Here is a 283,531-nt window from a genome sequence, read left to right as displayed (position 1 = left end):
TCAAGACCTCTCCTGACATCTAGCTCCTCATATCCAACTACGTGCTGGGCATCTTCCACTTGAATTCATCCATTCATTCCATAAACATAGAGTCCCTACTATGTGCTAGGTCCAATGCTAGTTACTAGAGCTAAAAGAGGTGCGTAAAATAGACATGATATTTGAAATCTTAGAACTTATTATTTTAGTAGGAAAAATAAACATTAAATATATATTCCCACAAATAAATATATTATTACACACTGTGATGAGGGCTATGAAAGAAAAGCATAGAGAGCTTAGGGAGTATCACAGTAGCAACTCAAACTCAACTTTTCAAAACTGAAATAATGATGATTCAGTACAATCTGATCCTCCTCCTTATTTTCACATTATTTCCTATCCCTACATGTATTCAACAAATACTCAACACATTTAATGATTGCCCACTAGGTGCCAAACAACCCCTTCCAACCAGGTGCCCAATTCTGAAACCTGGGAAATCATCCTAGACCACTTCCTCATCCCCCACATCCAATCAATATTAATTCTTAGTAATATCTCTTAAGTCACTTACGTCCACACAATCACAACCATCTCTACTTTACTGCCTTACTTCAGGCCACAAGTACTTGTGCCCTGGATTCCAGCAACAGTTTCTTGGGATTGCTCTGCCTCTGTTTGCTCTTTCCCCTTCTGTTTGCCCTTTACAGGGCTCCAGAGTTTATTTCTAAAACACAATTCTGATTATGTTTCTCCCCTTCTTAAAAGCCTTCCAAGACTCCCCACTGTCTTCAGACAAATCCGAGTTCCTGTGGAGGAACAAGGTTTGACACTGTGTTTGGATCTGAATCTGCCATCCTTTATTTTAAGCAGTCTGCAAGGAGGAAGCTAGATCCCAACAGTATATAGCTTTATGATTAACAAGAAAACCTAATACAATATGTATATTGGCAGGTTATTTACCAAAAATCTGCTAGGTTCATTTATAGCTTAGGTGAGAAATTCAATTTCATATATTATATCCATCATATAGATTAAAAAACAATTGCAATATCCTATAACACATGTTTTATCAGCTTTGAAGTCATCATTTGTTTTGTGGTTAAAAGAATCATTCCTGTGAGATTAAACTAAAACTTTGTCATTTAAAATAAATATGAGGGTACTCTTTATGATCAATATTTTATTATAATTTTAACCAAAACTGAATTAAAATGGAAGACGAATAACTTTTTTTTTTTTTTTTTTTGGCCACACCTCATGGCATGCAGAATTTCTCTGACCGGGGGAAGATGAATAACTTTTATTTCCACACTCTTTAGCTTGGCATGCAATGCTCTGGCCATAGCTTGCCTCTTAGTCCCATTTCTCACTATGCCTTCCCTTGAAGTCTGAGTTCTGACCATATGGAACTATACTGGCAGGTTCCTGAAAGCACCATGCCATTTCCGCTTTTATGCCTTTGCTCCCTGTACCAATACTGTCCAAGTCTTTAAAAAAATGCTGATGCCACATTAAAAGGATCATACACCATTATCAAGTGGGGTTTATCCCAGGAATGCAAGGATTCTTCAATATACGCAAATCAATCAAATCAATGTGATACACCATACTAACAAACTGAAGGATAAAAACCATATGATAATCTCAATAGATGCAGAAAAAGCTTTTGACAAAATTTAACACCATTTATGATAAAAACACTCCAGAAAGGAGGCATAGAGGGAACTTACCTTAAAATAATAAAGGCCATATATGACAAACCCACAGCCAACATCGTTCTCCATGGTGAAAAACTGAAACCATTTCCACTAAGATCAGGAACAAGACAAGGCTGCCCACTCTCATCATTATTATTCAACATAGTTTTGGAAGTTTTAGCCACAGCAATCAGAGAAGAAAAAGAAATAAAAGGAATCCAAATCAGAAAAGAAGAAGTAAAACTGTCACTGCTTGCAGATGACATGATACTATACATAGAGAATCCTAAAGATGCTACCAGAAAACTACTAGAGCTAATCAATGAATTTGGTAAAGTAGCAGGATACAAAATTAATGCATGGAAATCCCTTGCATTCCTATACACTAATGATGAAAAATCTGAAAGAGAAATCAAGGAAACACTCCCATTTACCACTGCAACAAAAAGAATAAAATACCTAGGAATAAACCTACCTAAGGAGACAAAAGACCTGTATGCAGAAAACTATAAGACACTGATGAAAGAAATTAAAGATGATACAAACAGATGGAGAGATATACCATGTTCCTGGATTGGAAGAATCAACATTGTGAAAATGACTATACTACCCAAAGCAATCTACAGATTCAATGCAATCCCTAATCAAACTACCAATGGCACTTTTCACAGAACTAGAACAAAAAAATTTCACAATTTGTATGGAAACACAAAAGACCCTGAATAGCCAAAGCAATCTTGAGAACGAAAAACGGAGCTGGAGGAATCAGGCGCCCTGGCTTCAGACTATACTACAAAGCTACAATAATCAAGGCAGTATGATACTGGTACAAAAACAGAAATATAGATCAATGGAACAGGATAGAAAACCCAGAGATAAACCCATGCACATATGGTCACCTTATCTTTGATAAAGGAGGCAAGAATATACAATGGAGAAAAGACAGCCTCTTCAATAAGTGGTGCTGGGAAAGCTGGACAGCTACATGTAAAAGAATGAAATTAGAACACTCCCTAACACCATACATAAAAATAAACTCCAGATGGATTAAAGACCTAAATGTAAGGCCAGACACTATAAAACTCTTAGTGGAAAACATAGGCAGAACACTCTATGACATAAATCACAGCAAGATCCTTTTCAACCCACCTCCTAGAGAAATGGAAATAAAAACAAAAATAAACAAATGGGACCTAATGAAACTTTAAAGCTTTTTCAAAGCAAAGGAAACCATAAACAAGACCAAAAGACAACCCTCAGAATAGGAGAAAATATTTGCAAATGAAGCAACTGACAAAGGATTAATCTCCAAAATTTACAAGCAGCTCATGCAGCTCAATATCAAAAAAACAAACAACCCAATCCAAAAATGGGCAGTAGACCTAAATAGACATTTCTCCAAAGAAGATATACAGATTGCCAACAAACACATGAAAAGATGCCCAACATCACTAATCATTAGAGAAATGCAAATCAGAACTACAATGAGGTATCAACTCACACAGGTCAGAATGGCATCATCAAAAATCTACAAACAATAAATGGTGGAGAGGGTGTGGAGAAAAGGGAATCCTCTTGCACTGTTGTTGGGAATGTAAATTGATACAGCCACTATGGAGAACAGTATGGAGGTTCCTTAAAAAACTAAAAACTACCATACAACCCAGCAATCCCACTACTGGGCATATACCCTGAGAAAACCATAATTCAAAAAGAGACATACACCACAATGTTCATTGCAGCATTATTTACAATAGCCAGGACATGGAACCAACCTAAATGTCCATCGACAGACAAATGGATAAAGAAGATGTGGTACATATATACAATGGAATATTACTCAGCCATAAAAGGGAACGAAATTGGGTCATTTTTTGAGACGTGGATGGATCTAGAGACTGTCATACAGAGTGAAGTAAGTCAGAAAGAGAAAAACAAATATCGTATATTAATGCATATATGTGGAACCTAGAAAAATGGTACAGATGAACCAGTTTGCAGGGCAGAAATAGAGACACAGATGCAGAGAACAAACATGTGGACACTAAGGGGGAAAGTGGTAAGGGTGGGGGGTGGTGTGATGAATTGGGAGATTGGGATTGACATGTATACACTAATATGTATAAAATGGATAACGAATAAGAGCCTACTGTATAAAAAAATAAATTAAATAAAATTCAACAATTAAAAAAAAAAAGAGAGAGAGATGTACCACAATGTTCATTGCAGCACTGTTTACAAGACCCAGGACATGGAACCAACCTAAACGTCCATCAACAGATGAATGGACAAAGAAGATGTGGCACATGTATACAATGGAATATTACTCAGCCATAAAAAGAAACGAAATTGAGTTATTTGTAGTGAGGTGGATAGATCTAGCGTCTGTCATACAGAGTCAAGGAAGTCAGAAAGAGAAAAACAAATACCATATGCTAACACATATATATGGAATCTAAAATTTAAAAAAAATGGTTCTGAAGAACCTAAGGGCAGGACAGGAATAAAGATGCAGAAGTAGACTTGAGGACACGGGGAGGGGGAAGGGTAAGCTGGGACAAAATGAGAGAGTGGCATTGACATATATACACTACCAAATGTAAAATAGATAGCTAGTGGGAAGCAGCCGCATAGCACAGGGAGATCATCTCCATGCTTTGTGACCACCTAGAGGGGTGGGATAGGGAGGGCGGGAGGGAGGCTCAAGAGGGAGGTGATATGGGGATATATTTATACGTATAGCTGATTCACTTTGTTATATAGCAGAAACTAACACAACATTGTAAAGTAATTATATTCCAATAAAGATGTTGAAAAGAAATGCTGATGCCAATAGACAGCTGGGTTATAAATTCATCTATAACATGTCATTATACTTCTTGATTTGGGTCCATTGCCCCTGCTAGACTATAACTTTCTCGGAAGTAGAACCCATATCACTTTTTCTCCACAGAGCCTAACTAAATGTCCAACACAAATTTTCAATAACTCTTTGTGGAATAAATGAATAAGTTAAAGAATGACTGAATGAACTATATCTTTCCCGAACAGATCATCCTTTTACATGCTAAAAACATCCAGAATAACAACAGGAGCTGGACTGCAAGTCCATGAAGTAGGTTCTACGTCTGCAAAGAACTTGAAGAGAGAGAACTAGGGCTGACAGATTACCCAAAGAGGTTGATAGCAGACATAAATAGTAAATGTAAAGGGGATGGTAGATAGCATAAGGCTTGAAGGACAAAGGGGTTTTGCACCTATGAGGATGAAAGCACAAGGGGAAACCAACTGAATGGCAATACTGCCTCCCAGTGGCCCTTGGGATAAAAGCCTCTATACCAGAGCACTTTCACAAAATAATAGCTTTCTCACTTTGAGTGGTTCTGGGCTATGAGCTGGGCCAGGCACCTCTTACTTTATCTCATTTAACCCTTACAACAATCCCTTGTAGACACATAGCTTGTAGATTAGGAGTGAATCACACAGACTCTGGAGTCAGGATGTCTGGCTCTCCTACTTACTAGATTTGTGACCTGGGGCAAATTAATTCTCAGCATATGTCCCCATCTGTAAAACAGGGATAATATTAGTACCTATCACATACATCCTTGACAGCATAGCAAATGCTATATAAACGTTAGCTATTATTATGCCCTTTTTTCTGGTGAGGAAAACTTATGTTAAATAAATGAAGCATACAATAGGAACTCAATAAATAAACCTCCTTTGCTTTCCCCCCTTATGTCTTAGCTCCTTACAGTGTGCCCTCCTTAATGGTCCTGAAATTTAAATAGGGGACTCCCAAATAGCTCAAAGAAGTCAGTTCCTAAAGGGAGCAATAAGGAATCTCCAATAAAGAAACTGAGAAACCTCCATTAAAAAGCCCAGGGCATGTGGTTCTGGAAAAGAGAACTCTACTGGCACTCTTGTTACTGTTATTAGAGTGAAGACCTTCCCAGCAATGAAATTCACTCTACTGAAAACAGGATGCACGGAGATTGTGAAAATCAACTAAGATTTGTGCAGGATGTCACATTTCTAGAAATATTCAAATAAATATGATCTGTCCAGAGCCTATTTTTCACAACTTTGCCCACAGAAGCTAAGGGACCATGATCACTTTCAAGATTGGGCTAATAATAACCTACTAGAGAGTCTATTCTCTCGTTGCTTTCCTACTATTATTGTAAAAATAAAATTCACGAAAATGATAGTTTTCATGTGACACAACACTGATGTGATTATCAGACTGCCCACCCCAGTCCACCTTTGAGATGAGACGTATCTTTACCTGGTCAGACTTATTGGCAGATCTGCACATCAATAGCAAACAGGCTCCTTTACATGGAGAGTAAAGCTCTCCATGCTTCTGCAAGCTTCCTCTGATTCAGATTTTAGTATTCCTGGGTGTTCTATTTGAGAGACTGAATATACAAACAAACAATGACCAGACCATATTTAAAAACAGAACTCTGACCCACAACCTGCCCGAAGCCTACCCAGGAAACCAGCCCCCTTATCTATAATAAACAGCCCAGGAAGCCAGCCTGCTTAAGTCAGACTTATAGGAAGTCAGACTGCGGTGTCTAGTGATAGTCCAGGAAGCCAAATAACCCATATAACAATCCGCTCAAAATAGCCAGGACTTGATTAACAACTGAGAGCTTCCCTAATTTTTGTCCCCACTTCCAACTTAGGACCAACCAGAGAAAGCCACATGTGCACCCCTAACCAATCACATAGGATGCCCCTCTCTTGAGTTAGCCCACCTACAACTTACCCATGAAAACAGCCTTGAATCAGGACATACCTGAAACCTTCCCTTTTTTCACTATTAATCTTTTCCATTCCTCTGCCTGTCTATGAGTCTCTGCCAAAATACAAGTGATGGTGGCTGACTCCCTTTCTAAACATAGCAAGCTCTTGAATAAATAGCTTTTGCTTTTCTCATTTGGTTGGTCATCATTTATTTCCACATATTGGACCTAGTAATTCTACAAAGAACTAATTTCCAAACCCTCTTTAAAAGATATTGGTTGGGTTTCCGTGGTGGCACAGTGGTTAAGAATACGCCTGCCAACGCAGCGGTCACAGGTTCGAGCCCTGGTCCGGGAAGATCCCACGTGCCGCGGAGCAACTAAGCCCGTGCGCCACAACTACTGAGCCTGTGCTCTACAGGCCGCGAGCCACAACTACTGAGCCCATGTACCATAACTACTGAAGCCTGCACGCCTAGAGCCCATGCTCCACAACAAGAGAAGCCACTGCAATGAGAAGCCCGCGCACCGCAACGAAGAGTAGCTCCCATTCCCGCAACTAGAGAAAGCCCATGCGCAGCAACGAAGACCCAACTCAGCCAAAGATAAATAAAAAATTTTTTAATCTTAAAAAAAAGAGATACTGGTTAACATTGTTTCTAAAACAGTCATAAAGTTAGAGGAGAACATCTCTTTTACTTCATCTTAATAACCTAAATCTATATGCTTCAAGGCTTACCTTTAGGCAGAAGATATCCCTGGAATGGGCGCAGCCTCCTTCTGCCCACCTGAGCAGTGGAGTGTCGAAGCGGGCGGGTGGAGACCGCGGGAGCGCCTCCCTCGCTCAGGCCGACCTCCGAATGGGAACTACAATTCCCAGTGGCCCCTGCAGACCGCCGGCCGCGGCCACGATGCGCCTGCGCAGTGGCGGGGGCTCCGGCTGTGTGGTTCCCGCCATTTCTCGTGGCCGGCCTCCCGGGGTTGAGTTCCGCGCTTCATGGCGGCGTTTGACCCCGCCGAGCTGCCCGAGCTGCTTAAGCTTTATTACCGGAGGCTCTTTCCCTACGCCCAGTACTATCGCTGGCTCAACTATGGCGGAGGTGATGGAGGCGGGGAGCGGGGTGGGAAGTGGGTTGGGAGGGGAACGTGAGGAGGTTTCAGGAGGGTACCTTGGGATGACAATATGAAGCGCCTCCTGTGCGCCAGGCGTTGTGCCGGGCACCGTCTTGCGTTATCTTGAGCCCTCCCCCTCACCTCTGAGGTGTAAATGGGCCGAGAGAGGTTGTAATGACCAGCCTACTGCTACGCATTGTAAGGCAGAACCGCTGCTCCTATCACTCCTTGGTCAGACTCAAGTGGTCGGACTCACTTTCGGTTCGGTGTTTATCTGCAGCCAAGGGGGGGTTACCGGGTCATAGCATGAAGCTGCAGAGGCGTGATCAGCTCAGGGACAGAGGGGCATCTCCTAAAAGAGGAGAGGTACTTAACTCTTCCCAGGAATTTACTAGTGCCCACCGAGGAAAAAGAGGTGGTATTACATATTGAAAATATTTCTGCATCTTTTCCTCATTTTTACTTTTCCCTGTTAGATGCGGGATGGTAAACCCCTTCAAATTAGGAACTACTTCTTGTCTTTTTTTTTTTTTTTAACATGTAGCACAGTGCTGAGCACAGAGGACTCATTAAAAATATCTTCTCTGGGGTGTGCTCAGAGCAGGGGGTCTGAAGAAATGGCTCATGTGTTTACAACACACCCAACAGGAATTAGGGTTCATTGTGACAAGGGGCACAAAACTTGTGGCCTTCCTATGAACAGATACCCAACACGTATGCCCCCTTCACCTGCACGTGGCTGCTGGGCAGGACCAGTGGGACAGGGCTCAGTACTGGGAGGAAAGCTACAGTATTCAGTGGGGGAGTTTGCCACCTGGAGCGTGTCCGGTCCACGTGTGGCTGGGCCATGAGTGGTGTTATAGGCATAAAGGCTTTGAACCCCTCTATTCAAGGAAAAAAGAAAAATAGATTCCGTGTATATGCCATTCTGGAAAAGGCAAAACAATGGAGACAATAAAAAGATCAGTGGTTGCCCGGAGTTTGCGGGGAGGGGAGATGAATACATAGAATACAGAAGTTTTTATGAGCGGTGAAAATACTTTGTATGACATTATAATGATTTTATGTCATCATACTATTGTCCAAACCGTAGAATGTGCAACACTATTCACTTCGTAAAGCGAACCCTAAGATGAACTAGGGACTTTGGTGATTATGATGTGTCAGTGCAGTTCAGCCTTAATTTTTAAAAAAAAGTCTTAAAAAGAATTAACACTCAGGGTAGACGTTTTTGGCAAAACCTTTGTTTCACTTCTATATATGTATACACATTATATATGTGTTTGTTGGACTGTGATGTAAAATGTGCTTTTTAGAATAAAAAAGTTTGCAGGTTACTGTAGTTATACTGGCAAATAAAAGCACAAATTAAAAAGAAAAAAATATATATATTCTCATTGGTTAATGTTTTAATGCTCTGAGCTGGGTAAAGTACCAAATTAATTTTTAAAGTGTACATTTATTTTGCAGTGGTAAAGAATTACTTTCAACACCGTGAATTTTCCTTCACATTGAAAGATGATATTTACATTCGTTACCAATCCTTCAACAACCAGAGTGATCTGGAAAAGGAGCTGCAGAAAATGAATCCGTACAAGATTGATATAGGCGCGGTATATTCCCACAGAGTAAGAAATCCATTTTTTATGTAGTTTGTTGTTTTTTAAACCAAGAATGGATTGGTGCCCCTAGCATTTTGAGATAAATTTTTAGAGTTTATTTTAGTTGAAGAGCCACAAATTGTCCTTTGATGCTTTACATTGCTGACTGGAAATAGTTTGGAAGTGAATTGGTTGTATTCTCACTAGAACAAAAAAAAGAGTATCTGGCTAAAAGACTACGAAGTCAGCGTGGTTGAGCACAGAGGGCATTGGAGAGAATCATTCTTGATTTCTCTATTTCTCTCACACCTGTATCTGTTTCACTAGGAAATCTCTTTAGCTCTACCATAATAATACCTAAAATCCAACCACTGCTACTAGTGCTGCTACCATCATCATCACCATCTCTAATCTAAATTACTGTAAAAACTTTCTAACACTTTGCTCCTGTAGACTCTAGACTCTATTCTCAACACAGCAGCCAGAAGGATCCTTTTAAAACAAGATTGTCATGATTCCTCTGCTCAAAACCATTCTCCAGTGGCTCCCCATTTCACTCCAAGTAAGAGCCCCTCTCTCCTGCTCAGTCACTCCTCACCTGCCACACTGGCCCGTGCTCAAGCAGTTTCCACTGCCTAGAACCCATTTCCCCAAATATCTTATTGGTTCATTCCCTCACCTCCTTTAAGTCCTTACTCAGTGAGGCGTCTGCAGCCTGCCATTCCTCCTACCTGCTCACCTCACTGATACATTCTAAGTGCCTAGAATACTGCTAGGCAGAGAGTACACAGTAATTATCTGCTGAATGAATAAACATACCAAAATTGTCCTTCTTCCTCTCCTTAAAAATACACACATGGTGGGGAAAATATACACATGAAATAATAGCTTTTGTATGGAGCTTTTTCATATGTTGTATAGCTTGTTTTTCATATCAATCCTCATTATTCTTTTTTTAATATAAATTTATTTTGTTTATATTTATTTTTGGCTGCGTTGGGTCTTCGTTGCTGTGTGCGGGCTTTCTCTAGTTGCGGCGAGCGGGGGTTACTCTTCGTTGCAGTGCGTGGGCTTCTCATTGCAGTGTCCTCTCGTTGCGGAGCACGGGCTCTAGGTGCGCAGGCTTCAGTAGTTGTGGCCCTTGGGCTCAGTAGTTGTGGCTCACGGGCTCAGCCACTCCGCAACATGTGGGATCTTCCCGGACCAGGGCTCGAACCCGTGTCCCCTGCATCGGCAGGCAGACTCCCAACCACTGTGCCACCAGGGAAGTGCCCTCATTATTCTTTTCACAAAGGAGAACTTCGATAATTTGCCCTAGGTCACACAATTTCTAAATGAGGGAGATGGGACCTGAATCCAGGTTTTCTGACTAAATCCCAGGGGAAGGGGAGAAGAAGAGGTAAGATAAGGCAGGCAGGGAAAATGCTTTGGAACAGTTTACTCCTCTTCAGAGGTGGAGATTAAAACTGAAGTCTCGTGCTTCCCTGGTGGCGCAGTGGTTGAGAGTCCACCTGCGGATGCAGGGGACACGGGTTCATGCCCCGGTCCAGGAAGATCCCACATACTGCGGAGCGGCTGGGCCCGTGAGCCATGGCCACTGAGCCTGCGCGTCCAGAGCCTATGCTCCACGGTGGGAGAGGCCACAGCAGTGAGAGGCCCGCGTATCGCAAAAAAAAAACAAAAAACAAAAAATTGAAGTCTCTGTAGAAGGGTCAAGTTGTCACTCTACTCCTTCTCCCTGGCACAGAAGCGGGGGGGGGATAGTGTCATTTTTTTTAATTGGACCAAGACAGAGGCATCTGTACACCTTTTTTGTGTGTTTTGTTTGTGATTTTTATCAGTTTTATGCGCATAGTTTACAGAATCAACTACTATTAATTAGGCTTTTTTTTTTTAAGGTCTCCTACTTTTCCCCCTAGTTTTTGCTCCCCAGAGGCAAGCATTTTCTTTTTGCTGATTGTTAAGGTATTTGCCTCCTTGTCTCTAAATAACATGATTATATTTCTTCTGTTTTTCCATTTTAAGCATTATCTACTGACCTTCCATTCTGGCAGATGAGAGTTTAGGGTTTTTTTAGTCTCACCCCCTACCCTCACCACACAGAGAACCTTCCTATTACCACATGCTCTTTGTATGTTTGTTAAAAATTAGGATTAGATCACTAATTCAACCCCAAACTGCTAATTATATAAATCTCCCAATGTATTCAGATCCATCAAGTATTTTGTCAGTTTCATCCTGAAGAAATTTCTCCTGCAGCCTTCTTAACTCCTCCTCTCTAAGCCTGATGGGTAAATATGAACTTGTAATCACCCTGGTTTCCTTTTACCTCTCTCCTGTGATCCTTGTTGCCTAGATCCTATGTTCTCTTTTTGGTTTACTCCCTTGTTTTGGTGGAGCACATCCTCCAGGAGCTTCCTAAGAAAAGGTGCATGGAAGACAAAATATTTCATACCTTCTGTATCTGGAAAATGTCTTCATTCTATCTTTATGCTTAACTAATGATTGAGTTTGTAAATCATTTTCCCTCAGAATTTTGAAGACATTGCTACATTATCTTCGAGTTTCCAATGTTGCTGTTAAGAAGACTAATGCCATTCTGATTCCTGTTCCATTGTGTTGGACCTGGAAACTCTTAGGATTTTCTTTTTTAAAAAAAAATTTATTTCTTTAATGTTGTACCTATTTTATTTATTTTTGGCTGCATTGAGTCTTCGTTGCTGTGTGCGGGCTTTCTCTAGTTGCGGCAAGCGGGGTCTACTCTTCGTTGCGGTGCGCGGGCTTCTCATTGAGGTGGCTTCTCTTGTTGCGGAGCACGGGCTCTAGGCACATGGGCTTCAGTAGTTGTGGCGCACGGGCTTAGTTGCTCCACGGCATGTGGGATCTTCCCTTACTAGGGCTCGAATACGTGTCGCCTGCATTGGCAGGTGGATTCTTAACCACTGCGCCACCAGGGAAGCCCCGCTCTTAGGATTTTCTACCTATCCCCTCTGTCCCTAATGGTGTACATCTTTTTTCATCTATTGTGCTAGATACCTGATGGACACATATGATCATGAGCTCATATCCTTCAATCCTGGGAAATTTTCCTTTTTTTTTTTCTTTAATAGATCTTTATTGGAGTATAATTGCTTCACAATACTGTGTTAGTTTCTGTTGTACAAAAAAGTGAATCAGCCATATGCATACATATGTCCCCATATCCCCTCCCTCTTGAGCCTCCCTCTCCCACCCCTCTAGGTCTTCGCAAAGCACCGAGCTGATCTCTCTGTGCTATGCTGCTGCTTCCCACTAACTAACTATTTTACATTCGGTAGTGTATATATGTCAGTGCTACTCTCACTTTGCCCCAGCTTCCCCCTCCCACCCTGTGTCCTCAAGTCCATTCTCTATGTCTACATCTTTATTCCTGCCCTGGAACTAGGTTCATCAGTACCATTTTTTTTTTTTTAGATTCCATATATGTGTTAGCATATGGTATTTGTTTTTCTCTTTCTGACTTACTTCACTCTGTGTGACAGACTCTAGGCCCATCCACCTGACTACAAATAACTCAGTTTCATTTCTTTTTATGACTGAGTAATATTCCATTTTGTATGTGTGCCACATCTTCTTTACCCATTCATCTGTGGATGGACATTTAGGTTGGTTCCAAGTCCTGGCTATTGTAAATAGTGCTGCAATGAACATTGTGGTACATGTCTCTTTTTGAATTATGGTTTTCTCAGGGTATATGCCCAGTAGTGGGATAGCTGGTTTGTATGGTAGTTCTATTTTTAGTTTTTTAAGAAACCTCCATACTGTTTTCCATTGTGGTTGTATCAATTTACGTTCCCACCAACAGTGCAGGAGGTTTCCCTTTTCACCACATCCTTTCCAGCATCTATTGTTTCTAGATTTTTTGATAATGGCCATTCTGACCCTTTTTATTTTTTTTAATTTATTTTTTACTTTTATTGATCTTTGTTATTGTTTTCTTTGTTTCTATTTCATTTATTTCTGCTCTGATCTTTATGATTTCTTTCCTTCTACTAACTTTGTGTTTTGTTTGTTCTTTCTCTATTTCCTTTAGGTGCAAGGTTAGATTGTGTGTTTGAGATGTTTGTTGTTTCTTGAGGTAGGATTGTATTGCTATAAACTTCCCTCTTAGAAGTGCTTTTGCTGCATCACATAGGTTTTGGATCATCGTGTTTTCATTATCATTTGTCTCTAGGTATTTTTTGATTTCCTCTTTGATTTCTTCAGTGATCTCTTGGTTATTTAGTAACATATTGTTTAGCCTCCATGTGTTTGTGTTTTTTACGTTTTTTTCCCTGTAATTGAGATCTAGTCTCATAGCATTGTGGTCAGAAAAGATGCTTGATGTGATTTCAATTTTCTTAAATTTACTGAGGCTTGATTTGTGACCCAAGATGTGATCTATCCTGGAGAATGTTCTGTGCGCATTTGAGAAGAAAGGTAATCTGCTGTTTGGATGGACTGTCCTATAAATATCAATTAAATCTATCTGGTCTATTGTGTCATTAAAGCTTGTGTTTCCTTATTAATTTTCTGTCGGGATGATCTGTCCATCGGTGTAAGTGAGGTGTTAAAGTCCCCCACTATTATTGTGTTACTGTTGATTTCCTCTTTTATAGCTGTTAGCAGTTGCCTTATGTATTGAGGTACTCCTATGTTGGGTGCATATATATTTATAATTGTTACATCTTCTTCTTGGATTGATCCCTTGATCATTATGTAGTGTCCTTCCTCGTCTCTTGTAACAGTCTTTATTTTAAAGTCTATTTTATCTGATATGAGTATTGCTACTCCAGCTTTCTTTTGATTTCCATTTGCATGGAATATCTTTTTCCATCCCCTCACTTTCAGTCTGTATGTGTCCCTAGATCTGAAGTGGGTCTCTTGTAGACAGCATATATATGGGTCTTGTTTTTGTATCCATTCAGTAAGCCTGTGTCTTTTGGTTGGAGCATTTAATCCATTTACGTTTAAGGTAATTACTGATATGTATGTTCCTATTACCATTTTCTTAATTGCTTTGGGTTTGTTATTATAAGTCCTTTTCTTCTCTTGTGTTTCCCAGTTAGAGAAGTTCCTTTAGCATTTGTTGTAGAGCTGGTTTGGTGGTGCTGAATTCCCTTCGCTTTTGCTTGTCTGTAAAGCTTTTGATTTCTCCATCAAATCTGGATGAGATCCTTGCCGGGTAGAGTAATCTTGGTTGTAGGTTTTTCCCTTTCATTACTTTAAATATGTCATGCCACTCCCTTCTCCCTTCTGGCTGAGAGTTTCTGCTGAGAAATCAGCTGTTAACCTTATGTTCCCTTGTATGTTATTTGTCATTTTTTCCTTGCTGCTTTCAATAATTTTTCTTTGTCTTTAATTTCTGCCAATTTGATTACTATGTGTCTCGGCGTGTTTCTCCTTGGATTTATCTCTGTGCTTCCTGGACTTGGGTGGCTATTTCCTTTCCCATGTTAGGGAAGTTTTCGACTATAATCTCTTCAGGTATTTTCTTGGGTCCTTTCTCTCTCTCCTCTCCTTCTGGGACTCCTATAATGCGAATGTTGTTGCGTTTAATGTCCCAGAGGTCCCTTAGGCTGTCTTCATTTCTTTTCATTCTTTTTTCTTTATTCTGTTCTGCAGCAGTGAATTCCACCATTCTGTCTTCCAGGTCACTTATCTGTTCTTCGGCCTCAGTAATTCTGCTATTGATTCCTTCTAGTGTATTTTTCATTTCAGTTATTGTATTGTTCATCTCTGTTTGTTTGTTCTTTAATTCTTCTAGGGCTTTGTTAAACATTTATTGCATCTTCTCGATCTTTGCCTCCATTCTTTTTCCAATGTCCTGGATCATCTTCACTATCATTATTCTGAATTCTTTTTCTGGAAGGTTGCCTATCTCCACTTCATTTAATTGTTTTTCTGGGGTTTTATCTTGTTCCTTCATCTGATACATAGCCCTCTGCCTTTCATCTTTTCTGTGAATGTGGTTTTTGTTCCTCAGGCTGCAGGATTATAGTTCTTCTTGTTTCTTCGGTCTGCCCTCTTGTCTGACCCTTTTTATTTTTAATATAATTTTTCCTACCTATTTTCTCTGGTCTCTAGAATTCCTAAAGGTGATTTTATGTCTTAGACTGGTCTTCTAATTCTTTTTTTTTCTTCCTTTTTTTTTTTTTCAGTATGCAGGCCTCTCACTGTTGTGGCCTCTCCCATTGTGGAGCACAGGCTCCGGAGACGCAGGCTTAGCGGCCATGGCTCATGGGCCCAGCCGCTCCGTGGCCTGTGGGATCTTCCCGGACCGGGGCACGAACCCGTGTCCCCTGCATCACAGGCGGACTCTCAACCACTGCGCCACCAGGGAAGCCCTTTCTTCCTATTTTTTAGTCTCCTTTTTCTCTACTTTCTGGGCAATTTCCTTAAAAGTTTTTCATTTCTGCTATTATATTTTCATTTCCAAGAACTTTTTTTTAGGACATCCTGTACTTTTTTCATTGATACATCTTCTCTCACTGAGGATATCAATGATAGTTTTTAAAATTTTTTTCTGTTCCACAGGCTCTTTTCTCTAAAGGTGCATTTTTTTTCTGTTTTTTTTCACTCCTTCATATCAGAGGTTTTCCTCATATGTCTGGTAGTTTCTTGCTTGTTGCTTATATTTAAGAATAGAGTACTAAAAAGCTGATTGGAGACTCTGTATACATGGCTGAGATTTCTTTACTACAGAGTGATCTGGCTGGGCTGTTTTATTGGGGCGAATCTCTGATGTCAATTTCTCTAGATCTTTACTAGAATGAAAACTCCAGTTGATGACTGATCTATTCCTAGAGCCTAATAACAGTGCCTGGCACACTTGGACAGAGTCTTCAGAAAGGAATCTTCCCGTCTCCTGCCTGGGGTGTTAGTGGAAGGGTACGGAGGAGAGGGCTGGGTCTCAGCATTCCCCATGTAAAGGTCTAATTAATCCTCTGAATATCTGTACAACACATCCTTCTTCAACTGTAACTGTTGTCCTCTCCCCAGCCCAGAGACCCTCTGTTTTACACTCTGCAGATAATAATTCAGGTATCTTTGCCAGGGAAATGGAAGCACAGTCACCTAGCTCCACAGAGTAAGTTTAGCACTATGGGGAACTAACTGCTTCATAAGTAGATTTTAAATCAATCCTCTTGTTTTTAATCTCACCTCCAGAGATGCCTGTTGTCACCTATTCCTGAGACTTTTGGGGATTCTGAGGTGTAAATTGGGTTCCTTCTTATCCTTTACTGAGAGCTGAAGATTCAGTTTTTTGGTTCTCCTTATAAAAATTGTGGTGGTATTGTCTCCTCTCTGGTTCTTTTTTTTTTTTTTTCCAGGACACCTCTTTATTGTGTTAGAAAAGGTTGGTTACAACAGTTTCTCTAGACATGGAAGGCAACACTGTCCCCAGACCCAGGGGGACCAGAAAATTTATAGCATCAGAGGAAAGCCAGGGCAGGAAGCCAGAGCCTACTGAGGACAGAGCTGGACTTAAGACCAGAATACTTTCTTCCCCCTGCTCCTTACCCAAGCCCAGGGTTCTTGCCCCAGCTTCAGCTGCCAAGACATCATCCTTCACCCCAAGATCCTCCTAGCTACCACAATTCAACAAAGGTGCAGTTGGGGAACTTCAGGGTGGGAGTACAGGCTGTGCCCCTAGCCCCGTGGCCTTTGCTCACCCTGAGGTACCCAGTGCCCGTCCCTCAGCCAGCTGTGCCTCCTGGGGAGGGGCCTAGTCATGCAGGTCAGGCAGGGAAAGGGGCTGCTCAGGTCACCAGGGCTTCCCTGGTGGCGCTGTGGTTGAGAGTCCGCCTGCCGATGCAGGGGACACGGGTTCGTGCCCCGGTTCAGGAAGATCCCATGTGCCGTGGAGCGGCTGGGCCCGTGAGCCATAGCCGCTGAACCTGCGTGTCCAGAGCCTGCGCTCCGCAACAGGAGAGGCCACAACAGTGAGAGGCCCGCATATCGCAAAAAACAAAACAAAACAAAAAAAATTTATTTTTGCACAGGTTTAGAGGAAGCCAAATAAGTATTTGTATTCAGTCCACCTTCTTTACCAGGTAGTCTATCGCCTCAAAGGAGATTACTTACAGCTTGAACCAGACTAATTGAGAGATGTTTTTGAATTATTGAAAATTTTTAAATACATTTCTGTTACTTATATGTTCAGTAACAATTAAGGTCCTTAAAATACCTTGCAGTAGGGCATTAATTATTTGTATGTACTTTTCCTTATCAGAAACCTAAAAACTCATTGTTACGATTTCTATTGATCAACAAATGTTTATTATACAATGTCATATATATCAATTATATCTCAATGGAACTAGAGAAAAAATATGGTAACGTATTTATCACATCTTGTTTTAAGTAGATGAAAGTTACACTGTCATCCATTCTGGATGTATAGGATCGAGTCAGTGAGCTTCAACTGACATAGACTTGGCATTATATGGTTTCTTCACTTCTCTTTGGCCACTTTTTCTGTGTAGGTAGAAAATAAGCATATCTGGCAGCATGGCAGCTGTTATAGAAACTGATTGTTATTTTGTACTTGTAGCCCAATCAACACAATACAGTGAAGCTGGGAGCTTTCCAGGCTCAGGAAAAAGAACTGGTGTTTGACATTGACATGACAGACTACGATGATGTGAGGAGATGTTGTAGGTGAGTTCCACGTGTTTTGATGGTAGGTGGGTGGTATCACTGACAAGGAGTAATGATGATTCTGCTCCAGTTCTGCAGACATATGTTCTAAGTGCTGGACCCTCATGACGATGGCCATACACATCATTGACCGAGCATTGAAGGGCAAGTATTAACAGTATCTGAGTGGGGTCAAATGCGAGAATCTGTTTTCCTCTGAATAGTAACCTGTCTATACCATTTTATAGTCAAATCTCATAAATTACTGACATGTTTCTTTGAAACATATGGTAGGGAAAATAAAAGATTAGAATAAAGTTGTAGTTAAAACTTTGATAAAGCTATTGATCAAATCATTTAATTTTTTCCCAATTCAATCTATTGAGCAACTTTTGCAGGCTAGGTACTGTGCTAGATGAGGGAACTATGAAAGATAACAATTCTTACTTCAGGTAGGTTATGCAGTCTAAGGAGGAAACAAGAAAATTCAGGATTACATATGCATTAATATGCACGGGATGCTATGGGGGTATAGAACAGCAGGAGTGCATACAGGAATGGGAAGAGATTAGATGAGAAAAGGCTTCCTAGAAGAGGTGATGATGAGGATGATAATGATAATAATAATAGCTAACTCTTATATAGGGGGCTTATGATGTACCAGGCACTGTTTCAAACACTTTAAATTTATTAAATCTCTTAATATCCCTAGACTGGGTCTTTAGAGATAAATGGCAGTTGGTCAGGGAGAGAAATGGAAGTACTGGGGCATGAAGACATTCTTAGCAGAGAGACCAGGGTAGGTAAAGAACTGAAGGCAAGAGCATGGGGGCATGGGAAACTATTGGGCTGGCCAAAAAGTTCATTCGCGGTTTTCTGTAAGAGGTTACAAAAGACCTGAACGAACTTTTTGGCCAACCCAATACAAATAATGTACAGTTGACCCTTGAACAACAAGGGTTTGAACAGCACATGTCCACCTATACAGATTTTTTTTCAATAGTAAATTCTACAGTACTCTATGATCTGTAGTTGGTTAAATCTGCAGATGTGGCACCGCAAACACAGAGGAACTGATGCAGAGGAACTGTTTCTACGGAGGGCCCACTATAAGTTGTACATGGATTTTCGACTGGGGAGCGTTGGCACGCCAATCCCCACTTCGTTCAAGGGTCAACTAATATAGTTAAGATGAGTACATGTGGATAAGAGGTTAAAAAAATGAAGCTAAAGAAGTAAGCAAGAACCAGGAATTCATAGATTTGTTTTAAAACCTATTTTTTCTCCCCTTGTCAGAGGACTTTGGATTTAAACATCGTCTCTGGGTATATTCTGGAAGAAGAGGTGTTCATTGCTGGGTCTGTGATGAATCAGTTAGAAAACTGTCCTCTGCAGTACGTTCTGGGATAGTTGAATATTTGAGTGTTGTAAAGGTAAGGTCTTCTTAATGATATTTACATTTCTTTGTTTGCTAGATATGACCAAGCCTGGTATGTTTTGTAACAAAATTAAACTATCTTTTAAGAATTTGTATTTCAGAGTAGATGATTTTACCAGTAGATCAATTAAAATCATAGTAGCTACATTTTTTAAGATGCTTCATATTTTGCTGTTAAGCATCCTCCTTTGTGGCATAAGGAAGATTAGTTTACTTTTCTGGTTCAAGTATGTCAAGTGAAGTTAACCCAGAAAGTTACATGTATTGAGACTATATAAAATGTCATCCAAGGTTCTATACTTTGACAGAATTTAATCAATATCTTTAGAACACGTTAAAGAAAGTTTTAATTATTTCATTTATGTTACATAATATACACGAAGTGTTTTTGTGATGGTTTGTTTTTCAGGGTGGTCAAGATGTTAAAAAGAAAGTTCACTTAAGTGAAAAAATTCATCCTTTTGTCAGGTCTGTTGGAAAAGACTCCATGAAGTTTAAGTTGTGTCTGATTTACCTGCATGTGCTTTTAGAATTACCTGATTAATTTTCTCTGCTGGGGTAGCATTTTACAATAATAATAGCTAGAGTTAATTGAGTGTCTATTTTATACGCTCCAGTATTCATGATAGGTGCTTCACAAATATTCTCATTGGTCTTCACAACAACCTCATTAGATACATGATGGTATCTCCATTTACAGATGAGAGAAGTGAGATTTGGAGAGATTGTATAATTTGCTTGGCTTCACACAAGTAATTATTAAATTCAGGATTCATGTCCTGGTCTGCTTGATTCCACTGAATTCACTACTTCTCCAGGATAATGGAAAGAGGATTTGCATTAGGAGTAAGAATCCCTATTCTGCCAGTTTAATACAACCTTGATAAATTTTAGAGCCTCTGTTTCTTATCAGTATAGGGAGAACAATGTCTGCTCCATCTATCTCACAGAGTTGTGGCAAAGATAAAATGAAACAGTAGAGGGACTTCCCTGGCGGTCCAGTGGTTAAGACTCTGTGCTTCCACTGCAGGGGGTGCGGGTAAATAAATAAACAGTAGATGTGAAGTCTATTTTCAAACTGCTAAGCACTATGTAAGTGTTGAGATGTTAAAGCAAGCAATTCAGAGTAGAAACTATAGACTGTATCCCACATCCTACTACTGATGTATTATTATGCTGTCCTGACTTGGTTGCTTTCCACCCTTGTTACAAACTAATGATGCTATTACCTTCTAAATTGTGGAGTTTAAAAAGTAAACATTTCTTGAATATCTAGTCTAAACCAAGTATTATGCTAGGTTCTTTCCCCTTAGAGTGTCTCATTTAACTCTTACAACCCTGTGAAGAGATGTAATTCCAGTTTTATCTAGTTAAGTTTTAGAAATTCAGTGAAAATAAGTACTAGCCTTCCAAGTGGACAAAAGCCATGTGGCATATGTGTTGCTAATAGTGTTGGGACTTTGTTATTGTTATTCCTACAGAAAATCTATAAACATAATAAAAAAATACTTTGAAGACTATGCCTTGGTTGATCAAGATATTCTTGAGAATAAAGAAAGCTGGGATAAGATTTTAGCCCTTGTTCCTGAAAATATCCTTTCCCAAGACCATTTCTATGTGAGCTACTTGTATTGATCTATGATATTATAAATGTGTTCTGCCTACATATTCTCATATGTTTATAAGTCTAATGTTTTTACACAAAACATCTCCTGTGTTTCTGCGTTTTTTAATCTCTAGTCTGGAATACAATAAGAAGCGAGGCCGTTTTGTAAATAAATTTCCTCATTTTGAAAGTTGATCCTCCTAAAATTAATGACTACTTAAAGGATGTGGGATCATCCTCAAAATATGTACAGACCAGGGACCAGTTTTACCTTAAACTATACAGTTATTTTGGCATTCTTTGTTATATCTAATATAGTTTAACAAGGGAATTTCTCTAAGGATATGTGTTTAATATTTGCATTTTAGAAAACAATAATTACTTTCTATGTGAACTTTAGATATCCTTGTGGTAATACATACTGAAAATAAGTTGTTCGTTGATGTGCCCTAAATGAGTGTGTTCCTTAATGACCCATCACCAATGCATGATGAACTTCAACAAAGCTTCCAAAAGCATCACAGTTCACTTCAGCGCTGGGAGCATTTGAAGAAAGCAGCCAGCAGATGTCAGGTATATTCCATTGAAATCTGTATTACAAATACAATAATGCAATTTTTAATTAAATTCTGATTGTTTTGCTTACTAAGTTAAAGATGATGAAGATCACTTTTTAACCACTTTAAAGAAATCCTCAAAAATTCCTACTGATCCTCATGCTGGATTTGCATCTACTTTTAGAATAACAGCAAAAATGACAAATGTGGACCCTGGCTTGAGTGGGAGATCATGCTCCAGTACTGTTTTCCACGACTGGATATCAATGTTAGCAAAGGAATCAATCATTTACTGAAGAGCCCTTTTAGTGTTCATCCTAAAACAGGTACTATGTAAAGCAAGTAAGGAAAATAAAAGAAAAATCAAAGTTATTTTTTGTTTTAGAAAGCATATCACTGGGTGTGAATGTCTGAAATAGTAAAGGTTGAAGACTTGTTCTGTCAGCTAATGCCCGCGTTCACTGACTTTTCAATTGCTGATTAGTAGCTGCCTGATGAGTTTCCGCTATGTAAATAATTTTTAGTTGGGTTTCTGAGGTTCATTGTTAGAAGTAGAGTTGGAGAGGAACTTAGAAATCACAGAACAATAGCTCTCATTGTACAGATGAGAAAACAGTGGCCCAAGAGGTTTAAGTGACTTGTCCACAGTCTTAAAACAAATTGTGGGGAATACCTTGGTGGTCCAGTGGTGAGGACTTGGCGCTTTCACTCATGGGGCCCATGTTTGATCCCTGGTCAGGGAACTAAGATCCTGCAAGCCTCGCAGTGCAGCCAGCAACTTTGTTCACTTTGTTATAAAGCAGAAACTAACACACCATTGCACAGAAACTAACACACCACTGCGCCACCAGGGAAGTCCCATAAATAATTTTTTTTAAAAATACTCCCAAATTGCCTTGTTTCCTTTAATAATCTACAGTGACTCTGTAGTGTATACATTTATACAGCCCCTTTTCAGAACTGCCAACACATAGGTGTCTTTTCAATTTCAGCAAATAACTCAAGGTAATGAAATGAACTATTTCCATCTATTCTGTTCCATTTTGAGGACTCTAAATTTGAGACTGTTGTACTTAAATATAGGAGGATATAGGGAAGAGGAAGATAGAAATAAAAGTAGAAATAACAGCAACTAGGTAATAGCTCAACAGTCTTTCACATCTATTTTTTGGTGTTTTGTTAAGAGAAATAAAAGACACACCTAGGGCTTTCCTGGTGGCGCAGTGGTTGAGAGTCCGCCTGCCGATGCAGGGAACACGGGTTCGTGCCCCGGTCCGGGAAGATCCCACGTGCCGCAGAGTGGCTGAGCCTGTGAGCCATGGCCGCTGAGCCTGCGCATCCAGAGCCTGTGCTCCGCAACGGGAGAGCCCCGAGTACCGCAAAAAAAAAAAAAGGACACACCTGATGTGCCTAAATACTGTTCTTAACAGATGAGTCTAACCCTCTTTCTAAGCCTTAGATTAAAATTTTAGCCAAAAATAACTCATAGGAGACAGCTTATAATGATCTGTATTCCAGTCTTCAGTTTATAACTTTTGATTCTCACAGGTCGCATTTCTGTGCCTATTGATTTACAGAAAGTGGATCAGTTTGATCCATTTACTGTTCCAACCATCAGGTATGTTCCAGATTACTGATCACTCATTTTTTGTTTGTGATTGTTGTCCTAAATGTGACGTATGTTGGATTAGATCCCTTCAAGAGAGGCAGCTTCTCTGAGGCTGTATGATGATGCCCTAGCAGAGCAACATTTCCTAGTGAGTTCCATAGAACACAAGTTTTTCAGCTGCTGTTATGCAAAAAGAGTTCAAATAAGTTTGGGAAATGCTGACTTAAGCAGATTAAAAGTTATTTACTGCAAAATTTCCTGGTCTTTAATATGCTAATGTGCATGGAAAACTCCAAGAAGAGATTATCATTTTTAGAATATCCCAAATTTAGTTGGCCACACAATTTTTTCACAGAAAATCTTGTGAGATTCATGTGCTTTCATACACTGGGTAATGTTGACCAAGAACCAACTTTAAAATTATCTTATTCTACTATCTGTAGTTCCATTTGCCATGAATTGGATGTTATTTCCACTAAAGAAGAAGAAAAAGAGAACGGAGCTGAATCTGATATCAAACATAGAACCAGAGGTAGGTTAATATATTGAAGTCTCACTTTAACATAATCTTTCTATATAGACATCTTTCTGTGACTCCAGTAATTAACTCGCCTTGGATTCAGACCAGAATAGATCAATGTTTATCCTGAAACCAGCTCAGTAACAAATAATATTATAGCAATGTTTCTGTCCTTCATCAATTGCCTAGATGGTGCTGTTGAATCCGATTTGAGTCAACAAATATTCACAAGTAACATCTGAATGCCAGGATCTATATTGTAAGATTAAATTGTCAGTTGGTTTTGATAGTTGTTTGAATCTCACAGTCTTTTTTTTTTTTATACAGCAGGTTCTTATTAGTTATCCATTTTATACATATTAGTGTATATATGTCAATCCCAATCTCCCAATTCATCCCACGACCACCACCACCGCCCGCCACTTTCCCCCTTGGTGTCCATACGTTTGTTCTCTACATCTGTGTCTCTATTTCTGCCCTGCACACCAGTTCATCTGTACCATTTTTCTAGGTTCCACATATATGCATTAATATACGATATTTGTTTTTCTCTTTCTGACTTACTTCACTCTGTATGACAGTCTCTAGATCCATCCATGTCTCTACAAATGACCCAATTCCATTTCTTTTATGGCTGAGTAATATTCCATTGTATATATGTACCACGTCTTCTTTATCTATTTATCTGTCGATGGGCATTTAGGTTGCTTCCATGACCTGGCTGTTGTAAATAGTGTTGCAATGAACATTGGGGTGCATGTGTCTTTTTGAATTATGGTTTTCTCTGGGTATATGCCCAGTAGTGAATCTCACAGTCTTATATTCAACAACTATTTATTTAACAACTACTATATATGCAATATTTTGTTCTCTACTTTGTCTTTATAGCTAGATGAGTGTTCTGTCTAAACTGTGATTGAATTGTATATTCAAGAATTTGAAGGAGCTGGGAATATAAAACTTCCTGTTAGTGAAAGTCAAATCTTCTTATACCAATACCCAAGAGACACTATAGCAGTAGAGTCCAATAGCACTTTCTGTGATGATGGAAATGTTATGCATGGCCCAAATGGTAATCACTAGCCATATGTGGCTTTTGAGCACTTGAAATGTGAGAAACTGGATTTTTAATTTCATTTAACTTTAAATAGCCTCATGTGGCTAGTGACTACTGTAATGGGCAGTGCAGATTTCTCATCTCTGACCTTTTTAGTCAAATGTTGCTACCCTTTTTTCAGATTCCAAGTTCAAATATCACTTCATATATTCTAGCTCTAACTTAATACGTAAACAAGTACATTCCACCATCATTATTTGTAGAATGATTACAAGCGTTCTGTTTAAAATATCGGAAAAAAGTCTCCAACATAAATAAACTGGAAAAAAGAACTCAGGGAAAACAGACAATGCAAGGAACAAGGGAAACCTTTTTTGTTTGGTTTGGTTTGTTTTGTTTTTTGTGGTACGTGGGCCTCTAACTGTTGTGGCCTCTCCCGTTGTGGAGCACAGGCTCTGGACGCGCAGGCTCAGCGGCCATGGCTCACGGGCCCAGCCGCTCCGCAGCATGTAGGATCTTCCCGGACCGGGGCACGAACCCGTGTCCCCTGCATCGGCAGGCGGACTCTCAACCACTGTGCCACCAGGGAAGCCCAGGAAACCTTTTTTAAAAAAAACGATATCTGGTCTTCCCTGGTGGTGTGGTGGTTAAGAATCCGCCTGCCAGTGCAGGGGACGTGGGTTCGAGCCCTGGTCCGGGAAGATCCCACATGCCACGGAGCAACTAAGCCCATGCATCACAACTACTGAGCCTGTGCTCTAGAGCCTGCGGGCCACAGCTGCTGAGCCTGCGTGCCACATCTATTGAAGCCTGCGCAACTAGGGCCCACGCACAGCAACGAAGACCCAACACAGCCAAAAATAAAAATAAATATAATAAATAAATTTATATTAAAAAGAAAAACGATATCCTCAGAGAATAAGAGAAGATAGTGTAGCCATGAAACAAGACCAAAATGCTATGAAAAAGAAACACTCAGAGAATAAGAAAGAGATCTTAAAAATCAAAAAAATCACCATTTGAATAAAAAATTCAATGGAAGGGCTGGAAGAGAAAAGTTGAGATTTCCCAGAAAGTAATACAAAAAAGACAAGTTAGTTGTTTTTTTAAGGAAAAGAAAGATAAAATTAAAGACTGGTTCAGGAGGTCTAATATCTGACAGAAAAAGAATAAATAAAACAGAGAGGAAAAAATTGTCAAAATTATATAGGACGACATCCCAGAAATGAGCCCTTGTTGAAAGGGCTCAGCATAATAAGAATGATGTGCCTACACCAAGGCACATCATTTTGAAATTTAACACTGAGAATTAAGAGAAGATCTTAAGAGCTTTCAGACCCCTTCCTCCTACTACCCCTCCCCAACAAAAAAGCCATAGAGCTAGGAAGAATGGCCTTAGATTTCTAAGTAACAATGGAAGTATTCATTTTTAGAAGTGAATGCTAGGAAAGAAAAAAGTAGTTGCCATTCAAGAAGATGGAAAGGTCAGAATTAGGGCAGGAGGCTGCTATTTTTTTCCACTATAAACCTGTTAGGACTATTTTACTTTTTTTAACCAAGTGCATATATTACTGTAACACAACTTTTTAAATTTAATATTATCTCTTTGTGGACATCTTTTTCCTTTGTTCAGAGGTTTTGAGCAAGCAAGTTTTGGCTCCCTATAAGGAGAAGCTTTGTAATAAATACAAGTGTTCAAACATAAACTGCACTGCCTATCATTTCAAGTATTCATAAAGGCTAATAGCCATCAGTAAATCAGGGATGCTCTAGAGGTAGTGGGAGGCTGGAATAGGGGATATGTAAGTTCCTTATTATTTCTTTAGTTTCTGTGATTGTAAGCTTTTGTCCACTTTCAGATTAGTACCATTTGCTGCTTCCCTTCTACTTCTCAAATCCTGGAATGTTCTCCACTCTCCTTTCTATCTAATTAAATCTTTTTTTCTAAGACCTAGTTCATAGCCACCTCAGTCAACTTTGATTGGTCAATTCCTTTTTTCTTTTTTTTTTTTAAATTAATTTTATTTATTTATTTTTGGCTGTGTTGGGCCTTCGTTGCTGCATGCAGTGTTTCTCTAGCTGCAGCGAGCAGGGGCTACTCTTCATAGAGGTGCACAGGCTTCTCATTGCAGTGGCTTCTCGTTGCAGTGCACAGGCTCTAGGCGCGTGGGCTTCAGTAGTTGTGGCACACAGGTTCAGTAGTTGTGGCGCACAGGCTTTGTTGCTCCACAACATATGGAATGTTCCTGGACCAGGGCTTGAACCCATGTCCCCTGCATTGGCAGGTGGATTCTCAACCACTGCACCCCCAGGGAAGTTCTGGTCAATTCTTTGGACTCATACTTATCCATATGCCTGTTTGGCCTTTAATTATATATTGTTTTCTATCACTACATATAGGAGTTGTTTTTCCAGCTCATTCCAAAACTTCTTGAGGGAATTCCCTGGCAGTGCGGTGGTTAGGACTCCGAGCTTCCACTGGGCCCCGGGTTCCATCCCTGGTCGAGGAACTAAGATCCTGCAAGCCACACAGCATGGCCCAAATAAATAAATTTTTAAAAATAAAAACTTCTTGGGCTTCCCTGGTGGCGCAGTGGTTGAGAGTCCGCCTGCTGATGCAGGGGATATGGGTTTGTGCCCCGGTCTGGGAAGATCCCACATGCCGCGGAGCAGCTGGGCCCGTGAGCCATGGTTGCTGAGCCTGCACATCCGGAGCCTGTGCTCCGCAATGGGAGAGGCCACAACAGTGAGAGGCCCGCGTACCGCAAAGAAAAAATAATAATAATAAAAAATAAAAACTTCTTGAGACCAAGTAGTATGGCTTATACATTTTTATAATTTAGCATAGTACTCAATATATTGTATAATAGGCAGTTGTAAATATTTGTTTAATTTGTAAGTATTTGTTTAATAATTATATGGAGAGCTTATTATATATTCCACAATGGTGAAACAAATATAGAGGCCTTCATCCAAGGAGCTTACAATTTTGAATTAAAGGTTCAAAGTAAAATGTGGTTGAACCCAAACTAAATTGTTTCTTTGGTATAAGTTTATTTATCTTAAGAAAATTTATATATTAAAAATTTAGAACAAAATTATAATCTACTTTCATAATTGCCACAATTGAGATATTCATCCATAATACTCTCATCAAGATTCCTTTTCCAGTCCCAAGTAAGTCAGATAACATTTACTAAAAAAATTTTTAAGTATAGTTTCTTTTTTATGTTTTGTTTTCTGTTTTAAGATTTTTTGTTTGTTTGTTTAATTTTTTGGCCACGTGGCATGCGGGATCTTAGTTCCCCAACCAGGGATCAAACCTACACCCCCTGCAGTGGAAGCGTGTAGTCTTAACCACTGGACCAAGGGCAAAGTCCCTAGTTTCTTTTTTTACTCTTTCCGGTAAACTATTATGAGGACTCTTAATTCCATGCAGACAAAATCCAAACCTCATTTTGATCTCAATTAGATTTTTGCCTCCTTTGGGTATTAATTATAGATTGTTTAATTAAATGGATGATTAAGATTCTGTATTCAAAATTTTATGTACATTTTTAAGACTGTTTTATAGATCAAAGAATACCTGTACTTAATGCATGTGACTATCAACTTCTGATTGTTGTCAGAAGGCATGGCCCTGACTTCACATTTTTAATGTTTTGCTCTGTTGGTAAAACTATTTATTATTAAAGCCACAATTTCTAAAGGAAGGAATGTTTGATGGGACTTAACACATAGCAGTAGATGATGCTATGACTGACTGCTAGAGTAGATGTGTACACGTGGTTTGGATGTTTTAGAGCAGCACTGTCTGATACATTAGCCACATGTGGCTATTAGCCACAGATTTTTTTAATTTTAATTAATTTAAACTTAAAAACTGATAATCGATTCAATTATTGGAGAACTTTTAAGTATGTTTGGAAAAATTAGTTATATGAGCTTTTTTATCTATATATTTTATAATTTAAATCTAGATCAAGTATTTCCAATGATAATATAGTATCTAAATTGAGATGTACTTTAAGTACAAAATACTAGATTTCAAAGAAGTGTGAAAGAATGTAAAATATTTCAATCTTTATCACATGTTGAAATGATATTTTAGATGAAATGATATTTTAGATATAATGGGTTAAATAAAATACATTATTAAAATTAATTTCACCTTTTTAATATGGCTACTAGAATGTTTTAAATTACACATTTCTTATTATATTTCTATTGGACAGCGCTATTCTAGAGAATTTTTACAAGAAACTTATACTTTCATGTTATTCTTGCTGCCAAAATGCTAATTATAATTCATGGTCTTCATAATTTAGATTACAAGAAGACCAGTCTAGGTCCTTTTGTAAAAGTTTTTGAGCAGTTTCTTGAAAACCTGGATAAATCTCGAAAAGGAGAACTTCTCAAGAAGAGTGGTAAGATTCTATACCTTTCCCTTATAGCTATTTAGGTCTTAGTACAGGTAGTTTAAAACATCCAGCAAGTGAACAATTTTTAGAGCTGTAATCTTTCTCCTCTCAAGAAAAGTTACTAGTTTATCTCACTATCCTTAGTATTTTGAAAAGTGGGGTCCCTTAATTCAATTCAGCACACACTCATTTTAACACCTTCTATGTGTCAGGTACTATGAGGGAAACAAAAATGAATTATACAAAGATGAATTCCACATGATGGCTCCCCTGCCCTTAAGGAGTACTAACTGGTACAAAACAAAGAAGTACAAAATGCTAAGAGATCTCGTCTGATTGAGAGAACCTGAGAAGATTTTATATGAAAAGGGTGGTATTTGAACTCTATTTCAGTGAGCTGCTGTACGAATTCTAATCCCCAATGCTAATATATCATACCTTGAGGTATGAGTAGGATTTCCGCAAGCAGAGATTTGATGAGGTAAAGGTACAGGAGTGGAAAAAGGAGACAGGTTGTTCATTCTTGAAGGAACAGCAGGAACAAAGGCATAGAAGCAGGAAAGCATCAAGTCACTCTAGAGGCCATCAAGTAGTACAGCTTATCTGGTAAAAGATGCGTCAGGAAGTGATGGGAGAGAAATCCGAAGAAGCAGACTGAAGCCAGAGTATAGATGGCCTCGAATTCCAGTCTTGGGAGTTTGAGCTTAATTCAGATGGGACAGGGAAGCTATTAAAGGTTTTTGAGAAAGGGAGTGCCATGATTTGTAGTTTTATCTATAATAGAAAGATAAATCTAGCAACAGTATATCTGGGGAGAAGCAGGGGATAGACTAGAGCCCAAGAGATCAATTGAGCTATTAGTATTAGAACAGTAGAATTGGAGATCTCCAAAAAGTGCAACTACTGGAGCCATCCTTGAAACTTGGTAATGATTTTTTGGAAGTTGAAAGATCTAAGTAAAAGTGTCACAGAAGCCAAGGGAAAGGAAAGTTTCAAGGAGATTATCAAGTGTCAAATGCAGTAGAGAACTGATAAAATCCTGTTGGATATAAGAGCGAGAAGGAGGTGCTAGGAGGATAGCAGTGTCAAAGGAAGAGTTCTTTGAATAGGAGATGCCTGAGCATATGTGTAAGCCAAAAGGAAAAAAATCAACAGTGAATATTATTCAAGAGATTGATGGATACCATAGAAAACTGGCAGTGTTATAAAAATACAAACTCCCTTTCCACTTCATTTTTTAACAAAATGTGTGGTGGTTAAAAAGTAGTGCCTAAGATAATGCTCTAACTCATAGTAGCCACTCAAATATGTGCTTGTTGAATGAACAGTGATGACTCTGAACTTGGAAAGCCTCATTGAAGCTGCCATTCCAACTGGTCATATTAAGTCCTTTGTATTCTTGTTCTGTACTAGCTCAGCCTATAATGTTGGCTTCAGCAAATGTGAAAGCAAATCTTTATGCATGATGTGAATTTAATGGAAGCATTAAGCAAATCAGGATGTGAAATAAATGGGCTTTGTTTTGTTTTCCTTTACTATCCTTGATAAAAATCTGTTCTATTTTAGATTTACAAAAAGACTTCTGAAGATAACAACTCCCTTTTTACCAATGTGGATACCTTCTCCCTTCAACCAAGAATCAAATACTTCAAGAGCCATTTAATAAATATAGCAGAACTGTGTATGTGTCTTAATGCTCAAAGCAAAATTTTCTTTTCTTGAAAAATAATTATGTTGAAAAGATTCCTGAGACCACCAAAGGAGAATATTCAGGCTCCTGGAAGGAGCAATAATAGGAGGATATAAGTGGATTGCAGATTAATTTGTAAAATTTAATATTATAATTCTAAGATTTCTGATATAGGTACTCACTTCTACCAGTTGCCATATATGGAGGTAAGTGAGCAGTAATATGCCCAAGATTTTGATGTCAGTTCACCAGATTCAGCCTCCATATTTCTAGGTGAATGAGCATTTTGTTCTTAAGTCTTAGACACTTAAGTCAATTATACCTGGAGTGTGTATTCAGTCACTCCCTAATTTTGCTTACTGATATTTTTATTGGTCAGGCCACACCCCGCTGCTTGTCTTTTAAAAAATTATTTTAAAATGAGCATCTACACCTACTAAAACTTTAGTTCAAAAGATACGAGTTACTATGTTACAATATTAGGGCCTAGTAGAATATTTTTTACAACTGTTGGCAATTGTAGCTCCTAACTTCTTCCCTCAGAACAATTTTCTAAGCAATTTAGAAAAAATAACCAACTTCACCAGCATAAAACCTTTTGTACTTGTCGAAACAGTTGGACTCTCTATATCTCCAGACACTTAAATTTAATTTTAAAGGTTTCATTTCTTCTGTATTTGATTTCGTGTGATAGATTCTGAAGTGTCAGATTTCTTTTGCCTGGTTTTACAACCAACCTAACAAAACAGTCATTCTGGTTTACATTCTGTCTTTTGAGAAACACTGAGAAGCAAGCTATCAGGCTGGTGCTTTCCGTGAGTTATGAAAATTTTCCTTCCTTTGCACTACCTATAACATTGTATTCTCCATTGCCACAGTCCGTTTTTTGTTTTTGATTTATATAAAACAGATTTATAATACAGTCAACACACTGAAATGCCTTTCATTTCTTTTTTTCTAATTTTTTAAGAAAAAATATTAAAGACTATTGTGTAAAATTCCTCATCTGAGCTTCTGTTTACTATGTATTGTTCAGTGTTTTTGGAAAACAGTGACTGGTCAATTAAAACTCCTGAATACAAAATTCCTAAAGACTTGGGACTCCTCTGGTGGTCCAGTGGCTGACTCTGTGCTCCCAATGTAGGGGACCCCAGTTCCATCCCTGTTCAGAGAACTGGATGCCACATACTGCAGCTACAAGTTCGCAGACCCAGCGCAGCCAAGTAAATAAAAAATTTTTAATTACTAAAGACTCATTAGTCCATCCTAACTCAGAATGAGTAGAAAGACTGGTATTATGCTTTCAGCAAGAGATGTTTTAGGCTTCCAATATGTCTAGCATTAAAACATTTTAATGCTTTAATATTAGAGCCCTTGATAAAAACCGGTATAATTGCCCATAAAATAAATTACAGAATATATTGTGCTTGTGCAAAAGAGTGTTTGGTTCTTGAAGACAACAGAAACATAAAGACTTGACTTCCCTAGCTGATTTGCCTTCTCATCCATATATGAGAATTGTAGAAACAAAGGGCACAGAACTGGTTTCCGTCTGCAAACTTGCCCAGTTTATAAAGAAACCCAAAGAAAGAAAATACGTCCTTCCTTAGCTAATCATTAACAGAGTTAGAAAAGTCAGTGGGCTTGCTGGGAAAGAAAGGGGAATGGTCAAAATGTAGTTTTGTTTGTCTAAGGAGATGGCTATTGCTGGCCCTTCTGAAGGTAAATGGACTGCATTGACAAGTCTCCCAGATCACTATTAGGTAGAAATTCTATTAACAATTTTAACACTTTTTAAGTAATGTACATAATTTAATCTTCCTAACAATCCTATGAAGCAGCTACTGTTATCCCCATTTCATAGATAAGGAAACTGAGGCATATATGTGTTAATTAAATTGCCGAAGGCCGCCATTAGGTAACCTAGCTGAGATTCAAACAAAGGAGTCTGGCTTCAAAATCCATGTTCTTATTCACTCCATAATATTGCCACTCCTATCTAAAGAGAATTTCAGAATTTTTCATTCCTGGTAAACTCCACTCATTTAATCCTAATTCACTAATCCTAATCTTCACTTCACTATGGTAAAATATCAGAAATTTTAAAGTAGCTTTCAAAGCACTGCTTATCTTAAAAGGCAGCCACCATTGTCTTAAAGCCACTGGCTCAAATAGTGTTAGCTGGTTTAGGTAATGTATGTGTTGAGTCCTTTTGGAGAGAGGATATGGGAGTCAGGATCCCTAGCCTTTTCATTAAGAAAACACTGTTACATTCTACTTTTCAAAAATCCTACTGTATAAAGCGTGGGATCCTGGGCCTCTAGAACGGATGAGTTTCAGGATATAATGTCCAAAACAAGCAAAAAGAATTGTATATGCGCCTATGTTCTTTTTTCTGAATAGGGGAATTTACACCTTTATAATAATCTCAGTCTAAATTATGTATTCCAAAAATAAAATTGAGGATTAACCTAGGTCACAGCTATCTTCCAATGGTGTGAATACAATCTCTGTGGCATTCAGCATTACTTAACACCATATTTTCCTGAATTATTTGAGAAAAGGAAGTCAGAAAGTAGCAGTAATACTGCTGTGGCTACTTTACCGACGGGGGAGCAGAGTTTGCTTCTCCTACAATTGCCCTTCGCGTATCAAAAATGCCTCGACTTGGGGGACGGGAAGGGGTCGGCTATCTTAGGACTGCATGGCTCAGACAAGAGAGTTCCTGCCAGGCCAGCGAGTCCTGTTCTAAATTCATACCCTTATTTAGACCTCGTCACCACCCCAGACTGGAAATACCCGAACGGCTCACTGGTTAAAGGAAGTGACTGCCGGCAGCTCCTGACCCGGAATCGGATCCTGGTCCCGCCCCCTCCGCCAGGCTTCGTTCTGCAACAGGCGTGGGTCACGCTCTCGCCAGCTTTCTTTCTGCCGCCATCTTGGTTCCGCGTTCCCCGCACAGTAAGTGCTGTCTTCGTCACGACTTTTTATCCGTAGCCATCCGTCTTTCTTGCGGGCTGAGCCGCCCCGAGGACTGGGAACTAAGGAGAATTGGAGGTTTTATGGGGCCACCGGGTTCCTGCTTAGCCCTGGGCAGTGTGGCCTTGGGGCCTCCGGACAAAATGGGGTCTGCTGTTGGTGTCCTGGCAAAAGCAGGGCAGAAAGGCCGTAGGCCGCGAGTCCAGGGCTGGGGAGATAGGAGCCGTTGCGGCGTCGGGGATGGAAGTGGGTTGCGTCTGGTGTTGGGAACCGCTTCACGAGAACCTAGAGGAGGTTAAGGGGTCACAGCCTTGGAACAGCCCCTCCGCACGCGCGCGCGCGCTCACACACACACTCTTATTGTGACAAGCGAGTGTTGGGACCTAGGACACCCTGTTTCTTCTCCTGGGTCCTGAAAGTCGGAAAACGGCAGTCCTTGAGGTCCTAGCCCAGGAAGCGGGGCGGGGGGGCGGGGCGGCGAGGGGAGACGACTGTTCAAGGTAGCGTCTGAAGTCTCCCATCCCGTGCTCAGGGGCCAGACCGCGAGCCTCTCCCTCGGGTGGAGAACGCAGTGGTAATTGCTTCTGTGTGGGATTTGGAGTGTGGAATAAAACGAATCCCTGGGCACTGGGAAATCCGCTCTCTGCAGAGTGTAGAGGAGCGGTAAAAGGTGGTGGTTCTGCTGATCAAAAATGGGAGGGTTACGTCGTGGTTTTCACCTATTCCAGCTGCTTTGGGGAGGGTTGTCCCACGCTTATGGTTTTCTAACAGCCCTCCGCAGTTTGAAGCTTGACTGTGGGTTGGGCAGCAGAACGGATCCGAGTCATTTCAGGCCTCCTTTTTATTCCCTTCAGAAATGCCCGGTGAAGCCACAGAAACCGTCCCTGCTACAGAGCAGGAGTTGCCACAGCCCCAGGCTGAGACAGGTAGGTTCCCCTAGACCCCTTGCCCTTGATTAAGATAGTAAGATCGACCCTAAAACTATTTGGTGGGTTAAGTGACAAATAGAATATACTTGTGTATTTCAGTGTTGACTCTCATTAAAGAAGATAGGGCTGTAGCTTTACCAGGGAGTAGAGTCCACAGTAGTAGCTTTCCTGAAAGGACTTGCTTAGAGAGTGGAATAAAAACCGTATATTTAAGATTCGGGAACATTAAAAGCTCCATGGCTTGCTTTGTAGGTTATGAGAGCTGCTTCAAAGGTAGCTCTGTTGTGGAAGCCTCCCCTCACATAGGAAAACTGAGCAGGAAAGGGACTCTGATTCTTACCTGTTGGAACTAGGTGACACACTGGCAGGTCCAGGAGACCTGAGCTTTTGTGAAGTTCCAGCCAGCAGGTTGCAAGGTTTTAGATGGCAGTGCTTGGCATTGTGCCATCATCACATGCCTGGATAAGATGTTTGCTGATGGTAAATGTGTCCTACTGGGCCCCAGGCCCTCCTAGATTGGTTAACTTGTTTTATGGATTGGTGCTGAGACGTGTCTAGCGTGCTGGAACAGTGCCTGCATCAACAGCTTATCTGGAACCCAGAATTGAAATAGAGCCTTCCTTTGACTGCTCTTCGGCTTTGGAATTAATGAATGTAGAACATAGTGTAAGGCAAGTTTTGAATTCTGATTAAAGTACATTTCTATAAAACTTGAGAAGGGGTAGGGAAAAAATTTTTTTATGGTAGTTTTCTTGCTGATTAGTTGTGCAGAGCTAAATGAAGGGAATTTTCAGGCTGTGACCTCCATCCTCACCTTTTTTATTCCCCCTTTATGGTAAATGCATTATTTTCTTTTAAACTCCACCTGTGACTTAACGGCAATTTTTGTCTCCTTCTGGAATTAAAATAGAGTTGTTTATAGTTGAAAGCATTAAGGTTCTCCCTCCCCACCTGTCTGATTTTAGCAGCTGAAGGGATTAATACAGCTGCTAGCAAACAAAAAGGAGGGGGCCTCTGAGCTGGGAAGTAAACTATATGAAATCCTTGAACTGCAAGGGACTTAAGGAAGGTAAAAATAAAGGAATGGTCTCTAAAAGATTCTGTAGTTTCAGTGCTAACAAAACTTTAGAGAATCTCAACTTGATTTTACAAATGTGGAGACTGAAATTCAGATGAATTTAGAATAATCTGGATCAAGCTTCAAAATTAATGCTATTTGCTTCTGAAGCAATCCTTAGTGCTGTTAAACTTATTCCGGAATATTTTGAGATTGCACAGTAGGTTAGATGATAATATTAAGTAAGCACCCGTGATGAACACTTGGAGTATTTTTAATACATAACTATAATTAAATAATTATTAGAATGAATGAGGAAACTGACTCGGGATTCGTTATGGTGTCTAAAGCAAGTAATTTGGGCCTTAATCCCATCTTGAGGTCCAGTGAGATTAAAACATTCTAAGTTTCAAATTCTGATTAATATGTTTGAGAACATTTGCACTGTAATCATAAGATTTTCACCTACCAGCTCTTGAGGAAAAACTGCTTGAGCCACCTGTCTTTTCTGTAGTTGGGGTACTTTTGGTTGAGTGAATTTGGATGCTATAAGCTTTTTTTTTTTTTTTTTTTTTAAATAATACTCCCTTCTAGGTGTTGAGCATTTGTTGGTCTAATCCTGTGTTACCTCCTGATTAGTAAGCATGGTATTTTTTCATCATTTCGAAAACCTTTTGCTTAGGTTTACTCTAGTGCAGATAGTGCCTATTTTGGCAGAATGGCATACTCATCCGGATTAAGGGGTGGGGATCCAATGTATTTTCTCCACTCCAGTTCCCTACTTTCAAAATAGAACCACAGTCTGGTTTATTAAGTTGAGTTACAGTTTCATAATACAGTTCCTACCCTTGTGACTAAGCTGTCTCTCGTGGTCTAATTCATCTTAGATTGATGTTTGGAGACTTAACATTACTTAGAGACTGTAGAGTCCACCCATTTGTGGTTGGTTTTTTGTTTGACTTGGGTAAGGAAAATGAAGTGTAGGGAGGCTAAGTGAAGTAGTATTTAATACACAGTATTAAGGGTCAGATTTTTCCTGACTTAGTGGAAGCCTGAGCATTAAAAGGCCTGTTTTTTATCATTCAGCTCTGATTCCCCATCATTATTGCCACTGACTGTCTTCCTTGTTCCAGTTTTCAGTATTTGTTTCAGTTAGTTCATGCTCCTTGGGTAGACAGGGTAGAACTGTTCTAGTGGTGATTCTATGGCCTGTGAGAAAGACTTAGGGTTTGTTTGAGGGGGGAAGGGAAGAGCACAACTGGGAAAGGGTAGAAAGCATGCTGTTCCCAACTTACTCCTGGGCCTGTGCTCCCCATTTAGAGAGTAATAGGCTGCTCTTAGACTGTTTTTCACCCAAAAATATTTCACTTACTTTAGTAGAACTTGGGAAATGTGGGAGATGAGGAGAGGGATGTATTCTTACTTGACCACTGAAGTATGTTTGGGGAAGATTGCTGTTGCTTGTCACCTTTGTCTAATCCTGTGTGGTGACTTTCATTCTCAGATTTAAAATTCCAATGTTTTCTGTGAGGCATGTTGTACCAAGTTGGGCTGTATAACTCACCTTTGTTTTTTTCCTTCCCTTTCCTCCTTTATCCTCTTTTTGTTTTTTGTTTTTTGTTTTTTTGTTTTTTTTTTTTTGCTTTTCTCCTCCAGCTTTGCTTCCTGTGTCTTCAGCCTTGAGTGTCACTGCTGCTTTAGGGCAGCCTAAACCTACCTCTACCCCTACCCCTCCTTGTTCCCTGGCCTCCCAGCAATGCCCTCTGGCAACCCCTAACCAGCCTTCCTCATTCCTTTCTCCCTCTACTATTGCCTCAACCCCTTTTGAAGCTCCTTTTCCTGAGTCATCCACTGGGACAGCCCTGCCTTTGGGAGCTGCCCCTCCCCCCACTGGCACCCCAGCTTTCCTACCAAACCTAATAGGGCCTCCCATCTCCCCAGCTGCCTTAGCTCTGGCCTCTCCCATAATAACTCCAACTCTGAAAGGTGTTCATTCCTCTTCAGCTCCCTTGGCTCTGGTGGCCTTGGCTCCCCACTCAGTTCAGAAGAGCTCTGGCTATCCACCTAACCCTCCTAGTTCACCTCCTTCGGTTGCTGTGATTGAGTCAGGGTCAGTGACGTCTCTATCAGCTCCAGTTGCTTCCTCAGAACCAAAGCCCTCTCCTCTTCAAGCTCCCTCTCAAGTAGTCCCTAATCCAAAAGGTACCCCCAGCCCTCCAGGTATAGTCAGTGCTGTTTCTTCCCATCTTGTAACTCCTTTGGTTTCTCTTCAGTCTGGACTAGCCTCATGTCCTCAGACGCCACCTGCCACTCCCTTAGCCATTCCTTCCCCTCAGGTCAAAGGCATCCCTATTTCCTCAGCTCTGACTTCTCCACAAAACCCTGCAAGCCTCAGCCTAAAGGGACCCCTTAGTCCACCTGCTGCTTTATCTCTTTCAACTCAGTCTATTCCTGTGGCTCCTCATGCCCCCCCAGTTTTCCTCACTTCTCTTGGTTCTCCTGTTCAACCTTCAGGTTCTAATATTCTGTCAGATCCCATAGAGGATACTGTTTCTGTAGATCATTCTTCCACGGGTACCTCTTACCCTTCTCAGAGATCTCTAATTTCTCCCCTTCTTTCCAAAAATGAGGTGGTTCCTACTGCTGAGGCTGCTTTTCCAGGGGGAGCTCCAACTTCCCCTCTGGCTCTGTCTGCTGACAAAGGCCTCTCTACTATCACTGACATAGCCTCTTCCAATGTAGCTACCTCTTCTCTGATATCTCCTACAGCCTCTCTGATTCTCAAAGACTCTCCTAGTGCTGCTCATCAACCTTTGGTGGCCCAGATTCTTGGTTCTTCTCCAGGGAGGCCAGGCTTGAAAGAAGCTCCTGTTTCTTCTGTTGGAACCACCCCACTTGGGATGGCTAACTCCTCTACAGTTTCTGCAGCATCTATTACCTTTGAGGTAGCTACTTGTGTCTCTCTTCCAGTTTCATCAGGTCCCATGAGCAGTAAGGACTCAGTTTCCCAAACTGCCTTGGTTATGGCGCCTGTGGCTCCCAAAGAGCTTCCTACTCCTCAAGTAACCACCACTCTGGGGATACCTGTCTCTCAACCTCTGCCAGCCCCCGAGAACCCCAAAAGTCTCCCTGTTTCACCAGCCCTGGCAGCCCCTAAAAATCTCCCTTCTCTCCAAAGTACATCATCTTCTCTGGAGATAGCTCTTTCTCCTGAAGCCACCTTAGCAAAGAAAAGCTTCCTAGAGCCTCTCCCTCTAGTTAAGCCAGCCAGTACTACTACCTCTTCTCTGGGGGTCAACTCCCCAACCTCTATAATCAAGACAGATTCTTATGCAAGCCCAGATCCAACTAGTCTGCTTCTCAAAAGTTCTCTCACTACCCCAATCGTAAGTACATTTCCTTTGGAAAGCACTGCCATTGATGGGATGGCTCCTACAACTGCCAAAGGTACCTCCACTCCTATACCTGTAGCCAGTCCTTTTCTAGAAGGAGCTGTCTCTTTAGATTCTAAAAGCCACCCTGCCAAGAAGAGTACTTCCACTCTTACTACTTTACCTTTGGTCCCTCCAACCTCTGAAAGTTGCCCTCTGGCTCCAGCTGTGACTTTATCTCCCCAGAATGTTTCTGCTTCTCCAGCTGCTGTGGCACAGGTCCCTGAAATTCCCAAGTCTGAGTCTTTTCCCCCTCTTCCTCCAGCTGGTACTCCTCAAGGTGCAAAGAAAGTTCATGGTATTTCTCAAACTTCAGCATTGGCACCTGTGGCTTCCTCTCCTGAAGGGTACCCAACTGAGGATTCTGGTGCTTCTGTTACTGCATCTTCCAAAGGAACTTACCTAACTGACTCCCCATCTCCTTTAGGGACTAGTGTGTCTCCTCAAACCAAAAGAACTCCAACCAAGAAGGGTTCAGCTACTACTACCTTAAGTCTTGCTCCTTCTGTTTCTAAAAGTGTACCTGCTATCCCTGATACTCCTGCTGGAAATCTGTCATTCACTGTTTCTCCAGTTGAACCTTCCTCTCTTCCAGAGGCCAATCTTTCTTTTCATGTCCGTAAAGGATCACTAGCCAAGAAGCATTCCCCTACTCCCCCATCCCCCAAAGAGGCTCCCATTCCCCTACCTATGTCTTCTCCTTCCCCCAAAGCAGGGCCAGCAACCCCATCCCCTAAAGAAACCCTAACTCCTCCAGCTGTGACTCCTTCCTCCCCCAAAGGAGCCCCAGCAACTCTGTCTCCCAGAGAGTCCCCAGCTACCCCATCTCCCAAAGAGGCCCCCAGTCCCTCAGTTGTGGCTCCTCCTTCCCCCAAAGGGGGACCAGCAACCTCATTACCTAAAGAGACCCCCACTCCTCCAGCTGTGACTCCTTCCTCCCCCAAAGGAGCCCCAACTACCCCACCTCCCAAAGGAGCCCTTACTTCCCCCAAAGGGGGCCCAGCAACCCCATCTCCCAGAGAGCCCCTCACTCCATCAGCTGCAGCTCCTCCCTCTCCCAAAGGGGGCCCAGCAACCACATCTCCCAAAAGAGCCCCAGCTACCCCACCTCCAAAGGGGGGCTCCACTCCCCCAGCTGTGGCTCCTCCCTCCCCCAAAGGAGGCCCAGCAACTCCATCTCCCAAAGAGGCTCCTGTTCCCTCAGCTCTGACTCCTTCCTCCCTCAAAGGGACTCCAGCCCCCATAAGAGCTCCAGCTATCCCACCTCCCATAGAGGATTCCACTCCCCCAGCTGTGGTTCCTCCCTCCCCCAAAGGAGGCCCAGCAACTCCGTCTCCCAAAAGAGCCTCAGCTGCCCCACCTCCCAAAAGAGATTCCACTCCCCCAGTTACGGTTCCTCACACCCCCAAAGAGGCCCCAGCAACTCCACTCAAAGGAGCCTCCACTCCCTCAGCTGTGGCTCCTCCCTCTCCAAAAAAGGCCCCAGCAACTCCATCACTCAAAGGAATCCCCACTCCCTCAGCTGTGGCTCCTCCCTCCCCCAAAGGGGGCCCAGCAACTCCATCTCCCAAAAGAGCCCCAGCTACTTCACCTCTCAAAGGAGACCCTACTCCCCCATCTGTGGCTCCTCCCTCCCCCAAAAAAGCCTCAGCAACTCTGGTCCCCAAAGAGTCTCCAGCAACCCCAGACCCCAAAGAAGTCCCCACTTCCCCAGCCATGGCTCCTTCCTCCCCCAAAGGGGGCCCAGCAACTCCATCTCCCAGAAGAGCCCCAGCTGCCCCACCTCTCAGAGGAGACCCTACTCCGCCATCTGTGACTCCTCCCTCCCCAAAAAGAGCCTCAGCAACTCCAGCTCTCAAAGAGGTCCCTACTCCCTCAGCTGTAACTCCTTCCTCCCCCCAAAAGTCTCTAGCCCCGAAAGGGGGGCCAGCAACCTCATCCTCCAAAGGGGCTCCCACTCCCCCAGCTGTGATTCCTCCCTCCCCCAAAGAGCCCTGTACTTCCCCAGTTTCAGTCACATGTCCCTTGGGGTCCACTGCACCTCAGGCATCTAAAGGGCCCCCAATAAAGAAAGGCCCCACAGCTCTCAAAGCAGTGCTTGATGCTCCAGCTCTAGAAAGTGCACCAGTCGTCACAGCTCCCACTCAGAAGAAGAGTTCTGTTTCACCTCCTGTGTGCCCAGATCCCTCAGCTCAGAATGGTACTAAAGGATCCCTTCCTGCAGTGGCTCCAGCTCCTCTACTGACAGTCTGCACTCAGAAAGGTTCTTCTCCAAAGGCTCCAAAAGCCCTCCCTACTTCTCTCTTAAAGGGCAAAGACTCTTTCCATTCCCCAAAGGGCCCCTTGGCTCCTCCTGAGTCTGAGACGTCTACCCCTTCAGCAGCAGCTGCCCCAGAGAAGGTCCTTCCTAAAGCTGGATCTGCATCTGTCTCTCCAGCACCTACCCCATCAGTCTCTCTGCCTCTTGCTCCCTCCCCAGTTCCCCCTCTGCTCCCTAAACAGCAATCTCTGCCGTCCTCACCTGGGCTGGTGCTGGAATCACCCCGTAAGCCCTCAGCCCCTGCTGATGAGGATGAGCTGCCGCCTCTGATTCCCCCGGAGCCAATCTCGGGGGGAGTGCCTTTCCAGCCGGTCCTCGTCAACATGCCCACCCCCAAACCTGCTGGGATCCCTGCCCCAACCCCCTCTGCCAAGCAGCCTGTTCTGAAGAATAATAAGGGTATTTGCCTTGGTTTGCCGTGTGCATGGTGTGTTGCCCACAACCCTCTGGGGGCTACCCACCGATACTAACCGTAGGATGCGCCGCTTTCTCCAGTATATCTGCTTGTGTTTGGACGTAGAACGATAAGTTTAAATGCCAAAGCTCTAGGAATATGAAACAATCTTGGTTTTCACCTCAGATGGTCTGTTGTGTACCATCCTGTGTAATGTGGTTCAGACTAACTCTGGATCTGTCATCTTTTTTACCTAACTGATCTGACATTGAAAACCAAGACCTTCTAGACCTTTAATTTGCTCTAAACTCTACTATATCACTAACTTTGTCCCTGGGCCTGGGATTTGCTAAAATATTGGGAAATCTAGAACTACTTGAATTTCTTTTCACATCTTAGACTTAGTAATAACCAGTGCCCAGGGACTCCCTTTTCTTAAAAGACCTATTTTTCCTAGCCTGGGAATGGTGCAGGTGTATGCTTTTTCCCTTAGTAGTCTATTGATGCTTGGCCTTTGAATTGAGGGAAACTTAAATATGTGAATTATTTTTGGAAGAAATGGAAGAGGTCACAAGAGAGTATCTAGTAGAGGTGGCTACAGAACTGTAGATCAGCATTTTTGAGAATCTTCAAGCTGTGTTGATTAGATCAAACTGCTAGGGTGAGTGGTTTGAAAATAAGGCTAAATGTGTGTACACAACTGCTTTTGGCCTCCCCCAACCCAGTTTAAAGGATGAGGGGAAATCGTCCCCCACCCCACCCCCAGTCTGCCTCCGCAATGTGATCTTACTTTTTTTTCACTTAAGTATATCTGGAGGCACCTTGTTTACCAGAACCTTTCTAAGACGGTTGGGCTCTTGGGTAGAATTTGGCGTTACATAAGTCATTGGTGTTTACCTGTGCCATAAGTGAAGACCTTGAGGGAAAGGAAGCAGTTACATAAACTGCTCGGCTGTATCTAGTAATTATCTCTCGTTTCTGGGGCTGGGTCTTTAATAGATGTGTACACACTAGTTTGTGACTGAGTTGGGGGCTATCGTATCAGTACGAGCTGGCTTCATACAAGTCAGTTGGTTTACACTTAATTTTGCGAGGTCTAGCATAAGCCAGTGACCTCTAGTCTGGGGAGGCCATGGTGAGGTGCCTCTTCCTTGTAATCTTTACTATAAAATAGTAAAAGTTACTTGTCTTCTTAGGGTCTGGAACAGAATCTGATAGTGATGAATCAGTACCAGAGCTTGAGGAACAGGATTCTACACAGGCAACCACACAACAAGCCCAGGTAGGTATTCTCTTTTTTTTTTTTTTTTTTTTTAATAAATTTACTTATTTATTTTTGGCTGAATTGGGTCTTCATTGTTGCGTGTGGGCTTTCTCTAGTTGCGGCGGGCGAGGTTTACTCTTTGTTGAGGTGCGTGGGCTCCTCATTGCGGTGGCTTCTGTTGTGGAGCGTGGGCTCTAGGCACATGGGCTTCAGTAGTTGTGGCACATGGGCTCAGTAGTTGTGGCTCACAGGCTCTAGAGCACAGGCTCAGTAGTTGTGGCGCACGGGCTTAGTTGCTCCGCGGCATGTGGGATTTTGCCGGACCAGGGCTCAAACCTGTGTCCCCTGCATTGGCAGGCGGATTCTTAACCACTGCACCAGGTGGGTATTCTCTTAACTTACTAGTGTAAGTACTAGTAAGTTAAGGAGGTCAAGGAAGCATTGGAGGACCAGTGTTGATCAGAGAAGCTGACTTACGTATTTGGAGCTGTGAATCTTCATAAAGGGAAAACCACATAGGGATTGTGGTATCCAGGTCTTACATTCCAGTTTACTCATAGCTGTTTGATCTTCTTAGCTGGCAGCGGCAGCTGAAATCGATGAAGAACCAGTCAGTAAAGCAAAACAGAGCCGGAGTGAAAAGAAGGCACGGAAGGTAAGAGTTTAAGTTATAAAGAAGGATTAAAGGTGCTGATGAAGCACCTTTCGAGAGGGGAAACTGTGGTGGAACTCTTGGTAGTGGTATAAACACGTTTAGTTAAACTAACAGAAGTTAACTATGGCAGAAAGCCCAGGAGGCCTGGAAATCAATTCTGTATTTTTCCTTTTCTTAGCCCACAGAAAGTCTTTGCTTAGAATGTAGTTTTATTATGTTCCTTACTTCCTGAAGCTGCTTCTAAAGAGGTTGAAAACCTGATGTTCTTTTTTATTCTTTAGGCTATGTCCAAACTGGGTCTTCGACAGGTTACAGGGGTTACTAGAGTCACTATCCGGAAATCTAAGAATATCCTTTTTGTCATCACAAAACCAGATGTATACAAGAGCCCAGCTTCAGATACCTACATAGTTTTTGGGGAAGCCAAGGTAAGGAAAGTTCTTGGGAGTTGCTCTAGACCGGGGTTTCTCAACCTCAGCGCTATTGACATTTTGGGTCAAATAATTCTTTGTTGTGGAAGGGCTGTCTGTTTAGCAACATCACTTGCAGTGTGATGGGGAACAAAATCACCACCACTCCCAGTGGAGAACCACTGCTTTAGACCTAAGTTATTTCTTTGCAGTAATATATAATCCAAGTGAGGCCACGTGATTTAAAGATACGTAGTAAGTTAATGTGAAGTGGGTTTAAGAGTGGGAGTTTGGAAAAGATATAAATGATTTCTTTGGTTTGCTGCTGATCAATCTACTCACATGAATCTCTCTATTTTCTGCCTTATAGATCGAGGATTTATCTCAGCAAGCACAGTTAGCAGCTGCTGAGAAATTCAAAGTTCAGGGTGAAGCTGTCTCAAACATTCAAGAAAACACACAGACTCCAACTGTACAAGAGGAGAGTGAAGAAGAAGAGGTATATAAGGAAATCTTTTGTGCTTTTAATCCTCACAAGATAATATTATGTTTGTATTGATGGGTGGATTCTATATTATTTTAGGCTCTTGAACTCCATTGAGTTAAGTAGCTTTTGAGTTATATTAAGAGCTAGATTCAGGAGATGCCTGACAGAACTACTGAAGTTGTTCTTGCCTTTAGTTTATTAAGTGTTTTTTCTCTCTCTTTTAGGTTGATGAAACAGGTGTGGAAGTTAAGGACATAGAATTGGTCATGTCACAAGCAAATGTGTCGAGAGCAAAGGCAGTCCGAGCCCTGAAGAACAACAGTAATGATATTGTAAATGCTATTATGGTAAGTGTCCAAGCCTTTATTCCTTGACTCCCTCTGCCCTAACCAGTCGTGGGTGACTTTATTTTCTGTGCTTAATATCAGCCAATTAGGAAGCCTCTTTCCAAAGCCTTTTCTGAGTTGCCTCAGGTTTTAGTGACCTGAATTCTCTCAATTTGCCTGTAACCACCTCTGATGATCTCTTTTCTCTTACAGGAATTAACAATGTAACCATCTTGAAAAGAGGACCTTTTTTTGGTGTTTCAAAAGAGTAACTGCAGCTGGGTTTGAAATTTGTACTGTTTCTATCATTAATAAAGTTATGGCTTCTTGTTGGATGAACTCAGTTGGTGCTTGATCTCTTCCCCCCAAAAAACATGAAAGCCCTAGAAATGAAAAGGTTTAGTACTTCAGGTTCCCCTCTTAAAACCTAGCCTTTTCACCTCTTGTGAGATGATAACTGTTCAGGCTATCTATTAGGAACTTCTTGTTCTCAGAGACAACTGAAAGTTTCTCATTTCTTTCCCAGATGTTAACTAGTAGCAAATCCTGATTATTCTTATTCATTTTTTTAAATAAATTTATTTACTTTTTATTATTTATTTTTGGCTGCGTTGGGTCTTCGTTGCGGTGCGCAGGCTTCTCATTGCAGTGGCTTCTCGTTGCAGAGCATGGAGGCACGCGGGCTTAGTTGCTCCGCGGCATGTGGGATCTTCCCAGACCAGGGCTCAAACCTGTGTCCCCTGCGTTGGCAGGCGGATTCTTAACCACTGCGCCACCAGGGAAGTCCCTGATTCTTCTTTATTTAATAATTATCCCCTTCTCTGACCTGCGATCTTTCTGAATACATATTGGGCCCCGTCTGGCTTCTGTGGCAAGCATTTCATGTTGGTTACATCTTGTCATGTAAGAGCTTGGGACAAAGTTGGAGAGAATGCATAGTGGGTGGGGGTGAAATGACAGTACTTTGTAGCAAATGAAAAGGTACCTCACGAAGGAGAGATTTTGACTATTGATACACAGTACAAGCACTCTGCTCTTAGACATGCACTGTACAGGTATATATTAATCTACAAAGTAAATTATGATTAGGGTAGCCATAGTTATGCTAGGATAATAAATGAAAACCAGAACTGTACCAGGCAAACTGGTACATACAATTAGCCAGTTTGTGATAAATATAGATAGCTCTATAGAAGTCCTAAGAAGAATGAAAGTTCTGCGTTTAGGTTGTTAGGAAATGGTTTGGGGAAAAGTGGAGGGCTTAAAATTTGGAAATAGGAAGCCTACAAGTAAATGTAGAGTCAAGAATCCTAAAATGAATAAGTGGTAAGACACTTAGAATGAATATTAGGATAAGAATAAATTAGACTAACATTGCTGAAGGCTTTTGGAACTAAAGTTTAGATCTTTTTTTATTATTTTCTCAACCTCTGAGAAAGTAGGCATTATTTTAGCAGTTGTGATTAAAAGCTGAGGACCAAAGAGGTTAAATGACTTCCACAAAGACCAGAGCCCTTTCGCTGTGGTAGGCTACTCTGGAGAAGCACAGATGGGTGTCTGGGGGAGGATGATGATCTGCTTCCATTTCACTGGAGTAGAACAAATTAGATCATTAAATGAGCAAAGTCTCATGAGGCTAAAGTCTGCCAAGTCTGAGTCAGCCTAGTAATTCTCATTTCAGGAAGAAATTAGGGATATTAACTCATTTCCTCACCCTTCCCTCTACAGAGTTCATAAACTGCCAATTCTTGGTTACATTTTTAGAGAAGTATCTTGTTGAAGGCTACTACTGCCACTGGTAACTGTAATGCTCTTTATTTCCACCTCAAAGACCTTGCTGTTGCTACCCCTTCTACCATGTATTACTCGCAAACCTCAGAGATGTGGCTTCGGTTGCAGACCACCACAATAAACAAATATCACAGTACAGTGAGTCATGAATTTTTTTTGGTTTTCCAGTGCATATAGAAGTTATGTATACACTACATTGTAGTCTATTAGTGTGTGATACCATTATGTCTAAAAAACAGTGTACAGCAAGTCCCCTACATATGAATGAGTTCTGAGAGCACATTCGTAAGTCCAGTTTGTTCGTAAGTCCAATAATTAGCCTAGGTACCCAACTAACAATCGGCTATGTAGTATAGTACTGTACTGTAACAGGTTTATAATATTTTTCACACAATACATAAAAAGCAAACATTTTTAATCTTACAGTACATTACCTTGGACAACAGCTGGCATACAGGGGCTGGCATCGAGTGATCGGGTAAGAAGAGTTACTGGAGGACGGAGAGGAGGTGGGAGATGGTAGAGCTGAAGGACCGTCAGCAGTAGGAGACAGAGGGCAAGCTGCAATTTCACTCGCCTGACATTGATGGCACAGGTTCTGGTTCCTTGCTGGTTTCAATTCCATCTATCCCCTTGAGAAAACAATCCAGTGATGTCTGGGTAATAGCTCTTTTTTTCTAGTCATAGATGACACGGTAGCACTGGATTGCTTTCTGAACGGCTGCTGCAGCCTTCATGTACCGTTCTATGTTCAGGTCCTGTGCCTCAAAAACTAACAGTGCTGCCTCAAGTAAAGAAAATCCCCTTACCATTTGCTGTGTTGTGAATCTCTTCGGTTCTTCAGTTACTTCTTCCTCTTGTCTCTTCGTCCTTTCTCTGGGCCTCCAATTCCATTGTTACCACTTGGTGCTTGTTAGCAGTACCAGCTACATCACCACTGCTTTAACCTTGCTTCTGGACATCCTGGGCTTGGTAAAGATACTGTACTACTGTACTGTATATAGTACTGTACAGTAAAGTACACAGAAGCACAACCACTTTTGGATGAACGCACGTGACAACGTACACCAGACACAGGAACTAACTTACGTGACTGGACAAACGAACGCGTGTTTGCATCTTTGAAAGTTCTCAACTTGAAGGTTCGTATGTAGGGGACTTACTGTACAGGCAAGTGGTTAAGACTCCACGCTTCCACTGCAGGGGGCGCATGTTCGATCCCTGGTCAGGGAACTAAGATCCCACATGCCGTGCAGCATGGACAAAAAAATAATTAAAATAGTGTACATACCTTACTTAAAGAATATTGCTAAAAAATTCTATCATCTGAGCCTTCGAGTCATAATTCTTCATTTTACTGGTGGAGGGTCTTGTTGAAGGCTACTGACTGATCAGGTGGGGATTTCTGAAGGTTGGGGTAACTATTTTTTTGGCCACACCACATGACTTGCAGGATCTTAGTTCCCTGACCAGGGATAGAACCCTGGTCCTCAGCAGTGAGAGTGTGGAGTCCTAACCACTGGACCACCAGGGAACTCCCTGGGGTAACTTTCTTAAATAAGACAACAATGAAGTTTGCCACATCGATTGACTTTTCCCTTTACGAACGATTTCTCTGCAATGCTGTTTTGATAGCATTTTCACCCACAGCACTTACGTCAAAATTGGAGTCAATCTTCTCAAACCCTGCCGCTGCTATATCAACTAAGTTTATGTAGTATTCTAAATTCTTTGTTGTCATTTCAAAATCTTCACGGTGTCTTCAGCAAGAGTAGATTCCATCTCAAGAAACTACTTTGCTCATCCATAAGACGCAACTCATCCATTCACGTTCTATCATGAGATTGTAGCAATTCAGGTACATCTTCAGGCTCCACTTCTTATTCTAGTTCTCTTGCTGTTTCCACATCGGCAGTTACTTCCTCCACTGAAATCTTGAACCCCTTAAAGTCATTCATGAGTGTTGGAATGAACTTCCAAACTCTTGTTTAATATTGATGTTTTGACCTCTTCTCATGAGTCACTAATGCTCTTCATGGCATCTGGAATGGTGAATCTTTTCCAGAAGGTTTTCAATTTACTTTGCCCAGATTCCCAGAGGAATCACTATGGCAGCTATAAGCCTTACAAAATGTATTTCTTAAGTCATAAGAGTTGAAATTACCCCTTGATTCCTGGACTGCAGAATGGATGTGTTAGGTGTGAAAACAACATTAACTTCACTACATCTGTCAGAGCTCTTGGGTGACCAGGTGCATTGTCAATGAGCACAATGAGTATTTTGAAAGGAATCTTTTTTCTGGCAGTAAGTCAACAGTGGGTTTAAAATATTCAGTAAACCATGTTGTAAACAGATGTGCTGTCATCCAGGCTCTGTTGTCCCAGTTACAGAGCACAGGCAGAGTAGACTTAGCATAATTTTTAAGAGCCCTAGGATTTCTGGAATGGATGATAAATGAGCATTGGCTTCAACTTAAAAGTCACCAGCTGCATTATCCCCTAACGAGAGTCAGCCTGTCCTTTGAAACTTTGAAGCCGGGCATTGATTTCTCTCTACCTGTGAAAGTCCTGCATGGTATCTTCTTCCAATATAAAGCTGTTTTGTCTACACTGAAAATCTGTTTAGTATAGCCACCTTCATTAATTACCCGAGCTAGATCTTCTGGATAACTTTCTGCAGCTTCTACATCAGCACATGCTTCTTCACCTTGCCCTTCTGTGTCATGGAGATGGCTTACTTCCTTAAACCTCATGAACCAACCTCCACCAACATCACATTTTTCTTCTGCAGCTTCCTCACCTCTGCACCTTCATCAAATCTAAGAGAGTTGGGGCCTTGCTCTGGATTAGGCTTTGGTTTAAGGGAATGTTGTGGCTGGTTTGATCTTCTGTCCAAACCACTAAAAATTCTCCATATCAGCAATAAGACAGTTTTGCTTTCTTTTGTGTGTTACTGGAGCAGCACTAATTTACTTTAAGAACTTTTTCATTGCATTCACAACTTGGCCAACTGTTTGGTGTAATTTAGGCCTAGCTTTCAACCTATCTCTGCTTTTGACATGGCTTCCTCACTAAGTTTAATCATTTCTAGCTCTTGATTTAAAAAGAGAGATGTGGGCTTCCCTGGTGGTGCAGTGGTTAAGATATCCGCCTGCCAGTGCAGGGGACACGGGTTCGAGCCCTGGTCCGGGAAGATCCCACATGCCGCGGAGCAACTAAGCCCGTGCGCCACAACTACTGAGCCTGCGCTCTAGAGTCCATGAGCCACAACTACTGAAGCCCACGCGCCTGGAGCCCGTTCTCCACAACAAGAGAAGCCACCGCAATGAGAAGCCCACGCACCGCAACGAAGAGAAGCCCCTGCTTACTGCAACTAGAGAAAAGCCCGCGCGCAGCAACGATGACCCAACACAGCCAATAAATAAATTAATTTTTTAAAAACTGATGTTTTATAATTCCTGTACATGAGTTCCTACTCTTAATACATAGTTATAATATACCCAAAAAAGTTCGTGTTCTGCAAGTTTTAAAACTTTAAATAAAATTATATTGTGCATTACATATCTTCATGCAAATTGCCTTTCATTTCAACTTACTTTCCAAGATTTATCTATGATGATAGATGTAGTTCTATTCATTCTCTTCCTGGTCCATTGTAGTCTGCCTTTTTTTTTTAATATTCCCTATTTTTCTTTTTTTTTAAAAAGGGTTTTATTTATTTATTTATTTGGCTGCGTTGGGTCTTCGTTGCTGCACATGGGCTTTTTCTAGTTGCAGTGAGCAGGGGCTACTCTTCGTTGCGGTGTGCAGGCTTCTCATTGCAGTGGCTTCTGTTGCTGTGGAGCACAGGCTCTAGGCACACGGGCTTCAGTAGTTGTGGCATATGGTCTCAGTTGTGGCTCGCAGGCTCTAGATCACAGGCTCAGTAGTTGTGGTGCATGGGCTTAGTTGCTCCACAGCATGTGGGATCTTCCCCAACCAGGGCTCGAACCCATTTCCCCTGCATTGGCAGGTGGATTTTTAACCACTGTGCCACCCGAGAAGTCCCTGTAGTCTGCTGTTTAACTCTACCTCTCCAGCAAATGTTTCTTGTCCAGTTCACCTAGTTGCTAATACCCGTGGATACTCTTCATGCATGGCCGCATTTGTCTTTCTTCAAATTAGTTTTCTGACTTAGCAAGTTCATCTTCAGTTTCAAGATACCCAAAATTAGTTCTGTTATCTATCCTGTCAAAAATTTCCCATATGTATTTCCTGCTAACACAGCTAATGAACGACACAGCTATCCATTCATTCACATTAAAAAAAAAAAAAAATGGAATTCCCTGGGTCCAGTGCTTAGGACTCTGCACCCTCACTGCCGAGAGCCCGGGTTCAATCCCTGGCTGGGGAACTAACATCCTGCAAGCTACGTGGTACAGCCAAAAATAAATAAATAGGGATTTCCCTGGTGGTCCAGTGGTTAAGAGTCCACACTCCCAATGCTGGGGGCCCGGGTTCGATCCCTGGTCAGGATCGAACTAAGGCCGCAACTAAGACCCAGCACAGCCAAATAAATAAATATTTTTAAAAATTATAAATAAATATAAATAATTTTTTTTTACTTTTTCTTTAAAAAAAGGAACTTGGTCTTTGCAACAAATTGTGTTGGGAAAACTAAATATCCACATGCAAAAGAATGAAGTTAGACCCTTATCTTACACCATATACAGTAAGTCCCCTACGTACAAACTTTCAAAGAGGCAAATGTGCGTTCCATCAGCATCAGGTGTGAGTGAAATTGTAGCTTGCCCTCCGTCTCCTATTGCTGACAATCCTTCAGCTCTACCATTTCCCACCTCCTCTCCCTCCTCCAGTCAGTAACCCTTCTTTCCTGTTCACTTGATGCCAGCCCCTGTATGCCAGCTGTTGTCCAAGGTAATGTACTGTAAGATTAAAAATGTTTTCTTTAGTTTTTGTGTTTGTTTTTTATGTATTATGTGTGTGAAAAGTATTATAAAGCTATTACAGTACAGTACTATATAGCAGATTGTGTTAGTTGGGTACCTAGACTAACTTTGTTGGACTTATGAACGCACTTTCAGAACAGAACTAATTCATATGTAGGGGACTTACTGTACAAAAATTAACTACAGGGAATTCCCTGGCAGTCCAGTGGTTAAGACTCAGTGCTTTCACTGCTGTGGGCCTAGGTTCGATCCCTGGTCGGGGAATTAAGTTCCCACAAGCCTCGCAGTGTAGCCAAAAAATAAATAAATAAAAAATAAAAAACTACAAATGGATCAAAGACCTAAATGTAAGACCTAAAATCATAAAACTCTCATAAGAAAACATAGGGGTGGGCTTCCCTGGTGGCGCAGTGGTTGAGAGTCCGCCTGCCGATGTAGAGGACACGGGTTCGTGCCCCGGTCTGGGAAGATCCCACATGCCACGGAGCGGCTGGGCCCGTGAGCCATGGCCGCTGAGCCTGCGCGTCCAGAGCCTGTGCTCCACAACGGGAGAGGCCACAACAGTGAGAGGCCTGCATACCGCAAAAAATAATAATAATAATAAGAGGGCAGACGAAATGAATGACGTTGCCTTCCCTTATTAAAACAAACATACATAAACCTTCAGCTAGTTTTCCTGGGGGAGTTCTAGAATAGTAACTCACAAAAGCATTGTAGAAGTGTACCTCTATTGTTTTACTCCCTGTCTCGTCTCATGTTTCTCCTCTTTTCTGAACTAAAATCTTTTTCCCTCTTTTTAGTTTTCTCCTTCCCCATGTGTGGTAGACTGTCTGCAAGGATGGCTACCAATAGTTCCTCTCATTTCTATATATACATGCTGCTCTTCTCTTCAAGAGGTGTCATCTATTTCCCCACACCTTGAATCTGGACTGGCCTTGCTACTTGCTTTACCATAAGAATGTGTTGGAAATAAAGCTGTGACAATTTGAGGCTTAGGACGCAAGAGACTTGGCAACTTCCACTTTTCACTCTTGGAGCCTTGGAGTCCAGCTATCCTGCTTGAGAGTTTATGTGAAGAGAAAAGCTCTGGCCAACAGCAGGCACCAACTAACCGATGTATTAGGCCATCTTGGATCACCCAGACTCAGCCAAGCCTCCAGAAGACTGTCACATGACTGACCCCAGCTGATATGACATGGAGCAGAAAAACCAGCTGTGCCCATCCAACCCACAAAATAGTAAGAAATAAGTTTTTGCTTTAAGCTACTTGATTTTGTGGTGGTTGTTATGCAGAAATGGCTGACTGAATTGTGATGGGCCAGATACATTTAGATAGAATGGGCACATCCTTGGGAGTTGTCCTCAGATAAAGAGATGACTATTCTTGAGATGTCTACAAAAGACCTTGAGGGAATTCCCTGGCGGTCCATTGGTTAGGACTCTGTGCTTTCACTGCCCAGGTTCAATCCCTGGTTGGGGAACTAAGATCCCACAAGTTGCGCAGCACGGAAAAAAAAAAAAAAAAAAGCTTGAGGCAATAAAGTAAAATATGTGGCTGATTTGAGTTTGTCTTATCCAATTATAGATTTTCCACCAAAAACTAGCATAAAGAAAACCAGATACAAAGATCTTTTTTTCTGACCACATATAAGAAAACATGAATGTATCTCATTTTGTCCAATACTCCATCTGTTGGACCTGAGCCAAACAAAAGAACAGGTTCTCAGACTTAAACATCTTACTCCTTGAATTTGGCTTTAAGGTGCAAGGAGGGGGCTTCCCTCTCCTAGAGTAAGAAACCTACACTTACTGGATGGAGAATATATCAAAATATCAAGCTTCTTAGGAGTTGCACTTGAAATTGAAGTCAATTTCCAATTGTCCATGTAATGGAAGTTAAAGCCAGTAAAATATAATTTAAAATTTACCTGAGGAAAAATATTTTTATTTTTGTTTTGTTTTTCTTTTTTGGAATATACTGAGTTTCACTTTTCTCATTATATTTTACCCATGACATGTTATTAAAATGACATCTCAGGAATTTCCTGGCAGTCCGGTGGTTAAGACCCTGCACTCCCACTGCCGAGGGCCCAGGTTCAATCCTTGGTGAGGGAACTAAAATCCCACAATCTGCGAGAAGCAGCCAAAAAATATATGACATCTCATTCCACCCCCAAGCCCAACAGGGAAAGGAAGCCCTAAAGTATTAGAAGAAAGCATTTTATTTTATTTTATTTTATTTATTTTTGGCCGCACTGCATAGTGAAAGCACTGAGTCCTAACCACAGGACCACCAGGGAGTTCCCTAGAAGAAACCATTTTAAAGTTAAACTTTGTTTCAACAATAAATTTTAAGCATTTAGTAGACAGCTCCAACATTACCAGTTATCTCATAATTTGGAATGTGGCAAAATCAAGGCACAAAATATCTCTCTTCCTCTTCCCTGCCCCCAGTTATGCAGAGAGAAGGGATGTAAGGAATTGAAAGTTGTTTCTCATGAAGTAGAGGACAGGAGGCTGAAGGAAAAACCTAAAGGTGATCTTCAAATACAAAGGAGAGTCATCAGTTTTGCTTCCAAATACAGAATGTGAAGGGGAGCAATGGCAATTGAAGTAGGTAGGGTTCTTTTTGAGGAATGGATTATCAATTCTCTGAGGGAGTTAAAGTAAGCATAGGAAAATAGATGAGATTACTTTCTTGATTTCTTTATGTATAAGCATTTTTCCATATATATATATTTTTGGTGGGGGTTCTTTTTATTTTTCAGTGCTTTTTTTTAAAAAAAATTTTTATGTTGTGTATATTATTTATTTATTTGGCTGCGTTGGGTCTTCATTGCTGTGTGTGGGCTTTCTCTAGTTGTGGTGAGCTGGGGCTACTCTTTGTTGTGGTGTGCCAGCTTCTCATTGTGGTGGCTTCTCTTGCTGCAGAGCACAGGTTCTAGGCACATGGGCTTCAGTAGTTGTGGCGCACAGGCTCAGTAGTTGTGGCTCACGGGCTCTAGAGCGCAGGCTCAGTAGTTGTGGCACACAGGCTTAGTTGCTCCGCAGCATGTGGGATCTTCCCAGACCAGGGATCGAACACATGTCCCCTGCGTTGGCAGGCGGATTCTTAACCACTGTGCCACCAGGGAAGTCCAAGGTGGGGGTTCTTAATATGAAAACTTTCACACATAGAGAAAAGTAGAAAGATTAGTATAGTGAATAGCTATATTCCCTTCCAAATTCAACAATTAATATTTGTTTTGTTTTTTAACAATTAATATTTTGCCATATTTATTTATTTGCTGAACAATTTTAAAGAAAATTATGAAACAGGAGGGAAGAGAGCAGGGCACAACCTTTAAAAGAATGACATAGCCAGAGGACATGACAAAAACTGGTTAGAACCTATCAGGCCCAAGATGGCGGAAGATTCAACTTGCAGTGGACCTTGAGCCTCATTATATGCTCATTGTAATACTTGAGCATATGCTACATGACACACCCACCAGGTGCCATGACAGTTCTGAGGATGACCAAAAAAGCCCAAAAAGTGGGTGGTGACCCAATTCCTGGAAATCCCTGCAAAAAAATATAATCAAGGACTTCCTTGGTGGCACAGTGGTTAAGAATCTGCCTACCAATGTAGAGGACATGGGTTCAAGCCCTAGTCCGGGAAGATCTCACATGCCGCGGAGCAACTAAGCCTGTGAGCTAACACTACTGAAGCCTGCGCGCCTAGAGCCTGTGCTCCGCAACAAGAGAAGCCACCGCAATGAGAAGCCCGTGCACCACAGTGTCGAGTAGCCCCCGCTAGCCGCAACTAGGGAAAGCCCGCGCACAGCCACGAAAACCCAACGCAGCCAAAAATTAATTAATTAATTTAAGAAAAAATATATATATATAATCAAATGTTGAAGTTGTAAAGTAGTTCTCTCAGCCTCCACCTTAGGGAAGGGCCATGGGAACCACCCAGGAATTACAGTATAGTCTGTATTAAAGCTACCACAGAAATGCAGGAAATTAGTTAGGAGGTAACTTACAATGGAAAGTCAAACAATACTGCCCATCCTCCTGTGCCCTGCCCCTCCAATATTCTCTTGCTTAGGCAAGCAGGGGAGAATAATTTCACCTTTAAGAAATTCAGAAGGGAAAAGGCTGCTAAAATAGGAGGGAACATTGAAGCTTTGGATCTCCAAGTTTCTTGGAAGCTTCTGTGCTCAATGGAGAACTCTGGGTGGGGCCCAGAGAAGAGCAATAGGGACCTGACTACTTAGGACTATGTCTAGGATTTAAGAAGCTGAGGTAAGGGTAGATGAAGTTTTCTATATAGTCAACCCAGATCATTAGGGTAAGAAAGGAAATCAAGATTCATTCTTTCAAGAATATTGTGCATTTAGGGACTTCCCTGGCGGTCCAGTGGTTAGGACTCTGAGATTCCACTGCAGGGGCCACAGGTGATCCTTGGTCAGCGAACTAAGATCCCATATGCAGCGCAGCACAGCCAAAAAAAAGAATATTGTGCATTTAACTGGTAGGTCCCTGCTGTTGCATCTTTTCAGGAATCTTTGGATACAAGGGGCATAGGTGAAAGAACCCCCAAAATGTCAATAGTGTGCTGCTGGGATGGAGATATAAAGATCAGTTTGTAGCCTTGCCTCAAGGAATTTGTGTGTTTTTTGGAGGGAGGTAGGTGCCAAAGACAAGTACCTGAATAACTGGCAGCACAAGTTTTTAATTTATAAATATACATATATATGTGCATATAAAGTCAATCCTTATTATTCACAATTACATGTTTGTGAATTCATGGTCATCTACAGACATGTACAGATCAATATATATATTGTTTTGAGAGATATATATATAATATATATATCTCAATAAGGTACTGTGATCGAGAAAGTTTGGCAACCACTAGTGATGGAGAGGAGAGCTCCAGAGTAAAATTTGGGAGATCACCTACGCTTAGAGGACAGCAGAGAGTCAGTGAAGGATGGAGAAAGGCCAGTCAGTCATCAGTCACAGAGACTGATAAGAACTAGAAGAGAGCCATTTCAAGAAAAAGGAATGATTGATCAGTTATGTCAAATGCTTCAAAGAGGTCAAGAACGGGGACTTAAAAAGGTCTTTGAACGTGGCAGCTGAGTGACCTTCAACGTATCCATTTTTGTGAAAATGATTGCATATTATCCTCAGAAATCTGGAAAAAGTCTAGTAGACCACAGCATGAAAGGGAGGCCTGAGGAAAGATTTATGTTTTTGTCTTGCTTTTTAAGATGGAGGACCTAAGCATATTTGTAGGCAGAATGGAAAGATTAAAGGAACAAGCTGAAAATGCATAGTCTTGGAAAAAGGCAAAAGACACTGAGATTAAGAGCAAAGGGAGAGGGAAAAAAAAAGAAGAAAGGGAGAAGGGTCATCCTGGGCTTGAAGGAAGACACTTCTTTAGCTATGGAAGCAAAAGTAGATGTCACAATTTTTGTTTATTTATTTTATTTTAAATTTTATTTATTTATTTTGGGCTGCATTGGGTCTTCGTTGCTGCGTGCAGGCTTTCTCTAGTTGCGGCGAGCGGGGGCTACTCTTCCCTGCGGTGCGCGGGCTTCTCATTGCGTTGGCGTCTCTTGTTGCAGAGCAGGGGCTCTAAGCGTCCAGGCTTCAGTCTTTGTTGGCTCAGTAGTTGTGGCTCGTGGGCTCTAGAGCACAGGCTCAGTAGTTGTGGCACACGGGCTTAGTTGCTCCGCGGCATGTGGGATCTTCCCGGACCAGGGCTTGAACCCTTGTCCCCGGCATTGGCGGGCGGATTCTAAACCACTGCACCACCAGGGAAGCCCACAATTTTTGTTTATTTTTTAATAGTGTTTTTACTTAATTATTCAGCTCTAGCATGCCCATAAAGTAGTGTCAGAACTGCTAGCCCGTCTTCCTAATTCTATTACATAATTTATGTATAGTTATTTTTGTCTTTAACCTCGCAGTATCTAGACAAGATACTGTTTCCCAAAGTTACTTCAGGGTAGTTCTTTTCTTCATCACTCTTTCAGTGTGACTGTGTTTTTTTATGTAAAATACAGTTAGACCCATATGTTACTGTTTGTATACCATTTTGGGTTCCTTCCACATTCTCTCTCTTTTTTTTAAAAAAAATATATTTATTTATTTATTTTTGGCTGCGTTCGGTCTTCGTTGCTGCATGCGGCTTTCTGTAGTTGTGGAGAGCGGGGGCTACTCTTTGTCGCAGTGCGCGGGCTTCTCATTGCAGTGGCTTCCCTTGTTGCAGAGGACAGGCTCTAGGCGTGCGGGCTTCAGTAGTTGTGGCACGCGGGCTCAGTAGTTGTGGCTCGCGGGCTCTAGAGCGCAGGCTCAGTAGTTGTGGCGCACTGGCTTAGTTGCTCCGCGGCATGTGGGATCGTCCCGGACCAGGGCTCGAACCCATGTCGTCCCCTGCATTGGCAGGCGGATTCTTAACCACTGCACCACCAGGGAAGCCCTCATTTGTTTGCTTTATTTATTTTGGGGGAATATGAAGGGCATGTAAAGAATTACCATGGTGCTATACAAAAAGGTTTTCTCAAAGAAGTGTTAACCCCATCCTCATCTGTACTACCCCTTCCCATTCTCCTCTTTTTACCCCTTTTCCAACCACCCCTGTTAACCAATTTCTTAAGTTTCTGAGAACTGCACTTTTCCTCCACCTTTTAAAAAACAGTATAGGGAATTCCCTGGCGGTCCAGTGGTTAGGACTCTGTGCTCTCACTGCTGAGGGCCCGGGTTCAATCCCTGGCCGGGGAACTAAGAAACCACCAGCTGAGCGGCGTGGCCAAAAAAAAATTTTTTTTAAATAATAAAAATAAATAAATAAGAATATAATATGTGAAATATCTGAAACAGAAACTGTTAAACACCTATTCCAACATCTCTTTATCTTCCTAAATCATACAATCTCTGATATTAGCTTGGCACATAATCACCTGGGTAAACAATCCCATTCTCCCTTGCAACTAGATGTAGCCACGTAAGTTCTTGCCAGTGAGTTGCAAATAGAAAGGTTCTGTGCCAGCTTTTGGCAGATTGATTTAAAAGATTGCTGGGCAATGAGAAGCCCAGACACCGCAACGAAGAGTAGCCCCCGCTCGCCGCAACTAGAGAAAGCCTGCACACAGCAACGAAGACCCAACACAGCCACAAAAAAAAAAAAAAAAAAAAAAAATGTAAAAAATAAATTTAAAAAATAATAAAAGATTGCTGGGGAACTTCCCTGGTGGCACAGTGGTTAAGAATCCACCTGCCGGGCTTCCCTGGTGGCGCAGTGGTTGAGAGTCCGCCTGCCGATGCAGGGGACACGGGTTCGTGCCCCGGTCCGGGAAGATCCCACGTGCCGCGGAGTGGCTGGGCTCGTGAGCCATGGCCGCTGAGCCTGCGCTCCGCAGCGGGAGAGGCCACAACAGTGAGACGCCCAAGTACCGCAAAAAAAAAAAAAAAAAAAAGAATCCACCTGCCAATGCAGGGGACACGGGCTCGATCCCTGGTCAGAGAAGATCCTACACGCCACGGAGCAACTAAGCCCCTGTGCCACAACTACTGAGCCCATGTGCTGCAACTACTGAAGCCCGCGTGCCTAGAAGCCGTGCTTCGCAACAAAAGAAGCCACCGCGATAAGACGCCCGAGCACTTCAACAAAGAGCAGCCCCAGCTCGCCGCAACTACGCAGCAATGAAGACCCAACGCAGCCAATAAATAAATAAATAAAAATAAAAGAATGCTGGGATGTCTTCTTTCTCTCTCTTTTTCTCCAATCCTCCATCCTACTGCCTGGAACATGAATGTGATGGCTGGAAATCCAACAGATATCTTAGACCATAAGGACAAGGGCCCTAGGGATCAAGGAGTGGAAAACTTAAAGAATCTGGATCTCTGATGATATCTCAAACTCTCCATACCATTTCCAGAATCCTGTGTGTGTGTACTTCACAATTTTTAAATGGCACTTAGGGTTGTCCTCAGTTTCAGTGAAGATGAAGATAGCCCTGCACTATTCTCGCATTCAAATATTTCTTTCTTCACCCTCACATTTCATAAACCTCGGGTTGCCCTAGAAAAATAAAGATTGGCGCAATATTAGTATGCTCTTCTTAAGATGTGGTGTTTAAAAACTGAAATAGTTGAAATTTAATATCACTTCAGGATCATTTCTCTAATGTGGGGAATTAAACATATGAAGCTTGGATGGGAATATAGCTGATAAGAAGTTATGATAGAAAATCAATCTAGATATAGAAATAATTTAGCAATTATCATATCTATCCCTTTACTCTTTCCTCATATTGATGAATGCTATAAATATCTGTTAGTACTTAATCAGTGTTCTATTCATGAGCATCAGGCAATAAGCCATACATGCTGAACAGAGGATCAAAAAACATAAGGGCTTCTTTGGCATTTTCCTGAGGATTTCGAAGCCCTTAAAGTTACCCATATAGAAATATATCTTAGATATTGTGTGGGAGTTAGATATTAGTTTTATTTCCATGTTGCAAATCTGGAAACACAGAACTCAAGTGATCTGAGGTCCTCTGAGGTAAAAAGTGATTTCTATCACAGATCTGGCACCTGATGCACTCCTTCAACAAATTATTTATTGAGCAGGAATCAAGAGAAAGCTGCTAGAAATAGAGACTTCCCTGGTGGTCCAGTGGTTAGGACTCCGCGCTTCCACTGCAGGCAGCATGGATTCAATCCCTGATTGGGGAACTAAGATCCCGCTTGCTGCTCGATGTGGCAAAAAAAAAGAAGAAAAAAAAAAGCTACTAGAAATGAAACCAGTCCTGTAAAGACTGCTGCTGGCATCTGCAGGGGTCAAGAGAGTAACCCATGGGGACTTCCCTGGCGGTGCAGTGGTTAAGACTCCCTGCTTCCATGCAGGGGGCACGGGTTCGATCCCTCGTCAGGGATCTAAGATCCCTCATGCCAGGATCTTAAAATTTTAAATAAATTTTTAAAAATTAAAAATAAAATAAAAGAGAGTGACCCATGGGCTAGGAATTAAGAATGTCCCTCTATAAGCCTGGAGTGGAGGTTCCTGAGAAGTCAAGAGGGACTCAGATTTGTACACTTTAATACAATTTTTTTTTTTTTTTTTTTTTTGCCGTGCGGTGTGGCTTGCAGGATGTCAGTTCCCCGACCACGGACTGAACCAGGGCCACAGCAGTGAAAGCCCGGAAGCCTAACCACTAGGTCACCAGGGAATTCCCAAATTCTTATTTTTAAAAAAGTGAGGGAGTCAGTATCCTCAGGGTGAGAACAGCCCTTCTGCATGTCTCCCTACTGACCTCTATCAGCAGAGGTCAAGTGGGAACCCCAGAACTCTTCATGTCCTGGCAAGATTCCCCACTGTGGGACTTCCCTGGTGGTCCAGTGGGTAAGACTCCATGCTCTCAATGGAGGGGGCCTGGGTTCTATCCCTGGTCGAGGAAATAGATCCTGCATTCATGCCACAACTATGAGCCCAAATGCCACAACTAAAAGACCCTGCATGCCACAAATAAAAATCCTGCATGCTGCAACTAAAAGATCCTGCATCCTGCAACTAAGACCCGGCACAGCCTTAATTAATTAATTTTTTAAAAAAGATTCCCCACTGTACTCAATATTCACAGCCTCTCTACCACCATCTCCCTTGAGATCATTATGCCCTTTATCCCTGTGCAGTCAGTTATCATTAGAATCCAGGAGTCCCCAGCCATGCCTTATGCCCTGGACTCTAAAATTCCTACAGTCTGTATATCATTGCTTCTAACTCCATTTTACATGCCTTCCCACATTTTGAAATCCTTTCACAACTGAACTCAAGATCAAATATCTGCAAAATCCCTTATATCCTCAATCTCTTCTCTGAACATTTCCTTCACCTTCTTGCTCTAAGTGTAACCTGGCTCTCCTTTGATGGCAATGTTTCCCCTGCAGCCCTCTTGAATGTAGCTATTCTCCTACACTCTGTTACTATTGGGCCTAGAGGTGGGGTAAGTGTCCTCTTTAAATCATAAGTTATCAGACTACAGACAGCCTCCAACTTAGAATTGTTTGACATGGTGATTTTTCAGCTTTACAATGGTGCAAAAGTATATGCATATAGAAGAAACCATACTTTCAAATTTTGAATTTTGATCTTTTCCTGGGCTAGCAATATGTGGTACAATACTCTCTTGTGTTGCGGGGCAGTGCAGTGACCCACAGCTCCCAGTCAGCCACTCGATCACAAGGGTAAACAAGCCATACACTGACAACAATTCTGTACCCATACAACTATTCTGTTTTTCGCTTTTAGTACAGTACAGGCATACCTTGTTTTATTGTGCTTCACTTTACATTTTTTACAAATTAAAGGTTTGTAGCAACCCTGCATCTAGCGTGTCTATTGGTGCTATTATTTCCAACAGCACTTTGTTTCCATGTCACATATTGGTAATTCTTGCAATATTTCAAACTTTTGCATTATTATCATATTTGTTATAGTGATCTGTGATCACTGATTTTTAATGCTACTACTGCAAAAAGATTATGATTCACTGAAAGCTCAGATAATGGTTAGCATTTTTTAGCAATAAAGTTTTGTTGTTGTTTTGGTTTGGTTTGGGGTTTTTTGGCCATGCCACGCAGCATGCAGGATCTTAGATCCCCAACCAGGGATCGAACCTGTACCCCCTGCAGTGGAAACACAGTCCTAACCACTGGACCGCCAGGGAATTACCAATAAAGTATTTTTTAATTAAGGTATGTACATTGTTTTTTTAGACATAATGCTGTTGCACACTTAGGCTATAGTATAGTGTAACCATAACTTTTATATGCACTGGGAAACCAAAAGATTTGTGTGACTCACTTTATTTATTTATTTATTTTTGCGGTACGTGGGCCTCACCGCTGTGGCCTCTCCCGCTGCGGAGCACAGGCTCCGGACGCGCAGGCTCAGTGGCCATGGCTCACGGGCCCAGCCGCTCCGCGGCACGTGGGATCCTCCCGGACCGGGGCACGAACCCGTGTTCCCTGCATCGGCAGGCAGACTCTCAACCACTGCGCCACCAGGGAAGCCTGACTCATTTTGACATTTGCTTTATTGTGGTTGTCTGGAACCAAACCTGTAATATCTCCAAGGCATGCCTGTATTCAGTAAGTTACATGAGATGTTCAAGACTTTACTATATTTATTTATTCAAAGTTTTGCTTTGTTTGTTTTTTGGCCATGCCATGTGGCTTCTGGGATCTTAATTCCCCGACCAGAGATCCAGAGATTGAACCCGGGGCTATGGCAGTGAAAGCACTGAGTCCTAATCACTGGACTGCCAGGGAACTCCCTTATTTATTCGTTTATTTTTACATTCTTTTAAAAATATTTTTTCCATTACGGTTTATCCCAGGAGATTGGATATAGTTCCCTGTGCTATACAGTAAGACCTTGTTATTTATCCATTCTAAATGTAATAGTTTACATCTACTAATCCTAAACTCACAGTCCATCCCTCTCCCTCCTCCCTCCCCCTTGGCAACCACAAGTCTGTTCTCTACATCTGTGAGTCTGTTTCTGTTTTGTGGATAGGTTCATTTGTGCCATATTTTAGATTCCACATATAAATGATATCATATGGTATTTTGCCTTTTTTTCTGATTTCACTTAGTATGATAATCTCTAGTTACATCCATGTTGCTGCAAATGGCATTATTTTGTTCTTTTTTATGGCTGAGTAGTATTCCATTGTATATTATGTCCCACATCTTCTTTATCCATTCATCTGTCGATGGACATTTAGGTTGTTTCCATGACTTGGCTATTGTGAATAGTACTGCTATGAATATAGTACTGCTATGAACATAGGGGTGCATGTAACTTTTTGAATTATAGTTTTGTCTGGGTATATGCCCAGGAGTGGGATTGCTAGATCATATGGTAGTTCTATTTTTAGTTTTCTGAGGAACCTCCATACTGGTTTTGTTTGTTTGTTTGTTTTGTATTTTTGGCTGCATTGGGTCTTTGTTGCTGCATGCAGGTTTCCTCTAGTTGTGGCAAGTGGTGGCTACTCTTCTTTGCGGTGTGCTGGCCTTTCATTGCGGCGGCTTCTCTTGTTGCGGAGCACAGGCTCTAGGCCTGCGGGCTGCAGTAGTTGTGGCTTGCGGGCTCCAGAGCGCAGGCTCAGCAGTTGTGGTGCACGGGCTTAGTTGCTCCGCGGCATATGGGATCTTCCCAGACCAGGGCTCAAAACCATGTGTCCCCTGCATTGGCAGGTGGATTCTCAACCACTGTGCCACCAGGGAAGTCCTGACTTACAGTATTTTCAACTTACCATGGGTTTGACATAACCCCATCGTAAATTGAGGAAGATCTGTATACTACACACTAGCTCTTCTTGTAATTTATTGCCTCTTTCCCTAGGTTACTTCTACTCATTCCTTTAAGGCTTTAGATCCTGGCTCTCTATCACCCTCTCCAGGGACAGCCATCAGAATTCTTGGTGATATCAATAACCCTTCAATACTTTGGTGTTTCAAGTTCCTTGACCTCTTCTCCTCCAATGATATTCTCCTTCACCATACCTGAGCCACCATTTCAATGATTATATGACCTTGTCATCACCAAATAACTGCATCACCAATAACTGCAACCTTGTCATCACCAATTCATTTCCTTGCAACCTTCTTTGGCCACATACTTGAGAATGTGTAATTTTAATATATATTAGATAATTTGGAGGTGATTGTAATTTCTTAAATCTTTTTGTAAAGACATTGAATAATGCATCTCAGCATATTTCTTGCTTCTTTATTGTCTCCCTCATTAAAATGTAAGATGTATGACGGTAAGGACTTTTGTTTTGTTCATTGTTATATCTTCAGCATCTACAACAACACCTGGGCCATAGTAGGTGCTCAATAAATATGTGTTGAATAAATGGAGGAAATGCCTATTACATATCAGGCCCTAGGAGTACAACAAACAAAACAAAATCTCTGACTTTATGGAAACTACAATTTTTAAAAATATTTATTTGGTTGCGCTGGGTCTTAGTTGCGGCTCACAAGCTCCTTAGTTGTGGCATGTGAACTCTTAGTTGCGGCATGCATGTGGGATCTAGCTCCCTGACCAGCGATCAAACCCGGGCCCCCTCCATTGGGAGTATGGAGTCTTATCCACTGCACCACCAGGGAAGTCCCAAGAAAACTACAATTTTATAGTGAAAATAAAAATATTAAAGTGGTAAAAAAAAAAAAGTGGTAAAACTTCACTATTTAGATAACAAAGTACCTTTTAAAATTATTTTTTATTGAGATATAATTGACACATAACATTATATTAGTTTCAGTACAAAATCTTTTTTTAAAATTATTCGGCCATTATGCAAAGGTTTGTTTCTGGTCTCTCTGTTTTGTTCCATTGGTCTACATGTCTGCCTTTAAGCCAGTACCACACTATTTTTTTTTAAAATATTTATTCGGCTGTGTCGGGTCTTAGTTGTGGCAAGTGGGCTCTCTAGTTGTGGCGTGTGGGCTCCAGAGCGTGTGTGCTCAGTAGTTGCAGCATGTAGCCTTAGTTGCCCGGTGGCATGTGGGATCTTAGTTCCCCGACCAGGAATCAAACCCACGTCCCCTGCATTGGAAGGCAGATTCTCAACCACTGGACCACCAGGGAAGTCCAGTACAAAATATTCTTGTATCTGTGTCTGGACTCTATCAATAATACCCCATTCCTGTTATTGGTTATCATTAATGTTTATACAGAGGTGATCAGATCTGTATGAAATCATCACTTTGATATATGCTTGATCGTCTTTGGCAAATTGTCTTAGGTTAAGCTGCTCTAACAAAGTACCATATACTAGGTAGCTTATAAACAATTGAACTTTATTTCTCACAGTTTTGGAGGCTAGAAGTTTGAGATCAGGGTACTAGCACGGTTGGGTTCTGCTGAAAGCTCTCTTCCCAGTTGCAGACTGTGACTTTTCATTGTATCCTCACATGGTGGAATGACGGGAAGAGAGAGGTCTCTGGGGTCCCTTCTAAATGGGCACTAATCCCATTTATGATGGTTCACCCTCATGACCTAATTACCTCTCAAAGTCCCCACCTCCTAATACCATCACACTGGAGGTTAGGATTTCAACCAATGAATTTTGCGGGGGACACAAGCATACAGTCTATCACACAAAGCCAAAACTTTAACATTCCAGGATTAGAGTACCAAAATAGTTCTATCTATATACACTACATAAGAGATCCTCCTTACAAGCCAAGCCTTGAGTTTTTGTATGTGAAGGAGTTTAGAACCTGTTTACATACTAGTTTAAAAGCCCTTAGGCTTTCATCTCCTTCCCTCTTTCCTCTGTGTTTTATCCTCTCCTGCTTCATACCAGACCTTGTTCTCTGTTATCCTGTCTTCAACCCCTCCCTTTCTACTAGCTGCTTCTCTTACTCTTCAAACATGATAAAAACAAACAAAAACCACTCCTCATTCCTAAACAAGCTACAAAAATAAAAATCCTTCCCTCAAGTACTAAATATATACAATATTAAACTATCTCTTTTTACTCCTCCATCTGTCCCTTTCAGTCTCAGCTAATGGTGTCACATTTCACCCCCTCTCCCAAACTAGAAGCCTCTTTATCTCTTCCCCACTTCTCTAACTGGTCTTCAAGGGCAGAAATGTATCAAAATTCTGGGTGAGCATTTCTCTTCAGCCCTTCAGCAACTGCTTTAGTTCTGGCTCTACTCTCTTGCCTAAACTACCATAGCTGGCCTGTCTGCAGTCTTTTTACAGCAAATTATATTCCACAAACTTTTGAGCATCTATTATGTGTCTGGCACTGGAAACAAACAAATATGACACCAGTACCTATACGCAAGAAGCTTGTCCACTCACGCTATAGCATCATTCCTATTAAAAACTTGTTGCCAATAGAATTAAGTACAAACTTTTAAGCAGACATATAGGGCCCTTTACCATCTGGCCTGAACCCACTGAACTTCCTGCCTTATCTCTCATCACTCTCCTTTACCTATAGTCTCTCTTAGGCTCTGGCCACACTGAACCTTGCACAGATCCCTGATAATTCCATTGCCTCTGCTTTACATATGCTATATTCTCCATATTCTTCTCCCGGAATACCCTCTTCTACCTCTCACCATTGGCCTGGGAGAAATTCATTCAGCCTTTGAAACTCAGCTTTGATCATTACCCCTCTTTGATGCTTTCCCAGATGCCCCTACTTAGTTCTTTGGGTTGCTGTTCCCACAGTACTCTGTTTACAGCTCTAATATAGTACTTGTCACATGCATTATAATTTATCTATTTACTTATTTACCTTTTCTAGAATTCCTGGAGGTCAGGAACAATATTGCTTTGCTGTATCAGACATATGGTAGGCTCTAAATTCCAATTTTTTTTTTTTTTTTTTGCAGTACGCGGGCCTCTCACTGTTGTGGCCTTTCCCACTGCGGAGCGCAGGCTCAGCAGCCATGGCTCACGGGCCCAGCCGCTCCACAGCATGTGGGATCTTCCCGGACCGGGGCACGAACCCGCATCCCCTGCATCGGCAGGCGGACTCTCAACCACTGCGCCACCAGGGAAGCCCTAAATTCCAAATTTTTAAAAAATTAAAAAAATTTTTTTTTGCCACATTGGATGGCTTGTGGGATCTTAGTTCCCCAACCAGGGATTGAAACCTGGCCCACAGCAGTGAAAGCATGGAGTCCTAACCACTGGACTCCCAGGGAATTCCCTCCAAATATTTTTTAAATGAAATCTCTTAGCACTTGGTCTTCTCTTATTTTCCTCCAAATGGAATTACCTAGCCCTTATTTCCTAGAAAAGGGAGCATTAAAAAAATTTCAGGTGAACAACTAAAATATCAGAAAAAAAGAAGCCTCCCTTAACTTTGAAAGTAATCCTATTTCTCCATCATCCCATTATATACTCAGTTATCCTGCAAGGTGCTGAACAAAATGATGTTAATATTCCCCCAAAATCTAATGTCTGAATGTATATGTAACCTTTTTCTGGTCACTTCCTACCTTACACAATGGAAAGAGCACAATGAAGTATTTGCTTATGGCAAACAGAGTTACCCGAGAACTGTAATACATTCTCTCTCATGAAAACCATGAAATTAAAATTATCTGATTTTTTCTGATCCCAGAGAGTACTGCTAATTTACATAGAAACAAGCATATATCACTCTATTTATTGTCTTATTTTCTACAACATGAACAGCTGTAAGGTGATGTTTGGGGTAGAAGACCATTTTTAGAACATTCCAATGTATTTTATTTAAAAATAAATTAGCTTTTTAAAGCTGCTTCCTACACTGAGAGCTGTTCATGCTTTTGTCATCCTACAGTGAGAGACTAGCAGCAAAACTCAAAATATGAAAAAGCTCAACACAAGACACAGTCATTTCTTAACCCTTTCTATTACTGCTAAACCAGACTGGTAAGGTATGCTTCTAAATTGTAGGAAGATAATGATATCAGAGAACATAAAGTAAATTAAGTTGGTATATGTGATGTTTACATTTAGCTAGGTCATGATGTCTCCTTTAAACTTTATGACCAATTTCTTATTTCCTATACCTAGAACAGGTTACTACTTTGCCCCCTTTCCTTTTATTTACCTTACAAATACAAAAGTAACAACCTCTAAGTTCTTATCGTTTTAGAAAACCCCCTCATAAAACTGGACTTTTCTCACCTGTTATAATTTTTTTTTAATTTTTAAAATTTCTCATATCAGCCTATAAAGTTCTCTTTTGCTATTAGTGACTGTGGACACATTGAAATTCAGTCCTCAGTAAAATATCAGGGAGAAGGTGGATGCTACAATTAAAACTGACAAATTCTGTGTTCCTTTTTACTAGTGTTTTAAATTGGCCTGGGTACTTCTTTTCTCTTAGGAGACTGTTAGGATCAAACGTGTGAAATGGCATCTAATACCAAGTATTTTCTAGTTTTTGCCAATTCGGGTTGCATATTTCTCTCCCCAAAGCCCTGACACTACTAACTATACATCTTTGAATCTAGATTTTGCCCCCTACTAGATACAGAACTTTTCAGTGAATTTGAAAAAGAGATCTGGTACAACTTGGGTCCCCATCAGCTAATGGATGAGATAAAACGTAAAGACATGGATAAACCTGATTATAAGCTATCTGTGAAACTTCTGGGTGAGACGCCATTTCCAGAGCTACACTAACATGAAATCCCTTGAAATATGTCCAATGGGGGTAGTAAATAAACTATAAATTACAATGCAATGGATTTGAATTTTCAAAAATTTCTTGTGTGATGGTTTTTCCCATAGCACTTCTTTTGATAAGGGAAAATGCCAGTTATTTCGGGTTGCAGACTTCTAAATGCTATCTTCAATTCAGTTCCTCCATTTTCAGTTCATCTTATATGTTGTTGCCAAATTAATCTTTCTAGAACATAAGAGTGTTACTCTCCTTCAAAAAAACTTCAATAGCTTCCCACTGTCAGAGAAATAAGTTGAAAACAATTATCCTGATACTCAGTGTGACCTACCCTCTCCCTACACTCTGGACTTCCTAGGCCAGGGATTGGCAAACTACAGCCTGCAGGCTGCTAATTTTTTGTATGGCCTTCAAGGTAAGAATGATTTTTACATTTTTAAAGGTTGGAAAAGAAAATCATATGACATGCGGACATAAAAAAATTCCAATTTCAGCATTCTTAGTTTTTTTTCCCAACACACTCTCATTTGCTTACACATTATCTATGGTTGATTTCATGCTACAATAGCAGAGTTCAAAAGCTGCAGTAGAGACCTTGTGGCCTTATCTGACCCTTTACAGAAAGTTTGCCAACTCCACCTAGATATACTTATTCCTGTCTCTTCACCTATCAAGATCCTTGCCTGGAATGTACTGTTCCCACTCATTCCTGTTGTCACCTCTGAGGCTATCAAAGTAAAATTTTCAAAAAATTTCAAAACATGATTCTCCCGCCAATATAAAATTAACGTGAGCCAAGCATTCATTTATTTAACTCACCGAGGGAACCAGTAAGACGGTAAAGCTGGTTCCAGGAGCATTTAAGGAACTAGATATTTACAGGCATAAAAATAAGAATTAGAATAAGGTTGCAGGTTAAACAAAACTGGTTAGCTCCTACAGAGCAATAAAACCATAAACTTTCGAGTTAGCTTTTCTATCAGACAGCAATCTGCAACTCAAGTAACTTCACAATGTCTGAGCTCTTATCATATAACAAATAGCAAGTCAAACACAGGTACCTTCTCCTAGAGAATCATCCTTGGGCAGACAAGTTAAACCATGTCCCAGCGTGAACTGAAGGTCATCCCTCCACTCCTTGCCTTATTTCCATGTTTTGGGTAGTTTTTCTTAACAAGGCCTCTCTTAATCCTTCCAGTCAATATCGACCTCTCCTTTTATGCTCCCGTTATTTTTTGTACTTCCATTATAGGACTCAAATATCTGGATTTGTGTGCTTTATTTTGTTTTCCCCAACAAGCACTAAGCTCCTTAGAATCACGGTATTGAGAGCTGGGGTTTAATCTCCCCTTTCAAAGGGATTTGAGCATTGGGTCCAATGTCCGTAGTTCCCAACATCTGCCTTGCACAGTATAGATACCAAGTCCTCAATGCTTAATATGAAGCCCCCAAACACTTCCCAAAATGTCTTACCGCACTTCCTTAAACCTTCTGTCTTCTAACGAGCGGCGCATTGTATTTCTCCCTTACTGCACCGTTAAGTGACCTTCTACAGTAGACAGGTACTGTTTTGATTCTCTTGGTTACCATCCCCCAAGAGCCTAACCCAGTGCCTTGCACAAAGCGGCAGTTCGACCGCAGAAAAAAGATGGGGTACCTCCACCAATTGATGTGCCTGGAGACATGAAAGTCCTAGTCTCTCCATTCCCACAAACTTAGACCCTAACAGCATTCCTGTTTCACCTACAGCATTAATATCTCAAAGCAGGTGCAAACGCCGGCCCCCAAGGGTAAACGTTCCTCCTCAGCCAAAGACCTCAAATTTCCGCTGACCCTGTACAGGGTCTCCAATTCTCATAAAAAATGGCGAGGTGGACCAAGGCCCTGCATTCGGAAGTCAGCCCTTCTCCGCAAATATTATATCACCAGCAGAGGCTTTTCCCCTCCTTCTGCGGTGGAATGTTTCCTCAGTGGGCCGCTTTACGCTCTTAAAAGTAACTGAACCCTCATTTCACTTTTCAAGCCTCAGGACTCTGCGTCCCTCCGCCTCGGCCTTCCTCCCGGGATCAACGCGGCCGTTTCTCGGGGAGATCGCCCGAGTCGGGTGGCCGGGAGGTTAGGCGGCCAACGGTTTTCCACCACAAGAGGAGAGCGCGGGAGGAGCGGCGGGAACCAGACGGGCCAGAGGAAACGGACGTAGGGCGGGGCCAGCGCTAGGAAGGATCGCGAAGGAGCTGGGAGGCCCCGCCCTTTCCGTAGATATCTCTAGAAAGCCGCGCAGGAGCCCGAAAACAAAGAGTGCGCACGCGCGGCGGCTAGGCCCGGGCATTTTGCTGCGTCACCAGCCGCCGCCCGGCCTCACCACCCCTCGCTCGCACGCACGCACGTTCGTTCTCCGTCCTCGCGCCCCTTTTCCTACACTTTCCTCTTCTCTCCGACCGGAGGAGTCGCTCACTCCGCGCGGTGCATTCTGGGGACCCAGGTCGAGCCCGCCGCCGCCGCCGCCGTCGCTTGAGGGAAACGAAAAGAGGCCGCTACCGGGCAGAAGACGCCGGAGTCGCCACCGGAGAGGAGTCGCCTGCCCAGGAGCTGCCGCCGGAGACACCCGCCACCCGTTCGCCCGTCCCCCTGCCCCGTTCACGATGTGAGTGCGACACCCCGCCGAGGGAAGGTCGCCCGTGAGGGAGGCCGAGGCCGCGCGGGGGGCTGCCGGGAAGCCGTCCCTTCCCCTCCCCCGCTTTAGGTCCCCTCGGCTTTTCCCCCTCGGTGGAAATCGTTCTTGCTTGGGAGTGGGAGGTTCAGTATCCTTGTTATGATTACCATTGGCGGGTGGAGGACATATTTCCTCCGATGTCCGCTTCCCCCACCTCTAAACCGAACCTCGGCTTCCCCGTGCCGGAAATCCCACCTTCCCCCTTAGGCAGTGCCGGCTGCTCCTAACTCTCCGTAACTTAGCCGTAGGCCTTAGTCTCCCGTGAGCTTTTCGCCGTCCGGGCGCCCTGGAGGCGTGGACCCTCGTGGGCTACCGCTCCGCTCCTGGGGTGGTCTGCTCCTGTCGCTCTGTGATGCTGTGACCAGGCCCGGGGCCAAGTGCACCTGCGGTGGGTGCTACCACAAGGCTGCTGGTGCTCGTAGAGCACCACGCGGCCGTGCGCCGCGAGCGACAGGTACTGCTAGGCGACTGGAGGGAGGCCATACCGTCGCCGCAACTTAACTTCGCTCTCGGGTGTCGTGATTGCTTGAGTATGGTCTTTCCAGGCTTCCTCCTAACTCCAGTCTCGCTGACGGAGTGAAAGTTGCCAAAACTCAGCTGTGTCCCTGGCAGCGAGGAATTACCATTGAGCAGGGCGTTCTGCACGTGTTGGAGTCGAAAGATATTTGTGGACGTTTTCAGTGTTCATATTAAACTTTAGGCGAGGTTTCATCATCCTATCTTAGTTTAAGGATGAAACAGGTATGTCGTCACCTTTTTGTTGCCTTAGTTTAATTTTCTTTACTGAAGTGACTACAGATTGTTTAGAAGCTTTATAATACAGGAAAACCTTGGTGATTTTAACCGAATGAGAATTCTTGGCATCGCCACTTTCAGCCTTTAGATTTTTCTCAGGGAAAGCTTTACCTTTTCAGATACAAGAACTGCCGATTTAGTAGTTTTTTGGTTCTAATCGCTCCCTAAAAGTTATGTATGGAGAGCAATTGAGGGGAACAAGTTTTATTCCTGTAAAAAGTAATGCACTTGCAAGGGTTTACTTAATAAAACGTCTAGACGTTTTATTTAGATAAGTAAAGAAAACACTATAGTCACTTGATGGAAAAGAAGCCTTGAGAAGAATGCATGTATTATTGTAAAGTGACATATTAGAATTTTGGAAGGATTCTCCCACTCCCAAAAGTGGTATGTAATAGAAGATTTTAATCTGTGAAAAATAGCTTGTGCTTTTTCTCTTTGACATTTATTCCAAATAATGTAGCAGGATTGTCAGTCTTAAAACATCTGTGAGGAGAAAATTAATCCTCAGATAAGGCATTACCAACTTTTAATAGATTAATGTAGCCAAGCAAATTTTTTCGTGAAGAAATAGTATGAGATAGAAACACTTTCACAGGTCACATGAAATAGTTAAATAGGTAAGAAATATTAAGTTATGTAAATAGGTTAAAAACTCGGATGAAAAGTGTAGCGTTATTCCAAAAAGCAGTCTGTCAGAAGAATGCTATTTTCAAAATGAGTGTTTTGAAGGGACCAGGTAAATTTCATTGTGTTTAAGGTATTCAGTATATGCCATCTTGCAAATTCTTTAGGGGATCTTATTAATGACTGAATTTGTAAGATGAATATTATGAGTCAGTTATTTGAGTTGGAAAAGACTTTTAATGAGTCCTAGGAAGAATCTGGCTGATGAGCATTCGTTTTGTTGATGTGTGCTGTAGACTTTTTTTAGCTGTAGAGAGAGACATTTACGCTGGACATCTCAAGGGTTTTAAGGTCTGTTTTTTTATCATTTGATTGCTCTTCAGTCCTCATTTCCTAGATAAATTTTTTCTAATCAAGTTTTGTCTAGTAGTTTGCATAAAAGCTCTCAATTTCTCACCTACCTTGGAGGAGGCTGGGAGTTTAGGACCTCTCTCCTCCATTTAAGACCTGCACAAATCCCCTGTAGGGGGTGCTACTTTACTTTTTTTTTTTTTTTTTTTTAAGCTGTTGTAATTGGTTCTAGGTTTTAAGTTGGACGTATTAACAATAGGTATGAAGTAAAACATTCAGTTTTGAGCAGTTTGAAATCATTCTTTCCAGTGTCTTGTAGTCAAATTAATAAATTGTCCAGAAACACTGCGACCATTGCTAGCGTTGGTTAAAATCTTAACTTTGCCATCGTTCAACTTTGTACGATTGAGTCCCCAAAATAAAATCATCAGTCTTTAACCTCCAAAACAAATGGTAATAGTGACCATAGAGCATATGGTTAATTTCTATAAGTTGAGGAAGAGTAACTGATGAAGGCTTTTGTTCAGTGTTGATTTCCTAGCCACTGTAACCTAGCAACTGGATTTTCTTTTTTTCTGTGCTTAGTTAGACTTTAACCGGAAGGCAGTAGAAACGAAGTGACAAATCACTTGAGGCAGACCAGTATGTATTGTTAAGATTCTCCTGTTTAATTGTTTTCTCTCAGTTTTAAGATCTTCTAGAAGCTTTATCATTTTAGAGTCATAGGTGGTTAGTGATGATTGCTTTTCAGGAAAAAACACCTTCGTAATAAACTGTTTAGAATCAATCTAGCTCTGAAACATTAATAATCATATTTTATTTGAGTTATTAAGAATTGCTGCATCTAGTGTATTTTACTACAGAAATACAAAGTGTGTTTTAGTAAACTTTATTATTTACTGTGTAGGTTAGGGATAGATTTTAAATTGAGGCTGATGACTTCCACAGAACACCTTAGAACTTTTGGTTTTCCAGGAAGATGCCAATTACTTTAAATCTTACCTTGAGTAATATGCCCTCACCCGTGTTGTACTCCAAAACCAAATAAAATGTGCTGTTGTGGATTTTCTGTGCCGTAGTTGATCTTCTCATGTAGTCGTACTTTATTGCTGAAGAGTGTTTGTATCAGGGCTCTTTCCAACTCAGCATGCTTAATTATCTTTGTGTACTGAAAGGATCTAAGCCACAGAGGTGTTTTTTTTAACTTTTAATTTTATTACATTACAGGATTTAGTTCTTCAAATATCAATTCACAGCACTGCTGATCAGTATAAACAACTGTCCCAAATAGGATTGGAACCCAGAATTTCTCACAAAGACATTTTTTTCACTTTAAAAAAAGGGAGAATAATTTTCCAGGTTGTCCTTTTATTTCCAATACATAACCATGCCTGGGGCTTCCCTGGTGGCACAGTGGTTGAGAGTCCGCCTGCCGATGCAGGGGACACGGGTTCGTGCCCGGGTCCGGGAAGATCATGGCCGCTGAGCCTGCGCGTCCGGAGCCTGTGCTCCGCAACAGGAGAGGCCACAACAGTGAGAGGCCCGCGTACCACACACACAAAAAAAAATTGCCTGTAGTTCAGTTTTTCTTTTCTCCCCTGAAATATTTATTTATTTAATTGGTTGTGTTTGGTCTTAGTTGTGGCAGGCGGGCTCCTTAGTTGTGGCTCGAGGACTCCTTAGTTGTGGCATGCAAACTTAGTTGTGGCATCCATGTGGGATCTAGTTCTTGGACCAGGAATGGAACCCGGGCCCTGTGCATTGGGAGTGTGGAGTCTTTACTGGACCACCAGGGAAGTCCCACACCTTTATATTTTAGAGTGGGAATTATCAAAGAAAGGAAGTAGCACAGAGGTTCACAAACTTTCTTGGTTCACCCCTTGGTGTCTTAGTAGTATTTTTTGTTACTATTTTGTATTTTTTTTATTTGTTGGTTGGTTTTTTAATGGTGCTGCTAGGCCATAAGGAGTAACCTAGACGTTCTGTTTATTAGATAGTTGGGTCCAAACAACTTAAGTACTTCGTCCTTATAGCCTGTTAGCTTTTCAGAAAGCTAACACACATAAATTGAAAGAAAAACGTAGTTTCTTGTATAAGCACAGTTACTGATGAAAGGTGTATGCCTTTTGGGAACTGTATAACTTGTTATACCTTGAAATCAGATTGGATACTTCCATCTCAATTCCTGTTCCCTGTTGAGTTTTTTGTAGGTCTTTTTTTTTTTTTAAATCGTAACCACCAAAAATCCAGCTTTGCAAAGATGAAACTTAGTGGAGAGGGTTACAGTGCAGTCTGCTGTTGAAACTGAACCACTTAGTGTCTTGACTGAAGTTGAGTATCACTGAATTTCTCTTAAATTTGAAATATCCTGTGGCAGCCCTGTAAATTCTTCCCTAGTGCCTTGATGCACCTTGGCATGTAATTTGGGGATCACTGGACTTGCATGTATATTCAGATTAACTTTCCAGGAAGTTTTACATAGTAGTACAACTGGCATACAGAAGATCTGAAAATATGAGAAGTGTATCAGGGTTTCTCTGAGCAAAGAATATGTGTGAGAGAGTTTGGTTTTAGATGTTTACAGGCAGGGCTTTTTTTTTTTTTTTAGGCAGGGCTTTTGATAATACTTAACAAGGAAAAACTGCTCAGTCTGAAACTGGAACTTTTTTTTTTTAGCAGAATTTTCATGTTTCCATATCATTCCTCACTTAGTACAAACTGAAATAGATTTACCACTTTCTCGATTCTCTTTTGTAAATAATAGACCAGTTGATAGACTTGGTTTTAAAATATCAATTATTCTGAACTTTGTAACATCTTTTAAACTTTTTTTTTTCTCCCTTGGTTATAATGAGTTTGTTTTCTTCCATAACCCCCTTTTTTTTCCCTTGGCTGCGTTGGGTCTTCATCGCTGTGCGCAGGCTTTCTCTAGTTGCAGTGAGCAGGGGCTACTCTTCGTTGTGGTGTGTGGGCTTCTCGTGGAGCACGGGCTCTAGGCACGCGGGCTTCAGTAGTTGCAGCACGTGGGCTCACTAGTTGTGGCAGGCGGGCCCTGGAATGCTCGGGCTTCAGTAGTTGCAGTGCACAGGCTCAGTAGTTGTGCCTGGGCCCAGCTGCTCCGCGGCATGTGGGATCCTCCTGGACTGGGGATCGAACCCCTGTCCCCTGCACTGGCAGGTGGACTCCCAACCACTGTGACACCAGGGAAGTCCCTGTAACCCTTCTTGATGTTTAAAAATACTCTGGGATACATAGAAGGCGAGTGAATCTGGTTTTTAAGAAGCTTTTCATTTACTGGAAATGTTTAGTTCATAGAGGATAAACATAGAGGATACTTTCTCCATTATCAAGTTCTAGTAAAAAGCTAGTCTTCTGATTATTATTGTTTTATCTTAGAATTCAAAGTGATGTTTTAATTCAGACAAACATCATGTTCCATTAAAAATAAATTTGTAGGGCTTCCCTGGTGGCGCAGTGGTTGGGGGTCCGCCTGCCGATGCAGGGGACGTGGGTTCGTGCCCCGGTCCGGGAGGATCCCACATGCCGCGGAGCGGCTGGGCCCGTGAGCCATGGCTGCTGGGCCTGCGCGTCCGGAGCCTGTGCTCCGCAACGGGAGAGGCCACAACAGTGAGAGGCCCACGTAATGCGGGAAAAATAAATAAATAAATAAATAAATAAATAAATTTGTATGGGGATTATCATTACTTCTGAATAAAGTATGTGAGGTTATAGATTGTGATGTAATGTATCTTACAAATATAATTAAATATATAGATGAGTTACTTTTAAGAGTACAAACAAAAAACATTGTCTTATAGTGTATCACTTACTTATACTTTAACAAAGGTAAACCATAGCTAGTAATGGATCCCTCTACCCCCATGTTTCTTAGAAGAATAATTTTGGGCTAAATTTCATCCAACTTGAATGTGAGCTTCTTAAGGGCAGAGATTTTTATCTGCTTTGCTGACAGCTGTATCTCCGGAACAATTCCCGGTATCATGTTTAATAAATAATTTGTTTATTGAATAATATTTAGACTGAATCTCTTTCAGCTATAAGACTTGGCTATATGAGGTGCTTGAGAGTGATGTTTGGAACTAACTGGGATCTTTTACAGTTGGTCCTTTATTTTGCTGTATCGCATCTTCAGTCAAATTCAGCTATATCTCAATATAGATTGGCTTCTTTTTTTTTGGCCGCACTCCACACCATGTGGGATCTTAGTTCCCCAACCACCAATCGAACCCATGTCCCCTGCATTGGAAGCGCGGAGTCTTAACCACTGGGCCACAAGGGAAGTCCCTATCTAATGCAAATTGGGCGAGTAGGGGCTTCCCTGGTGGCACAGTGGTTGAGAGTCCGCCTGCCAATGCAGGGGACATGGGTTCGTGCCCCAGTCTGGGAAGATCCCACATGCCGCGCGGAGCGGCTGGGCCCGTGAGCCATGGCCGCTGAGCCTGCGCGTCCGGAGCCTGTCCGCAACGGGAGAGGCCACAACAGTGAGAGGCCCACGTACCGCAAAAAAACAAACAAAAAAAACCCAAATTGGGCGAGTAGTTTGGTGGTCAGTAGGTGAAAGATAAAGTTGGTGAGAGTCATTTATAACTTTAGATTCTATTAATTGAGGCTTTGCTATATTTTGGGAAATCTGGAAAAGAAGGACCACCAAATCAGTATATACCCTCAAAATACATTTGACTTGTTTGTGAGCCCTTTATTTTGAGAATGTTTATTTTGGGAATATTTAGCTTATTAGTTACAATTTGGTCAGACTGATTTTTTCTCTTAATTAACTGATGATTACCATAAATTCTCCTTTAAGAGATTCTACCCTTCTTTCTCTTTCCCCTCCATTTTTTTTAAATCTAAAGAAATTGGCCTTCCAATCAAAAATTAATACTTACACTTTTTCTGCTTGATTAATTTCTGTATGAGGCCATTAGTTGAAGATAAAACCTAATAGATTTAAGAATGTTTGCTTTATCATAAAGATTGTCATTTAGTGCATCCTTGTATCACATTTTGCAGTCTTAAATATTTTTACAAAAGTACAGCATTTTTTGTGTTTAGTTTTTGGCTGCGCTGTGCGGCATGCAGGACCTTAGTTCCCCGACCAGGGATCGAACCCGTGTCCCCTGCATTGGGAGTGTGGAGTCTTAACCACTGGACCACCAGGGAAGTCCCAAAAGTAGAGCATTTTTATTAAAAGGTTGTTATTGCTATTTTCCCCAGTATATTTGTCTGTTTTTTGGGGTTTTTAAAAAAATATTTATTTTTGGCTGCGTTGGGTCTTCGGTGCTGTGCGCGGGCTTTCTCTAATTGCGGCAAATGGGGGTTACTCTTCGTTGCAGTGCGCGGGCTTCTCATTGCAGTGGCTTCTCTTGTTGCAGAACACGGGCTCTAGGCATGCGGGCTTCAGTAGTTGTGGCTCGCAGGCTCAGTAGTTGCGGCACATGGGCTTAGTTTCTCCATGGTATGTGGGATCTTCCAGGACCAGGGATCGAACCCGTCCGCTACATTGGCAGGCAGATTATTAACCACTGAGCCACCAGGGAATTCCCTGTCTGTATATGTTGAAGAGCCTAATGTTTAGTGACCAAATAATAGTATTCTAATTTTTTCTCAATGATTCAGAGTAAGAATTGAGATATTGATCATATGTCTCATTTGTGTATGTTAAAACTTTTTTATAAAAAAATTAATTTGATCGAACAGTCCCATGACAGTTCTTAATGATTTCTGGGGGGAAAACACCAAAATGATGTGGAATCCTGTGTGATTCTATGGGACGAGCATGTAATATATACGTATCCCATGAGGTTGAGCTAAACTGTGCATTTCAGGAAGCCAAATTTGAATTATTATGGTACTAACTAAGATTTGTAGGCCTCTCACTTGAATAGTAAAAATGTTTTCTTTCACTAAATTCTCACAGAGCTCACAAAATTTTTTTAACTTTTAATACAAATTAATTCATTTTTGGCTGCATTGGGTCTTTGTTGCTGCCCATGGGCTTTCTCTAGTTGCTGCGAGCAGGGGCTACTCTTCACTGCAGTGTGGGGGCTTCTCATTGCGGTGGCTTCTCTTGTTGCAGAGCACGGGCTCTAGGCGCGCGGCCTTCAGTAGTTGTGGCATGCAGGCTTCAGTAGTTGTGGCACGCAGACCTCATAATTTTCCATGTTTGCTGTATAATGGTCCAGAGTACCTGCTTACAAAAACTTCTATTGATTGATTGATTGGCTGCGCTCTGCAGCATGTGGGGATCTTAGTTTCCTGACCAGGGATCCAAGTCTCGCCCCCTTGCAGTGGAAGCTCAGAGTCTTAACCACTGGACCACCAGGGGAATTCCCCTTACAAAAACTTCTGAACATTGGACATTCTGAGAGACAAAGAAAATAAAGATGTTGGAGCTTTGACAGTAGTATTGGTTATAGAGACAAGACATATGCTGTAGAATTCTATTAGATACAGAATTTTTCTCTCTCAAGATATTCAAACTTCTAAAGCGATGATAGCTATAATTAATTTTTTTTTAAACTACCCAGATACAGAATAAACTCTTTTCCATGGTCTCCAGGGACGTCTGTGACCTTGGTTTTTAACCTTAAGCTTTATGAACTTACCTGGAATTATGTATGATATGTTTGTCCTACCAGTTCATAAAAGGCTTGATGTGTCCTAATTGTCTTTTAATAATTTAATCTGTCCTGCACATAGTAAACTATCAAAAGAACTGCAATAACCTGGAAATGTTCTTTAGCAAATTTTTTCCATGTAGCTTTGCTGGTTGGTTTAGTCTGGGCTGCTGTAACAGAATACCACAGACTGGGTAGTTCATCAACAGTAGAAACTTATTGTCTACTATTCTGCAGTCTGGAAGTTCAAGATTTAGGCACCAATATGGTCACCTTCTGGTGAAGGGGCCCACTTTCTGGTTCATAGCTTCTTGCTGTGTCCTCATAGTAGTGGAAGGGGCGAGGGGCCCCTCTGGAGCAGTGAAAGGGCTAGGGGCCTCTCTGGAGCCTCTTTATATATAAGGCATGACTTTATTTATTTTTTAAATAAATTTATTTTATTTATTTATTTTGGCTGCATTGGGTCTTCGTTGTTGTGCACGGGCTTTTTCTAGTTGCAGCGAGCAGGGGCTACTCTTTGGTGCGGTGCGGTGGCTTCTCTTGTTGCAGAGCACGGGCTCTAGGCACGCGGGCTTTAGTAGTTGTGGCACGTGGGCTCAGTAGTTGTGGCACACGGGCTTAGTTGTTCCACGGCATATGGGATCTTTCTGGACCAGGGCTCGAGCCCATGTCTCCTGCATTGGCAGGTGGATTCTTAACCATTGCACCACCACGGAAGCCCCTAAGGCATGACTTTAATTTATGAGGGTTCTACCCTCATGATCTAGTAGTAAACACCTCTCAGGTCCCACCTTCAATATCATCCCGTAGAGCATTAGGATTTCAATATATGAATTTGGAGGGCATGCATTAAGGTCATTGCACTGGTGCATCCTTTCTGGGGGGCGGTGCACACCTCACAGCATGTGGAACTTCCCTTGACCAGGGATCAAACCTGTGCCACCTGCAGTGGAAGTACGGAGTCTTAACTGCTGGACCAACAGGGAAGTCCATGGTGCATTCATTTTTTTTAAGGGAGAGGTGCTTGTAATTTTCTACAAATGAGAATTAAAATGCACGAGATTCTAGTATATTAAAAATGGTATTTGGGAACAAATGTGGTTTCCACTCTGTCATTTTAAGACAAACTAAGAAATTTTAGTCAAAACTACAGAGGAGAATTTTAGGTTATGCAAAGTTTAGTTGCTCGAATTGACATAGCCCTAACATTGAGCTTGGAAGAACTTGTCAGAAGAACTTGGAATGTCCCACTTCAGAGATTTTGGGTATTATTTTGTTATAAGTAGTGGCTTATTCACATAATGTATGCAGAGGTGAAAAAGTTTTTGCGTTTATAGGTATGTTACTATTAAAATGAATTAACAGACTTGAACAGTAGTTTGGGATTTTGCCAGTGTTTGTATAAGACTATAGACACGAATCCAACATAGTTTAGGAGCTAGAGTTTAAAATCACCCTTTCTCTGAGTTAATAGGAGAAAAGATTTCATAAACACTTGGTTTTCCTTTCAAATGAGTGAATATATGTGTTTATTACCGTTCAGGTTAAGTGTAGGATTTCCCCCCCTTGTATTTTTAGACAGTTTAGATCAGGGGCACTTGGTAAATATTAGGCTTTACAGGCCACAAATATCTGTCTCACATTTTTGTTTTCACAACTTTAAAAATATAAAAACCATTTTTGGCTCCAGGTTAGGATCATTTAATTTTGTTTTTATTGTCTGGTAAATGATTTTATTAGTTGGCTAGGGCTGCCATAGCAAAGTACCAGAGACTGGGTGATTTAAACAGTAGAAATTTATTTCCTCACAATTCTGGAGGGTGTTAGTCCAAGATCGAGGTGTCAGAAGGGTTGGTTTCTTCTGAGGCCTCTGCTTGGCTTGCAGATGGCCGGCTTCTGTCTTCTTCACAGGGTCTTTCCTCTGTAACTGTACTAATCTCTCTCTCTCTTTTTTTTTTTTTTTTTTTGCGGTATGCGGGCCTCGCTGCTGCGGCCCCTCCTGCTGCGGAGCGCTCCGGACGCGCAGGCTCAGCGGCCACAGCTCACGTGCCCAGCCGCTCTGCGGCGCTAACCCACACCCCCTGCATCGGCAGGCGGACTCCCAACCACTGCGCCACCAGGGAAGCCCTCTCTCTCTTTTTAATTAATTTATTTTTCAATTAATTTTTATTGGATTATAGTTGCTGTACAACGCGTTAGTTTCTGCTCTACAGCAGATTGAATCAGTTATACGTATACGGTATATCCACTCTTTTAGATTTCTTATTTAGGTCACCACAGAACATTGAGTAGAGTTCTATGTGCTATACAGTAGGTTCTCATTTGTTATCTATTTTATACATAGTAGTGTATATATGTCAATCCTAGTTTCCCAATTCGTCCCATCTCCTCCTCTTGGTAACCATAAGTTTGTTCACTGCATCTGTGAGTCTGTTTCTGCTTTGCAGGTAAGTTCATCTGTACCGTTTTTCGAGATTCCACATATAAGCGATATTGTATGATATTATTCTCTTTGATTTCACTTTGTATGACAGTCTGTAGGTCCATCCACATCTCTGCAAATAGCATTTCGTTCCTTTTTATGGCTGAGTAATATTTCATTGTATATATGTACCATATCTTTATCCATTCCTGTCGATGGACCTTTTTTTTCCCCCAAGAGGGTATTAAATCATTTATTGAATACACATGATAATGGATGATACACAAGCTTCATTCCCATCTATAACTTTATCTGGTACTGTAATTCAATTTAGATATATTGCATAGGATGTGCCAACAATCATATTAGTAACCAAAAAACTCCATGACTTTGCTTGGGTGACCCTTTTCACGGTGAACTCCAGGTCACAACGCAGTAACTGTCAGTTCAACTACACCAAGGTTTCTGAAGGCAATAGCTTTTCCACCAAAGCAGGTTGTAAATAAATTTTGAATGGAACCTGGCATCACCCTGAAGGAGCTCTAACTTCACACTGTTGAGGTAGTTTACCAAAATGGTTTCAGAGTAGACTAACTTTACACAGCTCATTTTTTAAAAAGACACATTTATTCAGCATCGTGATCAGATTATTAAATTTAGCAATCAACAGCATGGGTGCAAAAAAAAAAGAAATCTACATTAAAACCCTTTGTTGGAATGCTTTACACTTTCCACAGAACAGAAACTGCAATAACTTGTTATACAGGTAGACACAAATACAGTCCTCGAGTTTTTTTGCCCATACACATGAGTATTGTCTAAAACATGTCTTCTTTGTAGCAGCTAGGCCCTGCCACCACTGTGCTTGGCTGAGTTCACAAATCTGTTGTAACCTGTAGCTTCCCTGTCACTTCTCTGGCTCTCCTCTCCTCCTAAGCTTTGTTTCCTGGCAGTAATTAAAACCTTCTGCCACTGCCATAGTTACTGCTGCTGCTGGAACCACCATAGCCACCTTGCTTTCGTGGTTTGGCAAAGTTTTAGCCTCCACCACCATAGGGGCCAGAACTTCTGCCTCCAAAGTTTCCTCCTTTCATGGGCCCAAAATCTGAAGATTGATTGTTGTAATTTCCAAAATCATTGTAGCTTCCACCACCTCCAAAATTGCTTCCACCAATTTGGATTCCACCAAATCCATTGCAGCCATCCCCACTGCCACCATATCCACTACTACCATGGCTGCCACCAAAGCCACCTCGACCACTGAAGTTTCCTCCATGACCAAAGTTGTCATTCCCACCAAAACCACCTCCACGACCACCACCAAAGTTTCTAGAACCACTTCAACCTCTTTGGCTGGATGAAGCACCAGCCATCTCTTGCTTAGATGGAGCTTTTCTTACTTCACGGTTGTGGCCATTCACAGTATGGTATTTCTGAATGACAGTCTTGTCTACGGAGTCATGGTCATCAAAGGTTACAAAAGCAAAGCCTCTCGTTTTGCCACTGCCTCGGTCAGTCATGATTTCAGTCACTTCAATTTTCCCATACTGTTCAAAATAATCTCTTAGGTGATGTTCTTCAGTGTCTTCTTTAATGCCAGCAACAAAAATCTTTTTCACAGTTAAGTGGGCACCAGGTCTTTGAGAATCTTCTCTTGAGACGGCCCTCTTTGGTTCCCCAACTCTTCCATCCACCTTGTGTGGCCTTGCATTCATGGCTGCATCCACCTCCTCCACAGTGGCATATGTGACAAACCTGAAGCCTCTGGAGCGCTTGGTGTTTGGATCCCTCATTACCACACAATCTCTGAGCGTTCCCCACTGCTCAAAATGGCTCCTCAGACTCTCATTGGTTGCTTCAAAGCTCAAACCTCCAGTGAAGAGCTTCCGCAGATGTTGGGGCTCTTTGGGTAACTGACTTAGACTTGACTGCAGTGGAGGGAGGAGATGTCAATGGTGCTTACTTGGCGGCGTCCACGTGCAGAAAGTCAGTGGACATTTAGGTTGCTTCTGGGTCCGTGTAACTGTCCTAATCTCTTATGAGGACACCAGTCATACTGGATTATAGCCCACCCTAAGATCTAAGTTTACCTTACTTTTTTATTTTTATTTTTTTTTTGCTGTACGCGGGCCTCTGACTGTTGTGGCCTCTCCCGTTGTGGAGCACAGGCTCCGGACGCACAGGCTCAGCGGCCGTGGCTCACGGGCGCAGCCGCTCTGCGGCATGTGGGATCTTCCCGGACCGGGGCACGAACCCGTGTCCCCTGCATCGGCAGGCGGACTCTCAACCACTGCGCCACCAGGGAAGCCCTACCTTACTTTTTTTAAAGATCCTCTCTACAAATACAGTCACATCCTAAGGTACTGGCGGTTTAGGAATTCAACATATGAATTTAGGATGTGATTTCAGGCCATGACAGTGATATAAATCTAGATTACTTAATGTGAATTCAAGGAAAGGAAAGATTCTTCCCTGGTTCCAGTGTCCTTGATACGAACAGAAACTAAAGAGCTTATATACCAGATCGCCATTAATGTGCTCCTTCTCCATTACTGTAGGTTCTTTTTTTTTTTAATTTATTTAATTTATTTTACTTTTGGCTGCATTGGGTCTTCGTTGCTGCGCGCAAGCTTTTCTCTGGTTGCGGTGAGCAGAGGCTACTCTTTGTTGTGGTGCGTGGGCTTCTCATTGCGGTGGCTTCTCTGGTTGCGAAGTGTGGGCTCTAGGCTCGTGGGCTTCAGTAGTTGTGGCATGTGGGCTCAGTAGTTGTGGCTCGCGGGCTCTAGAGCACAGGCTCAGTAGTTGTGGTGCACGGGTTTAGTTGCTCCGCAGCGTGTGGGATCCTCCTGGACCAGGGCTCGAACCTTGTCCGCTGCATTGGCAGGTGGATTCCTAACCACTGCACCACCAGGGAAGCCCTACTATAGGTTCTTAATGTGTAACTTGATTTTAACAAGGTAAACGGTACTATCAAGTATTCAGATTATGTTGTTAAATTCGGCTAGAAAAGCATTTTTACCAGAGTTTATTGAAATAGCCATTTGTAAACATATTGAGAGAAGAATCTGCTCACTATAATCAGGTTAACTCAACATTGTAAGTCAACTGTACTCCAATAAAAATTAATTTGAAAAAAATCAGGGTAATTGTTCTCAGCTTTATTACCTTTTTTGTTCAAACAGGAAAGGTAGAATACTACAATGAATTCCTCATGTACCCATTATTCAGTCACAACCATTATCAGTACAGGGTCATTCTTATTTTATCTACTCCCCTCCTCTTCTGCCCAATGGATTTAAAATATATATATTTATTTATTTGGCTGCACCAGATCTTTAGTTGCGGCATGTGGGATCTAGTTCCCTGACCAGGGATTGAACCCGGGCTCCCTGCATTGGGAGCACGGAGTCTTAACCCCTGGACCACCAGGCGAAGTCCCTCTTTTTAAATTTTTAAATAACACAATTTCACAGTTAGACTGGGTTGCTCTAAAGGAAGAAAGCATTCCATGCCGAAACCATTTAATATCATTTTTTGAAAAGTATTATGAATGTAATAAATCCCCATCTACCCATCTACCAGATTCAACAGGCCTTTGCCACACTGCTTTATCTCGCCCTTTTTCCTTAGTTATTTTAAAGCAGACTCCATGTACTTCCCTTTTAATCTTGAATGGACATTTGTTTTCCATAAAACAGTGCCTTTCACACCTAACAAAACTAACGGTTTTCACATTATCTAATACTCTGTCCATATCTAGGTCTCCACCGTTTCAGTAATCTTTTTTATGTTTAGTTTGTTTGAATCAAGATGCATACCAGATTTACAAATTGCACTTCTTTGATAACTCTTAGGTTTCTTTTAATCTAGAGCAGTACCCCCCTTTTCTGCCATTGGTTTAAGAAACAGTATTCTGAATTTTTCACTTCTTGTGATATGATTTAACTTGTTTCTTTTCCTCATATTTCCTATAGACTGGAATTACGTTTACTATGGAATATATCATGTTGATCAAATCAGGAAGTGAATATCTCGTCCCACTTTTAGTGATGTTAAGATCATAAGTTCTTTATCTGCTGTTCATCTAATCATTGTTAATGGTCCCATTCATTGATGAACACTGCCAAATCAGCTTAAAGTTTGCAAAATGGTGATTTTTTTTTTTTTTCCTCCTCACGTTTTATTCCACACAAAGCTGATCTTCATGAACTGGCCCTATTCAGGTATCATGAATAAAGATTCATAAAGGGAAAGAAGGATAAATGCCTATTCTTTCTCTTTAATTGCCTTTTTGTAAAGAATTGGAGTTGTAGCATCTTCTGGTGATCTAGAATTGTGGGTAGTTTGTTTTACATTTCTTTAATAAATATAAACTGGAATATTTATATTTTGTGTATTTGGATCAGTTTGCAGTCATCCTTTCAAATTGTCATTGGCCAAGGAGAGAGAGACTCTAATTGTTTCCTCCTGGTTTTTTGTTTTTTTTTTGCGGTACGCGGGCCTCTCACTGTTGTGGCCTCTCCCGTTGCAGAGTACAGGCTCCGGACGCGCAGGCTCAGGGGCCATGGCTCACGGGCCCAGCCGCTCCGCAGCATGTGGGATCTTCCCGGACCGGGGCACGAAGCCGTGTCCCCTGCATCGGCAGGCGGGCTCTCAACCACTGCCCCACCAGGGAAGCCCCATCTGTAATTTTTAATTTCACATCTGATATCAGTGTTTTGGAGTAGAGTATGACTAGTCAGGTTTAACAGTTGTGTGAAAATGTTGATGAGCAGTTGGCTGTAACTTTAGAACTTTAAACTGCTACTCCTCAGGGTTGGGAAGTTCAGAGGTTGGAAGGAAAACAGTTCCTTTAAGTTGATTTATGAGTAGTGTTTGAACATATAATAACCAATTGGTTTTAAATTTTATTTTGAAGTTTTAGGTTTACAGAAAAGTTTCAAAAATACAAAGAATTCCTGTAACTTTGATTTTTAGATTATCAAAGCAGCACATGCTTTTTTTTTTTTTTTTTTTTTTGCTGTAGGCGGGCCTCTCACTGTTGTGGCCTCTCCCACTGTGGAGCACAGGCTCCGGGTGCGCAGGCCCAGCAGCCATGACTCACGGGCCCAGCCGCTCCGCAGCATGTGTGATCCTCCCGGACTGGGGCACAAACCCGTGTCCCCTGCATCGGCAGGCGGACTCTCAACCACTGCGCCACCACGGAAGCCCCTCACGTGCTTATTTTTTTTTTTTTTTTTTTTTGCGGTATGCGGGCCTCTCACTGTTGTGGCCTCTCCCGTTGTGGAGCACAGGCTCCGGACGCGCAGGCTCAGCGGCCATGGCTCACGGGCCCAGCCGCTCCGCGGCATGTGGGATCTTCCCGAACTGGGGCACGAACCCGTGTCCCCTGCATCGGCAGGTGGACTCTCAACCACTGCGCCACCAGGGAAGCCCTACATGCTTATTTTTTTTTTAATAATTGAAATAGTTGAGAATGAGGTGGCTCTACTTTGTCTCATCTTTCTGGTTCATTCTTTAGAGGCAGATGCTGTTCATTTGTGTGCGTGTGAATTCTTCTTGGAATTTTTATGCATATGTAAATATTTATCTAAGTACCTTGTTTTAAAGATGACAAAGGAAATTTTTCAAAGTATTTACCATGTATAATCTTTATTGCCTGTTAATTAACCACATTTGACTGTATTTGCTTCTATTAGATTTTTAGCTATATTCTAAAACATAATTTTAATGGATGAATAGAGCTTTAGGCAGCTAACATTGAAGAAGACAGGAGTCTATTGCAAGGGATAGGAGCTGGTGAATAATAAGGAAAAAGCAAATATTCCAAGTTGTTTCTAGTATAAGTATATATTGGATACAGATACAGATTAACAGTTGGGACTATAAAGTTTAATTTTTTATCTAGTGTCATTATTTAGAATCATAAGGAAGATATTTTTGCCCAGGAAAAAAAAAAATGGTTGCTTTGCTTTATATAGTCAGCTGCAAATGAGAACTTTTTTTTTTTTTGGCTGTGCTGCACAGCATGCGGGATCTTAGTTCCCCAGTTAGGGATTGAACCCCTGCCCCTTGCAGTGGAAGCTTGGAGTCTTAACCACTGGACTGCCAGAACAGTCCAAATGAGAACTCTTTTGAGGACAAATACTGTCATTTCTCATACTTAAAAAAAATTCCCCCCACAGTTCCTAACATGGTAAGTAGAAATGTTGAATACTGTATTTGAGTTGACAATGGATTAGTTCAGATTTTTATTTTTATTTTTTAAAAATATATATGTGTTTGTTTATTTTAGTTGCACTGGGTCTTAGTTGCGGCAGGCGGGCTCCTTGGTTGTGGCATGCATGTGGGATCTAGTTTCCTGACCAGGGATGGAACCCGGGGCCCCTGCACTGGGAGCACAGAGTCTTAACCACTGCGCCACCAGGGAAGTCCCCTAGTTCTGGTTTTTAAAATTCTGTGGAGTTGAATTCTTAAGAGCAGGGCTATAAAGGAGTAGCACAAATTTTGACAGGGCTACGTAAATGCTTAACTCCAGTGAGCATTTTGTTTCATTTTTTAAATCTTTTCTATGATGAAATTTGTACCATTGCATTTTGTTTGTTTGTTTAGTTTATTTTTGGCTGTGCTGTGTCTTCGTCGGTGCGCAGGCTCCTCATTGCAGTACCTTCTCTTGTTGCAGAGCATGAGGTCTAGGTGCGCGGGCTTCAGTAGCTGTGGCTCACGGGATCTAGAGCGCAGGCTCAGTAGTTGTGGAGCACGGGCTTAGTTGCTCCACGGCATGTGGGATCTTCCCGGACCAGGGATCGAACTGGTGTCCCCTGCATTGGCAGGAGGATTCTTAACCACTGTACCACCAGGGGAGTCCGTATCATTGCGTTTTAACTTGTACTGCAGCTGTTAGGGAAAAAGATGTAGTTTATGTTTGAAATTGCAGTAAACTGCCTCAAAATAATTAATGCTCTGAGGGAGAACAGAAGTATGTTACTTACATGCTAAGCTTTGGAGGTTTGTAAATAGTTAGTGAATTTCAGCTTAACTTTGTCTAATTTTATCTTTTTGTAGGCAGCCTGCTTCTGCAAAGTGGTACGATCGAAGGGACTATGTCTTCATTGAATTTTGTGTTGAAGACAGTAAAGATGTTAATGTAAATTTTGAAAAATCCAAACTTACATTCAGGTAAATTACCATTTTACATCATTGGGTAAAAGACTTGTTTCAGGCAGCTTGAATAACTTTTGCTTGATTGTTTTGTGTTTTCATTGAAGATACTACTAATCTTTACCTCTTTGAAGAGACTCATTTTTTTCCCTTTTTCTTTTTTGGTACAGTTGTCTTGGAGGAAGTGATAATTTTAAACATTTAAATGAAATTGATCTTTTTCACTGTATTGATCCAAATGTAAGTAGTCTTGATGCTTTAATCCCAATTTAAATTGTAAGGAAATGGACATACTTTAAGTACTCATTTTAGAGATAAGCACTAATTCTTAACAGTTCAGAGGCTAATAAGTATATATTTTGCATTATTTTCCCTCTTGTAACTACTTTTCTGGATACTCTTTTTGTTCTTGTTATTGTTTGGACTCAGGGCAATACTTTTTTAATTTTTATTTTTTATCTTTTTAAAATTAAATTGTGTAGTTGATGTAAGGGCTGTACTCTTAAGGCTTGTCTTATTTAAGCATAGATACATCTAAGTATGTTCTATGATTGTACCATATTTAGTTAATTTTTTTAACGTTTTATTTTATTCACCTTGTGCAGGGGAGGAAAAATGTTTTTTGCAATTGGATAGCTTATGAAATCTTCAGTAGTCTAGGGATTGTTTCAGGGTTTAGAGAAAGTGTAGGGAAAGAAATTAGGAGAAATGACAAATAACCAGCTACTTTGTGTCCTGTAGTAACACCAGAGATATAAACGGTGTGATAGCGCTTATTTTTGTTTTTAGGATTCGAAGCATAAAAGAACGGACAGATCAATTTTATGTTGTTTACGAAAAGGAGAATCTGGCCAGTCATGGCCAAGGTTAACGAAAGAAAGGGCAAAGGTAGGTTCCTTTTTCTTTTTTTGAAAGTTTGGTATTTTTAAGTAATTAAAGATACATTGACATCAGACTGAAAAGTATCTGTCCAGCAAAGGAAACCATCAACAAAATGAAAAGACAGCCTACTTAATGGGAAAGTATATTTGTAAGTCACGTATCTGATAAGAGGTTAATATGCAAAATATATGAAGAACTCACACAACTCAACAACAAAAACCTGATTTAAAAATGGGCAGAGCAGTTGCCTGGTGGCCTACTGGTTAGGATTTTAAGCTTTCACTGCCATGGCCCAAGTTCATCACTGATTATCAGAGAAATGCCAATCAAAGCCACAGTGAGAGACTTCCCTAGTGGCACAGTGGTTAAGAATCTGCCTGCCAATTCAGGAGACATGGGTTCGAGCCCTGGTCCAGGAAGATCCCACATGCCTCGGAGCAACTAAGCCCATGCACCACAACTACTGAGCCTGTGCTCTAGAGCCCATGAGCCACAACTACTGAGCCCACGTGCCACAGCTACTGAAGCCCACACGCCTAGAGCCTGTACTCCGCAACAAGAGAAGCCACTGCAATGAGAAGCCTGTGCACCACAACAAAGAATAGCGCCCGCTCGCCACAACTAGAGAAAGCCCGCACGCAGCAACGAAGACCCCACGCAGCCAAAAATAAATAAATTTATTTAAAAAAAAAACAACACAGTGAGATAATCATGTCCTAACTGTTAGAATGGCTAATATGAAAAATAGAAATAACAAATGCTGAAGAAGATACAGAGAAAAGGGAGCTCTTGTACACTGTTGTTGGGATTACAAATTGGTGTAGCCACTATGGACTCAGTATGGAGATTTCTCAAAAAATTAAGGGTATAACTACCATATGATCCAGCTATTTCACTTCTGGGTATTTATTTGAAGAATATGAAAACACTAATTGGAAAGGATGTATGCCACCCCTGTGTTCATTGCAGCATTATTTACAGTAACCAAAACATGGAAGCAACCAAAGTATCCACTGATGGATGATTGGATAAACTGTGGTGTGTGTGTATTCAGTGGATTACTACTCAGCCATTAAAAAAGAATGAAATCTTGCCATTTGCAGCAACATGGTTGGACCTTGAGGGTAATAAGTTAAGTGAAATGAGTCAGAAGGAAAAAGACAAACCTAATTTTAAAAAGCATAAGGAAATGAAAACTCACAGATACAGAGAACAGATTGATGGTTACCAGTAGGGAAAGGGTTGGAGGGGTGGGTGAAAGGGGTACAAGGAGTCAATTGTATAGTGATAGACGATAGGTGGACTTGGAGGGTGATCACTCTGTAGTTGTATACAGGTGTTGAGTTACAGTGTTATACACCTGAAACTTACATTTTTTAAAAAAATTGGTACAAGGAATATAGTGTTTTTGTTTCATAGCTAGGTACTATTAATATTAAGGCCTTGTGTTCTATATATTTTCCTCTACTTTGAGGTTTATTAGCTTTAACTTAATACCAAGTGTGGTCAGAATAAGATAGTCACTAATAGATGCAGACTCTTCTGCATTCAAGAGGCAGACTTTGCTTAGAAGTATAAATTACTCAGATGCTGCTTTGGAGCATATCATGGTGACATTTAAAAAATAATAAATTAATCAAGTATCTGAATTTGAATAGTTCCTACCAGTGAATTTTTGTTTTAAAATGTAGCTTCTTTTGTTCTTTTTGTTTTTTTGGCTGCGTTGGGTCTTCATTGCAGTGCGCGGGCATCTTGTTCCGGTGGCTTCTCTTGTTGGGGAGCATGGGCTCTAGGCCCGCCAGCTTCAATAGTTGTGGCACGTGGGCTCAGTAGTTGTGGCTTACGGGCCCTGGAGCTTGCGGGCTTCAGTAGTTGTGGCGCATGGGGTTAGTTGCTCTGAGGCATGTGGGATCTTCCCGGGCCAGGGCTCGAACCTGTGTCCCCTGCAGTGGCAGGCGGATTCTTAATCTTAACCACTGCACCACCAGGGAAGTGCCAAAAGTAGGTTTGTTTCTGACAACTGTGAAAGCAGCTTCATGAAACTATACTTACCATTATTACGTTTTTCTAGTTTTTTTTGTGTGTGTGTGTGTGTGTGTGCTGATGCCATGCCTCACTAGTATGAACCCACAGCTCAAAAAATACAGTCTTTAGGTACACACTAAAAGAGTACAAGGTAACCTAATCATAGGGTGATATTTGTATTGATCTATAGCTTAATTGGCTTAGTGTGGACTTCAATAATTGGAAAGACTGGGAAGATGATTCAGATGAAGACATGTCTAATTTTGATCGTTTCTCTGAGGTAAGTTCTTTTAAATGCATTCTTCCACCTCCCTCCCAGTGTATTTCTGTGTAATCAATTTAATTTGGTTTTAAAGACAGTGATATTTAGGACATGCATTATTTTACTTTCAAGACTGTTCTGCAGAAAACCAAATAAGATTTTAACAATGGTCATTTAACCTTCCTTGATGAATTTTTAAAAATTAGTGTTCTAAAGTTGATGTATAATGACAAAAAAATAAACCATACAATCAGTGCAGCACAGTTAGTTTTTATTCCAGCATTGGAACAGATTTTTTTTTTTTAAGGAGCATGAATGTAGTAATTGGCTTGCATTTTGGAGCCATGTAATATGAATATAAACCTTTAAACACAAGAATCACGATGAGATATGTACAATGAGTGGTGTGTAGGGATATTTTAGTTGCAAAATCAGGGAAAGGATTTTAAGTAAGCCTATTTTTCCAGGACGTCACTGAAATACATATTGCTGTGGCCAAAGGGAAAAAAATCATTGAGATTCTCTTAGGTAGACTAGACCTTATTAAATGTGTTGCAGTAAAGCTGATCAGAAAAGAAAATGGTAGATTGTAAGTTGAAGATACTCTCATTGTGATTTGAAATCTTGACTATACTTTTATGTTTCTTCTTTGACAACAAAGAATTAAAAGGAGTAAGTGCCCAGCTTCATGTATGCAACTGCTTATTTAACATCTCTCCTCATATGGCTCTGGCACCTTGATTTCAAAACAGAGAAGGGAGATAATGGTATTCATGTGATTCTCCTAAACCATGCTACTCCTTACTGTAGTAATTGATGCCACCATTTACCCAGCTGTGCAAGTCATAACTTCTTAACAATGTTCTCTTTCACTGATTCTCTCTATCCAGTATAACATTAACTGCTGTCTTTGCTGTCTGTATTTTGTTTATATTTCCTAAGTAGCTCTCAAATGTATTCAGTTCTGTGTCTATTGCCATTGCATCTCGGTACCTAGCATTGAGCTTGGCACCTTTTGAGCATTTTTCCTGCTCAAAGAAACTTAACCAGTATTTAGTGCTTTCAGATGTAGGAAAACTCTTTACTACTTGCTCATATTATTCGAGAGTTGATGCCCAGAATTTTTATACTGAGAGATTTGAGTAGGTATCATTTTAAGGCCCCTTCTAACTCTGAAGTCCAGGTAAGCATGTATTTTTGAAGTCCCCATCTCATATTATTTAGTCTGCTTATTTGTTCCTCTTTAAATAATATACTGCTTGCTTTATGATCAGAAAGAACTAAATTTGGGAAATTAGTACTTTATGTATAAGTATGCTCTTTTGGTCCCAGTTTATTGTAAGTATACAACGGTGTTTTCCACAGTGTGTATCTTTTCTTTCAAGGTTTATGTTTATTTTCTGTTTGTAACTTAGTTACTGGTGTTTAGCCTTTGATTCAGTATTCAGGCCTTTTATGCCAGCTAATCAGCCGAGAGGACTTTATTTTAAATTATTTATTGGTTCTTCACAATATTTTAAAACTACAATGAAAATACCATAATACACATGCCACTTAGTTGAAGATACAAAACTTTACAACTATTCAGTACAAATAATCTCATTCTTAGCCACCAGAGGTGACTGCTACTCAGGATTGTGGTGTTTAATTTCTACATTATACATATATATCTTGTTGGATGAATTTTAATAATTTTTCTTCAATGAGAACTTACTCTTAACTTCCTACAAGGTTTCAGGATTTTATGTAATTACCTATAATCTACCTTTTCCAGAAAGGAAGGTACCTAATATATAGTTTGATTTATTTTTTCTTTTTCTTTTTTTAAATTGGTGGAAACCTATGACAGACTTAAGGTTTATTCTGGAGCGTGCAACCTAATACTTAGGGCTTAATTTAACATCATTTTAAAAACTAATTTTTACACTTCAAATAGATGATGAACAACATGGGTGGTGATGAGGATGTAGATTTACCAGAAGTAGATGGAGCAGATGATGTAAGTCTATAAGTTCTTTTCTATGTTTACTTAAATACTAAGAAACAATGTATTTTCAGGTTGTTTTATGTAGATTCAAAATTGCTCCCTTTTTTTTTTTGCCACTTAATGGTCTAAAAAATATTACAAGGAAAACCAGTTTTTTAAATGTGCCCATTTTTGAGGGATGGATGCCTACTAGGAAACAGGTGTCCCCTGAATCATTCTTCAAGGCACCAGATTTATAATTCAAAATTACTATTTTATAGAGACATATGCCTTACTCAGTTAACAGTTTAGGGATTATTTTGACAAAGAAAGTTGAACAGGTTTTAACATCAGGATTGGTCAGAGAGACGTATAGTAAACAGATGGATGTTGTGAATCTATAAGGATATACTAGACCACTCTTCTCAACATTTCCCCACCTGGCATCCTGTTAACATCTTTAAGAAAGTTGTTCAGTGTAGTTTGAAAGATACTTAGACAATTCACCAGCTAGGATTAGAGTTCATTGTCTTCTGTCATTCCAGGGGTCTTCATATTGAGCCATTTTCCTCTTCCATTGAATGCCAAGAGAGAAGAGAAACTATTTTATACCAGGATTCAGTCTGGTTGATAGGAAGGGATTTAAAGGGTGGGCTCAATTCCCACGAAAAGGCATATATCTTATAGGAAGATAGATCCTCAGCTGTATGTCTGTTTGTCTTAAGTAAACCTGTTCTTAAGTCCATTGCTAAGTTCAAAGATGGATATAACCACCAAACCAAAGATTATATCTAACCAAAGATTGATATATCTGCTACCTTAGTCAAAAGTGCAGTGCTTCAGCTTTTTACGGTGCAAACTGTTCAGTTAGCAGAGGAATGTTTGATCAACTTGGTAACTTTTTAAATTTTCCTTTCTGCAGGATTCACAAGACAGTGATGATGAAAGTAAGTATCTTTGTAAAAAGTATGTTTACGCAGTGATATTTCACATCAGAGACCAAACTCTCAAAATAGAGAAGTAAAGTTAATTAACCTGTTTAAAATTCTTGGAAGATACATGATTGTTTCTTTATGGCCTCTAAAAAATAGCTAAAGCAGAAATTTGAATGATTTGAGATTCAAATTTTTTAAAAAAGACAATTCTCTAGGAAACAACTCTTGGTGGCTGCTTTTTCCTATTGTAAAACTTTGAAATTGTTAGGTTATTCCCTTGTAATTTATACTAATCTTTTAAAAATCCTTTCAGAAATGCCAGATCTGGAGTAAGGAATGTTGTCATCGCTGGATTTTGAGAAAGAAAAATAACTTCTGCAAGATTTCATAATTGAGAGAATTCCTAAGTTGATAGCTCTAAAGGCAGATTCTGTATTTGCCTCCTTTAACCCATTTTTCAACCTGTTTGTTTTTTTAAAGGCTTCACTAAGGGTTGATATGTACCATTGTATGGGGCAATTTTAAGTCAGCTAAGGCAATAACCTTATGCATGAACATTTCCCAGATTCCCATGATGCTGTTGAGGTCCTAGGCAATTGATAAAGCAGTTGTGATAAATAAAAAACATTTCACCTAAGTCTCCTTTACTTCATAACATAGATACTGACATGATCGGAAGCTTTCAGCTTAGGGAAAGTAAATTTTAGATTTTAGAACATGGACTCAAAAGTGGCTGAAACAAATTGGTTGATACTTTAAACTGGTAACATGTTGTTCCTCTGGTATATCCTTCAGGATTGTTCCACTAAAGTTTTATTTTTCAAAAAATTTACTTCACATTATTGTTCGTAAGTGATCACTTGTCAGTGTTCCAGATGTATCTTAGCTAAAACTAGTGAATGCCCTAACTTAGATGGTTTTGAAGCCTGTACATTTGGTATTGTTTGACCCTTAAACTTTTACATCTCTTAGCATGGAGGACGAAGAAAGGCTGTACATTGTTGCTTGAGTCTGTACATTTAGACCAAATTTGTATTTGCACTGTCAGTATGGCAAATGAGTGAAAAAAATGTTAATACACTATTGGATTTTTTATTTTATTATTTTTTTTTTGATTCAGCTTGTACCTGGGCTGAAAACCTCAATTTATGTTCATGACAGTGGGGAGTTTTTTTAATGTCTACATTCTTTCTAATAAACTGTTGGAAGACTTCTTGGCTATCCTTTCAAGTGTCTGGTTTACTGTAATTTCATGTATTGCCATTTACTGGAATGGAGTTTTTATTTTTGCTTGAGGAAGAATTTGGGAATATTCCTCTGGGAAAAAAAAATGAGGCTTGCTGTAATGTCACAGAAAACCTTTTAAAAGTGGATCTGTAACAGGAAATTGTAGCTGCACTTTGCAACAGTTGGAAAAGAAAGTGTTGTGATTTGATTGAAATAAAACTAACTGTGTTGTCCTCCTCTAAATCTTTGAGCTTCCGCATTTTGGCACTTTTTATTCCTTCCAGCTACTGCGTATTTGTCATAGCATAGAACTGCTTCATATTTCAGTACTTCCTTATGTCAGTCATTCTGGACCTGTGTTACAGGCAGTGTTAAAGTGCTGGGGGGGATACAAAGATTAACCCTTCAGGTAATTGTGAACTCAGGGAGCTCACATCATAGGCTGGCCTCAGGACAAATAGTGAACAAAAACTTGGGAGGTGGGAAGTGTAGTAATAGATATGGATAGAGTATTTAGATTGAAGGGAAAACACAACCTTTTTTCTTCCCTTGTTAAGTATATGAGTGTTCCAAATAATATTCAAGACCATTTTCTTGAAATGCCACAACTAGAAAATCTTAACTTTTTGGGGACTGTGGGCATAACAACACTTGGCAGTCAACTCTGTTTTGTTATGTTACAGAAGTATAACTTGGGTTCTGGTCCTGTTAAGGAAATGCAGTTTCCTCAGAGCCTTAGGTTTTTCCACATTCGGAGGTATGTTTGGACTTACATACTTCTCAAAAATTACTTTAAGCTTGGTCTCCTTTCTCTGGAGCATACCAAAGGTATCAGTATGCCTGATAGTGTACTGCTTAGCTTCAGGGAAAAACTTTAAAATTTAAAAAACCCTTCTATTTTTAGTTTTATTTTCTCGAACTATTTTTGTATGTCAGTTCTGGAAGTTAAAAGATTCATTAAGGATTTTCTTAATGCCAGCCATTAGGCTATAGCATTAAGAAAGTATAGCATGATGGGTTTCTGATTTCATCCTATATCTTAAGATTCTTACAATTTTTAAAACCTATTTTGTGCTCAGACACTTGAATGGGATTTCACTAACCCTTATTGCTGTCAGGTACAAAGTCTTGTGAATGGTGTCTGATCCCTCTAAGTTAAAGTACTTCATGCCAAAAGGTGAATTGACAGGCCAAAACTGAAGGAGAACTATTTATTTGGCCTTGTATCGAAAATCTAAACTGTAATTACTTTTGCTTTAAAGAGAGTCACTGGGGAGAGGATCATTTGGTGAGTTTTTAAGTTTGAGTGAGAGACAGCATCTATTCTTACAGTTTGTCTATTTTGACATGTGGTGATAAAGATGCTATATTCAACTTCCTGAACTGTTAAATTACCTCCAAGGAAGAGGGCAAGGTGATTAGTTGTTACAAGTAGCATGAAGGTTTTATTTACCCATTCAGTTTTGTGCAAGTTTTTGTTTTTTCTATTTAGCAAGAATTCTTTTGACAAGAAATGAGTGATAATGAACTTCACTCGTATTCTAACATCAAATGCTGTTCTGCGTGGCTCACCCAGCATTATACCAACCTTGAGAACATAAAGGCTTGGAAGAGGGGAGGTAGGTACCTTGTCTAAGGCCTACTCTTAGCTCCTAAATTATTTATTCTATCCTGGTAGGCTTGTAAGGCCTGTGGACTTAACTGAAACGTTAACCACACTTGATTATTAGTTGGTAGTTTCCTCTACTAGGAGAGTGAAAGATGTATAACTAAATCTCCAGCCTGATGACAGCACCTGGTATGTTGAACACTCAGTACATACTTACTACTACATTTTGCATGGGTAATGTATTGCAGGTGGGCCTGGACGTAAGGAAACAAGTTAGTGCAGGAATTGAAACGGTGAAATGTAAAAGGGTAAATTTAGGCTCTGGCATTGAGAACTGGAGAGAGATTCCAGAGATATGTCAAATAGGATTTGATGATAACTTGTATATATACTGCCTGTCATGCTTTGCTCTGAACACTTAAATGTTTTCTAAACTGGAAACCAAATATTTGCTTACAAGTTATAGTGTCAGCCTGGATAACTTCATTGTTTACGTGAAGAACTTATCCAGAACTCTAGCTTAAATTTCTTAGCCTCAAATCCAGTGACCCTGACTTCCATACTCTCCTTAGCACCACATTCCTGTGGCTGTATCTCATCACAAGTTTAGGGGTGATAGCTGTAAAGCTGCTTCCAATACAGTTAACACCCTCCATGAGGAGTATACCTCCCTCCCTCAACCATTGGTTTTTTTTTTTTGTTCTCACAACTAATTAGCCTCATAGCTCTAGTTTTTTCCGTAGAACTAGACCTTGGTGGTTCTCGGACAATCAAAATCATGGGACTATGTGGATTCATCAGTCCCAGCCCTCAGATGGGCTTTCGTATAGTAGGTGATGTGGGGCCCAGGAATTTGCAATTTAACTGATACTTGACAACGATTGAAGTATGATCCCGGCTACCAGCATGAGTCTCCCCTAGGAACTTGTTAGATACATAAATTTCGGGCACGCGCACAGACCTACTAAATGAGAAATGAGACAGTAGAGTCCAGTGATCTGCCTTAAGCCCTCTAGGTGATTCTGATGTGTGCTGAAGTTTGACATCTTCTCTTTTAGATCTAAAAGGCAGATTCTGAATTAGTCCTGCTGAGGTATCAGCTCCATCCAATGTGACTTTTTGTGATGCAATGTTCTGTACCTCTCCATTGTCTGATAAAGTAGCTGCCAGCTGCATAGAGCTGGTAGGGATCTGGAATGTGGCTAGTGTGACTGAAAACTGAATATTTAATTTTATACTAAATTTAATCCCGTATAGCTAATGATTACCATAGATAAAGCAGAGCTAGGTGATTCTGATGCTGGTGGTTCCTGGCCCACTCACTGAAAAAAAAATTCAAATTCTTATTAATGATAGGAGGAAATCCTCCAAGAATGATACAGAATGTAAAAGCTACAAAGGAAAGTTTAAAAAGAAAATCTAATATTAAAAGTAACATGGGTCAGGAGTTCCCTGGCTGGCCAAGTGGCTAGGACTCCGCATGCTCACTGCTTAGGGCCCAGGTTCATTACCTGGTCGGGGAACTAAGATCCCACAAGCCGCGTGGTGTGGCCAAAAAAAAAAAAAAAGACATCAAAAGGTAACTGAGGTTAAAAAGTAAGTGATATACTTGAATAAAATATTTACAACATTGAACAAAGCATTTGAAGAGCACTAATCATGACAAGTCAATAGAAAAGAATGGGCAAAAGGTAGAGATAGGTAATTCACTGAAGAAATAAAAATGACAAAGTATTGTCTTAGAAATTAGGGAAATGCAACTTGCGTCAATAAAGTAATTTCATACATTTAGTATTAGGCCCTTTTTTTAAAATTTTTAGGCACATTTTTAAAAAAAAGTTTCGGCAAGGATTCTGGGAACCTGGGAAATTAGCAAAATGTTTTAGAAGGCATTTGGCAGAATCTCATTTAAATGAATATAATTTTAGGAAATTCCCTGGCGGTCCTGTGGTTATGATTCTGAACTTTAACTGCATAGGGCCCGGGTTAGATCCCTGGTTGGGGAACTAAACCCCACATCCCACAAGACTTGTGGCATGGCCCAAAAATAAATTAAACGAACATAATTTTATGCCAGCATTTTATTTCTAGGAATCTAAAGGTAGTAGTAGATGGTGTACTCAGATGTTTACAAGATATCCTTTTTTTCATTCAGTACTGCATGTAATAGCCATTTGAAACAATCCAAATAACCATTAATGGAGTAAAATAAGTTATTACACATTTTTATGGCATGAGGTGTAGCTGCAGTCAATAAAGTTAAATGTACTGACACAGAAAGTTCTCCAAAACATAAAGATTAGAAAACTTAAGCTTTCTGTAGTGTGCTTCCACTGAAGTTTCTAAAAATTGGAAGTGCACATGTTTTATGTACATGGATGGATAGAAAGTAATGGATGTGTGCAAAACGTTTTTAGTGGTTATTTCTGGGAATGAGATTTGGGTTGTGAAAGGATTTATTCTAATCCTGTATACTTAGAATTTGTTCATGTTTTACTTGTGTTAAAAAAAAAGTGGTTTGACAAGAGAATATTGAAATTTTGAGGTAGAACTTGAGTAGGATACTTACATGAAATGTCAGTGCTAAGCTAGTTGGAATTGAAGAGATTAAAGAACTCTGAAGCTAGGGTATTGATTGGATTATTTTCCTGGAATTTGAAATCACTCAAGATGATTGTCAAGAAATACGGTAGAGACAAAGACATTTTACTATTTCGCAGAGTAGTGAAAGAATGTGGAACATGACCATTATGGATGGCAGTAAAATTGGTAGGGAATTCCCTGGCGGTGCAGTGGTTAGGACTCTGTGCTTTCACTGCCGAGGGTTCAATCCCTGGTCGGGGAACTACGATCCCGCAAGCCATGTGGCGCAGCCAAAAGAAAGTTGGAAAATGCCATCTTCACCTTAAGATAGAATTCATAAGGTTTTCAGCCATGAATTGTGGGGTCAGTCATTTGGAATTAACTTCAGGTAAGAAACCAGTAGGACCAAAACATGTCAGAACTCTAAAATAGATGACATTATTCAGAAGTACTGTTGTTAAGGCCTATCTCAAACCAAGCTAATCAAGTTTATTTACTTTTATTTTAGACAGTATTACTTATAAATTTAGCAGGTTATCTGATTTCAGAAGAGGACTTGAGGTTGCTGGGGCCAAACTGACAGCAAAGAAGTTAGAAAAATCAATTTACAAAGTTGAGCATAGTGGAGAAATATGCCTCGGTAACATTGAAAGCATTTAGCGTTGCATTTTGGTACAAAGATTTAATTATAACCCAGCTGCCCAAAGAACAGTTAAATTTCCTGATAATCTGCTAAAAAGACAAATGTGTAAATACATTTCAAAAAGTGATGAGCCTCAGTTAACCTGGAAATTTAGGTCGAAATCTTCACTTTGAAACTTCGATTGTCAGTTTAAATGTTTAACGGTTAATAAAATTTTGGCCACGACCAAAATTGGTGATACAAAACCAAAGGATCTTAACACTATGTCAATAGTAAGTAAAAATACTAGCCAACACAAAGACAGTGCTAACTATGTGCCAGACGCCAGACATTGTTCTAAATGCTTCTTTTCACATTGTAATGTACTTAATTTTTGAGACGCCCTTATGAGATTATCTCATAATGAGGAAAGTGATATACAGAGATTTTAAACTTAGTGAGTTTAGTAAGTGGCAAAAACAAGATTTTAAACCCAGTCTGGGACTTCCCTGGTGGTCCAGTGGCTAAGATTCTGTGATACCAATGCAGGGCGCCTGGGTTTGATCCCTGGTCAGGGAAATAGATCCCACGTGCCACAAGTAAGAGTTCACATGCTGTAAATCCCTCATTCTGTAACCAAAAAACTCCCGTGTGCTGCAACTAAGGCCCAGCACAGCGAAATAAATATTTTTTAAAATTAAAAAAAAACACAATATGGCTCCAGTAGCAATACTCTTTTAAGTATCTTATCCTATCTATAGAAACTTCAACTCTAATAGTCGAGGGAGGCAAGTGAAAAATATATAGGTCCCTATTAACTGGGATGCTGCCCAGCATAATGGGAAGAGCACAAATTGCAAAACAAAAATGTATATCCTGCATCCATTGAAAGTACCTTTGACCCCACATTACCGTGGAATGAATTCCTAGTTGCCAAACCCAGTTCTTTACAGCCCTTATTTTATAGAATGGTTATGTGATTTATACTATTGACCACTTTCTCTTTAACATTCTCTATTTTTGATTCTTATACTATGTTCTTTGGTCTTTTCCTTATTCCTCTGCTGCTTCCTTACATAGTTTATTTTTTTCTACCTGCCCCATACATGTTGCTGTTTTCTTGGGTTCTTTCCCTCTTACTAGGCAAGATTACCAAAGACACTTGAAATTTAACATTCTCTTCTATTCCTGCTTTCTCCTTTACATTCTCTGATAGTTCTTGCTGTCAAATAGGAAACTTTCACTATCACGCATAAAAATGAGAACTAATGTGTGCTGGCCAGAGAAAGTCTGGGGAACTAGCTTCATGCTGAACTACTCCATTTAGCCATGTTTGTTCTAATAGATTAAGGGTCTCCCCCACCCTGCCCCCAAATACCTTGAATAAAGTCAATACTATAGAAAAGGATGTCCTGTTTATTTTACCATTTTTCATGCTCAAGGACCACACACCTACCACTGCCCAGCCTCCGCTCCCATCTGAGACCCTGAGAACTGGTTCTGGCTTCTCTCTATACTCATCTCTTTACTATCTTTTTTCCCTTTCTCACCTCTGACCTTCCTCACCTACAGTTCCACAAAAGGAACATGCTGTTTAATGCAAATGTGTGCTTGGAATATTCTTCCTTCCTACTTTACCCTAGGAATTCTACTGATGTTTTGCGACCAATCTATCAGCCTCCTCCACCTAGAGACAATTCCTCCTACATTTCTAGATGACCCAAATTTATCCCCTCCTTCTTCCTCCATACATTTTACCCTATACTAACCAGGACCCATCACACTTGATTGCATTTTTTACTCATCTGTCTTTCATTAAAAGAGGTCCTAAGTCTTACTTATCTTTGCCTCCTCAATGCCTAGCACACATTTGTTAAACGACTGGTTACATGAGTTTCTTTGTAGCTTTAATTCTGTCTGGATTCCTGACCTATCTGAAAGCTTCCAATCTCGCTAATTAGAAAAACCGTTTGCCCCTAGAGAAGGATCCTAACAGACAAGGTCAGTCAGTGGTGCTTCACGACACCACCACTTCCCTAACCCCGCCCTTGAGACTGTCACCTAGCTCAAGGTCCTATCTAAGGAGAGAGCTCAAGGACAGCCAGTTACAGCCAAAGGGCTTCCCCACAGGAACTCGGTCCCTTTCCTAAACGCAGTTCCGCCAAGTACTCTCTCCAATTGACATCCCTGTTGTCCAATTATGTTTCGAGGCTCTGAGGGTTGCACCTAACCAGACACTGTCCAATAAAAAAAAAGCAATTCAGATTAGCACCAATTTTGGCCAATGGTTGAGAAGATGAGAGGTTATTAGCCTATAGGAGCAGCGCTGAGAGTGATGAGCAGCAAGATCATCCAGTGGCCATGCCTACTGCAGGGTGGGCCTCGCCCCCCAACTGTGGGGAGTTGGAGGCTAGACTGCTGCAGGGATCAGTCGCCACCCGGGCTCCGCCATGTTGGGACTCGTGGGTCGTGTGGCCGCTTCCACGGCCTCTGGGGCCTTTCGGGGACTCAGCCCTTCAGCGCCGCTACCTCAAGTCCAGCTCTTACTGCGGGCCGCTCCGGCAGCGCTGCATCCTGGTAAGTGCCGTGCTTTAGGGGCTGGGTTCGTTTCTGCCGTCCCATGACCTTGAGCCTGGGGCCGGTAGTCGCTTGGGCCTAAGGGATCTGTGGTGCTAGAAGGACGCCAGGGCCAGCGCCCTGCCCTCTAACGGCGGGAAAACAAGAACAGGACCGATCTAATTCCGTCTCATTTTGGAAGGGGGCGTTGTGTGACGGAAAAGTGTGGGCAGGTGCATTGACCTTCCCGTGGAATGGGGGCACCGAGCCCTCGAATAATGGGGTTTTGTGCAGGAGGATGGGAAGATGGTGCAGGCTCTTTCTCCGCTTCCAGTGCGGCCCTCCCTCTGGACCCGCCTTCCGTGCAAGCGGAAGGAGGTCGGGCCTGGGCTGTATTAACCAGTACTTGCAAGTTATGTCGGGGTTTCCGATGACCTTTAACTGTCCTAACCCCAGCTGCTTCCATATCTTTTTTGTCTGTTAGCCAGAGACTATGCCGCTCAAACATCTCCGTCGCCAAAGGCAGGCACCGCCACTGGGCGCATCGTGGCGGTCATTGGTGCAGTGGTGGACGTCCAATTTGATGAGGGACTGCCACCCATCCTAAATGCCCTGGAAGTGCAAGGCAGGGAGACCAGGCTGGTTTTGGAGGTGGCCCAGCATTTGGGTAAGTAGAATGTGTTAGGAATAGTAAAGATCTTGTTTGACCGAAATATCCCCCAAAACTAAGCTGTTTTCCTTCTATGATGATTTTATCAAAATGACTTTCGTTCTTCTGAGTTTGCTGAAGCCACATTTACGTACTGAGAAGGAGTCTTGGTTGACTTAGGTGTTCAATGCCAGTTACACTTCATTAAATATCATGAAGCCAGTATGTCCTGTATAACCCTGCAATGCTTTATCTGACAGGTGAGAGCACAGTAAGAACCATTGCCATGGATGGTACAGAAGGCTTGGTTAGAGGCCAGAAAGTCCTGGATTCTGGTGCACCAATCAAAATTCCTGTTGGCCCTGAGACCTTGGGTAGAATCATGAACGTCATTGGAGAACCTATTGATGAGAGAGGTCCCATAAAAACCAAACAGTGAGTATCCCCCTCTTGTTGCATCTACACAGAAAGGAACTGTTTTTCCTAGCAGTTTTATACATTAAGGTGACAGCCTCTACTATAGCAGAATTTTCTTGCAGAGAATACTTAAAGTACCAATATATTCATTTATTAAAACCACACAATGCAGCTTCTTCTGAAGAAAATTAATGATGCAGAAGTTCTGATGGTAAAAAAAAGAGAGAAAAAATCAAATTGCTACTTAGGGCCCAAGTTGATTATTTCAGTTCATTTTAATACCAGTGGCCTTTGTATTTCTTGTTGGTATGTGAAGAAGTGCTGTTAAGTTAGGGCTCTGTAAAAGGAAAACCTTATGGCAGTTAAGGTTGTCAGGGAATGGGATTGTTGCTTCCTGAGGTGATGAAATCCCCTTTATTGCAGAATATTTGGGCTTGATGGTGGGTGACAGTTTTGTCTAGAATGTTACTTAAGAGATGAGATTATGAGTACAGAGTTAGGCTTGAGAATTGAGAGGAACTGTTTAATAAGAAGAATAGACACTGATCTTCTGCCTTTACAGATTTGCTGCTATTCATGCTGAGGCTCCTGAATTCATGGAGATGAGTGTTGAGCAGGAAATTCTGGTTACTGGTATCAAGGTTGTGGATCTGCTGGCTCCCTATGCCAAGGGTGGCAAAATTGGTATGTTAGTGGTGGGTAGATATTTTACAAACCTAATGTGTGGGAAAAAATCCTACCGTGTTAAAAGTGGGTACTGAGATCTATCCCTCACTGATGAGTAGCTTCTGACTTTCGTTCTTCTGAGTTTGCTGATGCCAGATGCCATTTCTGAGAAGGGAAAAGATGGAAAGAAACAAACAAAATTTTTTTTTGAAGTTTGCTTATTTGGAAACAAAACTCTTATTCTTTTTTTCTCAACCTCTCCTAGGGCTCTTTGGTGGTGCTGGAGTTGGCAAGACAGTACTGATCATGGAGTTAATCAACAACGTTGCCAAAGCCCATGGTGGTTACTCTGTGTTTGCTGGTGTTGGTGAGAGGACTCGTGAGGGCAATGACTTATACCATGAAATGATTGAGTCTGGTGTTATCAACTTAAAAGATGCCACCTCCAAGGTGAGCACTGAGCTGATTGATGTCCACAAAGTAGTGCCAGGAAACTGCTGCAGTTGACTGCATTGCTAGGTGAAGCCATGTTCCATATTTTCATTTTATTGTCCCAGGACCTACAAATGAAATTTGTCAGTGTTTTTCCCCCAGCTTCTAATACACTAATGTACATTTTGTTTTCTTCTTTGATATTTCTAGTCTTTGTTTTTGGTACATAGACCCATCATTTGAAAGCTAACTTTGGGGGGAGTTGAAGGTGGTTCTTATATCTCAGATTACCCTATTTTGTGCCTTTCACTTACTTACAATTTATTTCCTTTCTACTGTAAGAATATTGCCTCCGTAATTATAAGAAATTACCTTTCATGTTGTTTTGAACTACATCTCTAAAAGGGAAAATTGTGAACAAAAACATAGACATCTAAGGAGGGTTTTTTGGTAGTTTCTCTGATTTGGGGACCTTGGGTATATGGCTTTCCCACTCCTCTGCCACAATTTCTGAATTTGTATGATTACTGCAGGTAGCGCTGGTGTACGGTCAAATGAATGAACCGCCTGGTGCTCGGGCCCGGGTAGCTCTGACTGGACTGACTGTAGCTGAATACTTCAGAGACCAAGAAGGTCAAGATGTATTACTGTTTATTGATAACATCTTTCGCTTCACCCAGGCTGGCTCAGAGGTAAGAGAGAAGGCTTGAGAGAACCTGGTTCATTTGACCTTTCTATGGAATGATGCAGATAAGGCTAAAGATTTTTTTTTTTTTTAAGGTGTCTGCTTTATTGGGCAGAATCCCTTCTGCTGTGGGTTATCAGCCTACCCTGGCCACTGACATGGGTACCATGCAGGAAAGAATCACTACCACCAAAAAAGGATCTATCACCTCTGTACAGGTGAGAACAGTTAAATGGATGAAAGTCTAATTTGTTTAAAGGCATGTACAGAAAGGTACAAAATCTAGTTACTTATATCTCAAAAGGCTTTTAAGTAGGTACCTGAGCTCCCTGAAATAATGTGTAAAATTCTGCGTGTGCATGTTAAAGACCCTAAAAGATTAAGAAACCACTCATCTAAACTAATTGAAGGTGTACATGTAAATGTAGATCACAAAGTAGTGGTTTCCATCCTGAAGGGGAGTTTGAAGCTACATGGAAACTGAGCGTTGAATATGGACTACACTAACTACTACAAATTTTCAAATGTATGTAGATGGTATATAGTAAAAATTATCTAGAAGTTTGTCTAAATTTTATTAACTTTCATGGTTCATTTTCCTGATGAATTAGTATAATAGTGCAAGGGTTTTTGTTTTTTACTATTAAAGTGGGTATCACTACAATAGAGTTAAAAAGTAGGATGAAGAACAAAAGGAATAACAATGAAAATTCTTTCATCACGTCTTGGAGGGACTAGATAATTTATAAGCTTACTCAGCCACTATTAGGGGTGATAAGAGTCCACATTTTTTGAGGTGGACTCTTGAATGCTGAGAAGATAAGAGTGACATAATGAGGAGAGGTCAGAAAAGGGGATGGCTTAAGTAGAATTACTTGGCTTCCTGCTGCTCTTCATGGGTTCTTGACTTTAGGCTATCTACGTGCCTGCTGATGACTTGACTGACCCTGCCCCTGCCACTACCTTTGCCCATTTGGATGCTACCACTGTGCTGTCCCGTGCTATTGCTGAGCTGGGCATCTATCCAGCTGTGGATCCTCTGGACTCCACCTCTCGCATCATGGATCCCAACATTGTTGGCAATGAGCATTATGATGTTGCCCGTGGGGTACAAAAGATCCTACAGGTGAGTACTGCAGGTGAGATCAGTGGCCATAAAGGGAATTTGGGGACTGTATTAGGACCGTATCTCTCCTGGTGATTTGTGATTTGCTTTAGAGCAAGAAAAGATGAGACCAGCAGTTCCTAGTGAGTGTTAATGAGGTCTCTTGAGTTTCCAGGTACTCCACGTTTGGAATCCAATATTTTCTAACACCACCTAATAGACTCGGAGTAAGGGAAAGAAGACACTGATCTTAGCTGAGGGCTCTCATGACCCCCAAGTAACTAATTTGTTTCAGTTAAGAAGTGCAGTAAAGTGCTAAAATGCTGTATAGAGAGCTCAGTGTGAATATAAAGTTGTGTTAATCCTTAGGTTTTTGTCCAAATTAGAGGAATGTAAATGTTTACTAGGCCTCTCTTAATCTTGTTTTCTCATAGGACTACAAATCCCTCCAGGACATCATTGCCATCCTGGGTATGGATGAACTTTCTGAGGAAGACAAATTAACTGTGTCCCGTGCACGGAAAATACAGCGTTTCTTGTCTCAGCCATTCCAGGTGGCTGAGGTCTTTACCGGTCATATGGGGAAACTGGTACCCCTGAAGGAGACCATCAAAGGATTCCAGCAGATTTTGGCAGGTGAGATTTCAAGTATAAGGCTGAACGTAAAATGGCAAAGAAACTGCAATCCCTTGAATGCTTGCTGTGCTGTGTTCCCATTCCAGGAACCATCAAGCAATATATAAATATATTGTGCCTAATTACATAATTTTTATATAAAAGTAAGTTATTTCCCATCAGTTTTCTTTGGAAATACTCAATGTCTGAGAGTAAGACTTAGACTTACTGAGTGCTTTCATGCTAGCTACTCTTCTAAGTGAATTACAGCATCCTTATAAGGAAGGCATTATTATCCTGTTTTACAAATTAGGAAACTTGAAGCATGGAAAGTTTAAAATAACCAGTCCCAATATCATACAGCCAAAGTAGCAAGAATTTGAACCCAGGTTATATGACTATGGACCATTTGTTCTTAAGCTGTACTGTAGCGTCATGTCTTGTAAATTGGATTTGTGAGGGAAATTTAAGAAAAGATACCTAAGATGACACGATTTCACCACATTCTGACTGGTGGCCTCAAGTGGTGAGGTATGTACCCACTGCAGAAAGTTGATAATATCCTTCACTTCTCACCAGTTGGATTTTTTTCCATGTAGGTGAATATGACCATCTCCCAGAACAGGCCTTCTATATGGTGGGACCCATTGAAGAAGCTGTGGCAAAAGCTGATAAGCTGGCTGAAGAGCACTCCTGAGAGGGTCTTTTTGGCAAACTAAGCACTCATCCTCCGTGCTGTCCGTCTCCTTGCTCCTAATCCAGAAATTGCAGTTTTCTCTGTAGGCCACATTCCTGAGAGCCTTGATTGAAGACATAGTGTTCTGTCTGAAGAGTATTTAAGGTTTCCAATAAAAAGTACATCTCTCAGCATCTGTCTGTTTTTCTTGGTCTTGACAACACAGCCAACACTGACGTTTTTAATAGTAATTTTAGAATAACCACACACAAGAAACAGCACAAAGTAGGCCATATATATTTGAAATGGGGTCATCAAAAAAGAAAAGCCATTGTCTTGGATTGATGAACAGCTGTGAGTCTTGTGAATGGGTTTCCTGGGGATGATGTGATCTTAATAGTAGGGCCTCATCTTTTGCCCTTTTATGTCATTGTTCAAAGGAAGTTGATTTTTTGCCTCTTGTATATAGTGCATTTCTGCTTTTTAAAAAGCCAAAGGACTTTTTAGAAGAGCATTTTGGGAAAAATGGGTTGGGTTTAGAAATAACTGCTATTCTAAGAGAAGGCAGGGGTTAATCAGTGAATGAAATTTTTTGGAAATGATAACATGTTCTGAAGGATTAAAATTGAGTCAAAACAGCCCTCTTTTCTATCTTCTACCTTCCTTTTTTTCAGAAGGTGTTCCTAACTACTGCCTCCTAACTTATATTTTGGGCAAGACTAGTATGTTTGTGATTCCTTGAGGCAATGCAGAATATAAAGTACCATGGGGCCTATTCTGAGGTCTGCTAAAATCCCTTAAGAAAATTGGGGAAAGAATCTTACAGGAGAATAGTAATTTTCAGTGGTGTTGGGCTTGGGTTTCTGAACTAAATAATGGAATTAGACAATTTTCCCTTCATCTTAGCCCACCAAAACATGCAGGATTGCAAGGATTACTCAAAAGTACACCCACCTTTTCAAACAAGTGCAGGGTTGGATTTGATGCCCCTTAAAACATTCTTTTCTGGGCCCAGACCCATCTCCTACTGCCCTCTGGTGGTGGTAGGACTGGAGGCTCTGCAAGAACTCTGATCTCACCATTTTGAAATCCATGAAGGCCATTTGCTGGGATGTGGTTCTTTGCTAATGACTGTTTACAAACCAGCTGGGGCTTTTGTCCTAAGGAGGAGCCTGAATCTATAAGCTCCACCCCGAGGCATTCAAGTCGGGTAGAAGCAGGGCAGGACAAACAGATCCCAATTCAGAGGCCCTTGGGGGCTGAAGGCTGGGGAGGAGCCTTGGGAGAGGTGCCAGGGGTGGAGTAGGGGCCTCTGAGTTTCCCCCCATCTGCCTCTGACGTCCTTGGCACGTCTCTCCTGTGTCATGATTTGGACGTTAGGTGGAGCCCCTGAGCTGCCTGTGTCCAGTAGTTTGCTCCTAGAAAAGCCTGGATTTGGGGAAATGCTGAGTTATGGGGGTTGGGGGCACATCCTCTAGGTCCTTACTCTGGAGTGGGTAAGAAGCTGGTGCAGAAGCCCCCAGGGTATGGGTCCGCCCTTTCTGCTGTGTTTTCCCATGTTATCCAGATGCAGACCTAGGAACTGTGAACCTAAAGGTTGTTTCTATCATACCTCCACCCTTCCCCCCATACATTTATGTCTCTTAGCATTCATCGAGAACCTTCTCCCTCTCACTAGCTGCAACTATTTATTTCCTTCCCCCTTCACCGCTCTCTTCTTGTACCACGCCACTGGGGTGTCAACACAGATCTAACCTTCCTCCATATTTCTCCTGGTTCTGCCCTGTCCTCACCGCCTCCTCCCTCTCCACCCAGAGAAAGCCACGCCCTTCCCTCCTCCCTCCCCACCCTAGTCTGTCACACAGGGACATCACCCTACAGCAGTTCAGGCTGTGGTTCGCAGGAAGCATACATTGGCTTTTTGATTCGTGCTAGTTCCCACCTCACAGTTTGGGAGGATCTAACACCAGCCTGCACGTGAAGGGGGAACCAAGGACAGTGAGGAGCTGGGTGGTCCCAGCCCTGGAGCCCTGCCAGCCCGACATGGGTAAGTATGAGGACCAGCCCCCCGGGAAGGCCTGAGGGATGCCTACCTCCCTCCCTGGCTGACTCAGCAGGGGTGGGGCCTAACCTTTGCTCTTTTGGGGGGTGGAGGGGAAACCAGACTATAGGGGCACAGGGGCTCAGCTGTTGAGGCTGCCGACCAAGGGGTCATGAGCACTGGCCAGCTCCAGCTCTGGGGAAGAGCTTAAGAGTGTACCTTAGGTTGGGGCTTTCCCCACCTCACCACCCTCGCCTCAGCCCCTTGCGCCTCCCACTTAAGCTGCTGAGATTCAAGAAATATTTCACAGCACTCACTGCTGGCTTTACCCCCACAAAAGTAAAGCCCACTTTTGGTCGCACTGGATGATTTTTAAGGTGCTTCTCCCCCTGTTTTCTCCCCAGCCTTTCAAGTCCCTGCCCTCTTCCCTCCCTGACCCTGACCCACCACCAGGTGGGGGGCTGCACTGAGCAGCTGCTTCCTGTTGCCCCAGAGGTTGCCGCAAGGGTGGTGGCGGCTGGGGGAGAACTGAACTAGAAGAAAGCCGATTCTCACGGCCCCACACCAGCCTCACTAGGGCTGCTACTGGCGATCCCCATGCTTCAGTCACTGAGAAGACAGAGAGAGGCAGGACTGAGGTTGAAAGGCCTAGGAGGTCTTTGCCCTCCTGGCTTCCTGATTGCAGAAGTTTTTAAACTTGGGTCGTGCTGGGGGAAGGAGGCTGCGTCTCTCCACGGCTGTAGGGCTTGAGCCCCTGAGGAGCTGAAACACAGGGAACCTGTTCATTTAGTAGGGCCGCTGTGTGTTACCCCCAGCACGCTCGGCCTTGAGTTCCCTCTCCGACACCTCCATTCCTCCGGAGTCCTTGCGACTCTCACTGCCTTCCTGGCCCTCCTTTGTGAAGAGATCTTTGCCGGTGCCTCCGGAGAGCGGGTGGAGCTCTCCCAGGTCCTCCAGTTCGGACCCATCACCATCCCCCACTTGACCGCAGAAGTTTCTGTCTCTTTTTCCTGGGATCTGTTCTCTTCCTCCATCTGGGATCCTTCCTGGTTCGGGCCCCTAGGAGACGCCACCCGTTTCCCCCTCCCTCAGCGGATTCTTCGCGACAGCCCTACCCGAGCGCTCGTCCCTACCCCAGTAGCTCCTGTCCCTTTAAGTGCTACCTCCCCACCCCAGCCACCCCCCCGCCACCGCCGCCGCCGGCCAGGGCTGGGGGAGGAGGCGCCGCCGCCGCCCGGCTCGGCCACCTGCGCCGCCGCCGCCGCCGCCCGGCCCTGCTCCAGGTGAGGCCCGGAACCCACGTCTGGTCCCAGAGCCCCCGGGCGGACCGCCCCTGCGATCCCCTGCCCCGGGATCCCCGCTGCCCTGGACTCGGGATCTGACCCTCCCCCTGCGGGAGCTGCCCTTCCTCTCTCCCCCGCACTATCTACTCGTCCATTTCTCCCCTGTCCTCTGCGACCGGAATCCGGAGGCTTCTCACGCCTCTCGGCCAACCTCTCCCGGGTACCCCTCCTATTCCGGACCCAGGATCTCCCCCTCCCCCGCTCCTTCCTCGCCAGAAAAATCTCCCGCGGTCCGGGTTTCTCCTCCTCCCCTCTGGAACCATCGCTTTCCCACGCCATCCTAACCTCCAGTGGGAGGGGGAACAACCGCCACCCCAACTACTCTCCTTACCCGTAGTAAGGGGGGTTGGGGGCTATCATAGACTAGAGTCACTTTCAGGCCCTGCTCCGTTTAGCCCTTCAAGTTCAACTAACTCCCATCTAAAGCTTTTCTGTAGCCTTCACCCCACTCCATCTCTCCCGGACTTTCGGGGTGCGACCTCAGCACCAGCCCAGGTGGGAACGACCCTCTTGGACTTGGGGTGGGCCGGTCCAGCCTAAGAACGCTCCTGCCCCAGAGTCAGGGAATGGGGGAGGGCGCATCCAGAATCTTGTGATTCTGGGCTTAAGGGGCTGTTGGGGGACGGTGGATGAGGTTCTTGGACTAAGTCTCTAAGGGCAGTGGGGTGGTGGGGAAAGCCTGGGAAGCCCAGCCTTCTCTATTCAGATGCAAAGGGAGTCCTAAGGAAATTAGGTCTTTCTCCATCCTCTTCTGAGACCAGCATGGAGAAGCTCGTTGGGGAGTTTAAAAAAAGACTGTGCTGAATCTGAGGGGACACATACCAATTTGGAGAGAAGAGGGATGAGTTGTGGTCCTTTTGATGTGTTATAGAAGAATCTGGCCTCCCCAAAATACAGAGGGGGAGGAGACTGTTTTCCATTAACCTGGACAGGGAAGGGGGACAAGTTGGAATGGTTACAAGGTTGAGGGCCATCTCCCTACTAGACCCTATTAACACTGTGAACGCTTCAGCCAGTGAGCACAAGGGAGGTCTTTAATAATTACCCCACCTCCACTGGGGAATTCCCCCTCCCTGCAAATCCAGCTGCGACCCTAGCCCTGCCCCTTCCCTTCTTGCGCTCTCATTCCCTGCTAACCCCAACACAACACACTCCAGAACGAGGGGACAGGGTGTCTGGATTTGCTTCAGACTCTTCTGAGTCATGTTTCACAGGCTGGGAGGGAGCTGGCGGGAGGAGAGGGTGGTCAGCAGTGGTGTTTGGGGTTGAATTCCAGTAGTACCTGGACAGGGAGAGGGAGAGGTAGAGGGATGCAGACGAATCCCCTCTCTCTCCCTTTCTGTCTCTTCCCCCTCCCAGCCCCAGCCATCTGGCTTCTGCGTGGAGCCACGCACTGTGGCAGCTGACCCCAGTCAGGGTGGTGCAGCAGGAACACAGGGAGGGTGAGAAAGGGGGAGCAGGTGCTAATTTCTCCCTCCCCATTCTCTTTATTACCCGCCCACTGGCCTGGCTTGTGAAAGGTTCAGAGTATTCCCTAGGTACCCTTCTCACAAGTTGCTGAAAAAAAGACCATTTGCCCCTTCCTCTTTCTAGTAGCTTCCTAAAGGGAGGTGGGGTGGGTGGGTGATTGGCCACATCTGATGGGGTTGAGGAATGTTTGGGGACAGAAAGGGTCAGTCTGCCCTCTGTCATCTGGATGGGGGGGAGAAGCACAGCTGCTGCTTGGGGTGGCTTCTGGCAAGAAGTAAACACCCAGCTGTTGGCATATTGACACCCCACCCTCATCCTTCCTCAAAGAGCAAGGAAGACCTCTGATTAGATGGGATGAGGAGGGATCTCATTCAAGGAGGAAGGTGATTGTAGTCTTTCCGCACCAGATGGGAAAGAATGGATCCTGCCCCACTTTCTTTTCTAATCCCAGGTGGCCGTCTCCTATCCAACACCCCTCTTCCCAATCGCTCCTGGCCGGGATAGTCCTAGGGGTTGCCCTGGAGACTAGGCCTGGGGCTCGGAAGGGGTGGGAGCAGTCAGTGGGGCACAGGAGTAACCGGCTCTTCCGGAGCCGAGTGGAGCCAGCGGGTGGGTGTGTGTGGGTGTGTGGTGGTGGGGGAAGGGGCGTGGCTACACCCGTCTGACTGGCCCAGGCTCCTCCCCTGCCGCCCGCCTCCGACTGGCCAGCCCTATGATTGGGGGCGGGAGGTAGGAAGATTCTCCCTCATCTGCCCTGGAAAAGGAAAGAGGAAAAGGAAAATAAAAAAGAGATACCTAGCTCTCTTCCTCGGCCCTTTAGGAAGCCAGTTCCATACCCTGAGCTCTCTTCTTCACCTGTCTTTATTTTGGGAATGGGGGAAGCATTCCTTAGCAGAAATTTGCTGGATCCCTGCTTTCTCCAGAAAGAAGGACCCCCCTCTACCCTGAGTGTGGCCTCTATTTACCCAGGGGCTTGAGGTCACTAGGCTGTTGGGGGTCCTTATTTTTTATACTAGGTGACCCTATAAATCTGTTACTGAGTCATGGTGGAGAAAAGGATTTTGATTTCTGTCTACTCCTTCCCACTGACAATCTACTTTTTTCAGGAAAGGGACAGAAACCCTCCCAACCCTCTTAGCCCCTCTCTCTCTGGCCCACACACTTTGAGGCTTTGCTGAAGCTCACTTCCTTCTAAGCTTCTCTGAGCCATTTGCAGTGGGGAGTGAAGTCTGTCCCCAAATTTAGGAAGAACTCACTCCCCTGTGGAGTAAGGAAATCCAATCTACACTAATGTATTTGATCCTGCCTTACTCTGGCCCCACCCAGTTTTCAGGTCTCCTTCCTCCCCAGACTCCCAAAGGAAAAAGTATTTGTTGACCCCCCAACCTGCCAGAGTTTCATCATCCCCACTCTGTCTGTTCCTCTTCCAGAATATTCAGCTTGAGTTTTGCACAGTTAGGCAACTGTTTGTACAACTGCATTGCAATGAATTGAATGGGAATTATCTTGAAGCCTGCAAAGTCTGTTGAGTTGCAAGGAAAAGAAACCTGGTTTCTAGTCACATTTTATCCACAGTTTGACCTTGAACAAGTCGGTTAACCTCTTCAGGCCATAATTGCTTCATCTACCAAACAAGAGAATGTTGAACTAGAAATTCTCTAAATTCTAACATCATGTATGACACTGTTCTTCATTCTGGGTCCCTGCAATAGACGTTTTAGGTGATAGCTAAACTCTAGTCCTCTGCTAGATTTTTCTTTCCTCTTCTCAGAAGGTTTCACTTAGTTATATAGCCCTATCAGAAAAAGTATACTGGAACTATAGAATAGGTGGACATTTGGGGCACCTCATTTGCTGGTCAGTTTTCCTGCTTCTCCCCTGTCCCTCTGACCAGGTTTAGGCTAGACTCAGGCCTTCCCTGTCTGGTCTCTGAGCCAAGCTTCCTTTTCCTACCCACAGGAATCTTCCCGACCCCCAGAGCCCTGTGGATGTCGCCGGGAAAGTGGTGATCCAGGCAGGACCAGGCTGCCACCCACGGGACAGAGGTGAGTGGGCAGCAGAAGCAGCAGGAGCTTGCCTTTTTCCACCCCTTTACCAGGACTGAATTTTCCTGACTTACCTTTCTGCTTCAACACTTCCACTTTTCCACTACCCAGCCTGGGAAATAACTGCCCCCGAAATGATCTTAGGGGAGTGGCACATGCCTCGGTCCTAGAAATTTGGTTTAGTCTTTTAGGTTAACCTTGGGATCAGGACACGCCTTTCAGTTTGCTCAGTGTGATGCAGGACTACCGCCCACAATGAGACACAGTGCAGAGGGAGCTTCCCGGTAGGCTAGGGAGACACTGCGGCGCTAGGACCCAGATCCGGGTCGGGGAGCCGGGATGGCGGGCGCTAGGACCCGGCGGCGGAGGCCGCGGAGGGCGGCTCTCTCTCGGCCGCAGCTTCCCCGCCCCCTCCGGCTCCGGCTCACTCCTCCCCGCCGGCCATGTTGGCTCCGCTCGGGCCCCGCGGTTGAGCCGCGTCCCCCTCCCCCCTCCCGGACCCCAGACCCCCTCCCCCGCGTTCCCCTCCCCTCCTGGCGCCCGGAGCGAGGCCATGTGAACCGCCCGTCTCCCGGGGAGAGACAAGCCCCGAGCCTGGCTGGACGCCGCCGCCTCAGGTCTGTTGGGTCTGTGGCTGGGGGCCTGACGGGAGGGAGCCCCGCTTTCATCCGAGGCTTCCCTCAGGGAACCGAAGCTCTGGAGCCGCCTAGAGCCTTGCCGGGGGGTGGGGGGAGGAGACGCCAACTCGAGTTTATTTCCAGTTAGAACCCAGCCCCGGGCGGGGGTCTTCCTGCACTGGGGGGTGGGAGGAGAAGGGGGCTGGTCGGTCTGCAGAAGATCGGGATGGGGCGGCGGGGGCGGCAGCGGGAGGAGCTGTGGAGGTTCCCGGCGACGGCGGCGGCTGCGAGGAGGAGGCGGAGAAGCCGCCTGGCTGGTGGAGATGACTCCTGTGGGGGACTCGGGGTGGAATCCCCGGGAGGGGCTCCACCTCTTCAGATGGGGTGGGGATTGCCCGAGTGCGAAGGGTAGGTGAGGGGGTTCCCTGGACGGGTTGAACACTCCGTTTGTGGGGATTGGGGCGTTTTGGCAACGGTGAGTGGAGGTCAGAGGGGTTTCCAGGGGTCTCGGGGTGTCCGCTCGGCGGGGTGGGGGTGTGGGGTGCACGTTCTCTTGAGCTTGGCGAACAGGAGAGGGCCTTGCTGGAGTGGAGCTGTGCTTGGCCTGGGGCCCCCGAGTCCCGGGAGAATCCGCCACTCCAGGGATGGGGGTTGATAGGGCCGGTGCTGAGGCGTACGGATTTGAGCCGGCCTTAGGGGCCGGAGGGAAGAATGAAGAGGGAGCCCTTTCCAAGGGGGATCCCTCACTAAGGGGATCCCCATTTCCGTGGCAGAAAAGATGATCCCGCATCATCCCTTTCTTTCCTGGTGTTCCCAATTTTCAGGGGAATGCAATGCCAACAGCAGTCATCCTTTGTAGGATTTATTGGAGTGGGAGATTTGCATCCTTCGGGGGGCGATGCGGGGGGGATAGCTTCCACCTCCATCTGTACACAAACAGCCCCTCCCCCAAACCTCCCGCAGGAAGTGGCCGGGAAATGGCAGCTGTGCGTTTGCTGCTGCGTCTCTCGTTGTTTTGAAATGTCCATTTTAATCAGATTTGGTTTCATTTTCTGAGGCCTTCGGGCAAGCTTGGATCCTGCCAACCATGTGGTCTGAGAGTCCTTCGTTCGACTTTTTTTTTTTTTTTGTAAACTTAATTTGTCAACTGGAAGTAGTCACTGCAGTTGACTCCCTGATCCCAATCCCCCCTCCAAAGCATCTCTGTCTCCCTGTCTGGATTTTTTTCCCCTGAGCTAGAGGTCATAGAAAAATCAAACTCACTCATCCACCAGCAGGGCTACACAAGTGATGCAAATTCCCTCGGTGTAGAGAGCTGTCAGGAAGACTTGGGATCTTTTGTGTCAAGAGAGTGGCTTTTTGGGATCCTGCTTAATATATATTCTTATATACATACGAATATTAAATATATTCTTAAGTATGACAGTTTCTGTATTGCAGAGCACTTGAGTAAGTGAGCTTGTGACGTGATGAAGTTGATTCCGAGAGGTGGAAGAAGAGGGGAGAATGGGGAAGATTAAACTGAGTGGGGTTTGTGGGGGGGCGGGTAGGGACTGATTTGCAGAGTGAGTGTGGTGGGCTTGTTCCTCACTGGTGATTCTAGCCTAAAGATAAGTCCCTGTGGGAAGCCTGTTAGTTGACATGGGGGGGGTTTACCTTCTGCAGTACCAAGTAATTAGGAGAATTAGTTATCATATGACTTATGCTTCAGTCCATAAAGGACATCTCTCTTATTACCATTCGTGGAGAGGGCTAAGCTTTTCCCTTGTTCTGTGCAAAGTCATGTGTCCAGATTTTCTCTTTTTCCCACCTGATAACTCCAGGAGATTTCTACTATAGCATATAGTGATGGACTGTGTGTACTGTGCCCCCAGGCACTTGGTTAGACCCTGGGTTTGGTTTGAGGTGAGCTGGCCACAGGATTTTCTGTTTTGAGAGGTGAGATCATTTGGACTATCCTGAAAACTGCTTAAGTCTAACATTTAAATAATCTTTTCTATTTTCCACCTGAATTGTAGATTCTTAGATTAAAGGTCCAGGATAGGACCAGATAGACATATATGATTATGTGGCACTGGTAAGATAGCATCATTTCTCCTTTTACTGGGGCTGTTGGGGTTGATAGTCTGGAAACAGTAAAAACGAGTTCAGTGTCACTGTCCTTTTTCTTGCCCTTCTGCTTGACTGATTGGTTCCTTTGAGTTGCTTTCTTGACAGTGATTTTAAGTTCCCCATTCTTCAACCTTTGTTTACCTAGATTGGGGCCTGACAGAATAGTAAATTGATTTTCCCTGGTGGAAGTTAAAAGAATGAAGGAAGGAGAAAGACTACTCTTATTTCTTTGGACTCTTTAAGAGAAATAAAAGTTGATTTTGAGAAAGTAGATAGCTATGGCTTCATTTGATACACGACTGATCAGAAAGCTGAATGCAGTAAACCTTTCATGGCCTTTTTGTAAAGTGGATGCATTTTTCTCTCAGAGAAGTGGATTTCTTAATATTGACTTCTTTTTTTTTTTTTTTTTTTAAGCCTCTCCGTAAAGGAAAAAATTTGAGGTGTAGGGAGAACTATGTGGGCCGACCTCAGAGCCAGTCAGAAATCTAGAATGCCCTGAGAGGCTCATCTTGCAGTCTTGTGGTTCTGGAATCAGGTGTTGCCAAGAGAGAAGCAAAGCTTGTTAGGGTTACTGTGTCTTGCTGATGTTGACCTTTCTTATCACCTCTGAAGAGGTCTGCTATATTCTTTTACTAAAAGAATAAAATACAGTTAAAATAGTGTGGAAGTTAGTCCAATAACCGGTATGATGTTTGACCTTGTGTGAGATGTGTACAGTGAGGCAGTAATGCCAAAGTTTTTATTTCCTAGGACATAGAGTGAAGTATAAAACTCTTGAGGATTTCCTGGGGCAGATAATCTTCCTGATTTATTTCTTAGGATATGGATGTCCTCATATACCTCATAGCCTAAGATTAATACTTTCTCAGCATTGCTGCACATGGGTCAGAGGGACCATTTTTCACCAACTTTTTGGTCTTCATAATTTTGAGATTTATAAAATTGTGCAAAACAAAAAACCTGTCTTCTTTGAAGAGTTCTGGAGATTGTTCTCGGATTGGGTCACTGGCAGTAGAAGTAGCATTGTGTTATTGTTACGTGGTGTTCTGTCCTTCTCCTAGTTAAAGAGAATAATTAAAGGGGCATTTTACATAATGAAAATATTACCAGACAGTTTAGCAAATATTCATCAAAAACTAAAGCATGAGGGTTCTTGGGAGTTCCCAGGTGGTCCTGTGGTTAGGACTCCACGTTCTCAATGCCAAGGGCCTGGGTTCGATCCCTGATCGGGGAACTAAAATCCCACAAGCTGCGAGGTGCGGTCAGAAAAAAACAAAAACCGTGAGGATTCTTAAGAGACAAGTGGTACTGCTACTTTTGGTCTCTTGGGCTTGGGCACTGTATAACCTGCCTTCTCAGCTCAGTTTTTTTTTTAGGGGGAAGGGGGATAGATTTTTGAAGGAAGGGGTGAAGTCATTAACTGTTAGAGCTGAAATTCTGAGAAACAGTCAGAGCTTGAAAGGGAAATAACCTTGTTTCCACCTCTGGAGTGTGGTTTTTAGTGTCCTGCAATTTAAAGGCATTTCCAGTCCTCTGACAGTGAAGTGACCAGAGCTGTGGCAGAAAACCTAGCCTAGATTGTTAGTATATGACTCCTTTATTCAGTCGCCAAATACTTTAAAACCTGCTATATACCTTCAGTGTTCAGTTAAATCACGCTTCCCTGTTTCCAGGCCTTATTTTCTGCATGAGACATATGTCTAAAATATGTCAAGATTTGGGGCCTTTCTTCCCTCTAGAAATTATCTCTGTGAAGAATGAAGCTGAATTTTTTGGTTCTCTTGAGAATGGTGGGAGCAAAAATCACAAACTTTATTGGATGAGTAAGTTGGTAGTGACAGAAAAGACAGATTTACTCATTCATTTGCTCAATCTATGAGTTCAACAAGTATTTCCTTTCATTTTTTTTAATGTACTTAGCACTAAGTTAAGTGCTGGAGATACAATGGTAGAACTTAATTTCTGGTTGATGCTGTAGAACCTACACAGTATAGAAGAAATAAGAACAGAGAACAATCATCTTTGTGCTTTTCTGTGCAGCCTGGACGTGGCAGTTGTCTTTGAGTAGCCTCCCTTAGGATAATAATCTTCCTTCTTTCCTCATCTTCCTTCTGCCTACTGTCCTGACTAGGAAAAGGGGGTTAGGAAAGGACATTTTGAGAGAATGAGCCTCAAGTCAGTATGGCTGTAGTCTGAGTCTGGGTTCCAAGGGAAGATTGTTACGAGAGCTGTCTGAATGGGCTACCCTCCTGGGGAAGAAGGCATGTTGATTTTGTGGCTTGGCACTTGGAACTCTTTTGGTGGAGGAAGACAGCTTAGCCAGGAAGGAGTTTTTAGATTTGAAAGTGAAGGCATGCTTGTTTGCAGCATCAGGAATTGGGAGTAGTGAAAACTTTGGGATCTTCCCCAGGGTATAGGGTAGAAATGGGAAATGAGGCAGCTTTTGTGGTAGAGCAGGGTTTTTCAACCTTGCTCTTGATTGAGCAAGAACCAAATAATCCTTTGTTGTAGTGGGCTGTCTTGTGTATTACAAGATCATTAGGAGCATCCCCAGCTTTGATTTCCTAAATGCCAGTAGCGTATACCTTTCTAAATGACTAAATGTCCCCTGGGGGCAAAATCACCCTGGTTGGAAACCACTGTATTAGAGTATGGTGGATGATTCCAGAGATGTGTAGAGTTCAGAAGTATCCTTCATAACATTCACAATTACAAATCTAAAATGTAGTATGATTTACTTACTATACTGCAAGATTTAAATTCACTGTTTAGTAAAGATAGACATTTGAAATCTCTGCCCACCCCACAAAATTAGAAACCTCTCTATTTGTGGAATTTTAGTATTCTATATGGGAAGAATGAACCAAGGAGCTGCAGGGACTCAAGTGTCCAGCTAGATGGTGTTAATGTGTCTTGTCTTTCTGGGGGTAGCCTCAGAGGTCTGAGTGTTAGGGTTGGTCAGGGCACCTGCAACAGTGTTGAAATTTGTAACATTTATTTCAACACTGCATTGTCAGCCCTTTTCTGTCAAAACCATGTCACAGGTCCACAGAGTAGTAACTCTTCAGTAGCAACTGAGAGAAAGAGCAGCCTATTTGGCCTTGTGGCAAGAGCTTTACTACCTCAAGCTTAAGGGGCAATGTCCCTTAACTCTTATAAAGGAAGCTTAGAGGTCCTTAAGAGATCCATTTACATACTACTGGGACTGGGCTGCGTGCTGGCCTGATTGTACTTCCTGGTCAGGAGAGCTGTCTACTATTCTGGGGGTTGGGCACTGACTGATTTCTCTTTTCATTTGGCCAAAATCCCATTAGTTCAAAGGGAGACACTCTCCTTTGCTTTACTCTTCTTCTTATTAGCTCTAGATGGGAGGACATAATTTACCTTCAGGCTTTATTGTGAAAAGCATCTTGGGTAGGAAGGTTAAAATAAAATAACCCTGGTTTTATTGCTGAGAGGAGCTGCCCACATTTTCTTTGCGTTCCTATAATGCGATCCCATATTTAAGTGACATCTGAAATCAAGAGTGTAGGGACTTCCCTAGCCATCCAATGGTTAAGACTCCTCGCTGCTAATGCAAGGGGCTTGGGTTCGATCCCTGATTGGGGAACTAAGATCCCACATGCAAAACTTCTCTTGAAATCAAGAGTCTAGTTGCATACAAGGAAGTCTGGCTGGGAGGATCATCCCTGGTTTGGTAATATCTCCCATACTAGTAAAAATCGTAATGGTTTTAAATTATATTTTGACCCTTTGGATATGATTATCTTTTTAAAAACTAAAAACAAAAAATAGTTTTTACTCTTTTTTGTCTAATAATAATAGCTAAAATTTATTGAGTGCTTACTGGGTGACAGATGCTGTGCCAGGTCCTTTATATAGATTTTCTCATTTAATCCTCACAAGCCCTGGAGGTGAGTACTAAAATTTTTACTAATGATGAAGCAGAGGCTCAGCAACATTAAGTAACTTGTTCAGGGTCACACAGCTAGTGGCAATAGAGCTGGGATTTGCACCTAGAGCTCACTGTTGTTGCGCTGATCTCACTGCACAGCACAGAGTATTTTATGTTTCTAGGAAGCTTCTTATAAATGAAGTGATTGTGGTCCTGATGACCCCTCAGTAGAGGCTCCTGGGGAAACAGACCTCAGATACTAGATAACTTCCCATTCCTTTTACTTATCTGATTTCTGTAAGCCATCCATTTATGCTTATTAGTATGTAATTTATGAGACAGGAAATGCTATGCTGTCCCAGAGTAGCAGAGATGAGAAGGTCACTAGTTTCCTCATGGATTCAAACAGAAAAAGGAAAAACGAACTGTGGCCTATCATTGAGTGGGAGAATATAGTCCAGCGCACAGCAGAGGTGTGGCTGTGCATAAAACTGGGGGAGAGGAGATGTGGGGATCAGATGAGATTGGCTCTCCAGGCATAGCATTTCTAGACTTGCGAAATGAATCCCTGAATGTCCTCTTTTTTTTTTTTTTTTTTTTGGCGGCATGTAGTTTCCCCACCAGGGATCGAACCTGGGCCCTGGCAGTGAAAGCACCAAGTCCTAACCACTGGCCTGCCAGGGAATTCCCTGTGATGTAAGCTTTGTTTTGTTTTGTTTTTTAAAGATTTTTTTTTTTGATGTGGACCATTTTTAAAGTCTTTATTGAGTTTGTTGCTATACTGCTCCTGTTTTATGTTTTGGTTTTTTGGCTGAGAGGCAAGTGGGATCTTAGCTCCCACAACAGGGATTGAACCCGCACCTCATGCATTGGAAGGCGAAATCTTAACCACTGGACCTCCAGGGAAGTCCTCCCTGTGATGTAAGCTTTGGAAGGAACCTAACCTAGAGTATAGGGAATGAACTTTCCTCCTTGGTGTCTTTCATTTCGGAAGGGTCACTAATCTCATGATGCTTATTTTTCAGATCCCTTAGTGCTGAGGATGGTCTTTAACTATAAGGAAATCCTGGGGGCCCCTGAGGTCTTCTGTAGAGACCAAGTTTCTTCACTGATGCATAGCAAGTCTGGGTCTGCTGCTTATTTTAGAGTGAAGATGGGAAATCCTTTATGGGAAATGAGTTTATCCTAAAAACTTTTCCCCTCTTAAATTGACAAAATGCAAATTGCTTTTATTATTTATTTATTTATTTTAATTTATTTACTTTATTTATTTTTGGCTGCGTTGGGTCTTCTTTGCTGAGCTCGGGCTTTCTCTGGTTGCGGCGAGCAGGAGCTACTGTTCCTTGCAGCACACGTCCTTCTCATTGCAATGGCTTCTCTTGTTGTGGAGCACGGGCTGTAGCTGCGCGGGCTTCAGTAGCTGTGGCACACAGACTCAGTAGTTGTGGTGCACTACCGCAGCATGTGGGACCTTCCTGGACCAGGGCTCGAACCTGTGTTCCCTGCACTGGCAGACAGATTCTTAACCACTGGGCCACCTGGGAAGCCCCTGCTTTTATTTTTTAAATTCCAGTTAAAATTGATAAAGGTAGAGACAATTATGGTATTAGGCATGGAAAATCTTTTTTTTTATTTTTTAAATTTATTTATTTTTGACTACGTTGGGTCTTTGTTGCTGCACATGGGCTTTCTGTAGTCGTGAGCGGGGCAGGGAGGGGTGTACTCTTCGTTGCCAGTGCGCGGACTTCTCATTGCGGTGGCTTCTCTTGTTGTGGAGCACGGGCTCTAGAGCGCATGGGCTTAGTTGCTCCACGGCATGGTGGGATCTTCCCGGACCAGGTATCAAACCTGTGTCCCTTGCACTGGCAGGTGGATTCTTAACCACTGCCACCAAGGAAGTCCCAAGCATGGAAAATCTTACAGCTGTCATGCTATATACTGTACAGGGTTTATATTTCATGCTCAGAATTATGTTAGATTCACCTAATGGTGGCTAATTTGCATTATCTAGCATGTTCAAGAATATGATTCTTGCAAACCTTGGGCAGTGGCCTTATGTGTCCTTAACTGATTTATTCATTCTTTTAAAAGCTTTACTTATAGTTTTTTTTTTTTAAGAGGTTATTTAAAACACCACCTAGGTCTGCTTATTATCTCATCTTGGGAGCTTGATAAAAAAATCTTTATACCTGAACTCTTCTGTCCTTTACTCTTCTGTGGTAACCAAAGGAGTTGCTTTTTCTATATCAAGACAGATCATGTCTCTCATATAACAAATTAGTATGCGCTAGTACATCATAAGTATCTGATTGATGTGTCAGGCTTTGCCAGTAATTCTAGCTTCTGCTTTCTGTCTTCTTCCTTCTTCCCTTTGCTCTATCGAAGGTAAATTTATTCTCATCATCATTCCTAGTAGTATATCACCTCATCATATTCAGGAGAGGGTAAAGAGCTTTTTAACCATACTACTCCCCAATGAGCCACTGTACTTTACAACTTTAAGTACCTAGCTATCCTCTCAGTGACCATTTACATTTAAGCCACAAAACCAAAACATGGGGAAGTAATCACAGTAGACATAACAGAATACTGTTCCTTGGGACACTCTCTTATTTAATCAGTTTTCCAGCTCTGACACTTTTGTGAGCTATGTTCTTAGAGAGCATGGTATTTCCCATGAAAAAGGAGTAGATGTGTTACTGGATGATTTGACTTTTGCTATTATGGTCACCTTTCCTGAAGTGTATTCTTTTCAAATTCCTTTACCTCAGTTAACTATACTATCTTCTTCAGATGTCTAGGGCTATGGATAGGATAACGTGGTAATTGCTTAACTCAACTATAATAATAAAACAGTATATGTATTAAACATGCTTTTTCTGCCAACACGTCCATGCTTTTCTGTCAGAAAGATGGCTTTGAGAACCTTCTGTATACAGAAGTCCCAGAGTGGGACTCTGGCCTTACCTTGGCGGTGGGGGCGGGGGGCCGGGGGGCGGGAAGGATGGAGAATGTTAAATGTTGCAGCTGAGGGCTAATATCTAACATAGAGGGGTAACCTGGGCTGGGAGTTAAGAGGGTGGGGCTTATACAGGGGGAAGACTCCTCTAGGTGTGTATCTTGGTTTTCTCCCTAACTCTTCTTATCTCTACAATTCTGACTTTTTAAAACACTGTTTCTATAAGGTCATTGCCCAGGTTAGGAGTATATTTCCACTTCCTCTTCTCTTCTCTCCTTCCCCACTCCCCCCGCAACTCCCCTCCCTCCCAATCCAGTACCTGGGTAGGAGAAGGGTAAGTAAAGTAGATGGAGGGGAGGGGGCATTCCCTCTAGAAGATTCCAGGTGACATAACCTTGTTTAACCGCCAGTATTTTTTTTCCCCTCTCTCTCCCCTCCTACAGAAATGGAGGCAAACGACCATTTTAACTTTACTGGCCTTCCCCCTGCACCTGCTGCCTCAGGACTGAAACCCTCTCCCTCCTCAGGGGAGGGGCTCTACACTAACGGGTCTCCCATGAACTTCCCCCAGCAAGGGAAAAGTGAGTGTGAGGGCCACATGGCCTGGGAGGGAGTGGGCATCGCTCCTTGAGAGCAGGTTGATGGGATAAGGTTTGGCTCTGGACTAGCTACTTCACAACAACTCTCTTTTATGCCAGGTGGGAAGGGAGGAAGTGAATCCTCAGAACTCCAGCTGCTGGAGAGAAGTCAAACTTCTAAGAACAAGTTCTAGGGATTTATGGAAACAACACTTTTCATTTTAAGGCTGGAAGGGATTAGAAAAACATACTGGCCTTTTCATCTTAGCTTGCTCTTCTGTCAGCCCTGTTCCCTGGCTGCTGCTTCTGATAACCAGGTTGGACCCGTGAGAAAGAGATAAAGGGCCAGCCCTCTGAGAAGCTGTTTTTAGAGGCTGGAGTAGCCCTCCCTTAGGACTGGGGGTGGAGGGGTTGGGTGAAGGTTGGGATGTGTTTGCCTTTTAGTTTGTGCAGCAGAGAAGAGAGCAGATGCTTGAAGTGCTTGTGCCACCTCCTGTCCTTGTGGATAGAAGATAGGGACAGGGAGCGTTATAATTCTTACCTAGTTCCCCAGAGAGAAACATCTATAATTCCAGACAGAAGTGTTGCTGCCAGGATCAGGTCTTTTCCTGGATTTGGCTTATCAGTTGCTCTGTACCATGGCCCTGCCAAGTACCTCTCTAATCTTGCCTTGGTTTCAGGTACTTTATGCTTGGAAGCAGAGTGAGGCACAAATGTTTGCCTCCTTCCTTGCAGCAGAAAAATACTGCCACAGGCTTATACTTAACCACCACTCCCTCCTGTCTTTCACAAGGGGGTTGCAGATAGATAGAAACTCCCTTATTTCGCTGGAGGACTGCTCCCATGTCCCCTGAAGCTTCCTTAGTATCTTGGTTCCTTTTATTTGACTGCCCTCCAATCCAGAGGCCGCCATTGGTGTTGAGAACTGAAGTCTGCATACTGCTCATGCAGAGTTTTCCCCCCCGTGTATTACCCTCCAGTGCCTATGGGGAGGGGCCAAGGCCAGCCTTCCGAGCTGGGATCTTTCTGCTGTGGTGACTGCAAATTCTATTCTTAGCCCAGCACAAAGTGCTGGATCTGCATGTGCCAGTGAGGTGGAGGCTGTCTCTTCTGGTGCCACTGTGGGGCAAACAGGCACTGGGGAAGGCGGCGGGGGCTGGGGGGGGCAGAGAGTTCAGTCATGCCACTCCAAGGGAAGAATTCCTCCAGGGAATGAGGGTGGGGAAGAATGCAAGTCACTGTAGGGCGTCTGCGAACAGTTTCATTAAAAAAAAAAATTTGAAAAGCCCTGAGCATCCAGAGCAGCCGGCTCTCTGCTGGTCGCTCTTGTGGTAGGCTGGGAGAGCTCCCCAGCCCCCTACTCAGCAGCCTCAGCAGCGATTGCTAAGCTTCCACCCAGGAGCATCTGGGTTTGGTGTTCCCTGGAGACCAAAAAGCTATAAATACAGTAGAGGGGGAATCCCCCACCCCTTCACCTTCCCTTTTTCTAGTCAGTGCTGTTGCTTTAGTAGAATTTATAGTGTTACTTGCATACATAGCTGTAACTGACCCTTTTCCCTCCTTCTCTGCCAGGTTTGAATGGGGATGTGAATGTTAATGGCTTATCTACTGTATCTCACACTACTACTTCAGGGATTTTGAACTCTGCTCCCCACTCCTCCAGCACCTCACACCTCCATCACCCCAACGTGGCCTATGACTGTCTCTGGAACTACTCACAGTACCCACCTGCCAATCCTGGCAGCAACCTCAAGGACCCACCCCTTCTCTCCCAGTTCTCGGGGGGACAATACCCACTCAACGGCATCCTTGGGGGCAGCCGGCAACCTTCATCCCCAAGTCACAACACTAACCTTCGGGCTGGGAGCCAAGAGTTCTGGGCCAACGGTACCCAGAGTCCCATGGGGCTTAACTTCGATTCACAGGAACTATATGATTCCTTTCCTGACCAGAATTTTGAGGTGATGCCCAATGGACCCCCTAGTTTTTTCACCTCCCCACAGACTTCTCCTATGTTGGGATCCAGCATCCAGACCTTTGCACCCTCGCAGGAGGTGGGCAGTGGTATCCATCCTGATGAGGCAGCAGAAAAGGAGCTGACTTCAGTTGTGGCGGAGAATGGCACTGGCTTGGTAGGCAGCCTGGAGCTGGAAGAGGAGCAGCCAGGTATAACTGTGGGTCTGTGAGCTGGGTTGGGAGAGGGAAAATGGGGCTCTGGGGGGCGCAGTGGCTTTTTGAGGTGAGGAAAACTTGTCTTTCCAGCTCTCTGCAGTGGAGGCTGATTTGCATGTTGGTGATTAGCAGAGCCAAGTGGCTGGTGTTTTTGTGGCAGCAGCACCAGCTCGAGAGTGGGAGTGCAAATTATTTCAAGCTCATGCAGAGCTGCTGGCCTGGAGAGGGCAGGTGGGCGAGCCCGAAACAGCCCCAACAGACACCCTGCATCAAGAAAGCCTTCTTCTAAGTTATAGGAAGGGGTTGGGGCATCAGCAGGAGGCAAAGAGGCCAATTTGACTTGACTGTGGCAGGGCCAGACTGGCTGCTAAAGTGGGCTGAGCCCTAAGTAGTGATTGGCACGTGCAGGAGGGAAGGAACAGGCAGAGCACACCATTGCTTGTCTACTCACAGTTTCCTTTCTTTTTTGTTGTTGTTAGCATAGGTACATGTGCAGTCCCTCTCACCTTCCCCCTCAGAATAGATAAATGCTTAGTTTGCTATTGATTCCAAGTATAAAGGTGACCACCCTGTGAAATCACAGGATGTTTTCTCTGTTTAACTGGATGGGGGAAACAGTTGAGAACATGATGGGGTTCTTGTCTCAGACCCCACTCTTCTTTCCCCTCTTTACCTGCTGCAGGATCTTCCTCGCACATCTTTGCATACTCAAAAGTTCTCGGTATGATCGGTACCCAACATAGAACTGGGACCCATAAATGTTGAAAGAATGAACATCCATCCCTCTAGCAAAGATTGCCTACTAATAGCTAACTGAACCCGTTGACGGCACTGATTTTGACTTTTGCCCTCTCCTGGGATTTCCTAGAACTAAAGATGTGTGGTTACAACGGCTCTGTCCCTTCTGTGGAATCATTACACCAAGAGGTCTCAGTCTTGGTCCCTGATCCCACAGTGAGCTGCTTAGATGATCCTTCACATCTTCCTGATCAACTGGAAGACACTCCAATCCTCAGTGAAGTCTCTCTGGAGCCCTTCAACACTTTGGCACCGGGTAGGCTTGGAGATTAGCTCCCTTCAACGTATCCATGCAGAGGGTAGCCACTTTATACCACCTGGAAGAGATAGTAAGCCAGGGAAAGTATTTGGGAATCTGGGACACTGGGGTCTCTAGATGATCCTGTGGCAGACCACAGTTTCATGCCACAGGCCTGACTGGGCCAACTGCACTCTGAGCTGAATTGGTTCATTTCCCAGGTTCTCTCCCAGTGTTCCTTTTGGCCAAGAGCCCTGGATAGGGACTTATTACCACACAGATGGGCTATTTGGGTTCTCACTAACTTGCCATTGAACGATTACCTTTTACCCCACTGAAATATAAGAAAGGCCTATTTTATGATAGATGCTAGAATTTTGTGTTGGTCTGTGGGTAGAAACCATTGCCTTGCCTTTCCCTAATATTAGAAGGAAGCTTCACACTATAGGAACTAAAACTGGATATGTTCAGACTAGTATTTCTTAACTCTTGCTTTCTGATTTTTCCACCCCTGAAGAGCCAGTGACTGGAGGACTCTATGGTATAGATGACACGGAGCTGATGGGTGCAGAGGACAAGCTGCCTCTTGAGGACAGCCCTGTGATCTCTGCCCTCGATTGTCCTTCCCTCAATAATGCCACTGCCTTCAGTCTCCTGGCAGATGACAGTCAAACTTCAGCCTCTATATTTGCCAGCCCCACCTCTCCCCCTGTCCTTGGGGAGTCTGTTCTGCAAGGTAAGTGAGGAGAGCTAGGACAGAGAAAGTCCTTGACCTGGGCAAAGGTGAGAGAACAGGCCTTAGGGGTGGGAAATCTGTGAGAACACCTTCCTGGGAGCTGAGGAGGCCATGGAACAGTGTATGGTGGGACTAAAAAAGGCACTCTGACTTCTGCCCTGTGCCCAAAAGAACTTGTGGGGTGAGACTTGGAGTTTGTGGGGAACAGGAGGCCAGAGGCCTTTACTGGCTCCAGGTGAAAGGTATTTCTTCACACAGTGACAGCAGCAGCAGTTTTGCCCTTTAACCTTCATGAATGGTAGGGGAAGAGAGCCAGAGGCCATTTCTCTTTTTCCAACCCTAGGGGAAAGCCCTTGAAGTAACCTTGTTTAGCTTCGTCCAGGTTTGTCTGAGTAGATTCTCTTGTTTTATATGATCGTTCTTCCTTTAGCCGTCCTGTCCCTTTGGATTCTAGATACTAGCTTTGACCTGAATAATGGCAGTGATGCAGAACAGGAAGAGATGGAGACTCAGGCTTCAGACTTCCCACCATCTCTGACCCAGCCAGCCCCTGACCAGTCATCCACTCTTCAGCTCCGTACAGCAGCCTCGCCAGCGGTCTCACCAACAGCCTCGCCAGAGGTCTCCCTGGCGGTTTCTCCAGCAGCCTCCCCGGAAATCTCTCCAGAAGTCTCTCCAGCAGCCTCCCCAGAAATTTCCCCAGCCATCTCCCCGGCAGCCTTCCCAACAGTCTCTCCAACTTCCTCAGCAGCCCTCCCACCCGTCTCCTCAGAAGTCTCCTTGACGGCCTCCCCAGTGACCTCCCCAAAAGCCTCCCCCGCACCTTCCCCAGCAGCTGTCTTCCCAGCAGCCTCCCCAGCAGATAAGAATGTCAGCAGCTTCCTTGAGACAACTGCTGACCTGGAAGAGATCACTGGAGAAGGAGTCACTCCCTCTGGTAGTGGTGAGTGTCTAGATTCTGTTCCACCCCTAGCTGGTTCCAGGAAAAGTTTCTGTCTCATGTGGCATTTAGCCCTTCCTCACTGGCCTGTCGTCTCAGTATTTTGCTTGAACTCTTAACTTGGGTATCCCCCGTTTTCTTCCCCAAGGTGATGTCCTGAGGAGACGTATTGCTACCCCAGAAGAAGTCCGTCTTCCCCTCCAACATGGGTAAATGCTCTAGTTTGCTACATGCATCGACCTTTGACACATTTAATGAATGACTCTAGGAAAAAGGGAAGGGAGCTCCTCTCATCTGAGATGGGGAGAAATGGGCTAGACAAGAATGGGTTAAAGGATAGTTACCTGCAGTGATAATGTTTCTGGGCATGAGATTCTTAGGCTACCTTTCTTCCTCTCTCACGGTCTTCCTCCCCTCACCCATTCTTTCCTCATTTTGTGACCACTCAGTTTTTTCCTCAAGGGGCTACTGCTGTTATCTTTTCCAAATTCAGCTGGTGGGTCTAGGGTTCAGATGTCCAAATGAGTTACCTTGTCCTGTATGCTTAGAGAAGGAATAGCAGTGAATGGGGAGTGTCTTAGTCCCCATGAATTGGGATTTTTTTTTTTTTTTTAATGCACTTTAAGGGCAGGAACAGTATGAGACCAGAATGAACAAGCCAGCACACCAAGGGCTTTATAGGAATAACTGCCTTCCTGACCTTCCCCACCTCCGCCCCTGTAGGCTACTTGTGATCACCAAGTCTGAGTTCTGCTTTAAGTTTTGAGAGAAAGATAAGGCTTAGTCTTAGAATAATCTGTTGCTCAGAACACAGAGTTCCTCACTAAACCCTGGCCTCTCCAGAGTCATTTCATGGAGTCAGCAGTGAGTTTACTCTTCTGCTTGCCTCCCCACCCTCTGTCTCTTCTGCCTTTATTCTCTTAGGTCTTTTATCCTCTTTAGTGGAAACCCAGTAATTTGCCCTGAATGGCATTAGGGAGGGGGTTTCTGGCTGCTCATCTCACTGACTTTGTGAAGGGAGGGGTGGAGGTCTTTCTGGGCTTGTGCAGTTTGGTGTGTTGCTTTCCCCTGTGGTGCTGAAGGGCTTGTGGCCCAGGCCTGCCTTCTGGCCAAGCTTGTATCTCAGGAACCTCTGCATCTACATGCAGTTCTAGTGAGACAGGTGCGGGGCGGGCCATCTGCTCACTGGGCTTGGCTTCTGGGTGGCTTGAGAGTGGGTAGGGGTGTGACCTGGCGGCAGGGCCCGTGTGCTTCTCTGGCAGGTGGCGGAGAGAGGTGCGCATCAAGAAGGGCAGCCACCGATGGCAGGGGGAGACCTGGTATTATGGCCCCTGTGGGAAGAGGATGAAACAGTTCCCGGAAGTGATCAAGGTAATGTAGCTTTCGTGGACTTTTTTAGGAAAGCACAGACTCCGTTTTTGGGGCCCAGTGGCAACAAGCTGGCATTGTCTGCTCTGGGGCTTGTTCTGCTTGTGCTATTGCTGGCCAAAGGTGTGGTAGGGCTGTAACTTCACTGATGCCACTCTACCTCCTCCTCATAGTACCTGAGCCGCAATGTGGTACACAACGTCCGCCGTGAGCACTTCAGCTTCAGTCCCCGTATGCCTGTTGGTGATTTCTTTGAAGAGAGAGACACACCAGAGGTGCACACCCAAGGGTTAAATATGCTTTTGTGTCTGAGAAAGGGTTGATGGACAAGCTGCAGCTTCCTCTCATGGGGTTTGGAGATTCTTGGGCATTGAATGGTTCAGAGGGCCTGGTGGCTTGCACAGACTCCCTCCCATTGTAACAGAGTCTTCCTTATTACCTCAGGGCTTGCAGTGGGTACAGCTCTCAGCAGAGGAGATCCCATCCAGGATTCAGGCAATTACTGGGAAACGGGGCCGACCTCGAAACACTGAGAAGGCCAAGACCAAGGATGTCCCCAAGGTGAAACGGGGCCGAGGTCGGCCACCCAAGGTCAAAATCACTGAGCTGTTGAATAAGACAGATAACCGCCTCCTAAAGAAACTGGAGGCCCAAGGTACGATTGGGGATTCTGCTCACTCTCTGAGGTATCTGAAATGTTGATGAATTGCTAATGCCTGGGTTTCCCAGGAGTGTGACTGACATCTGGAAGAAATGAATCTGAATCACCTTCCCCTCTCTGGAAAGCAGCATCAGGGTCCCAGCACTTTTGTGGTACTTCTTTTACAATAAGTTTCTTTCCTGAGTTACTCTCTTACTAGTGGAGCCTGGGTGGTTCCCAAAAATAGTTATGAGAGGAGAGGGCTTTCATGTCCTTTCTTTCCATCTTTCAGCTTCTTACTTATCTTACTGGTTTTGGCTGTCTCGTACATATACTCTTACCTTACTCATTGCCACCATCATGGAGGTTCAGAATTCACATCTGAATCCAAAAGATAATTGGCACTGTTTTAGTGGGATGGACAGATTGGAAATGTCTAATTTTTCAGTAAATATTGCACTTGCCCTGATATAGTATAAATTTGAAATAATTTGGAGTCATCGGTCTCCTATTCAGAGTTCCAGCTCTGGCAGATTCTGACTATATGACCTGGAGCAAGTCACTTATATTTTAATAAAAGCCTATAGTGGTTCATCTGCAGGTAATACCTGTCTAACTTAGAGGGTTGCTGTACAGATGTGGTGGTGGTAGTGTTTATATGCCAGAATAGGATAGGTACTGTCATATCAAAAACACCAATTCTGAAACACTATTGTTTGCAGAATCACACTTCAATATTGTCTTCCAAAAGGGAAGAAATTCAGACCTTTTAGTAGAGCAAGACATAAGGGCTGAGCGTAAGCAATAGCTATGTCAGTTTGATATGATTCTGCTAAAGTGTCCATTATCTGGGCCCTTTCTTTCTGGCACATTCTTGCTTAATTGGTGCTTCCCACTCAAGACCACCTGCTTTCCCTGGCAGTTTTTCTGTTTCCTTTCTTTGTTCTAAAATCAATCTGTCAGATAGCCTGGAGGAGAGACAGGCTATAAGGCTACTTTGCTGTTTTGGCCTCTAGGACCCCTTCTAAAGCAGTCTAGTGTTCCAGGGGCTGGTGCTTCTGGGCAGGAGATACCATTGGAGTTCTTTGTGCCGCCTCTGTAGCAGGTGCCTCTCCTACATTTTTCCTCCAGCAACATCTTATGTATACTTAAAAACAACCCCACAAACTTCTGGATTCTTCAGGGAGCTGCTTCGGAGGCCAGCTTTGTGACAGGCGTGTGCTGCTCTGGGTGCTGGAGATTGGCCTGCCTGCCTCTTCATTTTCCTTTCTGCCCTCACAGAAACACTGAATGAGGAAGATAAAGCAAAGATGAGTAAAATCAAGAAGAAGATGAAGCAGAAGGTACAACGGGGAGAGTGTCAGACTACTAACCAAGGGCAGGTGAGGGACATCAGAGAGATCACACAGTAGGTTAACTTTTCCTACAGCTGCTCTGTTTTCTCTTCCTTCTCCCACGTCTGCCACTCGCCATTTAGAGAATTGGGCTTATTCAGGAATAATGTGAGCATCTCCAGGGTGAGAGAATTGATCCATTGCCAACCTTTCATCCCATGTCTCACCTCTCTTCCCCAGTACCCTGGTCTGTTTTTGAGTGCTAGTCAAAGCAGTGATGCTTTCAGAGTTTGAGGAGAAATGACTTCCCTTATGGTTTACAGGCCAAGAGCAAGAGGAAACAAGAGACCAAGAGCTTAAAGCAGAAGGAAGCCAAGAAGAAATCGAAGGTAGGTGCATGTACCACAAGCATAACTTTGAAGTCACCAAACTGATTTTGCAAGACGTGTGAGTTGGTGTCGTTTTATAGTCATGTTTTTGGGTGTAAGGTGGAGAGGACGGGGACCTGGAAAGGGTGGTGACTTGAATCTTTATGGCACTCTTGATTCCTCTCTCCCTTGGGTGGCTAGGCTGAGAAGGAGAAAGTAAAAACAAAGCAGGAAAAACTGAAGGAAAAAGTCAAGAGGGAGAAGAAGGAGAAGGTAAAAATGAAGGAAAAGGAGGAGGTGGCCAAAGCCAAGCCAGCCTGTAAAGCAGATAAAGCGCTGGCCACACAGAGGCGCTTTGAGGAGCGACAGAGGCAGCAGATGATCTTGGAGGAGATGAAGAAGCCCACAGAGGACATGTGTCTGACTGACCACCAGGTAGTGAGGGGAGAGTAACAGGTCCTGGAGGGGCCATCCATGAAGACACTTCTGTGAAAGGAAGAGCCTCCTAGATATCCAGACTGTTGCCTTCCCATATGTTTGACAGAACACCCTACCTCTTTTTCTCTCTACAGCCCCTGCCTGACTTCTCACGCATCCCTGGTCTGATCCTGCCTAGTGGGGCCTTCTCAGACTGCTTGACCATTGTGGAGTTCCTGCACAGCTTCGGCAAGGTGCTGGGCTTTGACCCTGCCAAAGATGTACCTAGCCTGGGGGTCCTGCAGGAGGGACTCCTGTGTCAAGGCGACAGCTTGGGCGAGGTGCAAGATCTGCTGGTGCGGCTCCTGAAAGCTGCGCTCTATGATCCTGGCTTGCCTTCCTACTGTCAGGTGAGGTCCTTTCCTGGGCAGGTTCAGAGGGCCTGGAATCCGTGCTTTTCTCAGTTTTGCTTTCTGTTTAAGTTAAACACATGAAAGCCCCTTCCCAAAGTGATCAGGACAAGTGAAGGGAGATATGCAAATGGTCCCCAATTTACAGTGGTTTGACTTACGATTTTTCGACTTTACAGTGGTTCAGAAGTGTTACGCATTCAGTGGAAACTGTACTTCACATTTTGATTTTGATCTTTTCCTGGGCTAGAGAAACACAGTACGATACTCTCTCATGATGCTGGGCAGCGGCAGCAAGGCACACCTCCCAGTCAGCCATGTGTTCACTGATACACTTACAACCATTTTATACCCATGCAGCCATTCTATTTCTCACTTTCAGTACAGTATTCATTAGATTACACGAGATAGTCAACATTTTATTATAAAATGGCTTTGCGTTAGATGATTTTGCCCAACTCTAGGCTAATTTAAATGTTCTGCGCATGTTTAAGGTAGGGTTGGCTAAGCTATCATGTTCTGTAGATTAGGTGTATTAAATGCATTTTTTTTTTTTTTTTTTTTTTTTGGTACGTGGGCCTCTCACTGTTGTGTCCTCTCCCGTTGTGGAGCACAGGCTCCGGACGCGCAGGCTCAGCGGCCATGGCTCACGGGCCCAGCCGCTCCGCGGCATGTGGGATCTTCCCGGACCAGGGCACGAACCCGTGTCCCCTGCATCGGCAGGCAGACTCTCAACCACTGCGCCACCAGGGAAACCCTAAATGCATTTTCAACTTACAATATTTTCAATTTACGATAGGTTTATTGGGACATTACCTCATCATAAGTTGAGGAAGATCTATATACTACATGCTAGCCCTTCTGGTAATTTATTGCATCTTCTCCTAGGTTACTTCTACGCACTGCTTTAAGGTTTTAGGTCCTGACTCTTGTCATTCTCTCCAGGGACAAGTGGAGGAAGATCTGTAGTTTCTTCCTGTTTCTGTTTTCCATATATTTTTTTCTCTTCTATTTCTTTTTCTTTCTGACCTCCCTCTGCTTACTTTGTTCATTTTCCTTTAATTTGCTCCTTTTCTTTTGCACCTGTCCTTTTCCTTCTCTCATCTGTCCTATCAACTTTCATTCTTTTCTTCTTTTCCTATCTTAACCCTGTAGTTCTATTGTATTTTCCTGCTCCAGATTCACCCAACTTGAGTTGTTCCTCTATCTCTCTTAACTCCTATCATGCTCTCCTCCAAACAGTCCTTAAAGATCTTGGGGGAGAAGGTGTCCGAGATCCCACTAACAAGAGACAATGTGTCTGAGATCCTGCGCTGCTTCCTCATGGCGTATGGAGTGGAGCCAGCCCTCTGCGACAGCCTGCGCACCCAGCCTTTTCAAGCCCAGCCGCCCCAGCAGAAGGCTGCTGTCCTGGCCTTCCTTGTGCATGAGCTCAATGGCTCCACCCTCATCATCAAGTGAGGGGCAGGGGTGGGGATGGTTATTGTGTGCCTTGGTCAGAATGGGATGGGGGAGGGGGTTAGCCATTTAGAAATCCTCGGCGATGTGTGTCCACTGCCATGCTCTGGACATGCTGGTGTGACTTAGGACTGAATCTAATTTTCTTCCCTGGGAGAATCCAAGCCTTCCTCTGCCGTTCATCCAATCTAGGCTCTAGGATGAAACTCCCTTTACCCTTGAGCCTCCCTTCTTTTGTGTATGTGCTGCCACTTCTCCCTCAAAATCCCATTCCCTGTTCCCCTGCAGTGAGATTGACAAGACTCTGGAGAGTATGTCCAGCTACAGGAAAAACAAGTGGATTGTTGAAGGCCGGCTCCGGAGGTATGGACAGGACAGAGGAGAGAAGGGGGAAAGAGTGAAGCGTAGCCAGGACTTTTGCTTGGAACTCAGTGTCCTCAGCCCCTCCTCTGGGGTTGGGACCTTACCCCAGGGCCTGGGATTGCTTAGATTCACGGTGTTTTTGTGGTGGTATCATGTTCCTCACCACGGTTTCCCTTAATCTGTCTACGTCAAGATTGAAAACTGCTTTGGCCAAGCGAACTGGGCGACCTGAGGTAGAGCTGCAGGGGCCGGAGGAAGGCCTGGGGCGGAGGCGCAGTTCTCGGATCATGGAGGAGACCAGTGGCATGGAAGAGGAAGAAGAGGAGGAGACTACAGCTGCTGTCCATGGCCGTAGGGGTCGAAGAGATGGAGAGGTACTAGCCCAGACCAGGGAAAGTGGGAGTTGGAAAACAGATTATTTCTTTTGCTTGAATCTGATGATTCCCTTTCTCTTGGTGTCTACTTGTTTCTTCTCCAGGTTGATGTCATAGCATCTAGCATCCCAGAGCTAGAGCGCCAGATAGAAAAACTCAGCAAGGTATTGTGCTTCTAACCTCCCAGGAGCTGGAGATAGGGGCTGGGTGAGAATTGATTCCTTATGAGTAGGGCCCAGATGGTATCAATTTTATAGGGAAGCTGAGAGCCATTGCCCTTCTCCCATATACTGGATGAAGTCACCACTGGGACTGAAGCTGGACTTCCAGTCCCTGGAAGTGTGTTTTTCATTCATCTTCCTTTTCCACTGCCTACCCAGCGTCAGCTCTTCTTTCGCAAAAAGCTGCTTCACTCATCCCAGATGCTTCGGGCAGTCTCCTTGGGTCAGGACCGCTACAGACGCAACTACTGGGTGTTGCCCTATTTGACTGGTATCTTTGTGGAAGGAACAGAGGGGAGCTTAGGTAGGTGTGTTGTAGGACCCTGAATTGAGTCCTGTCTAACAAAAGTTAAACGATTCCTTTTCCTCTACCTAGTTGTCTTGGGCTTCTTTCATTGTATGAGAATCAGTATAGCACAGTGTGGTTAAGAGCACAGGCTCTGGAGTAGGACTGCCTACCTACTGCTCTGCCACTTACCAGCTGTATGCTTTAGTTTTTTCATTTGTAAAATGGAGTTAATAATAGAATGTATACGTCATAGGGCTATTGAGAGGATTAAAATGAGTTAATGCTCTTAGAATAATGCTTAACTTATAGCTGGTTCTCAATAAATGTTAGCTTATGATTATGCTGATGATGATTACTTGGGAGCATAGTGTTTCTTTTCCAGATACTGTGCTCATTGGCATATAAGCTTTTCCCAGTGCAGTCTCCAAAAGGGGGGTATGAAGTCCAAGAGAAAAAGAAAGTATATGTCCTGTGTTTGTACACCCTCTTTCTTTCCCCTTATATCTGTGTATGTGTTATGCTCTTCATTTTTCTTTACAGTTCCTGAGGATGTGATAAAGCAGGAAACTGACTCCTTAAAAGTGGCAACCCATTCAACACCCAGCCCAGCCTCCTTCTCTCTGAAGAGGGAGTTAGCTGGCTCCAGCACCTCTGCCAGTTCTCCTGCCCGGGCCCGAGGCCGACCTCGGAAAACTAAGCCTGGGTCTGTGCAACCTAGGCACTTGAAATCTCCTGTCAAGAGTCAAGGTTCAGAACAGCTGCAGGTCCAGCTTCAGCCCGAGACTCAGCCCCATCCTCAGCTTCAGGCTCATGCCCAGCCCCAGCCCCAGCTTCAGTCCCATCCTCACTCCCATAATGGGTTCCTAGAGCCAGAGGGCTCCCCTTTGTCTCTGGGTCAGAGCCAGCACGACCTCAGCCAGTCAGCCTTCCTGTCTTGGCTGAGCCAGACTCAGAGCCATGGCTCCCTGCTCAGTAGCTCAGTCCTCACACCTGATAGCAGCCCCGGAAAACTGGACCCAATGCCATCACGGCCCCCGGAGGAACCAGAACCTGACGAGAGGGAAGCCAGCCCCGATTCTCAAGCTCCCTGGTTTAACTTCTCAGCCCAGATGCCCTGCAGTGCTGCCCCTACACCACCCCCTGCAGTTTCTGAGGACCAGCCCACTCCTTCCCCTCAGCTACCTGCCTCCTCCAAGCCAGTAAGTAGCCAGAATTAGTGGTATACACTTATCTTCATCTTGCCACAGGCCCTGTTGCCTGGCTGTGGGCTGTTGCTTAAGTTGGGGGGAAGGGATGGGGCCACTGGGGTCCTGTCAACATGAAAACACCCTCATCACCTTATGTTTCGTCATTCACAGGTGAGTAGACCCAGTGCTGCCAACCCCTATTCTCCAGTGCAGCTCTCTTCCACCCCCTTGCTGGGCGTGGCTCCTAAAAGGCGAGGAGGAGACCCTAGAGAAACACCACAGAGCCCCACAGGGATGGGACAGCCAAAACGGAGAGGGAGACCTCCCAGTAAGTTCTTCAAACAGATGGAGCAGCGTTACCTAACCCAGCTGACAGCCCAGCCCGTCCCCCCTGGTGAGTGACTTTGGGGTGGAATGGGGTGAGATATAGGTAGGAGGGGCATCAGATGTGGACCATGTGATTCACAGCTGGTTCCCACTCCCCACCCCACACACATAAACTGTCTTCACAGAGATGCGCTCGGGCTGGTGGTGGATCCGAGATCCTGAGACATTGGATGCCATGCTCAAGGCCCTGCACCCCCGAGGCATCCGAGAGAAGGCACTTCACAAACACCTAAACAAGCACAGGGACTTCTTACAGGAAGTCTGCTTACGGCCCTCAACTGGTAAGGTAGATGCGTAACCAGCCTGAGCTGCAGAGCCCAGGTAAACGTTGAGCTGCTGCTGTGGACAACGAAATAGCCTGATGGGCTTTTCCCTCTGCCTTCTGTCTTCTCAGACCCTATCTTTGAGCCTAGTCAGCTACTTGCCTTTCAAGAAGGGATCATGAGCTGGTCCCCCAAAGAGAAGACATATGAGACAGACTTGGCCGTGCTTCAGTGGGTAGAGGAGCTGGAACAGCGGGTTATCCTGTCTGATCTGCAGATTCGGGTACACTTGGGCTGGCACTGGGTAGGGGGTTGTTGACGAGAGGGTGTTAATCTCCTGTACCCTGTTAGGGAAAACTTGGGGTTCCCACTTCACAAGTGACCTCCCGTGACCCTAAATGGTTCACATCATTTTCTATGCTTAATGTTCTTTCTTTATAATGAGTTTTATTCCTCTCTCCCACCTGCAGGGCTGGACACGTCCCAGCCCAGACTCTACTCGTGAAGACTTGGCCTACTGTGAGCATCTACCTGACTCCCAGGAGGATATCACCTGGCGGGGTCGAGGCAAGGAAGGACTGGCACCCCAGCGTAAAACTACCAACCCCCTGGACCTGGCAGTGATGCGACTTGCTGCCCTGGAGCAGAATGTGGAGCGGCGGTACCTGCGGGAGCCCCTATGGCCAGCTCATGAGGTTGTGCTGGAGAAGGCCCTGATCGGCACGCCCAGCAGTGCCCCACAGTGTGCCACTACAGAGATGTGAGTGGCTCCCCCCTTCTTGGTCTTGCGGAGAAGGGATAAATTTAATGGACCCTGCTCCTCATCCCCAGATCACCACTTTCTCCCTCCAGATCATATGAGATCACCCCTCGCATTAGAGCCTGGCGCCAAACGCTAGAGCGGTGCTGGAGCGCGGCCCAGGTCTGCTTGTGCCTGGGCCAGCTGGAGAGGTCCATTGCCTGGGAGAAGTCTGTCAACAAAGTGGTAAGAGGCCTGGAGAGCCTGGGGGAGCTGACAAGATGGCCAGCTGGCGTGGGTGGGGTAAGGGGCAGGCAGAGGCTTGAGGGCTCACTCTGCCTCCTCACAACCTTGGTCCAGACCTGTCTAGTCTGCCGGAAGGGTGACAACGATGAGTTTCTTCTACTTTGTGATGGGTGTGACCGTGGCTGCCATATTTACTGCCTTCGGCCCAAGATGGAGGCTGTCCCAGAAGGAGACTGGTTCTGTGCTGTCTGTTTGGCCCAGGTAAGGCTTCTGCTCCCCCTCATTCCACTCCCAAGCAAAAGTCAGAGATTTTCTTTCTCATCCCATTTACCACCAGTCCTACAGATATCATTCTTACCATGCCTCAGTCTCTCCTGGGAAAGGGCTCCAGACTAAGTGCTAGGAGACCTGAGTTCTGATCCTTCTTTGGACAAGTCACTTAAATTCTATAACCTTACTTGTTTTTACTTTCCTTATAAAATGGGAATGATTATACTTTCCCTTTCACCTGCCGTATTGGGTTATGTGAATAAATTCACATGCTGGCTCATGCATGAAAGTATTGTGAAGCCTCAGTCACACTTAGACAAGTTGGGATTGTAATAAAGTGAAGGGCAAGCAGAGTACATCTCCAGCTGTTGCTGATCTTACCTTTTTCTTATCTTCAGCAGGTAGAGGGAGAATTGACTCAGAGGCCAGGTTTCCCAAAACGAGGCCAGAAGCGGAAAAGTAGTTATGTGCTGAACTTCCCAGAGGGTGATAGCTGCCGGCGCCGGCTGCTGTCGAGGGGCCGAGAAAGCCCGGCAGTGCCTCGGTGCTCAGAAGGAGGACAGTCCCCCTCAAAGCGGCGGCGGCTCTCCATGCGGAACCACCACAGTGATCTCACGTTTTGCGAGTGAGTTGAGTGAATTCTGGGGACAACTGGCTCTATCTTTGCCACGGTAAAGGGCTGGGAGGGGTCAGTGTGTTTGCTTCCTGAGAGTGCAGTCATCACTGTCTTTCTTAATAGGATTATCTTGATGGAGATGGAGTCCCATGATGCAGCCTGGCCTTTCCTGGAGCCTGTGAACCCACGATTGGTGAGTGGGTACCGGCGCATCATCAAAAACCCTATGGATTTTTCCACCATGCGGGAGCGGCTGCTCCGGGGAGGGTAAGTAGACTTCAGTAACTGTCCCGGCTCTTCTGTTACGGCCGTAACTTGTACCCAGCTCACAGGTCTGTCTCCACCCCTGCCCAGGTACACCAGCTCAGAGGAGTTTGCGGCTGATGCACTTCTGGTCTTTGACAACTGCCAGACATTCAATGAGGATGACTCTGAAGTGGGCAAGGCTGGGCACATCATGCGTCGCTTCTTCGAGAGCCGCTGGGAGGAGTTTTATCAGGGAAAACAGGCCAATCTGTGAGGCAAGGGAGGTGGGGAGTCACCTTGTGGCATTGCTCTCTGCCCTCCAAACAGACAGACCCTGCCATTCTCACCTGCTGATGCTGCCCTGGGTCCAGACTTGAGTCAGAGGTAGAACCCTGATTTTTGACCCTACCTTTGGCAGCGCCCTACATCTTCTTATCCCTACACCCCTTTCTTCCTTTCCTCCTCTTGTTCCTCACATAAGAGGGGCAGAGATGAGGTCCTTCTGGACTGAAAGCCAAAAAAAAAAAAAAGAAAAAATAATTTTTCCTTTCTGTTTTATTTCCTAATTAAAAAAGAGGAGGAGGATGAAAGAAGCCCCTACTTCCTCCTCCCAGCTTTCTCACCTTCCCTGTTCGTGCCCCAGCATTCTGGGGCTATTTAACAATAGCAATAGTTCTAGTGAATGTGTGAAACCAAGAAACACTCTGTACTGTGTGTGGACCCGCAGTGACGGCCAGTAAAGTGGACTTAACTCCCAAGTGTGTCGAGCCGGACACCGGGCCCTGAACATGCTGCTTCCATGTTCAGTCCCTCCCCTGCTTTTCACTTTCTCTCTCTCAATCCCTCCCCCCCGCCCCCTTTTCAGATTTTCTCTCATCCAATAATGTAAAACTGTTGTGTACGGGTTCCTCCATCCTTTTCCCCCAAATCTTTTTTCCCTTCAAAGGAAAAAGAAGTTCAGAGGTCCCTGTCTTTCTCTCTGTCCTCATCTTCCTGCCAATAGCTAGTCCCTCTATAATGTTGGATACTCCTCAAATGCTGAGTTTCTAGCCTTTTCTGAAACTTAGCAAACTGGGGAGACGGCAGGGAGGCACCCTGAACCCTGGGCCTTCCAGCCTCCTTCCCCACCTCTTACCCAAACCTCCTTCTTGGGAACTCCTCAGGGACAACTACTGCTGAGTTTGGGCACACCCCCAAGATGGAGGCCAGGTAGCAATCGACTGGCCTGAGAGAGAGAGAGGTGTGTGTGTGTGTGAGAGAGTGAGTGAGTGAGAGGATGCTGTGATTGTGCCCCTGTTTTGTTTGGTGGCATCCATTCAGTTTTTCCCCCAAGTATCTGTTTCCCATTGTTTCCAACCATTGAAACACCTTTCCCATTGTTTCACACCATCACTTTGTCTTTGGGAAACCACAGGAACAGTTTTTCTGGGTACAAGGCTGTGTCTCTCCCCTCTCTCCCAGTCATTTCTGTTCCAGCCTCTTCAAACTGTGCAATCTTTCAGCAGGAACTCCCTCTCCTTTCAGTAGCTCTGAGTCTTAAGCTTTTGCAGGGAGAGGAGTAGAACTGGATCTCTTCCTAATCCCATGAGCTTCTGTGGGTTTAGTAGTGCTTTCCTTCCCTTATCTACTTCATATCCTGGGACCCCTTCCCCAGTAGCAGAGACCCCAGAACACAGGAGAGTAGGGAGGAGAGGTTCTGGGTCCACCACTGCCCTACATGTGACTGTGCCCAAGTTAAGCCCCAACCTGTGAGAGGAAAGCTGCTAACTCCCAGCTATAGCCATGGGCCCCTGGCCCCTGCTTTCCTGCTCAGCAGAGCCCCTCCCATCAGAGATTACGGGTACTTGCACTGGGGAGGTGGCTGCTGGCTGGCCCAAGCAGAGCGCTGAGGCATCCAAGAAGTGTTCCATTGGTGGGAGAGGGGTGCCAGGTGAGGGGAGCATTCCTTGTGCTTCTGGCAGCACTGAATAGCCACTGAAGGGGGTGAGGGGGCAGTACAGGTCCCGGGGCAGCCCCTTTCTTATTCCTTTATGCCCCTTCTCCCCCATAGCCTATTTCTAAAGTCGCCTTTTCTGTCAGATAAACCTCAGAACTTTTAATTTTATTTGAGATTTTTTTTTTTTTTGCTTTTAAATAAGAGGTGGATTGAAGAATATTTGAATTGACTTTATATTATGCATAAATATTTATATTTTATCTAAATAACTGCGCTGTAACAAACTTTGTGTTAGTCAGACATTTGGAACTGTTGTAGTTGGGGGCTCTTCTTTTCCCCACGGCAGTCTTACCCTGCTATAAAATGTTCCAGATTAATTCTACTGTTGGAGGTTAGGTGGACGGGGGAGTGAAATCTTGATTGTTCCTGTTCTGTGTTCCTCTCCCAGCTCCATCTCTTTCCCTAGGGACCAGGCACTCTTAAGGTGGGGTGGGTGGAGTCCTAGCCTCAATTTGAAGTGAGGGTTGATGGGGGGCGGGGGGAGGGCATGACCAAAGGGGCCGTTTCTCACTTTTCTTTCCTCATCTTCACTGCCCCTTGAGCTAGGTGGATTTTCTCTTTTTGACAAATAAGAGTACTTGGTAGGGAAGGCAAGTTAAAAAAGTAAATAAAACCCACCCCTACCCCTTTGTTTCCCCTCCCCTATCAGTCTGGTAACAGGAAGAAACCACACCATCAACACCAACAAATTTCCACGTTCCTTTTACAACAAAAGGGACTTGACTTTTTATATAACCAAATGTGGTGTTTTAGTGACTTTTTGATAATGTACAGTTTTTTGTGAATTTAAATTTATTTCTTTCTATATTTTTAGGACCAATCTCATTTTTAATAAGGTAAAAAAAGGAAAAAAAAGTCTAGAGAAAAAAACTCCTGTTTTTGCCATGTGATGTTCCACAAGTGCAGCTGTAGAAAAGTGCTTGTCAGTTGAATAAAAACCACATTTGATAGAGATTCAAAAGAGTCTGTATTTATCTTCCTTCAACATAGGTTTTCATACTTGCCTAAAGGTGAAGGCTGGGTGTTAGGGTGAGTACGACTGGTTTGATGTAGGAGACCACAGGCCGGGGAGAAATATGCCTCTAAACTTCAAAGTTTATCTCTGAACCTCCAAGCGTGGCCCTTCCTGTGCAAGAGGCATCCAAGGCAGAATTTGTGCTTATGTGGGTGGAACAGGTGCTCCTGGCTGAGGTGCTACAACAAAGGATTCAAGTGTCCCTAGTTCCTGCCTTGTGAGACATGGCCTTGGCTTCCTAAGCTGCCACCTATGTTCCCATTATAGCAAATATATGTGCTCATCACCACCTTCCCAGCTTCCAATCATGGATAAGACACCACGAAGTAGACTTCTGTGTTTTATTTCAAAAGTTGAAATAAGACAAAGTTCTACCCAATTGTAGGGAAGGACCAAGTGAATACCAAGAGTCAGAAGAATGGGTAGCATTGGCACAGACGTGGCAAGAGTATAAAACTGGAAACTTCTGGATAAAGAAAAAATGTGTTTTGAGTATAAATTAAACTTATTTCCTGTCCAAGGTGATAAGTGCATGCTAGAGAGCACTTGCTACCCGAAAAAAAATGTGTGTGTTGGGGGATGTGGACACCAGTAATGGGGCAAGAACTCTTCTTTACTCAGGCTAGGAAAGCTTATCACACCCCAGGCTGGAAGTTTTGTTTTGGTGACCCTCTAAACTAACTGGAATAGGTGGAGAAGGAGCATCTCTGCTTTCAGCCCTATAAAAATCCCAGATGCCCTCTCTGGTGCATGTTTACTTCTCAGCTCATGGCAGCCACTGGCAAACTCTTATCCTCTCAAGTTCTGAGCTCTGCTCCCATGTTGGTGTTCCTGGCGGTGGCTCCCAAGCATTAATTAATATTCTAAGCACTCATTACTCAGCCTATCCTCCTGGCATACCACAGCAAGACCTAACTGAAGAGTTCACACTATTCTAGGGTGATAAAGGAGGTCAAAATCTCAAAGAAGACATTCCAGAAACAAATAACCAAGAGATTTTGCAATTGATCACGAGACCTTTGTAGCCCCCATCTTCCTAACCCTCAGGAAGGCAAGGACAGAGTAAAGGAAGGAAAGAAGTGAACCAGGTGCCCCTGTTGAATTGTGAAACTGTGAGGTAGGTCTTTAACAAAGACAAGAAAGTTCTGGGACACACCTGGAGAATGAAGATTCATTCAAAACAGACGTGGACATGCCAGGGAGAAGGAGCAGTGGTAACTGGGGTGAGAGGGCACCTAGCTTTCTCATTACTACAGTCATGTGGGGACCACCCCTAGGGAGATGCAGCAGAATTCAGCAAAGACGAGCAGGGTGATAGAGCTCTCAGGCCCATCTCAGCTGTTGGAGGAAGACCCTCCTACGAAAGGAAGGAGTCAAAGCTGAGTAAATGAGGGATCTGCTAACGCTGGGAAAGACCTAAAATGCAGGTAGCATAGAAATGTAGTAGTTGGTTTAAGAGGGACTCAGGAAGGACCAGTGTGACAAGGCCCAAGGTTTAAGACCTAGCCCTTACAGACTAGCTTTCATAATACCCACCCTCTTCTCTGAATGAAGCTGGTCTAGCAGAGCCTGAGGACAAGTTTAGATCTGATCACTGACCCAAGTTTATTGCCCTAAGAGAACGTGCATAAGAGAACAGCAACGATTTTTTTTTTTTTTCCCTAGAAGATGATTCTGTGGGGATCCCTGCAACATTCCATTCCAGCAAGGCCTCTCACCTCACCTTTGTGGAGCAAAGTAACAACCCACATGTAGGTCCCCAAACGGTAGACACTGAAGCATCAGGGAATAAGCAATGCAGGCAGGCACGACGGGGCTGAATGAGCTCACTGATCAGTAAGTTAGGAAAGAAGACGAACTGGGCTGAGGTGGCCCAATCCAGGGATGGTCAGTAGAGCAGCACAGTCCTCACACCGAGTGCTAGTCATGTCCCCCTACTACCCCCATCTATTACTGACAAGGGCTATTTATTACCTCTTCAGAGTCACCAGGCTTCCTAGTCTAGACAACTCTTCAAATCCTTTGGTTAAAAACACACTTTAAAAATAACATCTCTCCCCATCATCATTCCCACATCTTCCCTAACCTCGACCCACACCCTCCTCCAAAAACTCTAATCAGCCTCGGGGCTGAGTATCATCTCAGAGTGAGAGAGGAGCAGTAATAACACCGCATGAGATGGGATGGGCAGGCTCTGAGGCTAGTAAAGGATTGTATCATCTGAGAAAGGGATCTAGTATGTTCTATTTGACTGAAAAGAGAAAAATACAAAGTACTAAAATATTTTAAGAATGTTATGAGCATCTGTAATGAGTGGGGGTGAGATATGAAGTACAGAGAGAGTTATGACCTGGCTCCATGAATACAGGATTCAGAAAACACTAGCATAGTGTTTAAAGAGCCCAGCCCTAGGCTGTGAGCTTGAAGGCTCCCCCTACAATTCCTCTGCCACCACTGCCACCAATGGGGCTATTTCATGGGAGAAAAAGTATCCCTCATTCCTTGTCTCCTTTTTCCAATCACTCACCCATGTTATGAACTGTTAGAAATGAACTAACAATTAGGCAAAAAGTATCATGAGTGTAACCCAAAAAGGCCCAAACAAAATTCCAAGATGCCATTAACCATTACAAAAATAACTTCAGGCTCTCCGTCACTTCCCATGCCCAAACCTTCCCAAACCAGAAACACCCATTAATAAAATCCATTAAGCAGATTCACATGAGAACACACAAAAGGTAACTTCAGAATTTTAAAACAAAACAAAGCAAAATTACAGCCATTTAAACATTTAAATACAGAGAAAGTAGACAGAACCAGGAATTCTGGGAGGCAGAGGAGGGCAGCAGTGACATCAACAGTTTGTACACATGAAAGGCCCTCATTTCACTAAGCCTCCTAGCAAAGCAAGGCTCCCCTAAACTACTATTAATTAAATGAACAGGATTCCAGATTTTTCTCCTTTTCTTCAAGGCCACTGACAAGAAACATATGGTGTATTTTCCTTGACTAAGGAGTAGAGACTCAGAAACAAGAGATACCTGCCCAGGCAAAACCTTCTACAAAGTTACTCGGTTTGGGGCTGTTTTACATCAGATAAACCCTTCCTGAGGTTGGAGAAGTACCCGTGAGAAAATGAATAGTGGCAATTTTATCCTTTATACTTCACATCCTACCTATTGTCCCCTACCCCTACTCCCTTAACCCCAGGATGTACAAAAGGACACTCTGTGGGGAGGGAGCATTAGGACTCTCAACTCTGGGATGGGTGGAGGGGAGGGAAAGCTAGGCCCAAGCTCTAGGTACAACAACTGATAATACAGCTTCTTCCTGCCCAGCAGCATCTCCTTCCTCTCCCTACAGCCAGCCTACTGAACACCTGTTTCTCCATTCTCCATCATTTGGCTTTCTGTCTGATTGGTGGAAAGGCACCTGACCTTGAAGTGAAGGGGAGCAGAACTCTCCTTTCAGTGCAGAAGGGAGTGACTGGGAAGAGACAGGTGCAGGATCTTATTTCCTAGAAGATGGACAAAGGCTTCCTCCTATCTGTCTCCGTGTGCACAGTCAGGTCTTGCAGAAGATGATGGAGTTGAAGAGCAAATTATAGCCTTTTTTTGAAGGACTCCTGACCTTGTAAATAGTGAGATGGGGTTTATGGCCCTTTTCTATCCCAGCTCCCTGCTGTCCTTCCACAAGCAGGAAGATTATTTCTGATGTCCTGATTGCCTGGAAAAGGGGCCCAAACACACTAGGGCAGGTTGCTCTGGACAGTTACAAGAGCTTTGTCCTTTCTCGCCCCTTCACGGCACACACACGCGGAACAGTCCCCACCTCTATCCCTCTGGATGTGTGTGTGCACATGGCACAAGCCTTTCAAGGACAGCTCAAAGCCTGGGGAAAATTCAAGAACCTCAGTTCCGTCCCTCTCGACTAGCTGCCTGAGTGTCAAAAGGCACCGTGCGTCCAGGGTGGGGATGGGAATTTACCAAGTCCTCTGGTACAGGAGGCAGGGATGACACTGTCTACATCAAGGTTTCCTAACCTTGGTACTACTGACATTTTGAGCCAGACAATTCTCTGCTGGGGGAGTTGGGGCTCTGCTGTGCCCTGCAGGGTGTTTAGCAGAATCCCTGGTCTGCAGCCACTAGCTGCCAGTAGCACACAGCCCCACCCCCAGGAGCGACAACCAAAAATGTCTCCAGAGATTGCCAAACGGCCTCTAGGCGACAAAACCACCTCTTTGAGAATCGCTGGTCTAGAGGTAAAGCAGCTGATTGTCCGTGGTGGGGAAGGAACCTAAATGGATTCAGCAAGGTCACAAACGCAAAGGCCCTGAGCACAGCAACGATGTGAGATAGGGAAGAGAGGGGACCTGAGCCCCAGGGCAGAAAAGATCCTCTAGGAAGCAGAAAAGCAGGTATTCCTGAAAAGCTGTAACAGGGGAAGACATTTTCTCAGAGGGTGTGGTGTTGGCCTCGGCAGTGAGAAGAGTTAGTCAGAAGTCAGTAGGTCCACTCCTCTGGAACTCGCCAGGGAAAACCTAGTCTTCATCCGAATTTGGATCAAGGATGGCTTCCTAAGGCTGTGGGATTGTCTCCTTAGTGAGCCTAGGTCACATCTCTGCTTCCGGAGGGCAAAGTCTAGTCTTTCCTCCTAGGATGTGGCAGGTCAGAGGGAGGAAAAGCCACTGCCACTGCCTGCTTAGTGTTCTACCTTGTTCCTTGCCCAGCCCCCCAAAATTCCATATGAAATTTCATTCAAAAAAGAAATTCACAAAACTAAAAACTTAAAGAGGCAAAGTAGGCAGGTTCTGCTGTATGGAAAAGAGAAAAAGAACACTCTGGATGAGAGAAAGAAGGCATAAAATGTATGTGAAGAAGAGATGGGATGTGTGATCTAAGAGCTTTATAAAACAAAACTTTAAAAGTCTGCATGTTTTCTTACACCCCCACCAAAAGGTCCATAACTAAACTCAGTAAGTAGGGCCCGCAGTAGGACTCCATCCATGTTCTAGCACCACACCTTTTTCTTTTCTTTTAAGAAAATAATTTGTTTAAAAAGCCTTCCCAAATAAGTCCAACACATCAAAAACTGTTTTTCATAAACATGAGAACAAGCTCCAGGCACCGTGTCTCTTTGGGGTAGGGAAAGAGTATATTGCAGTTTAAAACAAAACATAAAACTTTCTTCACAAAATAAAAGAAGTCTTTTTGGTCTCCTCGACTGTAGCACACACAAAAAGTGACAGTTCCTCCAGGCTCCACCAGGAGTGGAGGAAGAGCAGAGGGCAGGAGTGCAGAGACTTCTTTTTCCAGGCCCAGGCCTGTGAAAACCGATGACCAAGTGTTAGTCCTCAGCTGGGCCCACAGAGGGGCTGTATTCCTGGTCAGCCCTCTGGAGTCTGGAGCATCAGCATCTCCAAGAATTCATTTATATACTCAACAAAGATGGGGAGGGAAATCCTAAAGGAGGCATAAGCCAGAGAGGGTAGGGAGGGGGAATGACAAACATGAGAGTCTGATTTCAGGCTGCTCAGCCCACCCCGCCCCTCAGTATGTGATTCTTACCACTGTTACTTGTTGAACTGGAAAGAATAGACCCCATGGTCTGAGGGAGCATCCACCGTCACTTGATTTTGCTGGCTGCCGCTCTCCTGTACCACAGCCAAGGCAGGAGAGTCACCTTGTGCATCCTTTCCTCACCTCCCACTGAAGCAGCCTAGCTAAGTTGCATGTCCTCCCCAACCAACCCGTTCCCACACACCTGTGTGAGTGCACATACACACACACACACACACACACACAAACACACACACACACACAAACGCACACTCAGAGCATCACTTCCCCAACGTTTAGAGCAGCCCATCCTCTTCCCAGGACCCACTAGTCGATACAAGCCAGCATCCTGGGATTAACTACCGTCTGCCAAATGAGAGGAAGGGCCTCATTCAAAGATACAAACTAAGTCTTTCCTTCCTACATTCTTCACATCCCTACCAGCTATTTGTGAATACAGAATCAGCATCACTGTGAGAGGAAGATTTTGATCAGGGGAAAATCTGCCTCTGTTCATTTTCCAATCTTCAATCCAAAGAGATTATAAAGCTCTTACCTCAACTGAAACACTGGAAGAAGGCACAGGGGTGTACTGGGAGATGTACGCTCCTTGCATAGCTGCAGCTGTTGGCATATACTGGAATGAGATACATCAATAGGCTTAGAGCAGTGATTCTTGGCTACATTTAAAGCACCTGGGGAGCTGTAAAAACTACCAGTGCCTATTGTTCTGTCCCCAGAGATTCTAATTTAATTGTCCTAATTGTGCTTTTTAAAAGCACTTCAGGTGACTCTAAAGTACACTGGCTTAGAGAGGCTTCTACGTACATGACTACCTTTTCCTCCTCTTTCCTGTCTTCTGCTTTTTCTCAACGCCTTCTCTGCTTTAAGCCCTCCTGAACAAATCAGAATGCATCCGACCTACAAGAAAACTAATGAGCTTCACCCGTTCTTCCTGTTACTACTTTGATAAAGACTTCTAGGAAAGTGTATGAACTAGATAAACTAATATGTAGGTAGGAACACCATTTATTTAGTTGCATGAGTAGGAATCAGTTAAAATGAATGAGCTAAACCGCAGAATGGCTGTATTCCTAGCTCACGGATTATTATCTTTTTAGTTTATCGCCTTTTCTGAGTGTGCCCTCGATGACACTGAAGTGATTCCCATCCTTATTCAAGAGTATTTAAACCTATGAGTACTACACAGGTATTCTTTATAATAAAAAAATATCCTGCTTTACTGTGCCCATGCTGCTGAGCGAGAGGTGGCCCAGTTGCTGGGTAAGAGGTCCCATCATGGAGGCAGGCTGGAGAGAAATAGGATGATCCATTCCTGGTGTCAGAACTGAACCCTAGAAGCAGCAACAAAGGACAGGGTTAGTTGGCAGCATCCTATGAGGCTGCCTGAAGTGGTGATTCATGGCTACCAGAACCACTGAAGACAGACATTTAAAAATCCTGGGAAATGATAGGTGAGCAACGACCCAGCTATGTAGCAGGAACAGGCACTGCCCATCAATCTGGAGGGATCCTTGTCTAAGAATAGCAAACTCACAGAATTTAAGGTCAAACACCTGGGTTACACAAGCGACTGAGCCAGAACTCACACCCGTATCTCATTTCATCAAATCCCACTGTTTTTCTTTACATCAAATTGCCTCTTTGGCTTTTGCCCACTTCTGAACACTCACTGAAGGCTGCATGAGGTATGACTGGTGGTGCATCCAAGACAGGTTAGGTACTTGTAGAGGAGATGTCTGAGTTACTCTCTAATGCAAGCGAAAATAAACAAACAACAATGTTAATTGCCTAGAGACTATTATTTCGCCCAATGATCTGATAATGTTCAGCAAAACCCACATAAGGTTGGAGTGTGCCCCCCCAGAAACTGTAAATATTAAGAATAAACTGTTTAAAAAATATTAACAACTCTTACACTTCAAGTAATCCAATTTTAAACTGGGCTACAAATTTGAGTAGATATTTCTCTAAGATACACAAATGGCCAACATGCACACGAAACAGGTTCAACATTAGTCACTAGGGAAATGCAAATCAAAGCCACAATGAGACACCACTTCATACCCACCAGGATGGCTATAATTTAAAAAGGACACAATAACAAATGTTATACACTGCAGGTGGGGATGTAAAATGGTACAGGGGCTTTGGAAAACAGTTTAGCAGTTCCTCAAAAAGTTAAACATAGAGTTACTATGTAACCCAGCAATTTCACTCCTAGGTATATACCCTGGAGAAATGAAAACATATGTCCACACAAAACTGTGCACAATAGTTCAGAGCAGCATTATTCATAATAGCCAAAAGGTGGAAACAACTCAAATGGCCATCAACTGATAACTGGATAACAAAATGTGGCATATCCGTAAAATGGAATGTGATTCAGTCATAAAAAAGAATGAAGTACTGATACATGCTACACATGAATAAACTTTGAAAACATGCTAAGTGAAAGAAGCCAGACACAAAAGACATAGACTGTATGCTTCCATTTATATGCAATGTTCAGAACAGGCACATCTATAGACGTAGAAAGTATATTGGTCATTGCCACGGGCTAGGGGTAAGGGCAAATGGGGAATAAATACTAATGGGTACACAGTTTCTTTCTGAGGTGATGAAAGTGTTCTGGAATTAGATAATGGGGACAGTTGCATAATTCTATAAATATACTAAAAAACACTGACTTGTACACTTTAAGAGGATGAATTTTATCGTCTGTAAGTTATATCTGAATTTTAAAATTAAAAAAAGCAACGAGAAGCTAGAAATGCATCTTGATAGACAAGTAGGTTTATTCCACAAATATAAGGATTGTTCAAGATCAGAAGCTCTACAAACATAAGTCAAAATTGAAGAAAAAAAGCCATAGTGTAATATTAGATGCTGAAAAGACATTTTAGAAAATTCAGCAGCCATTTACTTTTTAAAAAAATCACAAAGTAGGGAATTCCCTGGCGGTCCAGTGGTTATGACTCAGCGCTTTCACTGCCGCGGCCCGGGTTCAATCCCTGATCGGGGAGCTAAGATCACACAAGCCCCGAGGTGCGACCAGAAAATAAATTTTAAAAAATACCACAGGGCTTCCCTGGTGGTGCAGTGGTTGAGAGTCCGCCTGCCGATGCAGGGGACACGGGTTCGTGCCCCGGTCTGGGAATATCCCACATGCTGCGGAGCGGCTGGGCCCGTGAGCCATGGCCACTGAACCTGTGTGTCCAGAGCCTGTGCTCCGCAATGGGAGAAGCCACAACAGTGAGAGGCCCGTGTACCGTAAAAAAAAAACAAACAAAAAAAAACCCCACAAAGTAAAATAGAGACTAGAAAGAAACTACTTACATATATTAAAGGCTATTACCAAAAACTATCTGCAAACCTTAACCCAAACAGAGAAATATTAAAACCATTGCAATTATAGTAACCTATTAGGTAGTGGGGTCAAATAAATACAATTGGATAAGAACACAGTTGGCATAAAATTGAAAAGGAGGAGAGAACTATTATTTTGCATCAATGATATAACTGTATACCCAGAAAACCTAAGAGATTTAAGTAAAAAAAAAAAACTAGTAGTAATAAGAGGATTTGGTAAGTGAGCAGTATACAAGATAGATGAACATAAATTAGTAACTTCTCAGTGTATCAATAAGCATCTAGAAATGCTTATAAAAATTACAGAACACTTAGAAGTATATTTAACAAGAAAAACATAAGACCTACATAAATAAAACTAAGATCTTATTGAAGGACATAAAACTTTGAGAACATAAAAAGAAATACCATATTTTAGGTGAAAAGACTTAGTGCTTTTTAAGAAGTCAATCCTCTTTAATATATAGATCTAATGTAATTCCAATTAAAATTCTCCCTCACAGATTTTTAAAAATTAGATAAAATGATCATAAACTTATACAGAAGAATAAATGCCAAAACATAGCAAAGAAAAGTATGAAAGAGTGGAGAAGGTTTTGTCTTATCAAATATTAGAACATACTATGAAAGCCACTGTAATCAAATCAATACATTATTGAAATAGGAAGAGACACAATGATCACTGGAAGAGAATAAAGGATACAGAAAAAGATTCCAGTGTTTACTATATGACAAAGGTGGCATTTCAATTCAGTGGGAAAAGGATGGATTATTTAATAATTTGGTGCTAGGATAACTGGTGAACATTTTGAAGGAAATACAATAGAACCCCTATCTTATGTCATATACAAAAATAAATTCCTGGTTATTATACATTTAAATGTAAAACAATGAAATACATCTTGGGGACCATATGTACAATATAGGGACTGGAAAGACCTTTTAAATTAAGACAAGAAATGCAAAAGCTGTAAGTAAAAAAGCAGACATATTTAACTATACACAAATTTTAAAACTTTTGTATGGCAAAAACTAGTGATTCCCAAAGTATGGTCCCCAGATCAGCAGCAGAAGCAGGAGCAGCATCTGGGAACTTGTTAGAAATACAAATTCTTGCCTCTCACCCTAGACTTGCTGAATCAGAAATTCTTGCTGTGGTGCCCAGTAACCTAGGTTTAATAAGTGATTCTGATGCACAGCTGAAGTTTGAGGACCATAAAGTTAACAGAAAACAATTAAATTTGGAAAAAAAAACTTGTAACAAAGATAACATTCAGAAGATCAGTACTTATAATATTGACAGTTTTTTTTTTTTTTTTTGGCTGCCCCGCGTGGCTTGTGGGATCTTAGTTCCCCGACCAGGGATCAAACCCATGCCCCCTGCTTTGGGAGCACAGAATCTTAACCACTGGACCACCAGGGAAGTCCCAATAATACTGATAGTTTTTATAAGTTGATGGGAAAAGAACAAATAGTCAAACAGGAAAAAGGACCAAGTATATGAAGAGCAAATAAAAATATGACCAAAAAAATGCTTAAACTCAGCTGCAGTCAGGGAAGTGCAAATTAAAGTAACAATGTACTTTAAATCTATCAGGATAGAAAAAAATTTTAAAAGGGCAATGTCACCTCTGGCTGGAGGGAAATGGGTACTCTCATATGTTGCCAGTGGAATGTGAATTGGCACAGTCTCTGTGGAAAGCAATCTGGTAACATCTATAAAACTGAAAGTCCGTGTATTATTCAACCTAACAACCTCACCCCTCAGACTCTAGCCCCCAGAAACAAAAGCACTCATATGTGAGGATATAGGCAAAAGGATGTTTACTAGAGCATTATTTGCACCAGATAAAAACTGAAATCCAAAGAATGCCTTTCACTGGGGTATAGTGGAAGAATTCTGGTATATGTGCAGCATAAAATATGTTACTATTAAAAAGGAAATAATTAGAACAGAGCTGCATAAGAACTACCTGGAGGGCTTGTTAAAACTCAGATTGGTAGGACCCGTCCCCAGAGTTCCTGTGAATCTGGGGTGGAGTCCAAGAATTTGTGTTTCTAAAAATCCCCAGGTAGTGCTGATATTGCTGGTCCAGGGACCACACTTTGAGAATCACTGGTTTAAATGAGAAGAGTAAAGTGTAAAAATATGTATTTAATATGGAAAATTTTTGTAACATAAACAATGACTTCCAAAACCCTATACTTATGTGTATATGCAGATAACAAAAAATATGGAAACTAGTAGGAAATTAACATGGGTTTGCTTGTGGAGTGGTGGAGAGTAAAAGGATGCTTCTACAACAGTCTATATACATGTAGTGTGATCACATGTTATGCTTTTATGTAAAACTATTTGTGTATAGTATGTATAAAGGAAAAAACAAAAGAACAACAAGTAGTTCCCAGCCTAAAACACAATGGTAGGGAAAACCACCACACCCTTTTCTGGGCATGAACGTACCTGATATGAAGACAACATACCTGATATGAAGACACAGGAGATGGAAGATACGGGGACAGTGCAGACTGAGCAAGCATCCTGTTGGGGGTGATGTTATAAGGAGCTGGGTAAAACCTGTAGGAAGGGACCTCATCAGTAAGGAGTCACAGGAAACTACAAGGCAAGGGCCCCCACTGATAGACACAGCCATTTCCCACTAACTACTCTTTTTTTTTTTAAATAAGTTTATTTAATTTTTGGCTGCGTTGGGTCTTTGTTGCTGTGTGCGGGCTCTAGTTGCTGTGAGCAGGGGCTACTCTTCGTTGCGGTGTGTGGGCTTCTCATTGTGGTGGCTTCTCTTTGTTGTGGAGCATGGGTCTGGTCGTGTGGGCTTCAGTAGTTGTGGCACGCAGACTCAGCAGTTGTGGCTCGTGGGTGGTAGAGGGCAGGCTCAGTAGTTGTGGCACATGGGCTTAGTTGCTCCGCAGCATATGGGATCTTCCCGGACCAGGGATCGAACCTGTGTCCCCTGCATTGGCAGGCGGATTCTTAACCACTGTGCCACCAGGGAAGTCCCACCACTGACTACTCTTTAAATATCAAGATGAAACATCCGAGTGCCTGGACACAGGCCTCTGTCATTTTCAGGTGGCCTGTTTACAGAAAACACCCTTACCCATTCTGAAGAGCTGTGGTGGGGTCATAGGTCAAGGCCATACCACCCTATAAAGAAAGAACACAGCATGCACATTGTGAGCCCTTAGTGAGAACAGGAACAAGCCCAGAATTTCAAGGCTGAGGACGTATTTGGTTCAACTGATTAAAAATGAAGTCTGAACTAATCCCACTACAACTGTTCCAGGGTTTTTCTGGTTGTGCAGGATGCAAAATTCCATTCAAGATCCACACTGAAGAGCATGTTAAGCAGCCAGCATCTCTGTTACATACTGTAGCTCTCAAGTTTACCACAGAAATCAGGCCATGGAAATTTCCATTCCACTTTTCTCTTTTTTTTTTTTTTTTTGGCCGCTTTGCTTGGCATGCAGGATCTTAGTTCCCCAACCAGGGATAGAACCTGTGCCCCCTGCAGTGGAAGCACGGAGTCCCAACCGCCGGACCGCCAGGGAAGCCCCATCCATTACATTTTAATGTCCTTAGTATTCCTGTCTCCTAGAGGGCCTCTTACCATGTCTCCATTCCTTGGCCAGGCCCGTCCATTTTGCATAAATTTTCCTTGGTTCTGTCGTTTCTTTGGACCCCCATCAGCAAATTTGCAAAGCAAGGGATCAGATGGGGCTGCCAAGAGAGAAAGCAGACAGGCAGCTGAGTCCCACCTCACTTAGTCCACTCACTCATGCAAAAATCCTCCAGAATCTTCACAGGAAGTCATAACCTGTGGCCCTCTCAGCCTGATTCCCAGATGCCTCACCTGGTACTCCAGGGGGTGTCTTAATATATTTTCCATTAAAGTGGGTGATGATGGCTTCACACTTCTCTGTGGACTCCATCCTAAGGAGCACAAGAGGAGTTAGGGTCTACCTTCTCCAGGATCTGTACTCTCCTTATACTCGAAGAGAAAACTCTAAGTTCCCAGCCCCACAAATGCTCCAAAAGTTGTCGCTACAGAAATACAGAGTTTCCTCCACACAAAGTCAAGGTATCTTAAAGAGGCAACCCCAGCTTCTAATGAAGGTTTTCTCAACTGGCTCCTATAGGGGTCCTGAAAGGAATAATGGAGGTCTTCAAACCATGAATATTCCAAAGAAGACACTGATAGATGGACCTAGTGTTGTGTCTGGGTCCCTAAATAAGAATACAATGCTGTTACCATTATTTTTTATTACAAAATTCCTAATGGAAATTGTTCCCTCACTTTTTTTTTTTTTTTGCCACGCTGTGCAGCTTGTGGAATATTACTTCCCCAACCAGGGACTGAACCCAGACCACAGAAGTGAAAGTGCCGAGTCCTAACCACTGGACCACCAGGGGTTCCCCTCTTCCCTCACTTTGATAAAACTGTACAAGCTAAGAATTTGCCAATATTTATTTTTTGCTTCTGGTTATAATTATCAAGGTCTAAATAGCTACTGATAACATCATTAAGATTTCATGAGTCGGGGCAGGGAGGGATAAATTAGGAGTTTGGGGTAAGCAGATACAAACTAATATATATAATACAGATAAACAACAATGTCCTACTGTATAGCACAGGGAACTATATTAAATATCCTGTGACAAATCATAATGGAAAAGAACGTGAAAAAGAATATATATGTATATGTATACATATATTATCTATATATACATATAAACACATATGTATACATATATATGAAAAAGGATACATATATAAATCACTTTGCTGTATACCAGAAACTAACACAATATTGTAATTCAACTATACTTCAACTTTTTTTTGAAAAATGGGAGAAAAAAAAGATTTCATGAGTCTGTGGGAGGAAAGAGTATTAAGACAGGGTTTATGGTCCAGAGTGATAGAAAAAACAATGTTAGGAACTACTGAGTTAAAGTGTCTTGTTGGGGAAAGAGGACTGAGTAAAAATCAGAAAATCTAGATTCCAGCACCCGTTCACCGCTCAAAGTCTCTGTGAGTTAGAAAATGCACAAAAACCCTTCTGACTCATTCCTCATTTCTGCTTCAAATCTCCATCTACCTTATTACACAGGGCTGTATAGATCAAATGAGATAATGCATATAAATGTGTTTTAAAATGATAAAGATCTATATAATACAGGGTACAGTATCTTCCCCTCTTTCCATATTTAAAGTAAGTCTCAGTATATTTTCTATGCCAATAACCACTAAAGATATGAACCATTCCTATGAAGGCAGTTACTAAAAAAGGCCTCAAATGGAAACTTTTAGAGAAAATAACCTTAGGTGTCCTAGAGCAAAAAGTGTTGAGTTGGGTTACTCCTACTCCTTAGTCTTTCAAAAGGGTGAGCAGGCATGGAGGGTTTTAAGAGAATCACTTTCAGGACCTCAGCTTCCTCATAAACTCTTTCCTAAAACTGATGTGCCTGAGGGAGAGCCTGTGATCACTAATGATCAAGGCTGAAGTCCCCTCTTACAACCACTCTTCTCAATATACTTCGAACTCATCCCAAAGCTCAACACAAGGCATGGAGGACTAAGTTACAAATCTTTTTGTTAAGTCAGATGTTTCCAATTCTTCCTTCCCACAAGCTAGAGGACTCAACAAGTTGTCAACTGACACATAAAAAAGTCATTTTGGATGATAGATCACCCTGGTCTTGGCATATAATTCAGAAGGAATTCAAAGAATTCCTATTTTAGCAAAACTCTTTCCATTCCCATTTACTTATTTATGTGAACAAGGTTCCTCACCATGAAAACAAAACACAGGAACAGAGCTGGTACTAAACTCTGTCTTGTTACAGCAATAAACAATATTCACTGATGGCTACATGATCTAATTATATAAATCTAAAAGGAGCATTTCCAATAAAATTTACTTTATATGAAACAATTTTGTATCAACATTTTAATATATTTATGTTGTTTGGGGCAACTGTGAACTAATTATAAAGATAATTTTCTTATGGATTAATGCATATAGACTCAGGGCCACAGGAAAAAAATTTATATACATATTTTCATTGCAGAGAAGTATAACAATGATTCATACAAAGACTTTCAACTATAAAAAAGTATTTTACACTAGAATACAATTCTGTAGGGAAATACAATGGAAATACAAGATCAAGAAGAAAAACAGAACACTATAAGAATGGTGTAAGAGTTATGACTTTAAAAAAAATGCCCTAGGAATTTTTAAAATGATTTTGTGTATTAAATTGCTATGACATTTAGATCTCATTTAGATACATTTTTAAATGATATGACAGTTTTATTTAAAATGTCAATATTTATAAATTGCTGGAAATTATACTTTGCAAGAATCTAAATGTATGAAGAAAATCTGTAGGTATTAATGTAGAAACATGCAAGAGATTTCATAGTTTTTTAAGTTTTCAAAGCCATATTTCCCACACTGGGCTTTGAGGCACCCTGGGCCATTGTGATGAGCTCACAGAGGCACAACAAGGGATATTTTAACTTTCTGAAGAAAATACAGCAATACCTATTGGATATCTACTGTAAAGAAGACTAACTCTAAACAGTTCATCATTTCAACATTAGATCACCCTACAATCCTTTAGATAACATATTTTTGCAAAGCTGGTTTTTCAGTGGTTGCTATGACAAAAGCAAGTACCATAAGAAAACTAATGTGTAACAGGAAATGAGGGTGTAAGTGTCCAATCTGATTCCAAGGTTTGAGAAGTTGTGTAGTGTCCAACAGGCACACATTCACTAGAAAGTATAGTTATTTAAGAATGAAATAAAAATATTTTCTCTTTCAATGTATTTTTCAAATAACTACAAAGTTGTTAAGATATTTATTAAACACTTTTTGAATTGTCTAGACCATTTAATTACTTAATAAAGCGAATTGTTAAGTATTTCTTTTGTCTAGGGCTAAAAAATTATCGAGACAACTAAGGTGCCATGAACTGGAGCTTTTGCTTTAAGAGTATGGAGCAAAAAAGTTTGATGATCACAAACTTTAGAAACTCCCCTTTAGTTATACTTGGGATTGCCAGCAGGTGGTGCCACCAAGATTGAGTTGGCTATAGGGAAAAGGTCCTATTCCTTGTTCTCAAGGTGTAAAACACTCTAGAGTGAAGGAATGTTCTTGGACCAGAGAAGATATTATAAAAGAAAAAGGGACTTTTAGATCACTTACTCCAATACTTTTCAAACTTTTTAGAAAGGCAACAGAATCTCCTTTCAAGCAAAATCTTAAATAAAAGCAGAACCATTTCCTAAGTCGGCGAGAAGAGGCTGAAGCCCTACAATAGTGACCCTAAGCTCAGAAGAAGGTGCCCTGAAAAACTCTGCCGCTCTAGGGAACACCTGAAGAAAATCACTCATCTAAATCTCTACTTCACAGAGTAAACCAAGGCTCATAAAGATCTGATATCGCATGGGCAGTTAGTCGCAGAGCTGGTTCTAGAATCTACGACTCTCAACAGATCTGAAAAGGTACCAAATCTTCCATTTCATCCTGCTGATCCTGAAGCCAGAAGGATAAGGGCTCTGCTCCTGTGAGACCTTTGGGCAAATCACTTCATATTGGGAATTTTGGTTTCCTTTTCTATAAAATGGAGAATTAATATTTATTTCGCAGATTAAATAATAGGATGAGAAATACTCAGTAAACTATAAGAAGGTATGGAATTATTTTATTCTGGTTAGGTCTGAATCAAAGAAACAAAGGCTAGAATAGCAGAAAGTAAGGGAAAGGATAAAGATTTGGGAGAAAATAGGTTTGTGAGTATTGTGACCTAAAATTAAATGAACTTTTGATTTACTGTCAAGTACTTTCGACTAATCGTTTGGTCCTGGGGGGAGCAGGGCACAGACTTTCTGGTGACCTTCTAAGTGACATTCCTTATTAACCTCATCATTTCCCATTCTTGGCATCCCTCACCTTGCAAAGCCAACCCCTCTGCTGGTCCCACTGGTGTCTCGAAGGATTCTAGTGGAAATAACCTGGCCAAAGGGCTTCAGCATTCCCTCCAGTTCTTGCTCATCCATTGACAGCGGGAGGTTTGAGATGTATAAATTTGTGGGGTCCTGCTCCTGTTGCTATGGAAATAGAAGTGAAAAAATGAACTTCATATCTCTTAACCCTCTCCCACCCTCAGTGGGCAGCCACAAAATGACATCTCAGAAAAGAGAGAGCAGGGAGGCATGCACATAAACAAAGAGGATCTTAATGATTTGTAACACCTGGTCCCACTATCATGGGTCATGGGTTATAAACTGAGTCCGGGCCAAAAAAACCCACAGATTTAATATTTCTAGTACTGTACAAGCCCACAATACAAGCCATCAATGAAGTTTTTGGCTGTCTCTTTAAGAACTAGGCAGAGCAGCGCTCTTCTCTCCTATCCAACAGCCCAACAGCCTGTCCCAGAGGCTGGATTCTCTTGGACTGCCTTTGCTTCCCGGGCTGCATTGTTCTGGGTAATCCCCCCACTCCGCTCTTCCAGCCACAGCAGACTCCTCTTAGTAGGAATGCCTGTACACTCCCTGATGGAGGGAAAGCAGGAGGAGAAGAGAAGGGAAAAGGGAAGCCAATGTGCTGAGGGTTGCACTAAGAGCCAGATGTATAGCTCACTGGGTCACCACGGAGCCCTGAAAGTTCTAGTCTCACAGGAAGTCTAAAGTCACTCTAATGTCAGAGGACTTTTCTCAAGAAGAGGTGGGAGAGGGTCTCCCTGGTGGCGCAGTGGTTAAGAATCCGCCTGCCAATGCAGGGGACATGGGTTCGAGCCTTGGTCGGGGAAGATCCCACATGCCGCAGAGCAATGAAGCCCGTGCGCCACAACTACTGAACCTGTGCTCTAGGGCCCGGAAGCCACAACTACTGAAGCCCGCGCGCCTAGAGCCCATGCTCCTCAACAAGAGAAGCCACTGAAATGAGTAGCTCATGCACCGCAACAAACAGTAGCCCCCGCTCAACACAACTAGAGAAAGCCCGCGCAGCAACGAAGAGCCAATGCAGCCGTAACTAAATAACTAAATAACTAACTAAATAAATTAAAAAGCACTGCAGATAGCCCTTGCCCATCAACTGCATGGCTCTTAAACCTCTGGAAGCCTTTGGTGCTAACTACAACCCCTCAGAGGAACAGACACGGGGTAGTACCCTTACCTTTGCCATCTGTGCTTGCACACCACTGGCTTTCAGTGCTGTTACAGCTTTCTGTGCTGCTGAAGGACTGTCAAAGTCCACAAAGCCATAGCCTGGAACAGGGAAACAGCATCACTGGGAGGTGGGGGGTGTGAGGGAGGTAGGAGGCCCAGGCTTTTCAGGAAACAGAGGAGGAGTTACGATCCACGCAATAGAAGTGGTAGGGAGGAAGAGAAATGAAGAGGTTTCAGGTGGTTATCCACGTGCTCCTCAAACCCTGTGAGATTTGGGCTACTTTATAGCTAAGAATGCCAAGGGCAATGAGGTCTTTATGGTATCCTTGCCTTCCTCCCTCTCCCCTAAGAAATCCTAGGTTTCAAGAATTAGGCTCCTCTAATAATTCACAGCCCCCTCTATTTCCAAAAGAACCCCCTTCTCTTTTCTAGGCACACCCGCAGAAATGCTAGGCATGTAGGAAATACAGCCTCTCCACAGCAGATCATCAGCCACCTGCTGGAAGAAGCCCCTCCTCACCCCAATGTACAGCCCTTTCCCCTCCTTCCACTCTTCCATCCCCACCTAGAATTGCTCAAAACCCCAACAAACCCAACCCACCTCCACAAACAAAAAGCATTTACAGTGCTTTGCTAAGTAGAAATAAACTCACCTATGAATGAATATCTACCATCCAATCCAGGGAAACATGACAGCCAAAGTAGGCCCAGGGGACTCAAAGGCACTCTGTGCAGGTTTCTAGCCTTGAGTCCCCAAAACAGCATTTTCAGCTCTAGCTATCTGGTCACAAATAATCTAAATACCTACTAGTCTTTTAAGCCTGAAAACCCTGAAGACTCCTCCCTGGCACTGGAAACCAGGGACTTGCAGCAATAAAGGGCAAAGGCAAGGGATGGCCTCACTTACAGCTGTTCTCCACCACCAAGAGCAGCTGTTCTCCACCACCAAGAACAGCTGTTCTCTTACCTTTGCATTTGTTTGTGGTCTTGTCCAGTATGGCCTTAGTGGAGACAATCTTGCCATATCTAAGGGAGAAGAAAATGCAAAGTGATAATCTGGGGACAGGGATTTAGACTAGGACAGAGATTGAAACATCTAGATGAATCCATGCCCTGTCTTCACTCCCACTAGGAAAACTGTCCCTACTCAAACCTTAGAACAAAGAAGAAATGAATTTAAAACGTCACACTTATCATATAAACCTATTCCCCAAAGGTACCTACAAGAAATAAGGTAACTGCAGTCCCTACACTATCAACACATTTCTCTCTTCTTCCCCAAATAAGACTCAGATACTAGTTAGAAAAAGACTACTGTCTTTTTTTGGGAAAGAAGCTTGGTGGTGTCCACATAGCAGTGTGTAAGGCCAGAGCTCTGGCTAGAATTCCTTGAGGACTAAAAATAATCCTTGATGTTATTTATTTTCCTTTGAAGAAACACCATTCCTCCCATGAAAAACTGTTTCTCTTCTCTGACACCCCACTCTTCACCCTTCTACTGGCCCCCTGAGTGAAGGTCAACTTGAGCCAAACTGCTTTTGTTCAAATCCTGGTTCTGCCACTTTTTAGCTATGTGTGATCTTGGACAAGTCATTTAACCTTTCTGTGCCTCAGTCTCACCATCTGTAAAATGGAGATAGGATTGTTGGAAATATGAAATGAGTGCATGAATATAAAGTATTAATGTCTACCAAATGGTAAACACCTGAACACTCTTAACTGCTATTATTATTATTATATGTTATATTATATTATTATTATATTCATGGGACCTCAACATTTAACCAAATGGCTCTTTCCTGCTTTAATCTCTAAGACTTCTATTTCTTTTCTTTTTTTTTTGGCTGCACCTCACAGCTTATGAGATTTTAGTTCCCCAAACAGGGATCAAACCCAGGGCCCCAGCAGTGAAAGCACCGAGTCCTGACCACTGGACTGCCAAGGAATTCCCTGATTTCTATTTCTTATTGTCAAGATTTCAGTGTATTAGGGAGGAGAGTGGGCATAAAAGCAAATGCAACAGCTGTGTTAAGAAAATTATCCAAAACTTGACGATAAGGCAAAATGAGGATTGCACATTCTTTCAATGTCATTCTGGAACACTGTCTACAAGGCCCATTCAAAGTATATTCTGTTATCTAGGGGGATGTTTCTTTGTTTCAGTTACTATTTATTACTGATGAGGGCCCAGATTTTGTGACGATACATATTAATTTGTAGATTTTTATCTAGTAGAAATACAAATAATTTCTGTCCATTAGAAAAGATGATCCCAAAGGTTACTGTTTTATAGTCCTATAGGGTATGAACCAGTTTTCTCTGTAACCTAGTAATCTTATTCCAACATTCTTTCTTCAGTCCCTCAAATACTCTTTGAACCCATTTTACCATCCTGCTAGTTCGCTCACTAATGAGTAAAATAAATATCTGGCATGCGTTCATCTGTATCTGCAGCAGACTTATGTTTCTCAACCTTCTGAAAATTATACTTTGGCAGCAGATTCATGTGGAGTTCCCCAAACTTGAGCAGTGGAGTATCTATCACAGGTCAGGGATTATATTAGAAGTGTTCTACTATAAAGAAGTCTCTACATTCCACCCAGGAGGGTGAAAATATTAGAGAGACAGAACAGAAATCACTAACAAAGTCAGAAGTATAAAATTTAACTGAAAACAGTTGGCAGGGACTGAATTTGAGACGAATACCTGAAACAAGCACTTTTTTCTACTTTTCCTCTCACCCCATCCCTAAAGAACAGATGATGATTGATGTATTTGTTTCGCTCCTTGGCAGCCTCTCACTGACTGTTGTAGAGGAGCTCTGTGACCCACTGGATTAGACAGAATAAGCCAGGCGATGCCCTGGAGGCCAGAATGGATGTGGCGAACCTAACCCTTCAGGGCTACATACTTGGATTCTTTCCCAAATTTAGGAAAGGAAGGGATGCAAGAGACTGTAAGCCAGAGGACACACACGCTGCTATCCCTATCGAGGCCCCAGGGTGGAGCTTGCTGTGGTCTGAGCAGCCTGAGACTTTGAGTCAGAATTTCCACTTCAGCTGGCAACAGCTGGATCATGCAGCTTCCTCCTCCGAAGGAGCCCCTCCAAGAGAACCAGGAGTTCCAGTTCCAGACTCCACGCCTCTCCTTCCTGCCCACCAGGGCTTAGGATCCAGCAACATTTACTTCCCGTACAACCTAGAGAGATAACTGGGACAAAGGCAGGAAGTCCTATGCATGGGAAACACCCTTCACAGAAAGGTGTCCCTCCCAGCTCACACACCCATGAGGATTCCACCCACCAGTTCTTCACAGCTTCCCTTTCATCATAACTCATCTAGCACCTATTCTTTCCCTTCCTCATTCCTACTTCTCTATGGTCCCCTACTGGGCTCCTTACTTCCATCTTATTGTATATGCTGACCCTGACTATTCTCATCCCTTCAGACATAGCAGAAGGTAAGGCAACTATTGGGAAGGGCAAAATGAAAGTCTAAAAGTATAGTGAAGTAGAATTGAGTTTTTTCTCTGTCTTGTGGAGTGAGAGGATTGATTTTTGCAGCACATTATATTTAGTACAAGAAATACACGGTGGGGCTTCCCTGGTGGCGCAGTGGTTGAGAGTCCGCCTGCCGATGCAGGGCATGCGGGTTCGTGCCCCAGTCCGGGAAGATCCCACATGCCGCGGAGCGGCTGGGCCCGTGAGCCATGGCCGCTGAGCCTGCGCGTCTGGAGCCTGTGCTCCGCAACGGGAGAGGCCACAACAGTGAGAGGCCCGCGTACCGCAAAAAAAATAAAAAAAGAAATACAGGGTGCAGAAATCAAGGAACTAGACTGATATGATACTCTTTTCCCTCATAAACCAACATTTTTGCCAATTCCCATTCCCTCAAAAAAATTACTAGTCCTAGACTAAGTTCCCTGAGTTCCATTTAAATAGCCTTCTAAAGCAAGGTAAGCCGAGGTAACAGATTCAGATTTTATACACACATCTAGCCTTTAGAGACTGATTTTGTGCAGCCTGGTGCTAGCAAACTTCCAAAAGCCACTACCTCAGTAGAGTAAGGGATTTATAGAGTACCTCTGATGCCGCATACAACTACATTTTGAGGGGAGAATGTTCTCCCTCTTCAGGATTTGGAACAGCTGCCACATACTCATACTGTTATGGGAGTTTGAGTTACTTTGACCACTTTAGAAAATTGTTTACTAGTATCTACAAAAGCTGAACAAATGTATATCCTATGATTTAGTAATTTTACTCCTAGGTATATACCCAACATAAATGTATATACTTATACACATGCACCAAAAGACATGTACAAGTTCATAGCAGCACTATCTGTATCCATAATAGTCACATACTGGGAACAACTCAAATGTCCAGCAACAGCAGAACAAGTAAATAAGTTGTGGTATATTCCTATGATGGAATTCTATAAAGCAATAAGAATGAACAAATTTTTGCTATATGCAACAATGTGGATGAATCTCACAAACAACATCGAACAAAAGAAACCAGACATAAAACGGTACGTGCTATATCATTATATTTATATGAGGTTCAAACAAGCCACATCAATCGTTTAGAAGCCAAACAGTAGATACCTTTGGGGGTGGGGGAGAGACTGTCACTGGGAGGTGGGCTTCTGAAGAGCTGGTAGTGTTCTATTTCTTGATCTGGTTACCAGGGACTGTTACAAGGATGTGTTCACCTTGTGAAAATTCACTGTTCTATAAACACTTCTGATTTGTGCACTTCAATAGAGTTTTAAAAGATGGTAAATTTACACAGACTAAGGTTCCTATTTTTATTTCTTTCTAAACTCGATTTCCCCTTCCCCATTAATATTACCATCCCACCAGACTTCTGCCTCTAATCAGTCCCCCATATAAATGATTTGAAACACATATTTCTGCCAAATGGAATTGAGCTGGCCTCTCTGCATTCTTGCAATTTTTCCAGCTTTCCTAATTGGGCTAATTCCATGGTAGTTGTCTCCACCTCATGACTCAAATCTATGCTGAAGAAACCCCAAAGATCTTTAGGGGGTAGATGCCAAGTGACAACTCTTTCTCCATTTTCTTCTTTATCCACTAATTTGAGGGCTCCTCTGGGTCACTGAGAATAACTCTAGCAGCAGAAACTCTCCTAAGTGTATAATTCGATTGGCTAGTCCCACTTTCTTCTATCCCTACTGCTGGTTTTCACTATCTACTAATCAATATCTTCAGAGATACTGAGCATTTCTATTCAAGGTGTAAGGAAAGGAATATTTCCACTAAGACCATCAGTTCTGGGTACATGCTGGAAACAAAGTCATATACTAACTAGGCTTCAAAGGTCAGCCCTATCCAGCTTTCCTCAGAGAAACACATAAAAGTTTTATATATTGGTAGTAGGTAGAATTTCTCTAAGAGGGGCTGCTGAGAAACCTTGCAACTATAGGGGTAGAAGCAAAATATTGATAATATTGCATTTCAGGATAAGAGTATCTGGTAAGAAGCCAGTATCACCAAATCTGTACTGTCCCTGGAGACCTACCCCTATGTACCCCAACTTACGACTGACACAACTTGACTAGGTCCTGGTCGGTAGTGCTTGGCTGCAATCCCCGGATGTAGAGGTTGGTTTTACTCAGCTGGTCATTTACAGTGCTCCCGCTGCTGCTGTTAGGGGTGCTGTTGCTTGGACTAGGTGGTGCCATTGGCTGAGACAACGACACATATGGCTGCAGGGAGACATGAAGAACAGAAGGTCAGAAGAATTATACATTTAGATGCTGAAGAGTGAGGAAGATCTTGGCCCCTTGGAAAGAATGATTCCAAACTTTAACAGCAATGAAGTCATCACAAGAGTTAAAAGGGCTTCCCTGGTGGCACAGTGGTTAAGAATCTGCCTGCCAATGCAGGAGACACAGGTTCGAGCCCTGGTCTGGGAAGATCCCACATGCTGCGGAGCAACTAAGCCTGTGCGCCACAACTACTGAGCCTGAGCTGTAGAGCCCGTGAGCCACAACTACTGAGCCTGCATGCCACAACTAATGAAGCCCATGTGCCTAGAGCCCGTGCTCTGCAACAAGCGAAGCCACCGCAATGAGAAGCCTGTGCACTGCAACAAAGAGTAGCCCCCGCTCGCCGCAACTAGAGAAAAGCCCTCAGGCAGCAACAAAGACCCAATGCAGCCCTTAATTAATTTTTTAAAAAGAGAGTTAAAAAAGAAACCTAAAGGAATTCCTCTCTGCCATAAAATAAGAAAATATTTAACTGTCCTACCTAACTTTCAGGGGAAATGAGAGGCCAAAATAAGCTTGATAAAGGTTTTGAAAAAAGGTACTTAGTTATAGAGGAACGTTTTTATCATACAGATGCTGGAGACACAATTAATGTATGCCTCTTAAGTAAACTGTGTAATGAGACAAGACTAATAAAATCTAGGTTCCATTCAAAAATCACAGAGGAACTAATAAAAATTTATTAAATGATGAAGGTATAGAAAAGTTGAACATAGATTATTTATAAAACTGTAGAATATGAGACTGCAAAATACCTGCAGGAACTTGAAAATTATTATAAGATTAGACAAACAAAATGAAATACTAATTACCACGCCAGGTAGTAAAAAATGAAATTTGTTACTATGCTGATAGGGGTTTAGTCATAAGTTATTTACAAGTTTTTAAAAGTTTAAATATGAATGAATAATAGATAAAGTATGGTTAAGGAAATCCAGCATTTGGGGTGAAACATCTGTAATTTTTCACTACTGATACCAGGACAGGCAACCAGACTCTGCTACATTTTGGGGCCCCTTCTGTAGGGGGGTACTTCTGTTAAGAGAAAAATTACCAGGTTGACTGGAACATGGATCCATTTCTTTCATGGCATATTTTATACCCTTATGCTCTAATCAGGCTTCTAGTGTATATACATATATGTGGTTCATAATCCTCTAAATTTGCATAATTACCTATAACATAGTGCATTTTACTATATCATACTCATATTCCAGTTCTCCCTTGGCTTAAAGCACTGTGTAGTGTAAATCTGTTTGGAATTACTTCCCTATAAAATACTAGATGCATCTCCAGGTCTTCCCCCTCTCTCTCTTCTTTGGTAGTAGTAGTAAGGGATTAGAGTGGTAACAGAAGAAAAAGGGAAACATGAATATCAAAGAGGGGAAATCTTCCCCCCAAAGAATCTTAATGTGAAATGTGCCTCTTACATTTCATGCCTCTGATCTTTAGCAAACTTTAAAATAAAAATCTTTGCTCAAGATAAATATGTTGAAGCAAGTATCTACCTATTTCTGTCACTATACATAATCACAAATGTGTACCCATTTGCAAATACACAGTTCATTCCTCAGCTCTATACTGCAGCAAAGAAGAAACCCAATACCACATTCTGGAATGGCCCAAAGCCTCATGACCTATTGTAGCTCTTGATACACCCTTTATATTTCCTATCCTTGTCCCCCTCTCTTTGCCAGCACTTACACTAGGATTTTCCATATAGAACAATCCATGTGCCAGAAGAATATGAATTATTCCTCTGTGGTGGTAGTGATAGTCGACAAGTGCAGGGTAGGGCACATGCATGTTTTTCAGCAACTTTCAGAAAACAAGACAAAAACAGGGCAAATAAACCTAAAAGTCATACATTCAGTGCTAGAAATGGCAGTACATACTTTAAGAATGATGTTGAAATCTCCACTGAATTAGTAGACATGTAATAATAATCAAATACTAGTGGTCTAGGCCCCCTCCATTATCACTACTGTTGTAAGTGCACCATCTGATTTAAAGTAGAGGCAAGAAGGGACTTCCCTTGTGGTCCAGTGGGTAAGACTCTATGCTCCCAATGCAGGGGGCCCGGGTTCAATCCCCAGTCAGGGAACTAGATCCCACATCCCGAAACTAAGAGTTCACACGTCACAACTAAAGATCCCGCATGCAGCAACAAAGATCCCACATGCCACAACTAAGACTGGGCGCAGCCAAATAAATAAATAAATATTAAAAAAATAAATAAATAAAGTAGAGGCCAAGAAGATTATCAACTATATTCTAATCATGGCTGTTCCTGAGTTCAGAATAAGATCACTGCTGGAGATCATTCACTAAGATATGCCTTTCCTCATCTCTAAGGAATTGCCATTATTGATCCTTAGCTGAGAAAGCCAAGCTGCTTCTAATATGAGAGTCTAGGGAATTCCCTGGTGGTCCAGTGGTTAGGACTCGGCGTTTCCACTGCTGGGGCCTGGGTTCAGTCCCTGGTTTTGGGAACTAAGATACTGTGAGCCGCACAGTGTGCCACACCCCCACCCCGCCCCTAAATAAATAAATAAATAAATAAATAAGAGATTCTAGGCCTGTGGGTGATGATGATGCCAACAGTAACAATGATAGCAGAAGCAACTCTAGCAGCATCATATCATGTGCCAAGCACTGGCAGATGAGATCACCTGCCTCAGCTAGAGTTCATCTATCCCCTTTCCTAATGTGAGAGAATATTCCTAAGAGGAAGTTATCAATGATGCTACGACTGTCCAAATAAGAACACAAGGGTAACTGAGGAAAGAAATAAATTGAAAAGAAGCTTTTGGTTTACTACCATGGTTATAACCTTGGTTTTAACACTAATGTCTTAGTTATAATCTAAAAATATGTCTTAGTCAATGATAAACTTGCTGCAAGGCCAGAAAAATTCCTAGAAAAAAAGATGTAGTTCAGAAAATAAAAACCCAAAACTTTTCTCTTTTGCTATTCCCAAACAGCTTCTGAAACTACTATATAGTCTCCAAAGAGAAAAAATAGAAAAATATTCTCTTTTCAAGAGAATTCAGTAAAAAAGGTCAAGAAAGCCTCTAAGTAAAGCTTATCTGGCTTCCCGAAAGAAACTATTTGGAGAGACAATAATAACTAATGTAAACTAATGATCCTTGTTTACCTATGTACATAAAAGAGAACAGGGCAGTATATATGAGAGTCCAGAGGACTGAGATATTCTTACTGGGCGAGAGAAGGGTGGGGCAGTATTGTCTCTCTTGACTCCTGTTGGTCTGTAATGGTTCTCTGAGGCCACTGGTTCTCTGTCCGAGTCTAAGCTAAAAAATGAAGAGCAAGATTTGAACTGTTTAAAACAAGGCCCTCATATTTGTCCTAGAATCTTAGACACCTGGGATGGTATTAGATTTGCCTTTAGAAATAAAGGATGGTAGCATATTATCACGTAGCAAAGAAATATGTAAAGTTATCGAGTAGAAAAGGTAGGTATGAGTCTTCTTTTTTTACAAAATATTTATTCATTTATTTGGCTGCGTCGGGTCTTAGCTGCAGCACGTGGGCTCTTCCTTGCGGCGCTCGGACTTCTCTAATAGTGGCGCGTGGGCTTCTCTCTAGTTCTGGTGGGCGGGTTCCAGAGCTCGAGGGCTCTGTAGTTGCAGCATGGGGGCTTAGCTGCCCTGCGGCATGTGTGATCTTAGCTCCCTGACTGGGATCAAACCCCGTCCCCTACATTGCAAGGTGGATTCTTAACCACTGGACCACTAGGGAAGTCCCTAGGTATGAGTCTTCTCATGAAGGAGATTTAATTCTGACTGGGAAACATGAACAGGTTTATAAGCTGAGAAATGACATGATAACATATATCTGAGAAAGCTAACACTAGGTGCATTATCCCAGCTGGTTCGGAGGGGTAGAAGACCAGAGGTGGTAAGACTAGTTAGGAGATATTAGACATGAAGGGAGGTCAGGAAAAAGTATAGAAGTTAAATTCAGACTGGCAGAATTTGAAGTTATCTGCTTGATGGATATATGCTGAATACTTTTAGAATAAATACTGGTTAATTTATTCAGTTAGTAAACATTTAAATACCTTTAAAATACTATGCAGGGAAGGCGTGAAAAGCCTGGTAGTTAGCATGGAAGAGCCTGGAAGTTTGATTTCTTAGCTAAAAGTTAACGCACCACCTTAGAAATATAGGCTTATAAAGGCGGTATTAATGCTTTTAGAAAGTTCTAGTATTGCACTACTTCTCTGGGAAGTGGAGTAAACTCAGTTATGATAGCTAAAGGTGGGAAGCAATCTCAGGGCAAGGACTTTTTGGCTTTGGATCTTCCAGTGAAACCCAGATGCCTATGGGCAATGCGTTACCAAGGCAGAACAGGGAACACTGGATTGCAAAGACGAATTGATTGAATGCAAACGCTAGGGAACACCAAATTTGAGGTTGGTTGGAGACTAGAATCTATCAATAAAAGGTGTGTGAGAACACTAGCAGGGAGAGGACTTGGCTGTTTCCTAGAAGGGCCACTCCCCTTGCATAGTAAACAGCCATACATAAAAGCTGAAAGAAGGCAAAGAAAGGTAGGACAAATGAGTTAATGGATATAAAGTACTTAACATGGTGTTTGGCATACAGCAAGTATAAACTGTCAGTAACCGTTATTATTTTAAAATTTGGAGTCTTTTAAAAAATGGAGTTCTTCTATAATTAAAGGACAAAATTCTCCTTCCTTTGCAGAATATGGATAACTCACCCAAGTTGAGCTGTTATTTGTCTGCAGAGACTTGATGCTTCCCCAGCAGTTCTTTTTTTTTTTTTAATTTTTATTTATTTATTTATTGGCTGCATTGGGTCTTCGTTGCTGCACGTGGGCTTTCTCTAGTTGCAGCGAGCGGGGGCTACTCTTCATTGCGGTGTGGGCTTCTCATTGCAGTGGCTTCTCTTGTTGCAGAGCATGGGCTCTAGGTGTGTAGGCTTCAGTAGCTGTGGCACATGGACTCAGTAGTTGTGGCTCGCGGGCTCTAGAGCGCAGGCTCAGTAGTTGCGGCACACAGGCTTAGCTGCTCCACAGCATGTGGGATCTTCCTGGACCAGGGCTCAAACCCGTGTTCCCTACACTGGCAGGCGGATTCTTAACCACTGCGCTGCCAGGGAAGTCCCCCCACCCCCCAGAAGTTCTTAAGGATCCAGGAAAACTCTGGAGAGATGTTTTTATGTAAAGCACATGAAGAGATTTGAGCCTATGAGGCAGGCAGCGAGATAACTACTTAGTAAGCAGGCCCTGACCATCTTCAGAACTACCTCTCTCTGACCTCCTCAGAAAGTTACTTATGTCTAGATTATAAAACGATTCCTTATGTTTTGTTCTTCTTTTACTTTCTAGGGCTGAGGCCTTTTAGATAAAATACTGAAGAGACTTTAATTTCCTAAAGATTGGTGGGTTGGTATTTGAAGGATGGTTAGAGAACTGTCCTATAAAATATCCCATAAGAATCTCTGGGATAATAATCCGGGGAAGGGCTTACAGTATGGGGATAGAGAAATATATAACTCCTTCATCTTCATCCAGAAAAAGAAAAATCAAACTCCCGTCTTCCTGTAGCAAGGAACTTTATGTTTCCTGTCTTGCTGAGTTACAGGAAACTAGGAGACAAGAGGGCATTCTTCCTTTTGCTCTCTTGCAAGAGATCATAATGGTAGAAGTGATACAAGGCCTACTTCCCAATCACTAAGTTTTCATCAGATCTTTAAAAGAATGATCTAGTCAGATGAGCTACTTAAAAACTAATGTAACTGAAACACTGTCTTTATTCTGAAAATACGGTTCTCTGATCAAGTGTTCATTTTGCCTGGTTTAATAAAATTCACAAACCCTGTATCCATTCATTTGCTATCAAAGTTATCCCCATCCTAAGCCCTTAACTCTTACTGTCACCAGAGCAGGAGAAAACTCCATCCCATGTCTAGTGCCCAGTGAAGTTCCTGGCATAGAGTATAAGCATGGATATTTGCTAAAAGGAGTAAAATAAACTTAGGGGATTTGCTAATTGTGTATCATCTTAATAAACGCCTAAGAAAGTCTCACAGATACACAATCCAGTGGTCTGACATCAAAATTCCTATTACAACCTGGATATTGATGATCCACAAGACAAGTTCCTAAAGCCAGTGGTCTCTGGGACATATAACACATCTGAACATTTTTGTCTAAAAATACATTATTTTCTGAGTTCTGTCATAATGTCTCCTAATAAGAGAAAGTCCACTTTCCCTGCAAAGTAACAGACCTCCTAATATTCACTCATGAGACCCTTTGCATTATTTGAATCATTCAATAAATATCTGAATGCAAATATGTCCAAGCCCTGCTTGATGCAGTGGGGACTCACAGATGAGTAAGAGTGTAAGTGAAATATTTCATAATAAATTTAAACACACACTCACAAGAAGCCATTAAGTACTTCACAAACCAGAGCGTACAATCTAGATAACTAGCAGAAAAAAATATGTGTGCTAATAGGGATCCAAGCAAAATGGTATAAGAACATGAAAGAAGAAACAATTCCTGAGGGAAAAGTTTCTCAAGTAAGATGTTTGGGTTGTACCTTGAAGGATGAGTAGGATATTAAACCTTTAATAGGGAGCCATAGGGAAATGCAAATCAAAATCATAAGGAGAGGGACTTCCCTGGTGGCTCAGTGGTTAAGAATCCGTCTGCCAATGCAGGGGACATGGATTCGATCCCTGGTCCCGGAAGATCCCACATGCTGCGGAGCAACTAAGCCCATGCACCATAACTACTGAGCCTGAGCTCTAGAGCCGGCGAGCCACAACTACTGAGTCCGCGTGCTACAACTACTGAAGCCCACACGACCAGAGCCCATGCTCCTCAACAAAGAGAAGCCACCGCAATGAGAAGCATACACACCTCAAGGAAGAGTAGCCCCCGCTCACTGCAACTAGAGAAAGCCCATGCACAGCAAGGAAGACCCAATGTAGCCAAAAATAAATAAATAAAATAAATAAATTTATTTAAAAAAATCATAATGAGATACCACTTCATATCCACTAGGATGGCTGTAATAAAAAGACTATGACTTTACTCAAAAGTAACTTTGACGGCTAAAAGAACAAGTGTTGGTGAGGCTGTGAAGAAACTGGAACCCTTGTACACTACTGGTGGGAATGTAAAATGATGCAGCTGCTTTGGAAGACAGTTTGGCAGCTCCTAAAATGGTTCAACACAGAGTTATCACATGACTCAGCAATTCCACTCCTAGGTATGTACCCAAGAGAACTGAAAACATATGTCTGCACAAAACCTGTACACGAATTTCGCAGCAGCATTATAATAGCCCAAAGTGGAAACAACACAAATGTCTACCAACTGATAAATGGATACATAAAATGTGGTATATCTATACATGAGCTTATTATTCAGTCATAAGAAGGAAAGAAGTACAGATACATGCTATAATATGAACCTTGAAAATATGCTAAGTGAAAGAAGGCAGTCACAAAGGACCACTGATTACATAATTCCATTTATATGAAATGTGTATAATAGGCAAGTCTTTAGAAACAGGAAGTAGATTAGTGATTACCTATGGCTGGGAGAGGGGGATAATGAAAGAACTGGGAAGTGATAGCTAAGTGGGCAGAGTTTCTTTGCGGGGTGGGTAATGAAAATGTCCTAAAAGTATGGTAATGGTTGCAGGACTCTGTGAATATACAAACGCCACTGAACTGTACTCTTTAAATGGGTGAATTGTATAGTATGTGAATTATATCTCAATAAAGCTGTTATAAAAATTTGATAGAGATGGGTAGCGAGAAGAGGACATTCCAACCATTGAAAACTTCTTGATATGTTAGGCTATCACAGGCTAGTATGACCTAGCACAGGATTCAGCCTAGGTTGGCATCACCCTACTTCATTTCCAGACAGAAAATTCATAAGATTAATAAATTTTATTGAAATTCAAGTGGAAATATGAATTAGACATTAAATCATATCAGAGCAAGAAAGGAATATTTTCTGTAATCCTCCTCCCTGAAAAAAAATATAACATTAAAAACAAAACAAAAACAGAAAGTTATCTCTGGAACACGCAGCACCTGAGCCAGAGAACCCATACCACGGATCTGCCCACCATACCTGGTTTTATTTTATTTATTTATTTATTTAGGCCACGCGGTATGGCATGCGAGATCTTAGTTCCCTGACCAGGATTGAACCGGGGCCCCCTGCAGTGGGAGCTCAGGGTCTTAACCCCTGGACCACCAGGCAAGCCCCCATACCTGGTTTTCAAAGCTGACTCTCAGCACTTCTACTACTTCCTCTTAGCTCAAGTAAACCTGACACCATCTCCAGCTCCTCATCTCCTCCCCCCTACTCTTTCATGGCTCTTACCACTACAGTAGCAATCTGTTGTCTACATCCCTTTAATACCAGAGGGAGTTTTTACATTCATACCAGGTGATACTCAAACTAGTTCTCAAGTATAAAATTGATGTTTTTAAACCCTAAGTCAAAATAACTAAAGAATCCTCAGTTAAGCATACAGCCAAACACATTGCTCAAGAATCCATTCACCCTTCCAGATGCACTAGCCACTCTCGTCCACCTTGCTTTATGCCTTGGAAGCTGACCATATAGAGTGTATGAACAGGCTCCCTTGCCCTCTGGCTTCCAGTTGGGTTTGGCTAACCAGATATATACCAGTAGGATATCAAAGGGCAGGAGGAGAATGAGACCAGAGTATTTCTTTTCCTAGCTCCTTTCCCTGCCAGAATACCGTGATTTGGCTGCATACCTCTACTGAAGCCCATAGTTCTCTCCATACACTCTTAGATTCCGGTAATCTCTCTCAGTTCTTTGACCTTTTAGATATAAAGTACGTAGGCTCTGTAATTGCTGGCCATAGGGTACTCTACTCCCTCTCACTGGTTTCCCTAAGTCCCTTTGTAAATAGTCCCTTTATTAAATCTTTCTCAAATTACTCCGTTTGGGTATGCATCTGTTTCCTTTTAGGACCCTAAACAATGAACAAACCATTCTACCTTAAAGATTCAGGTGCAAGAGGATATGTACCAGGGCTTCCCTGGTGGCGCAGTGGTTGAACTTCTGCCTGCTGATGCAGGGGACACAGGTTCGTGCCCTGGTCCAGGAAGATTCCACATGCTGCGGAGTGGCTGGGCCCGTGAGCCATGGCCGCTGAGCCTGCGCGTCCGGAGCCTGTGCTCCGCAACGGGAGAGGCCACAACAGTGAGAGGCCCGCGTACCGCAAAAAAAAACCCAAAAAAAACAAAAGAGGATATGTACCAGAAACTCTTGAGAAACTCTGCTTTCTTTAAGATTGGATAAAGAACCTCCTCACTGGGCAAAAATCCTCAAGGCACAGTTTGATGCAGAATTCTTTTCGTCCAACAATTTAACAGTATCTTAAGTTAAACTGTTGATTTAACTTTATGATTTCATATCATCTTCCAGACAACTTTGTGAAGTAGAGCAGGTGATGTGTTATTTCCCTTCTAAAACTCAGAAACTGAGGTTCAGTTTTATTTCAACATTCCCTCTGTTATGTTGCTTCACTTTTTGTTAAGCAGAACCAAGTAATGGAAACCTTAATACTGACAGTATCCAAACCAAGTCAACCAGCTGAGTAAACATGTAAAGCAGTCCTTTCCATGACCCTACATCCTTTCTCTCCCTTCTGGAAAGAAAACAGTTCTAAGTTCCCTGGCCATAGGTAATGTCTAGTCAAAGTAGAACATTTAAGGAACAAAGGCATTTGAATTGTGAACCAAATAAATTAGAGGAAAACCTACATAAGACTGGTGCTTACATAGACTTACTAGAGCAAGAGCCCTCAATTGAAATATATGGGCAATTCTATTGGGGGGCAGAGCCCTTTTAGGCACAGTGTTTTTAGGCAGCACAATCCCATGCCTCTATCCCAAGGAATAACCAACTATGCCACCAGTTTGTGGGTACATGTCAGCAATATCTCATATGTACCAGGAACCATAAAGCAAAAAGTTTAATTAATTCTCAGGACAGAAAAAGGATCTTTGAAGGTTAAGTAGCTTAAGTCTGAACATGACCACCAACTGCTTGTGGAGAACACGGGTAGGATACAACTGAGCCCCCATGGAGTGCTACTCTGAATTACACAACCCCTCCACTATTCAGCCTAGCTGGTGGATCATCGTATGGCCTGAGAAGGAGTTGCAAAGTGAAAAAGAATAACGGCATCATTGGAGCTTCAGAGTTTGCAGAGAAGTATATGTATCTCTCTTTCACAATCAAGTTGCCTCAGATAGAGAAAATATATAGGAAAAGATAATGCCTGCCTACAGTTTATTTTGCCCTACCTTGTCATTTACCCTATTTTCATCATCTGACACAATTTTATTGTGGTCAGAAATACAGAGATCACAAACTCATAGGAAGTGAGGAAACACCAGCACTCCTCTTCTTCACCCTTATACTACCTATACAAAGAATTCCCAGATTGGTAGATTAGGGATCTGGTTTTATCAAGCCCTAAAATCTCAAAGTCATGAAAAGATTCTGCTCCTGTGACCATTATAGAAATATTTTTGATTCACCAAACAATAAACACTGGCAATACTACACACCTGAAGAAAGTAACCTAACCAAAGAATATGGAAGGTATATATGCCTAGTCTATTTTCAGATCAAAATAAAATGTATACATGCAACCACCTAGCATTACGTTAGGTATATAAAGTTTAATCCTTATTCTAGCCTGCCTTTTTTTGGTCACGCCACAGGGCATATGGGATCTTAGTTCCCCAACCAGGGATCGAACCCGCATCCCCTCCACTGGAAGCGTGGAGTCTTTAACCACTGGACCGCCAGGGAAGTCCCTCTAGTCTGCTTTTTACAAGTCACAAAGAACTGCAGATATAATTTTTCAAAGTCTGATATAATATACATAAAATACGTCCAGAAAGATTCACAAGAAACGGTTAATAATGTTGGCCGCTAAAAAGATGAACTAGGTATATGAAAGATGGAGTGAAAACAGACTTTTTGAACCTTTTATATTTTATACCAAGTCCATACATCTATTATCTATTTAAAAACAAAAGAAAAAGTTTCAAGGTCCAACATACTAATTTTTTAAAACTAGGATAGAATGTTAAAACACTTGAGTCCATACAGCCTGACTCCTGGACCCATGCTCTCATAGTTCCTAACATACTCTGAATCTCAAAAAAGACAGTGATCTGAACAGAACTAGTCCTTGGCAAAGTGTTAACCTAGTTTATCAAACTCATGGTCTTAAACTACAATTGGGAATGGGGCAGAAGTCGGAGGTAAGGGGTGGAGGTGAGGACTGATTGCCGAAGTAAGAACTGAATACCAAAGCCAACTATAAACAAAGTGATAAGGTCTCCAAAAGAGGAAGAGAAAGTTCTATAAGTTCTATCTAATTCCTGGATAGTAATGTGGAAGGTTATGTAAGAATTTTTGCAAGGTCCAGTACCCATAGCCACATAAAGATATACTATTTATATAATAGCTACAGTATACTTAATCCATAAAGAATATAGAAAAGAGGGAATCCCTGTTCTTTTAGGCTGATATATTAAAACAAAACAGCGATTTTTCTTTCTCCTTATTACAAAAAGTTTTGACAGAACTTACAGAGCAGAATCTCAGGTTCCTACTTACCTCTGGTATCCTTTGGAGGTGAAATTGGAAGAAAATTTAGAATGAGAATAAGAGACTTATAGCTTAGAGGCAACCCTCTACTACCCCTTCACTTCTTTCCCTTTCTCTAGTCTCCATCCTCTCTCTTGCTCTTTTCCATTCTTCCTCCATTTTTTCCCTTCTTCTCTATCTTTGCTTAGGCTTACTCCTGACAGTTGCATTCAGTGATATCCTTAAGTAATAATTAGCCTGGCTGTGGTATTAAAGTTGCTCATATCTTAACCGATTAAAAAAAAAAAAAAAGACAGTCCTGGTTCAGAGGATGAGAAGCAAAGTTTAATAAGACTAACTTTTTTTACTATTAATTATGGAAAACATACAAAGGCAAAAGAAGAGTATGATGAATCCCTACACATTTATCACTTAGCTTTAACAATTATTCATGGACAAACTTGCTTCGTTTGTAACTCCACCTATTTCCTTACCTCCCATATTATTTCAAAGCAAATATATAATTTCATTACAAAATATTTCAGCATGTAGCTCTGAAAAATCTCTTTAAAAAAATATAAACCCAAACAACGCTATATCATCTAAAAATTAATAATTCCTTAATTTTATAAAATAGAGTTAAAATTTCCAATTGTCTTATATATGTCAGAATTGTTTTGTTTTGTTTTACAGTTTATTTGAATTTTTTTTTTTTTTTTTGGCCACACTGTGCGGCTTGTGGGATCTTAGTTCCCTGACCAGGGATTGAACCCAGGCCCTTGGCAGTGAAAGCATGGAGTGCTAACCACTGGACCTCCAGGGAATTCGCCAGTTTATTTGTTTGAAATAGGATCCAAGTAAGGTCCACATACTGTCACTGGTTGCTGACACATCTTTTAATCGACAAGTTCCCTATCCATTCCTATTTCTTGCAGTTTTCTTTAAGAACTTTAAAAATTTATTTATTTAGGCTGTGCTGGATCTTCCTTGCACTGCACAGGCTCTCTAGTTACAGCACACGGGCTCTAGAGCTCATGGACTCAGTAGTTGAGGCGAGCGGGCTTAGTTGTGGTATGTGGGATCTCAGTTCCCCGACCAGGGATTGAACCCAGGCCCCCTGCATTGGGAGTGCGGAGTTTTAACCACTGGACCACAAGGGTAGTCCCCTATTTCTTGCAATTTATTGTGAAGGAAATTCTTATGTTTGTACCAGCATAAAAATTAACCCATTCAAAAACCATTTAATTAGAGTTACCATATGATCCAGCAATCCCACTGCTGGGCATATATCCAGAGAAAACTAATTCAAAACGATATTGGCAGGGGGCTTCCCTGGTGGCACACTGGTTAAGAATCTGTCTGCCAATGCAGGGGACACGGGTTCGAGCCCTGGTCCAGGAAGATCCCACATGCCGCGGAGCAACTAAGCCCGTGCGCCACAACTACTGAGCCCACGTGCCACAACTACTGAAGCCCACGCTCCTAGAGTCTGTGCTCCACAACAAAAGAAGCCACCACAATGAGAAGCCCACGCACCACAATGAAGAGTAGCCCCCACTCACTGCAACTAGAGAAAGCCCGCGCGCAGCAATGAAGACCCAACACAGCCAAAAATAAATAAATAAATATTTTAAACAATGGTTTAGATGGCAAATTTTATTTAAAAAAAAGATATAGGGGACTTCTCTGGCAGTCCAGTGGTTAAGACTCCACGCTCCCAATGCAGGGGGCACAGGTTTGATCACTTGTTGGGGAATTAAGATTCTGCATGCCATGCAGCGTGGCCAAAAAAAAAAAAAGATATATGCACCCCAATGTTCACAGCAGAACTATTTACAATAGCCAAGACACGGAAGCAACCTAAATGTCCATCAACACATGAATGGATAAAGAAGATTCAGTATATAAATGTATAATGGAATATTATTCAGCCATAAAACAAAATGAAACAATGCCATTTGCAACCATCTGGATGGACCTGGAGATTGTCACACTAAGTGAAGTAAGCCAGACAGAGAAAGACAAATATCATATGATATCACTGATAAGTGGAATCTAAAAAAATGATACAAATGAACTTATTTACAAAACAGAAATGGACTCAGAGACATAGAAAACAAACTTATGGTTATCAAAGGGGAAAGGGGGTGGGGGAGGGATAAATTAGGAGTCTGTGATTAACAGATACATGCTACTATACATAAAATAAATCACACTACTATATATAAAATAAAACAATAAGGACTTACTGTATAGCACAGGGAACTATATTCAGTATCATGTAATAACCTATAATGGAAAAGAATCTGAAAAAGAATACATATATATGTATAACTGAATCACTGTGCTGTACCCCTGAAACTAACACAACATTACTAGTCAACTATATGTCAATAAAAAGTTGTTTGTTTTTGAAAAAAAATTTATTAAGTAGGTACTATTTGGAGAATAGAAAAAAGAATCTATAACTGAACAATTACCTATTGTATCTAATATGTAGCATGTGGAGATGCTATGAAGAAATGCAAAATGAGAGAAAAGGTTGGCCTTCAAAAGGCACAAGATGGAATGCAAAAACAGAACAATGACATAAAAACATAAAATCAAAACAAAACTTCCTAGCAACAACATAGCTTCTCTAGTGACTATTGATGTTAATCTCAATAGTCAACTGACCTTTTATTTTATTATCTTTTTCTCAGGCGAAGGGAAGGGAAAATAACAAATGTTGGCTATTTACCACATTCCAGGCCCCATAGGATTTTGTTATCTAATATAATCATTACAAAGAAGATAATGAGGGCTTCCCTGGTGGCACAGTGGTTAAGAATCCACCTGCCAATGCAGGGGACACGGGTTCAAGCCCTGGTCCAGGAAGATCCCACATGCCGCGGAGCAACTGAGCCCATGTGCCACAACTACTGAGCCTGCACTCTAGAGCTGGCAAGTCACAACTACTGAGCTCACGCGCCTAGAGCCCGTGCTCCACAACAAGAGCAGCCACTGCAATGAGAAGCCCGCGCACCACAACAAAGAGTAGCCCCCACTTGTCACAACTAGAGAAAGCCCGCACACAGCAACGAAGACCCAATGCAGCCAAAAATTTAAAAATTAAAATAAATAAATAAAAGAGACAGTAGAAGAGGAATTTAGAAAGTAGGAAGGTGGAGGTTTGTTTAAAAAAAATGATAATGAGATAATGGGATAGGTATAATTTCCATTTTCTTTTCTTTTCTCTTTTTTTTTTGTCCACACTGCACGGCTTGTGGGATCTTAGTTCCCTGACCAGGGATCAAACTCAGGCCAACGGCAGTGAAAGTGCCACTGAGCCCTAACCACTGGACTGACCACCAGGGAATTCCCTCCGTTTTCATTTTTACTGATATGGAAATTAAGGTTCAGAGGAGTTCTTTCTTTCCCAAGTTTACATAATTAATAAGTAGTAGAATCTTATTTTTGACTGAGGATCATCTGGTTCCCAAGTCCGCATCCTTTCCATTGCTGTTTGTCTAAACACAGGAACAGCAATGGCTTTCACGAACTATAAGCAAGGTCAACAATTAGCTCCAATTATTTTTTTAAGAGATCAATTTCTAAAATGTGTTCAAATCAACAGTCTAAAATGACACCAGAAAACAGGTAAAGAGGGACTTCCCTGGTGGTCCAGTGGTTAAGACTCTGCGCTTCCACTGCAGGGGGCGTGAGTTCTATCCCTGGTCAGGGAACTAAGATCCCACAGGACACTCAGTGTGGTCAAAAAGAAAAAAAACAAAAAAACAGATAAAGAAACTTAGCTTATCATTTTACCTCAATAATCAAAATATCTACTAGATTTAAGTACTGGTCTGATATGTGAAAATGGAACTAAACTGAGGAATCTGATCATCATCTTCCCTGGAGAAAACACTTACTGCCCACTCCACTGCTCCCTTCAGTGTAGAGGGACAGACATCAGCATATCGCTCCTGCTGTGCAGGCAGCTCTAGAAGCAGCAGCACAGCTGTGTCCTCTTTCGCTCTGGGGGTTCAACTGCCTGAAGGGAGCACACACTCAGCTTTGCTACCTTACACACTGGTGAGGTTTCACAGGGGTTGCCCCACAGGGGAAGTCTGTAGTTTCTCTTTGGTTTGGTTTTGATCACTGCTTGCACCTAGATGGAGAAATCTGTCTAATTCTGGCAGTAGTAGGAAATCCAGTGGCCCACAGATACAAGCTACCTTCTTGAATATTAGTGTTATCAGTAATAAAGTTGTTGTTTTTATTTCCATTTGTCAATTTTCTTCTTATTTCTCAACTGGAGTGGAGGAAGAAGGATGCTTCACTTTGAAACCCGCAAACCCCAGCAGTCTTTAAGGGCTAGGCAAGTATTTCCTCTGGTAGTTGAAATGCAGGCCAGGGTAAAATGTTAGTGTGCCTGGCCCTACCAGTTTACAAATCCTATAATTGTAAAATAATGATTTAGTAATAATTCAATTTGGGACAACAAAGAAAATCATTTTCATTTATAATGTAAGACCTTTATTTCACAAATGAGGAAAAATCAGATTCAGTTTTGATATAAGCACTCAGTTATTCACTATTCATTTAGCAATTGAGTAGGCAATGAATCAGTGTTTACTAAATGTTTTTTCAAAAGTATATTTCTTGACTATAGAGCCCATTAACTAGCAGAAAGGGGTTAAAACACAAGGGCTCAGAAATGAAAGACTATAGTTTAATTCTAGTGTTGCCATGTACTAGTCTGTGACTTTGGATAAGTTGCTTAACCTTACCTGCAAAATGCAGACAGTAACAGCACCTATGTAATAGGATTAGTGTGGGGATTGAAATAAATACATATAAAGCTCTTATAGTGCCTGAAATATAAAAGGAGCTCACATCCATTCATTCAATAAATACTTAATGCCCGATTTAGAGTACCAGGCACTATGTCTGACAGCAAGGACACAATGCCAAGCTAAAGATGGTCTAAGACAAAGACTAGAGATGGTCATGGTTCTAACAGAATTCAGCGTTTAGTAGAGATATAGCCATTAGTCAAATAATCACAAAGTAATTGTATAATTACCCAGTGTGATAAATGGGCTAGGAAAAAAAAAGAACAGAAGGCTGTGACCTACTTTAGTTAGTATAGTCAGAAAGGTGACATTTAAGTGAGACTTCAAGGAGAAGCAGAGACTAGCCACTCAGAGAATGAAATAAAGGATCATTCCAGAAAGAGAAAAGGGCAAAAGACACAAAGTGAGATTTTCTACTGAATCTGAAAGAAACAGAAGGCCAGTGAAGCTGGAGTGTAATGAAGGATGGAAGGGTAGGCAGAGACTTCCAGGCTGTGTTAAAGTACTTGGCTTTCATTCAACACAATAGACAGTCAGTGAATGATTTTGTGCAAGAGAGAAGTTATAAGATCTGATCTATGTTTTGAAAATATTACTCTGGCTACTATGGGAAGAATAAATAAGAGTGAGGCAGGGGGTGAAATGGCAAGCTCAATTAGGAGGCCACTGTAATAGTCCAAACAAGAGACAATATAGTCTATAATTGGAGAGATGGCTGTAAAGGTGGAGAGAAATGGAAAGATCTGAGGTGTAGTTTATAGGTAGAATCAAAGGACTTGCTTATAAATTAGATGCAGGAAAGTATAGTGTCTAGCTTGAGTAACTGGCTGGATGATGGTATCATTCACTAATGCTGTAGAGATGGAGGGGAGAGCCAATTTGAGGACTGCAAAGCAATCATTACATTTTGAATATGTCAATTTTAATAACCTGTGAGATTTCTAGGAAAAAAATATCAATTCAGCAGTTGGATACACAGAGGAGAAGTCTGGTCTAGCAATTATCTGTAAATCTGTTAGCATAGTAATAAGTGAAATCTAGGAATAAAGTATATTTAGAAAGAAGGCAAGAAAGCCTGAAGAAATATAAACACTCAGAATTTGAGTGGAGTAACTGACAAGGAGGGCAAAAGGGCAAGACCCAAGAAGGTTGTGTTACCAGAGACAACAAAAGACAAGAGTTTCAAGAAATGGGGAATAGTCAACTCCAGCAATGCCACCAAGAGGTTATGTAAGATAAAAACTAAAAAACAAACAAACAAAACACTAGTTGGATTGGGCAACTTAAAAGTACTATGGACTAGAGCAAGCAGAAGAAAGAATCAGTGAGCCTGAAGAGAGATCATTTGAATTTATCCAGCCAGAAGGAAAACAAAAAAACAAGCAAACAAACAAAAACCAGAATGAAAGGGAATGAAGAAAGCCTATGGGACTTACGGGGCATAATAACAGAAACAAGCTACGAACTACTGGAGCTGCAGAAGGAGAGAGAGAGAAAGGGGTAGAAAGCTTATTCAAAGAAATAACGGCTGAAAACTCCCCAAATGTGGGGAGAGATGTGGACATCCAAGTTCATTAAGCTAATAGCTCACTCCAAAGTTTCAATCCAAAATGACCTTCTCCAAGATGCATTATAGTAAAATCATCTAAAATCAAAGACAAATTAAAAGTCAGTTTGAAAAAAAAAAATGTCTCTCATACAACAGAGCCTCCATAAGGCTATAAGCAGATTTCTCAGCAGAAATCCTGCAGGCCAGGAGAGAATGGGATGATATATTCAAAATGCTGAAAGAAAAAAAATGCAAAACAAGAATACTTTACCCAGCAAAGTTGTCCTTCAGAAGTGAAGGTAAGATAAAGACTTTCCCTAACAAAAGCTGAGAGAGTTCACCACCACTTGACCTGCCTTAACAAGAAATGCTGAAGAGTTCTTCAATCTGAAAAGAAAGGATGTTAACTAGTAACACAAAAACATATGAAAATATACAACATACTGGTAAAGGTAAACATACAGTCAGATTCAGAATACTCTAGTACTGTAATGTGGTGGTGTTAACCACTTAACTCTAGTATAAAGGTTAAAGGACAAAAGTATTAAAATAGCTATAGCTACAATAATTTGTTAATGGACACACAATATAAAAAGATGTAAATTGTGACATGAAAAACATAAAATGGGGGTGGGGGTAAAAGGGTAGATTTTGTATGCAATCAAAGTTAAGTTGTTATCAGCTTAAAATAGACTGTTACATCTATAAGATGTTTCAAGTAAGCCTGAGGGTAACCACAAAACAAAAACCTATAACAGATACACATAAGATAAAGAGAAGGGAATCAAAGTATACCACTATCAGAAATCATCAATTCATAAAGCAAGACAGTAAGAGAGGAAGAAAGGAAGAAAGGAACTACAAGACAGCCAGAAAACAATGAACAAGATGGCAATAATAAGTCCTTACCTACTTATAATTACTTTAAATGTAAATGGATTAAATTCTCCAATCAAAAGGCACAGAGTGGCTGAATGGATAAAAAACAAGGTCTAACGTTTATGCTGTTTGCAGAAGACTCATTTACTACAAGGACACACATAAGAACAAAGTGAAGGGTTGGAAAAAGATATTCCACACAAATGGAAACCAAAAGAAAGCAAGGATAACTATACTTATATCAGAAAAAAGAACTTTAAGTCAAAAGCTGTAACAAGAGACGAAGAAAGTCATTATATAATGATAAGAAAGGGTCAATTCATCAAGGGGATGTTAACAGTTGTAAATGTGTATATACCCAACATCAGAGCACCTAAAATATTGAGCAAATATTAACAGATCTGATGGGAGAAACAGACAATACAGTAATAGCAGAGGATTTCGATACTCCACTTTCAATAATGAATGGATCACCCAGACAGAAAATCAATACAGAAACAATGGACTCGAACTATACTTTACATCAAATGGACCTAACAGACATATACAGAACCTTCCACCTAAAAACAACATAACAGGGCTTCCCTCGTGGTGCAGTGATTGAGAGTCCGCCTGCCAATGCAGGGGACACGGGTTCGTGCCCTGGTCTGGGAAGATCCCACATGCCGCGGAGCGGCTGGGCCTGTGAGTCATGGCCGCTGAGCCTGTGCGTCCAGAGCGTGTGCTCTGCAACGGGAGAGGCCACAACAGTGAGAGGCCTGTGCATCGCAAAAAATAATAAAAAAAAAAAATTAAAAAATAATAAAAAAAATAAAAACAACATAACACACCTTCTTCTCAAGTGCACCTGGAACATTCTTCAGGATAGAGCACATTAGGTCACAAAACAAGTCTCAGTAAATTTAAAAATACTGTAATCATACCAAGTATCTTTTCTGACCAAAATGATATAAACTAGAAATCAATAACAGAAGGAAAACTGGAAAATTCACAAATATGTGGAAATTAAACAACACATTCCTGAACAACCAATGGGTCAAAGATAAAATCAAAAAATATCTTGAAACAAACAAAAATGGACACACAACATACCAAAACTTATGGCATGCAGCAAAAATAGAGCACAGAGGGAAGTCTAGAGTGATAATTGCCTACATTAAGAAGAAGAAAAAGAAAAAGATCTCAAATAAACAACCTCAAGGAACTGGACAAAGGATAAATTAAGCCCAAAGTTAGCAGAAAGAAGGAGATAACAAAGATCAGAGCAGAAATAAATGAAATCCGGAATAGATAAACAATGGAAAACTGTTAGTTTTTTTTTAAAAGATTAAATTGACAAACCTTTAGCTAGATTTACCAAGAAAAAAAGAGAGAGGACTCAAAGAAATAAAACTAAAAATGAAAGAGGAGACATTGCAACTGATACCACAGAAACACAAAGGATCATACGACACTGCTATGGACAATCATATGCCACCAAATTGGACAACCTAGAAGAAATGAATAAATTCCTAGAAACATACAATCTACCAAGTCTTAATAATAAAAATACAGAAAATCTGAACAGACTAATAAGTAAGGAGACTGATAATCTCCAGGACTAGATGGCTTCACATGTGAATTCTATCAAACATTTAAAGAAGAATTAATACCAATTCTTCTCAAACTCTTCCAAAAAAATGGAGGAGGGAACACTTCCAAACTCATTTAACAAGACCAGCATTACCCTGATACCAAAGCCAGATGATGACATTAAAAGAAAACAAGAGATCAACATCCATGATGAACATAAGTGCAAAAATTCTCAAAAAAATACTAGCAAAACAAATTCAACAGCACATTAAAAGCATCATACACCATGATCAAGTGAGACTTATCCCTGAGATGCAAGGATGGTTCAATATACACAAATCAATAAATGTGATATAGCACATTAACAGAACAACAAAAATCATGATAATCCCAATAGATGCAGAAAAGGCAACTGACAAAATTCAACATCGTTTCATGATAAAAACACTCAATAAATTGGGTACAGAAGGAACATACCTCAACATAATAAAGGCCATATATGACACGCCCACAGCTTATATCATATTCAACAGTGAAAGTCTGAAAGCTTTTCCTTTAAGATCAAGAACAAGAAAAGGGTGAACATTCTGACCACTCCTATTCAACATAATACTAGAAGTCCTAGCCAGAGCAATTAGGCAAGAAAAAGAAATAACGGCATCCAAATCGGAAAGGAAGAAGTAAAATTGTCTGTTTGCTGATGACATGATTTTGTATACAGAAAATTCTAAAGACTCCATCAAAAAAGTGTGAGGCCTAATAAACAAGTTCCATAAAGTTTCAGGATACACGGACTTCCCTGGTGGCACAGTGGTTAAGAATCTGCCTGCCAGTGCAGGGGACACGGGTTCAAGCCCTGGTCCAGGAAGATCGCACATGCCGCAGAGCAACTAAGCCCATGTGCCACAACTACTGAGCCTGTGCTCTAGAGCCCATGAGCCACAACTACTGAAGCCCATGCACCTAGAGCCCGTGCTCTGCAACAAGAGAAGCCACTGCAATGAGAAGCCTGTGCACCTCAATGAAGAGTAGCCCCTGCTCGCCACACTAGAGAAAGCACATGTGCAGCAACAAATACCCAATGCAGCCAAAAATAAAATTTTAAAAAAAGTTTCAGGATACAAAATCGAACATACAGGGCTTCCCTGGTGGCGCAGTGGTTGAGAGTCCACCTGCCGGTGCGGGGGACACAGGTTCACGCCCTGGTCTGGGAAGATCCCACATGCCGCGGAGCGGCTAGGCCCGTGAGCCATGGCCACTGAGCCTACGCGTACGGAGCCTGTGCTCCGCAACAGGAGAGGCCACAACAGTGAGAGGCCCGCGTACCACACACACACACACAAAAATCGAACATACAAAAATCAGTTCCATTTCTATACACCAACAATGAAATCAGTTTTATTTCTATACACAAACTATCTGAAAGAGAAATAAAGAAAATCCATTTACAATAGCATCAAAAATAAAATAGGAATAAAGTAAACAAGGAGGTGATAGATCTGTACATTGAAAACTACAAAATACTGCTGAAAGAAATGGAAGGAGACACAAGTAAATGAAAAACAATGTTGTGGGTTTTTTACAGAAATAAAAAGTTCCATCCTAAAACTCATTTGGAATCTCAATGTACCCTGAATAGCCAAATCTTGAACAAGAAGAACAAAGCTGGAAGTCTCAAACTTTCTCATTTCAAAAATTATTACAAAGCTATAGTAATCAAAACAGTGTGGTACTGGCATAAAGACAGACATACTAACCAATGGGACACAGTAGAGAGCCAGAAATAAACCCTTGCACATATGGTCAAATGATTTGACAAGGGTGCCAAGACCACTCAATGAGAAAAGAACAGCCTTTCCAACAAATAGTATTGGAAAAACTGGATATCTACCTGCAAAAGAATGAAATTGGACCCTTACCTTACACTGTAAGGGTAAAAAATTATCCTTATACAAAAATTAACTCAAAATGGATCAAAGACCTAAACATCTTGGAAGAAAACATAGGGGAAAAACTTCATGAGATTGGATTTGGCAATTTCTTGGATATGACACCAAAAGCACAGGTAACAAAAGAAAAAAACGGATAAATTGGACTATATCCATATTTAAAACTTCCATGCTTCAAAGGACACAATCAACAGAGTAAAAAGGCAGCCTACAGAATGTAAGAAAATATTTGCGAGCCAAAGCAAATCACACTCTCTTTGTGGGCAACCTTGAAACAAAGTCACAGAGGAGCTCCTTTTTGAGCTTTTTCACCAGGCTGGGCCAGTAATAAAAGTGAAAATTCCAAAAGATAAGGATGGTAAAGCAAAGCAGTTTGCGTTTGTGAATTTCGAACATAAAGTATCTGCTCCTTATGCCATGAATCTACTTTACGGAATCAAGCTTTTTGGAAGGCCCATCAAAATTCAGATTAGATTAGGAAGTAACCATGCCTCACAGGAGGTCAGTTTGTCATATCCCCAGCATCATGTTGGAAATTCAAGCCCTACTTCCACATCTCCTAGTAGGTAGGAAAGGAGCTAAAATGACTCGATCAGCACAGATAATTCAAAGATCTTTCTCTTCTTCAGAAAATTTTCAGAGACAAGCAGTGATGAACAGTGTTTTGAGACAGATGTCACATGGAGGGAAATTTGGTTCTCCATATCTGGATCAATCAGGATTTTCCCCATCAGTTCGGTCATATAATCATACTTTAAAAAAAAAATTTTTATTTATTTTTGTCTGCATTGGGTCTTCATTGCTATGCACGTGCTTTCTCTAGTTGTGGCGAGTGGGGGCTACTCTTCCTTGTGGTGCACGTGCTTCTCATTGCAGTGGCTCCTCTTGTTGCACAGCACAGGCTCTAGGCGCACGGGATTTAGTAGTTGTGGCACGAGGGCTCAGTAGTTGTGGCAGACGGGCTTAGTTGCTCTGTGGCATGTGGGATCTTCCCAGACCAGGGATTGAACCCGTGTCCCCTGTATTGGCAGGTGTATTCTTAACCACTGCGCCACCAGGGAAGTCCCCCACATAATCATACTTTTAACCAATCTTCAAGCTCCCAGTGGCGCCAAGATGCACATTATCACAGAGAAAAGTCAGAATTCTCATTCCTACATAGCAGATAGACATTATAGCCGTAAACAGTGTTATACCACTGATCATGGGTCTGACCATCATTACAGAGAAAACAGAGATGATTTCTTCTATGAAGATAGGAATCACGATGGCTGGAGCCATGACTATGATAACAGAAGAGACAGTGGTAGAGAAGGAAAATGGTGCTCATCTCGACACTAACAAGTGATAAAAGGATGTTTTCATAAGGTCATTCTAGGCCCTTTTTGTTAATTTGTCTGGGACTGTTTTCTTAAAAAACTGTATAGAACAGCTTTATAAGTCGCCACATTTCTTTATAAAAATTTTAAAACCTAACAGCAGTCCAATACAGAAACGAGAAGAATTGTGGTTCTAGTTTTATTACATTAATAACCTTTCACCTCAGGGTTTTAAGAGGAGGCAAGGGTTTTATGCAAACGAAGGTGCCACAATTCCTAATCACTTTAGATAGTTGAGGAAGGGGTGTATTATATGGATTAGCTGTATTATGGAGCAAATATTTTAATTATCTGTTATCTTTTTGTACTGCAAGAAGTTTCTTGTTAGTGAATCAGATTTTTGGTGTAATAGAAAACATTCAAGTTGATAGTCTGAAATGACTCAGTATTTTGTTAATAAATGAGAAAATGTAACTTCAGTGATTCATTTTACTAACATTTCAGAAAGCTGTTTGGTAAAGCTTCAGGATAAATCATATTATTTAACTTCTTAGAGAACTTAAGTGTAAGTTCTGTGACATAATCTTGAACTTTACCATAATTGAACATACAAGTATATATCTACATGTGCTATTTCATTATAAAATTTTAGAATTTGTTCATTAAATCATGTTTGATGTATGACTGAAGCCACTCAGTAAGTTAAATATCTCTAAATGTATTTTTTTACAGTAAAAATACAGTGTTAATGTAAATCCCCTTATTCTGGAAGAATAAAAATGTAAATGCATGGTCAGATAAAATGGTAAAATGTTTTACTAAAAGTATACTTTTTTGGGGAAAAAATGGTTCACAAAACCTTTAAATGCTGCCTCTATAACTCAAACTTCTAAAATTTTAACATGTTCAAAGTACCCAAGACAAGTGCACAAGGACACATTTTATTGTTGAAATTGTATAGGTTGCTTTTTGTTTTTATTTGAACATTTGAGAATTTAGTCTTAAACACTTTCTGATTTAAAAACTTTAAAACCTTGTTTAACAAAACTTTTATGTATCAAGATACTGTTTCCAGGACTTCCCTGGTGGCATGGTGATTAAGAATCCACCTGCCAATGCAGGGGACACGGGTTTGAGCCCTGGTCCAGGAAGATCCCACATGTCGCCGAGCAACTAAGCCCGTCTGCCACAACTAATGAGCCTGTGCTCTACAGCCCGTGAGCCACAACTACTAAGCCCGTGTGCCACAACTACTGAAGCCCACACGCCTAGAGCACATGCTCCACAACAAGAGAAGCCACTACAATGAGAAGCCTGCGCACTGCAACGAAGAGTAGACCCACTCACCACAACTAGAGAAAGCCCGCGTGCAACAACAAAGACCCAACACAGCCAAAACTAAAAATAATTAGTTAATTTTAAAAAACAGACGCTGTTTACTTTTCATTGTAGAACTTGTTTATAAAAATTCATTCCTAGGGACTTCCCTGGTGGCCCAGTAGTTAAGAATCTGCCTGCCAATGCAGTGGACACGGGTTCAAGCCCTGGTCCAGGCAGATCTCACATGCCACAGAGCAACTAAGCCCGTGCACCACAACAACTGAGCCTGCACTCTAGAGCCCGCGAGCCACAACTACTGAGCTCACGTGCCACAACTACTGAAGCCTGCGTGCCTAGAGCCTGTGCTCTGCAATAAGACAAGCCACCTCAATGAGAAGCCCGCACGCCGCAACCAAGAGTAGCCCCCGCTCGCCACAACTAGAGAATGCCGGCGCGCAGCAACGAAGACCCAAAGCAGCCAAAAATAAATAAATAAATAAATTTTAAAAAGATTAAAAAAAAAATTCATTCCTTGAAAAAAAAAGAAAATACTTGCAAATCGTATACCTGATAAAGAGTTAATAGCCAAAATATATAAAGAACTCTACAACTCAGTAACAAAAAAACAAACAATCCCATTTTAAAAAATGGGCAAAGGACTTAAATTTTTTCCAAAGAAAATATACAAATGGCCAATAAGCACATGAAAAGATGCTCAACATCACTAATCATTAGACAAATGCAAATCAAAACCATAATGAACTACTCTGTCATACCCATTAGGATGGCTACCATCAAAAAAAAACAGAAAATAAGTGTTGGCAAGGATTTGGAGAAATCAGAACTTGTGCACTGTTGGTGGGAATGTAAAATGGTACAGCCGCTGAGGAAAACAATGTGGTAATTCCTCAAAAAATTAAAAATAGAATTACCATATGATCCAGCAATTCCACTTCTGGGAATATACCCAAAAGAATTGAAAGCAGAGTCTGAAGAGATATTTATACACCCATGTTCATAGCAACATTATTCACAACAGCCAAAAGATGGAAGCAACTCAAGTATCTCTCACAGATGAATGGATAAACAAAATGTGGTATATACATTCAATGCGGGAATTCCCTGGCAGTCCAGTGGTTAAGACTCGGGCTTTCACTGCCGTGGACCCCGGTTCAATCCCTGGTTGGGGAACTAAGATCCCATAAGACATGTGGTGTGGCCAAAAAAAAAAGAAGTAAATACATTCAATGTAATATTATTCAGCCTTAAAAAGCAAGGAAATTCTGGGGCTTCTCTGGTGGCGCAGTGGTTAAGAATCTGCCTGCCAATGTAGGGGACACGGGTTCGAGCCCTGGTCCGGGAAGATCCCACATGCCGCGGAGCAACTAAGCCTGTGTGCCACAACAACTGAGCCTGCGCTCTAGAGCCTGCAAGCCACAACTACTGAGCCCATGTGCCACAACTACTGAAGCCCACGAGCCTAGAGCCCGCGCTCCGCAACAAGAGAAGCCACCACAATGAGAAGCCCCGGCATTGCAAGAAAGAGTAGCCTCCGCTCACCACAACTAGAGAAAGCCCATGCACAGCAACGAAGATCCAATGCAGCCAAAAATAAATAAATAAAATAATAATTAAAGGAAAAAAAAGCAAGGAAATTCTGACATATGTTACAACATGGATGAACCTTGAGGACATTATGCTAAGTGATATAAGCCAATCACAAAAAGACAAATACTGTATGATTACACTTATATGAGGTACTTAGAGAATTAATAAAAACAGAACATAGAATAGTGGTTGCCAAAAGCTGCAGGGAGGGGAGAATGGGAAGTTGTTTAACGGTGTAGATTTTCAGTTTCACAAGATGAAAAGAGTTCTACTAGAGATTGGTTGCACAATGTAAACGTACTTAACACTATTATACTGTATACTTAAAAATGGAGGGCTTCCCTGGTGGCGCAGTGGTTGGGAGTCCGCCTGCCGATGCAGGGGACACGGGTTCGATCCCTGGTCCTGGAAGATCTCACATGACGTGGAGCAACTAAGCCCGTGCGCCACAACTACGGAGCCTGCGCTCTAGAGCCGGGAGCCACAACTACTGAGCCTGCATGCCGCAACTACTGAAGCCCATGTGCCTAGAGCCCATGCTCTGCAACAAGAGAAGCCATCGCAATGAGAAGCCCGCGCACCGCAACGAAGGCCCAAAGCAGCCAAAAATAAATAAATTTATTTTTTAAAAAAACCCCAAATACTAAGTAAAAGAGAGTAAGATGTAATGAAGTAGAGATTCTATAGGTAGGAACTACTTTTCAAGAAGGTGGATTATAAAAGGGATCAGAAAAATGGGACAGTAACTGGCAGGAGACATGGGATCCAGCAGGGTTTCTATTTTCCATTAGATATGGGTGATATTTAAAGCTACGAGACTAGATAAAATTATGAAGGAAGAAGTGTAGATAGAAAAGAAACAAGGACTGAGTCCTGGGGATCTCCAAGGTTTAGAGATCAGGAAAATTGGGAGGAACCAGCAAAGGAGCCTGAAGAGGAAAGGCCACAGATACTAGAGGAACAGGAGGGTATGGTGGTCTGCAAACCAAATGAAGAAAGTGTTCCAAGGAATTGTGTGATCAAACGTGTCAAGTGTTGACAATAGATTAATAGATTAAAAGTAAGATGAGGGCTACGAACTGACCACTGAAGAACGTGAAAGTCACTGCAGACCTTCATAAGAGCAGTTTTGGTGGAGTGGTGGGAGTAAAAGCCTAACTGGATTAGGTTTAGGAGAAAATAAGAGGTATGACACTATCAACAAGTAGAGAGGATGTGAGTCTACAGTAAATTTTACACTGTTGATGGAAACAAATGTGGTATAGTTAGAAAGCAATTTAGCATTATCTCTTTTTTAATTAATTAATTTTTTTGGCCATGCTGTGCAGCATGCAGGATCTCAGTTCCCAACCAGGGATCCAACCCGTGCCCCCTAAAGTGGAAGTGCAGAGTCCTAACCACCAGTCCGCCAGGGAATTCCATAGCATTATCTCTTAAAAGTGAACATTCACATACCTATACTGCACAATACCACTCCTAGGTATAAACCCAAAAGAAATTCTTACACAAATGTACCACATAAATGATAATATTCTGAGCATCAATGTTAGGAATAGCAAAAACAAACCTGGATTAATCCAAAAGCTCATTGGCAGGAGAATGGATAAATTATGGTATATTCACAAAATGAAATATTATACAACATGAAAAAATGAATAAAACAGCTATATACAACATGAATTAATCATGAAGATGTAATACTGAATGGAAACAAACAGAAGACTGTTTGTCTAATTGCAATAAGACAATATAGTAGTGGTTGAGAGCATAGACTAGGAGCCAAACTATGTGGGTTCAAATCCCAGCTGGGCCGTTCACTAGCAACGTGATTATTAAACTCTCTGTAGTTCATTTTTTCTCATCTGTGAAACAGGGAAAATAATAATGAAATTGTCATAAGGATTAAATGATATATATAATTATACATAAAGTACTTAGAACAATGTAAACAAGCAAATTAAACATGACTTTAAACTATGTTTTAAAAAGCAATAGAATAATAAATATAAAATTTAAAAGAGTGGTTACCTCTAGAAGGGAGGGAGGGAGGGGATGGGATGGGGAGAAACTCCTGAATATATGCAATTTACAAGCAATGATTCTAGTTCTTGAGTTGGAAGATGGGTTTACAGGTGTTCCTCTTATTATTATGCTTTAGAGTTACATGTAACCTTTTGTATTATCAAATAATATATTAAAGATAATAAAAGAAAAAGTAATGGAAGGAAATAAATTGGAGACAGCAAGTATATAACTCTTGAATAAACAACACTTTCAGATAGTTTATATAAAGGGAAAAAGAGAAATTGGGCAGCAGGTGGAGGAAGAAATGGCATCAAGAAAAAGGGTTTTTTTTTGATGAAACAGTCTATTTACATACTGATATATGATTATAAATATTAACAAATATTACCAACCCTCAAAAATAACCCAATAAAGTATATCAGTACTTTAAGATGAAGAACTCAAGGTCAGAGAGCCTAAGAAACTTGGAACTAGGTCACACATCTAATAAGTGACAAAAGCCATATTTAAATTCAGATCTAACTCCAAATTTCACAACTTTATTTTATTTTAAAATTTTTATTAGAGTCTAGTTTACTTACAATGTTGTGTTAGGTTCAGGTGTACAGCAAAGTGAATCAGTTATACATATACATATATCCACTCTTTTTTAGATTCTTTTCCCATACAGGTCATTACACAGTATCGAGTAGAGTTCCCTGTGCTATACAGTAGATCCTTATTAGTAATCTATTTTATATATAGTGGTGTGTATATGTCAATCCCAATCTTCCAATTTATCCCTCCCTCCCACCCCCTTCGAAATTTCACAATTTGTATAGAACAAAATGCTGCTTTCCTTTTCTTAATCTAATGCTTAACATTAGTTTAATTACATTTATTAGGATATATATTTTAAGTATCTACTAGATAGGCTTAAGATGCTATATCAGGTGTTTCAGAGGATAATAAACTGAACAACACTGTCTTTACCTTTACAGAGTTTACACTACAGCAATGAAGATAAGACAATCACCTAAATGGTTCCAATACAATGCAAAATTATATAAATACCACATATGAAGTACAAAATATTATGGAGGCTAAGAAAAAAAGTCCCCTTTGGGGTTAGGAGGTAGAGGGATTAGGAGAAGCTTTATAGAAGAGGTAACATTTCAGCTGAACTTCTAAAGCGTAGTTAGGGTTTTGAAAGACAGTTTTGACTGTGAGCTCTTGAATGGCCACCATCATGCCTTAGCCCCAGGTCCTAGCATTCTGGAGCTATTTAACGAATGTGGGCAGAGTGAACAAATGAACAGAAAGGCCATTCCAAAAGGAAGCAACAACAACAACAAAAGGATCAGAGGCTGAATACTACATGAGGCACAATGACAAAAGAATCAGAGAGTAGGAGGGATATGAATATGAACATATATATTTGGAAAGTAAGTATCAAGTTACTCATCATGATTCTTTTTACATTTTGGCTCCCATATCTCCCATCTTTAAGGAAATTTTCTCAACACTACCACCATCCTCTTTCAGGCTTTATCTCATTTCTCTGCTCCCTATCTTTTTAAAATAACAACTTTATGAGATATAATTTATATACCATGTAATTAACCCATTTAAAGTATAATTTCAATGGTATTTGGATCACAGAGTTGTGCAACTATCACCATAGTCAATTTTAGAACGTTTTCATGACCCCAGAAAGAAACCCAATACCCATTACCAGTCACTCCTCTTTTCCCCCCTAACCATCTCCTACTCCATCCCTAGGCAACTACTAATCTACTTTCTGTCTCTCTGGATTTGCCTATTCTGGATATTTCATATAAATGGAAGCATCAAATACAGTTGACCCTTGACCAACACAGGTTTGAACTGCACAGGTCCACTTATATGTGGATTTTCTTCAATAGTAAATACTACACTACAGCAAGACCTGCTGTTGGTTGAATCCTAGGATGCAGAACCATGGATATAGAGGAGTCATGTATATATGGATGATCGACTATAGCTTACACATAGATTTTCCCAAGCCCCGCATTGTTCAAGAGTCAAATGTATGTGTTCTTTTGTGAGTGGCTTCTTTCACTACATAATGTTTTCAAGGTTCATCCATTTTGTAGAATGTATCAGTACTCTATTATTATTATTATTTTTTGGCTGTGTTGTGTCTTCATTGCTGCGCGAGCTTTCTCTAGTTGCGGCAAGCAAGGGCTACTCTTCGTTGCTGTGCACAGGCTTCTCATTGCAGTGGCTTCTCCTGTTGCAGAGCCTGTAGGCTTCAGTAGTTGTGGCATGCGGGCTCAGTAGTTGTGGCGCACGGGCTTAGTTGCTCCACAGCATGTGGGATCTTCTCGAACCCGTGTCCCCTGCATTGGCAGGTGGATTCTTAACCACTGTGCCACCAGGGAAGTCCCTCTATTACTTTTTATCACTGAATAAAATTCCAAAATTCCATTGTATGGGTATATATAATATTTTATTTATCCTTTCATCAGCTGATGGATATTTGGGTTGTTTCCACCTTTCGGCTATTATGAATAATGCTGCTATGAACAATGATGTACAGGCTCTTGTGTGGACATGTTTTAATTTCTCTTGGGTATATACCTAGGAGTGTGTTTAACCTTTTAAGGAACCGCCAAACTGTTTTTCAAAGCAGCTGCACCATTTTATATTCCCATCAGCAGTGTATAAGGGTCCAATGACACCACACATTATTATCTGTGTTTTTGATTACAGTCATCCTTGTGGGTGTGAAGTGGTATCTCACTGTGGTTTTGACTCCTTGATGGCTAATGATGCTGAACATCTTTTCATGGCTATTTGTAGATCTTCTCTGGAGAAATATCTATTCAGACCTTTTGCCCATTTTTTAAATTGGGTTCTGCTCTTCATCTTAATCAAAGTTCTTAAAAGATTAGTCTATATATACCATCTATACTTCCTTACCTTCTTTCACTCAACAACCCACTCCAACCCTGCTTTTGCTCCCCCGCTCTGAAATTGCATGTCAAAGTCACCAACCACCTCTACACTGACAAAATCAATGACTATTCATCAGCCTTCATCTTCCAGGATTAATTCTATGGTTTGCACATCTGCATTTTAATTCCAGCTGACTTTTTTTTTTTTTTTTTGGCCGTACCACGTGGAACGTGGGATCTTAGTTCCCCAATCAGGGATCGAACCCACATCCCCTGCATTGGAAACACAGAGTCTTAACCACTGGACCACCAGGGAAGCCCCTGACTTCCTATTCTAATCTATATTTTATTTTGTCCTGTTCTTTTCTATATTTTTCTGTTTTATTATATAGCATATTTTCTTATGGGATGAGAAATGTAAACTGACAACCAAAGGTTATATCCAGAGAACTGCAGGTAACACAACTGGCTAGAGCAGAGTCAATGTGATGAAATCATACAGGAGAGGTGGGGAAGATAAGGAAAGGCTGGATAAACAGTGGGTATTGGGCTAAGGATTTGGACTTTGTTTAGCAGGTAATACATAGTCATTAAAGGTTTGTATATAAGAAATGCTCAGCACTAAACTGCTGGAATGTTGGAAGATTATTCTGGTAGCAGGTATAAAATTACTTGGAGTCAAGGGGTAGGGAGTGGAGAAATAGGAGACAAGGAGATCATGCGGAATGTTTATTGCTGTGGTAATGAGGGCATAAGTTAGTGTAGTAGAGCTTAAAAAAAAAAAAAAAGGAGGAATCAATGGAAAGACATTACTACTAAACTTTAACCAACTGAGTTAACTTTATTACTGATAACAGAACTATTAGCTGCCCCCAGTCAAGAGATGTTAGACTTTAAAAGTTCTACTAAATTTGATTTGATGGAAACTAGATGAAAATGTAGTAAACACAGAAAAATTCTCTCTCCCTGTTAGAAGTATAAACAATTCTAGTATTGCTTCCTACTTTCTTCTCTCCTGAGTAAATTCTTCCAAAAATTTCAGGTAACTCAAACTTCTTAAAGAGTGAAAGTCTGGCAGTGCCTACCAGTCACTTCTGCTCTCATCATTGCCTCCACTCCCCACAACTCCCAGCCCCAATATGGTCTTCAATATGTTAAAATCAAGAAGAAATAGAAATTTATGCAGAATAGGTTGGAGAAGGCAAATTATCCCAAGTTAAACACAGTCCCTTTTCTTTTTTTCCAAAGGGAATGGTTGCTGATGCTCTGAGGAGTTAACTTATAATAACACATGCCAGGAAGATGATGTCAGGGAAGGCGTGGTTAGGTTCTTTACAAGTCTGAAATTCCTTTAGTCCCAAACACTTCCTCTTTCAATCTCACCTATACTCAAATCTCTCTACTGAGGCAACTCTTTCAAAAGCTGAAGGAAGTGTTGAGACCCTAGAACTCTGATCTTTTTTTTTTTAAGAACAAAGAATAATTGAAGGCCATTAAAATAGATGTGTTTTTTTTCATGTACCATAATTTTGCAGAATCTCTCTTTGAAATCCACATTTTCCCCCTTCTGTGACTATTTTTTAATTCCAAAGAAAGGAAAGGATATTCAACACTACATCCTGAGAAAGAATGTGCCTTTATCAGGCATTATATATTTGCTGATTGTATGCCTATATTTACAACAGCCAAAAAAGAATAAGAAAACGATAATTGTCCTGGGCTCCTCAGTTAACAACTTCCCTGATAAAGTATACAAATATGTTTCAAAATAAAACAATCCTACTTATCTTTCTTGCCACATCGCAGGGCTTGCAGGATCTTAGTTCCCTGACCAGGGACTGAACCCCTGGCCATGGCAGTGAAAGCGCCGAGTCCTAACCACTGGACTGCCAGGGAAGTCCCCAGACAATCCTACTTTTTATTTTTATTATTATTATTATTATTTTTTTTTTTTTGCGGTACGCGGGCCTCTCACTGTCGTGGCCTCTCCCGTTGCGGAGCACAGGCTCTGGACGCGCAGCCTCAGCGGCCATGGCTCACGGGCCTAGCCGCTCCACAGCATGTGGGATCTTCCCGGACCGGGGCACGAACCCGTGTCCCCTGCATTGGCAGGCGGACCCTCAACCACTGCACAACCAGGGAAGCCCCAATCCTACTTTTTAAAGACAAGCAGGACTTCCCTGGTGGCGCAGTGGTTAAGAATCTACCTGTCAATGCAGGGGACACGGGTTCAAGCCCTGGTCCGGAAAGATCCCACATGCCGCAGAGCAACTAAACCCGTGTGCCACAACTACTGAGCCCACGTGCCACAACTATTTAAGCCCGCGGGCCTAGAGCCCGTGCTCCACAACAAGAGAAGCTACCTCAGTGAGAAGCTTGTGCACACAACCAAGAGTAGCCCCTGCTCTCTGCAACTAGAGAAAGCCTGCGCACAGCAACGAAGACCCAATGCAGACATAAATAAATAAATAAATAATAAGGACAAGTAAATAAAACTAATGAAGTCACAACAGTAATGTACAAATGTCTTTTCAAACTGAGCTCACTGGAAATTATTTTTATTCCACCAACCAGAAGTGATGACTACAGTAAATTATGATGTAAAAATGTTCCTGCAAATTTCTGCAAATCTATTATTTCCAGATTCTGGTATAACAAAATGATGGACAATAAAAGCACATATTTATGTGTACTTTTTCAGAAGTTAAGAATTTTGTTTTTTATTTCAGTTTTTTAAATGTTCCAGACAGGTCTAAGAACTTTTTTACATAGACTTGTCCTACTTGAGGAACTGAGCAAATAAGCCAATGTCAAAATTAGAACTTTACTTTGTCATAGAAAAAAGTCTGGTAGAATAGATAGAGCAAACTGCTACTAGTTATTTCCCTTAAGGAGTGGGATTTAGGTAAGGAACTTCAGGACATGAAGGGAAGACCTGACTTTTTATTTTATATGCCTCTTTATGCTTAAATTTTAAAAATAGACATGTCTTACATTTATTACTATAAACTAATAAGTTATTTTAAAAATTTAATTTTCAGTATAAAAATGGACAAATTACATGAGCAAATTCACTCGAAACATTCTTCCCAAAAAATGAATGAACACATTAGGCCATACATATAAACAAAAAGACAAAGAGCAGTGTAGTAATCAATTAGTTTAAATATACCCAACACCCACAAACCTATATATACACACAAGGAGTCATCGATATAGTCATAAAGTGATGTCATCATAGCAGTGACCTGTAAGAACTCAAAGAATACTTGACAAATACACTAGTAAGTATGTATCTACCCTTACCCCAGGTTTCCTAATGTGTTTCTCAAACCTTACAAGTTATCAGAAAGAGATATGAGATTTGAATCCCAGTCCGCAATCATACCTCTTGTCCCCTACACTATCCTAGATTTAGAAGCTGGTTAAATGTTTCCTATACAACAAGCGGGAAAGGGAGTGGAGAGCTAAGAAAAGAGAATATTTTAGATAGCATCAATACATGAAGCCGCTAATAGGGAAAAAACCAATTTCTGGAATTCATTTTACTGTATTTTAATGGGTAACCTGATAGACTTGGAGGGAAAAAATTAGGAAGGAGATTTCATACAGTACTATACAAGATATGAAAAGAATAAAGACAGATTAGATATCTATCAAAATCATATTGATTTATGTGTGTGTGTCTGTACATATAAAATTGATAACAAATATGAACCCATATTTCTTAAGGATGTAACAGAATGAATACCACATAAACTAACACCCATAAACTAACACCCATAAACTAACGCCCATAAACTAACACCCATAAACTAACACTAGGTGTTTTGGGTCTAAACATTTACCAATGCCTTGATCAGATACTTTGTTCACCTATAACAGTCTCCCTAGGTGTATAAGAAAGCATCAGGAATTCTTACCCACTGCCCAACAATCCATCAAATGAGCAAAAGATCCTTAAATGTCTAAGGCACCTTTTTTCTTCAAAAAACAGCTATAGGGCTTCCCTGGTGGCGCAGTGGTTGAGAGTCTGCCTGCCGATGCAGGGGACACGGGTTCGTGCCCCGGTCCGGGAAGATCCCACATGCCGCGGAGCGGCTGGGCCCATGAGCCATGGCCGCTGAGCCTGTGCGTCCGGAGCCTGTGCTCCGCAACGGGAGAGGCCACAACAGTGAGAGGCCCGCGTACCGCAAAAAAAAAAAAAAAAAAAAAAGAAGAGACGGGGTAAATGGTCTTTCTGCTACAGCATACAGTTCCCCTAATCAGCACGGTGTGCACTGAAATGCCAAGAAACTGCCCAAGATATTCCCTGGCAACTGTGGGGATGCCTGTACACCTCTCCCCAGACTGCCCCTGTGCCCAAGCATAGACTCCAGATATCTCTGCTGAGGCTGGCTATCTGCAGAGCAGAAAGGCCCAGCTCAGCAGCAGACCCCAAAGAATCACAGAACTTTCTGCCTTAATTCCCAAGGTACGTCTTCTCTTAAAACTCCTTCCCTACAGGCTGGGTGGGGTAGGGTCTTTATCAAAGCTAGAAGAGTAGACTCAGTCCTCAGATGAAGCTGTTGTGGTTTCACTGACTGTATTCAGCTACCTGATAATGCTGGAGGAATGGTAGGAAAGAAGGTGGGCTGGAGGGAGAATGCAAACAGTTAATCAAAATGACAAAATAACCTTGGAGGTGGTAGGCTGGGGGCCAGGGTTTGAGGTGACATATTTTCCCTGTGAAAATTGGATACATCAGCAGGAAGTCAAACTAACTTCCTTTCACAAAGATACAAACTTGCAAAGCTTAATTTGTTTTTAATTCCACTGCCTTCAGGCCTCACATCAGGGACTATAAATTCCTAAAACTTCAGAACCAGGTGAGAAAAGATGCCAAAAAAAGTGATGGAAAAAGAGAGGCGGTGAGAGGAGAGGAATCCCGTTCCCCTCTTAAGGAGAATGTTAAAGCCAAGGGCACTCCCGATCCCCAGAAAAGGAAGTAGCTGGATTCCAAAAAAGCACTTTTCCCTACCTTCTTGTTGTTTTTGTTATAGCCAAAAGTCGAAATCCCAGGCCTGGAAGTCACTGATAGCAGCATTTTCTCTTTAATGTTAGGAAGCTAAGAGACAGAAGAGGGGAAGAAGGAGAGGGAAAGGGAGAGGAAAGAGAGAGAGGGAGAGGGAGGGAAGGAGGGAGGGAGGAAGAGAAGGGAGAGGGAGAAAGGAGGGGGAGGAGAAAGGGGGAGAGAAGGAGGGGGGAGTAAAGAATGAGCTAGGGCTGCTTGTTTACGTCACTGATAGAACTTAACCCCGAGTCTGAGTGAGGCTCTTCCACTGGGTCCTAATGCCCAAGATGTTTTTTTGGTTTTTTAGTTTTTTGTTTTCCCCCACAGGCTTAGCAGTTAAAGCAAAAGAAAAGTTCTTAAGTCTACCCCTTTCAACTCCATCACCTTTCCTATATGAACAAGTTCAGATTCCCATGAAAAAATGAGGGTATTTTCTCCTTAGATCTCAGCTATAAGAAGATTCCAATCTTGATTTTAAAGGGGCCACTGGGACACTGCTTTGGAGAACATGTGAAGAAAATCACAGTACTGAAAAAGAATATGTGAGGTGAGCTCAGGACTTACCCCCCACTTTATATTTAGAGCGACCTTAACACACAAAGAAAGAACAAACAGAAGAGCTCACCAAAGAGCAGAAACAAGCAAAACAGAGGATGGGAAATAACTAGTTTCAGATCCTTGGATAGTTTTACTCCTCTTAGGTTATGCTGATGGGCTGATGTCTCTTAATCCTTTTCAGATTCTCCCAGCTATGACTTAATACTTGAAAAGGAATTTTCAAACTGGACTATGTCATGAAACTTGGTGCCTAGTGCTTTCTTTTTTCTTTCCCCCAGCTTTATTGAGATATAATTGCCTAGTGATTTCTTCAATTGTAAGCTATCTTATTTGAATCTTTATCCCACTATTTCCTAGTCTTCAAGGTCTATGAAGCTGAACAATTAGTTACTCACCCAACCTGAAATTTATGCCCAAGCTGAAGTTCAGAGTTGGGATGTCTGCTTCAAGCTGTCTGTGAACTGTAGAAAAAAATAAATAAATAACTATTTTAAAAACATATGCTTCACAGAGAAGAAAAATACAAAGTTCTTAGGAAAGAAGAACATTAATTTAGAGTCAAGAATTGAACACAGTTGCAACACTCACCTCTAATACTTTCAAAGGAATGTCCTGTAGAAGGTACCTTAACAATAAAAGAAACTTGTTGGAAAACAAAAATTTAAGAATGATACCCAGTAATTTACCAATCTAGTCGAAGTAGAAGAGGGATATAGAATGAAAGCCTTCAAATCACTTCTTAAGGCCCCCTCACAGCCATAGTGGATATTCTAAATAATAAATTAACCCTGTCTGCTTTGCCACAAAAAACATTAAGCCCAAACCGTCCCTTAAATGAAGTCCCAGTCTCTATTCTAGTTTTCCTGTCACCTTTTTGCTATAATAATGGGACAGACAGTACCAACAGTCTGCAGAGTAAATACACACATACCATACCCCAATCTCTAACTTTCATTTCCAATAGGACAGGAAGTTCCTGCTCAGCTCAAGGGACACAGGAAGGGTGGGAACAGCCTCAATGTGGGAACTGCAACTGAGATTGGAAGCACAGCAGCCAAATGCAGTCAATAAATCAATAAAGGCATCTCTCAGTGATACCATATTTTTTTAAAGTCCCTTTTCTGCCCTCAGAGATTCTCATTCATGATATGCCAAGTTATCATTGCCATTTAGGTTCTTGGTTGATGTCTTCTCCCTAAGCCTAACAATGTGGTAAAAACCCTTCATTTTTAAGGCCTGATTTATAATGGGATTTATAATAGCAGTCAACCTAATTTAATTTTTTAAAACTTCTAATATTCTCAACGTGTTGTGTTCTCTTACTGTATTCCTTAACGCTCAATGATATCTTAGAATTTAATATAGTTAAAACCGTAAGTTTTAGAGAGAAGCAGACATGAGTTCAAATTCTGACACCACTGTTAGTTACTGTTTATGTAACTTTAGGCCAAGTTACTTAACATCTCTAATTTACTCATTTCCAAAATGGAGATAATACCTACTTCATTTGCCTTTGGAATCAAATCTAAGTTCTGATTTGGTCCTGTCACTCACAAGCTGAGTGACACTGGGAGAATTACCTCATGTCTGAACCTTCTCTCCTCTGTAAAATATACAAAATAAATAGTCTCTGCTTCCTAAATTGTAGTGAAATGAAATAAGGCAATGTATATAAAGCCCTTAGGCAGGTATCTGGCACTTGGTACACATTCAACAGATGTTAGCTCCATTTTGATTAATTACCCTACTGTCTCCCAGTGTATCCCTCTGGGTATTGTATAACCCAGATTTTATGATCTGAAGTGAACATTTCCAAAAACTAGTATCTTAGTTACATTCAAAAGATCATACTAGGACTAGGCAGGCGAAACTATATAAGTGAAAATACTGAATAAGAAATTTCAGAAATCACCCAATCCAATTTCATTTCTCTGCCTTCTAGAAGCAAACAATCCAATTATTTGTAAATTCTTTTCATAACTCCCAATCTCTTGGAAATTGGTGGATCATCTCTTATCTCTAGGAAAAAAAGGAAACAAAATAGTACAGAATCAAAGTACACTAGACAAGACATCCCAGCTCCCATTTCTCTAGAGTCCTACTACTCTAAGAAATTGAAATAGATCTAGAAAAAGTAGAAAGTATCAGAAGGGAGATAAAGAACGATCCAATTGGGACTTCCCTGGTGGCACAGTGGTTAAGAATTCGCCTGCCAATACAGAGGACATGAGTTCGAGTCCTGGTCCGGGAAGATCCCACATGCCGTGCAGCAACTAAGCTCGCGTGCCACAACTACTGAGCCTGCACTCTAGAGCCCGCGAGGCACAACTACTGAGCCCACATGCCACAACTACTGAAGCTCTCATGCCTAGAGCCCGTGCCCCACAACAAGAGAAGCCACTGCAATGAGAAGCCCGCGCACCACAACGAAGAGTAGCCCCCGCTCGCCGCAACTAGAGAAAGCCCGCGCGCAGCAACGAAGACCCAACGCAGCCATAAATAAATAAATAAATTTATTAAAAAAAAATCCAATTAAATAAATTCTATTTTATAAATTCTATATAAATAAATTCCATATGTATTTACTAATACAAAAACCTGTATGTTTATACTCTGATTATAAGTTTAGGGCCATAAAAGTAAAATGACCCAGATTGGTGAACTGATGCCAAAGGTCAATTATGTCAAAGAGCACCAACAGGACTGGAAACTACAACCTTTACTATGGTAAGTATATTTTTAAAGGAGGTGATGGAATCTTGTGGAAGTGACAGAGAAGGTAATGGAGTTCTGTGGTTATATTCAGGAAGTATATGAGAAGAGGAAGAATCCTATTTCTTCCAGTGTGTTTACTTTGATCACCACCCCCCATCTGCTTTGCCCGTTATATTGCTTACATTTTTCCAGATTTAGTCAATGCCTCTCAAATTCCTGGTTCTCTTGAGCCCAGCACCCAAAAGTTGTTTTGAGGGGAAAAAGTAAAATAAGTTATTTGGAACATCTCTTGGACGGAGACATTTATACCTCAGATTCAATATAGACTGGTTTGTGATTTCTCCAGAAAAACTGTAACAGGGAAGAACAAATCTGACTCCATGTTGGACCTGTTCCTTTTACTTTAACCTTTGTATTCTATTGCTTTTGCTACAAGTTAAGAATGTTGCCTATAGCCTGAAATATACACGATAGCCCATTCTCAAGGCTCTGACCTTTAAAGGCATAAAACTTTTCCATTCCTACAGAGATAAAAAGTTGCAGAACAGAGAATAACATTTGTCATGTTGGAGGTTTACAGGAACAATATGACCTGACCTACCTGGACAGATGCAAGAACAAAGGATTCTGACACGAAGAAGTTTGCAGCAACCAACCACACCCCCTCCCCTTTGAGTAAAAAAGAAGCCTAAATTCCAACTTGGGTAAGATGGTTCTTTAGGACACTAGTCCACCACTTCTCAGTCTGCTGTCTTTCCAAATAAAGTCACTATTCCTTGCCCCAACAACTTGTCTCTCAGTTTACTGGCCTGTCCTTTGGCAAGCAGCACGAGCTTGGACTTGGTAACAAAACAACACTTTTAAGTATGTGTCTCAGGTACAGAGCAGTTGGGGTCAGATCAACCCTTACTTGTATGTTGAAAGATGACTGCATGCAACTTTTGGGCCCTCCACATCAGAGTGGAGAACTCAAGGAATGTATTACCTGCAGATATGCCAGACCCTAACTATAGGACTAGAGCCAGGCTGATGTAGCACATGTGTCTGCCAGCAGTGAGACAGGACCAAGTTTGTTAGTGGAGCTCTGAATATGGTTCAGAGACCTGAATAAATATATTAGGGCCAAGGGTTTTTTTTTCCCCAGCTATTCATATTCTCTGTGGGGATTTCCCTGGCAGTCCAGCGGTTAAGACTCCGCGCTCCCACTGCAGGGCGTGTGGGTTTGATCCCTGGTCAGGGAACTAAGATCGTGGCCAAAAAACATACATATATATATTTCAAATAAATATATAATATAAATTTATATTTATATAAATATATGTTATATATATATATATATATATTCTCTGTGGATTATCTTTCCTCCCACTGATTAACTTTTGTGCCCAAAAGTCTAGGTCATGAAAAAAAACCAAAAAGTTCAATTTATTTAATGGTAAAGAGATGAGGTAATGCCTTAAGAAGAAGTAAAAAAAAAAAAGTTTAACACATCAGCTTCCTTAAGTAGGAAAATTTAAGGATCTGAATCAAACAACTAGAAAAGCTTAGCCCTGTCCCCTTCGAATGTAGGATGGAATGACAAAATTGGTCTAAAACTAGAAACTGGGAAAGTTTGGCCTCTCGACTCCTTGACTTAACTCATTGGAAAACAGGGGAAAAGACAGGCAACTCTGAAGAATTATTTATCTCATACCCTGGATATCAGTGCTAATAGTATATTCTCCTCTTCTATAACAACAGATATTTCTGGCCAAAACTTACTACAGAGAATATCCTAACAAAATTTTCAAGTAGACTTTTCCTTTGCCAGACACTAAAGAAATACAGGAATCAAATCTTCTAGAATCACTGGACCAGAAAATTAGTATAATGCAGAAAGAAAAGACTAGACTGGTTTCTATGCATACCCAGAATGGACTGCATTGATGGGTAATATTATAGTCTCCAAATGTATGTTTCCTTTACACTTGAGACATTAATTTTGTTTGGCTTCAGCTATCCCTAAAATAAATAGCTCAGATGATCCCCATAAGCGTCCACAACTGAACTGAACAATTAGAACCAAATGAAATGGCTGCTTATGTAGGTTAAATATAAATCTTTTCAAATAGTCAAATACTGGTAATTTCATATGGTTAAATCTAACACTGCAAGAAAGGTGAGACTGTGGAGATGATAATGAGTCAGAATACTGATGAATTGGATAGTTCCTTTCCTTTGTCCTCTCTTATTTTCAGATTGAAAATAAAAAAACCCGGAAAGGTAAACTCACTTGCATAAGGTCATAGGGGTCAAATATCTGAAACCAGAATCCAGACTTTCTGTCTCAATTCAACATTGTTCCCATACTAATCTGATTTGACTGTAAAATTTAGAATTCTGATATATATATCTTTCGGGGTCAGAAATAATAAAGAAATAATCCTAGGATTTCAGAGGTGAAAGTTCAACCATTTTCCTCAAATCAGCTTTTTATCTTAAGTGTTAAAGCAGTGATACCTAATATTTTGGCCTATTCTTTTTTTTTTTTTTTTTGCAGTACACGGGCCTCTCACTGTTGTGGCCTCTACCGTTGTGGGGCACAGGCTCCGCACGCGCAGGCTCAGCGGCCATGACTCACAGACCCAGCCGCTCCGCGGCATGTGGGATCTTCCCCGACCAGGGCACGAACCCGGGTCCCCTGCATCGGCAGGCGGACTCTCAACCACTGCACCACCAGGGAAGCCCCAATTTCTTTTAAGTATCTCCAATGGGAAAGTGAATCTCAATGAACATTAAGAGAACACTGCCACCGCCTGGATAATATAGGTCATGCACCCTTTAGCAAATACCAGGAAGAGAAAGCACAGAATTTGTAAGTAGATCAGAACTTTGAAATTTAAACCCAGCTCTATCATTTGCTGTGTTAAATTGGAAAATCTCAATCTTTTAAAACATCAGTTTCCCCTTCTACAAAATGGGCATAGTATCTGTTCTATTTCTCAGGGATAATCATGACAGTCAAATTAGATAATGACTGTAAAAGTACTCTATTGATTACAAAGCATTTTCCAAGTGTGAGACCAGAGTTGATATTTACTATGCCATGTTGAGTATAACAAATCCACCTTTTTTTTATTGAATATTTTATTAACATAATAGTTGTCTAAACAAATCCATCTTATTCCTTACCGCAAATCTAAATAAATAACCTTCAGCTTGAGAATCAGAGCCAACTCATAAAATTTTAGATGCCTAATGGCAAATTTCTTTCTTTATATGTTAATGTGGACTCACTATCATTAACTTATTGAAATGTGTTGTTGAACAGAAAAATATGTTAAAATTAAAACTACTTGGAGATACCATTTCTCACCTACCAGACTGGCAAAAATCCAAAAGCTTGACAACAATCTGAGTAGTCAAACAAGTGGGAGAGACTGTAGTAAAAAGGCTGTCATATATTGTTCGTGGAAATAGAGAATAGCATAACTCCTTTTGCACTATTTAGCAAAATTACATATCATTTTACCCTTCAACCTAACAGTTCTACTTCTAGGAATATATTCCAAAGATATAATGGCAAAAATAAGAGAAAACAATATGTACAATGCATATCCAGACCAGTAAGCAAGGAAGCTATCAAAGAATACTGGGGTTGTTTTACTGCACACTTTAAATTCGTAATCTTAAAAAATGAGATTTGAATTTTTATTGAGTACCTTTAAAAAGGTAGCATCAGGGGCTTCCCTGGTGGCGCAGTGGTTGAGAATCCGCCTGCCGATGCAGGGGACGCGGGTTCGTGCCCCGGTCCGGGAAGATCCCACATGCCGCGGAGCGGCTGGGCCCGTGAGCCATGGCCGCTGACCCTGCGCGTCCAGAGCCTGTGCTCCGCAGCGGGAGAGGCCACAGCAGTGAGAGGCCCGCGTACAGCAAAAAAAAAAAAAAGGTAGCATCAAAATTATAAAATTAGGGCTTCCCTGGTGGCACAGTGGTTGAGAATCTGCCTGCTAATGCAGGGGACACGGGTTCGAGCACTGGTCTGGGAGGATCCCACATGCCGCGGAGCAACTAGGCCCGTGAGCCACAACTACTGAGCCTGCGCGTCTGGAGCCTGCGCTCCGCAACAAGAGAGGCCGCGATAGTGAGAGGCCCGTGCACCGCGATGAAGAGTGGCCCCCGCTTGCCACAACTAGGGAAAGCCCTTGCACAGAAACGAAGACCCAACACAGCAAAAATAAATAAAAATAAATTTAAAAAAGCAAATCACAGCTCCCATTCATACTCAAGAGGAAGGGTTTACACAAGGCATGAATATCAGGAGGCGGGGATCATGGGAGCCAGCTTAGAATTTGCAATATACAGTATACCTTTCCATTAACTAATTTCTCCCTAAAATTCTTACGCATCCTATAATAGGTTTATTCATGTGCACTTCTCAGTTTGTAATGCCATAAGAAATAGGTATAATTATTACTTCAATATAGTAATGCTATTGAATTCTGGATACTGATCTTTTATCTAGCAACCTTGTTTAACTCTCTTATTAGCCCCAACAATTTACCTGTCACTTCGATTTTCCTCATAAATATCACTTGTGAATAATGACAATTTTGTATCTTTTCTTGTAACCTTTATATCTTTTGTTTATTTTTCTTGTCTTACTGGACAATAATAAGACCTCCAATAAAATATTTAACAGAAGTTGTGATACCAGGCCTGTTACCTGAAAAACCCTTTGTCAGGTTTATCAGGATATTCCTTTCCTTGTCTAGTTTGCTAAGAACTTTGAAGATGAATAGGTATTTAATTTTATCAAATACTTCTTCTGCAGTGACCAGGAGGATCAAATAGATTTTCTCTCTTAATCTGTTGATTTGGTAATTATGCACATTTTCTAATGTTAACCATTCTAGCATCCTTGAGATAAAAATTCCTTGATCATAAAACGTATGTTTTATGATTTTTGCACCTATGTCTTTATAATTATCTTTCCTAAACTGTCCTTGTCTGGTTTTGGTTTTAAAATATACAGTAATTTAACAAAACAAGTTGTAAAGTTTTTCTTCTTTTTCTATTTCATGGAACAAAGTGCATAAGATTGGGATTATCTGTCCATTGAAAGTTTCACAGCACTCCCACATAAAACTATCTGTATTTTTTTTTCTGCGTAAATGTTTAAACTACAAACTTCTCATCTCAAACAGGCTCTTAGATATTTCCCAACACTCCTACAAGATTCTAGTTAGTGCCTTCTCTTACTTCTACAAAAGCTATTCTAAATATTTACCATTCTCAAGCTTTCTACCTCACTTTTTCTCCCTATAATCTTAGCATATAATATTCACCTGCTATCTTCAACCTTTTCATCTCTACTGGCTTTCCTCCTCAGCATACTGAGATGATGATTTTCTTAAAAAGACAAAACAAAAACAAACATGCAAAACAAACAAAATCCCCTTCCCTGAACTATAGATTCTTCTCTAGCTATTCCTGTTCTTTTAATTTTCCCCATAGTCAAGAGTAATCTGGACTTCCCTGGTGGCACAGTGGTTAAGAATCTGCCTGCCAATGCAGGGGACACAGGTTTGACCCCTGGCCCGGGAAGATCCCACATGCCACGGAGCAACTAAGCCCATGTGCCACAACTACTAAGCCTGTGCTCTAGAGCCCACAAACCACAACTACTGAGCCCGTGCGCCACAACTACTAAAGCCCATGCACCCAGAGCCCGTGCTCCGCTACGAGAAGCCACCGCAGTGAGAGGTCCGCGCACTGCAGTGAAGAGTAGCCTCCACTCGTCACAACTAGAGAAAGCCTGCGCACAGCAACAAAGACCCAACGCAGCAAAAATAAAAAATTATAAAATGAATAAATAAATCTTTTTTTAAAAAAAGAGTAATCTACATTTGCTAAGTGTCCTCATCTCTCATTTGTTTTTTTCCCCATTCATTTTTCTCTATATTTTAAGTTATGGTAGATTTGGGAAATCATCAATGGGTTCCATAAAAACACAACGTAACCAGATTTGCATTTCTGAAAGATCACTTGTGGCTATACTGTTAAGAATAGAAGTGAGTGAAACTGATGGGAGGGAGAACTGAATTAAGAAGCTTAACTAGAATAGTAAGAATGGGGAGAAGTAGATGGATTTGAGACCTATTATAGGATCTGAAGGATGAGGAAATCAAAGATTACACGTGATTCCAGCTGAATAATGGATTTTGATATTCATTGAATAGAAAATACAGATGAAGAAATCTGACTACGTAAAGATAAAAAATTCCTACATGGCAAAACTGCAAAAGGAAAACCAAAAGTCAAATGATAAACTGGGAGGAGGAGGAATGTATGCAACTCATTTCACAAAAGGCTAATATCCAACAAAAACATAGGAAAATACATGAATAATTCATAAAAACGGAAACACAAATGGTTCTTAAACACATAAAAAGATGCTCAACCTCATTGGTAATTTTTAAAAAGTAAAATAAAAACAACACTAAAAAAACAAACAAACACTGAGATAGCATTTTATACCTATTGGAAAAACAAACATTAAAAAACAAAGTGATGGGCTTCCCTGGTGGCGCAGTGGTTGAGAATCTGCCTGCTAATGCAGGGGACACGGGTTCGAGCCCTGGTCTGGGAGGATCCCACATGCCGCGGAGCAACTAGGCCCGTGAGCCACAACTACTGAGCCTGCGCGTCTGGAGCCTGCGCTCCGCAACAAGAGAGGCCGCGATAGTGAGAGGCCCGCGCACCGCGATGAAGAGTGGCCCCCACTTGCCGCAACTAGAAAAAGCCCTCGCACAGAAACAAAGACCCAACACAGCCATAAATAAATAAATAAATAAATAAATAAATAAATAAATAAATAAATAAATAAATAAAATAAATAACAAAGTGATAATGAACTGAGGTAATAAGGGTGGAAAAACAAGTACTCTTCTGATTGTTGGTGAGACTGGAAAATGGTATGACCAATATGGAAGGCAATATGGCAACATCTATCAAAATTACAAATGTATAGACCTTTTTATTTTAATATATTTATTTATTTATTTTTGGCTGCGTTGGGTCTTCGTTGTTGCATGCGGGCTCTTGGACTCAGCAATTCTACTTCTAGGATTCAACTTACAGTTATATTTGCAAACTTGCAAAATAAAAGGATATATAATCTTATTCACTGCAGCATTGTATTAGCTAAGGTAACCATAAAATAAATTGTTTTGTTTTGTCCAAATCGGGACACTTTTATAAGAAGAAGGGACACTATTAATATTTAAGCTGGACATATATACACTACCAAATGTAAAACAGATAGCTAGTGGGAAGCAGCAGCATAGCACAAGGAGATTAGCTTGGTGTTTTGTGACCACCTAGAGGGGTGGGATAGGGAGGGTGGGAGGGAGACACAAGAGGGAGGAGATATGGGGATATATGTATATGTATAGCTGATTCGCTATGTTACAAAGCAGAAACTAACACATCATTGTAAAGCAATTATACTCCAATAAAGAAAAAAAAAATTTAAGCTGGGACAATTGGCATAGCTGAGACTGTCCTAAACAAACCAGGAAATGAAGTCATTCTAATAATAACAAAAGATGGAAAACAATACAAATATTCACCAATAGGGGATTTTTTAAATAATAATGATACATCCAGACAATGGAATACTACATAGCCATAAAAGGAAGCACATTATACACTGATTTGGAAGGTTCTCTAAGATGTATAGTAAAAAAAAAAAATTTTAAGGAAAAATATAAAACAGTGCTTATATTATGTTACCATTTGTGTAAAAGAGGAAAAATATAATTGCTTAGACATGAATAAAATATATCTGGAAGGATATATAGAAAACCAATAACAACGTTTGCCACTGGAAAGGGGAAGTGGGTAGCTAGGAAACAGAAACAGGAGGGTGACTTCATCATATGCCCATTTGTACCTTTTGAACTTTGAACCAGATGAATAAATAAAATTTTAAAAGAAAATGGTCCTATTAATGAGTTGGCTAATTGATAAGTTTTATGACCTATATTTTTTCCCTGCTTGAGCTTATATGCTGAATAATAAAAATTCTGTTGAAACAATCACAACATTGTTAATCGGCTATACCCCAATATAAAATAAAAAGTTAAAAAAAAAAATTTTTAGGGCTTCCCTGGTGGCGCAGTGGTTGAGAGTCCGCCTGCCGATGCAGGGGACATGGGTTCGTGCCCCGGTCCGAGAAGATCCCACATGCCGCAGAGCGGCTGGGCCCGTGAGCCATGGCCGCTGAGCCTGCGCGTCCGGAGCCTGTGCTCCGCAACGGGAGAGGCCACAACAGTGAGAGGCCCTCGTACCGCAAAAAAAAAAAAAAAATCTTATTCCAATACACGTGCTTAACTAATGATGTCTTAGGAGTTTTTAAACATATTAATCTATTTGCTGACCTTGATGAATTATTATTTAAACTTTCAACTCCACTGAATCCCTTAAAGCCTATGAGCCTAAAGCAACACAATGGCAGCATCAGCTTAGTTTCACCATAATAAATAATAACTGAGCATAAAGAAGTGGTAAGTGTAACAACTTTTTCAAAAAACTTGGTGATGGAAGGAATACAGATAAGAGTAAAAATATATCAATTATATCTCAAATTTTAAAAAAAGAAAAAAAAGCAATATTGATGGAAAATCTGAATTGCATAAAGCTACTTAACTGAAATATATTTTAATTTAATCACACACAAAAAGAGTCAAAATATAGTGGCTGTTTCTTAAGATGGCAGAGTCTTGAGCATATTTAAATGCTGAATGATGGAGTCATCAGAAGAAGTTGAAAAATAGAGCAAAGTAAGTAGAGAGATTAACCTGAGAGTGGAGGAAGGAGTCCTCTTAAATAGTATCTGAAGAGATAGATGTTGGTTATGAGTGTAATGGCAGGCAAATTGAGGGCTTCTTTATGGGATGGTAAGTTTAAATGAAAGGAGCTTTAAAAGAAGGTTTACTATGGAGTTGCCTTTAGGCTGTGGCTGAATATTCTTATCACAGTATTCAAAACTCTTCATAATGCAGCCCCCAGTATATCCTCAGCTTCACTGGTCCACATATTCTCACTCCCAACCAAACTCACTCCAACCAAACTCATCTAGAGTCCCTCAACTGTTCCTCTCATGATGTTTGTTCTTGCAGAGCTCTCTGTCTGGAACACCTTTCTCCTTATGTGCCTGCAAACATCTCTCAACCTTTATGAGTTGGCTCCACACAAGGGATCCCCCAGAGGAAGCCTCACTTCAGCATCACTGCCTTAACCATGGCTTCCCCTCCCTCCCTTGGGTGGGAAGGGGTTCCTATCCCCCTCTCTGTTTTCCCTGGAGGCAGATGTCACAAAGCATTTGTAAGTTGCTTCAGGTGCAAGAACACTGCCCACTCAGGACTTACCCCCATTATCCTTTTCAGACTGGCCACACACTAGGGCAGTGTGAGGAGCTAGCCGGGACCAGGTGGTGGAGCAGCAGCTTGGCGTTCTGAGCGCCTAGCATCCTTCTCTAGCATTGTGATGCCACCTCCCCTCCTTGTCCCAAGGTTGTGAGGCTTTGTCTTTCCCTTTGGTGTCACATGAGTAGAACAGGGTCCCCAAAGCCCATGTGATCATTTCCCAGGCATCATTCCCTGGTGCCTGTGGGATCCTGCTTCATGCAGGTAGGGGAAGAGGGCTCCAGGGCTGGCCAGGAGCGACACCTCCTGAAGGAAAGTGGGAGCTTCTGATTCTAAGGCCCTGGCCTAGGCCTCTATCCTAATATTGCAGGAGGGACCTCTCTCCCAAGCCCCATCCTAAGGATTAGCCCTTGGGCCAAATCTGCCATGGGGTCCAGCTATGCTTTTCTGACTAAATAAGCAATAAGAGGCTCTAAGCTGATCCAGTTCCGAGGCCCCTTTCTGCCCTGCTTTGGGTCTCCTTGCCTCCAGGTGAAGGAAGAGCTGGTGCCACCCGCTTTCCTATCAGACTTGTCCAAGTGTTCCAAGGGACTCATGACCAGAGCCCAGCATGGCTTGGTGGGAGTGTCCCCGCTGCTTCTGCATGAAGCCTGGCTCCATAGGCCTCGTTCTCGCCAGAACCCTGCCCTGCCCCCACGCAGTTCCTCACCAGAAATGCCACACCCCCACTCACCCTCTCCTCCCTTCCCTGGAGAGGCAGCTCAGCCAAATAGGTCTAAGCAGGGTCCATCAGTGTGGACCAGAGCCAGCCTGAAGTCATTATGCACCTTCTGGTCTCCAGTTTCACAGTGTGTTAGGGGCAAGAGATGACTGCAAGACATGCTCCTTAGAGGAATCAGGCCAGACTCAGTTTTGGAGGAAGGCAAGATTGAGAGAGAGCCAGTTCACCCCAGGATCTCTTCCGGGGTTTCCTACCAGCCCTTCCTGTTTGAGGCTGGTCTTCGGGAAGCAATAGGCCACCAGGCCTGGTCGACCCCAGTTCACACCGTGCCAGGAATCTGCCCACCTGCCAGGTTCAGTTCTTTAAGGTGCCTCTTCAGGGACACAGTGTGTCTCTCTGATTGGGCTTCTAAATCAAAAGCCTGATGTTCGTGTCCCTCTCATAGGGGGAGCTTTGGACACAGGACCAATTTGGAAAGGGTCAGAGTTTCCACTCTGCACATTGTAGAGGGGACACTGTAGGTCCATGGGTCCCTTACTATAGTGAGGTTGAGTAAATTTGCCTTCAGTTAACCTGGGACCTTCTGTTTAATTCCCTCCTGCCTCCCAAAGATTTTGACCATTTTACAAATTCACCTGTTAACAGTGGCGCAGAAACTTCTCTGTGCTAAAAGCATGGGAAGTCTAAAGGCAGTCATTCCCTGGGAAATGGATCCCGTCCTGTTTTGCTACCCCTACCCTGTTCATGAGGCCTCATTCAATAAGGCAACCCCCCCATAAGGCTGTCCTGTATCCCATGTCCCAGAAAGGTCAAGTGTCTGTGGAAAGTAAGCCTGTTTTCCCCTTCAGGTCTTCAGTCGGTTACTTGCCACTACTGCCCCTCAGTCGCCTTTTTTGTAAAATGGGGTTTTAGTTTTGTCCTTTTATTTTAATACTGGTAAATACTTGCATTCAAGCAGGGAAGGGAAGGCAGGGGTCTGGCCCCCTGCACCATTCCTGTACTGCTGTGGGGTTTGCCCCTGGAGCAGACCCTCCTCTTTGCGCCCCGTGAGCTTCTTTGCTTGTAGTATCTCAGATTTTACATGTTCCATGTCGTGCCACGTAACCCCCTTCAAGATACCGTTTGGAGGGTGGGGGAGATCTGCTTCCCAACGTGACTGGGCTGTGGGGTTCTGACTACCTTGCTCACAGGTTCATGGTTTGATAAACTTGTTGTATTCAAAAACTTGAGGGGCTTCCCTGGTGGCGCAGTGGTTAAGCATCCGCCTGCCAATGCAGGGGCACGGGTTTGAGCCCTGGCCCAGGGAAGATCCCACATGCCGCGGAGCAACTAAGCCCGTGCACCACAACTACTGAGCTTGCGCTCAAGAGCTCGTGGGCCACAACTACTGAGCCCGCGGGCCACAACTACTGAAGCCCGCACGCCTAGAGCTCGTGCTCTGCAACAAGAGAAGTCACTGCAGTGAGAAGCCCGCGCACAGCAACAAAGACCCAACGCAGCCAAAACTAAAAATAAATAATAAATAAAAATTTAAAAAAAACCAACACTTGAAATGTAGGACGCCATTAAGTGTCTGTTTATATTTTTGGAATATTTGTACTACTTACAATTAACGAATAAAAGTGGGTTTAGGGCTTCCCTGGTGGCGCAGTGGTTAAGAATCCGCCTGCCAATGCAGGGGACACGGGTTCGAGCTCTAGTCCGGGAGGATCCCACATGCTGCGGAGCAACTAAGCCTGTGCGCCACAACTACTGAAGCCCGCACGCCTAGAGCTCGTGCTCCGCAACAAGAGAAGCCACCGCAATGAGAAGCCTGAGCACCACAACAAAGAGTAGCCCCCACCCACCGCAGCTAGAGAAAGCCCGCGTGCAGCAACGAAGACCCAATGCTGCCAAAAATAAATAAATAAAATAAATTTTTTTTAAAAAGTGGGTTTAAAAAACCCATCCATGAATGGGAAAAAGAAAAAGAGTTGGCTCCAATCCCCCAACCTCCCTTGATGCCCCTCCCCCTTTATCTTAGCTACCCTTCACCCCGAGCCTAGTTAGATGCCCCTTCTTTCTACTTCCTTTTTCATATCTCTTCACCTCAGCATTTTTCATTAGGAATTTTAAACACTGGCTTTCTCATTTCTTCCAATAATCAGAAACTGGTTTTTTGTTTTTAATTTCTGTATTTCCTAGCACTGGGCCTGGCACACTATAGGCCAATGAATAAATATTCATTGAATGAACTGAAGATGATTATGTCAGAGCTCCCAGTACTTATATTTTACCCAGTAAAAGACAAGATTATCTTTTACAAATGGAGAAACTAAGGCAGGAAGGAATGTGCACCAAGAGTAACTTCTGCAGAACAAACGCTAATGAAAAAAATAACTTATGTGAAATAATCTTTCACTCTGACTAATTAAGATTCTAACTACGATCTAAAGAGTAGAACAAATGACAGTCTGTAAATCATAACAAACATACATCCTCCAAACATAAGCATCAAGTTTCCAATTTTGTACCACAGAGGATATAGCTTTTCTGATTTAAAAATTCAAAATCCTTCCCCATACACCACAAAACTCTAGCACAACAAGGGACTGGCCTAAAAACCTACTATTAGAGATACCTGAAAGCTTATGAAAAGCTTCAGGTTTAGCTGGCCATGTCACAGCTGGCTAGTACTTTTGCAAAGATTTAACTGGATAGGACCTTTTCAAATCAGAAATAAAAAAAAGAACTTAACATTGCCAAACTCTAACCACCTGGGATGACAAACTTGTTCTTAAATATCTTATACTTTACACAATGCTGTGGGCCTCCCAAGTCACCGGTTCACCCTCCATCCTCATACAAAAGTAGCAATGTTATAGTGGAAGAAGAATCAGTCCAAAGGTCAAAGTGCTAGATCTCTATGCAAAGAACCTCCCCTTCTACAGGCAGACTTTCTTCACTGCCCAACCAGTTCCTACTATCAGAGAGACCTGGGAAGAAAAAGAGTGAGGAACTTGATACTGATTATAATTAAAGCTAATTCAAAAAAGCAGGGGTAGGAAATAAAAGGAAGCAAACACCTGGGTAATGTTTAGAAATTCCCTAACACATGTTATCTTTCTCGTGACAGCTCAAAAAACTTCAGAGATATAACATTCCTATGAAACAAGGATAAGATTAGCCTACTACATTTGGAAAAGTTAATGCTGGCTCACATTTATACTAAGTATTAAGACCCAGAACTTTCTTAAAGAAGTAATGGGCAAAGCCATTAATAAGGCAGCCAGGGTAAGCTGGAGTCCCTGAATTAGAGTCCTACCTATAGGAGAATGGATAGGGCAGATAAGGAATAACTACAGAAGGGAAAAACAAACAAACAAAAACAAAAGGAAGGTCACTCTACCTGGTTTCAAACTAAATAAACCCTCTGACCTTAACCAAGCCAAAGGAGAACTGCCTTTCCACAGAACACACCAGAGTATCGTTTTGATATTTCTTTTCCCACAGTTACCCTTGATGCTCATTTTAATCCAAAAACAAAAAGAAAAGCAAGTGACATTTTGTGATACAGCCAGCCTCTAGCCAATTCTCAGTACCGTATTATACTGCTTCGACGTAAATGCTTCCTTTAGGAGCAACTGGAATAATTCAGTGGTTAATTTTGGGATGAGCTGCATGATGGAGAGAGTCTTGTAGTCAGAGACTTGGGTCTGATTCCTGACTCTGGTACTTATTAGATGGGTTATCTTATTCAAAAAAGTCTTGGGACTTCCCCGGTCATCCACTGGTTAAGAATCCATCTTGCAGTGCAGAGGACGCTGGTTGGATCCCTGGTGGCGAAACTAAGATCCCACATGCCGGGGGACAACTGAGCCCCTGCGCCACAACTAGAGAGAAGCCCGCGCACTGCAACAAAAGATCCCACATGCTGCAACTAAGACCTGATGCATCCAATAAATAAATAAATATTAAAAAAAGAAAAAGTCTTAATTTCTGAGTCTTAGTTTCCTCATCTTCAAAATGGGACTAGTAATAACTATTCTTTAGGTCTCTGGTAAGAGGGAGAGACACACTATATAAAGTGGTTGACAAACCATAACAGCTATTATTTCCATGAGCTCCTACTAAATACGGATGCTGTGAAGATATAGGTGAATGTTCTCCTAGTTGCAAATGATAAAATTCCCGAATGTGCTTAGTTTTCAAAATTCTTTTTGTACATCTTTTCTGCCTGTGAGGAATACAGAGGCAAGCAATTAAATTAGCTAAAATTTAGGGGACACCTAACGGCTTATAAAATGTTTAAGGGCTCAGAGTTAAGGACACCTAAGTCTTAAACAGACACCAAATAATTGGCAGAGGTAAAACGAGAACCCAGGCACCCTAGCAGCCCAGGATGACCTTTCCCCCGCCTCATGATCTCACTGAAGTTCCTGGGCGCTGTTTCTGGTCGGGGTAATTTCCTGCCACATGACTCCTCACTCACCAACACCGCGTGCTGGAAACAAGGCATTCGTTGGGCCTCCACGCCGCGCTACAAGGCCGGATACTGAAGGCCGGTTTTGGACTTCGAATATCGGAGGTCACTAAGAGGCCTCTTGAGCAGGGCTCACTCTTATCCGAGTGTAGAGAGGTACCGCTTTCCCCTCTTTCCGAGAATTCCATCGTTCTGACGCCGCCGCGTCCTCCGCCTTCACAACTGCCCCACCTCAGCTTTCCCGCCCTCGGCGCTTGCACGCACGGCGGGCCGCAGCGAGCCGGAACGCGGAGGAATCCGCCGGATTTTTGTGGACGGCCCACCGCCTTGCTTTCATTGGGTAGCCTCGTTTTATCTCCGCCCCCAAGTTTTTTACTTTCTCATGATTGGGCCTGGGCATTGTCCATCCCAACTCTCAGGCACCGCCCACTTCTCACCAGCCACTAGACACCCTGCGCTCTGTGTTCCCTATCGCGTGCACTCCACATCGACGCCTTGTCTAGGCGAGGATTGGGTGCACCTGGCAGTGTACCGAGCCTTGTAGGGACCGGCCCCTCCTCCTGCTCCAACCCCACCTACCGGGTCTCACCTCTCCACCCCGCAGGTCCGGCATTCCGTTGCTTAGCTCGCCCCACGTGGTCCGCGTTTCCTCCGCCCCTCCCTCCGACCACCGCTCAGAAGCCCTGGGAGCTCTGGCCGAGCGGGCGGCGCGCTGGGGGGATGCGCTCCATCAAGGCTCTGCAGAATGCGCTGAGCGGGGCCGGCAGTTACTGCCGGCGGGGAGGCTGGGGTCACCTGAGCCGGAGCCCCCTCCTTGGCGGGGGCGTCTGGCACCACCTCAGTGAGGCCGCGGCGCAGGGCAGGGAGACGCCACACAGCCACCAGCCGCAGCATCAGGATCAGTAAGGCTCGCGGGACAGGGGCAGAGGACAGGCACTCTCACTGTCGTTCCCACTAGCTTCCGAGTCCCCTTCCTCAAGGAGCGCTTCGCATCTCCCTTCTCCTCTCCTCGCTTACTGGCCTGCGATGCCTTTTCCTTTAGATTTGGGGCTTTGGGTCCGCCGCGCTCGGGCGGTAACGTGCCGTCCGCCCGGCAAGGCGTTTGGGCAGGTCGGTCCTCGGGATGGTGCCTGTCCAAGGTGCGTACTTAATTGGGAGCGCAGGTGGGTGCGGAGTGTTGCTTGGTGCGCGTGTCTGAGTGCAGGGCTGTGTGCGCACCGCCCATCCTCATCCTCCTTCTCTCCCCTGTCCTCGTGTGTATATTAGGGGATGCGTGGGTATAGAACAGCCTGCCTAGAGTCCCAGTGTTCTTGGGTCTGTGTGTGGTCGATCTGTGTTTCGGCGTGTGTGATGCTCGTGTGTTACTGGTGCGCAGATACTTGCGTATGTGTTGGGTGTGTACGTTATCAGGGCTCCGTAATCTGTAGAATAAGGGTGGTTCTCCGATTGGTTTTTGAAGGAGGAAAATCTTTATAATGGGGGGGGGGAGAATCATAAGACGCAGATCTCCCAAACCAGAGCCAGTCAGAGCCGTTTTATGTGCTGCTCAGGCGGCTCCCTGATTTAAGGGGTTCTCTTCCCTTGGGTTCTTACTCTGCCCGAGAGGCTGCACCTCTCTCCCCCACCACCCTGGAACACTTGGTGGCTGAGCTTCTTCGAGACGCAGAAACGGAGCTGAGCAGGGAATTTTGTCCTCTCCAGAAGCCAACATAGACACTATCCAAGTAGCCCCTGCTTTTTTATAGCAGGAACAGGAAATGGACCATCTCCCTTGTCATTGATATCTACTGATGACATTCAGAAAGACATGCACACCATAATTAAAGTAGCCAGACTGCTCTGTCCTCTACCTCATCACCACTGGAGTCCCTGTCCTGGATAGGTAACATCCAATAAGGTATTATCTATTTATTATTAATGAGAATTATTATTATGCTGTACTTTTCCATCAGCCTCTTCTCAAGGAGACACAAAATGTTTAAATTTTAAAGAATAAACCCTCTCTCTCCTGGTCTACTCTCCATCCTGACTTTTCCCAAATAATCACCTTGGGAGAAATGGTGGTGAGTTAGAGAAAAGGCTTAACCTCCCTCACCCTCACACCTTCTGTGGGATGGGGAGCAAGAAGCATCCCTGGTTCCTCCACACACACCCTTCCTTACCCTGTAGTGTCAGGTGATGGAAGTGGTTTGTTTTGTTGTTGCTGTTTTAATTGGCCTATAGTTGATTTACAATTGGAATTGTTTTTAGGAACCTTAATCCTCTCGCCTATTGCTGCCTGTGCTCCCAGGGACTTCTTGGTAAAGGCCTTGGACCAATGCTCCTTTGGGCAGGAGTTGAGGGCATGGAGGGGGATGGGTTCTGGGAGTGTGACACCATGAGGGGAAGTGTTCTTGGTGGATAAGGAGGGCAGCAAAGAGAAAATGCCCTGTTATTTAGGTTACTGTTTTGTTTCTTTAATATTTAACTTTATTTCTAATTATTAAAGAACCAGGTAAATAGAGTATCAAGAAGAAAATCAAGATCCCAATATTAGAGGGAACCATATATCCATATTTAATATCTATCCATGATTTAAACCCATATATATACTCTATATGTATATATAAAATTGAACAAAAATAGGATCATAGTATTCTTATTCTTTGGTAGCCTATATTTCCCATTTATGAACAGCTGTTAATATGATTTAATGTGGGCATGCATGATGTCATCTTAATGGCTGCCATTTTGCCATTTTAAGATTCCATTGTATGAGGTATCAGTTTATTTAACCAGTCTTCAATTTGGTTACTCCATATTCTTATGCACTTGTTCAATTATTTCTTAAATTCCTAGGAAATTTTGCTCCCCAGAGACATGTCACTGATATTTTGTATAACCTTCTAGAGATATTTTATGCATATATCAGCAAATATATGATGATATTATTTCCACTTTTTACAAATGGTATCATACTATACATATTATTCTGCACCTTACCCCACCCCCAACATTATCTTGCAGATCAATCCATATCTTGGTCAAAGGGTATGCAATTTTTTTTTAAATGCTTGTGATACATTCAGCCATGTGGCATTGTTTCCTGTCTTCCTTCATTTTCCAGGCAAGGAGACCTGGCCTCAAAATATTCCTGCGTACTTTCCTTCTTGAGTTATTCCTCAGATAGCTTTTTCCTCCCTTCCTCTGCCACCACATGGATCCTTTCCTCCCTATAGGCACCAGCCTCATTATAACAACTGGATTTCTTCAGAAACAGAAGAACTTCCCCCTCTCCTGGTATTCCTCCTGGCCCAAAACACACACATGCCTAGTCTATGCCAAGTTCCTTGTGAGGCTTTTTATTTTTAAATGCATTGTTTCAATAGATAATATATTCATAATCATATATCAATATATCATATCCATTAGGTAAAATGTACATATTTGTATGATTCAAAATTCAAAATATATAAAAAGATATGTAGTGGGAAGCATCCCTCTTGCTTCTTTTGCCCAGCACCTGCTTCATCTCCCTAGAGGGAGCTAAATCAGTCTTACCGGTTTCTTATATATCCTTCCAGAAATATTTTGTGCCTGAAAAAACATACATATATATGTTCCCTTTTAAGCATAAATAGTACCATATACTATAAACGCTGTTCTACAGCTTTCTTCTTTTAGTTAATATTACATCTTAAAGATCATTCCATATCAATACTTAAAGCACGCCCTCATTTCTTTTTTCTACATTGCATAATATTCCATCATATGAATATACCCTAATTTACCTAACCAGTTCCCTGTTGATGCACATTTAGGTTGTTTCCAGTGTTACTATTACTAACAATGCAATGAATGACTGTGAATATGTTACCTTGTAGGTATGTGAATACACTTATATGGTAAATACCTGGAAGTCAAATTGTTGGATCTAAGGGTTTTGAAGGGTCTAATCTCATAGTTATCATATTTGGAATGAGCTGATAAAATAATTCCTCTAAATCTGTTAACATATTAATAGAAGAAATCTTGAAGATCAAAAATCTTTAGTACCTGTATTTTTAGGTGCTATAATCCAGTGAGAGAGATACTTTAGGGAACAGGGGTATTCCTAGAAATGTAACTTGGTGATTCTTTATTGAAGATCCGTAGTGTGCTAGGGACTTTGCTCAGTTCTAGGAAGACAAAGATGTATAAAACACGAAGACATAACAGTGGAGCAAGGGAGATTGTCTTCTGTCAATAAGATGGTATGTTGTGTCATACCAGCAGCATAAGCAAAATCAAGAAGTTTGGGAAAGGCTTTACAGAGTTAGTAACATTTGATCTGGACCTTGAGGGATAAGCAGGACTGTGCATGTGAAGGAGGAAAAGGTCTTTCCATGCAGAAGTTTCAGTGTAAACAACAAGGGCCAGGAAGCCTGACAGTGCCTAGGCCACCTATTTATTACCTGGCATAACTGGAGTATGGGGGCATAGTGGAGAATAGGAAAGGAATATTGACAGGTTTTAAAGAGCCTTGAATGCCATACCAAGGAATAAGAACTTATTTTGTAGGCACTGGGGAGCTATCAAAGGTTTTTGAGTAGAGAAATGATATTTGAGTTTTAGAAAGATAACTGGCACATTGTGGAAGGTGGGTTGCAAGTCAAGAGAGTGTAGGAGCAGATAGGTAACAGACAACAAGGAGCTACTGAGCATCTACTTTGTGAAAGATGGTTTTTCATGGAATGGCATTTAAATTAAACCTCACATCACCCATGTGAAGCAGATGTTAAACCCTCATTTTAGGGATGAGGAAACAGGTTCAGCTTTATTAAATAACCTGACTTACTATCCATATTAAGATCACAGCTATTAAAGGCAAACTGGTTCTTTCTACCACACCGTGCTAGCACAGGGGAAGAGAAGAAAAGAGGGTGGATTTGAGAGACATTATGGAGGTAGATTCATCCAATGTTGGTTATGAATGTAAGGTATGGGAATTATCCAAATGATTCCACATTTCCGGCTTGCCCCCGCCCCCGGGTAAGTGGTAACACTATTAATCCAAATGGGAACCACAAGAGGAGGAGCAGAGGGAGGGAGGCAAGATGATCTCAGGCTTGGACAGTTGAGTCTGCAGTGCCTATGGGATATCTAGAAATGGAAGTATTTAGAAGGCAACTAGAAATAAATGTCTGAAGTTTAGGAACAAAAGAAAGAGAATAGGATTTAAGACTTCTCAGGACGGATGTGAAGGTTGGAATTATAGGGGTAGATCAGATGGTTCAGGGAGAAGGTGTAGACTGAGGACACCTACCTGCTGCTAAGCCCTTGTTCTAGGAGGAGGAGCAGGGAGGAGTTCTCAGGTTCCTGTCCTCCTCCCCTGTGTTTGCCCCCAAACAGTGATTCGTCAGAGAGTGGCATGCTGTCCCGTCTGGGTGATCTGCTCTTCTACACTATTGCTGAGGGACAGGAACGAATCCCTATCCACAAGTTCACTACTGTAAGTTCCTCTCTACCTGCTCAGAACACTGATCCCTTAGGATCTCTGGAAACTGGGGAAAGGAAGGTAGGACAAGTACAGGGCAGCTAATGGGTTGCTTCATGAGGATGAAGAATAGCTGATGATAGCAGATACCTAGGCTGATGAGGCAATCCCATCCCTGCCCTAGGTGGGATGATTCAACCCTCTGACTCAGCCCATCTTTTTGGTTTGCGACTTTGACCCAAGGGGTTCAGAAACCAGCTGCCTTGATGAAAAAGGGCAGGAAACCCCTATTAGCCTTCAAAACTGTTATATTCCATCCTTTCTTGGTCTGCAAACCCATTTCTTCCACCTGTTGTAGTAGTTGGGGTTGAGTTAATTGTTATCCATTGGGAAAAATGATTAGGATTAGATTATTGTCCTTGTAGCTGACCTTACCAGGCTCCTTTCCCCTGAAGGCACTGAAGGCCACTGGACTGCAGACGTCAGATCCCCGGCTCCGGGACTGCATGAGCCAGATGCGCCGCATGGTTCGAGAGACCAGCAGTGGTGGCCTCTTGGACCGAGATCTCTTCCGAAAGTGAGGGCCCCGGAAACAAGGGCAATGCTCTCAAAGCAGTTCTTTGGACACAGACTTTGACAGCAGGAAGGGATACTGGGGATTGGATAATTCAACCCCTCAACTTTATTACTTATTTATTACACAAGTAACACATATATATGCCTATACGTATTGTAAAAGTTCAAGCAACAGAGAAATACATGTTCTCCTTTCCCTCTCTCCCCATCCCTGTCCCTTTTCCCAGAAGTAAACGTTGTTAACAGATTAGTAGATATCTTCTAGATAATGTCCTAAGCATTTACATATATATATAGGAATATATGTAAACATACTTGTATAATTTAAGATTTAAAATATAAAGATGACCTACCATACATATTATTCAGGTATTTATTTTTTCTCCTATCCCAAGACACTGTGTCTTGGAATATCTTTACATATCATTACAACCCCTCATTTTAGAGGCATAGAAACTTAAGACCCAGAAAGATCAAGTGATATGCCAAAGGTTACACAGCTGTTGGTCCCAAACCCAATGACCACTCACACTTTCTTCATTCCCAACTTCCATGGCTCCAGAGTGAGTCACAGCTGCATCTCTCCAGCCCCCTAACCCAATCGTGTCTGGGATCCAGGTGTGTGAGCAGGAACATTGTGCTCCTGACCCAGGCATTCCGAAAGAAGTTCGTCATTCCTGATTTTGAGGAGTTCACGAGCCATGTGGACCGCATCTTTGAGGATGCCAAAGAGCTCACTGGAGGCAAAGTGAGGGCCAGGGGACTGAGGGATGGGCAAGGGCTCTGGACCAGATATACCTTGCTTCTCAGAGATTTCCTGGGGCTGGGAATCCAGTGGATGAGTGATGAGAAGCAGAACCTCTAAAAATGGGGACAAGGGCTTTATGTATTTTACCTGTGATTTCTAGAACAGGTGAGGGAATCTGAAGTTTTTATGGAGACAGCTGACATAAGGATTCAATAGAACTTTGAAAGAGACCTACAGGGTAATTAAGCCTAAGAGCAGAAAAGGGAAGCTGACCCCAGAATTCTCTTTATACCTTCTATGGGCTTTACTGCCATCTCTATAGGAGTGGGGCTGCAGAAATACAAGGCCTTCTAGGACTTAAGGCTTGGGTGTCTCTAGGAACAACAGGCAGGAGGGAACCCTGTTTGTCTTGCAGAAGACAGAATTTTAGCTTTTATCTAAAAGATTCTCCTGACCCGAACCTCAGCTCTGTTCCCCCTCTCCACATCCATGTCTTCATCCTGTCTGTTTTCTCTACCCACTCATACCCAGGTGGCGGCCTACATCCCTCAGCTGGCCAAGTCAAATCCAGATCTGTGGGGCGTCTCCCTGTGCACTGTGGACGGTCAGCGGTGAGATGCTGGGTGAGGAAGGGGAGGCAGGGCACACGGGCAGAGCATAGTCCGACCCCTTTCATGGCACCTGCTTGCCTCCAGGCACTCCGTGGGCCACACAAAGATCCCCTTCTGCCTGCAGTCCTGTGTGAAGCCCCTCACCTATGCCATCTCCATAAGCACCCTAGGCACTGACTACGTGCACAAGTTCGTGGGCAAGGAGCCCAGCGGCCTGCGCTACAATAAGCTCTCCCTCAATGAGGAAGGTGAGCACTCCCTGGGCTCAGACCAGACTCACAGATGCCCCCTTCTTACCCTACCCTCCTCCCAAGGGTGTGTGTTTCTCTGCCCTTCCTGATCAGCTCTGTCACTCCATCCTCCCCAGCAAAGAGATCTTTCCCATTTACCCTACAGAGTGGGCAGGCGGTAAAGGTTTTGCTCAGTGGCTGGTAAGACTCTGGGTGGTTTGTATTTCCCCAGGAATCCCCCATAACCCCATGGTCAATGCTGGTGCCATTGTTGTGAGCTCCCTGATCAAGGTCAGTGCCACCCTAGCCTTCTGGAAGGTACTGTTCTCTAAACCCCCTTGTTCCTATATCCCTCGTATCTGCCTGTCTCTCCAGGGAGATTGGTGGGGACTTGATTCCTTTGAGGGTGCCCAGGAGGCAGTGAAGACACAGCAGGGACTCACAAATTATGCTGAGGATGTTAGTAAATGGAACTGTATCCCAGCTCCTACCCATGAGTCTGGAGCCCAGAGCTTCCTGGCTCTGAGGGAAGTGAGCAGGTCCTGACCCCAGCCTAGCACGAAGGACCAAATGCCACACACAGGGGGAGGACAGCTCTGTTAGGTACTGATTGGCCACTTGTGGGTGAGGGACACATGGAAAGAAGGGTGAATGGCCAGAACAGGGCAGCTATTCACGTCACCTGGAGCTGTGAGTTGGCCTTGAGCAAGGGTGTCTGGCCAGCCTGTCAGCTGTAGGTCTCCCAGGGCTTGAGCAAGAACCTGAGAGCAGTGTGGGCAGCAACAATCCAGAGCCAATCACAAACCTTCCTGGGGAAGGTGGTGTTAGGAACCCTCCCCCCAGGGACCCAAGTGTCAGAGTCCCTGTGGTGTTGACACTATAGCTGACGAGTACAGGAAGCAATTGTGGGGTGGGGGGAGGGGGATGGACCAGGCTCAGGCTCTCCCCTTGCTCCGGGATAGCTCTATCTACAGCCCTGTATCTGGGGCCTGCCTCATCCCATTCCCATCTAAACAGGCCCTACTGACTTGACTCTTAGCTAAAATCTTTAGCTTTATTTCAGTTATCAATATAATTGATATAATTGAATATTATAATGTATGCAACACACACCGTCCTCCCATTCCCATCACTCACTCCAGTCTTGGAAATGGCCATGGGAGTCAGGGGTAGGATAGAGGAAGCCTCCAGCCTGAGGTGTAAGGAATGAGGATGGGGACCAGGAATAGGGGTGGGGCTTGGGAACAGGATTGGAATCAGGAAAATGAAAGTGGGAGTCAGGGATGATGGTTGGCATTGAGAATGGAAATGAGAGTGAGACTCAGGGATGGGTGAGACTCATAGCTGGGGTGAGCTTATCTGTACTCATTACCTGATAATAAAATCTAAATGATTTGTTTTTTAAGATCACTAGGTATGCATGGATATAAAAAAGTCTCAGTTGTTAAAAAAAAAAAAAATTGTAAAATGCAACACACACCCAGTAGCAAAACCGGTCTAACACTTTATCTCCACTACATCCTTCTGACCCTCCCTGTCATCCTCCTAGGCTTAGAATACTGATATCTCTTTTTGTCTCCTTGCAGATGGACTGTAACAAAGCAGAGAAGTTTGATTTTGTAAGTTCCCTCACTGCGCAGCCCCTGGCTGCTTTTCTCCATGGCATGTTGTCCATTCCAGCTGCCCCAGTGCCTGGCTCTAACCCCACTTTGATGGTGTACCAGCCCATACTAGAAGCCTTATTTCCAGAGGTGTAGGAATCTGCTGGCGTGAGGGAAGAAAGCCTCCTGAAGTCCCTGCTGGGATAAGGACTGAGGAGTGCAGAAGGGTTAATCAGCCTATGTGTTTACTAGGGGTCCTTACGCATGGGGTGCCTCCCATGCCCCTTTTTCTCTTCCAGGTCTTGCAGTATCTGAATAAAATGGCTGGGAATGAATACATGGGTTTCAGCAATGCCACGTAAGGCCCTGTTCACAGGATTGGCTGAATGTGTGTGGGGATGTGTGTTTGAGTGTGTATGTGGGGGGCGGGGAATGGAGGAGGAGGATAGAATCTTAGGAAGAAGAAATCCCAGGGGAACCTTGGCCTTTCAGCTTCCTCTGAGCCCCTTCATGGACATTTGTTTGCTTTGTAAAAGGATCTGTTCCATTTCTATTTGGTACTTAATGAGAAAGACAGTGTGAGAGTTTGCACCTGGGCCCTCTCTTGCAAAGTCTCTCAAAGCCAAAAACCTCATTTTCCTAGACTAAATGACTAGATCATTTTGGGTTTGGTTTTGTTTTTCACACTTTACAATAAAGCTGGACCCAGTGCTTTCTCAGGTTCAGAAGTTTTCTCCAGTGTAAGTGTGAGAATTAATAAAGGGGCTGATTTAGTTTGACATGTGTGATCTAGTTCTGTCTCTCTCAGGGAAGGTATTTTTCCCCCTTCTTCTCACACCCATCCCTCAAATGTCAAGTACTAAATTGGGTGTTTGCTTCAGATTCCAGTCAGAGAAGGAAACAGGGGATCGGAATTATGCCATCGGCTATTATCTAAAGGAAAAGAAGGTAACTGGGAGAGGCCGGTACAAAGTCCCTGGGAATTCTGTGGCTGGTGGAAGGGCGATGGGGGCTGGGGACTTCGGCTGAGGTCCTGGCAGTGTGACAGGGGCTGCTGATGGCCTGAGAAACGCTCTCCCCTCTTCTTCCTTGCAGTGCTTTCCTAAAGGGGTGGACATGATGGCTGCCCTGGATCTCTACTTCCAGGTAAGCAGATGCCGCCATTCAGCCCAGCGCCAAGGGAATGGGACACACTGCCTTCCTTGCTCTGACCCACAAGAGGGATACTCATCTCCAGTGGTTCTGGCATCCTTCAGAAACACCAGGGGAACTTACTGAAGGATCAGGATGTCAAGAACATTGCTCTACACCTCAGAGCACAGCATTCAGGTCCACACCGGACCCTCACCTCTGCCTCGTCTCCACAGCTGTGCTCCGTGGAGGTGACCTGTGAATCAGGCAGTGTCATGGCAGCCACCCTGGCCAATGGCGGGATCTGCCCCATCACAGGCGAGAGCGTGCTGAGCGCTGAAGCAGTGCGCAACACCCTCAGCCTCATGCACTCCTGCGGCATGTATGACCTCTCGGGCCAGTTTGCTTTCCATGTGAGTGCTTCTGCCATCCATTTGCCATGAGCCCAGAGCCAAGAAAAGGGGACACCGAGTCTCTGAAGGTGGAGAGGTGGACACCTGTTCCTGCCTCTGACTCACTAACTTCCAGCCGGGCAATTAGGCCAAGAATCCTTAGGGGAGTTTGTCAAACACAGTAAGTCCCTCAAACACATAAACACATGACAGTGCAACTTCAGAACCACTCCTCTGCCGCCCCTCACATGGCTGGTGATTCTCTTCCAGGTCTCATACAGGATGTCACTTCCAAAGAGAGGCTTTTCTGACCACCCTCTCTCCACTGGGCTCTCCCTCCCACATCATTCTCTATCACAGCACCCTCCTTTTTTCCTAACATGTTATCATAAGTTGTGATTATTTTTGTCTATTTGTTTGTTTACCTATTTATTGTCTCTGTCCTACCACCAGAATGTAAGTTAACTGAGAGACCTTGTCCTAGTCCTAGCACATCATCAGGCACAGAGTAGATACTCAGTAAATATTTCCTTACTGAAGCCATAAATTTAAGAGGGGGCAGGGGAGGACAGGAGTAAGAAAAGCTAATTAACAAGCCAATAGGTTGAGATGGCTGTGGCCTTGCCCATGAAGTCATTTGGGATAGACTAACTTGTTAACACAGACTTGGGGCACCTCTTGCTCATCCACAGTTCCAACTTTGTCCCCAAGGTGGGCCTGCCAGCCAAATCAGCTGTGTCAGGAGCCATCCTCCTGGTGGTGCCCAATATCATGGGAATGATGTGTCTATCACCTCCCCTGGACAAGCTGGGGAACAGCTATAGGGGTGTCAGCTTCTGCCAAGTAAGTCACTTTGCATATAGTACTTAATATTTTTGAATGAGAAAATAAAGCAATTTTGAGCTCCTACTAAGTGCAGGGAGGAAGTAAACAATCTTTTTGCCTTACAATCCTAGAAGTTGGTATCTCTCTTCAATTTCCACAACTATGACAACCTGAGGCACTGCGCTCGGAAATTAGACCCACGGCGTGAAGGAGGAGAAGTTCGGGTAAGGAGAAGCCCAGGTGGCTTGTAAGACTATTTCAGAAGACAATATTCCGTAACACTTCAGTAAAACCCTTGGCTAAGCATCCATGGGGGAGGGCGACAGGGTAGAGCTGGGCATGGGTGGGTTCAAAGTCACAGTTAATCTCAGGTGGGTATGATTTGTTTTCCAGAACAAAACTGTGGTGAACCTGTTATTTGCTGCCTATAGTGGAGATGTCTCAGCTCTTCGAAGGTACTTCTACTCTGACCAAATAAACACAATAAAATACTCCTGGTCAGAGATCTCATTAGCCGTCAACATAGCAATATAGTTAAGTGCTTCAGCCTTAGAGTCAGACTGAATGGTCAGAGACTACATTTAAATGAGTTTTTTTAAAAAAGTACAGTGACTGCCATGTGATAAGAACTTAATTAATGGTAGCCACCGTTATGATTAACCTGGGTGTTAAAAGCAGAGTCCTAGGAGGCTGGTAAGGACCCTGCCTCAAATGGATTACCAACATCAACAAATATGTACTGGGCACCTACTACAGGTAGGCAGTGATGTTTCTGGAACCATCACACTCCCATCTCTCTGACGTAGGAGTAACAGTCTCATCTGGATAGAGAACACAGACTGTACACGGTCTACAGATCTTGGTATAAGCTCTGTTTTGCTTTTTCTGGAACTCATCCAGTCTGACCCCACTTCAGAAAGGATACCAGTGATTCTAGGCTGATCTGGGTAACTCCAGCTACTTTCCACTCCTCTCAGGTTTGCCTTGTCAGCCATGGACATGGAACAGAAAGACTATGACTCTCGCACAGCCCTGCATGTTGCTGCAGCTGAAGGTATCTGAAGGTTAAATAAGAGAGGAAGCAGATCCTAAGACCTTTCTTTTCTACCAAGAGTACCCCCCATTGTATGTGCCCTCAAGGTTACAAGGGCAGCAACTAGTTTTGTCCAGCTGTGCTTCAGTTTGCAGGCTCTTATTGGGTGCTGCAGGGAGCGAAAATGGGAAGAGGCCTTTCCCCCCTCCCCTTTTAGTTCAGACTCCAGCTGCCAAGGGTCTGTACTAATGTTAACACCAAAAGGGTCAGGATCTATACCCTCTCATTTTCCTTCTGCCTGTATTCCTAGGACACACTGAAGTTGTTAAATTCCTTATTGAGGCTTGCAAAGTGAATCCTTTTGTCAAGGACAGGTGAGTAGGATTAAGCTGAAAGTGGGGGGAAGGGAGGTGGGCAGCAGCTTCTCCACCACGGCCCTCCAGCCACCACAGTTATGTATATAACCAGGGCACTCTTGATGTCTTCTTTGCCTGATCATGGTCTTTGTTCCTCCTCTCAGGTGGGGCAACATCCCCCTGGATGATGCTGTGCAGTTCAACCACCTGGAGGTGGTTAAACTGCTCCAAGATTACCAGGACTCATACACACCATCTGAGACTCAGGCTGAAGCAACAGCTGAGGCCCTGTCCAAAGAGAACTTAGAGAGCATGGTGTGAGCATGGGGCATGCACAGTCCCTGCATAAGAGAAGCACGAGCTGGCCACACACTTAACATATAACCACCAAACATGCTACAGAGGGCCGCACTGCTTCAGTGGTGGTGGTGGGGGGGGGGGCAGGGGGGGCAGTGCTTTCAGTGAGAGTCAAAATACCCCATTCCCTTGGCAGACAGAGTATAGAGAAGTGCCTTTGTGGACTCCTGCAGTAGAGCCATCCATGAAGATTGTGGGCTTCTTTAAGGGACAGCCTAATGGCTTAGCCCACTCCAGATCATCCCAGGTCTTCACGCAGGTCCCCTCTTCCTCTCTCTGAAGAAGCCATTATGAGAGAGAGATACTCTGGTAAGGGGCTCTAGCCACCACGCACATGTATATATCCACAGAGAAAGAGAGGAGCTATGCACCAGGCTTTAGTCGTCTGGAGAGATCTGCCCCCCTTGACCAGGAGGTGCTGCTACTGCTAACAGCAATTTTATAGACAGAGGAAGTATTTTGTGCTCAAATAAACTTTAATTACACAAATTATTATTTTTGCTAGACCCAGTCCTTCTCTTTCTCCCCTAGGGCCATCCAGCTGCGTCACCATCATAAAGGTAGAGTAAGATGGAACCACAGGGTCATACAGAGCCCAAAGAATACATATTTCACATATATACTCACGCCACTAGGTTCTCTTCAATCCCAAATACTGCTTTAGGCTAAGTGTATTCTGCTCTAAGTGGGGACAAGTGCTTGGGTCTGAACAGGCCCCAAAATGGATTGTGCAAGACTTCAGGCCTCCCTCCTCCCTCTGCAAGTTACAACTATAGCAGAAATGAAGATGGAACTTCTCAAGAATAAAGTTTCTAGTACTAATCCCCACATGTCTCTTCCCCTTTGGTCATGGTTGTAACTGGTCCAATGATTGCAACAGATTGACCAAGTGTCAGAGGTGTGCAAATTAAGGCAGATGGACTCAGGGTGAGGAGAGCTGCAGCTGTCTGGGGCTGAGAGTCTGTAACACTGAGGTATTAGGCAAGGAGGGCTCTGTTCTCCTTCTGACACAGTCAATAAAGCACTACCTGAGGGAGCCAGAGCCCAGACTCTGTACGTGCTGTACAGAAAGGGCAAAGTCATTCACTGAACCACTCCTCCAGCCAGAGGTAGAAAGGATTTACTCTGGAGAGATTCGGTAGAGCCCCCAAAACAAACAGGTTACATGTGGGCAAAGGGAAGGAGAAGTAGCACAGTGATGAATAAATTCAAACAAAGCTGAAAAGTAAGACCCTAGGACTGAATACAGTCTGAGAAAGTCCTGGGCACAGGGAGGCAGAGAGACTGAAGGAAGCAAGTCAGAGAAAGTACATTCATGGTAGCCTAGGAAATTGGCAATAGTCTGGGGGAGGGGAGAGGATAGCTGTATGCCTAGCTTTCACAAGGTAGGGGAGAGGAAGCTGACAGATATTGCACAGAGGATCCATCACTGAATTGTGGGAGCTAGCAGTTGCTTGGGGCACAGTTAAAAGGTTTCAGACACTTGGATCAGGAGGCTGGCCAAGAGCGTGATTAGGGACTCCAGTGATGGACATACTAGAGGCCTTCAGGCACCTCAAGCCCCGAATGGGTCAGCAGCTCTCCATCCCAAAGGGCAAAAGCAGGCACCACTGGACCCCGGAAATCTGTCTGTAGTGTGTGGACCACAGCAACCCGGCTCACATCCACCAGACTCAGCTTCTGGGCCTCATACTCCAGCAGCAGCCCCACCTTCTCTGGCTGCCCAATGCCCTCAATAGGGGCTTTCTCGTTGGCCAACATGGTGTGCCACTTGCGCTGAGCATAGATGAACACCCAGGAACGATCGTCAACACCGATGCAGCTATCCCGGGAAATATCCACGTCTGCCACTCCTATCCGGAATTGCTGGGAGCGCTTCACTGTCACCTCCCAGTAGTGCCTGCCACTGGTAACCGCTGTGTCTGCCAGCACCACTGCCCACTCCCGGAAGCGCTCCACATTCGGGGCCAATTTTGTGGGCTCCAATCCCACCATGCCGTATTTGACACCTGTGTCACCTTTGAAGAGTGCCAGGCTGCTGTGAGCGGTCTTTTCTTCCAGTTTGAAACTGACGCCTGCGGGCAGAGCAAAGAGGCTGGATAATGACGTGCGCTAGAACTCTAGAACCAGTGACGTACATATTCCGATCTGAAACAGGCAGTCAAGAGATCACGAGGAAACACGGAAGAGTCGGAACGTCAAGCGGGTAAGAGAATGGGGGCGCTTTAGTATGGGCAGCCCAAGGATCCGAAAAACTCGGACTGGGGAAGCCCTGGAATTTAAAGAAACCAGAGAGTGTCCCAGGTTTGGAATCTCAAGACCAACGCGGTGGGGGAGGAGGAATGAGTCGAAGGGGCTGGAGTTGTTTCTCCGAGTGGGCTCCAGGAATAACAGACGGAAACTATTTTGGAAGTAAAAGAGAGTAAAATGATATAATCCTACCTCTGCGGGCATCTACGGCGGCAACCCCCAATCGTTTGGCTCCCCAACGGCTCAGGCACAGCGAACGACCAAAGGGCAGCGCCATCTTACGCCACGGATGAACAGGGCACGCCCCCCGCCCCGCCCCGCCCGCCTCCGCACTGGCTGAGACCCCTCCATCTGCCCGCCTGCTCTCCTGGCACTTTGTGCGCGAGAGGCAGCAGCGCAGTGTGATGACGTAAGAGAGCCAGCGCCCCGCAGGGAGCCGCCATTTTAGTGAATTCTGGTCTGGTTGCGTTCGGAACAGTTTATTCAATTTTTCCGCGGAGAGGAATGCTGTTCACGTTTTAACTAAATAGGACGTTTAGGAAGATGGGGTAACAAGATGGTTAAAGGTATAGATTTCAGAATTAAACAATAATTGTATTTTTCGAACCCGGCTCCTCTGTGTGACTGGGCAAATCACTTAACTTCTGTGAGCCTTAATGTTCTTATTTGTAAAACAAAAATGTCTAGCCGTCAGACCGTAGTAAAAATTAAACGAGAGAATTACCTAGGATACATCTTGACAAATAGCAGTCACTGGGTAAGTGGCAGTTGTTCTAATAAATAAGTGTTGGTTTTGTGTTTTCAGGACTGGCAATGGAAGGTTTAACTCAATATTTGGTTTTCTCAGGTGGAGGAACCCGAGTTTGCTCAAGATTTCATCTAATGCCTTCTCCCCGAAGGCAGAATCCACTATCACCTATTGGAGAACTCTCAAAATCTCTACTCCATATTTCTCTCCTGAGTTCCAGATCTGTATATCCAAAAGCTTATTGGACATTTCTACCTGAATGTCCCCCATTCACCTCAAATTTAACATGTCTAAAGCTAATTTCGTTTTTCTACACAGACTGGTGAACTGCAACCCACAACCAGCCCTTTGCCCAGGCCAGAAACCTGGAAGCCCTTCACTTCTTTGTTTCCCTCACTTCACATATCTGATTGTTATTAAATCCGTATCACATTATTTTTCCCCTGGACTGCTGCACTGGCTTTCTAACTGGTCTTACCTTCTCCCCAGTGCTGCTGTGGGAACATTTAAAGAGGTAGCTACCTACCTCATCATTAGGTTGTGAATTTCTTTTTCTTTTTAATAAATTTATTTATTTTGGGCTGCGTTGGGTCTTCGTTGCTGGACGCTTGGGCATTATCTAGTTGTGGTGAATGGGGGCTACTCTTCGTTGCGGTGCGCGGGCTTCTCTTTTTAGTGGCTTCTCTTGTTGCCGAGCAGGCTCCGCGGCATGTGGGATCTTCCCGGACCAGAGCTCGAACCCGTGTCCCCTGCTTTGGCAGGTAGATTCTTAACCACTGCGCCACCATGGAAGTCCACTATTTTTGAATGAATAAATGAAGCAGTTTTGGGACTTCCCTGGTGGTCCAGGGGTTAAGAATCTGCCTTCCAATGCAGGGGACACGGGAGTAATCCTTGGTCAAGGAACTAAGATCCCACATGCCATGCGGCAACTAAGGCCGTGTGCCGCAGCTAGAGAGCCCACGTGCCACAACGAAAGATTCCGCAGGCCGCAACTAAGATCCTGCATGCCGCAGCTAAGACCCGATGCTGCCAAATAAATAAATATTTTAAAAATAATTTAAAAATTTTAAAAAGGAAGTTTTGTGCTGATTCTTGCATGCAATAGCTCATTCCTTCCACCAGGGGTCAGCCTGGTCCAGCCTTTTCATCCTACTTAGTATGTGAGAAGAGAGGTTTCTATTCTTTTCAATCCTGGGAGGAAAGGCGTGAAGGTGACATTTCCTTCAGTAAAGTCCTGCTCTGTCAATACTTTGCATTTTGGTAGTAATGAGAGAAGAGTTCCAGGACTGTTTCTGTAGGATTTCTCCCTCGGTTCCACTTGGTCCTGAGAGCTGAAGCAATCACTGCACATTCCTTACACTGTCACTTAGACACAACTCTATTACTTTATTCCCTGCTCAGGGTATAGTGTCTTAACTGTCATCGCTTGCATTATTTCACTTTAACAGACTGACTATCCATCTGATAAACTCACCCTCATTCTGATGATTTACCTGCCTCGTTGCTAATGAACAAGTAATTAACTCTTTAACATTTCCATGCATAATAATTAGGAAGTGATAGAATTTTACCTGACAGAAGAAAGAGGAAGAGACATTCAAGTTACAGGGAACAGCTTAGACTAAAGCACTGGGTTATGAAGCAGAGTGGGTGTTTGAGGAACAACAAGGAGCACAGTATTGCTGGAGTTTCATGCTAAGGAGATGAGGAGAGCAGTTAGAAAAGTTGAGGCTGGATGATGAAGAGTCATGTATGCCCTGATAAGAGTGTCTTTCAGACATTCACAAGCTGTTGAAGGGAACACAGGGAAGTGACAAATTACAGGTACTTTTACAAACGTCAGGCTGGCAGCAGCATGGAGAATGAATTGGAGGGGATGAGACTAGAAACTGTTAAGCAGGGTCCAAGGCCACTAGAGTTAGGTGGGACATGGTGTGGGTTCAGCTATCCAAGAGGTAGAACTGATAGAACTTTGGTGACTGTTAGATGGGAGTGAGAGGATGGGGGAAGGAAAATTGATACATAGGTTTCTGACTTAATGAGGGGATACAGAAGGAAAAGCATGTTTGGATGGGGGAAAATAATTAGTTCAGTTTTGGACAGGCTGAATTTGTGGTCAGTGGGATACCCAAGTAGGTAAACCATTCCATAGATATATGGATATAAATTTCAAGGGAGGAGATGACTTAGATGAAGTCATCCAAGGAGAGGATGTAAACTAGAGTAATTAGGGAATAAACTGAAGGTGCAATCCAAGGGAATACCAGTATCTGAGATAACACATATAAAGTGCTTGGAACAGGACCTGACCCATAGTGAGCATTGGTCTGCCTGGCTTGGAGTTGTATCTGACTCCACAGGAAAGAAAGTAGTGAAGGAGGAAAGGACAGGATAGGCCAGTGTGTTTACTCTTTATTTCTTGGATTACCCCATTTCTAACATGTGGGGGCCCTGGTCTTTTCTAAGTGCTATGAGTGGGAGAGGGATGATGCACTCAGAGCTTGGTGATTGTTCTGGGCTTTGCCAGGAGTCAGCAGTCAGCAAAGCATAACCAGAGAAAGTGAGAGAAGGGGGGCCATCAGGAGCTAGCCAAAGGGGCTGCTAGCTTGTGCTATGCTGCAGCCTTTGTCCTAGTGAAACTGTCCACACAATGGAGTTGGGTTACATGCTGACCTGGCACTCTAAATATGAGGCTGGGATAGAGATTCCACATGGTAGAAGCAGAGATGGATGGCCACCCAGCCCCTCAGGACCATATCGCTGTTCAACCACATTGTAATTGTTAGAGAGGGTGGTCGATACTAAATCATAAATCATGTTTATATCAGATTAGTTCATGAATCAGTTCATTTATACTTTAAGGCAGCCAACTTGTGTATATTGCTTGGGCATATCTCATCTGATCCTCGTACAATCCTGTATGGTCAGTAGATGTTTTTATGGAACTCAAACTTGGGTTATTCTTTAGGTCCTGGTGTTACAGGCTGGCTAGGGAGTAGCTTCAGAAAAGTAGTGGGTAATCACATGGGACCCACTGTGGAGAAATGAAGCAAGACCAGTAGCTCTGCCTGAAGAGTCCCTAAGCTTTATAGACTCACTTGATCCCTAGTAGTGTGGATTATGCTTCCTATGGCACCTCTATGGGACAGAAATCGGGCCTTCTTTATTGAAGAGGGGAGTAAACTTAGGATCACTAGCTCCAGGAATATAAATAGGTTGAAAGCCTGATGGTTAGTAACCAAGAGATAAATCAAGTGTAGAGCTAGATGAGACTCCAGGATGTTTACTACCACAAGCCAGTAAGACTTAAAATAACTCTGTAACTACCCCAAGTTTCTTACTTTACAAATCCCTTTTATCCATTTCTGCAGTTCCTAGTGGAAAAAACTTCAAAAATGTTTATATGTTTACTTAAGGCCAGAGAGAGAAAGGTGGAGAATCTAGAAGTAAACTTCGTTGGCAATCCTTGAAAAGAGCCCCAAATACAAGAGTAGAGTAGAGTGGTAGCAAAAAAGTGAACGAACTAGCCAGAAAAGAAGCCAAAGATGAACTAGGGTGTGTCCTGGGTGATCCCGAGTGCTGACCCCAAGAATCCCCTGCACTCCCAGGCAATTCCTCACAGGTGCTTTCCGTTGCCCATTCCAGTGGCCCAAGTGCTCTTTCAGCATTGGTACCTTCTCACTGGTTGACTTTGTTTCTGGTGAGGGATGGGAATGGCCTTACCTCCCCTTCCCCGGAATTCTTTTCATTGTCTTCCAGATCCACACATTAGCTTTCCTCTTTACCTCTCTGGCTCCTGAAACCCAGGTTCATAGAGATGATTTGGGAGTGAAAGAATGAGTCTCTCCTTTCACTGTGAGTACCTCTGGTTGACTGAAGCCATTATAAGCTCCAGCCCCTCACTCAGTGAGGCTGGGGTTGAAGGGCTAAGGAGGAAGAAAAGCTTGGTAGGAGAGAGAAGCGCCGAGGTTGGGGAGAGTGGATGCCTAGGTGTGAGAATGTGTGAGTACAAATGTCGAAGGCTGCCTTGGGAAGGGCAGTGACTGGGGTTAGGGGTGGCAGGTTGAGGGATGAGGCTCCTCTGTATTGGCTGAAGGAAGGAGATGAGGGATGTTCCCTGACACAGGAGCAGAGCTCTCATCTCTCTGGCTGCCTCTTTCTCCAGTACCTGAAACAACTGTTCCTCATCTCCCAACTCCACCCACCTAGGCCTAGAATAGCAGTCTCCAAACTGGAGCAGGACACCCAACAGAGACTCCAGACCAGGCTGGCAAAATGGTGACCTGGGAGGTCAGATTCCTGGAGAGAGGAGGAACCACCATCTTTTTCTATAGACTCCATCCTTCTCCCATTGAAGCCAAGACATTTCATCTTCTCTGCCATTAAATTCCAGTCCAGGGACTTCCCTGGTGGTCCAGTGGTAAAGAATCCGCCTTCCAATGCAGGGGACGCTTGTTTGATCCCTGGTTGGGAAACTAAGATCCCATATGCCGCAGGGCAACTAAGTCCGCGCCACAACTACTGAGCTCGCAAGCCTCAGCGAGAGAGCCCACGTGCCTCAAACTACAGAGCCCACGGGCCCTGGAGCCCGCATGCCACAACTAGAGAGAAGCCCACGCGACACAACAAAAGATCCCTCATGCTGCAATGAAGATCCCGCGTGCCACAAGTAAGACCCAACGCAACCAAGAAAATAAAGGAAATAAATAAATATAAAAATATTTTGCCTCATAATTTTAAAAAATAGTAAAACAAAAAATAAAATAAATCCCAGTCCAACCAAGGGGGCCTTATTCTCTGATCACTTCCTTATTCTGTCTCTTAGTCCTTCTTCCTTCCTTTCACAACAGGTGGTTGGGGGTCAGTAGGTACAGAATGAAGAGGCTGAGGCCTGGTTGGGAGAGTTTGTTAAAGGGGATGGGGACAGAGAGAGGTTAAGGAGGAGAGGGGTGGGAGAACAGTGGGGAGAAGACAGCATGATCTTGCCGCCTTCCCTTCTTCCTCTCCCCCAAGACCTACAGAGCCGGCAGTTTTGGAGAGAGGTATTGGCTGAAGGCCTGGATACCCTGATCTTTATGGGGTTTGTCCTTAGGGCATCATGCCCCAGTGGGAGCTCTGTGTCAGGCACAGTCTCTCACCCCCTGCCTGGAGGGCTGGTAGTGGTGAGCCTGGCACAGGTTTTTGATGAGGTCAGTGGGGCCCAGACAAATCCGGCCCTGCCACTGGCACTGTTCTGGGCCCAATGGCTTGACCCTTTCCAGCGGGTATCCTATGTTCTGGCCCAGACACAGCAGCCATCCTGGCCTCAGTCCTCCTCTACCTGGTACTGCCATGGGTGACTGCAGCCTAGCTGGTCTCTCAGGTAAGCAGCAGCCCCTCTCCCTGAGTAGGACGACATTAGGTAGTTAAGGAGGGTGGATGGCTAGGACTTTACGGAATGAACAAAAGAGGGGGCAGCCCTGCTCTGTGCATCCTCTCATTAAGCCACTCAATACGATGCAATAGGCCAACGAGTCAGGTTCAGCAGCTCAGGAATTTGGGTGACTTGCTGCAGATTCTGCTCAAAGCTGCCTTTGTGGATAGATGGTGGGAGCTGTGGGCCAGTGGGAGGGATGTATGTGTCCTCCACCCCTGGTCTTAGCATCTCTGGTCCCTTCCAGATGAGCAAGAGGAGCTATATAGGCCAGGGCCAAGGCATGAAGTTCTTCTCCACTTTCCAGTTTGCCGTGGCTCACCAGCAGGTAGACCAGGCAGTCTGGCAGTGGGTTTCTCAGTGACTTCTGGAGTACTGGCATAGATAAGAACCCCACCCATACCAAGCAGCAGTCTTGGGGAAGGCTGGGTTCCATTCCTCAAAGGAGACACAGCTTTTTTTTTTTTTTCCTTCAGGAGGCTAGGCTAATAGAAAACATTGTGTATGCTAATTACATGTAAAGATATGCAAAAATTCATGTGCGCTTTTGAGAGCTCATCCCTAGTTTGAAAGTTTGGCATTCAGCTAAGTAGGGAGGCTGATGTGAAGGGAAATGGGCTGGGGTTCAGTTCTCCATGGGGTTCTTATCAACATCTGATAAAGAGTAAAGGGGACAGACTTCCCTGGTGGCGCAGTGGTTAAGAATCTGCCTGCCAATGCAGGGGACAGAGGTTTGAGCCCTGGTCTGGGAAGATGCCACATGCCATGGAGCAACTAAGCCCGTGCGCCACAACTACTGAGCCTGTGTTCTAGAGCCCGTGAGCCATAACTATGGAGCACACGTGCCACAACTACTGAGCCTGGGTGCCTAGGGCCCGTGCTCCGCAACAAGAGAAGCCACCGCAATGAGAAGCCCGCGCACCGTAACAAGGAGTAGCCCCCACTCGCAGCAAATAGAGAAAGCCTGTTGCACAGCAACGAAGACCTGACACAGCCAAAATTAATTAATTAATTAATTTTTTAAAAGAGTGAAGGAGAGAGGTTGGTAGCTCCAAATAAGGAAATTTAACCTTGTAGACACCAAATTTTATTTGGTGTCTACAAGGGCACCAAATTAGCTGCTCTTTGCCCTTCTATTCCTTACTATAAGAGGCTATAGGGTTAATGGTTCCTGTTGATAAAACCCTCATCAAATGGCTCCAATTTATTAAGTGCTTTGTTCTGTGCCAGGCACCATCCTGGGCTTGTACCTACATTACCTTATTTGATCCAGAGAAAACTGAGGCTCAGAGAGCTTACATTAATTTATTCAACAAATACTTATTTACTGCATACTGTGTGTCAAGCATGGGGTTTGCATGCAAATCGACAAGTCCCTGCCCTCCTGGAGTTTGTATCTAGTGGGGTAACTTCCCCACCTAGAAAGTGGTAAAGCCAGGATTTTTGTTGTTACTGCTATTCTTTATGGATTTCAAGTGCACAGAATAGTCCTTTGTTCATGACATCCCCTTCTCAATAGCCTATATGTGACTCCCAATTCCGGTGTTTCACACAGGAACAGCTTGTGATCTCTGTGACTTGCCACGATGTGGAGATGGTGGAGCCTATCAGTGTGTCCCATTCTGCCTTCTCCGCCACCACATAGCCCCCATCTCTACATCCCAAGTCCCTCACTAAGCCTGTCCACAACTGAACCTCTTTCCCCAAGCTTTTCTTCCTCATCTTGTCCTTTCCTCTCTCCTTGACCAGCCTGCTTCCCCAGATACCCACACCCCCAGACCTTTCCCTAGGCATAGAGGTTTAGGACTCCAGTGTCCTGATCACAGCCAGTTTAGGAGGAATTAGACACTCCCATTGCTTCATAGGCATGACTCAGTTTCCTTCCTCTCAGTACTTCCTGCTACGATCTTAGAGTTAGGAAAGATGAAGTACAAACTGAGTCTGAGATTTAACTACTCACCCCTTTTCCCCTCCCCAGCTCCCCAACCCCACTCTCAGCCTATCCATGGAAGATAGCATTTTCCTGCTCTCTACCCTGTGGTTTAAAAGGCCAGCCTGGGAATTCCCTGGCAGTCCGGTCCAGTGGTTAGGATTCCAAGCTTCCACTGCAGGGGGCACAGGTTCAATTCCTGGTCTGGGAACTAAGACCCTGCAAGCTGTGCGGTGTGGTAAAAATAAATGGATAGATAGATAGACAGATAATAAAAATAAAAGGCCAGGCTGAGGGTTTGGAAAGGGAGGTGCTGGCATGGGTCAGGGGGAGGGAACCCGGGCTCAGAGAAAGCCAGACGCAGCAGAACTATTCTGTCCCAGAGCTGCAGGGTCCACAGATTCCAGCCCAAACCAGCCAATGGGAGAAGGCCCTCTAATCCCAGAGAACTAAAGGATTCTCTTCAACTATCCAACTTCCCTGCTGGACCCCACTCTTGATCCCCACCCCCACCCTTACCCCGGCTTGTTCAGAGGAACCTGGAGGCCCCCAGGAGCAGTCAAATACTCCATGAAGTGAACTCAGCTTCACTAACCTCCCAAGCAGAGTTGAGGAATGGTCTAATATAGATGTCAGTCAGGACTATGAACCCCAACTTTGACTTGAGAAAGACAGATTCCTCCAGTTTCCCTGTTCTTAGTCCTTTTCTCTCAGAGCCTGACATAAGCCCTGACCCTATCCCCACCCTCACACCCATGGCTGTGCTCATCTCCCAATTGAGGAGGGAGGGGAAAATGTAGCAGCTTTATCGGATGCACAAGAGTGGTCCCAGCCCTCTGCAGCTGTGAAGGGGTTAAGAGGCTGGGCCAGCCACCTCAGCCTGCCCCTCCCAGGGATTAAAAGTCCTCTATAAAGGGGGCTGTCCATCCAGATCAGGCCAGGGGGGTATCAGGGACCCAGGCATTGTGCCTATCCCCCGTGCCATGTGGGAACTGCGGTCAGCCTCCTTCTGGAGGGCCATATCTGCTGAGTTCTTTGCCACCCTCTTCTATGTCTTCTTCGGGCTAGGGGCCTCACTGCGTTGGGCCCCTGGACCACTGCATATCTTGCAGGTGGCTTTGGCCTTTGGCCTGGCCCTGGCTACACTGGTGCAGGCTGTGGGCCACATCAGTGGAGCCCATGTCAATCCTGCAGTCACTTTTGCCTTCCTTGTGGGCTCCCAGATGTCCCTGCTCCGTGCCTTCTGCTACATGGCAGCCCAACTCCTGGGAGCCGTGGCTGGGGCTGCCGTGCTGTACAGTGTTACCCCGACTGCCGTCCGAGGAAACCTAGCACTTAACACGGTAATGGTTGGCTGAGTGGGGCTGGGGGAACCTGGTGCCCTGACTTCCTTCCTGAAGTGCAGGTAGATCAGTTCCCCAGGGGTCTGGGACAGTGTGTGTGTGTGTGTGTGTGTGTGTGTGTGTGTGTGTGTGTGTGTGTTCAGGGTGGGGAGGATCACAGGTGCTGTGGAGGGATAAGGAAGTCATAGAGCCCTGGACCTGAGTTCAGGTCCCAGCTTTTCTTCCAACTCCTGCAGGTTCTTGAAGAAACTTATTTTACCTTATGGGGCCTCAGTTTCCTCATCCATATTAGTGGGTGCATTTATTTCTACTATGAAGGAGTATTATTAGGAGAAATTAAGGAGCAAATACAATTACTATGAAAGAGGTTGTATTATCCTTCCTCTCCACGGAATGGATGCCATAAGGGGGTACCTGCCGGGGAAGCCTTGAGTAGGTAAGGCTGTGGCAGCCCTAATGCACTGCCCCCCTTCTTCTTCCTTTGCCCAGTTGCACCCTGGGGTGAGTGTGGGCCAGGCCACCATAGTGGAGATCTTCCTGACGCTCCAGTTCGTGCTCTGCATCTTTGCCACATACGACGAGAGGCGGAATGGCCGCCTGGGCTCCGTGGCCCTGGCCGTTGGCTTCTCCCTCACCCTGGGGCACCTCTTTGGGGTAAGCAGGAGAGGGGAGCAACTCTTGTTTAAGGATTCCCGGTCCCCCAAGCCTTTGTCGACTTTTAAGCATTCTTCTTGCCCACACCAAGGATCAAACCGTGCCCCTGCATTGAGAGCGCGGAGTCTTAACCACTGGACTGCCAGGGAAGTCCCTATTCTCCTCTCTTGTGATGGCTTTATCTAGTCCTTCTTGACCCCAAGGAGGAAAGGCATGCATCATGGGTAGATGTGGGTTTTGCCGGGGGATCCATAGTCTGTCCCCAGATGGGGCATTAGTGACTTCACCCCACTGTGGGACTTCCATGCAGGTTGTTCTCCCCTACTTGCTGCTGGCTGGAGGCAAGGTGCCAACCCTTGGTGGGCAGGTGGGTGGTGGGAGAGAAGCCAGGGTGGAGTGGGCGGGAAGTGTCTCAGTTACAACTGTGTCTTTTGCAGATGTATTATACTGGTGCAGGCATGAACCCTGCCCGCTCCTTTGCTCCTGCCATTCTTACCAGAAACTTCACCAACCACTGGGTGAGTGAGAGGAGAAGGGCAAGATCCTGAGGCCCTCCTGCATGGGTGTGGACTGCAGGTTCCCAGGTTTGGTTCCTGCTTTCCATCTGGATGTGTTGACTGCTCTACCAACACTCAGCTAAGGGGGCTGCACAGAGTTTGCATGCCTGTGTGAGCAGGATTCATTATTTTGCTAGAAAGATAGGCTCTTGTTCATATTGTTCCTTCACTAGTTAGTTAGGGATTTTTACTAAGTATTCACTGGATTCCAAACTAGGAGCTAAGAGGACAGAATACTGATCGGGAAGACAGAAGCTTCTACTCTCAGAGACCAGGATATGTATGAGCACAAATGGGCCTGGGCTTCATCCCAGTTCTCGCACTTTATTAGCTTCATGTGTGACCATGACAAATAACTCAATCATTCTGCATCTCAGTTTCCTTAACTACAAAATGGGATGTTATGAGAAATAAACGTGAAAATTATATGTGTGAAATATTTAGCACAGAATCTGATATGGAATAAGTCCTCAATAAAAATTGGCTATTTTTGTGTTGTTTGGCCATATACCAGCTAAACGTATGGAAATAATTCAAAAAATTTTTCAGAGTTGTACACCCATTTTCATGGCAGCATTATTTACAGGAGCCAAAATGTGGAAGCAATCCACGTGTCCCTCACAGATGAATGGATAAACAAAATGTAGTATATACATACAATAAAATAGTATTCAGCCTTCAAAAAGAAGCAAATTCTATACATGCTATATACAACATGAAGGAACCTTCAGGACATTATGCTCAGTGAAATAATCCAATCAGAAAAAGACACATATTGGGGACTTCCCTGGTGGCGCAGTGGTTAAGAATCTGCCTGCCATGCAGGGAACACGGATTCGAGCCCTGGTCCGGGAAGATCCCACATGCCGCGGAGCAACTAAGCCCATATGCCACAACTGCTGAGCCTGCGCTCTAGAGCCTGCGAGCCACAACTACTGAAGCCCGTGCGCCCAGAGCCCATACTCCACAACAAGAGAAGCCACCACGATGAGAAGCCCACACACCGCAATGAAGAATAGCCCCCGCTCTCTGCAACTAGAGAGGTCGCACAAGTTCTGCAACTAGAGAAAGCCCACAGGCAGCAAAAGACCCAGAAGCAGCCAAAAAAAAAGATAAAAGAAAAGAAAAAGACACATATTATATAATTCTACCTATACAAGGTATTTAGAGTAGTCAAATTTATTGAAACAAAGCAAAATGGTAGGTAACAGGGGCTGGGGAGAGGGGGAAATGGGGAGTTGTTTAATAGGTATAGAATTTCAGTTTTGCAAGATGAAAAAGTTCTGGAGATGGGCTGCACAACAACATGTATATACTTAACACTACTGAACTGTACAGTTAGAAATGGTTAAGATGGTAAATTTCATGTTATGTGTATTTTACCACAATTAAAAAGAAATTCTCAAAGCAATATGGAAACTAGTACAAACTTAGAGCAAAAAATAGAATATACATGTGCTAAGAATGTGTGGGATAAAGGTATAATTTAATGAGTCGGAAAAGAAATGGTAAGTTCTGTGGTGCAGGCAGTGCAGGAGTCTAAAGTTTTAAAATAAACAAACAAACACTGATTTCTACTTAAATAGTGCCCAGCTGTAATTGCCAAGTGCAGGATGTGTGTTTTACAACAATGGGGTTGGAAAAAGAGCAGCCTTGCTCTTGGTCCCCTCCCCAAACCTGATTATTCCTTTCCTCTTCCTGCAGGTGTACTGGGTGGGCCCAATCATTGGAGCAGGCCTGGGCAGTCTCCTTTATGACTTTCTCCTCTTCCCCCGGCTCAAGAGTGTTTCTGAGAGACTGTCTATTCTCAAGGGTGCCAGGCCCAGTGAATCCAACGGACAACCAGAGGGCACAGGGGAACCTGTTGAACTGAAGACCCAGGCCCTGTAAAAGCTCCAGCTGAATAGAGGGAATAGGAAGCTTCTGGGTTTACATGGAGGGGCTGAGCCAGCCCCTGGATAAAGAAAGAGACTGTGGGGAGGGGCATGTACTTCTTTATTTTTAAATTTATGTGTGTGTTTTATTTTTTTGCCTTTTGCTGTGTGAAATCTTTCAAGTTGCATTCATGAGCTGTTTGGTGCAAACTTCCCTTCCTCCCCATCCCACCTCTCTTCGCCGCTGTGTGTGCATGATTGTGCGTATGACTGTGAGTGAATGTGACCGTGTCTGAGTTTTGGGGCATGGCAGAGAGGTAGGGAAGGGAAAAGAGGTGTCACCCTATACCTTCCTCTCCCAACCCAGTGTGGTAAGTACAGGGAACCAAGACCTTAAGTTTCTGGCCTTTACCCTGCTGCTGGTCAAGTGTATGGCTCTAGGTTTCTGAGGGAGCAGGGAAGCAGTTAGTTACTCCTCAGAGGAGGCAGATGGAGAGAAGTGGAGGAGATGAGGCATTCCAAGAGTTGGTAGAAGCAGCTGGGCATGGTGGACGAAATGGAGGTATCAGCCCCAGATCAGGATGCCAAAAAGTTTTGGAGTAGTTAACCCGAGGGTGTAGCCTACTTATCTCAGAAATGCTTGCCCCAGGGACTTGGGTGGGGCAGTAGCTCTGAGAAAAGTGAACACTGGGGTTTGAACTATTCTATAAATCCACATCAACCTATCTACATCCACTGGCTGGGTTTTGCGTGCATTCTGGCATGATGGATCTGTTTGGAGGCCCTGGGCCACTGAGCTCCCAACCTAAGCAAAAGGTGGGTGAGCCTAGAATCTAGAAAAATTAAGTAGCTTAACTGTTCTGCCTGACACACCCGCAATGTGGCCTCCAAGCAGGTGGTACTTAAGCCCAGAAGAGCTCCCTAACGCCAAAACAGGAAACCTGATGCCTGGAGCAAATGCAGAGGTAGGGGTGGGGGACATAGGAGGAAAAGGATTTGACCCTCAGTTTTAATTTAGAGCAGCCCAAAACACTCTTCAAATGGCATCCTTCTGCTTTTATCACTAGTTCTATAGTCTTCTTTATTTTCCATTTTTGTGTGTGTCTTTTCATTTTTCTCTCATCTGTCCTTTCATCTTCAGCAAATCTAACCCTTTACATGTCCCAGAAATTGATTCCTTCCATTCAAATTTTAATTATTCACAAGATATTATTTGTTTGATCCCTATTTTCTTTTGTTGTTGGGAAAATACACTCATCTCAACAGAAGCCAGAGGAGACCCTGACCTGACGATGAATACTTGTGTTGACCTCTTCCTTTTAGGAGCCTCCTGCGTATTGCGCAAGCTTTAAACCTATACCTATAGTAAGACAGACACCCCAGTCCCGCAAAAGACCACTCTTCTACATAGCTGAGCTCTCCATTTCCTCACAAATAAAGCCTAACTTTTCTAACTAACCTTGTTAAGACTTTGGAATAATCCACTTGACTAGGTGCAGGGGGAAGAATGTTTGTAAATTCACCTCTAATCGGACTTAGATCCCAATTATCTTAAGTCAGCAGGAAATCCATTGTGCTGTGATTTGGGGCTCAATATAAGGGATCGACTCAGATAAAAGAATACTTGTACTCGCTTCCCTTTTCCTTACTTCATCACCAACTCCCCCGCCCGCTCGGGGTCACATGGACCAGCCCCGCTCTCCCCGCCCAGCTCCCCACGTAGGCGGGGTGTGGTCCAGCCCAGCCGGGTGGCGGGAAATGCAGCGGGGGCTGCTGTCTCCGCGGGGACCCTGAGGACCGGCGGGGAGCGGGTGAGTGTCTGGGCGAGAGGGCTCTAAGCGGACTGCGTCCCTTCGAAGCCGCGGGGGCTCTTCTGGGAGGCGCGGAGTTCCCTTTCCCGTCACCCGGTTTAAAGGCAGGGGGCGGGGCGCGCGCTTTAGGTGCGCACGCGTCCCCACCCCGCGTCCTGTGTGGGAGCCGCAGGGTTTCCAGCTCTCCTGGGACGTCCCCTCGTTTTCCCGACGCCATTCTACACAGATAGGTCCTCACGCAGCGGTGCGGCTGTGATGGGAAGGGGCTTGAAACCCTTACAATAAGACAGAAGCTTCCCGGGCATTTCCACTTCGGAATTTTCCATCCAGTTCAGACCCGAAAAAAATAGGTGTCCAGCTTGGTGGTCAGCAGGAGCTGGGATTCACTGGTCGCTTGACTTAAATCTTGAGTTTTTATAAAATGGATTTCTCATTCCCTTCCCTCCTTTCCCTCGGGTAGAAGGCTTAAGGAGGATACAGCCTCTGCTTGGGTTTGTTAGCCGGACCATCAGTCGTTAATTAAGCTCCTTCCCTTGAGTCTCTCAATTCTTGGCCCTTCGTGCTGCCACTACATAATTACCGTTTTAAAAAGTCAATCTGGTCATTTCAGATTAAATTTAAAACTCCTCTTTGGCCTCCCACGGTCAAGTTTATATCCTTAGGTGGGTGTCCATGGCCTTTGGCAGTCTGACTCTGATCCTCTCAGCTGATTTTCTAAAGCTCCCTATCATTTTTTTCTATCTCATGCACTTGACTCCCAAACCTATAGAAAGGGTGTGTCTGCATTGTGCTCTTTCATGCTTTGGTACCTGTGCTCCTGCTGTTCCCTCGACTTGAAGTTCTTGCCACTTCTCTGCCAGGTGAACTTCTCTTTCAGGAGCTCAGTTGTCCCGCTGAAAACCCCTCCTGGGCCAAAGTAGTCACTTCTTCCTCTGTGTCCCTGAAGTATTTTACCTCCCTCTATTATCAGTGGCACTTACACAACTGAGTAAAAGGTTACTGAGCTCCTAACATGTACTGTGCCGTGTGCTCAGTACCAGGTGGACAAGATGAATAGAACAGAGTTCCTGCCCTTAAGGAACTGGAAGGAAGAACACATGTAAATGAGTCCTCTGCAGTTACAGGGTGACAAAGAAGTCTGCCCTGGCTTCCTTACTCCTCTCACTCAGAACTCTCTTGAGTAAGTTTATCTACTTTCACAACTTGACACACCACCTTACATCCTGATGCCTCCAAATCTCCAGCCCCATCCTCTGCTCCCTCAACTTCGAAACTTGTCTATTTCAGCTTAGAAAGCATGTGTTGAACACTTATGATACCTGCCGTGGCCCGGGTTCAAGCCCTGGTTGGGGAACTGACATCCCCCAAGCTGTGTGGCAGGGCTACCAAAAGAAGAAAAAGATGCAAGCCTGAGGAGCATCATCTCTTAAGGAGGAGTACAGGAGCAGCCAATGTGAGGTCAAGGAAAAGTGTTTGTTTTGTTTTGGGGGTTTTTCCCACCCCCTAAGATGGTGGAGCTTTGAGCAACTCATAACATATGGGAATGGAGCCAGTATAAAGAGAAAATTGGAAACAAATGAAGAATGAGGAAGAAGCAACTGAGGGTCGCGAGAAGTAATTGATCATTCACAAATGGAGGGCTTAGATTCATTTGAAATACGTATGTTTTTAGGCTTGGGTGGGGAGAATTGAGACAGTTCATTTCTGATGATCTCAGTTGTTCTGAGAGGAAGGGACCTGAGACACCAGCTGAGAAGTGTGGGAAGCAGTGGAATAAAGGGGCTTGAGGGTAACGGTGAAAGTTAGAAACAGCTGTTCCTTGGGAAGAAGAGGGAGAGGACCAGGAACACGAAGGATTTGCTGGGCCAGGCTGAGGACCTGTTCAGATTGGAGACCACATTTGTTGTGTATCATTTTGCAGGGTTGTTTGGTTTCCTCTAGCAAATCTGAGTCTAGATTTGAATCCAGGAGTCTAGAAAGCAAATGGTTGCATTGATCTGCGGTTGGGATCTTTTGCAGAGTGAATGCAGTAAAAGGAAAAAAGATTGAGACCTTACAGAGAGTGATACGTTTAGTGATACACCAGTAGGATATGTGCTCCTGCTTGTGCGACCCCAGTTTGATCGTTTTGTTTTTCAGCTCAGAAATCTTCAGTTAGTCCCAGGCTTATGTTCTAAATCCTTGAATTGATAGACAAAGACCAAGTTTTCCCATAAAGCCGGTTCCAACCCTCTTTTCCATTTTTTTCCTAAGACTCCCCTACTCATAGTGGCTCCCTCTCTGGTTTTACTCTGGCAAATTCTCTGCTGAAGTTCCCCTCCTCCTCTCAGCTGCCTCAATTCTATGCAGCCTTCACAGGCCCAGTTCTAATCACACTTTCTCTGACAAAACCTCCTTGGCCACTTTAACCTGAAAAGAGCCCTAGTTTTTCAGAATTTTTTTTTAAATATCACTTAGAGCTAGTACTGACTTTCTTTTACATTGTTTCTTCTATATTAGGTGGGTTTTATTTCTGCAACTAAATTCCTTAAATTTCTTTAGCACTGCAGCCACACTGCACCTGCACAGCACTATCTTTTGCCTAGGAGGATTTTCGTAAGCACTTAGTGACTGACTATAGAGTCCAGTAGATGGAGAGGAAATTAATATTTTGAGAATTCTTTGTGTTCAACACTCAGTATAAGTGTTTGATATGAGAGCTTCTCAAACTTTTGTGGTGAACGACCAGTGTTTCCTCCCCCCCCCCAGGCTGTTGCAGGCCAGTACTTTTCTTTCTTTCTTTTTTTTTCTAGCTTTATTGTGATATATCACTTGAAATATAAAGTACTTTTCTAAAATAGTAGAACTAGAATCGTATTATTAGAAAAATTAAATTACTAGAGAAATAACGTGAAAAAAAGACATACAGAATATAGGCATTTTTACTATTAGATTCAACAAACATCAACTGCATCAAATTGCTATAAGATGTTCTAAATGCTTATGTTTTGTTTTTGTCCATATCTTGATGCAGACTGCTAACAGTTTGTGGACCAGCAATGGTCCGTTGGTCCACAAATGACACTGATTTCCATGATCTCATTTGAACCACCCCCTACATATTTTTCTCTGTGTACCGATAAGGAAACTGAGGTTTAGGTTAAGCCACATGCTCAAGATCACCAACTTAGTACTGGACAGAACTGGAATTCAAATGCCAAGCGTCATTCTGTTCATACTAGTGAATCTCAGAGCTGGTTCTTAGAGCAGGGTTGGTTTGGGACAGAGTTTTTTTGCTTGGTTTTATTTTGTTTTCAAGAAATGTGTTAATTTTCTATTTTGAATTGCAAGCGTATTTAATATTTTATCCTTTATTTTCCTTTGGTTCTTGCATTTTGAGGCCTGCATTTGAGATGATTATTGCTTCATCTCAACTGCTTAGTACTTAGTTGAGTGAGAAAAGTAACTAACATCCCTTTTAAATGTCCGGATCTGCTTTGTCTAAGGTATTTGACAGAGTTCTCATCTGTCTATGATAAAATGTGAAAATGCAACATAATGAGTTTTTTCATAAAATTAAATGTATTAAAGGACTGTACTTTATTCTGGGATTTTTGTCCTTCTTAGGTTTTTGTGGGGTTTTTTTGGTGTTTACTGAAAACAATGTATAGTAATTGTGTGGGTGTTTTTTATAACAGCTGTATTGAGATATAATTCACATACCATAAAATTCACCCTTTTAAAATGTACAATTCACAGAGACATGCAACTGTTACTGCCAGCTAATGTTAGAACATTTTTATCACCCCCAAAAGAAACCACATAGGTCCCTACTAGCAGTCACTCCCCATTGCCTCCTCTCCCCAGTGCCTGGCAGCCACTAATCTACTTTCTGTCTCTATGGATTTGCCTATTCTGGGCATTTCATATAAGTGGAATCTTACAACATGTGACCTTTTGTGTCTGGCTTCTTTTATGGAACGTAATGTTTTCAAATTTCATCTATATTGTAGCGTGTATCAGTACTTCATTCCTTTTTATTGTCAAATAATATTCCATTGTGTAGATATACCACTTTTTGTTTATCCATTCATCAATTGATGGACATTGGGGTTTTCCACATTTTGGCTATTATAAATGCTGCTGTGAACATTGGTGTGCAGGTTTTTGTGTGGATGTACATTTCATTTCTCTCAGATATGTACCTAGGAGTGGAATTGCTAGGTCCTATGGTACCTCTGTTTTAACGTTCTGAGGAACTGCCAAACCAACTTCCACGGCAGCTGCACCATTTTACAGTCCTACCAGCAATATACGAGGTTTGTGCGTCTGTATTTTTTTTTAATTGTCCTTAAGTTACAAAATTTAGAGTCTGCCACCTTAGGTTAGTCTCCCTAAATTGAAAAAAAAATTAAAGACCCATCCATGAAATCCAGAAGTTTGGAAACAACTATATTACCCCAGTCAGTATTTCAAAACAAAGCAAACAGAACAAAACAAAAAACTCAAAAAAACCCTATCTAGAAGGTCATCAATTAAAAAAATGATGAGAACTAACTGCTGATTGTTGAATAAAGTTGTAGACCACCTTTGCATCTTTTTTTTTCCCCCCACCTTTGCATCTTGATTTTCCTTCAGCATAATAGTCTTGTATATGTTAAAGCAGTTCCCAATTATAGGATCATTTGGCGAGCGTTTCCTAAATACTGTGCCTGTGCCCCTTCTCGCCAGCCCCTGGAGTTTCTGAATATTTGGACAGGGCCTAAGCAGGTATCCTAAGGTGGTTTTAAAGTACAGCCTGGCTTGAGAATGACTGTTTAGGTAGTTGGGACATTGAGGGTATAATGTTAATGCTTTTACTTGCATGTTTTGTTAATTCTAAGATAAACATTTTTTCAGGAAAAAAAAAAAGAATTTCTTTTTTCTCTTGGTTCTTTGGCAAGCCAGAATGGCTGGTTTTCCTGTTTTGCCTTTGTTCTGGGTCAAAGAAGTGGCATGGGGAGAATTATTTTCAAAGTAGAAAACTCAGGAAGGAGAGTAAAGTACTCCGATTAGAACAAAGAGAAATTAAAAGCTTGTATATATCTGTTCTGTCCCGTTGTCCTGAATAGCACTTGTGGTTTCTCCTTTTCCCTCTTTGTAAGAGGAAAGAATTTGGTGGTGGTAACTATCGTGAGCCCATGCTCACTATGACTGTAGTGAGCCCTGTGCTTAGTCATTAGCTGGGGGTCTGCCCAGGAAGAGTAGGGCTGAGGTGGGTCCTGGAGGTGCTGTCAGCTAACTGCATTCTTTGCAGCTGAATGGAAAGTTCTTTCTTGAGAAATCTGAGCAGGCACTTCCATGGCTGCCACAGTATCCTTTACCTTATTTCTCAGATAAGGAAGCTAAGACTGACTTGATGAGGAATAAATGGGCCGGTAGGCAGTGAAGCCAGGACTCTGACCCCACCTTCTGAATGTTGTACTGTTCTTTCTATTACACCAAGTTGCATTTAACAGTTTCTACTGAATGTCTATCTTACGAAAGAAATTCAGTGCATTCAGAAATGCATAAAACATTTAGTAGAGGAGAAAAGATGTACTCCAGGTTATTGTAACGTAAAGGAGTAGTTCAGGGCTTCCGTGGTGGCGCAGTGGTCGAGAGTCCGCCTGCCGATGCAGGGGACGCGAGTTCGTGCCCCGGTCCGGGAGGATCCCACATGCCGCGGAGCGGCTGGGCCCGTGGGCCATGGCCGCTGGGCCTGCGCGTCCGGAGCCTGTGCTCCGCAACGGGAGAGACCACAGCAGTGAGAGGCCTGCGTACCGCAAAAAATATATAATAATAATAAAAAATTTAAAAAAACGAAGTAGTACAGTGCCAGAGGAGGAAGTCCATTTAGAGTGATATGTGCAGTCAGATCCTGTCCTGCTGTAGGCTATCAGGGAGAGCTTCGTGGAGGAGTGGCATTTGAGCTGGATCTTGAAGGTCAGGTAGGCTTAGAACTTTTGGAATTAAGGGAGGTGGACCTTCCAGAAGGAGGAAGCAAGGTTTAGAGAGCGTGAGGGGGCTCTGTGTCTTGGAATGTGTATGTTTATGTTCCTGGGTTGGGGGACTAGATAGCCAGAGGAGGCACCTAAGGCATGGATCTAAGAAGTGGTGGGTTGGATGGGTAAGTGTGAAGTAGATATAAGACAGATAATCAGATTATAAGTGGTTTAGGAGAGGAAGATGAGGCCACACAGACTAGGTGAGTAGCTTCTAGATAACTGCATGAAAAGAGAGTGAACTGTAAGTTTTCTGTCCCTGGCTCTTTTTTTAATAGTATGTTTCCACCAGTGAGGGCTGGAACTCCTGTTTAGAGCTCTTTTATTCCAGTTCTAATGAATAGGCCCAAGACTGCCAGCTTGCCTCATGTAAACCCAGCTTGCTCGGGAGCTTTATAATAGTCATCTTACCCATTTCTTCCTCTACTTTGCTTGTTGCCCTCTGGTTCTGTCAGAACTGCAGGGGATTAGAACCTGAAGTCTTAGGTCTCTTACATAACCTCTTCCCTTCTCACATCTGCAAGGATGCTCCTTCCCTATCTTCTTTCCCCTCCAGCTTTTATTTAGGTAGCCAGGTAACAGCAGTTACCACCTCTGTTATTTTTGCCTTTCAGGTAAACCAATGTGTTGAAAGCAGAGGTTTGAGTACTCTGCCGGGGCCAGTTTTACAAATATTGAATATTAGAATTGGTCTGCTCTGTGTGTGTATGTGTGTATACACCAGTGGTCTGTCTGGAAAAGCTAGATGTATCTTTTTTTTTTTTTTTTTTTTTTTTAAGCTAGATCTATCTTGGAGGAGAGTCACAGATCTCACACACTGCACCTGCCTCACTGGAGCCTAGGTCTTAGGGTCTGCAAGTCCCATGAGAAAGGGCAGTGAAGGCAGGTATCCCTTCAGTTTTCCTGGTCATTCTGTGGTTTACTGGCTCACTGTTGCTGGGCTGAGCGGTCAGAAAGGAGATTAGCACTGGGTAGGGGAAGGGAAAGCAGCAGCCTAGAGAAGTAGCCCAGTTACATAAATGCATGGAGATAACATCAGGCATTAAACCTTGGTCCTTTGGACATGGCCCATTTCTTATTTCCTGTGGGGGAACAGGGGTGCAGTTGGAGGTACGTATGGAACAGGGAAAGGTGTTTTTAGAGGAAGCTGCTGCATGCTGAGAGTGTGGCTGAATGTGACAAGGGGACGCATAGTGAATGTAGAGGGTGTGTGTGTGTGTGTGTGTGTGTGTGTGTGTGTGTGTGTGTGTGTGTGTGTGTGTGTGTGTGTGTATGACTAGTGTCAGGTTCTGAAACATCCAGGATCTGTGCCTACTTGATTATCTGATGAGGGTTTAGGGATCTTAATAAAAGGGGGTGTGCTTCAGAAAAGGAAGATGGTTCTTCTGTGGAGAGGGACAAGGAATTTAACTAGTTCCTATTCTTTTTCTCACCCATTCTGTTAGGTACTGGCTTCTACTAAGATCACCAAAATTTAAGAGTAACTTTGGGGAGGAGAGTGAAGGAACTTTCTTTACACATCCCCAGAGCCTCAGAAGCCTCAGGGCTCCTGGGATATATCAGATCCTCAGTGGGATCACTGTACAGTCAGAGCTGGGTTTTCTCAGTTCTTGTGGTACAGAAGAGCTCTAACTGTGTGGGTGGAAGGTGGAGGGGGACTGGGTCCAGCAATTCTTTTATTTTTGGCCATGCTGCGCAGCTTGTGGAATTAGTTCCCCAACCAGGGATTGAACCTGGACCCTTAGCAGTGAAAGTGCTAAGTCCTAACCACTGGACCGCCAGGGAATTCCCCCAGCAATTTTAAGGCAGAGGGAAGCTCATTCTCCCACCTTCTCACAAGGCTGCAGAGCTTTCTCAGGGTGAAATTCTCAGAGTTGATGCCCTTTGCTAACCAGCCTTTCTTTCTACTAGGTTATCTAGACTCAGACATACTGTTTCTACAGTTTCAGACCCGATTTAGAGGATGGGATGGCTTAATTCTTAGTCTCGGAGCCTCCTGGGTAGAAGTCTTAACTTAAAGCTTTCCCCGGGACTGGGAACAGCACTTCCGGTGCTGACAGAAGTGAAACATTTGAGGACCTTGATCAGAATACTCAGAGCATCAGGGTCCTGCCTGCTCCCCCCTCCCTTTTATGGGGAGGACCCTACATTTGTTTTGTTTTGGGTTTTTTTTTAGATTTATTTATTTGTTTATTTTTATTTTTGGTTGCATTGGGTCTTTGTTGCTGCACGTGGGCTTTCTCTAGTTGCGGCGAGTGGGGGCTACTCTTTGTCGTGGTGCACGGGCTTCTCATTGCGGTGGCTTCTCTTGTTGAGGAGCATGGGCTCTAGAGCACAGGCTCAGTAGTTGTGGTGCACAGGCTTAGTTGCTCTGCAGCATGTGGAATCTTTCCAGAACGGGGCACAAACCCATGTGCCCTGAATTGGCAGGCGGATTCTTAACCGCTGCGCCACCAGAGAAGTCCCCCACATTTGTTATCTTTCCTTGTCTCTATAGGCCTCATCATTTCTAGCTCCCTTGGCTCCACCTGCCTTTCTTCTCTAACGGCTGGTCCACTGATGTGTGGACTTGTACATGATGAATTGTGAACTTCTAGCCACATGCAGTGCTCTTGGGTACTTGGAGGGAGACACTTACCACAAGGAGCCAGATTGCTTAGGTGAGTCGCTTTTTGAGGTAACAGGTTAAAAAAAAAACAACACTTGCTTGAGTCTAGGTCTTTTGAATTTCTCAAGCCATGGGTATGAAAAGCACATGGGCCTGGGTAGAGCTTCTGCCAGGGTTCCATGTAAGTGTTTATTCTGTCCCTGAAGAGAGTGTGAAGGATTTGATCCGCTACTTGAGGCATGAGGATGAGACGCGAGATGTACGGCAGCAGCTGGGGGCAGCGCAAATCCTGCAGAGCGACCTCCTACCCATCCTTACCCAACACCGCCAGGACAAGCCTCTCTTTCATGCTGTTATCAGGTTGATTCCCCAGCTTTTTTTTTTTTTTAATTGAAGTATAGTTGATTTACAATGCTATGTTAATTTCTGCTATACAGCAAAGTGATTCAGTTATACATATATATATACATTCTTTTTTATATTTTTTCCATTATGATTTATCACAGGATATTGAATATAGTTCCCTGTGCTATACAGCAGGACCTTGTTGTTGATCCCCCAGCTTTTTAACATATACTGTGTGCCAGCCTTTGGTATTTGTGCCTGGTGAGGAAACTGAACAGCTGCTCCCTCCTTCATGGTCTCCCCAGGCTGATGGTGAACTTGACACAACCAGCCTTGCTCTGTTTTGGCAGCGTGCCCAAGGAGCCCAGCTTCCGGCACCACTTTCTGCAGGTGCTAGCGTACTTGCAGGCCTACAAAGAGGTGAGGTTTTCCTCCAGAATCCCGAGGCAGAGTTTGGGGGCCGTGGGAAAGGAGAGGGCGGGGACTACTTAAGGTCCATCCCCCTGTTTCGTAGGCCTTTGCCAGCGAGAAGGCTTTTGGAGTCCTCAGTGAAACTTTGTATGAGCTGCTGCAGCTGGTGAGTCTCCGCCTCACAAGATCCCAGGGGACAGTTAGCGCCCTGCTCCTCCCCTGGGCAGAACCCCAGGTGGGGCGTCACAACACGCGGGGTTTGGAGATACGGTCCCAGTCCTCGGGGGTACAAGTCCAATCTGCTGTCTCTGCTGCCTCGGGACTGCTCGAACTCTTCCTTCTTTCTTTTTAATCCTGATTCTTCTCTGTGCCTCTCTCGCCCCATCAGGGTAGATGCCTCCCGCCTTCCACAGGGGGTCTTGTCCTCTAACTCTCCTTCTTCTGACCAGGGCTGGGAGGAACGGCAGGAGGAAGACAGCTTGCTGATTGAGCGGATCCTGCTGCTGGTCAGAAATGTTCTCCATGTCCCAGCCGACCTTGATCAGGAGAAGGTGATCTTGGCTGGTCCGAGTTCTTGTGCTTGATTAGGTTGGGCTGCCCCTTTTTCGCTGTTCTGTCCTCTGACGAAACTCGGGAGGGACCTTCGTCAAGGAATGAATTAGAAAACCTCAAGGCAGGGCAGTAGAACTGACTGATCTCCCCTTTCTCCCTCACCACTCACTGCTCAGAGGATCGATGATGACGCCAGTGTCCACGACCGGCTTCTCTGGGCGATTCACCTCAGTGGCCTGGACGACCTGCTCCTCTTCCTGGCCAGCTCAACTGCGGAGCATCAGTGGAGCCTCCACGTGCTGGAGATCATCTCCCTTATGTTTCGTGACCAGGTGAGACACTCACCTGTTGCCTCAATCCCTTCCCTCATGTCCGTTTCTGCTGTGCAGCCGGAATTGCTCTTGTATCATGACTGAAATACCTGGGGAAGGCAGGTGCCAGGTGGAATAGCCATTTCTTAAGTACAGGGTCCCATCAACAGTCCTATTTTGTTCACTCTTTCTGTCCCCACTAGGAGTGAACTCAGAATAGGAAATGACTGTACTTCTGACTCTTCGCTCCTTGTTCTAAATCTAGAACCCTGAGCAGCTGGCAGGAGTGGGGCAGGGACGCTTAGCTCAGGAGCAGAGGACAGCTGTGGCAGAACTGGAGGTGTTGCGCCAGCGAGAGATGGCAGAGAAGAAGACTCGAGCCCTGCAGCGAGGCAACAGGTGAGTGGTGCAGAGCCACTCTACCCATGTTCCCATTCCTGCACTACGGAATGCTAGGGCTTGGGCCAAATGCTAAGGCAGTGGTGGCGAGAGCACTTTGCAGTTACAACATGCTCTGATGTGCTGCTGGAAGAGAACGGGGATGGAACCTCCAGAGAATTGAGGAATCACCCTGGACTTTTTTTTCTCTGCAGGCATTCTCGATTTGGGGGCTCCTACATTGTCCAGGGCTTGAAATCCATTGGGGAGAGGGACCTCATCTTTCACAAAGGTCTCCACAATGTGAGTCTGCTCCCGTCAGGGGTGGGAACATTGTGGAGTGGGGGACCTTTACCTCTCTGGAGGTAAAGCTTCTCTGTTCTTGGGCTTAGAAAGTTGGAGACCTAGGAGAAATAGAGCTTTTGGCATTGTCTTTACCTGCATCTTCACTTAGTACCAGAGGGAGAGCACGTTCTACCTTCTACAAGTTTCTTCTGAGAAAACTGTAGTACCAAGGATGTGTAAAGAGCTGCCGGGGAGGGAGGTGGTTAGGAGTAATTCTAATTCCCTCAACCTACATCCCCAGCTCCAAAACTACACTTCCGATTTGGGAAAGCAGCCCCGACGGGTACCTAAACGTCGCCAGGCTGCCCGGGAGCTGTCCGTGCAGCGCCGCTCTGCCCTCAACGTGAGACTCTTTCTCAGAGACTTCTGCTCTGAGTTCCTGGAGAACTGTTACAACCGGCTCATGGGCTCGGTGAAGGTGAGAGCCTAGGAAAGATGGAGTAGAGAGGTGATTGGGGTAGCGGTGGGTAAGAAGGGCAAGCTGGGGAGGAACCCATGGAAAGCTGACCGTGGAGAGTGGACTAGTAGGTGAGATGGATGTAGGGTGCCCCTGAGACATGGTGACGAAGTCAGGAGGGAGTGGGTTATCGATATGACCAAAAAAGCTCTAGAGATTGCCACAGAGGAAGGGGAAGGGAACGTGGGGAGAATGAGAAAGGGATGGAGATTTGGGTCCTATAGTATTGTTACAGTGGTGTCCAGGGTCCACCTGGTCATCATAGGACAGGAGGAAGTTGGAAGCCCTGAGGTCATGAAGTGGTCTGTTTTTCCTTGACATCAGGACCACCTGCTTCGGGAGAAGGCTCAGCAGCACGATGAGACCTACTACATGTGGGCTTTGGCTTTCTTCATGGCCTTCAACCGAGCTGCCTCCTTCCGGCCAGGCCTGGTTTCTGAGACCCTCACTGTGCGCACCTTCCACTTCATTGAGCAGAACCTCACCAACTACTATGAGATGATGCTGACCGACCGCAAGGAAGCCACCTCCTGGGCACGCCGGTGAGCGGGAGGAGAAGTGGGGTCAGAGTGGGCATCTTGGCCAGGCTGGGAATCTGAATGCCTGAATTCTGGATGGTACTTTCTGTCCCGTCTCAGGCTTCAGGTGGTCAGCTGGGGAGCAAGGACTGGCTGGGTCACTGAGTTTTTGATGGAATTGTTTTGGCAGGCGAGGGTGCAAAGGGTGATACTGTTTCCACGAACCAAGGTCCTAAGCTGTCCTCCGTTTTCCCTCTTTCCCTCTCACAGGATGCACCTGGCTCTGAAGGCCTATCAGGAGCTGCTGGCCACAGTGAATGAGATGAATGCGTCCCCAGACGAGGCTGTGAGGGAGAGCAGCCGCATCATCCAGAGTGAGGCCTCGCTTGGTCTCTGATCCCCCCTTCCCTGCCTCTTGATCCGAATCTCACTCTTCCCGGACCCAGCTTCACCCGTCTCTCCTTTCCCCAAGCTTTCCAGGTCAGTCCTTCCATTCCTTTCTCTTCCCTGTTTCTAGACAACATTTTCTATGTGATGGAGTACCGAGAGCTCTTCCTGGCACTCTTTCGAAAGTTCAATGAGAGATGCCAGCCCCGCTCTTTCCTTCGTGACCTGGTGGAAACCACCCACCTCTTCCTCAAGATGTTGGAGCGGTTCTGCCGGAGCCGTGGGAACCTGATGGTGCAGGTACTGGGCAGCCCAGGGTGTGGAAAGAGCTGGGGAGAAAGGGTGGGGGACAGAAAGGACAGGGGGCTCTTTTTCCTCACATTTTCTGTAGCTTAAGCTGGTCTGTTAGAACTACTCTGAACGAAGGGCAAGAGTTTCGTTGGTGTTGCCAATGTAGTTCTGCGTTGTGAGTCTCCTCTCATTAGGTTGATCCCTGATCTACCATAAGTATCTTAATTCATTCAGGAAACATTTATTAAACACCTGCTCTGTGCTAAGCACATGAACTCTGGGGGTTCATAATTTTATTTTATTTATTTATTTATTTTTTGATGTGGACCATTTTTAAAGTCTCTTTGAATTTGTTACAATATTGCTTCTGTTTTGTGTCTGTTGTGTTTTTTTTGGCCACGTGGCATGTGGGATCTTAGCTCCCCGACTCGGGATCGAACCCACACCCCCTGCATTGGAAGGCGAAGTCTCAACCACTGGACTGCCAGGGAAGTCCCAGGGGGTTGATAATTTTAGAGTTTAGTAATTATGCTGTGCTATTTCCTGGTTATACTTCAGAAGCACTGTAATGAGATAGAAAGGACCTTACATTAAAAGTCAGAGGTCTGGGGACTTCCCTGGCAGTCCAGTGGTTAAGCCTCTGAACTTTCACTGCAGGGGTCCGGGTTCGATCCCTAGTCAGGGAACTAAGATCTCACATGCCGCATGGTGCAGCCAAAAAAAAAAAAAAACTCGGAGGTCTGGGATCTCATCCTGTATTAGTTACTGTTAGAATAACTTAAGCTGCTTGTGTGAGTCCTGATTTTTAAAAGTTGGTTGTAACATCTACCCATGAGCCTGAAATGAAATAATAAATGAAAAGTCTGGGACAAGAAGAAAACCTCAAGGAATTTCTATCCTGGAGACACAAGGACTCTGCTTTGTAAAAATTTTCCTATAATTCTATTTGCTATAGGTTAAAACTCAGTCAGAACTTTGCTTGAAAGGGGCTGTAGTACCGATGAGCCTTTTCTAAAAGGTCTATTTACACTCGGAGCTCTGTTGTATTAGCAGTACTAATAGGTTCTACCATTTATCGAGCGTTTACTATGTCTCAGACGTTGTGCTAAGGTTTCCCTATAATCCTCACAAGAGCACTAGGGCACATGCGCAGAGTGGTTAAGCACCTTGTCCAAGGTCTTGCTGGTATATGGCTAGCATCAATACTTAAATCCTGGTCTGCTGGAATCCAGACGCATGCTCCTGACCTTTAGTGTGTTTATAAGTTCCTTGAATAAAGGACGAACCTCATTAAGGGCCTCACAGGCCCTCCTGTTTGCCCACAGCGAAGACTGGTTCACAGCCATGACTTGGGGGAGTGGGGTCGGGGTATTAATTCTCATTCTCCTGCTTTTCAGGAGAAAAAATTGTAGTTTACATTTGCAGAGTGCTTTGCATTTAATAAAGCCTTTTCATATAGAATTTTTTATCCTCAGAGCAAATTTGCTCATTCTCTAGGCTTCTGTTTAAGGTATCACTTCCACAAGAAATGAGTCACGTGCTGTTCCTGGGTTTTGCTATGGCGTTTTATGCTCAGCCATGTTTTGGTCTTATCCAGGCTGTAGTGTCATTTACCTGTCTACTTACCTGTCTCCCCCACTAGGCCACAAGTGCCTCAAGGGCAAGGAAATGTGCTCTTCACTGCTGCTTCCCCATTGTCATGGAGTAGCACATAGTGGTCACTCGGTGAATGTCTAATTAATTCAGACATCTAATTAATTAGTTAATAGAGGACATTGATGGGGAAAAGGCCTCCCTAGCTCTTGTGCCATCCTAACACAGTTCCTTCTCTGTAGAACAAACGAAAGAAGAGAAAGAAGAAAAAGAATGTCCTAGATCAGTCCGTAGCTTCTGGTAATGTCCCCTACAGCCCAGAGGAACTGGAGTCTGTGTGGCACTCCCTGGCCGAGCAGCTACAGTGCTGTGCCCAGATAAGTAGTTGCAGAAACTCTCTCTTTCTTTCTTTCTTTTTTTTTTTTTTTAATATTTATTTTTGACTGCGTTAGGTCTCCATGGCTGCACGCAGGCTTTCTCTAGTTGCAGCAAGTGGGGGCTACTCTTCATTGCGGTGCGTGGGCTTCTCATTGTGGTGGCTTCTCTTATTGCAGAGCACGGGCTCTAGGTACATGGGCTTCAGTAGTTGTGCCGCATGGGCTCTAGAGCGCAGGCTCAGTAGTTGTGGTGCACGGGGTTAGTTGCTCCGTGGCATGTGGGATCTTCCTGGACCAGGGCTCGAAGCCGTGTCCCCTGCATTGGCAGGTGGATTCTTAACCACTGTGCCACCAGGGAAGTCCTACTCTCTGTTTCCTGAGGGTAGTGCTCTGGGCAGACTCTCTGGGTCTCTCCCCCCACTGCCCCACCAACTGTTACCAAAGCTTTAATAATCCCTCTCTAGGATCCTGAGCTCAGTTTGGACTCCATGGTTCCCTTTGATGCGGCCTCAGAGGTGCCCGTGGAAGAACAGCGGGCAGAAGCCATGGTGCGGATCCAAGACTGTCTCCTGGCTGGCCAGGCCCCACAGGCCCTGACCCTTCTTAGGTCTGCCCGGTAAGAGCCCCGCCTACCCGTCCTCCCACATCCAGCCCCTGGGCTTTTGGGGGCAGGGAGTGGCTTTCACTGTGGCACAGGGTTCTCAGTCTTCAAGAGAGAAGTTCCCTCAGAAGCGCTGGGGCTCTGTACAGGGTACTGAGTCCTGGGGAGTTTGGGTTGGTTTATTGGGAGGTTTATTATTTGTTTTTGTTTCATTTTTGAGAAATATCAGCACAGTTAGTTGGGGAAAAAAAATAAAGTTAATTCTATGAGCCAAAGATAGCCATCATTAACATTTTGATGAGTTATCTTCCAGAGTTTTTCCCTCTGTGTTATATATAGACATATCACATACACCTTCTTTCATAAGATTGAAATATTGCAATACTGATTTATAGTATTTTTTTCACTTCTCAATATATTGTGAGCATCATTTCTTTTTTTTTCAAATATTTATTTATTTATTCTGGCTGCACCAGGTCTTAGGTGAGGCACGTGGGATCTTTGCTGCGGCATGCAGGATCTTTTAGTTGCAGCGTGCAGACTTCTTAGTTGCAGCATGCAGACTCTTAGTTGTGGCATGTGAACTCTTAGTTGCAGCAGGCATGCGGGATCTGGTTCCCCAGCTAAGTTTTGAACCCAGGCCCCCTGCATTGGGAGCGTGGAGCCTTAGCCACTGGACAACCAGGGAAGTCCCGTGAGCATCACTTCTCGTCAGATATATTTCTGCAATTATTAATGGCTTTAAAACACCATTGTGAAAACAGCGGCAAATAAATAGATAAATAAATTTATAAAAACAAAAAACACTATTGTGTGAATATGTACATTTGTTCAACATTTGTTCAAATGTCACGCGTTTAGATTATTTGCCTTTTCTTCCTGTATGATTTTCTTTGCAGTGTGGCTTATGAGGGAAAATTTCCCTAGAGTCTTTGTTTCATCTTTGAAATAACAGTCTGTATTCTCTTTCCAGCTGGAAAATAAAATAAGTCTAAATTCCTTCTCCCACTTCAAATTATAACTGAGATATTATTTAAAAAAAAAGATATTATAAAAAAAAGCCTTTTTTCTCTCTGTGCTCCAGGGAGGTGTGGCCAGAAGGAGATGTGTTTGGCTCTCAGGACATTTCCCCAGAGGAGGAGATTCAGCTGCTGAAGCAAATCGTCTGGGCCCCGCTTCCCCGTGAGTCTCCCATTTCCTTCTCATCTCTCTCCTTCCAGCTCTTCTCTAGCGCCAGCGTCACAGACACCCAGTAATCCTCAGTCTTTCTATAGGGCAGCAGGGACCAGAGGAACAAGGGGCGGAGGAAGAAGATGAAGAAGAGGTGGAGGAGGAAGAGTTGCACATGGTCGAGGTGTTGGAGAAAGAATTTAACTTTCTGGACTACCTGAAACGGTGCAGGCCGGGAGGATGGAATTGGTGTCAGGGTGGAGACCGTGGGGCTGTGAGGACGACCACACGTCCTCGCACTGACATCCTCTCTCTCCCTGTCTCGGTGCAGCTTTGCAAACTCAACTGTCATCCAAGCCTACGTGCTGCTGCTGCGGAGCTACAAGCAAAATAGCGCCCACACCAACCACTGTGTCGTCAAGATGCTGCACCGTCTGGCCTATGATCTCAAAATGGAAGCCCTGCTTTTCCAGCTTTCCCTCTTCTGCCTCTTCAATCGTCTGCTTAGCGACCCTGCGGCTGGGGCCTACAAAGTAAGGAGATACCAAAGAATGGGGTTCTAGAGGTGTAGGGGAGTCCTGGGGTAAAAGGTTAGGGGATAAAGTGCCCTGAGCCGTGTCAAGGCTGAACGATGAGAGAACGGTGAGGAAGTAGACAGGCAGGTTGAGGGAGCTGCAAGGGGAAGGATAGAAGAGGCTGAGCGAGGAGGGGGCAGCTGGGAACAGGCGTAGAAAAAAATACCTAAAGGCCCATGTTTATGTACATTTAGGCCACAGGCCTCACAGCAGTCTCCCTCTCCCTCAGGAGCTAGTGACTTTTTCCAGATACATCCTGGGCAAGTTCTTTGCACTGGCCGCAGTCAACCAGAAAGCCTTTGTGGAGCTGCTGTTCTGGAAGAACACAGCTGTGGTTCGAGAGATAACTGAGGGCTATGGCTCCCTGGATGGCAGGTGAGCTTGAGGATGGGGAAGGCTTGGCGATGGGGAAGGGGGTGACACAGTCACAGAGTGTCAGAGCTGGAAGAGCTTGCAGATCAGTTGGTGTAACCTTTCTTTCCCTTTCGTAGGTGAGAAAACAAGCCCCGAAGGTGAAATGCTTTACCTGAGGTCACCTGAGAGAGGAACTGGGATTGACCCTAGGTCTCCTGTCTACTCTAGTTTCCTTCTTCACCAGCGTTCAGGGGGGCAGTCAGAGTGGGGTGGCCCCCCCAGAGAGAGTCTATATGTGCCTTATCCCAGGATGTGCTGGGAAGCCATAAGGATGCATAGAAATATTTGTCCTCTTTCCCTGAGTATCTCAGCTCCTCTCCTTTCACTCTTCTCTCTCTTTCCCATAATACTCTCAGCCCCTGCAGTGTCAGGTTCCATGGGCCCAACCTGGAAAATCTTAGTTTGACTTTTGGGTTCTTAAGTGGAAGGAGAGGAAGAGGAAGGAAGCACACCTTAGGCCTCTGCTAGCTGGCTCCTTTGTGGTACCTGCGTTGCCCTTATTCCTTTTAGAAGAGAAGACCTTTGGTCTCCTCTTTTTGAGCCAACAATCTACATGCTCCCCTTCTCCTTTCCCCATTTAGATCTTCTAGTCACAGACCCCCTGTGTGGAGCCCAGAGGAGGAGGCCCAGCTTCAGGAACTGTACCTTGCCCATAAGGATGTGGAAGGTATGAGGCCTTGAGGTCTGAAGAGCATGAGGAGGGCAGCCTGAGCTCCGGGACCCCTCTTCACTCCCTCACTCCTCCTCCACCTCAGGTCAGGATGTGGTGGACACCATCTTGGCACACCTGAAAACTGCTCCTCGGACACGCAAGCAGGTCATCCACCGTCTGGTACAGCTGGGACTGGCTGACAGCGTCAAGGACTTCCAGAGGTAGAGGCACATGCTTTGGAGGGAACTGAGATGGGGAATCCACTCTTCACTCCCTGAGCTCCCCCTTCCACTGACACCGCCCTGAACAGGAAAGGAACCCAGATTGTACTGTGGACGGAAGAGCAGGAGCTGGAGCTGCAGCGGCTTTTTGAGGAGTTCCAGGGCTCTGATGGTAAGTGAGGTGGAAGCTCAGGGAACCTCTGAAATGAGAGCCAAGCTCTCAGTTTCTTTTCCTGCTGCTTCCTGTTCCCAAGGAAGGCTTATCCTCTCCTTCCTGTCCACTTGCTCTGTTTGTGGTGTCATTTTTGTTTGTTTTTATATATATATATTTTTTTATTATGTAAGTTATAGGTATACAATATAGTGATTCACTATAGTCACTAATTTTTAAAGGTTATACTCCATTTATCGTTGTTATAAAATATTGGCTGCATTCCCCATATTGTACAATGTATCCTTGTAGCTTATTTTATACCTAATAGTTTGTACCTCTTAATCCCCTACCCTTATCTTGCCCCTCCCCCTTCCCTCTCCCCACTGGTAACCACTAGTTTGTTCTCTATATCTGTGAGTCTGCTTCTTTTTTGTTATATTCATTCATTTGTCTTATTTTTTAGATTCCACATATAAGTGATATATAGTATTTGTCTTTCTCTGTCTTACTTATTTCACTTAGCATAATGCCCTCCAGCTCCATCCATATTGCTGCAAATGCCAAAAATTCATTCTTTGTATGGCTCAGTAGTATTCGCGTGTGTGTGTGTGTGTGTGTGTGTGTGTGTGTGTGTGTGTGTGTGTGTGTGTGTGTACCACATCTTCTTTATCCATTCCTCTGTTGATGGACACTTAGGTTGCTTTTATACCTTGGCGATTGTAAATAATGCTGCCATGAACATTGGGGTGCATGTATCTTTTCAAGTTAGTGTTTTTGTTTATTTTTTTGGATATATCCCCAGGAGTGGAATTGCTGGGTCATATAGTAATTCTATCTTTAGTTTTTTGAGAGACCTCCATACTATTTTTTGTGGTGTCATTTTGGAGTGAATTGAGCTATAGCCTCTTTCCAAAGACCTCTGTTTCCTTTACTAATCCCTTTCCCCTGTTGCTCTTGGGCATTCACACTTTCTTTCTCTTTAGATATCCTGGGTAATATCATGAAGAACATCACAGCCAAACGCTCACGGGCCCGAATAGTAGATAAACTGCTGGCTCTGGGGCTGGTGGCTGAGCGGCGGGAGCTGTACAAGAAACGCCAGAAGAAGTTGGCGCCCTCAAGCTTGGTAACAGTCTTACCCTGGCTCTGCCAGCTGGGCCTGCCCCCGCTGAAGTGCTCCTTAGAAGTAGCCCACCCAGATTCTTCCTGTCTCAGGCTCTTCTGAGTAGATCCCCCCAGCGCGGTGGTCAGGAACCAGAGGACTCCACTCAGTTCTTCGTCTTGTCTCCTTTTGTTCATTACCCACCCCAATTAATTTTAGCCTAATGAAGAGGAGTCCTTGAACGATTTTTGCCAGGAAGATCTAGAAGAAGAGGAAAACCTGCCAGAGGAAGAGAGTGAAGAGGATGAAGAGAAAGAGGAGGGCTCAGAAGCAGAACAAGCCCACGGTGGCTCCGTCCTTTCAACTCAAAACCTTGGGCAAAACCTGCATCAGGAAGGTGAGGGCCCAGTTGGGAGAGATGTCTCAGGTGGTGGGGTTGGTTGTATGGGCCAGTTATAAGTTTTCCACCTTCCCTTAGGCTTTTCTGCTCCCCTCCTGTGGCTCCAGAACTGCCTCATTCGAGCAGCAGATGATCGGGAAGAGTTTGGTGAGTGGATAAATGACGGTTTCAGGAGGACTGGGGTCTGGAGGCTGCTGGAGACCTGGTTGTGGGATGGAGGGCCAGTTCTTTCTTCACATCTTCACCATGTGACCATTGACCCTGTCCTAGGCTGCTCTCAGGCAGTTCCACTGGTGCCACTGACAGAAGAAAATGAGGAAGCAATGGAAAATGAACAGTTTCAGCAGCTGTTGCAAAAGCTAAGGGTTCGGCCTCCTGCCTCTGGGCAGGTAAATACACCAGTTACAGCATCAACCAAGCATGTTGGTGCTACTTTAAGATACATCTGCTCCTCCTCATTTCCTGTCACCTCTGACCGTGACTCCTGCAGCAGCTGTCTTGCTAATCTCTCCCATCTTCCCTTCTCCTAAACCCATCTTCCGCACTGCCCCCGAGTTATCTTTCTAAATTACAGTTTTGATTATATCACTCCCCTGATCAGAGCACTTGATGGTTCCCCACTGTTAGCAGGACAAAGTCCACAGCCTCCAGGGCGGTGTCTCTGGCCTTGGCCAGCCATTGCAGCCTCACAGCCACGTCACCACACACCTGCCTGACACTACAGTCATCCGGAGCTACTTTCCATCCTCCAAACAGTAGGCTTTTTCATACCTCCAAACAGTTGATCATGCCAGTCCCCCTACTGGAAGGCTCCAGCCTCATACACAAGGTGGCAGATCACCCATCTTTCCTGATGAACACTCCACCCAACCTTGAAGAGTTAGTTCAGTTGTCACTTCCTCAGAGAAGCAGTCTCTATCCCTCCTTCAACCCCCCCACCCCGACACCAAAATTCACAGATATTCAAGTCTCGTATAAAATGGCATAGTATTTGCGTATAACCTATGCACATCGTCTCTAGATTAATTGTAATACCTAATACAATGTAAATGCTATGTAAATAGTTGCCAATGTGCAGCAAATCCAAGTTTTGCTTTTTGGAACTTTCTGGAATTTTTCATTTTTTTCCCCAATGTTTTTGATCTGCAGTTGGTTGAATCCATGGATGTGAAACCCTCAGACACAGAGGGGCAACTGTAATCATTTTGGTGGCTGTGATTTGTTCATTCCCTTAATATAGCCCCAATCCTGTGGTGTTACAGTACATTGGTTCTTTCTCCCCTTAGATTGTGAGTTCCCTGAGAGCAAGGATCATATCTGACTCACCTTTAGATCCCCAGAATCCATTCATTTACTTATGTAATTAACAACTGTATTTACTGGGAACCTCCTGGTGTATCAGGCACAGTGTTAGACATTGGGCACATACTGGATAAATAAGCAATAAGTAGAGTTCACAACCCTTAAGGAGCTTCACCAATGTAGGCTCATATTTATTCAATGAATAATATCAAAATCTGATGGACTAGAGGCTGCTCCTTTCCCACTACTCTCATTTTCAACTTCTTTGCCCCTGTAGGAAACCTTCTGGCGAATTCCAGCCAAGCTGAGTCCCACCCAGCTCCGGAGGATGGCAGCTTCTTTGAGCCAACCAGAGGAGGAGGAAAAGCTTCAGCCAGGATTAGAACCTAAGGTCCCTGGAGAGCAAGGCCCTGAGGAGGAGCACCGAGCACATGCCCCGAGGGCCCTCCTGTCAGCCCGGAAAGAGAGAGCAGGCCTGCTGTCCCCAGAGGGTAATACCAGGACCACTTATCTATTGAGTACTATTGAATACTTACCCAGCCCTGTGATCAAGAGGGCTGATAGGGTATTTGAGACTATGAGGACCTAGTTCCCTAATTTTATGCCTCTCGTGGTAGTTCCAGAGGAAGGGACTGATGGTGGGAAAGAGCAGCTGAAAGTGGCACCCAAGAAGCGACAGCTGTTGGACAGCGATGAGGAAAAGGAGGAAGATGAGGGCGGGAGCAAAGGTAGGAGGGTCTGGTCGGGATCTGCCTTTTCTTCTAACCTCTAGCACTCTTCCCTCCAGTCCTGAAGGTAAATGCTACCATCCTCCTTCCCCCTTAACAAATTTAGATATCCTGTCTTCTCACCCCTGTCACTCCCATAGCACCAGAGTTGGGAGCTCCAGGAATCCGGAAGAAGCAGCGGTTTCAGATAGAGGATGACGATGAGAGCGACTGAAGAGCCAGATGCCTAGGGGCAGAAACAGACCCATTTTTAAGTGGTGAATTTAAATCTGAGTTTGGAGGGGCATACAGGACCTGGAAACTCCTCTTACTGGACAGAAACTGTGGAGCCCTGGGCTTCCCCATGGATCTAGGGTCCAGGAAATCCAGGCAACAGTGTTGGCCTCCTGTTCAGTCACTTCTTGCTCCTCCCACTTTTATCAGTGTGCCTCAGTAGCTCTCTGGAGACTTATTCCTCTTCTTCTTTGGTTAATAGCACACCCTGGCAAAGGAGAGGAGTGAGTGAATATAGAAGGCACCTTGGACCCCTCTTACTGGTCTGTTCCTTTTGGCTTTCTGCTGGAGGTGGGTCACAGCACTAGATGGGGGGTTTTGTGACATGATGAGTGGGGATGTTGCACCATTTTTAAAAGGCACTAGACGAGCCCATCCTCATTTTCTTTCCTGTGATCACCCGTTGAACACCAGATTGAGCCCAGTTCCTAATGTTGAAATAGGGTTGGGATGCAGTACTCTTCAGATGATGAACGTTTTTGGTTGGTGTTTGGCATTGAATTAAACATGTAAAATTAAAAGTTGCCAATGTTGATCTGACTTGCCAATCTGTCTAAATACCTCAACCCTCCACCTGCTATGTTCGTTTAAGAACTTTTAACTATTAGGGTTAAAAGAGACTATCAGCCTTCCCTTTTCTCTTGCTTTCCCTACATGAGACACAGAAAAACATAACTCACCTCAAGATCCTTTGTCTAGGATAAATCTTTAGGGTAAAAAGAGTATGCATCAGAACAGGTACATGAAAAGATGCTCAATGTCGTTAATCAGAGAAGTGCAAATCAAAACCACAATGAGATATCACAGAGATATCTGACAGATACCTGTCAGAGTGGCTATCATCCAAAAGAACACAAATAACAAATGTTAGTGAGGATATGGACAAAAGGGAACCCTTGTACACTGTTGGTAGGAACATAAATTGGTGTAGCCGCTGTGGAAAACATATATATGTCAATCCCAATGTCCCAGTTCATCCCACATCCCCTTCCCCCCTTGGTATTCATGTTTGTTCTCTACGTCTGTGTCTCTATTTCTGCTTTGCAAATAAGTTCATCAGTATAATTTTTCTAGATTCCACATGTAAGCAATATTATACAATATTTGTTTTTCTCTTTCTGACTTCACTTTGTATGACAATCTCTAGGTCTATCCATGTCTCTGCAAATGGCACAATTTCGCTCCTTTTTATAGCTGATTATATACCTCAGTTATTTGTTTGTTTGGCTGTGCAGGGTCTTAGTTGTGGCACACAGGATCTTAGTTGCCACGTGCAGGATCTTTAGCTGCGGCATGCGGGATCTAGTTCCCTAACCAGGGATCGAACCTGGAGCCCCTGCCCTGGAGCCCCTGCATTGGGAGCGTGGAGTCTTAACCACTGGCACACCAGGGAAGTCCCATACCTCAATTGTTTAAAAAAGTATGCCTCAGGAAGGAGACACAAAGGGAGGAAAAGCCAGTTTGTCAGCCTGGGGCATAGGGGAAGTCTGGGCAAGAAAGAGATGGGTAAACATTGCAAATGTCATGTCCTTCCCAATTCTTGTAAACCATTAGCTTCCTGGCCCTCTTATGTTTCCAGCTGTGGTAGAGTGAAGGTGAGATTCAGAAAATAGTCATTCAGATTAGGGAGAGCCCTAGGTCAGGGATGCATTTGGACTGTCTTGTTTCTCTAATTTGTCTTTTTTGCCTCCCATAGCCTCTGAAGGTAGAGGTGAAGCTATGTCCAGGGTAATTGGAGTTTTCAAGGGCTAAGACACATTTTACCAGTTTGAGTAAAGTATAGAAACTTTGCGTTCCCTTAGGTCTCTTTACATTCCCCACTTATACTGTAATTATCTTAAATATTTCTTCTCTCTATGCTGAGAACCACATAAGGCAATGTTATAATTTTTACTTAAATCACTTAACATGATTTAGAAAACTCATGAGAATAAGATGGTATATTATTATACATATCTTTCACTCTGTTGCTCTTTTTTCATGACATTTCAAGCTTTTTTTTTTTTAATAATTTTCTTTCTGTTTAAAGAAATTCCCTTAGCCATTCTTTTAGAGTAGGTCTGCTGGTGACTAATTCTCTTAGTTTTCCTTAATCTGAGAACATCTTGATTGTACCTTAATTTCTGAAGGATGTTTTTGCTGTGTTTTCTCATAGAGGGAACTTTTCACACCACCAAGCTGTTGATTCTGCCAGTCTCCTAGCCCATCCTCCAAGAATCGGCTAGAATGTGCTTTCTTTTGTGAAGCAGTCTGTGTCACTTTTTTTTTTTTTTTTTTAATGGTGGTGTGCGGGCCTCTCACTGTCACGGCCTCTCCCGTTGGGGAGCACAGGCTCCAGACACGGACGCTCAGTAGTTGTGGCTCACAGGCATAGCCGCTCCGCGGCATGTGGGATCTTCCCAGACCGGGGCACGAACCCGTGTCCCCCGCATTGGCAGGAGGATTCTTAACCACTGCGCCACCAGGGAAGCCTTTTGTCACTCTTTGAACCCCAAACCAAAAGCAATCACTTTTACAGCTGGGATTTGTTCATTCCCCTGATAAAGCACCAGTCTTACAGGGTTTCATCTTGTTCTTTTTCCCACTAGACTGTGAACTTGAAAGCCAGGATCAGGTGTATTCACCTTTGGATCCCACAGGTACATTCATTAATATATCCAACTAACACAACAGTGTATTGATGCCTCCTACGTAGGAGTCACTGTGTTGGGCACTGGGTGTCAATTGGATGTGATTACCCAAAGACTAGGTATACAGAGGTGAATAAAGCGATGATAATAAGGGTCCCAGCGCTTACTGATCTTCACCAGTGCAGCATTAAGCACAGAGTAGCTGTTAATACTAACAATCTGGTAAATCTAGAGGCTAGTCCTTTTACTCTGCTGCCACTTTCTACTTCTTTGACCCCATGGGAAAACTTCCTGTGGAGTCCAGACATGCTGAACCCGGAGAAAGTTAGATGCTTCTTTGAGTCATTCAGAGGAGGAGGAAAGCTTCAGCCAGTGCTGGAACCTGAAGTCTTTGGAGGGTAAGGCCTGAGGAGGAGTACTGAGCACAAGCCCTGAGGGCCCTCCTGTTAGCCAGCAAAAGGAGAGCAGGTCTGGTGTCCCAAGGGGCTAATAGGAATGCTATTGATTACTTATGTACCAGCCTTGCTGGTCTAGGGGGCTGATGAAGTTACTTCGATGCCTCCTAGCTCAGTGGGAAACCAGGCTGATGGGGACTGACAACTAAAAACAACACCCAAGATTTTTAGGGCAGTGAAAGTATTCTGTATGATACTGTAAATGTAGATATATGACGTTATACATTTGGTAAAACCCATAGAACTGTGCAATGCAAAGAGCTGAACCCTAATGTAAACTGTAGACCTAGGTAATAATAATACGTAACATTTAAATAATATAACAATCAAGTGTAACTAAGGTACCATACCAGTGGAAGATGTTAAAAATAGGGGAAACTGAGGGGTTGGGGGAGAGGGAATATTTGGGAACTCTGTACTTTCTGCTCAATTTTTCTATAAACCTAAAACTACTCTAAAAAATAAACTTTTTTTTTTTGGACTCTGCTTCTTGAGCCATTTTATTTTATTTATATATTTGTTTTGGCTGTGCTGCATGGCTTGTGGGATCTTGGTTCCCCAACCAGGGATCAAACCCGTGCCCCGTGCAGTGGAAGCATGGAGTCCTAACCACTGGACTGCCAGAGAATTCCCAAAAATGAACTATTAATTAAAACAAAAAACCCATCATCCAAGAAGTGACAGCTAATGGGAATTGATGAACAGATAGAAGATGAGGACAGGAGCAAAGGTAGGAAGTCTGACTGGGGGGACCTGGCTTTGTCTTCATCCCTCTGTCATTCCTCAGTCCTGGAGACAAGCTCACCACCACTTTCCATCCCCCTACATATTTGCACAATCTCTCTTCCCTGTCATTCCCAAGGCACCAGAGTTGGAAATTCAAGGAATTTCAAGGAAAAGTAATTTTCATATTGAGGATGAGGATGACGCTGATTGTAGAACTGGAGGTCCAGTTATGGATGGTGAACTCAAGTCAGAAATGGGAGACTCTGGCAGGACCCAAAAACTTCTCTAAGCTGTCCGGAAGCAGTAGAGTCTTGAGGTTTCCTGTGGACTTAGGGTCCAAGAATTTCAGGCAATAGTGTTGGATACCTCTACATCTAGTTCTCCCAGTTTTAGGAATGTGTCCCTGTAGCTTTCTGAAGACTTAACTTCTCTTATTCTAGGGACTGATGTCTTCTTGCTTATTAGGGAGCCATCCTGGGACTAAGAGGAGTGAATAAGATAGGAGGAGGGACCCAAGACCCCTTCATTGACCCGTTCCCTTTGGTTGTGTTCCAAGGTGGGTTATGGCACCAGAGAGAAACCTTTATGCCACAATGATGTGTGGACTTTTGTACCAGTTTTAGGAGGCACCATATGCCATTGTTCCTTACTGTTCAGACTACAGTTTCTCACCTAGACCCCTGTATGAGAAATGAAGCCCTATTCCTATAGTTTTGATGTAGGCTTAGAAAGGGGTACTATCAAGGTAATGGATGCATTTAATTAGGGAATTGCACTGGAATTAATGTAAACACTGAAAAGTTGCTCTTATCTGGTCTGACTTCTGGTGGATTCTATTGTCCTATTCCTCTACCTATTAAATCCATTGAGTAAGAACTATTTTGGGCAACTTCCCTGGTGGTCCAGTGGTTAAGGCTCTGTGCTCCCAATGCGGGGGACCTGGGTTTGATCCCTGGTCAGATAACTAGATCCCTCGTGCATGCGCAACTAAAAGATCCTGCATGCCACAACTAAAGACTCCATGTGCCACAACGAAGACCTGGCGTAGCCAAATAAATAAATAAAATATTTTGGGCAGAGTTACAGTTACCAAAGGGGAAACCGGGTGGGGGGAGGGATAAATTAGGAGTTTGGGATTAACAGATACACACTGCTATAGGTAAACTAGATGAACAACAAGGACCTATATATAGCACAGGGAACTATATTCAATATCTTGTAATAACCTATAATGAAAAAGAATCTGGAAAAGAATATATATATATATATATATGAATCACTTTGCTGTACACCTGAAACTAACAACATTGTAAATTGTAAATCAACTGTACTTCAATTAAAAAATAATAAAAATTTTTATGGGCTTCCCTGGTGGCGCAGTGGTTGAGAGTCCGCCTGCCGATGCAGGGGACACGGGTTCTTCTTCCGGTCCGGGAAGATCCCACATGCCGCTGAGCGGCTGGGCCCGTGAGCCATGGCCGCTGAGCCTGCGCGTCCGGAGCCTGTGCTCCGCAATGGGAGAGGCCACGGCAGTGAGAGGCCTGCGTACCGCAAAAAAAATAATAATAATAATAGTAATAATAAAAATTTTTAAAGAACTATTTTGGGGTCTCCTACCCAGAAATCACTGGTATCCCTGCCTTTCACCTCTCACTTCCCCAGAAGACCCAGAGGAGTTTTTTCTCATCGAAGTTTAGGTCTAGAGAAATCCTTAGGATGAGAGGGATACGGGGCAGGAAAAGGGAGAAACCTGATTTCAGCATGGGGGCAAAGGTTAGGGCAAAGCCTGAACTAAGAAGAGGCAGATAAATATTTGTGAATGTTATGTCCTTCACTGTTTTCAGAGGGGTCAACTGTTTTGTCTCGGGTAAAGAGAAGGTCAGATCTAGAAAGCAGTCATTCAGATCAGAGAAGCACAGAGGCAAAGGACATGTTCAGACCATCTCATTCCTCTGGCTTCTTTTTTTACCAGGAGCAGGTGAGTATCTCCCACAGCCTATAAGGTTTGATGTCCAGCGTGATTGAAACTTCCAGGGGCTAAGACACTTCCAAGCTCTGACCAGTCCTGGTGTCTCTTCATCCCAAACCTTTCCCCACTTCCCAATCTGAGCATTGCTTCTTTCCAGCAGGGCTGTTCTGCTGACCCAATGATCCAGGCTGTGCTGCTCCTTTGCTGTGTCTTGCTGTCCCAAGGGGCTGCCTTTCCAAGAAGGAAGGGGCCCTGAACTTCCAGCCATCTTTCACAGAAACTGGGCATCCTCTGAACGTGCTCTCCAACCAGATCCCTCTCCCAGATCCCCATACTTGCCGGGATCTCTTGCACACAGTCCCCTCCTTAGCCCCTCTCTCTGAGTACCTATCCAACTTAGCTCTGGAGGCGGCCCTGGAGGAGGTTGGTTGCACAACCAAGGCCCACATTCTGCAGCTTCAGCTTGTTAAGATGGGAGGAAAGGATACCACTGAAACCCTCATCCATGAGAGCAAAAAGCACAACAATAAGGAAGAAGAGATTGGTAATGCTAAGGTCATTCTGAAGGATCTGGGAGGATCCTCAGGGGAGCTTAGGCGGGTACAGCGCTGTTACCCTTCCTGAGGCATGTAGGCAGGAACATAAGTGGGTGCTCTACGAGACAGCGCAACTGATAGTTGAATTTGCTGAGAAGCTCCCTTCCACTGAGCTGGTAACAGAGTTAAAGATTTCTGTCATTAGTGTCACCCAGAAGTGCACGGATAAATCTTGGGAGCATTTGGAAGGAGTAGGCAAACGGCTGATGGAAAGCCCTGAGATTAAAGACTTCACAATGCCTATGGAAGATCAGATATACTTTGTCAAACATTCCACAACTATTCTGATGTGCCTTATACTGGGACTAATACAAAAACATTTCCAGACATTTTTTGGATAGGGAAGGCCTCCGAGGAATCCCATCTCCTGTCTCAAATGTCTCTGATAGGACTGTGTACAAGGACTGTGCACAACAGGTAGTTAGAAATGTTGAGACAGCTTAGGGCAGAAGTGTGCTATTCATTTGATCCCAGTGCTGAAAGACATGTGACCAGAGTCAGCTTTGCCCCCTCTCTTAATAGGTCCTAGCCCCTATTTTTTTCTCCCAATTTCTCTTTATTTCAGTTAAAAGATACTGTGGTTATATTATGTACTAGACACGAAGGATATTGTAATCTTTCCCCGTTCATCTACCTTTTACTTTCTAATTCCCCAACTGGATGCTATAGCTTGCTTGTGTTAATTTTTAAACTGAAAAGAGAAATTAAATGTTGCTTCTATATCAGAATCACTGTTACTTGATCTCTCTTAACGGCGGGTCTCCGTGGCATTTTTTGGGGGGTGGGGCACTGTGCAAAATGGGATCTTAGTTCCCTGACCAAGGATCAAACCCAGGCCCACAGCATTGAAAGTACCGAGTCTTAACCACTGGACCA

General features: G+C 43.2%; 10 protein-coding genes, 1 long non-coding RNA gene, 3 other non-coding genes and 3 pseudogenes across 27 annotated transcripts; 14 read left to right on the top strand and 3 right to left on the bottom strand.

The window, feature by feature from the left end:
• Window positions 1–7,397: 7,397 nt before the first annotated feature.
• PRIM1 (DNA primase subunit 1) lies at window positions 7,398–30,704 on the top strand. The gene is made up of 13 exons (XM_060025030.1): window positions 7,398–7,539; window positions 9,023–9,180; window positions 17,729–17,835; window positions 17,906–17,979; window positions 19,111–19,247; window positions 19,662–19,720; window positions 20,734–20,843; window positions 21,340–21,431; window positions 21,600–21,741; window positions 22,964–23,033; window positions 23,468–23,556; window positions 28,930–29,028; window positions 30,589–30,704. Exons 1-13 carry the CDS (start codon window positions 7,437–7,439, stop codon window positions 30,606–30,608), a joined length of 1,260 nt encoding a protein of 419 aa, XP_059881013.1. The 5' UTR covers window positions 7,398–7,436; the 3' UTR covers window positions 30,609–30,704.
• On the top strand, window positions 8,139–8,268 carry LOC132434650 (small nucleolar RNA SNORA11). Its single transcript, XR_009521368.1, has one exon. It is a non-coding gene; the product is annotated as a small nucleolar RNA SNORA11 (small nucleolar RNA).
• Window positions 30,705–33,568: 2,864 nt separating the features above from the next.
• On the top strand, window positions 33,569–45,307 carry NACA (nascent polypeptide associated complex subunit alpha). 3 transcript variants are annotated; one of them, XM_060025029.1, is made up of 11 exons: window positions 33,569–33,673; window positions 34,546–34,617; window positions 37,334–38,939; window positions 39,069–39,124; window positions 41,492–41,827; window positions 43,019–43,104; window positions 43,664–43,741; window positions 44,023–44,169; window positions 44,522–44,650; window positions 44,863–44,985; window positions 45,178–45,307. In XM_060025029.1, exons 2-11 carry the CDS (start codon window positions 34,548–34,550, stop codon window positions 45,190–45,192), a joined length of 2,646 nt encoding a protein of 881 aa, XP_059881012.1. In that variant the 5' UTR covers window positions 33,569–33,673; window positions 34,546–34,547; the 3' UTR covers window positions 45,193–45,307. The 3 variants fall into 3 exon arrangements, with proteins under 3 accessions (XP_059881012.1, XP_059881011.1, XP_059881010.1); XM_060025028.1 differs by lacking the exons at window positions 37,334–38,939; window positions 39,069–39,124; window positions 41,492–41,827; window positions 45,178–45,307 and having other exon boundaries at window positions 33,588–33,673; window positions 44,863–45,027; XM_060025027.1 differs by lacking the exons at window positions 33,569–33,673; window positions 34,546–34,617; window positions 37,334–38,939 and having other exon boundaries at window positions 39,088–41,827.
• A 25,905-nt stretch (window positions 45,308–71,212) lies between these two features.
• PTGES3 (prostaglandin E synthase 3) lies at window positions 71,213–97,157 on the top strand. The gene is made up of 8 exons (XM_060025026.1): window positions 71,213–71,564; window positions 89,532–89,645; window positions 89,798–89,867; window positions 90,417–90,515; window positions 92,725–92,814; window positions 94,733–94,795; window positions 95,685–95,709; window positions 96,011–97,157. Coding segments are annotated over exons 1-8 (483 nt in total). The 5' UTR covers window positions 71,213–71,562; the 3' UTR covers window positions 96,031–97,157.
• Window positions 82,454–84,400, bottom strand: LOC132433794 (heterogeneous nuclear ribonucleoprotein A1-like; annotated as a pseudogene).
• A 6,998-nt stretch (window positions 97,158–104,155) lies between the features above and the next one.
• ATP5F1B (ATP synthase F1 subunit beta) lies at window positions 104,156–109,730 on the top strand. Its single transcript, XM_060025023.2, has 10 exons — window positions 104,156–104,315; window positions 104,779–104,961; window positions 105,204–105,378; window positions 105,923–106,044; window positions 106,292–106,476; window positions 106,992–107,150; window positions 107,239–107,361; window positions 108,057–108,269; window positions 108,683–108,884; window positions 109,463–109,730. The coding sequence occupies exons 1-10, from the start codon at window positions 104,189–104,191 to the stop codon at window positions 109,558–109,560; spliced, it is 1,587 nt and encodes a 528-aa protein (XP_059881006.1). The 5' UTR covers window positions 104,156–104,188; the 3' UTR covers window positions 109,561–109,730.
• LOC132434627 (small nucleolar RNA SNORD59) lies at window positions 105,032–105,106 on the top strand. Its single transcript, XR_009521347.1, has one exon. It is a non-coding gene; the product is annotated as a small nucleolar RNA SNORD59 (small nucleolar RNA).
• On the top strand, window positions 106,130–106,200 carry LOC132434628 (small nucleolar RNA SNORD59). The gene has a single exon (XR_009521348.1). It is a non-coding gene; the product is annotated as a small nucleolar RNA SNORD59 (small nucleolar RNA).
• A 1,748-nt stretch (window positions 109,731–111,478) lies between the features above and the next one.
• Window positions 111,479–145,395, top strand: BAZ2A (bromodomain adjacent to zinc finger domain 2A). 6 transcript variants are annotated; one of them, XM_060025017.1, is made up of 31 exons: window positions 111,479–111,586; window positions 116,353–116,438; window positions 126,468–126,605; window positions 128,175–128,563; window positions 128,654–128,768; window positions 129,643–129,828; window positions 130,328–130,546; window positions 131,001–131,489; window positions 131,635–131,695; window positions 132,749–132,857; window positions 133,028–133,129; window positions 133,299–133,509; window positions 134,776–134,876; window positions 135,152–135,217; window positions 135,398–135,631; window positions 135,769–136,023; window positions 137,266–137,480; window positions 137,770–137,844; window positions 138,038–138,218; window positions 138,323–138,382; window positions 138,599–138,743; window positions 139,269–139,927; window positions 140,087–140,309; window positions 140,428–140,583; window positions 140,697–140,848; window positions 141,036–141,325; window positions 141,418–141,550; window positions 141,665–141,811; window positions 142,219–142,445; window positions 142,560–142,703; window positions 142,791–145,395. In XM_060025017.1, exons 3-31 carry the CDS (start codon window positions 126,470–126,472, stop codon window positions 142,954–142,956), a joined length of 5,646 nt encoding a protein of 1,881 aa, XP_059881000.1. In that variant the 5' UTR covers window positions 111,479–111,586; window positions 116,353–116,438; window positions 126,468–126,469; the 3' UTR covers window positions 142,957–145,395. The 6 variants fall into 6 exon arrangements, with proteins under 6 accessions (XP_059881000.1, XP_059880999.1, XP_059880997.1 ...); XM_060025016.1 differs by having other exon boundaries at window positions 130,977–131,489; XM_060025014.1 differs by having other exon boundaries at window positions 128,175–128,768.
• Window positions 145,396–145,620: 225 nt separating this feature from the next.
• Window positions 145,621–224,458, bottom strand: RBMS2 (RNA binding motif single stranded interacting protein 2). 5 transcript variants are annotated; one of them, XM_060025018.1, is made up of 17 exons: window positions 224,224–224,457; window positions 207,495–207,531; window positions 207,302–207,367; window positions 206,316–206,402; window positions 169,416–169,582; window positions 164,818–164,876; window positions 163,858–163,949; window positions 162,628–162,785; window positions 158,517–158,596; window positions 158,274–158,383; window positions 157,764–157,810; window positions 157,129–157,222; window positions 152,946–153,023; window positions 152,496–152,606; window positions 151,808–151,888; window positions 151,261–151,346; window positions 145,621–151,155 (listed from the first exon to the last, which is right to left on the bottom strand). In XM_060025018.1, the coding sequence occupies exons 4-16, from the start codon at window positions 206,379–206,381 to the stop codon at window positions 151,266–151,268; spliced, it is 1,224 nt and encodes a 407-aa protein (XP_059881001.1). In that variant the 5' UTR covers window positions 206,382–206,402; window positions 207,302–207,367; window positions 207,495–207,531; window positions 224,224–224,457; the 3' UTR covers window positions 145,621–151,155; window positions 151,261–151,265. The 5 variants fall into 5 exon arrangements, with proteins under 5 accessions (XP_059881001.1, XP_059881002.1, XP_059881003.1 ...); XM_060025019.1 differs by lacking the exon at window positions 207,495–207,531; XM_060025020.1 differs by lacking the exon at window positions 224,224–224,457 and having other exon boundaries at window positions 145,621–151,016; window positions 207,495–207,821.
• Window positions 180,973–192,977, top strand: LOC132434201 (RNA-binding protein 7 pseudogene; annotated as a pseudogene).
• Window positions 224,459–224,861: 403 nt separating the features above from the next.
• GLS2 (glutaminase 2) lies at window positions 224,862–237,517 on the top strand. 3 transcript variants are annotated; one of them, XM_060025008.1, is made up of 18 exons: window positions 224,862–225,116; window positions 229,585–229,684; window positions 230,125–230,246; window positions 230,864–230,993; window positions 231,525–231,604; window positions 231,767–231,852; window positions 232,067–232,125; window positions 233,421–233,453; window positions 233,735–233,793; window positions 234,317–234,383; window positions 234,531–234,581; window positions 234,803–234,979; window positions 235,670–235,801; window positions 235,915–236,007; window positions 236,177–236,238; window positions 236,761–236,837; window positions 237,127–237,190; window positions 237,337–237,517. In XM_060025008.1, the coding sequence occupies exons 1-18, from the start codon at window positions 224,935–224,937 to the stop codon at window positions 237,491–237,493; spliced, it is 1,731 nt and encodes a 576-aa protein (XP_059880991.1). In that variant the 5' UTR covers window positions 224,862–224,934; the 3' UTR covers window positions 237,494–237,517. The 3 variants fall into 3 exon arrangements, with proteins under 3 accessions (XP_059880991.1, XP_059880988.1, XP_059880989.1); XM_060025005.1 differs by having other exon boundaries at window positions 224,863–225,116; window positions 231,689–231,852; XM_060025006.1 differs by lacking the exon at window positions 224,862–225,116 and adding an exon at window positions 225,123–225,353 and having other exon boundaries at window positions 231,689–231,852.
• Window positions 237,518–238,121: 604 nt separating this feature from the next.
• On the bottom strand, window positions 238,122–240,122 carry SPRYD4 (SPRY domain containing 4). The gene is made up of 2 exons (XM_060025010.1): window positions 239,972–240,122; window positions 238,122–239,604 (listed from the first exon to the last, which is right to left on the bottom strand). Exons 1-2 carry the CDS (start codon window positions 240,054–240,056, stop codon window positions 239,066–239,068), a joined length of 624 nt encoding a protein of 207 aa, XP_059880993.1. The 5' UTR covers window positions 240,057–240,122; the 3' UTR covers window positions 238,122–239,065.
• Window positions 239,611–245,266, top strand: LOC132433790 (uncharacterized). Its single transcript, XR_009521212.1, has 3 exons — window positions 239,611–239,735; window positions 244,290–244,385; window positions 244,740–245,266. It is a non-coding gene; the product is annotated as an uncharacterized lncRNA (long non-coding RNA).
• A 3,590-nt stretch (window positions 245,267–248,856) lies between these two features.
• MIP (major intrinsic protein of lens fiber) lies at window positions 248,857–252,361 on the top strand. Its single transcript, XM_060025009.1, has 4 exons — window positions 248,857–249,216; window positions 249,706–249,870; window positions 250,308–250,388; window positions 252,132–252,361. The coding sequence occupies exons 1-4, from the start codon at window positions 248,857–248,859 to the stop codon at window positions 252,315–252,317; spliced, it is 792 nt and encodes a 263-aa protein (XP_059880992.1). The 3' UTR covers window positions 252,318–252,361.
• Window positions 252,362–254,033: 1,672 nt separating this feature from the next.
• TIMELESS (timeless circadian regulator) lies at window positions 254,034–276,813 on the top strand. The gene is made up of 29 exons (XM_060025004.1): window positions 254,034–254,112; window positions 262,612–262,774; window positions 262,929–263,082; window positions 263,373–263,487; window positions 263,582–263,644; window positions 263,928–264,029; window positions 264,207–264,362; window positions 264,607–264,740; window positions 264,935–265,022; window positions 265,306–265,482; window positions 265,846–266,063; window positions 266,310–266,413; window positions 266,557–266,726; window positions 268,553–268,687; window positions 269,152–269,303; window positions 270,373–270,470; window positions 270,563–270,683; window positions 270,790–270,991; window positions 271,263–271,408; window positions 272,029–272,114; window positions 272,203–272,320; window positions 272,410–272,492; window positions 273,458–273,600; window positions 273,796–273,973; window positions 274,055–274,123; window positions 274,247–274,365; window positions 275,556–275,769; window positions 275,896–276,006; window positions 276,147–276,813. The coding sequence occupies exons 2-29, from the start codon at window positions 262,690–262,692 to the stop codon at window positions 276,218–276,220; spliced, it is 3,615 nt and encodes a 1,204-aa protein (XP_059880987.1). The 5' UTR covers window positions 254,034–254,112; window positions 262,612–262,689; the 3' UTR covers window positions 276,221–276,813.
• A 4,993-nt stretch (window positions 276,814–281,806) lies between these two features.
• LOC132434587 (apolipoprotein F-like) lies at window positions 281,807–283,316 on the top strand (annotated as a pseudogene).
• The last annotated feature ends 215 nt before the right edge of the window (window positions 283,317–283,531 follow it).

This window comes from Delphinus delphis, chromosome 11 (assembly GCF_949987515.2).
Source record: "Delphinus delphis chromosome 11, mDelDel1.2, whole genome shotgun sequence".
NCBI lineage: Eukaryota > Metazoa > Chordata > Mammalia > Artiodactyla > Delphinidae > Delphinus > Delphinus delphis.
Note: the sequence above shows the minus strand (reverse complement) of the source record. Positions and strands in the feature narration are given on the sequence as shown.

What these genes read in the sequence shown, in the direction of transcription:
- PRIM1 (XM_060025030.1), top strand. Translation starts at nt 7,437, where the DNA reads ATGGCGGCGTTTGACCCCGCCGAGCTGCCCGAGCTGCTTAAGCTTTAT. An exon ending in AAAATTCATCCTTTTGTCAG is followed by an intron (nt 19,721 to 20,733) that starts GTCTGTTGGAAA and finishes TTATTCCTACAG; the next exon opens with AAAATCTATAAACATAATAA. An exon ending in TTTAGCCCTTGTTCCTGAAA is followed by an intron (nt 20,844 to 21,339) that starts ATATCCTTTCCC and finishes ATGACCCATCAC; the next exon opens with CAATGCATGATGAACTTCAA.
- NACA (XM_060025027.1), top strand. Translation starts at nt 39,103, where the DNA reads ATGGCTCCTACAACTGCCAAAGGTACCTCCACTCCTATACCTGTAGCC. An exon ending in GTGAAAAGAAGGCACGGAAG is followed by an intron (nt 43,742 to 44,022) that starts GTAAGAGTTTAA and finishes TTTATTCTTTAG; the next exon opens with GCTATGTCCAAACTGGGTCT. An exon ending in TAGTTTTTGGGGAAGCCAAG is followed by an intron (nt 44,170 to 44,521) that starts GTAAGGAAAGTT and finishes TCTGCCTTATAG; the next exon opens with ATCGAGGATTTATCTCAGCA.
- PTGES3 (XM_060025026.1), top strand. An exon ending in TAACGAAAGAAAGGGCAAAG is followed by an intron (nt 90,516 to 92,724) that starts GTAGGTTCCTTT and finishes ATTGATCTATAG; the next exon opens with CTTAATTGGCTTAGTGTGGA. An exon ending in ATTTTGATCGTTTCTCTGAG is followed by an intron (nt 92,815 to 94,732) that starts GTAAGTTCTTTT and finishes CACTTCAAATAG; the next exon opens with ATGATGAACAACATGGGTGG.
- ATP5F1B (XM_060025023.2), top strand. Translation starts at nt 104,189, where the DNA reads ATGTTGGGACTCGTGGGTCGTGTGGCCGCTTCCACGGCCTCTGGGGCC. An exon ending in GGAGGTGGCCCAGCATTTGG is followed by an intron (nt 104,962 to 105,203) that starts GTAAGTAGAATG and finishes TTTATCTGACAG; the next exon opens with GTGAGAGCACAGTAAGAACC. An exon ending in GATCTATCACCTCTGTACAG is followed by an intron (nt 107,362 to 108,056) that starts GTGAGAACAGTT and finishes TCTTGACTTTAG; the next exon opens with GCTATCTACGTGCCTGCTGA.
- BAZ2A (XM_060025011.1), top strand. Translation starts at nt 126,470, where the DNA reads ATGGAGGCAAACGACCATTTTAACTTTACTGGCCTTCCCCCTGCACCT. An exon ending in GGCTCCACCCTCATCATCAA is followed by an intron (nt 137,481 to 137,769) that starts GTGAGGGGCAGG and finishes GTTCCCCTGCAG; the next exon opens with TGAGATTGACAAGACTCTGG. An exon ending in TGTCTGATCTGCAGATTCGG is followed by an intron (nt 140,849 to 141,035) that starts GTACACTTGGGC and finishes TCCCACCTGCAG; the next exon opens with GGCTGGACACGTCCCAGCCC.
- RBMS2 (XM_060025018.1), bottom strand. Translation starts at nt 206,381, where the DNA reads ATGCTGCTATCAGTGACTTCCAGGCCTGGGATTTCGACTTTTGGCTAT. An exon ending in CTCCTGTGTCTTCATATCAG is followed by an intron (nt 153,024 to 157,128) that starts GTATGTTGTCTT and finishes CGCTTGCATTAG; the next exon opens with AGAGTAACTCAGACATCTCC. An exon ending in CATACCTCATGCAGCCTTCA is followed by an intron (nt 152,607 to 152,945) that starts GTGAGTGTTCAG and finishes TGCTGCTTCTAG; the next exon opens with GGTTCAGTTCTGACACCAGG.
- GLS2 (XM_060025005.1), top strand. Translation starts at nt 224,935, where the DNA reads ATGCGCTCCATCAAGGCTCTGCAGAATGCGCTGAGCGGGGCCGGCAGT. An exon ending in CAGCCGCAGCATCAGGATCA is followed by an intron (nt 225,117 to 229,584) that starts GTAAGGCTCGCG and finishes GCCCCCAAACAG; the next exon opens with TGATTCGTCAGAGAGTGGCA. An exon ending in GATGTCTCAGCTCTTCGAAG is followed by an intron (nt 236,239 to 236,760) that starts GTACTTCTACTC and finishes CACTCCTCTCAG; the next exon opens with GTTTGCCTTGTCAGCCATGG.
- SPRYD4 (XM_060025010.1), bottom strand. Translation starts at nt 240,056, where the DNA reads ATGGCGCTGCCCTTTGGTCGTTCGCTGTGCCTGAGCCGTTGGGGAGCC. An exon ending in CGCCGTAGATGCCCGCAGAG is followed by an intron (nt 239,605 to 239,971) that starts GTAGGATTATAT and finishes CTCTGCCCGCAG; the next exon opens with GCGTCAGTTTCAAACTGGAA.
- MIP (XM_060025009.1), top strand. Translation starts at nt 248,857, where the DNA reads ATGTGGGAACTGCGGTCAGCCTCCTTCTGGAGGGCCATATCTGCTGAG. An exon ending in GAAACCTAGCACTTAACACG is followed by an intron (nt 249,217 to 249,705) that starts GTAATGGTTGGC and finishes TCCTTTGCCCAG; the next exon opens with TTGCACCCTGGGGTGAGTGT. An exon ending in CCCTGGGGCACCTCTTTGGG is followed by an intron (nt 249,871 to 250,307) that starts GTAAGCAGGAGA and finishes TGTCTTTTGCAG; the next exon opens with ATGTATTATACTGGTGCAGG.
- TIMELESS (XM_060025004.1), top strand. Translation starts at nt 262,690, where the DNA reads ATGATGAATTGTGAACTTCTAGCCACATGCAGTGCTCTTGGGTACTTG. An exon ending in GCCACCTCCTGGGCACGCCG is followed by an intron (nt 266,064 to 266,309) that starts GTGAGCGGGAGG and finishes TCCCTCTCACAG; the next exon opens with GATGCACCTGGCTCTGAAGG. An exon ending in GGCCTCCTGCCTCTGGGCAG is followed by an intron (nt 274,366 to 275,555) that starts GTAAATACACCA and finishes TTGCCCCTGTAG; the next exon opens with GAAACCTTCTGGCGAATTCC.